Source organism: Sarcophilus harrisii, chromosome 6 (assembly GCF_902635505.1).
Source record: "Sarcophilus harrisii chromosome 6, mSarHar1.11, whole genome shotgun sequence".
Taxonomy (NCBI): domain Eukaryota; kingdom Metazoa; phylum Chordata; class Mammalia; order Dasyuromorphia; family Dasyuridae; genus Sarcophilus; species Sarcophilus harrisii.
In genome coordinates this window covers 156864983-157153340 of record NC_045431.1, presented here as the reverse complement: position 1 = coordinate 157153340, position 288358 = coordinate 156864983, and the positions used below count along the sequence as shown (strand labels likewise).

The following is a 288358-nucleotide window of genomic DNA, read 5'->3' as shown; positions in this document are numbered from 1 at the left end:
TCCCAATTTGCAATGTTTGCACATTTTCAAGTTATGAATGCTTATAATGAAAATCTTAAAAACAGCTTTATCTCCAGCACACCTCTGCTTTTAGGGAACATAGTACCAGATTTTCAAATATTTCAAGCATTGTTATAAGATAAATATTGGGCCTATACTGCCTAACTCCAGAAGGCAGAATAAATGGAAGTCACAGGAAGGCAGATCTCACACCAGATCTTTCCATTTCAGCTCTCTCTCACTGGTTGGGGAAAAGGGTATTCATATTTCAATTAGAGTTTGGACTCTCAAATTATAGTTATCTAATGTCACTTTCTGCTCTAAGTTTTTATGATACTATGGTGAAAAATCTCTGGTCAGTCTTGAGTCTTTTCACTTTTAGTGCAAATTGAACAATAACAAACACAGAGATCCAAGAGAAACCCAGGAAAGCAACATGTTAATTGAATTAAAGCAGGGTACTTGACTTTATGTAAACGCCTTTTAGCTTACTATACAAAAATTCATTATGTGTACATGTACAGTAGATATGTTATGTGTACATGTATAATACACAAAATAATTAAGTTATATTTCTCTCAAAATGATGAGACAGACTAACTTATTCTTAGTTCAATTTTACTTGCCAACATGTATTTACTATAAAGAACTACTGAAAGATTTTCTGTGCTTTTTTCTTTTTTAATTTATGAAATAAAACAAGTATTTCAATTCAATCAAACAAGGAACAACAAAAAATCATTAATTATCTATTAAATGCAAAGTACTGTTACGGACACTGTTAACCCAACTGAATTGGCCTCTAAATTGTGAATGGCCAAAACACAGCACAAAACAGGTTAGAGACAGGAGAATCAGGAATCAAACTGAAGTTTAATTTCAAAGTAAAGGAACCCCTTGCAAGCAAGGAAACAGATTAGACACATGTTCCAGGGCACCACCCCTAAGCAGGGAATCTGCTTTAGAGTAGGTAGCTCTCAATACTTACTCTAGTGGCTACACAGTGAATTGTAACCTTGATAAAGAGGGATAATAGCAACAACGTGACAAGCTTGATTCATAGCAGGATGTCATGATCAGAACTTGTCCAAACTCAAAGAATACCCTGGTGCTGATCAAAGCAATACAATAATTATGGGATTTTGCCTGAAGATGAGATCATTCAGAGGGTAAATGCAAATGGTTGTTATTATACCATACTCATTCCTGTTTGTTGGACCTTATTTCTGGAAAATAGGATGTCTCCAAATATCTTGACAACACCACAGCAAAATAAATCAGTAGCTATTTTCAAGGAGTTTCCATTCTTTCATTAGTAAACTAAAAGAGAATAGAGACCAACTGACTAGAACCACTTAAGTACTTTTTTAGATAAGCTAGATTAGTGGGTTTTCAAATTTATTCACATAGCTCTATCAAGAAAAAAAATTGATCTTCAATGTATGTATAGATAGTAACATTTGTATGAGGTTGTAAAGCATTTTGTAAATATTATCTCATCCTCCCAACAACACTGAGAGAACAGTTATTTGCAGATGAGGAATCTGAGGCAAAAATTGCCAAAACTTTTTGTGGCTAGATTTGAACTCAGGTTTTCTTGACTCTAAGTTCCACACCCTTATCTGCTGTGTCACCTAATTTATCTATAATTTCTATTTGTGTACTAGTATACTAATGAATAAATGAAGCATTTATGAAGTGTTTAACATGTGCATTATACTAAATACTGAGGTTACAAATAGAAAAAATAAGAAAATCCCTAGTGTCAAGGAACTTACATTCTAATGGGGGAAACAACACATAGATACAAGTCAGCTACAAGACAGATGAAAAGGAAGAGGAGGAAAGTATTTGGAACTCAAAATTTGAAAAAGAAATTGTTAAACTTGTTTTTATATGTAATTGGGAGAAATTCTTAAATCATAACTAGTAAAAACATCATTTCCATTCATAACATTTTATCAGATACTGATGTTGAATCATTTGGCAATGTCAAAGAATTTGGTGGCAGAACTTTCTTTTCCAATCTTCACTAATTTTGGCTATAGTATCTACAGGAGCAGCTGCCAGATTACATCCATGATTGCTTCCAAAGATGAAGACTTGGGGATCAATAAACTGAAAGCTCTGCTATTTTCACTGTCTCCATCAGGATCTGAGGGAAGATGGTAGTCAAGGTGGTGCTGCTGGATCACTTTGCCTGATACCTGCTGCATCCTGTTTTTCAGGTTGCCCTAATGATTTAACTAGGTTGAATATCTCTGTAAGTGGCAACTGGGCGGCAGGGATTGGGATCAATAACCCACAGGATCAGGAAATGGTAATAAATATATATTGCAAATGTTTTTTTAAAGGATCAGGCAATGATGTCATGAAAATAATTTTATATATGAATGGCACAGTATTTTTGCTCCTATTAAAATATTATTGATTCTGATACTTTAGTAAGAGTAGTGTGATTAAATCTACTTAATTATTGGTTTAATACTTTGTGATAGAGAAATTTGAAAATCTGATTCCAAATTTATTTTATTTCAACATTGATTTTAATGACTGTCATTGCTGAAAAAGTTCTCCCAAGTGCATTGTGGCACCCTTTTGCAATGTTTAAAACTGTGCCATGTGATAATACATTTTTAATAGCTACATGGAAAAAACTCTGCTGATGATTCACTGTGGTGTTCTCCATGTCTGCTAGCCATTTAGGTATGGGTAGGGCACTTTTAAAGGACTACTTGCACCATCTTGCCTAATGGACTAGATTGGACTTTATCAACATTGGTTTACACCACTTTTTATGTCTTCCATTGCGATGACATCAAGGAGAGTGAAAGGCTTCAGTCATATTATGGTATGCAACCTCATTACTGTATCTTTTGTGGCCCTTTTTTTCTGAAATGCAGCTCATTCTTACTGTGGCTTGTAGCATTCTTCCTCCTCTGGCCTCTTAGACTTCTCCCTATCACTTCTTTTACCCACTTCCCCTGCATCCAGCCTAGTGGTGGTATTTTCTTCATAATTATAACTTTTTATTGACAGAGCCCATGCCAGGGTAATTTTTTACAACATTATCCCTTGCACTCACTTCTGTTCCGATTTTTCCCCTCTCTCCCTCCACCCTCTCCTCCAGATGGCAAGCAGTCCTATACATGTTAAATAGGTTACGGTATATCCTAGATACAATATATGTGTGCAGAACCGAACAGTTCTCTTGTTGCACAGGAAGAATTGGATTCAGAAGGTAAAAATAACCCAGAAAGAAAAACAAAAATGCAAACAGTTTACATTCATTTCCCAGTATTCTTTCTTTGGGTGTAGCTGCTTCTGGCCATCATTGATCAATTGAAACTGAATTAGATCTCTTTGTTGAAGAAATCCACTTCCATCAGAATACATCCTCATGGGAAAAATTGGAACAAGAGGTTTGGCAATTGTCAATGTTGTAAAGTTACCCATACATATAACCTGTAAATAAAAGGCTATTAAATAAATAAATAAAAAGAAAGAAAGAAGAAAAAAAAAGAATACATTCTCATACAGTATTGTTGTTGAAGTGTATAATGATCTACTGGTTCTGCTTACTTCACTTAGCATCAGTTCATGTAAGTCTCTCCAAGCCTCTCTGTATTCATCCTGCTGGTCAATTCTTACAGAACAATAATGTTCCATAACATTCATATACCACAATTTCTGGTGGTGGTATTTTCAAAATGAAAGAAAAAAAAATAGAACACATGAAATAAGTCAGTTTGAGGGTTAATGATAAAAGGGAGTTATGTTGTGAATAAATATTTTTAATTGCTTTCCCCCCCCAAATGCATGCAAAACTACTGAATAAAACTGACAAAGAATGGGGAAGGTATCTCTCAGTAAGGTACATAGGTAAATCATGGTAATCATTTTCCCAATCCCATCCATTATATGTGGTTTTTGTAGGAATTCAGCTAGTTAATTCCCATCTTTCCTAATGTCAATCAGTTGGTTTTTTTAAACTATTTCAGAAGATATTGCATTTTCATATTTTGAAGATGCATTAAAAACTAATGGATTATGCACAGTTATATGCTAACAAAATTAAGGGGAAAAAAAGAAATAGAAAAAATATGAAATACTCCAACTATCAGAAGATTAGATAAAGGCCTTAAATACATCAGTCTTGGAAAAGGAAATAGATCTAGTTATAGAAGTATCAAATGAAAAAACCCCTAGACCTGATGAATTCACAAGACAATTCTATCAAATGTTTAAAAAAACAGCACCCACACTTTACAAATTGTTCTCAAAAACTGAGAAATCACCTTATTAGAAACAAATTAAGCCCTAGTGCCTAAACCAAGGAAAGTTAAAACACAGAAAGAAAAAACTACAGCCTAATATTATTAATGAATATTGATTCAGAAATTTTAAATAAATATGAATAAAATTCTATCATACAGACTTGTCCAAGAAATCATTCATTGTGATCAAATGGGATTTATACAGAGGATGCAAAGATGACTCAACGTAGGGAAATACTCAATATGATTAATCATATTAAAAGCCCAAACATCTGGAGCATATCAATACTAAACATATATGCACCAAGTGTTGTAACATCTAAATTCCTAAAGGAGAAGTTAAGAAAGCTGCAAGAAGAAATAGACAGCAAAACTATAATAGTGGGAGATCTCAACCTTGTACTCTCAGAACTAGATAAATCAAATCACAAACTAAATAAGAAAGAAGTTAAAGAGGTAAATAGAACACTAGAAAAGGTATGATAAATCTTTGAAGACAACTGAAAGGAGACAGAAAGGAGTACACTTTCTTCTTGGCAGTTCATGGAAACTATACAAAAATTGATCATATATTAGGACATAAAGATCTCAAATTCAAATGCAGAAAGGCAGAAATAGTAAATGCATCCTTCTCAGATCACGAAGCAATAAAAATTACCTTCAATAAAAAACCAGGGGAAAATAGACCAAAAAGTAATTGGAAACTAAATAATCTCATCCTAAAGAATGATTGAGTGAAACAGCAAATCATAGATACAATTAATAATTTCACCCACGAGAATGAAAATATTGAGACAAAATGTGTAGGATGCAGCCAAGGCAGTAAAATAGGGGAAATTTTATATCTCTAGAGGCTTATTTGCATAAAATAGAGAAAGAGAAAAATCAATGAATTAGACTTACAACTAAAAAAACTAGAAAAAGAGCAAATTTAAAACCTCTAAGCAAACACTAAACTTGAAATTCTAAAAATAAAAGGAGAGATCAATAAAATTGAAAGTAAAAAAACTATTGAATAAATAAATAAATAAAACTAAGAGTTGGTTTTATGAAAAAAAACCAACAAAATAGATAAACACTTGGTAAATTTGATTAGAAAAAGGAAAGAGGAAAATCAAATTGTTAGTCTTAAGAATGAAAAGGGAGAAATTTCCACTAATGAAGAGGAAATTAGAGCAATAATTAGGAGTTACTTTGCCCAACTTTATGCCAATAAATTTGATAACTTAAATGAAATGGATGAATACCTTCAAAAATATAGGTTGCTCAGATTAACAGAGGAACAAATAAATTGATTAAATAGTCCCATTTTAGAAAAAGAAAGAGAACAAGCTATTAATCAACTCCATAAGAAAAAATCCCCAAGACCAGATGGATTTACATGTAAATCCTACCAAACATTTAAAGAACAATTAACTCCAAGGCTATATAAACTATTTGAAAAAATAGGGAATGGAGTCCTACCAAATTCCTTTTATGACACAGACATGGCACTGATACCTAAACCGTGTATGATGAAAACAGAAAAAGAAAATTATAGACCAATTTCCCTAATGAACATCTGTTATGGGCCAAAACTCTTGTACTTAAAACAAAGATTTTTACAAGGTGTTAAGTCAGTGGAATTGATAAGACAATGGTTATCTAGTTTAGCATGGTGATTAATTGTTCTCTAGTTCAGTACATGTACTTAGTACTTTCATATAGTTTCACAAGATTCACACCTATGATAATGTAATTAAAATAGAGCATATAAACTGGGACAAACACAACCAGGTCAAACTCAGAGAAGATAGAAGATTGGAGATGGAAGCTCAAGCTCTCAGAACCAAGGAGAGAGATTCAATCCATCTCACACCAACATGGTAACAGGGCTCTCCTCCGACTCTTCACTGAAACAGACTCTGGAAGGCCTCCAAGAAAGCTAGCCAAAGCCCCAGGCAAGGAGACAAGACTTTGAAGGAGATAATAAAGAATTTGGACTTTAATACCTGGCAATTCTCATGATGATTACTATCCTGAAACAAAGGCTGCTCCAAGATCTCCAGAAAACCAACCAGAACATTACATTTTGGCATCCAAATATGGGACTAAGGACCTATATCTGTGACCCAGAAATCTGAGTGAGTACAAAAACAACCAAGAATGAAACTTTGTTAAGAGCTAAATTAGTGTTTCAGCTGAAATGAAACAAATGCTTAGAAAGGAGCCTTTTCCACTTCAAGGAAAATGTGTGGAAAGCATAGTTAAACTCATAAAAAACCCCAAGGTTTGAGTGTAACTTGGGAGCAAATCATTGAACTTTTAGAAACATTACAGTACATATCTCCTTGGCTCTCAAAGGAAGAAGAATTAGATCCAAATGAGTGTAACTTAGTAGGAGAGCAACTAAGTAAATATTACAATGATAATGGCCCTGATTCAATTCCCAAAGAAACACTCTATACATATAACTTAATACAATTGACTTTAGGAAATTACATAAGTTATAGAATAAGAAAAAAGAGGAAAGAACATGAAGGGGAGGATACTGACAAACTAGGTGAAAAGGATGAAGAATTAGACAAGAAAGGAGTTAAATATAATTCTGATGAAATTAAGAAATGTGGTGCTTCACAGCAGGAGCCAACCCCTGACCTACCCCACTCAATTAATCCTTCATGGGTGGAGGGAGAAGGATGAAGGGGAAGGGCAGTGACACAATCAGCAACATCTATGAAGCAGCCTATGACACAATTACAAAAGGCACTAGTTAAAGCTAAAAAGGAAGAACAGGATATATCTGATTTAAAAACAAATGCATACTCTGTTATGGAAGAGTTTGACTCTTCAGGTCAACAAAGGAGAAGATACACTCCTTTTGATCTGGAAAAAATCAAAGATCTGAAAAAGGCTTGTACTCCTTATGGGCCTACATCATCTTATGTTAAAATGATATTAGAGAATTAGGCTTATGAAATTTTAACCCCTAGTGATTGGAAATCTATAACAAGGACATGTTTAGAACCTGGACAAAACTTGTTGTGACTTTTGGAGTACAGTGAACTATGTAGAATACAAGCCCAACGAAATAGGCAAACTGGAGTCAATATACAAATCATCTTTGACCAACTAGCAGGTACTTCAGGACAGATTGATTACCCTTTGATAGCATATGAGCAAAATGCTATCAAAGCATGGGGCTCCCTCCCAGGAAAAAATAGAGGAGAAACCTTCATGAAAAAAGAGCAAGGTCCAAATGAACCTTTTGCTGATTTTGTGGGATGTCTGCAAACAGCTGTCATACAAACAATTGGAGAAAATTCAGCAACAGGAATAATGATCATACAACTTGCTAGAGAAAATGCTAATGAGGTTTATAGAAGAATAATATTATGACTATACAAGGATGTTCCTTTAGAGGAGATCATAAGATGCTGTGACACAGTGGGCACAAATGCCTTTTATATCCAAGCTATGATGCAGAACATGAAAATACAGGGTCCCTCTTGGCAAGGGACTCCCAGAGAGACTCGTCAATGCTTTCAATGTGGTAAAGTAGGACATCTGAAAGCTCAATGTAGGCATAGAGATAGAATGAGAAGACAGGGTGAGAGAACAAGACCCAAAACTCCATGCCCAAAATGCAATAAAGGCTTCCACTGGGCCTCAGAATATAGAATGATCCAGGGAAATGAGAGGCGGAGCCCAGCTCCAAGACCTCAAACAAAAAACAGTTGGGGTATGATGGCAGCCAAGTTTATACCCAGAGTCTTTAGAAGCTCAATACTTTGATATGATCAATTAGCTGAAAAGCAATCAGATGGGAGAAAGGGATTTCAATTGGGGAGAATATAGGCTTTTTAACTCGACAGAAGGGCAATGACCAGTGTGAGCAGCTTCAATATAATGTCCAGGTGATGTGGAAAGATCCCAAAAGTGGTGAATGGAAGAGACCAAATAGGCTAACTGCTTGGGAGAGAGGGTTTGTTTGTGTCTCTACATATGGAGAAGGAATCAGATGGGTGCCAACATGCATCTTGAGACAGACAGAAAAAGAGAAAAATCTCGAAACAAGACCTAAGAAACATCTGACACTGAAAGAGCATAGCTATTAATGAGACTGTTGCAAGACTTTAAAACCAGAAGGAATCATTGAATTCCCTGAGATTAAAAAATTGTTGATAAGACTGTTGCAGAACTTCAAAACCAGCAGGAATCATTGGATTCTTTGAAACGTGATAAGATTGTTGCAGGACTTGAAAACCATCAGGAATTATTGGATTCCCTGACACATGATGTAATGGACAATAGATTGGTTTTGGAATATTTCTAGGACATATGGACATGTATAGTTCCTCATGTTGATTCATGTTTGTTACATCACTACTAGACTGTGTTACTATGTGCTGTTGATACTATAGTTGTTACTATAAGTTGAGCACTGGGGTCAGACAACCGAACACTTAAGGCTAATTACCAATTGGACAATACTCTATTAGCATATGCTTGGAAAATGGCCTTTCCCACTATTCTGTACTGATTCGATCTTTTGGTATATACAGAGAATTGTGGGAAGGATTAGGGGGTGGAGTAAGACAAGCCAGAGTCACTTTGGCAGTAGATAAGGAGGAGGGTTGTGGAGATCCTGTGTCCATTCCCTTCACTTTGACCCCTAAAGACCAAGAATAAAGACCAAGGACTTTTGCTTATCCTGATTCTGGCTGATTCTAAGGTATCCAGGGTGCTAACTCAGTCTTCACAATTTTCCTTTGGTGTTTTCATCTCCCTTCCTGAGATGTCAGGGAGGGAATGATCACTTCCTTTCTTAGTGTTTTCATCCCTTTTTCTGAGAAGTCAGGGAAGGCATGATCACCTCTTTTGGGGGGGTTCTTGCCTCCCTGTGAAGTCAAGGAAGATGTGACCACTTATGTTCTATAACAAAAGAAAGGGGGAGATGTTAAGCGCCAAAGCTCTTGTACTTAAAACAAGAATTCTTACAAGGTGTTAAGTCAGTGGAACTGATAAGACAATGATTATCTAGTTTAGCATGGTGATTAATAGTTCTCTAGTTCAGTACATGTACTCAGTACTTAATATAGTTCTACAAGATTCACACCTATAATGTAATTAAAATAGAACATATAAAGCTGGGACAAACTCAGCCAGAGTCAGAGCCTAAGAAGACAAGAGGACTGGAGCTGGGAGCTTAAGCTCTCAGAGCCAAGGAGAGACAAATTTATTCCATCTTCAACAGCCTCATGATGGCTGGCCTTTTCTCCTGTTTCCCCCCCCACTGAGACCAAGGCCCATCTGAAGGGCCTCAAGCAAGCTAACTGGGCCCCAGGCAAGGAGACAATAAAGAATTTGAACTTTAAACATTGATGCAAAAATCTTAAATAAAAATATTAGCAAAAAGATTATAGAAAAATCATCCCCAGGATAATATATCATGACCAAGTAGGATTTATACCAAGAATGCAGAGCTGACTCAATATTAGGGAAAATATTAACATAATTGACTATAGCAACAACCAAATTAACAAAAACCCTATGATTATCTCAATAGATGCAGAAAAAGCATTTGATAAAATCCAACACCATTAAAAACACTAGAGAGTATAGGAATAAATGGACTTTTTCTTAAAATAATCAGTAGCATCTATTTAAAACCACCAGTAAGCATTGGTGATAAACTGGAACCATTCCCAATAAAATCAGGAATGAAACAAGGTTGCCCACTATCACCATTACTATTCAATATTGTATTGGAAATGCTAGCTTTGGCAATAAGAGATCAAAAAGAGATTAAAGTAATTAGAATAGTCAATAAGGAAACCAAATTATCACTCTTTGCAGATGATATGGTGGTATACTTAGAGAACCCCAGAGATTCTACTAAAAAGCTATTAGAAATAATCCACAACTTTAGCAAAGTTGCAGGATACAAAATAAATCCACATAAATCCTCAGTATTTTTATACATCACTAACAAAATCCAACAGCAAGAGATACAAAGGGAAATTCCATTTAACGTAACTGCCAATAGTATAAAATATTTGGGAATCTATAAAGGAAAGTCAGGAACTATATGAGCAAAACTACAAAACACTTTCTACACAAATAAAGTCATATCTAAACAATTGGAAAAATATTAAGTGCTCTTGGATAGGTTGAGCAAATATAATAAAGATGACAATATGACCTAAACTAATCTATTTATTTAGTGCTATATATTTAGTGCTATACCAATCAGACTCCCAAGAAACTATTTTGATGACCTAGAAAAAATAACAACAAAGTTCATATGGAAGAACAAAAGGTCAAGAATTTCAAGGGAGGCGGAGCCAAGATGGCGGAGAAGACACACGCGACTTTCTAAGCTCTTCTCTTACCCTCTTTATCAATATTATAACGAGCCTCAAAAATAGTCTTGACTGCTACAATTCGTAAAGATAAGAAGTAGAACAACTCACCGGCCGAAGAAAATCTGCAGTCTCGCCAAAAAAGGTTGGTTCCGGGGCCAGGGGGGAGATCGGCACAGACGGGAGAGAAATTAGGTTCCCAGGAGAGTCTCAAACCGAGGGTGAAGGCACAGATCTCAGCACAAGCGCGCAGCCCCAACCCGCAGTACAGGGCTTTTCCTTGGGGCAGTTGTGATCCTGCACGGCAGGAGGACTCAGCCTGGGTTAGCCTCCAATCTGCGCAGTGGGGGGCTCGGCTTGGGGCCATAGAGCTTTTCCAGGGCCGATTTGCATCAGGCAGAGACACTGGGCAGAGTTTGTGGTCTGCAGTCAGCTGCCACACTCACAGTCCCTCAAGAGGCTCCGGCCTGGGGCGGTGACACTTTCACCACTTAGTCTCTAGCCGAGGGCAATCGATAATCCACTCAGCCCTACTAAGCAGTTTGATAGCTCGGCCAGTGCTGAATCCACCTCCTGTTATACATCTCTCCCTATTCTGCAGAGGAAGCTGGTAACCCCCTTGCCTAGGAGACCTACCCTAAAGGCTTTAAAACATGAATAAAAAGATGAAAAGAACAATCGACAGCTTCTATGCAGAAAAAGAGCAGGTCAGCAAACCTGAAGAGACCTCAAACAGCAAAAATGCATCAGACTGTCCTCCTTTACATAAGGCTCTCATAGAAGAGACCATTAAAAGTCTCAAAAGAGAGTTAGAAGATAAATGGGGAAAGGAAAGAGAAGCCTCTACTAAGAGAGCAAAAATCCTGAAATACTAATTGAAAAGTTAAAAAATTCTCAGGAAGTGCAGGGAAACAAAATTGGTGAATTGAAAAATAAAGAACTCCCAAGAAAGTAGGATCTGTGAATTGAAAGAAAATAATTCACTAAAAAAAATTAGTGAAATGGAAAAAATTCCACAGACCAAAACAATACATTCAAAAACTCAATTGGACATATACAGAAAGAAGTAAAAAGCTATTGAAGAAAAATAATTCTTTAAAAATTAGAACTGAACAAATTGAAACTAATGATTCATTGAGACAGCAAGAATCAGTCAAGCAAAACAAAAAATGACAAACTGAAAAACCACTGAATTATCTACTTGCAAAACGACAGACTTGGAAAATAGATCTAGGAGAGATAATCTGAGGATTATTGGACTTTCTGAAAACTATGATGAAAAAAAGAGCCTAGATACTATTTTTACAAGAAATCATCAAAGAGAACTGCCCAGATGTAATAGGAATCAGAAGGTAAAATAGGCATTGAAAGAATCTATCTAACACCTTCTGAAAGAAACCCTAAAATAAAAACCCCTAAGGAATATTGTGGCAAAATTTCAGAACTATAAGATTAAGGAAAAAATTTTACAAGCAGCCAAAACCCATTTAAATACCGAGGTGCCAATAAGGATCACCCAAGATCTGGCTGCCTCTACATTAAAGGAAAGAAGGCCTGAATATGATATCTGGAAGGCACAAGAACTTGGGATGCAGCCAAGAATAAACTACCCAGCTAATCTGAGCATTTTCTTCCAGGGAAGAAGATGGACATTTAATGAAACAAATGAATTCCATTTGTTTCTGAAGAAAACCAGAACTAAACAAAAATTTGATCTCCAAGAATAGAACTCAAGAGATGCAGAAAAGGTAAAAATAACTCTTGAGAATTGTATTTCTGTTGTGGATATACAAAAGAATACATGTATAATTTGATTGTACTGATATAACTATAAAAAAGGGAAGTAGATATGGAAAAGGGATGATGGCAGAATAAGGTGGGAAGGAGGGATAAAAAGAGGGAAACCACATCCCACAAAGAGGCTAAGGAAACATCATATCTGAGGGAATTTAGAGAGGGGAGGAACATTGTGTGAATCTTACCTCATCAGAGTTGGCTCAAAGAGAAAATAATTGACATTTGTTTTAGAGAAAATTCTCCTCCTCATTAAAAACGGGGAGAGGAAAAGGAAAAGAAAAAGAGTAATAAGGGAAGGAAGGGGAAAGACCAAAGGGGGGAGGGAGGATTATAAAGAGGATAAGTATCGTGATACAAGAGGGGTACATAAGCTTTAAAAGTGCGAAAGAGGGGTTGGGGAGGCAAGAATAAGTAAAGCACAATCTGGGGTTATTAGGATGGCAGGAAATACAGATTTAGTAATTCTAACCGTAAATGTAAATGGGATGAACTCCCCCATAAAGAGGAGACAGATAGCAGACTGGATCAAAAGTCAGAACCCTACAATATGTTGTTTACAAGAAACACATTTAAAGCAGGGGGATGCATATAGAGTAAAAGTAAAAGGCTGGAGCAAAATCTATTATGCTTCAGGTGAAGTCAAAAGCAGGGTAGCCATCCTTATCTCAGATCACAAAAGTAAAAATTGATCTAATTAAAAGAGATAAGGAAGGTAACTACATCCTGCTAAAGGGTAGCATAAACAACGAAGCAATATCAATATTAAACATATATGCACCAAGTGGTATGGCACCAACTTCCTAAAGGAGAAGTTAAGAGAGTTGCAAGAAGAAATAGACAACAAAACTGTAATAGTAGGAGATCTCAACCTTGCACTTCTCAGAATTAGACAAATCAAACCACAAAACAAATAAGAAAGAAATTAAAGATAGTAAATAGAATATTAGAAAAATTAGGTATGTTGGATCTGTGGAGAAAATTGAATGGAGATAGAAGGAATATACTTTCTTCCTCAGCAATTCATGGAACCTATTCAAAAATTGACCATATATTAGGACATAAAGACCTCAAAATTAAATGCAAGAAAGCAGAAATAGTAAATGCTTTCTTTCAGATCATGATGCAATAAAAACTACATTCAACAAAAAGTTAGGGGAAATAGACCAAAAAGTAATTGAAACTAAACAATCTCATCTTAAAGAATGATTGGGTGAAGCAGCAAATTATAGATACAATTAATAATTTCACCTAAGATAATGACAATGATGAGACATCATACCAAAATTTGTGGGATGCAGCCAAAGCGGTAATAAGAGGGAATTTTATATCCTTAGAGGCTTACTTGAATAAAACAGAGAAAGAAAAGATTAATGAATTGGGCTTGCAACTAAAAAAAACTAAAAAAAGACCAAATTAAAAACCCCCAATCAAATACTAAATTGGAAATTCTAAAATTAAAAGGAGAAATTAAAAATATTGAAAGTAAAAAAACTATTGAACTAATTAATAAAACTAAGAGTTGGTCCCATGAAAAGCCAATAAAATAGATAAGCCTTTGGTAAATCTGATTAGAAAAAGGAGGGAGGAAAATGAAATTAGTAGTCTTAAAAATGAAAAGGGAGAACTTTCCACCAATGAAGAGGAAATTAGAGAAATAATAAGGAGTTATTTTGCTCAACTTATGCCAATAAATTTGATAACCTAAGTGAAATGGATGACTACCCAAAAATACAGACTTCCCAGACAAACAGAGGAAGAAGTAAATTGCTTGAATAGTCCCATTTCAGAAAAAGAAATAGAACAGGCAATTAAACAACTCCCTAAGAAAAAATCCCCAGGACCAGATGGATTTACATGTGAATTTTACCAAACATTTAAAGAACAATTATCCCAATGCTATATATAAATTATTTGATAAAATAGGGAATGAAGGAGTCCTACCAAATTCCTTCTATGACACAGACATGGTACTTGATACTCTAAACCAGGTAGGCTGAAAACAGAGAAAGAAAATTATAGACCAATCTCCCTAATGAATATTGATGCTAAAATCTTAAATAAGATATTAGCAAAAAGACTACAGAAAATCATCTCCAAGATAATACACTATGATCAAGTAGGATTTATACCAGGAATGCAGGGCTGGTCTCAATATTAGGAAAACTATCAATATAATTGGCCATGTTAATAACCAAATTAAAAAACCATATGATCATCTCAATAGATGCAGAAAAGCATTTGATAAAATCCAACATCCATTCCTATTAAAAACACTTGAGAGTATAGGAATAAATGGACTTTTCCTTAAAATAATCAGCAGCATCTATTTAAAACCATCAGTAAGCATCATATGTAATGGAGACAAACTGCAACCATTCCTAATAAGATCTGGAGGAAACAAGGTTGCTCCACTATCAATGCTACTTATTTAATATTGTATTAGAAATGCTAGCTATAGCAATAAGAGCTGAGAAAGAGATTAAAGGAATAAGAATAGGCAATGAGGAAGCCAAATTATCACTCTTGCCGATGACATGATGGTATACTTAGAGAACCCCAGAGATTCTTGCTAAAAAGTTATTAGAAATAATCCACAACCTTTAGCAAAGTTGCTGGTTATAAAATAAACCCACATAAGTCATCAGCATTCTTATATATCACTAACATAAATCCAACAGTCAGAGTTACAAAGAGAAATTCCATTTAAAGTAACTACTGATAATATAAAATATTTAGGAATCTATCTGCCAAGGGAAAATCAGAAACTTTATGAGCAAAATTACAGACCACTTTTCACACAAATTAAGTCTGATCTAACCAATTGAAAAATATTAAATGCTCTTGGATAGGGCGAGCAAATATAATAAAGATGACAATATTACCTAAACTAATCTATTTATTTAGCGCTATACCAATCAGACTCCCAAAAACTATTTTAATGACCTAGAAAAAATAACAACAAAGTTCATATGGAAAACAAAAAGGTCAAGAATTTCAAGGAATTAATGAAAAAAAATCAAATGATGGTGGCTTAGCTAGTACCAGATCTAAAATTATATTATAGAGCAGCAGTTACCAAAACTATTTGGTATTGGCTAAGGAATAGATTAGTTGATCAGTGGAATAGATTAGGTCTCAAGGATAAAACAGTCAACAAATATAGCAACCTAGTCTTTGACAAACCCAAAGATCCCAGCTTTGGGATAAGAACTTACTGTTTGATAAAAATTGCTGGGAAAAATTGGAAACTAATATGGCAGAAACTAGGCATTGATCCATACTTAACGCAGACACCAAGATAAGGTCAAAATGGGTTCACATGACCTAGGCATAAAGAATGAAATCATTAATAAATTAGAGGAACACAGGATAGTTTACCTCTCAGACCTGTGGAAGGGGAAGGTCTTTATGACCAAAGCAGAACTAGAGATCATTACTGATCACAAAATAGAAAATTTTGATTATACCTAAACTGAAAAGTTTTTGTACAAACAAAACTAATGCAGACAAGATTAGAAGGGAAGTAATAAACTGGGAAAATATTTTACAGTCAAAGGTTCTGATAAAGGCCCATTTCCAAAATATATAGAGAATTAACTCTAATTTATAAAAATCAAGCCATTCTCCAATTGAAAAATGGTCAAAGGATATGAACAGACAATTCCTCAGATGAAGAAATTGAAACTATTTCTAGTCATATGAAAAGATGCTCCAAGTCATTATTAATCAGAGAAATGCAAATTAAGACAACTCTAAGATACCACTACACACCTGTCAGATTGGCTAAGATGACGGGAAAAATAATGATGATTGTTGGAGGGGATGGGAAAACTGGGACATTGATTCATTGTTGGTGGAGTTGTGAACGAATCCAACCATTTTGAGAGTAGTTTGAACTATGCTCAAAAAGTTATCAAACTGTGCATACCCTTTGATCCAGCAGTGTTACTACTGGGATTATATCCCAAAGAGATTATAAAGAAGGAAAGGGACCTGTATGTGCACGAATGTTTGTGGCAGCCCTTTTGTAGTGGCTAGAAACTGAAACTGAATGGATGTCCATCACTTGAGAATGGCTGAATAAATTGTGGTATATGAAAATTATGGAATATTACTGTTCTGTAAGAAATGACCAACAGGATGATTTCAGAAAGGCCTGAGAGACTTACAGAACTGATGCTGAGTGAAATGAGCAGGACCAGGATATCATTATATACTTCAACAACAATACTAGATGATGACCAGTTCTGATGGATCAGGCCATCCTCAGCAACAAGATCAACCAAATCATTTCTAATGGAGCAGTAATGAACTGAACTAGCTATACCCAGAAAAAGAACTCTGGGAGATGACTAAAAACCATTACATTGAATTCCCAATCCCTATATTTATGCACACCTGCATTTTTGATTTCCTTCACAAGCTAATTGTACAATAATTCAGAGTCTGATTCTTTTTGTACAGCAAAATAACGTTTTGGTCATGTATACTTATTGTGTATCTAAGTTATATTTTAATATATTTAACATCTACTGGTCATCCTGCCATCTAGGGGAGGGGGTGGGGGGGTAAGAGGTGAAAAATTGGAACAAGAGGTTTGGCAATTGTTAACGCTGTAAAGTTACCCATGTATATATCCTGTAAATAAAAGGCTATTAAATAAAAAAAAAAAAAAAAAAAAAAGAATTTCAAGGGAACTAATGAAAAAAAAAAATCAAATAAAGATGGCCTAGCTGTACCTGATCTAAAACTATATTATAAAGCAGTGGTCACCAAAACCACTTGGTATTGGCTAAGAAATAGTCTAGTTGATCAGTGGAATAGGTTAGGCTCACAGGACAAAATAGTCAACAACTAAAGCTAATGTTTGACAAACTCAAAGACCCCAACTTTTGGGATAAGCATTCACTATTTGACAAAAACTGCTGGGAAAATTGGAAATTGGTATGGCAGAAACTAGGCATAGATCCACACTTAACAACATACACCAAGATAAGATCAAAATGGGTTCATGATCTAGGCATAAAGAATGAGATTATAAATAAATTAGAAGAACATAAGATTGTTTACCTCTCAGATTTGTGGAGGAGGAAAGAATTTGTGACCAAAGAAGAATTAGAGATCATTATTGATCACAAAATATAAAACTTTGATTATATCAAGTTAAAAAGCTTTTGTACAAACAAAACTAATGCAGACAAGATTAGAAGGGAAGCAATAAACTGGGAAAACATTTTTACAGTTAAAGGTTCTGATAAAGACCTCATTTCCAAGATATATAGAGAACTGACTCTAATTTATAGGAAATCAAACCATTCTCCATTTAATAAATGATCAAAGGATATGAACAGACAATTTTCAGATGATGACATTGAAATTATTTCTACTCATCTGAAAAGGTGTTCCAAAACATTATTGATCATAGAAATGCAAATTAAGAAAACTCTGAGATATCACTACCTGTCAGATTGGCTAAGATGACAAGAAAAGATATTGATGAATGTTGGAGGGGATGTGGGAAAACAGGAACACTGATACATTGTTGGTGGAATTGTGAATGCATCCAACCATTCTGGAGAGCAATTTGGAACTATGCTCAAAAAGTTATCAAACTGTGCATACCCTTTGATCCAGCAGTGTTACTACGGGGCTTATATACTGGGCTAAAAGAAGGTAGGGCAGATTTAGGAAGTTAGTAGTCAGAAAAAAAACAGTTTTAAGGAAGGCCGGGATAAAAAGAGAGCATAAGAAGAATAAACAGGAGGAAAAAAAGGTAAAGGAAGATATGCAGTTAGTAATCATAAGTATAAATGTGAATTGGATAGACTCATCTGTAAAACAGATGTGTAGAGCAGAATGGATTAGAAACCAGAATCAACAATCCATTATTTAGAAGAAACACACTTGAAATAGAGAGACACACACAGAATTTAAAATAAGGGGCTGGATCTATAAGAATGCTTCAGGTAAGTTTTTTTTTTTTTTTTTTTTTTTTTTTTTTTTTTTAATGCAGGCTAGCAATTGTGATCTCAGACAAAGCAAAAGCAAAAATAGTCCAAATTTTAAAAATAAAAAAGGAAACTCCACTTTATTAAAAGGTACCACATAGGCAATGAAATTATATCAATATTAAATATATACACAATAAATGGCATAGCATCCAAATTCTTAAAGGAAAAGTTAAATAAAGAAGGAAATAGTAAAATTATATTAGTAAGAGATCCAAATTTCCCTCTCAGAACTGGATAAATTTAATCATAAAATAAGTAAGAAAGAAGTTAAAGAAATAAATATAATCTTTTAAAAGATTTTTTTAGATTAAATTAGATATTTATTCGGTTACTTGCCATTTAGGAGAGGGGATAAGAGGAAGGAAGAGAGAAAAAATTTGGGGGAACACAGATTTTGCAAGGGTAGATCTCAAAAACTATCTATGCATGTTTTTTTAATAGCTTTTTATTTACAAAACATATACATGGGTAATTTTTCAACCTTAACCCTTGAAAAGCCTTCTATTCTAAATTTTCCCCTCCTTCTCCCCACCCCCTCCCCTAGATGGCAGGTAGTGCAATATATGTTAAATCCAACATATGTATACATATTTATACAGTTATCTTGTTGCACAAGAAAAATCGGACCTGGAAGGAAAGAAAAAAGACCTGAGAAGGAAAACAAAAAATGCAAGCAAACAATAACAGAAAGAATAAAAATGATATAATGTGGTCCATACTCATTTCCCATAGTCCTCTCTCTGGGTGTATGTAGTTGACTCTCAACATTACTGAACAATTGGAACTAATTTGAATCATCTCCTTGTTGAAGAGAGCCATATCCAACAGAATTGATCATCATATAGAAGACTATAGAAGAACAACAAAAACAAGAGTTGTTGCTGTGTATAATAATCTCCTGATTCTGAGATAATAATAATAATAATAATTAACTTAGCATTAGTTCATGTAAGTCTCTCCAGGCCTCTCTGAAATCATCCTGCTAGTCTTTTCTTACTGAACAATAATATTCCATAACATTCATATATCATAATTTATTTAGCCATTCTCCAAATGATGGGCATCCATTGAGTTTCCAGTTTCTAGCCACTACAAAAAGGGCTGCCACAAAATTTTTGCACATGTGGGTCCCTTTCCATCCTTTAAGATCTCTTTGGAATATAATTCCAGTAGAAACACGGCTGGATCAAAGGGTATGGACAGTTTGATAACTTTTTGAGCATAGTTCCAAATTCTCCCGAATGGCTGGATCCATTCACAATTCCATCAACAATAATTAGTGTCCCAGTTTTCTCACATTCCCTCCAACATTCATCATTATCTTTTCCTGTCATCTTAGCCAATTTGAGAGGTATGTAGTGAAATCTCAGAGTTGTCTTAATTTGCATTTCTCTGATCAATAGTGATTTAGAGCATCTTTTCATATGATTAGAAATGATTTTAATTTCTTCATCTGAAAATTATCTGTTTGAGGCAGCCAGGCAGCAGGGTAGATAGCCCTAAAGTCCAGAGGACCTGAGTTCATATCTGGCCTCAGATACTTAACACTTCCTAGCTGTGTGATCCTGGGCAAATCACTTAACCCTACTTGCCTCAGGGGAAAAAAATTGTCTGTTCATATCCTTTGACCAGGAAATGTATATCTCTAAGTCTTTTCATATCCAGAGGAAAAAACTGTTAAAGCTGGCAAATTGAAACATTTTTTTTTTCCCTTTTTATTTTTCTTGCTTTGGGGGAGCAACTTACTAATATAGACATATGTTTTATATGAATTCACATTTATAATTGATATCACATTTCTTGGCTTCAGAATACATGGGGAAGGGTGAGAAGGAAGAGAATTTGGAACTCAACTTTTTTAATGTTAAAAAAACAATAAATTATGAAAAGTTAAAGGGAGGAAACTCATTAAATTACAGAAAATGATTTGTTGTGATACTATTTTCTAATTCCTATTAACTTTTAAAAATATATTTTTAAAATATCTAAAAAAATAAGGCACACTAGTAGATTATGGTGGAACTATGAACTGGTATAACTATTTTAGAAAGCAATTTGGAAAGATGCAAATAAACTAAAATGTCCATATTCTTTGAACCAGAGATTCCCAAAGGAAGTCATTGACAATAAAAAAAAAAAAAGCCTCTGCATATTCCAAAATATTCATAGAATTTTTTTGATAGTTAAGAATTAGAAACAAAGTAGATGCCTATATATTAGTGAATGACTAAACAAATTGAAGTACATGAATATGATGGAATATTAAGAAGTGATGTATGTGATAAACATAGAATAAAAAGTTCTATATGAATGGATGCAGAGTGAAGTACACAGAGTCAAGAAAATAATATACACAAGAAAACAATAAGTACAACAATGTAAATGGAAAAAGCTACATACTAAAGAAAATCAAAAGTAAATATAGCAAAATTATTTGATTGAAGAGATATGAGTATGTTCTCAATTCATCCGTTGTGGAGATGAAAGATATACAGGTGTTACACATTAGACATGTTTTTGAACTTTTTCAATGTATTAATCAGTTTTGCTGACTTTTTTTCCTCTCTAGAAAATACTATTTGTCATATGAAATAGCTCTCTGGGAGAGAGAGAAGTAGGGATATATGGGATAACTATTGGGATATAACAAACAGAAAGTATCAATAAAAACTTATTTTAAAAAAAAACTAATGGGACTGCCTCAATTAGAATTTAACTTTAACAATTACAGGTGGGCCCATGTGGACTGGTCTATAGTACTTCCCTTTTCCACCAAGAGAAATATCTTTCCTGGACCATCACATATAATCCATACTACATTAAATACTGGGCAAATCTAGTTTGTAATGAGAAGAAGGTTAGGCTTCTTTTTCTCATAATCCTGATGCACTACATTTCCTTATCCCAGAACCCTGGGGGAAATTTTCTCAAGATTTAAATTTAAGTTTGAGCTCATGTCTAATGTCTCCACAAAATGTGGGAGAGGAAAGAGATGGGGGAATGAAAAGGTTCTGAGTGTATACTCTAGGTTAGGTATGGGATATATATATATATATATATATATATATATATATATATATATACGTATATATTTATTTCAATATATTACATATATATATATATATATATATTTACGTCAAACAAAAGAAATATTTGTTAATACCATTTTATTTTTCCCTAATACATGTAAGGACAATTTTTAACATTCATTTTTTGTTAAATTTTATGTTCGAAATTTTCTCCCTTCTTCCTCTCCAACCCCCTCCCTGATTCAGTAAGCAATTTGATATAGGCTACACTTGTGCACTCATATAAAGCATATTTCCTTATTAGCCAGGTTGTGAAAGAAGACACAGACCAAAATGGGGGAAAATGAGAAAATTTAAATGCTTTAATCCACATTCAGACACCATGAGTTTTTTGAAATTGTCTTAGGTAATTGTATTGCTGAAAATAGGTAAGTCATTCACAGTTGATTATGGTTCAATACTGCTATGACTCTGAAACAGTTGGAGTAAGTTTTTTTAAATTAAAGCTTTTTATTTACAAAGCATATGCATGGGTAATTTTTCCAACACTGACCCTTACAAAACCTTTTGTTCCAAATTTTCCCCTCTTTCCTCCCATCCCCTCCCTTAGCTGGAAGGTAGTCCAATACATGTTAAATATGTTGAAATACATGTTGGATCTAATATATGTATACATATTTATATAGTTATCTTGTTGCACAAGAAAAATCAGATCAAGAAGGAAGACAACAGAAAAAGTGAAAATGCTATGTTGTGGTCCATACTCATTTCCCATAGTCCTCCCTCTGGATGTAGATGGCTTTCTTCACTGAACAAATGGAACTGGTTTGAGTTGTCTCATTGTTGAAGAGAGTCACATCCATCAGAATTGATCATTGTATAGTCTTGTTGTTATCATGTATAATGATCTCCTGGTTCTCCTTATTTCACTTAGCATCAGTTCATGTAGGTCTCTCCAAGCCTCTCTGAAATCATCCTTCTGGTCATTTCTTACACAACAATAATATTCCATAGCATTCATATACTATAACTTATTCATCCATTCTCTAATCGATGAGCATCCACTCATTTTCCAGTTTCTTGCCACTACAAGAAGGATTGCCACAAACATTTTTACACAAGTGGGTCCCTTTCCCTCTTTGGGATATAATTCCAATAGAAGCACTGCTGGATCAAAGGGTATGCACAGTTTGATAACTTTTTGAGCAGTCAGTTGGAGAAAGTCTTTTCAAATTTTTTGTGGTCAGCCCACTCATCATTTCTTATATTATCATATACCACAATTTTTTTTAACCAATGCCATCACAAAAAGAGCTGTACAACTAGGTTCTTCCCCCTTTCTTCTCCTTTTTTGATCTGTTTTATTTTAAAGTCAAAGCAAATTGATCAAAGGATTTAAAAACAGGCCTTAGCAACTTAACTTGTAAACAGTGTGGTAATTTCTTGAAAAGTTGTATTTTAAACCTCATTAGAATATAAAATAGTTTGCAGGCCTCCTGAATAAACATTCCACATTTCACCTTAACTCTGCACTGTCCAAATAAATCCAAATCTGTATCTTCTGACAGTGGTCATTTTCTCAAATGAAGAAAAGTTGCTTCCAAGCCTAAAATGCACCAATCTTTTTTTTTTTTTTTTTTTTTTAATTAAAGCTTTTTATTTTCAAAACATAGGCATGAGGGGCAGCTAGATGGCGCAGTGGGTAGAGCACCAGCCTTGAAATCAGGAAGACCTGAGTTCAAATTTGATCTCAGACACTTAACACTTCCTAGCTGTGTGACTGTGGGCAAGTCATTTAACTCCAATTGCCTCAGAAAACAAAACAAAACAAAAAACATATGCATGGATAATTCTTAAACATTAACCTTTGCAAAACCTTTTGTTTCAATTTTCCTCCACCCTCTCCCCTAGATGGCAAGTAGTCTAATATAGGTTAAACACGGTAGAAATATATGTTAAATCTAATATATGCATATATATATTATATATATATATTATATATATATATAATTATTTTGCTGTACAAGAAAAATCAAATCAAACCAGGAAAAAATGAGAAAAAAAAATGCAAGCAAATAAAAACAAAAAAGAGTGAAAATGCTATGTTGTGAATCACACTCACTTCCCACCGTACAATCTCTGGGTGTAGATGGCTCTCTTTCTCACAAAATCATTGGAACTGGTCTGAATCATCTCATTGTCAAAGACAGGCATATCTTTCAGAATTGACCATCATATAATCTTGTTGTTGTCATGTACAGTGTAGATGGACCAATCTTGAGAATGATGTTTAGTCACCTAATAAGGAAAGAAAACACTAAATGGAAAAGGAAGCCAGGGGCCCAAGGACAAGCTCAACTACTTGAATCCTCACTTCACTGTAGGATTTTACTGCAGGCAACTGTAGATTATCAACCATCTCCCCTCCCCACTCTCCTAAAAGAAGTCTACTAAAAAGTCAGAACTATTTGCCAGTTAGGAGAGTAGAAGGAGGAGATAGAGCCAGATGTCTGTTTGTTTTTATCTGCTTCCTGTTCCTCTATTACTGTCATGGTACAGGGGGAGGGTTACCAAGGGACCATCCAAGGTTTGCTGCTTTATTTCAAAGTTGTGAGTCACACATGGTCAGAAACAGTAGGCCTTGTCATCTCAAAACACTATGCTTGCTGAAGCACTGAGTCATGAACATGTGGTTGGCTGGAAGAAGACAAAGAATCTCTGCATGTACTCTCTGCAACCCTCATTATAGGAAACATTTTAAATAAGAACACCTTTGTTTTTTTTCAAATGTGCAGATATGAGAGTTTTTATCAAATGACAAATGCATCATTTTCAGTAATCTAAAGAGGAGAGGGGAAGTATCCCAGAAGAGAAAATACTCAAAGATACCAAATACTACATCAAGGTCAAAGAGTGAGAAAAAATACCAATTTATTAGGCAATTAACATATCGTTGATAATATAGGAGAGAACAGTTTCAATCAAGTAGAATATGAAGGCTGAGAATCTAAAATACCAGAAGTTTGAAAGAAATTCAAGATATTCAAGTCAAATGAGAAAAAAATTCTTCAAATCAATAATGATTAGATTGATTTAAAATAAAGCAACTTTGAGGTTCTGCCTCATATCTAGCAGATTAGCAAAAATAACAAAAGAGGAAAACAACAAATGTTGGAGGGACTGTGGGAAAGTGGGTTCACTAATACATTGTTGGTGGAGCTTTGAGATAATTCAACAATTCCAGAAAGCTGACCAGAGACTGACCAAATTGGACATTTGACCCAGCTATGTCATTCTAGATTTATATGTACTTCCCCAAAAAATCTAGAAAGAAGAAAAGGATACAAATGCTTAAAATTATTTTTTGATAGTAGCCAAAAATTAAAAAATAAGGGTGTGCTCTCTAGGATCATATGATGACCCATATGAGGGACAAAAGGTAAAAAATTAACACCAAAAAAAATCCAGATTCCAACTCAATTGGGGTTTAAGGAATATAGTGAATGGAAAGAATCCAGATGACCCTGGACACAGGTCATAATAAGTGATTGACACTCATTTTCTTTGTAATCTAAAAAGGAAACACAGATGCTTATAAGATTTTGCAGGTTCTAGAGAATCCATATTCCCCACTTGAACATTCTAATAGCTTCCATTTGATGACTCTTTTTTCATAAGAGTCTAGAAGAGTCTAGAATCCCAGAAGATCTAAAGTAGATTGAACAGTAATGTCTGCTTCTAGAGTATTCTGATCCTGTGGAACCCATGTTTTTGGAGGTCTCTGGCCACAATGGACTGGTAGAGTGGAACCTTTAGGTATCTAGGAATAGTGAAATGAAATGACCATTAAGTTTCTGGAGCCATAAGCCTCTTGAAAAATCCATTTTCTATTCCACCTTTAGAAAGGTGGTTGCTCTTTGTTGTAAAATAACAACAAAATTATGTGATGATCAACTGTGACTTTTCTCTTTTTAACACTTTTTAACAATGAGATGATTCCAGTCAATTCCAATGGACTTGTAATAAAAAGAGCCACCCACATTTAGAGAGAAGACTATAGAGATTGAATGTGAGTCACAGAAAAGTATTTTCACTTTTTTGTTGTTATTGTTTGTTTGCTTGTTTTATTTTTCTTTCTCTTTTTTTCCCTTTTTGATCTGATTTTTCTTTCTTTCTTTCTTTCTTTTTTTGCTCAGCATGATAAATGTGGAAATTGTTTAGAAGACTTGTACATGTTTAACCTATTTTGGATTATTTGCTGTTTAGGAAAAAAGGGAAGTAAGGGAGGGAAAGAGAAAAATCTGAAACACAGACTTACAAAAATAAATGGTGAAAACTATTTTGACATGTGTTTGGAAAATAAAATACTATTTTAAAAGAATAGTTACTCTTTTTATTATAGGGCCCTGTTACTTTTTGTTACTTCTCCTCCTGGGAAAAGAATGCAACATCATACCATAAGCCTTTACCTAGAATTACCTATTATGAGTTGAGTGTTGCAAAATGGGTGCTCTAACAAGATGGGTAAGGCATGGCAGGTCTTTCTTTATTCAATAGTATTTTTATTTTTCCAAATACATATAAAGATAGTTTTCAATATTTGTCTTTGAAAAATTTTGTGTTCCCAGTTTTTCTCCCTCCCTCCTTTGTCTCCCCCCTGCCCAAGGCAGGAAGCAATCTGATATAGATTAAATATGGTAATTATTTTAAACATATTTCCAAATTTCTCATGTTGCACAAGAAATATCAGATCAAAAGGGAAAAAACTATGAGAAAGAAAAAGCAAGCAAACAAACACAACACCACAGCAAAAAGATGAAAATATTATAATTCTTTTTACATCCAGTGGGAAGTCTCTTGTTAAACATAAATGGTATATCCCAGATTAAACCCTGATTTTACTTACTTTTCCCTCTATAACAATAGATATTATATGCACATGACAGGAGACTACCTACCTAAATCAAAGATTGGACTTTTAATCCCTTTTTTTGTTTTTCTTCCTCTGAGTCCAGATCGCTAAACAGTTCTGGAGAACTGAACATTTCCAGTCTTATTAGCAACTTCATAATTTTGAGAGGTTGGCTACTGATTGCCTCGTGGGAAATGTTTCTTGCAACCACAAAGATCACAACTTAGGAATTTTCTATAGCTAGCCAGAGGACTTGTGAAATGGCTTTTGAACTTAGTTGTCTCTATCTCCTAGAGGTTCTGAAAGAAAGGGTGGGGAAGAAGAGATTACACTACTAACTTGAAGGTCTACAGAGCTACTTTGCTAACCCCCATTATTGTATACCTGTGAAACCTAGATATTATACCAGCTCCATATCAGGAAACTGAATGGCTTCCATTTGAATTGTCTTAGGAAAATTCTGAAGATCACCTGTAGGATAAGATATCAGAAACTGTAGTCCTTTCTCAAACTAAACAGTCAAACATTCAAATCCTGCTTTAAAGAATACAATTCTGATGGGCTGGCCATGTTGTTTGAATATTAAACATATATTTGCCTAAAATACTATTTTACAGAGAACTCACACAAAGCAAAAGCTCACATGGAGGTCAGAAGAAGCAATACAAGGACACTCCCAAGGTTTCTCTGAAAAACTTTGGAAGTGATTGCATGACATGGGAGGCAGTGGCAAAGATGGGCTCAACATGGTGTGTCTTTAACAAAAAAGGTGCCATACTCAATGAGCAAAGCAGAATTAAAGTAGCTCAAAATAAACAGATTTACAGAATCTACTCCAAATGTTCACATAGATTACTTGTGGTTGATGTTGAAACTTCCAATTTCATATCGGTCAGCCACAGTTAGACACAATATAACTTGATTCCAACATGATTGTGTCATTTTTTTCTCTTCAAGGATGAAGTTCAACAAACCAATTCTCTTATAAAAGGTGATATTTCCATAACAGGTTAGTTTCCTGTTTTAAATATTTGTTAACACATGCTTCTAAACCTTTTGTGATTTAAGCATTTCTTTTGTGGCAGAAGACATAAACTGGCAATTCTTTATTTTATAGCTACTTTGTACATTAAGTGGCTTTCTAGAAGGGACATTCAACCCCTTTCATGAGAGAACTTAGAAGTGAGCCATACCTAAGGCTTTCCCACAAACTCCAAGGTGAGTCAGAGAGCATGAAAAGTATGACCTCCCTCCTTTCCCAGAAATCCTTGATAAGATCTAAAACTAAAAGTCAGCTTGAACCCAGAGCCAGATCCTCATTGACTTTTAGGTCTAGAGATCAATCACCTTTGAAGGAACACAGAGGGCAATATTTTTGAAACTAGCAAGGAAAAGAAAAGATATCAGACAAGCCTTTAATTACTTCATTTTGACAGTTATTTTGTGGATCGGTGTAACAGCCTGCAATGTAAATAAATTGTAATCTGAAAATAAGTAACTAAGTGGCTTCTGATAGGTGGTTGCACATGGATACAAAGTACAACATTTTAACAATATGTCATTTTTCTGGTTAGCAAGTATGGCCTTTCCAAACAATCATTGTACAATTATAAATTCTGTAATGTTTCAATAAAAGATTTTTTCATTATTCAACTTAATTTTAATTGTATTAATTTTGTCATTAAGTTCTACCAATAATATAAAATTTCTGACTATGAAAAATAAACAGAAAAATCTTACATAGAATCCTTTGAATTTAATAGAATAGAACTAAATGAATAAGTAAATTACAAATAAACAGGGAAAAGAAGCTTTTTTTTTTTTTTCTTTTTTTCATCTGAGGCAATTGAGGTTAAGTGACTTGCCCAGCCAGTGTTACACAGCTAGGAAGTGTTAAGTATCTGAGACCAGATAAGAAGCTTTTTTTCTGTCTTGCTTTTCAGGTCTTTCTGTTTGCCCTTTCTTTCTGTTGGTATTGTCTTTTTAAGATTCTGTCCCTTTAAAGTACAGCCTTTTTATGTAAAGTAGGTTGGCACTGAAAGAAGCATTAAATTTACTTTTGCATAAAGAAAAAAAACTGATAAAGCGTGAACAATCTGATAAGACATAATAATAATAATAAAACTTTATTATAATTTAAATAGTAAAATTGAATAGACGGCCAGGCCTGGAGTCAGTAAGGCTCATCTTCCTAAATTCAGATCTGGTTTCAGACATTTACTGTATGATTCTGGACAAGTCATTTAATCCTGTTTGCCCCACTTTCCTCAACTGCAAAATAAGCTGGAGAAGGAAATGGCAAACCATTCCATTGTTTCTGCCAAGAAAATTCCAAATGGGATCACAAAGAGTCAGGAATGATTGAACAACAAATAATTTAAACTACTAAAAAAAAACAATTTTCAAATGAGATGTAAACACTTTGGGGTAAAAAAAAAAAATGTTGCATAAGTATAAAGGTTTAAACCACCTTGCAACCTTGCAAAACATTGTGTCACATTTTAGGTGAAGTTTCATTATTTAAATGTGCAGAGAATGGATGTTAATTTATAAACAATTTACAAAATGTGAGTATGAAGAAAAAAATGAGTATAAAGTATGACTATGAAGATATCCTGAAAGAAGTACATGAGAACAGTTAAAATTCATGGTTGAAAGCATTGTGATCCCTCAGCTTATTTCCATGTAAGAGGGTAAAGCTCATTTTTAAAAATCATGCAAATGTTTGTAGACTAAAGAGTAATCTTCAAAAGATTATTATTGTCTGTCATAGGGTAGATTTAGTGAGTTTTAACCTCCTGAGTACCAAGAGATAGTTTTTGAGTTGCTTGAAAATATAGTAAAGAAGCTGAAGAACCCTTTCAGGAGTAATCACAAATAAGAGAGCAGAAACACACCACGGGACAAAAAAGTCTGCTCTGTGCAGCCATAGGCTGAAAGAAGGCTTCACTTAAGAGATTCCTGATTGGCTGAAAATAACATTGGTACTCCCCAGATAAGAGCTTCAGGTAGGTTGATACCTTTCAGTAGCACCTACAGTGTGAGAGGCTGAAGATTCTTGCTCCTTGCTGCCCTCTATGTTTGGAAAAGGGAAATCAAAAGGAGGAAAGAATGTACAGCTGCTTTGCTCTTTGCTTTATTGGAAGAAATGTTGAAATATATTTGAATAATACAGTTCTAGGAAGTCAAGAGCTATCTGGGTTTGTCTTGTGAAGAGGAGAAAAAAGAGAGAGGGGGAGGAAGAGGAGAGAAGAGAAGAGGAGAGGCATACAGAGAGAAATAGAAAGTTGGGGAAACAGAGAGAGTCAGAGAGTTTCAGAGAGACAGAGATAGAGACACAGCAAGAACCAGAGCCAGAGTATAAGAAATGCTGAAAGAGTTTTCACAATGGTCCAAATTTTGAGGTAGTGTGGGATAGTGGGTATCACTGACCAAGAGGTTTTCAGAATGTGAGAAGTTAAGGAAGGTTAAGATTTACAGAACTTTTAAAGCTATTAATATCAGCCTTGAGCAAACAAAGAATTGGGGGGCTAGGAAGGCAAAAGTGAATTCAGTCAATCAGAAAGAATTTGTGGTTTTGAGAAAATTACCAATTTAAGAGAATAGTGGATCCAGCCCAAACTAGTTGGGGTGAATGATCTGAGTTGACCAAATTACTATTGTGCCTGCTTAATAAGCTAATTGAATATTAAACAACATACCCTGTAGGAGGAGTTTTCTGTCAGTTTTTGACCATGGGATATATGATGGAGGAACATGTTTTATATACATTAAAGGAAAATATATAGTGGGCATATCATAAAGACTGTAACCCAGAAGAAATGCACCAATTTGTTCTCTGAAGGGAGGGGCTGCAACACACTACCAAGTATAGAGGTTCTCCCAATTCTGTGCTCAGGGCTCCTTCTTCCCGAAGAGGAATGAGGCCCTGCTTTTGGCCAAAAGCATTAAGATGATTCCTTAAGGTTCTTCTTTAATAATTTTTCCTCGATATCTGATTTTCAGTGTTGAGTGTATTTCTAACAAGACAGATACAGAAAGTGAGAGACACAGACAAGGAGAGACAGAGTGAATCAAGGAGACAGAGATAGAGGCACAGCAAGAACCAGAGCCAGAGCCAGAGAGATACAGGAAGTAGGAGACAGTCAGTCTAGGAGAGACAGAGTTCAGGAGACACAGACAGAGAAGAGAGAGGGAAAGAATTGTCGGGGAGGTGGGGGGAGGCAAGGATGGAAGGGAGTAGAAGGGAGGGAGAAGGGGGAGAGGGTGGAGAGAGAAAGAGAGAGAGAGAGAGAGAGAGAGAGAGAGAGAGAGAGAGAGAGAGAGAGAATGATGAGTTTTCCAGTTTTCTGGCTTATGACCACTTAGCTACTTTTACTCCAGATGCATATAAGGAAGAATCAATGGATTTTAAAAAGCAAGAGCTGCAAAAGTAATCCATAGGAGCCAGCCAAAAAAAAAAAAAAAAAAAAAAAGCTGTGGTTGAAAATTAAAGGGAAATACTGTCCAAAATAAAAGTTAACACTTTCTCAACACTCTTTTAAAAGTGATTTGTAAGTTGAAAGAGCTTATAAATATTTTGTTAGAGCAGGACTAGAAGATTTGTCCAGCATGGCGAGGATCAGAACAGAAGTTAGTAGAGAAGCAACAACATGTGATACTAATTTCCTAAATGGCTCAAGAGTATCACACCCCATAGTTGACACTTGGGAGTTACTCTGAGCATGCTAGTTTTCCTTACTCATGTATTTTCCTGCCAGGTTTCTAGGTGTTCCTCCTCTCTCCCATAGACACAAGTGCATTAGTGGGACAGTGGGACCTAGGTTTATATGTGGATTATGAGGTAGTTGTTACTTCTGCACTTATCTTAATATATTAGTGTTTGTGATATCATTATTATATATTTTGCCTTATTGCTAATAAATGATTATGTTTAAGATCTAAAATCGACATCACTCTAAGTGACTGGTTTGTGTGAATGAGCAACACATTTGTGGGAGCTTAGAACTACTGAGGTAAATAGGTGAAGTTTATTGCAGATGAGCCTCCAAGTTGTAACATTCCTGGCATGGATCCTCACAGTATCACCCATCACACAGAGCAACCATCCTATTGGTTACCTCAATTATGCCAATCTACCCTCACCTTGATAGGTCTGGGTTCCCAGAGAAGAAGCACCAGCAAGTGGCTGCAATTCAATCTCTGTAAGGCTCCAAGGACAATGCTGTTTGGATAAGGAGAATATACCTCTACTTTTCATTAGCTCCTGCTTTTATTTGTGTGCTTCTTATTTAATCATAGTCAATAAGGATTAAAGCCCTTGCTGTGTGGTAAATACTGTGTTAAATGCTGAGTACAAAGAAAGGCAAAACTGCCATCCTCATCATCAAGGAATTCATATTCTAATGCAGGAAAGATGCAAATAATGCATAGAAAATACAATGTTAAAAAAAATAATCTCAAAATTAGGATCAGAAAAGATGTCCTGTTGCTGTTTGAATTGAATCTTTTTTTAAAAAAAAATAGTGTTTTAGTTTTTCCAATTAAATATTAAGACAATTTTAGCATTCATTTTATTTTTAATAGCCAGAACATGGATGAGTAATTTTTCAACATTGTCCCTTGCAATCACTTCTGTTCCAACTTTTCCCTTCCTTCCCTCCACCCCGTCCCCTAGATGGCAGGCAGTCTCATACATATTAAACATGTTAAAGTATATCTTAAATACATTATATGTGTACATATTTGTACAGTTCTCTTGTTGCACAAGAAAAATCAGATTCAGAAAGGTAAAAATAACCTGGGAAGAAAAACAAAAATGTGTCCACATTCATTTCCTAGTGTTCTTTCTCTGGGGGTAGCTGGTTCTGTCCATTATTAATCAATTGGAACTGAATTGTATCTTTTCATTGTCAAAGATATCCACTTCCATCAGAATACATCCTCATATAGTATTGTTGCAGTGTATAGTGATCTCCTGGTTCTGCTCTTTTCACTTAGCATCAGTTCATGTAAGTCTCTCCAAGCCTCTCTGTATTCATTCTAACATTTATTTTATATAAAATTTTGACTTCCAATTTTTTCTCCCTCCCTCCTTTTCTTTCCCCTTCCCTAAATCAATAAACAATTTGATATAGGTTACATGTGTGGAATCATATAAAACACATTTTCATATTGCTCATATGAAAGAAGAAACACAACAAAAAGAAAAAACATGAAAAAATAAAATGAAAATAATATTCTTTGATCTGCATTTAGACTCCATAAGTTCTTTCTCTGGATGTAGATAGCATTTTCTATCTACATCTTTTGGAATTTCTTAGATCATTGTATTGTTGAGAAGAATTAAGTCAATAATAATTGATCACCTCACAATGTTGCTGTTACTGTGTACAATGTTTTCCTGGTTCTAGATTGAGTTGAATCTTGAAGGAAGCCTGAAAAACTAGAAGATGGAAGAGAGGAAGGAGAACATTCCAGGCATGGAGTATAGGAAGTGCAAAGGCATAGAGCTAAAGGGTGAAGTGTCATGTTTGAGGACCAGGAAGTTGGCTAGTGTTTCTGGATCATAAAGCATGTGGAGAGGAATAAAGTTTCAAATGACTAGAAAGGCCATTATATAAAATCAGTTCATCACAATGACAACCCCATTAACTCTTAAATATAAAACATTTGCTTAAAGATAAGACAAAACCACTAGTGAATACTTTACAGTTAACCCATAAATCTGGATCTTATTTTCAGACCTAATAATAATATTCTTGGAGAAGAAGGAACCACATACAGAAAGCTATGAAAGGAATACATCAAAGAGGACAATCAATGTGCTTAAAACAACTTATGTCTCTGGAAGACAGGTCTCAATGTCCTTGATTCTTTCAGGAATCATTTGTAGCACATGAAGCTGTTCTTTGATAATTCTTGACCACCTAATCCCCTTCACTCTCCTACTGGATAAATTTGCTCTTCTACTCTCAAATTGAAGTGACAGTGAAAAGCTTAATTCACAATCACTTTTAAAAGGGCTGTTGGAAAATATTAAAATATAATAATAATAGATAACATTTATTTAACACTCATATGGCAGGCATTATGCTAAACACTTTGCAATTATGATCTCATTTAATCCTCCAACAATCCTGAGAGACAGAGGTTGTTATTTTTGACCTTTTATAGATGAAGAAATTGAGAAAGAGGTTCAGATTCATAAATTCACTCAGTTCCCACAGAACATAGTATCAGATCCAAGTCCAAAACTCCCCTCAGGTTCCAGTTCCAGACACACTGCATTCTCAGGGTTTCCATTCAATATACCTGGCTATGGTGCCCCACCTGCAATCCTGTCTCCAAGATCACTATGTCTCAAACTCTAGATCCAGAAAAGATCATTTCTGGTATCTGAACAACCTAGAATAGAAACAATGATCCCTAGGCCCATTTTGCTTAGAGCTGGGCTAAAAAGAGGGCAAGCAGGGAACTTCCCACAGGTTCACTTGATGGGCTGTGTTGGGCACAGGAGATAGGAGTCACTGAAGAGAGGAAACTCTCAAAAGGCCCCTCAATGACATTCTGGTATCTGAACTGTGCTATGTATATGTGGTAGGAAAATATAAATCCTTTTGAAAGAAAGAAAGGAAGTAAGAATGAAAGGATGAAAGAAGGAAGGAAGAATGAAAGAACAAAAGAAGAAAGGAAGAAAGGAAGGAAGGAAGGAAGAAAACAAATGCATTTTAATTTTATGCTTAAAATTATTATTTCATAATTACCACAAATATTCTTTATTATTGTTTTCTAGTTTCTTTCTGATTGATTCTACATAGAAATCATCCTATATTTATGACATGTCTGTTGCTAGAAAAAAGACTGACATATAAATTGAGTATCATTTTTTCCCATGAAAATTTGAGTAGGAGATCATATAGAATGCACAAGAGAAAAATTTTATCTATGTATAAATATTTTGATCACTGTCATTGGAAACAACTACTATTGCAGAATTACAAAAACATTTTTAAGCTGGCTTCCTGTGCTATACAGCTTCTTAAAGGAATGTATCAATATTATATATTTTTTATTTCCTTTACTAAGATGAGTCAACCCCTTGGATTTCTTATTTTATATTCCAGTGCACTTTATTTGCCCTTTAAAAACGCCTCATTCTATTCTCATGTCTACATGCTTCTTAAAGGAACAGTTTGCAAATTCACAATTGTCTAGATAGACTAATCATAAATTTTAAAATGCTTTGGACCCAGTACTTTGGCTGAAATGTTCTCCTAAGTCAGTCAGTACAACACTCCTAAACTGAACATGAAAGAATCAGCAATTATGGATGACAAAAATTGTTTGTTATAGTGCATGCAGCTTTCTATGTCCAGTCATGAGTCTCTAAGACCTGAATCATGAATGAAGAAGTGAGAAATTTTATATCATGTATAGCCCACCATTTATTAAATTTGTTGATTTTTGAAGTTATTAAATTTTTCATTTTAAACTTAACACTTACATCGACAAAAAACAAAATATGAAAATGAAATGCAAAAAAAGAAATAAAATGTTACAAAGACCCATTATAGTACCACACATTTAACTATATAAAACAAAATAAAATCAGAGCCAGCAAAGAAACACCTTTAAAAAAAAAAAAAAAAACTTTTATTATTTATCTCCTTCAAAGTCCATTTAAAGTTCTACTGTTAAAACTTTTGTTTAATATTTCTTTTTTTAATAAAGTTGTATTCAGAATATATACATCACTTCTGCTGATCTCTCTTTACATCTTTGCAAATAAACTCAACTTTTTTGTCTAGCAGTGGAACAAAGTTAACTGCAGCTTTAAAATCAATGAAGATTTACTTCGTAATGAGGCAAATGAATATAAGAAAGAGAAAAGATAAGCCATATAATCAGATGCATGCAGCATTGGCAAAAAAAAAAAAAAAAAAAAAAAAAAAAAAAAAGTTTTTCAAAAGATCTCTCTCTCATTCTCCAGGCATCCCTCCCTCCATTCTACTCCACTTTCTTTTTCCTACTTGGACACTTTTCAGGCTTTATCATTCAGGCTTAGTAGCTACACACACACACACACACACACACACACACACACACAAAAAAAAAAAAAAAAAAACCTTTTGAAGTGAAACTGAGGCCCTCTAGCCTTTTTGTTTGTTTGTTTGTTCATCCACAAACATGTGCTGAATACTTGCCAAAATCTCTAGTGTAATAACTAAGGAGAGTTGTAGAGTGAAATAAAGTTGGCCATTGGTCAACAAGAGTTAGAATTTATTCCTTATTCCTGCCTCCCAAACGAAGGAGAATAGTTGATTATTCCCAAACCACACCTATCTCCACCCAGAGAGCTGGCTCAGAGAAAGGACTTTAACCTCTGGTCCCTGTTATATTCTTCTCCCTTATGTCCTCCACTGAGGGGTTATGGATACTGCTCATACTATCCTATTAAAAGCAACTCAGACTGCCAGAGATAACAGAAATGAGCTCATTTTTATTTTTTCCACCAGAAGTAATGTCTTTAATTTACTAGGATCTTTTTCTCTGCTGGTTTGAAGAGATTATAAAAGGCAGGCTCTTAAAACTGATTATTAATCAAATGTAATAATAAAAAGCTTTGAGTCCTAAAGTTAGAGAATAAATTTCCTCTAAACATTGACCAGAGACTAGAATTTCTGTCCTTATCTTAAATTTTGTGTTGGTTCCAGTCAATCATGTTTCCCCTTACTTTTCTGTTATCCTGGCAAGACACAAAGGAACAGTGCATAGCTTTCAATCGTAGGTGTTCATGAGAAATAAAATAAGCTCAGTTTAAAAGAACAATTTAAAATAAAGTAAGGAAATAAAGCAAAAGCAAATACCAAATGTACCCAGTTAGAGAAATGGGAAGAGTGATGGAAGGATATAAAAATGCTAAAAAAAAATCTTTAATTACTCTTCTGAAGCTCTGAAAAAGGTGATAACTTAGTAATCTTAGTCTTTTTAAAAAAATTATTTTCAATCCATGGAACATAACAAGCATTTCCATAACATAGTACAATAAAAAGGCAATTACACTTGAAATTACAAATCTACTATGTGCAACTTGCTATACTTTCTAAAAATACAAGGTCAAAATTTCTTTTTTCTCCTTTTTTTTCTTCCTGATTCCTCTTCCCCTAGAAATAGCTACCATTAGACACAAATAGGGGTATAAATACATAATTATTCTTTACATATTTATATTTATCAATTCTTTCTCTGGAAACAGCATCTTCTTTCATTGGTCTTTTATTTTTAATTTCTGTATTTATAATAGTCAAAATGGACAACATTGCTCCTACTATATACAATATTCTCTTGGTTCTATTCACTTCATCTCAAATTTTGTGCAAGTCTTTCCATGCCTTTGACCCTAAAGTTAGTTTGCTGCTCAGTCTCCCCTCCTTAACCACACATTGCAAGATAATGCCCATATGGACCTGACTGACTGCCATAAAACAGCAGTTACAAAGCTAAATATGGCAGTACTGCAGATGGTAAATGTTCTAGAAGTTCATGACTAGTAATATTCATTGGTGGTAAGAGCAATTAGGAAAAATTATTGATAAACAGATGAAGGAGGGGGAGAAAGGGGAAGAAAGGAAGAGGGGGAAAGGAAGAAAGAGAGCAAGAGAGGAACCCATATTCTAATGGGGAAAGTAAATATAAAAGAGAGCTAAAAGGGAGGGAAGGGAGAAATGCACCCTCACAGAGGCAAGGGAAAAAAACCACATAAAGTTAGGAGTTGAGCTGGTTGAAAGTTCTATCCTGAAAGGTTATCCTGAACACTATTCAAATGGAGATTCCAGAAATAGCAGAATTTAATTGAGTATTGAAGCATCTAGTTGATGGAAAGAAGAGAAGGTAGAATAATTTGTGAACCAGAGACCAATTATACAGTATCCAAGGAAATGTAAGTTGTCTAGGGGAGGAATGCAGGAAAGTGGTTTGAGCAAAGGTGAGGCAATGACTTATTTCAGTAATGAGGTAATGAACACTGATCTGGTTGTGTTTGGGGGAGAAGGAGCTAAAACAATCTGAAGAGCAGGCAGGGATGAGGCTGAAAAGGGAAAGCATTGAAGGCCTGATTCAGGAATCTAGCAATTCTCTGAGAATGTTCAATACCCTTTATGCAATCAAGTGTCAAAGTATTTTAGGAAGATTAAATAGTCAGCAATGTATGGGACAGACTAGATCAGGAAAAGAGATTAGAAGCTCTGGAGTGAAGTGATAAGGGCCTAAATGAGGATAATACAGATGGTTCAAAAGATTTACTTTAAAAAAGAATAAACAAATTATGGGGATTTGTTGAATATGGTATATAGAGAAGCAGGAGTAATTGGTAATAGCAAGGTTCCAGAGTAGGATGAAAGCAGAATATAATCTTCTGAAGGGCAGGGAAAATTTTGCTTTTGTTTTTGTATTCCCTGCATCTAGCACAGTCCATTGTATCTTAGGCACTAAATAAATGGTTGGATGTGTTTTTAGTTGGGTTGACAAGGACATGATGGAGGTAAAATAAGAAATATAGAAATATGGTTGACAACTAGGGAAATTATGAGGAGTAGTTAGTTTGGGAGGATGGGAATTACAAGTTTGTCTTTATGCATGTTAATTTCAAGGTGATGAGAGACATTTGTGTGGAAATATCCAATAAGAGAACAGAATTTGTAAGGAACTCAGGGTTAAAGGTGATAGTTATCAACATATAAGTTATGACTAAAGTTAGAGAATATAGGGGTTCCTCAAAGAAAATATGTAAAAAGAAAAAAAAAAAAAAGATGAAGGCAGAGCCTAGGAAAAGACAATCCCTAATGCCTGGAATGTAGTTTCTGCCTCCTGGTTTCCTCCAGGTTTCAGCTATAATCCTATCTTTTGAGAAGTCTTTTCCATTTCCTTCTCAATTCTAACAACTTCTCGGTGAGATTATCTCTGATTTACCCTGTATATGTCTTTCCTGGCATGAGGGACAGCCAGAGAAAATGCCCAAAGCCAAAAGATGGAGTATCTTGTTCATGGAGCAGCTAGCAGGTCAGTGTCATTGGATCAAAGAATATTAATTTAGGAGTAAGATATAAAAAGACTGGAAAGGAAGGAGGGGGCTAAGTTATTAAGGACTTTGAACACCAAACAGAGGATTTTGTATTTGATCCTGGAGGTAATAAGGAGCTGTTGGATTTTACTAAATAGTTGCATGACATGATTAGCCCTAAGCTTTCTGAATATTACTTTCATGCCTGACTGGAAGATAGATTAGAGTGAGATATCACTTGATCCAGACAGACCCACCAGGAGGTTCTTGCAAAAGTTCAAGCATGAGGTGATAAGGGCCATGTCAGAGGAGAGAAGAGGGTATATTTGAGATGTTGCAAAGGTGAAATCAGCAGCCCTTGGCAACAGATTGAATGGAGATGGGGAGATAATGAGGAGTTAAGAATGACATCTAAGTTGTAAGTTTGAAGGACTAGAATATAATGGTGACCTTTTTAATAACAGGGAAAGAGGAGGTAAGAAGAATTTAGGTGGGGGAAATAATGAGTTTGGATTTGGGATATGTTAAGTTGAAGATATCTATTAAACATACAGCTCAAGATGTCTGATGTGAAATAAGAGGTCAGCAGGAAAGTTAAGGAAAGATAAGTAGATTTGAGAGTCATCACCACCTTAGAGATGATAAATCTATGAAAACTGATTAAATCACCACGTGAAGTAGTATAAAGGAAGAAAAGAAGAAGGTCAGGGAAAAATCTTGTGGGACACCTACAGTTGGAAGTCATGATCTAGAATGAGGAGATTGAGGAGTGATTAGATAGGAGAACCAGGGGAGAGAATCCTGAAAACATAGATAGAAGAGAAAATCAAGAAAAGGGTAATCAACCCTATCTAAAATTGCAGAAAAGTCAAGGAGAAAAATGATTGAGAAGAGGTCATTGATCTGATGGATGTGGCTCTCTTCAACAATGAGATGATTCAAATCAGTTCCAATGATCTTTTGATGAAGAGAGCCATCTATACCCAGAGAGAGGACTGTGGGAATTGAGTGTGCATCACAACATAGTATTTTCACTCTTTTTGTTGTTGTTTGCTTGCATTTTCTTTTCTTTTTCATTTTTTCCCTTTTTGATTTGACTTTTCTTGAGCAGCAAGATAATTATAGAAATATGTATGCATATATTGGATTTAACACATTTCTTTTTAACCATGTTTAACATATATTGGATTACTTGCCATCTAAGGGAGAGGTTGGAGGGAAAGGGGGGAAATTGAAACACAAGGCTTTGCAAGGGTTAATGTTCAAAAATGATCTGTGCTTATGTTTTGAAAATAAAAAGCTTTAAAAAAATTTTTAAATAAAGTGAAAACTGAAAAAAGAAAAAAGAGAAGAGACCATTGGATTTGGCAACTGAGAGATCACTGGTAACTTTGAATAAAGCAGTTTCAAGAAAATCATGAGGTCAGAAACTGTTAGAGATTAAGAGTGAGAGGAGAGAAAATGGAGATGCTAATTGCAGTTTAGCCATAAAAGATATAGTTTAATATCTGGGGATATATAAGATAATAATTTGCAGGGAAAGTAGGAGGTGTTTGGAACTTTGATTTGGGAGGGTTGAGAGGAATGGGATTAAAGAAGTAAGGACTGGTTGGGGAATGGGGATTTAGATAATGACCTACAGATGTTCTAGATCAATGAAATGTGTAGAGTGTGTCCAGGTGTGAGAATGTTCATCACTGAGTGAACGGTGACACTCCTCTTTCCAGAGAAAGCTGAAAGAATGAGATGGGAAGCACATAACCCAAAAGCTAGATATTAAGCAGGAGATTTCATATGAGAAGATGGGGGTCTACTCTCCATTGACTTTCTTCTTCCCTCAAAGGATAGTCACAGCAGGCGATGGAAGGTTGCTTCTCTTTGCAACTTTTCTCAATACTTGAAGAGAGTAAAATGAGATAAGACAATAAAAGTAGCTTGCTACCATGTTATAAAGGTCCTTGAATACCAGGCAAAGGAGTTTGAATTTTATTTAGTAAATAATAAGTAATCATTGAAGATTTTCTGAGCAGAAGCTTAAAATTTCACTAAAAATTTTATAACAACTTATTTCAAAACTCTTAATCTCTTAGATGTATATATATTTCAAAGTTACTGTGTATACAAACTGTTAATAACAAGAAGATGTAAATAATTACTGTATATACAAATTGTTAACATGGTAAATAATAACAAGAAGATATAAATAATTACTGTATATGCAGATTGTTAACATGGTAAATAAGATATAAATAATTGATAACAGTATTTAAGCAATGAGAAACATCACTAGTGATTCCTGTTACTTTAACTTTTGAATTCACTTTTAAAAAATGGTCCCACCATTCAGCTTCTCCAGATAAATAGCAGTTAAAGTATCTCAAGAATTATTTTCTTATTTATTCAGAATATGAAGTTAACTCAATCCTGTTTAAAAAATAAGTATCTTCTCTGTGTTTTCTCACAAATTTTAACCATGATAGAAAAAGTATTTTCATAGATGAGTTAAAACTCCATCTTCTCATAAATTCTTCATAGATCAAAGTTAAAACTCATACTTCTCCACCTCCACCCCCTCCCCTTATTTCTTAAGAAATGAAAGGTAAACATGTTTTAACATGTTTTAAACTCTTCAGTTTTAAACATGCCAAAGTCCTTTCAAAAAAGATAGTAACAGTTTCTATAGTCTCTGTGGGAGAGGGTGCTGAATATGGTGTTGCATAAGAATATACAAAACAGATACAGGTAATCTTAGGAGGGAGGAGGGAGAGCAGCTAGGTGATGCAGTAGATGCTGTGCTGGCCTGAAGTCAGAAAGACTAATTTTCCAGAGCTCAAATCTAGTCTCAAGTACTACCATTGTGCTCTGGGCAAGTTATTTAATTCTACTTCAGTTTTCTCCTCTGTAAAATGAACTAGAGAAGGAAATGGAATGAAATGGAAAAGCACTGCAGTGTCTTTGCCAAACAAACAAAAAAACCTAAGAGTCACAAAGAATCAGAAATGACTGAAAAATGACTGGATAACAACAACAACAACAACAACAAAACTTTAAGAGGAAAAATAAAGGCCTATTTAAGCTAAGGCTTGTAGGGCAGAAATCAAAGATTCTTAGAATTGGAAGGTGGGAGAAAGTACATTATAAATATGGGAGATAGTCAATGAATTTCAGGCAGAGAATGAAGTTCTCTGTGTGGCAAAGAACAAGAAGGTCATGACTGCACCATCCGAAATTTGATAAAGCCAAAAAGGGAGAGTAGGGACATTTGAATGACTAGGATTTCATATGCATCTCCATTTTTGGAGTTTCAAAAGGTTTTCATATCCCAATACAGCATGCCTCTCCTTTGACTAAAAATTCTGTTTTTAGCATAGTGACAAGAAGAGTAAATTGGTCTTGTATCATTTTCTTATTCATCAATTTTCAATTAATTGTTTTTGTCCTATAACTTCTTAAGTCCTATTCTCTGCCTCTGAATTTGGTTCAGAATTCAGCTGTTCTATAACAGCTCATTTTTTAAAAAAAAATCCAGCTCTTTTCATCACTGATCTACTCTTGCTTCAACTGAACTGACCTTGAGAGATGTGTGTGAATACAAGGGAATTGGGTCTAATATCTTTATACCACCAAGCTGTCTTTCAAAGATGTCTGCTTTGCTGTCCAAAAATGACTGACACATTATCCCCAAGACTTGCATAAGGGCTACTTCTTAGTCACATGGGAGAGAAAGATGGGGCCATTGCATAGCCACCATTATTAAATTTCCAACCAATCATGTTGTTCCCTGTACCTCAGCCCTATAACCAATAATGTTGCTCTCAATCCTGTGATATCATCCACCCTGTTAAATTCTTTGTTCTGTACTCCTCAAAAGTTATATAAGGAAAATTGTCTTTTTTGCATAAATGGAGCAAGCCATTGACTGGTTTATTGACAGGCAGTATGCTACTATTAATAAATATTATCTTGCTTTGGAGAATTGCTTCAGTTTACCCTTTTGTTAAATTTAAGTCACAATAGTACATTACACATAGTAGGTACTGGATAATACTTGCTGTTTATTGACTATATTTCAGAGTCACTGACAACTATCTCTGAGGAGTCACTGACATGTTTCCTCATAATTGGTAAAATGATGGAGATTCCTTATTATATGGAACATGAAATACTTTTTCAGATGAGTTAAGTCTATCTTCTGGGGGAAAGTCTCAAATTTGCTGTAGAACAGAACTGTCAAATGAACATCCACGAATCATTCCTTCAATATCCTTAAAGTACAGCCAGAACCAGATTAAAATATAATTGGAAAATATTTAACAAAATAAATAAAATTACACTAGAACATAGCTGATGTTAATATATGATTCTTCAAGTAAATGTACCTCTAGAAGGGATCCTTGTGCATGATTTGTTGTTCAGTCATTTCAACTGTATCTTAGTGGGATTTTCTAGGAAAAGGTACTGGAATAGTTTGCAATTTCTTGGTAAATTTTGTGGATGAGGAAACTGAGGCAAGTAGAGTTTAAGTAACATGACTAAGATTACATAGCTACTCAATATCTGAAGCCACATTTGAATTCAGGACTTTTTGACCCCAAGACCAGGATTCTATCTACTGAGCTCCCTAGCTACACCAAGTATGCATAATTTAGTAGCCCTATTTCTATTTGAATTTGACACCATTGATCTAAATACCCATATATCTCTATAACATCTCTTTCTCCTAGATCACATATTTCTGCTCAGCAACCTCTTTACCTTTGCTTTGAATCTTCTCCATTTTCTCAGAACTTTTTTTCTTTCTATCTTTCTTCGTAGATGTTTTTTTTTTATTATTGCCTTTAAACTATTTTTTCTCTATTAGATAGAGCAGACAGAGGTTTTCTTCAAGCTCTTTCACCTTCTCTTCAAACAGGATAATAACTTGTATGCAATATAGTTTGTCTCTGGCTTCTGTGAATATAACTAGCACAATCAGGTTTCAATTATATCTGTTCTTTGCATGAATTCCATCTTCCTAAGTCTAAGTAATACCAATGAGTTAGGATTGTTGTTTCAACTCCTTATTTTAAAATTTTCAAGTTTATTTCTCTGTGAAGCTTGTCAGAAAGTAATTATGTCATCTTAAAGTTTGTGATAATAAGGAAAAGAATATTGAGCCAAATCAGACCCTAAACTCCAGAAGAAAAAGAAATCTGACTTCAAAGACAGCACCTTAGTAAAATAGCATACTTTAAATAACAAAAATATGTTATTCAAAAATAGCAGAGCTAATAGAAAGGGCAGCTGGAAAACATTGCATGTATGTCAATATATAAGCTTCTGTGAAAATCCATTAACTTGAGGGGGAAAGCATGATGGAGATGTAAACATATCCAGAGAAAAGAGGTATGATTTTATTGATTGAAATTCTAAAAGCACTTAAGACTCAAAAAAAGAGGAACTGAAAAGTTTTTCCTGACTGTGTATAATTTTGAACAATCCTAGTGAGAAGGGAAGTAGGATGAGGTGGATACTTAAGGAAATATTATGTAAAATTCTTTGGAGAGGTAGCTTGGAAGAGTCTCTGATTTTTCTGTGGCTATCTTGGTTCCACCCTGACCTTCAACCACAAGAGCAGCACTTGGAAATGAAAACTCTATTTCCTTAGCAACCTTCTGCTTACTGAAGACCCAAAGAATGGCCAAAATATCTAAACATACTGTTCCCTAAGGTCAAATTTTATTTTATTTTTCAGATTAGTCTGCAACATATAATTTTATAATATTTTGATCTTCATTTTTTTATTCTTCCTCCCTAGACGGCAATCAATTTTATATAGGTTATATATGTACAATCATATTAAACATTTCCACATTAATCATGTTGTAAAAAGAATAACTAGAATAGGGGAAAATCATGAGAAAGAAAAGAAGAAAAAAAAAAGAAAATATTATAGTTTCTAATGACACTGCAGATCATACAAGCGGCAATGAAAAAACATGTGGTAGGCATGAAGATCTCAGCATGTTGACAATGAAGAAATGTACAACTGAGATATAAAAGATATTATTGAGGCACTGAGGTGGCACAGTGGATAGAGTACCAGTCCTGAAGTCAGGAGGACCTGAGTTCAAATCTGATCTCAGACTTTTAATACTTCCTAGCTGTATGACCCTGGGCAAGTCACTTAATCCCAATTGCCTCAGGGGAAAAAAGATTATTATTAAAGATACATATGACCAGTAGTAAATTATTAATAGCCCTAAAATGTGAAGATGTAAAACTGTAAAGATATGAAGATGTTGAGAAAAAAACTTGAAGATATGATTGCAGAGAGTGTTATTACTCTTTGAGGAAAAACTGGAGAAAGTAAGAAGTGTCAGAAGGCCAGAAACTGGTAAATGTTCTGATTTTCTAAAAGGGAAAAGGTAATGTTATAGAAATTATAAACTTGCTAGAATAATCAAATCCTGATATTCCAGAATAGATTTTTTTCCAGAATAGATTTTTTTTTATTTGTTTTTTAATGCTATAATTTCCCAATGTTACTCTCTAATAGAGCTTCTCTTTTTTTGTAACAAAAAGGGAAGATAATTAAGCAGTTGGTTAAGTCAAAGATAGTTAAGCAAAATATATCACTTCAGCCATACCTGTAGTCTTAAAATTATTAATTGGTTGATTTGTGAGTACTTAAAAAAGAAATAGGTGATCAACAAGAGCTGGAAGTGATTCACTAACAATAAATCTTACCAAACTTTTTTTTTTTTTAAATAACTTTTTATTGCCAGAACCCATGCCAGGGTAATTTTTTACAACATTATCCCTTGCACTCACTTCTGTTCCAATTTTTACCCTTCCTCCCTCCCTCCACCCTTCCCCTGCCTGTTGTATAGGCAAACAGTCCTATACATGTTAAATAGGTTACAGTATATCCTAGATACAATATGTATGTGCAGAACCGAACAGTTCTCTTGTTGCACAGGGAGAATTGGATTCAGAAGGTATAAATAACCCGGGAAGAAAAATAAAAATGCAAGTAGTTTACATTCATTTCCCAGTGTTCTTTTTTTGGGTGTAGCTGTTTCTGTTCATCCTTGATCAATTGAAACTGAGTTAGATCTTCTCTTTGTCGAAGAAATCCACTTCCATCAGAATACATCCTCATACAGTATCATTGTTGAGGTATATAATGATCTCTTGGTTCTGTTCATTTCACTCAGCATCAGTTCATGTAAGTCTCGCCAATCCTCTCTGTATTCATCCTGCTGGTCATTTCTTACAGAACAATAATTTCCATAACATTCATATACCACAATTTACCCAACCATTCTCCAATTGATGGGCATCCACTCATTTTCCAGTTTCTAGCCACTACAAACAGGGCTGCCACAAACATTTTGGCACATACAGGTCCCTTTCCCTTCTTTAGTATCTCCTTGGGGTATAAGCCCAATAGAAACACTGCTGGATCAAAGGGTATGCACAGTTTGATAACTTTTTGAGCATAGTTCCAAATTGCTCTCCAGAATGGCTGGATGTGTTCACAATTCCACCAACAATGTGTCAGTGTCCCTGTTTTCCCACATGCCCTCCAACATTCCGCATTATCTTTCCCTGTCATTCTAGCCAATCTGACAGGTGTGTAGTGGTATCTCAGAGTTGTCTTAATTTGCAGTTCTCTGATTAATAATGATTTGGAGCATATTTTCATATGGCTAGAAATAGTTTCAATTTCTTCGTCTGAGAAGTGTCTGTTCATATTCTTTGACCATTTATCAATGGAGAATGGCTTGATTTCTTATAAATTAGAGTCAATTCTCTATATATTTTGGAAATGAGTCCTTTATCAGAACCTTTGACTGTAAAAATGTTTTCCCAGTTTATTGTTTCCCTTTTAATCTTGTCTGCATTAGTTTTGTTCGTACAAAAACTTTTCAATTTGATATAATCAAAATTTTCTATTTTGTAGTCAATAGTGATCTCTAGTTCTTCTTTGGTCATAAATTCCTTCCTCTTCCACAGATCTGAGAGGTAAACTATCCTATGCTCTTCCAATTTATTTATAATCTCATTCTTTATGCCTAGGTCATGAACCCATTTTGACTTTATCTTAGTGTACGGGTGTGGGTCAATGCCTAGTTTCTGCCATACTAATTTCCAATTTTCCCAGCAATTTTTGTCAAATAATGCATTCTTATCCCAAAAACTGGGGTCTTTAGGTTTGTCAAACACTAGATTATTAAAGTTATTGGCTGTTTCGTCCTTTGAACCTAACCTATTCCATTAATCAACTAGTCTATTTCTTAGCCAATACCAGATGGTTTTAGTAACCACTGTTTTATAATTTTAGATCTGGTACAGCTAGGCCACCTTCATTTGATTTTTTTTTTTCATTAATTCCCTTGAAATTCTTGACCTTTTGGTTTTCCATATGAACTTTGTTGTTATTTTTTCTAGGTCATCAAACTAATTTTTTGGGAGTCTGATTGGTATAGCGCTAAATAAATAGATTAGTTTAGGTAGTATTGTCATCTTTATTATATTTGCTTGCCTAATCCAAGAGCATTTAATATTTTCCATTTGGTTAGATCAGACTTAATTTGTGTGGAAAGTGTTTTGTAGTTTTGCTTATAAAGTTTCTGATTTTCCCTTGGCAGATAGATTCCTAAATATTTTATACAATCAGTAGTTATTTCAAATGGAATTTCTCTTTGTAACTCTAACTGTTGGGTTTTGTTAGTGATATATAAGAATGCTGATGACTTATGTGGGTTTGTTTTGTACAAACTTATTTCTTTTTAAAATAGAATCATTAAACTGATACATTAAGGGACACCATAGATGAATGAATGGATGCATGGATGGATGGATAAGTATATATTTAGCACTTACAATGTGCAAATCATTGTGCTGAGAATGCAAATAGAAAAGCAAGTTAGTTTCAGTTTTCAAGGAGCTCATATCCCCAAAAAGGGGGGGGGGAAACAATATACACAGAAGTTTTTAGTCACAAGTCAGATGAAAAGCAGCAAAGTGGATAGCAATGCCTCTCTTAAAATGTCATTTCCATTGATAAAAGCATATTCTGTTTCTTATGTCAAACCATTTGATAGTATTATGTGTTAAGTGTTAAGATCATTCTCTGGGTCTTCAGTGACCAGGAGATTTCTAAAGAGGTAGAGGTTTCATTTCCAAGTGCTGCTCCTATGAATGATGGTCAAGGTGGAAACAAAGTGGCAGAGAAAAACCAGAGACTCTTCCAAAGGTCTCCCTTAAACCCCTCCAAACAACTTTAAATAATGCCTCAAAATAAATTCTGGAATAGTAAAACCCACAAAAGGATGAGGTGAAATAATTTTCCAGCCCAAGAAAATTTAGAAGTTGGCAAGAAAGGTTTATTGCACTGATGTGACAGGAAAGTATACATTTCAACTGGTCAGAAGAACACTATAGAGGCTCCTTTGCTGGCACGAGTGGCAGGACTTTGTTGCTTTCCCTATACTTGGATCTGGGTCTCAGTTCCAGGGCAAAAAGAAACACCAGCATTAGCAAAAAGAACCAGAACTTGTGGTTGAAGGGTACCCGGGATCCTGGTCACAGTTCCAGGGCAAAAAGAAACACCAGCATCAGCAAAAAGAACCAGAACTTGTGGTTGAAGGGTACCTGGGATCCTGGTCACAGTTCCAGGGGAGAAAAGAATGCTTGTGGTCACTCCTAGACCAGAATACAGGCTAGAATAATGATAAAAACATCTCTCCTTAAATCATATCATCTTGGAAGAATTAAAAATTTACATATGCTCAGAATTATTTCTAAAAACAGTTGCACAAAAACCCTGAAGCTTAGGACAATGCTCTCTCCTCTTAAGAAGAGAGTCACACTTCTACATAGTTAAAAGTCAAGAAATAGATTGAAAAATGAGCAAGCAGCAAAAAGAGATCCTGACTCTAGAAAGTTATTATGATGACAGGGAAGATCAAAATAGATACTCAAAAGAAAACAATAAAATCAAAACTGCTACATCTAAAGCCTCAAAGAAAAATATGAATTTATCTCAGGTCATGGAAGAGTTAATAGAAAGGAGTTTATTCATCAAGTAAGAAAAGTAAAAGAAAAAAGGAAATTTTTGATACAAGAAAATCATGAAAAAAAGAGTCAACAGCTTGATAAAGGAGGAATAAAAAGTACTGAAGAAAGTAACACCTTAAAAAACAGAATAGGCCAAGTGGTAAAAGGGGCACAAAAATCCAATGAAGAAAAGAATGCCTTGAAAAGCAGAATTGGCCAAATGGAAAAAAAAGATATTCAAAAATTCACTGAAGAGAATAAGACCTTAAAAATAGAATTGATGTTCTGAAAAATTACCCATGTATATATCTTGTAAATAAAAAGCTATTAAAAAAAAAGAAAAAAAGCTGGCTCCATGCCAGAGTAAAAAAATAAAAAATAAAACAATGAGTAATTTCATGCTTTAAAAGAAAAAGCAGAATTGATGAAAGGAGATACAAAAGCTCATTGAAGAAAATAATTCCTTTTTTTAAACATATATTTTAAAATATTTAAGATGTATTGCACTACCTACCATCTAGGGAGGGGGTGAGAAGGAAGGAAAAATTTGAAACAGAAAGTTTTGTAAAGGTCAGTGTTGAAAAATTACCCATGCACATGTTTTGTAAATAAAAAGCTTTACTAAAAAAAAAAAAAATCCTTTAAAACTAGAATTAAGCAAATAGAAGCTAATGACTTTTTATGAGAAACCAAGAAACAATAAAACAAAATCAAAATAAAGAAAAATAGAAGATAATGTGAAATATCTCATTGTAAAAACAATTGTGGATGCTGGTCTTCAGTAATAGGTGTTTGCAAGTGTTTCTCCTCTGGATGATGGTCAAATATACTGAAATCAAGAGAGTTGGGGGTAGACTGGGGTGGGGGGGAGAAGAGGAGGGGATACTGTTATTTTCTAGGTTCTTGGGCTTATCTCTCCATTATTATTAGTTAGTCAGTCTTTGGCATATGTAGTGGCAGTTATGGTAGGTACCTTTTTCATGTAGCAATTCCCCATAGGATCACTTGAGGAATGAAATAAAAGCAGGGGCAATAATTAATGGATGAGGCTGATCTTCTTGGGGCTTTGGGGTTTAGGTCCTAGGCTATGCTCCCTTCTTTTTCTTCTCAGGGTACCTTGCTGGGCTTACCTGCCTTATCAACAGATACAATCATTTCAGCAAGATATTTCACAAAAATCTTAAAATATGGAATCAAGCCTATGACTAACTAATATTGTTTCCCTCATTAAAATTGTGAGCTCCCTGAGAACAAAGACAAACCTGCTTTTTTATTTGTAGTCTTTGTGCTTAGCAAAGTACTTTATACATGATGAGGATTTTTAAAAATGTTTTATTTATTCATTCATTCAACTTCACGATTTTGGACAAATCGTTAACCTTTTGGGCACCCCCTTTCCTCACCTATAAAATAAATATAACAAATATTAAAAATAATATTATTATTAACAAATATAATAAAATAATAAAAAGTAAAATAAAGTCCTTTCCATCTCTAATATTTCATGACTTTATATCAGAGTGTGTGTGTCATGGGTCCCTTGGTCAATTTATGAGATCTATGGCGTCTTTAGCAGAATAATATCTTTAAATAATGAGGAAAATGCTAAATTCCAATTTAGAGGTTAATGAAAATTATCATCATTTTTTTTTTTCATCCAAATTCATGGACCCCAGGTTAAGAACCACTCTGTACCCTTGGGGACAAAATGGAGAAATATAAGCTAGTTAATAGTAAATTTGCACAAATTTATAGTTGATTTAAAAAGCTTTACTACAGAATGTTGATTAATGTATTGGATTTTATCCCAGAGGGAGTTTTATAGTGGCCTATCTGTTTTTGTCCTATATTGTGCAGCATTTTTATCAGTGATTTTAAGACATAGAAAACATATTCTTATCAAATTTTATGACTCAAAGCTATGTGGCATAGCTAATCCACTGGATGGGAGAATAAGGATTCAAAATTGTCTCAGCAAAATGAAATTGTAGACAGAAATTAACATCTAAGTTTTTAAAAGTCAGTTATATAATTAGAGGATGAAAGATTAGCTTGACAGCAGTTCAAGTAAAGAAGACCCAAGGGTTTAAAACTGTAGATTCAACATTAGCCAGAAGAGAGATGTGGCTTTCAAAAGAATATACCTTTAGTTTGATTTACTGATAGTACTAAAGGGGAAGAAGATAGGTGGCACAGTAGATAGAACAGTCCACACTAAAATTAGGAGGATTGAGTTCAAATGCAGTCTTTAATATTAGTTGTGAGACTCTGGGCAAGTCATTTAACTTTGCCTGCAAAAAAATTTTTTTTTAAGTAAGATAAAAATAAACTTTGGGTGTTTTTTTCCTAAGAAGAAAGTATTGGATTCAAAATAAGGGAATCAATTCCATGACTGGAGTGTTGTATTGCACCTTGGTACATTTTATACATAATATTAACAAATTATAGAGCATCCAGCAGAGAGTAACCAGGATGATGAGAGATACAAAAACTTTGTCATGTCCTCACTGGTTACAGAAAATGGATATATTTAGCTTGAGACAGAAAAGATTTAGGGTGGATAGGACACAAACCTCCTAATATTTCATGGATTTTCATATGGAAATTAGAATAAACTAGTTTTCTCCAAAAAGGAATCCCTAGGGACCAGTGTATAGAGGTTAAGGAACACAGATTTCAGGGTTTTTTTTTTTTTTTTTTAAGACTTTTGAATAATTAGAATTGTCCAGAAATAAAAAAGTAATTAGTACACTTCCTGTTACAGGAAGTCTTTAGGCAGCACCTAGATACCCACGATAATAGCTGTGGGCATTAAGGTTTGAGAAGCACTTTACATTTATATGTATATGCATGTATAATATATATGTATTTATATATGTATACATACATACATGTATTATTTTAATCCCCACGACTACCACTGAGGTAGATTCTATTATCATCCTTTTTATTATTATTATTATTGATAAGAAAACCAACTTTTAAAGGATTAATGACTTGCCCAGGGCCACATGGCTATTAAGGATCTGAGGGAAGGTTTAAGTCTGAGTCTTCCAGGCTCTAAGTCCCATACTCTGTCCACACTGCTTTTTCTGTCTCTGAGGGAGGGTTCATTAGATGTCCTCTAATCTCTCTTTTTTTTTTTTTTTTTTTTATTTAATAGCCTTTTATTTACAGGATATATACATGGGTAACTTTACAGCATTAACAATTGCCAAACCTCTTGTTCCAATTTTTCACCTCTTACCCCCCCACCCCCTCCCCTAGATGGCAGGATGACCAGTAGATGTTAAATATATTAAAATATAAATTAGATACACAATAAGTATACCTGACCAAAACGTTATTGTGCTGTAGAAAAAGAATCAGACTCTGAAATATTGTACAATTAGCTTGTGAAGGAAATCAAAAATGCAGGTGTGCATAAATATAGGGATTGGGAATTCAATGTAATGGTTTTTAGTCATCTCCCAGAGTTCTTTTTCTGGGTATAGCTAGTTCAGTTCATTACTGCTCCATTAGAAATGATTTGGTTGATCTCGTTGCTGAGGAGGGCCTGGTCCATCAGAACTGGTCATCATATAGTATTGTTGTTGAAGTATATAATGATCTCCTGGTCCTGCTCATTTCACTCAGCATCAGTTCATGTAAGTCTCTCCAGGCCTTTCTGAAATTATTCTGTTGGTCATTTCTTACAGAACAGTAATATTCCATAATTTTCATATACCACAATTTATTCAACCATTCTCCAACTGATGGAAGATGTCCTCTAATCTCTTAAGATTTTATGGATCAGACACCCATAACTGAAAGAGATCTCAAAGGTCATTTAGTTTAACCCTGATATTTTTCAGATGAGGAAATTGACTAATTCAAGGTCACATATGCAATATAAAAAATTAAAAAAAAAAGGTTCATGTTAAGACTTGAATCCCTGGGTTCTTTGACTTTGGGGCAGCTAGATGACACAGTGAAAAGAACACCAGTTCTTTCTGAATTCAAATCTGACCTCCAAATACTTATTGGTTGTGTGATCCTGGGCAAGTCACTTAACTCTGTAAGCCTCAGTTTCTCAATTTGTCCCTGGTTGCCAAGAAAACTCCAAATGGGGTGATAAACAGACTAAAAATGATTACATAACAACCTATGACTTCAGAGCCAATGAGGATTATTTCCTTTAGAGTAATAGGAGTGCTGGGAATTGTTTTTATTAGCAGGATATTCTAACCAAATGAGCTATTCAGCTTCTGACAATAGATAATGCTTTTATTTTAAAATGTCAGTCATTTTAAAGTGACACTTTAAATGTCTACAGGAATATGATGAGACCTGACAATGTCCAGGATAGAGAGTACTGAACACTTTTTTGGACTTAAATTTGGTTCTGGAGTTTTCAGAGATTTTGTGAGGCCTTTAATCTGGAAGAGGAGACCCAAAGGCCAAAATGAAATAAACAAATCCCACGCAGGTATTCCATATCTCCCCAGTCTCTATTCAGATACCCAGCTCAGCCAATTATTTGCTGAAGAGGATCTATCTATATGACACTACATAGCTATGCATTTCTTATAACCCTTCCGAGTTACCATTCTCCACCTCCTTACCAATGGAACTGTTAAAGAGAAAAAGAAACAGTAGATCTGGGACCTACCTCAAACTCAGTCCCTCTTCCCAATCCCAGGAAGCTCCCCTTTCTAATTCAATAGGTAAAACGGATCGCCATGTGCAGAAAATAAATAATGATTCCTTTCCCTGGGGGTGTCTCCCAATCCCACATTCACAGATGGCCAGACTTCACAATCACTCATTTCTACATTCTTCCCTCTTCCCCTCCTCTCTCCCATCATAACACACGTAGTCCCACGTACACTCACATCTATGCCTTCATACCAAAGACACATGAACATATATACGGACACACCGCAGACCTTCTGACTTTAGGACGAACCCCATAGAAATGTCCTAAGCGCCAACCATGTTCTAACCAGGCTCTCTTTTGTGTTACAATGAGGGGTCTTCTCTACTCTTTTTTCTCCCTCCCCACCTTCTTTCTCTCCAAGAACTAACAACCACCCACCTAAAATCAATCCATCAGAATTTCCCTTTTCCCTCTCTAGCAGAGAGGTTAGGAGGTCGGCAGCAATCTCGTCCTATACTCCTCCATTTCCACTTTACGTTCCTAGTAGTTAGATGACAGCTTCCAGCTGTTAGGGTAGAGAAGCTCCTCTGGCATCCTCCATGTCTCCAGCCTAGGTGATGGAGGGAGAAGACAGAAAAAAGAGGGAGGAGCTTTCCCTGCTTCTTCTGGGGATTAGCTTGCCACCTGTGCCCAACATCACTCCTTTTCCCCTTTTCCACGGATCCTGGGGCACCTACGGGACCAAGCATTTCTTCACCGGGACAAGAGGCTTTGTGGAAAACGCTTTCCATGGGCATTCTTCCACTCCCTCCATCCCAACACTTTCCCCTTTCAGTGGCCTTTTTTCCCCTTTCGGAGCGACGTGCGAGGTAGAACCTGGACTAGGATACCCACGCAGGAGGGATGGCTTCTCCCGGACTCGAGCATCTGATGGAGCTCGGGGGAGGGCGACCAGCAAGCTTGCAAGCTTGCAGGCGTCCTGTTGCACTGGGGCGGGTAGGTGGCCTCAGACTGCTGAATTTGGAAGGAGGTGGTAGCGGCGAGAGTGGGGGCGGCGGCAGAAATGAAATGGGTGGTCAAGGTGGGCGAGGAGAGCGAACCCCGGGCCCCCAGATGGCTAGGAGGAGGTTGCAAGCCACTGCCCCTACCTCCGCATCCCCCAGCCTTCAGCCTAGTCTCCCAGAGCCTCAGTCAGAAACAAACTGACACCCCTGTCAGGGGAAGCGAATGGTCCCTTCCATCGGGTGGCCATGTTGCACTAATAAAGCGGGCGGGGCGGCGGCGTGGGGGGAGTAGAAGCTTCTGAATGTGAGCGGGAGCTATACTCGGAGCTGGAGCCGCTGAGTGCAGAGAGCCCGGAGCCGGGGCGGCGAGCGTCGCGAGGAGAGCCGGAGAGCCAGTGGTCGAGGGCAGCTGTAGCCCAGAGTGCTGTCGCGGCGATGGCCGTGGCGGTGGGGAGACCCAACGTGAGTGCCGCGCCCCTGCTTGTGGCCCCCATCCCCCATCTTCCTAGCCCCAAGCCCCCCGCTTTTAGCCCTGATGAAGGAGAAGAAGGAGGAGGTAGAAGAGGAGGAGGAGGAGGTAGTGGAGAAGGAGGGTGCTTGCTTCAGGGCTGGGAGCATTGGAGCTTAGCTGTGTGTGTGTGTGTGTGTATGTATGTGTATGTGTGTATATATATGTATGTGTGTGTGTGTGTGTATAAAAGAGAGAAAGAGAGAGTGACATAGACATGAATTTAGGCTGGTGTCAAGTGTGGAGATGCGTGTAAGGAATCCTAATGGCTTAACTAGCATGAGGTGCAACAGTGTCTCGGTTCCAGAGCTCCTCTTTCACGTGTGTGTGTGTGTGTGTGTGTGTGTGTGTGTGTGTGTAGGCTGTGGGGACAGAGACCGTCTTTCGGTGAGACTAATTTTTTTTCTTTTGCAGCAGTGTTTCGGCTCCCTCCTTTCCCCCCACCCCTTTATGACAGTCTGAAGAAAGCTGGTGTGTGTGTGTGTGTGTGTGTGTGTGTGTGTGTGTGTGTTCTTTTCCCCCCCTACCCAAATTACCCCCACTCCCTAACACACACACAACGAGAGAGATCTCGCTGTCTGGAATGTTACACCGGGGTAAGGCTTTCCTGTCGTGGTTGGTAATAGAAAGAAAAATATATGTATTTATTTAAATACATTTACTACCGGGTAGAAATCCGGACGTGGCTTTCGCCTGCGGGCTGCATGATCGATCCCGCCGACCCTTCCCCACCGCACGCTGCTGTGGCTGGGCCGGACCCGGAAAGCCCCTGCTCTCAGCCACTCCCCGCCCCCGCCTCCGCTCCCCTCCCCTCCCAAAAGTTTGAAAACGATCCCTTCCCCGCCTGGGTGCTGGCTTTTTTATGCGGGGAGGATTACATTTGGGGGCGGGAGACGGTGGGTGTGGGACTGGGGAGGAAGAGGAAGGGAGAGGAAGGCGGGGAGAAGAGAGGGAGAGACGGAGGCCTGCCTGTGGGTTGTGCTCACGAATGGTTCGATACCCTGTTAGCTCACTGGTGGCGGGAGGCTCCTGCCAGTGCCCGCGTTTGGAGGGGTCGGTGGGTTTTCCCAGCGTGGCCTGGGAGGCTTGCATTCCGCGGCTCGTGGGTTGGAGAGAATTCCTTTTGGCAAGGCATCCTCTGTGTAAATGACTCATTAGTGCCCAGGACAATACTGGGGTATTTTTAAGGGTGAGGTTCTCATTCCCTGGGACTCCAGCTCCTCTTGGACTCTGTTGAGACTGCATTTTCTTTCTTTGGGAGGAAATAGGAAGGGGAAGAAAGGAGGAGTTCTTGCCTTTTCATTCAATTCAACAGACATCATTAAGTGCCCAGTGTAAAGAAGGCGCTGTGCTAGGCGCCCTTTCTTTGATCAAATTCAGTGTTTGGATCTGGCACAGATGTTGAGGAAAAGATGGGGCCAACTTGGCCTAGTATCCTTCTATCCTCTTCCTCCTCCTCCTCCCTTCTCTTAACCATAGAGTTAGACTAACACTCACTGGAGGCCCAAGCTCTAAATAATGAGATAGTGCTTCAGTAAGGGAGGAAGATGATAGCCCTTTCTCACCGATTTCTAAACACTCAAGACCTTGTTCCCCAAAGAAACAAGGAAACATGACTGTCCAGATGGTTGTGAATGAATTGAAGGTAAAAAGAAGGCTTGGCAGCCATAGTATCCTTAGTGCAGGTCCATGCTGTCAAAATTGTGCAGTTTAATGAAACTCTAGACCTGTATATTGGGCTAACTCCCTCCCTTCAAAGTGACCAACCATTCTCATTTAATTTCCTCAACTGTAAAATGGGAATAATAATAGAACCTACCTCCCAGGGTTACTTTGAAGATCAAATGAGATAATATTTGTAAAGCAGAAAGCCCCATATAAATGCTAACTATTATTATTGTTATAGTCCTTAGTAATTAGGTAATCATAGTTTTGATGTTCCTTAGCAGTTTTAATGTAATGCCTACCTTTCCTACCCTTCCTACCTTTCTTCTTTGCCCCCTCCCCATTCTTATTTCCTGTACACAAAATACATTGATTAAACTGAATCTGCTTCATATGAAAAAGGAAAGTAATGAATAGAAATAGGCTTACTTGTTTATGGGTCTTTTTGTCATTATTACAATTATTATTTTGATCCTACATGCATATGGAATAGTGGGCTAGGAAGAATTTCTAGCATTTTCTAAAGATGTATCTGTTTCTTTGGAACTGTGCAAAATCCAAGTCCTAGGGATGTGGCCAATTACAATATGAACATCCTGTCTGCTGTCCAGATGTGAGTTCCACAGTTTTTTTTTTTTTTTCCCTTTTTTATAGTGCCCTCCTTTTTCTATGTAAGTCACTGAATAATTGGGGTTATTTAAAGATATGCATTATGGAACTGAAACTAGTAACAAAGTCTGAGTTGTCTCTTTGAAGTAAAATTAAAATAGTTTGGAATGTAATCAAAATATTTTATTATACTGGAAGAGCCTGGGTGTTCAATGATTCCTTCAATGTAGTAAAGTATAACATACTAAGTTCACCTTTGGAGTCATCCTGGGTTGCTGTTTATAGTGTGAAATGTGCTCTTATAAGATATCAGGTGTCACCAGAATGCTAGTCCCCCAATTCCCAGGAACACTAATTATCCTGAATCTTAAGTATTATCAGTCCCTGTTTCTACTTTCTCGTGGAAGGGGATTGCATAATGAATAATGGAGGAAGTTCTTAGGTGAAAATGAATTTTCACTGAAGTTTTTCTACATGTAATAATAGTTTTCCCAGTGTTGCTTTCTAAAAATTTGTTCTTGATTAGGTTAGGTCAAATGAAAAAAAAAAATCTGAAAAATACTATAACCCTCCAAAAAGTCTGAATAAAGAAAAATAAATTCTAACTGATTAATCAAAAATGTTCAGATTTAAGAAATTTATTGTCTTGTTTGATGTCCCACATTACTGATCAAAAATTGCTGTAAGTTGTTTTTGATAGCCGCAATAACTCAAAATCTATAATATTACAATGCAGTTTATTCCTATGTTGTCAAGAAACAAACACCTCTGTTCACAAGGAATACCATATAGTCTGATCATATTTTTGAAGTCATATTTTCTTCTTTCCATATGGCAGTATCTAAATTAGAAGAAAGGAAGGAAAAAACAAAGATGATTGTGGCAGTTGGTTCTTTGATTGGCATGATTGGGTTCTCAGTTTCTACCATCTTCACTTTTGATTCATTGAATTCCTACTGTATATAAAATCCTCTGCTTAATAATATGGAGGATACAAAGAAGAATGGGGGAAGAGGGAACAGCTAAGTGATCCACTGACTAGGGCCATCACCTTGGAGTCAGGAGAATGTGAGTTCTAATGTGATTTGAGAAACTTAGTAGTTGTGTGACCCTTCGCAAGTCACTTAAGTTAAGTGACTTGCGAAGGGTCACACAACTCTGAGTGGGGGGAAAAAATCCTGATCAAATAATAATAATAATATGGTTCCCAGTTCTTATAAAGTTTAGCTAGTCTAGTGATTGCCAAGCGTCTGTTTACCAAATTAGCAAGCTGTGATTATGCCACAAATGATTTGGTTTTTACCCACAATGTATAGTGAAAAGAAACCTTGATTTGGAGCCAAGGACCCTAGATTTAAATTCTGACTCTGCTACTTAATATTAACCTTAAATCTCTGATCCTTTGTTGAGAGAGATTGATATTTCTCTCCTTCCTTAGACCTCAAATCTGTTTTTACATATTTACTTTGCATTATTAGATCCTATTGGTACATCAGTCATTTTTCATCAGTGCCACTGCTATTTCTCCCCACGTCAACTAGATTATAAGGTCTAGAAGGGGAAGTTTTAGAAATGAGCATACTTTTTTTTGACAGGACTGTTTGATTAAAGTCAGGGAAATGCTGTAGATGCTGTATATAATTGCTTAGATTTTCGCAAGCTATCTGACAGAGAGATCTTATGATTTCTTAGTGGCTAAGATGGATTGCAACAGAACTAGTTGAATGACTGGACCCAAAGAGTAGTCACTAATGAACTGATGTCAGCCTGAGAAAATATGGAGTGCCTCAGGGACCTGTGTTTGGCCTTGTTCTGCTCAATGATTATATCATTGTCCTTAATGAAGGCACAGATGACCTGTTTATCAAAGTTACAGGTGACATAAAGCTGAGGGGGATATCTAGAAAATTAGACACTAGAATGGAATCCAAAAGATCTTAACAGGCTAGAACTATGGGTCAGATCTAATAAAATAGCATATAATGTACAAGTAATTAGGTCAAATTTTTTAAAAAATCAACTTTACCAGTACAGGATATGGAAAGAATTAAAAAATCTGGGGAATAAAGATTGCTGTTAAAAAACAAAGAAAACAGCAGCATTTAAAATAAGAAATCATTGGGATTTTAGTGGATAGATATATGCTTTTAATGCTTGGCTCTTCCTCCAGTACATAGTGCAGTGACTTGCATATAGTCTCCTAAAAAACATTTGCTGAATTGACATGATTTGAATTGATTAGCAGAGCTACCTATGAACGCTAGATCAAGAATTGGGAGGCTAATGCTCTCATATTCCAGTGGAGGAAATTGAGGGAATGATTTGCCCAAAGTCATGCATAACCAGTAGCAGAGGTCTGATTTGAGTTCAGGTCCTCTAGACCTAGGGCTCCTTTAGGACTTAGGACTTTAGATCCAGTAGAGCACTGAGTCTGAAGTTAGGAAAATCTGAATTCAAATTCAACTTCAAATACTTAATAGTCTGTTCCAGTCACTTGTTTATCTCAGTTTCCTCAATTGTAAAATGTTAATGATAATAGCATTTATCTCCCTGGACTGTTAAGAGAATTAAATGAGATAAAATTACTTAGCATGGGTATAAGGATTAAATGAGATACGTTTTGTAAAAGCACTTAGCATAGTGCCTGGCTTGTAATACAGCTTATATAAATGCTTATTCCTTTCCTTCCCACTTATTGCTCCTAGTGTGTGTGTGTTCATTCATATCAGGCTCTTTATGACCCCATTGGAACTTTTTGGGAGAGATAGTAGAGTGGTTTGGCATTTCCTTCTTCAGCTCATTTTAAAGACAAAAAAACTGAGGCAAATACAGTTAAGTAATATGGTTGTTAACACTATTAAGCAAGTATCTGAAGCCAGATTTGAACTTAGGAAGATGAATCTTCTTGACTTCTGGGTTTCTTGTTTATTGATTGTTGCCTTTTGCTTTGAGTCTAAGTAACAATTACATTATTCTTTTTCTTGTTTTAGAAGAGTACATTTTCAGCTTCAGCTTAAAAATTTCTTCCATGGGTGGTCTCTGAATCTAAGCTGTTGTCACAAATACCCAACAAATCACTAATCTCTGTCTTTTCCAAAATTACAGTATGATTGTCATCTCTATGTTTTGTTATTCAAAATCAACAAAAAATTCCCTTCCTGTCAAACAATACCCCCAGTAGCCTATTCAGGCAGACATCCTATCATTGCTGATTGGGATACATTCCTGAAACAATATTTGAATTGACAGGAATGTTCAAAAAAGCAAAGGTATCCTTCCAAGAAGAGAATCAGCAGAGATGCCAAGGGTCATGTAATCCAATCTAGAGCATCTGAAGCTTGATCTGGATAGGCAGGCAAATTCTTCCAAAGAAAACTAACATATTTGGCAGTGACATTAGTCAGCTTTTCGTTATCTTTGTTAATGAAAGAGACTTGAGATTTAACATTCAAATCCCACGGCCAAAGAGAGCATTTTATGTAGTTATGAATAACTTTTTGTCGTTCTATAATTACATCTAGTTGAGTTTTTTGAACTAGCTTAGGTTGTGGGCCATTGCATTTCTTTGGTGGATGTGTATGTTTTGGTGTCTTTCCTGTGAGAATACTTTCCATTTTCTTGGAATATATCTTATATGTATGTTATCTCTCCCATTAGAAGATAGGCTTTTTGAGCGCAGGAACTGTGTTTTTGCCTTTATTTGTATCCTTAAAGTTTAGCACATAATACTTAAGAAATGTTTGTTGGTTGACTGGTTAGAGGGGCAGGAAAGGATATTTTCACTTCATTGAATGCTTGAAATTCCCCTGAACTTTGGAACTTCATGTGTTTTGAATATATTAAAGTTATCTTTAAATGCCTAAAACATAGTTGTTTCCTCACTCTAACCTATGATTTCTTATGTCATTATCAGACATAATACATAAATCACACAATTATCATTAGGATGGTGGCTTTATGTTTTATGTAATTGTAATGTCTGCTATTTTTTCTTATATATAGAGTCTATTTTTCCATTTGCATACAGCTTTCCTACCTTTCCATGTACATCAATTATAAAAAGAATTTGGTTATAATTCTTGACTTGGAAATTCCTCTGCTCCTGTGGGCTTTTTTTTTAAGTTTGTACATTTATTTTAAACTTAAGTACAAAATAAGAAAAGGGAAAAAAAAGTTCCCATGTACACAGCAGAACATGAGAGGATTCAATATAAAGCAATAAATTTCCATCTCAGGAAAACCTATATAAAAAAATACTGTATAGTATTTGAAGCTATCCAGCTTTTGTTTGCTTTCTGGTAGGTTTTCTTTTGTTCTTTACTGTACAAGTTTTAACTTTTTTTCCCTCCCTCCTCTCTCTCTCCCAAGAAAGCTACTATTAAGCATGGAGACATCTATGTGTATGTATGTGTACATGTATAAGCATGTAGGTATGTCCATACACATATATACATGCACTCAGATATTTGTAAATATACACATTTTTGTAAGACTGTACTATGCTTATTTCTAAAAACTATGTTATTTCTGTTTCTCTGAAGTTAGATACATCTTCTTTCCTAAGTCCCAAGTTTTTCCATGTTTTTTAAAATCAATCAACTCATCTTTGTTCAATAGCAAGGTTCCAATACAATCACATTCGAACTGAAAGATTGCTTGTGAAAGTTTTTTCTCAAATTTCTGCATTCTTTCTATTCTTGGCTACATAGGTTTTATTTATATGGGCTCATCTTCTAGTTAGTGAATTCCTCCCCAAAATTCCAAAGACCAGTCTCATTTCTGGGCTCTACTCCTAAGAGACTGGATTTCTTCCTGCTCCTTCCTCCAGCTCCATTTTGTGTGTTCTTTTCCCCAGTTGTGTCCAGTCATGCCCATAACCCCGTTTAGAATTTTCTTGGCCAAGATACTGGAGTGGTTTGCCATTTCTTCCCTCATTTTACAGATGAGAAAACTGAGGCAAACAGGATTAAGTGATTTGCCCATAATCATAGAACTAATAAGAGTCTGAGGCCAGATCAGAACTCAATCAGAAAGGTGAATCTTCTTGACTACAGGTCTGATATTCTATCCACTGTACCATCTAAGTGCTCATGGTTTCCCATTAAAATGTAAACTCTTTGAGAGCAGGAATTGCCCTTTTTATTGTATTCACAGTTTAATCACATAGTAAGTGTTTAATAAATGCTTGTTGACTTTGTGACAAAAGAACACACAAAATATTAAAATCTTTCAAAACCTACAATGTTGCCACAATTGAGCTTAGACACATCAGCATCCCTTATACATGTATCTCCCAAGAAAAAAATAGACAATGTAAGAATTACAAAACAAAACATTGTATTGTTTATGAAAGAGTCTGTTTATAATGATGACAGTTTTGTTTCATTTTTTTTCTGATTTTTTAAAAATTTTAGTCAGATATTGAATGTAGCTATTTCCTCAGCTCACATTTGAACTGGTAATTTTCCAGAAGGCACTTGGTCTATTAAGGAAAGTGCAAGGAGTTGAGGAGTCTAATATTATTGTTCCTGAGTCCCCATTGGCATACTTCCCATTATTAAGCATTGGATTTAACTTTCTTAGCTTTCCCAAACGAAATTTGCTGAGAAGGTACAGCTAGAAGAGTTGGTAGAAGACATTCCCCCTTAAATAAGGTGTATTGGGAGAAGTGGGCTCAAACTAAAAATGTAATGGTTGTAAGACACATATGTAAAGAAGATATGTGGTTAAAGAGTTGCTCTTGATAAAGAGGTCCTTTTTTCCCTTTGTGGAATCTTCCCCTTAATTTAAATCTCTTTGTTGGGCTCTAAGTGTCTATAGCTTTCTAGAGGCCATAGCTCATATTTTGTCAATCACAAAGGGTCACAATCTCTGAAGCTGCCCTTATCTTCAAGTATCTTGTTTTTCCAGATCTGACTGCAGACCCTTTGTTTCTGGAAGCCACTACTACCACATTCAGTTACTGAATGGTCCAATGGGACCTTTGGATTTATTGACCTCATAACTTTGCTGAGGCATTTCCCTCTTGTAATATTCATTCATCTAAAATCAGGAAAGCAAAAATACAAAATAAATTAAGGTCTTTTGCATCCATGGAGACATGGCATCCTGGTGATATTTAGGGTGACTACCTCTTCCTTCACCTGGCAGCTTTAAACAATCCTCATTTGAAGGCCTCTAGAAAAAAGAGAATGAGATGAGCAGGTTGTTGCTTTTTGATATTTACCCTCAATTCTAGCTCAGTACTTCCTGAGTCATAGATTTTTCTAGCTCTGCAAGCTTTCTTTATTACAAAGTATCAATCCTTGAGTTGATCATTACTGAGACTAACTCCCTGAAATTTCCATGTGGTTGCTTGAATTGAAACCCGGAAAAGGATATCTACAAATGTCTTAAAGACAATCACTTCTCCCATTACATGCATGTTTGGGGAAGTAGTCAGTATAATTGATAGGAAGATAACTTGAGTAGGACAGGAATCTCTTGACTACATACAGCAAAATCTTAACCCTGATTATTATTGTTAGATAGAATTCCCCATATTTCAGTAGAGGAAAAATGTATGTGGGAAAAGAAGGGAAACAGACCCAATAATGAAACTTCCTTCATCCTGGTTTTAAGGGAACTTAATAACATATTTATTCATGGTTGAAATTTTAAGATCTGGGGGAAAATTCTGGTTTTGTCTCTTAAAAGTCTGTTGAATTTGTAGATACCTAAAACAATTGAGGGTATAAAGGTCACCTTTTTGAAGTATTTTTAAATGTCTTAACTCTTATCAAATTTTCCATTCATTGGGCTGCAAAGAGGAGTTAGTTACAACTTCATTTTATAGATTTTAATTTAAATTTGGCAAATATTTTATTAAGAAGTGTGTGCTAGGCAAGGTGATAGGGACACAAAAATAAAAAATAGAAAAGATGTACTCCCTGCCTTCAGGGAGCCTGCGTTCTAGCCAAGTCATGAGCTACTATGCATACACACACATATACACACATACAACTAATAAGTGCAAAAAAAAAATAAGCTCAGAGAGGGATAAAAGATTTAGAAAGAGAAAAGGATTACTTTTAGTTCAAGGGAAATAGCAAAAGGATTCTTGGGGGACAAAGTATCTCATTTGGGATTTGAACAAATAGAGATGTGATTAATTGATACACAAAGAAATTATCACATAATAGCGAAGAGTAGAACTCAAATCCAAGGTGTGGGAGAAGATGTGGATGGGAAAGGAGCAGTGGAAGGAAGACGTGGTGTACTGAAGAATCAGTGGCATATTTTAACCTAGAATCCCCAAATGTTCCTTACGGTTCCAACACAGCTTCTTTGCATTAACCACCTTGAACTAAAAAACAGAAGTCAAATGAACAAAAATTCATCTGGGAACTCCTTTTCATTTGAAAATTTAGTCCCATTTTTAGTAGAATTTCATTGGAAGATTTACTGAAAATTCCTATTAAATAAATGACCTTTGTTATCAACTATGTCCAATGAACCAGAAATCGATACAGAGGTAGTGAATGTTGAAAGGTAAATCTAGAAGGGGAGATGATAGCTGCTACTAGTTAGTTAGGAAGGAAAGTTCTGATCTTAGGAATGGGACCATGGGAAAGCACTTGGGCAGAAACTCTTTGGGAAATGACTTCTTGTATGTCTCTGTGGACGTGGCAATGTATTAGAACTCTCCAGCTGCTGGAAAGAATTATTTCCCTTGGGAAGCCTCCAAGCCTGATCTTTCCCAGCATGTGTTATTTGCCTAAGCTAGATAGACCTATTCCTCTCCTCCTTCTCCCCCCCCCCCCCCTTTTTGCTGCTCTGCTCTTTGTTCCCAGGATGGACTTAAGACTAACTCTTGTCCAAGATCAAACTAGGTTAATCTTTCTTGCTCTTATCCCTGGTCTATGTTATGAGTAGGCTGGCTTTAAATTTTTGCTCATGTTTCCCTTTTTTTTCTACCCATTCACATCCATCTTCTTTACCAGTTCAGAGACTGTTCAGAATAACTGTCATTTCCTCCATGAAGTCTTTCACTGACAATTCAGCCAATGAGGAGATCTCCTTCCTTGGATCTTATATAGCTCTTATTTCTTAGATTACTTATTTAATCACAGCTGGCCTGTCCAGATCCATTTGTGTATAAGGCCTAACAATGGCATTATCTTTTCATTTAAAAATTTGGTCTCAGTATGACTTCAGTGGAAATTTCATTAAAAAGTCACACCTAAAAGTGACCCTCATTGTAGTGTCACTCTATGAGCAACTGTGTATAGCTCCTTCTAGTCTTGACTCTGATGAACAGTAGAATTTTGTATTTATTTCCCTGTTAAGTTGTAACCCTCTAAAGAAAGGCCCCATTTGTTACATTGTGAATCCTGAGTGGATTTACAGTACAAATGCATTGTAAGTAGATGAATGACTTTGTCAGTAGAATTTCACTTTGCTCATTGGTCCGTTTTTTTGTGGGCATTTTACTCACTGATAAATAGAGGTGCATTATTTGGCACAACAATATTTTTGATGCTAACTTTCAAAGACCCTTTCTGTACTGAATCATTATGCACCCTCTCTTGCCCCAGTTATATAAATGGTGCTTCCAAACCTCTTTTCTGTCATTTTTTTTAGATTTATCATGTCTATTTGATTTATTATTATTATGAACTCGATATAAAAGGAATAACAAAAAAGTGTTATAAACAATGCAGTTCTCATTACAAACGGCCTGGTTTTTCTTTTTCTTTTTTTATAGTATATATTAAATTCATCACTTTAACTTGAGAATCTGTTCTACTATTTGTTTCTAACTAAATTTTCTTTTATTTTCTGTTCATTTTTTAAAAATGCTTCATGACTCTCTTTTCTTTTATATCACTATCACTCTCTATAAATTCTCTACATGCCATCATGCCTACTTTTTGGACATGATGAAAAATATGTGTCTCATTCTGCACCTTTAGTCCTTCACCTCCTTGTCAAGAGTTAGGTAGAATGTGTCATCATTGGAAGTCATTTTCTTGATCACAGTTCTTAGGTACTTTATTGATTTTCTTTGCAATGTTGTAGTCATTGTCCGAATTATTCTTCTGGCTTTCGTTCATCTTCTATCACTTCATATAAGTTTACCCAGGTTTCTTTAAATCTGTCCCTTTCATCATTGCTTACAGTTCAGTAAATAATATACTATATTAATATAATATGTATATATTAGTATAATATAAATTTTTAAGCCAGCTCCTAATTGATAGATACCCTTTCCTGTTTAGTATTACAAAAAAAAGTTGCTATGAATATTTTGGTACATGTTGTTCCATTCTCTGTCTATTCTCTTTGGTGTATATGCCTAATAGAACTATTACCGGGACAATTGGGTTGTGTAAATTAGTGATTTGGGGGCATAGTTCCAAATTGCTTTCCAGAATAGTTGAGTCGACTATCAGTTCTAACAACAGTGCACCCTTTTATTTGTTGTTCCATATCTCCTTAACATCTGTAATTTTCCTTTCTTAAAAATCATCCTTCTCATGTAAAGGGTATGAGGTAAAACTTAAGATTTCTTTTTGTTTGAATTTCTATTATTTGGAGCATTTTTCATACTGTTAATAATTTGCTTCCTCCCTTCCCCCCCATCACCAAAGGATTCCTGTTCATATCCTTTCAAAATCTATCTACTGAGAAATTGCTCCTATGCATTTATATTTACTCTTTAGATGTTATTTTGGATATCAGACTCTTGCCAGAGAAACTTGCTATTTTCCCAGTTAACAAGTTTCCTTTCTAATTTTGGCTATATTGTTCTTGTTTGTCAAAAGCTTCCCAATTCTTATGTAATCAAACTGGCCTGTTTTATCTTCTGTGTTCTTCTCTTTGGCCAAAAACCCTTCTTCTTTCCAGTCTTGTGAATGTTGTCCTCTTCTCTGTTTCTATAATTTATTTAGGATGTCACTTTTATCTAATTCGTGTCTACATTTGGAACTTATTGTGTTGTGTACTGTGAGATCTTAGTCTCAACTTCATTTCTATCAGCTCTTTTCCACATTACCCAGCAGTTTTTACCAATCAGCCTGTAAATCCTTCACCCAGTAATTGTATATTTATTTGTATAAACCACTTTGCTAATTTTGTGCTTTGCCTCAGAATCTTTCATTCCTTATCTGTTCCACTGATCTATTTCTTTGTTTTTTTAACTAGCTTTAGATAACTTTAATGATTATCGCTAGAGTTTAGGATATGGTGCTGCGTAGGCCCCTTTCCTTTCTACTTATTTTTATTATTTCCCTCAAAATTCTTCCTCTTTTGTTCCTCCAGGTAAATTTTATTTTTTTATTCTAGGCCTTTAAATTAATCCTTTGGGAGTTTGGCATGGCACTAAATAGTACACTTTTGTAGTGTTGTCATTTTTATTATATTGGTATGGCCCAACAAGTAATCTTTCTCAAATTACTTAGGTTTGTTTCTTTTTCTATAAGTGTTTTATAGTTGTAGTTATATAATTCCTGTGAATACTTATGTAGATTGACTTCCAATTATTTTACCTATTCTGTAGTTATTTTAAATAGAATAGCCTTTTCTATCTTTTCCTGTTAGATTCTTTTGGTAATCTATAAAAAGACCTAATTATTTGTTTAGGCTTCATTCATATCTTCCTCCTTTGCTGTAATTATCATTTTAGTTAATTTTTTATTTGACTCTCCAAGATTTTCTAAGTAGACCATTCCATATGCAAATAATGATTGTTTTCTCTTTCCTGCATTTAGTCCTTCAATTTATTTTTCTTGACTTATTGCTATAACTAGCAATTCTAGTATTCTATAAAATAATAGTGATGACAAAGGAAATGATTCCTCCACACTTATTTCAGTCTTCCTTCTCCAGATTAAACACAGCCCATTCCTTTACTCATGATTCATAGAATACCAATCTGTCCCCAACCTAGTTGCTTTCCTTGGAACACTCTCTAGTTAATCTCTCTTAAACTATAGTCCTTAGAACTGAACATAGTACTCTATATGAGGTTTGATGAGGGAGAATACATTGGAATTATCTCAATTCTTCAGGTTCCTGGGAGCTGTGTCCTTCTTAATGGAGTCCAAAATCACATTAGGGTTTTTTTTTTTTTTTTGGTGTGTTTTTTAACTTGCCTTATCACAGTGGTGGGTCACTGAGTCTGAAGTCTACTGGAATTCTCAGATACTTTTGTTTTATTCTTATGATTTTTTTAAATACTCAATTGCAGAAATTTACATTTATTTTTTTTTTATTTCTTTCTAGTATATTCTGTCCAATATTCTTCGTCCGTCAAGTTTGGATACTCTTTCATTCATTGTGTTATATATTCCAATCTTTGTATCATCTCAAAATTTGATGAGCATACTTTCTATACCTATTTAATATATGTTATATTATACCTATCTATTTAAGTCCTTGATTAAAATTAATAAATCAATAAATTAAATTTTAAATTGTTAAATTTAAAATTAATGTATATTATACCTATCTATTTAAGTCATTAGTTAAAATGTTAAATTGCCCAGATCTAAGATATCAGAGGTCCTCTATTAGAGACCCCCTGCCATTGGCATTGAACAATTAACATCTTATTCTATGAATTCAACTCATATGAGTCAATTAATTTTTAATTAATCTGATACTGTATTGTCTAATTTTTACCTATTTTTAATAGAATACTGAGATACTTTCTCACAAATTTTGCCAAATTCTAGGGTCACTGTTCTTAGCCATCCCTCATCTTTTTACTAGCTTAATATTCCTGTCAAAAAAAAGCAATTAGAGTTCTTTGTAAACACTCCTTCCCTTTCTGGATATTTGCTAGGATTGCTTTAATGAACCTTCTAGAATTTTCTTAGGATTCAACATCAAGCTGACTGACTGAAGGTGACAGAAAACCAAGACATTTGCCCTTCTTTAGTCTTGTACCTTTCTTGTTTTCCCTGATTTTTCCAGCATCAATTGACAGTAGCTCAGCAGTTACATCTGCCAGTATTTTGAGCATCTGAAGATGCAATAATTCATCTAGGCAAGGTAACTTAAATTCATCTAGAGTAGATTCTCTCTTACCATCTCTTTGCTTACCTCTGGTATCAGCTCCCTTTTAACCTTTTGTGGCTGGTTGTTGTATCATTTCCAGTGCAAAGGTCATTCTTCGCTGAGAAAGCAGAAGCTAAATAGGAAATAAGCAGTTCTGCTCCTTCTTTGTTGGCAATTCTCATCATCTCATCCCCTTCCCCAAACAAAGGTTTTATCACATTTTCCTTCCTCATTAGAATCATTTCCCTTTGTGTCTTCAGTAATTCATTTTCAAGCATCTTTTATCCCACTATGGGATCCTACCCATTTTTCATTAGAAACCTTGGAAATTTTTTGCTTTCCCTAAATATTGAGGGCATGCCTGAATTTCCTCTTCTCTATCACAAACTCTAGGATGAAGTGGTTCAGGGTCCCATCATTTCTGTCTCAATAACTAATTCCTCCCTGTTGATGAGAATCAGAATATTCTCTGAATGTGATTGTGAGAGTGATATTATTATACTTTTGCCCCTTGGAGACTTTGTCCTTCTTTATAGCTTCACCTTGAGGCTCATGATCACCAAATTTACCCACTAAATCCTTACTTTCTAATTTTAAATTTGGTCTTCAAGGATACCCCTCTCTCTTATCTGCCTTACTATGTGGCATTGGTTTGGCTTCAGTGTCGTTATAAAATACATATATATTTGGGAGAGATTAGTTGTTATATCTTCTTTGGAATGATTTTAACTCTTAGGGCAAGTATTCAATTTTACACTTTCAATTTAGTTTATTGGAATAATCTCAAGGGAGGTATAAAGATAAATAAAATGTAATACTTTTACTCAAAGAATCACATATACAAATAATTTACTCCTCCTACAAATTAATTGAACAAGATAAGAAGAAAGACAAAATGTTATTAGAGCTCTAAGTTGGGAAGGAAAGACCAAATATCATAGATCCATTTGAGAAAAAAATCAGCTTCATACAGGAAATAAATTAGATCTTGAAGGACTGATAACTTTTCCACAAGGGGGATGGGAGGAAGAGGTCAAGGATGGAACACTGGCCATCTGGGCAAGTGAAAGGAAGAAGGAAAAGGCAGAAGGAGACAGCAGGAAAAGGGCAGGGAAAAGGGGAGAATAGAGGCTTCCACTATTACCTTGGAGTTAGACCATTTAGCAAGTATGTCTGGGGCATCTCTTGGGTGGAAGAATAGGATATTAGGCTCTGTAAGTGAGGTAGTATACTGGAAATTCCAGGATTTCCCCATATAATCTTGTTTTGACAAGTGGTGTGAGGAAAAGCTTGACATGACTTGGTTTCTCCCTTTAGATGTTACTCCCTGAAGTATTTCTAACTCTGATACTTGGTGAATGCTGTCAGGATACCACATGCTTGGTTGGACATATAGAGGGAGACTTTTCTTATTCAGTGGACTGAATGATTTTTGTTTTAAAATCAAGAAACAGAAACTGATCCTTGATGCATGCAGAGGTTTGGTATCTAAACCTCTTGTTATTTGTTGCCATTCTTTTTCTGTTTCTGCTTCAGGTGGTACAATGATGTTAAGCCCACAGGGCCTTCTCTTCAGCCATTTTTGGAGAACACTTTTCACCACAACTGATTTTTACTTTTAATATCAGTTGTGTCAAAAGGAAGTGACAAAAATACAAATAGAAAGTTGTTTCCTGTCCTGAAAGAAAGGGAGTGGGAGGGAGCCATTAATAAATTAGAAGCAGGGGGAAAAAAAAGCAGTTTCTCCATTCCTCATTCTGCAACCAGATCCATTTTAGTTTTTCTTGGTTCTCAAATATATTTTTTGGACAGATTTATTGCTGACTTGCCCATTGGATTTGCTTGACCCTTTTATTTGCCCCAGGGGTATCCTCATGGAAATTTTGAACTAATGCATTTTTTCCCTACAAGGGTCATATTTCAGGGGACAAAAAGTTTGTGCATGGGATGAGATTTATAAAAATGTGACCACTGGTGGTATGCCCATCTGAGTGAATGGCTCTTTAAGAAGTGAGTTACAGCTGCAAGATGGAATAGTAATTGTGTCAGGCTTATTTTGGATATTGAACTCTGTTTATGCATAATTTAAGGTTGCTAAATATTAATATATGTAGTTTGGTTTTTATTGAATGCCAGCAATATTGTAGATATTGAACAGACAGCCTTATAATTTTAGATTTGGAAGAAAACTTGGAAATCATTTATTCCTACTCTCTCATTTTGCAAATAATGAACTAAAGATCTGGAGAGATGTCTCAGGGTCATAAGGTTAAATTAGTGGAAGAGCCAGGCTTGGAGATCTTTCCTTATTGCTCTTATACAAGGTGGGACCACCACTGGGATATTATTATGACTGGTACTGGTGTTAAAATTTGCAACTCCAAGTTATCCCTGACAGTGTTTCCTGGGGATGATTGGGGGCGGGGGGGGGGGGGGGGGGGGGGGGGGGGGGGGGGGGGGGGGGGGGGGGGGGGGGGGGGGGAAAGGGGAGAGAGGTATGCTAGGAAGGGATGAAGGATTGTTGGTTTGACCAAATAGTGTAAAAGCTCTCTTATTAAGCCTTTTCCAGGATTCCAATTGTTTCTTGGAAAGTTTTTGTAGAACATTGAAGAAGATGGCACTTTTTCAGAGACCTGAAGGAAGCCTTTTAGCTCCAAAAAGAGAAAAAGATTAATGAATTTGGATAGATTGGTTTTAGAAAGTTTAGGTAGCATACTACCAGAGATTAGATGGTTTTCTTTTGCATGTCCTTTTAATTATCTTATCTCAGCATCATTCTCCCTCCTTGTGTCTCCTCCCCAAATGACTTCTTTGGTCCCTGAGACTATTTGGCTTCCTCAATGCAGAGATCTGCAGTCCTGTTTCTTATAATCTCCCCTTCCAGCAGCTGCCACTGTAACTGCATATTCTTCCTGCCACCTGTTATCTCTTTCCTTTTTTACCCCCTGCTACCACATACTCCAAATTACAAGGGTACATGTTTTAGAGATTATGTATAAGGGAGAAAAGAATAGACAAATTCTGAAAAACAGTGTACCCAAATCTGGTAATATGAAGTGTATGTAAAAAAAAAATTGTGGAACCCAGACTTTCTTTTTAAAAAATTATTTTCCTTCAATTATATGTGAAAAGTTTTTAACAATCATTTCTTAAAACTTTGTGTACTTAACTCTCTCCTTCTCTCATCCCTCCCCCCTCTTTGAGAAGGCAAACAATATGACAAATTCTTAAATCTTCTATAGCAATTCTTCCACTGTACATACCTATGTATGACTATCTGGCTTCCTTGGAATCCCCAAAAGATTTTTTTTGCCCTAAAACTGCACTGGTATAGGGATGGGAGGAATAGGTAACTGAATGATAAAATAAGAAGTAGATAGATCAGAGTACAGGACTGAATTACTGCTCTTACTTCTCTAGCTCAGATTCATAGTTATACTGATGGTATGGTCAAGTCTGTTTCTGCAGGTCAAATATGAGTCCTTTATAACCACATTCCACCTACTCATAATTTTTTTAAAATAATATAACCATATACATCTCTACCAATCTATGTTTACCAAAGAAAGTAACAAAAACAATAAATAAATAATAAATGCCCCACTGGAAATTTCTCCTCAAATATTATATTTACATTTGAACTTTGTAATCTCAGGGGCAGTTAGGTGGTACAGAAGATAGAATGCTGGGTCTGGAGTTAGGAATATTCATCTTCAGATTTCACATCTTTCTTAGCTGTATGACTATGACTAAATCACTTAACCCCTGTTTGCCTCTGTTTTCTCATCTGTAAAATGAGCTGGAGAAGGAAATGACAAATTGCTGTAGTATCTTTACCAAGAAAACCCCAAATAGGGTCACAAAAAGTGAGATCCAACTGAAAAACAACTGAGCAGTTATAATCTCAAAGTTTATCCTTCTACTGTCATTATTGGAGATAGAAAGTAGATGGCTGTATCTCTGCTCACATCTTCATAAAGCAAGATTTACAGAATTTAAGCAAATTACTTTTCCGCCACATAGTGAATGATTTAGTTTATATAGTGCATTAAGTTTGTAAAGTACTTTGTTAATTTTCTCAATTGTCATATTTCATTGCTTACTGATCAATCTAAGATTAGAATATAGAAGTTTTATATGAAATTAATATTCCTCCAGATCACTAGAGTGTCCCTTCCCAGGAGACAGGAATGAAAAAATAGAAGATTTCAGTGGGCAAATATGGATCATACCCTAAGATCCTGTTGCTAATTTCATTTCCTGTTCTCAAATAGCCTGGTGGAGATAATGTTCTGAGCCATATAACTCTCAGAGAAGGTTTAAGAAATCCCTACCCTCTTTGTGGAGGTGGGGGATGGGGAAGGTGTTTTGTAATGTACTAAATTGTGTCCATTTTGAAGAGCTTTGATATTTGATCATACTGAAATTTAGCAGGGCTTTTTATATTCTCTGATTCATGGTTGAAAGATTAGAGTACATCTCACATAAGTGAAATATCACCATAATCTCTATTTGAATGAGTGCTTGCACATGATTAAAAACATTGTAAACCAACCCAGAACTGCTCACTCTAGAAGTAGCTATCATTTACCTAGGTTGGTTTTTTTTTTTCCATATATAACAATTGGTTGGAGGAAAGGCATTTTTAAATTATCTGCTTTATACACATGGAATGTGGCTTCATCCAGTAGATTAGGTCTAATCCTCTAGGGAGAATTTGGGAGGACAGTAAGAACAATCATTCAGTGTGAAAAGGTATGGATATGTTGTGATCTGTATTAATAAAGTAATTAACATTAATGACATCACCTATCATCAATAACAACCTATGTTGTTTGGAACTATAGCTTTTTCTTTTAGACAAAAAAAAAAAAAATAACAAAATCATAGACAGAACAGGAAGAGTCTAAGAGATCAGCTATTCCACTGTCCACATTTTACAGATGAAGAAAGAAACCCAGAGAGGTGAAGTGTTCTTTAATGTTTCTTGGTTGAAAATAAGATAGACTGCAGTATAATATTGGCCCCTATATAGTTGGCATTAATTCACTCATTTTCCTACCTTTGAATAAAGAAAGCAAGAAAATGGAGTTTTTGCAAATATTTCAGAATATTTTTCATTACTATGATTTTTTTTTTTTTTTTGCTGAGGCAATTGGGGTTAAATGACTTGCCCAGGGTCACACAGCTAGGAAGTGTCAAGTGTCTGAAGTAAGATTTGAACTCGGGTCCTCCTGTTTTCAGAGTTGGTGCTCTATCCACTATGCCACCTAGCTGCTCCTACTATGGATACTTTTACATTCCATAAATTAAGGCAGTTTAAGTGGAAAATGTATTTTGGAGGACAAGGAATACTGCATTGTCAGGAATGAAGTACAAAGGTTGATACCTCTATTCCTCTCTCCTCAAGTCTTCTATGGGTATTCTGCTTTGATGCTTATTAAAGTTTTATATAATTTGCATGAATCAAACTTTAGTTGTCAAGGCTCTACTAGAGTTGAAAGGAATTTAAGCAGAAAGCAGAGGGTGAAAGAATATTTGTTGGGCAGAAGTGAAGCAGTTTTGTTTTTAATGATTTGACAGCCACCTGACAGGACTTTTTGCGTGCCATGCAGGTATTGTAGGATTGGCTTATGAAATAGCTGAAAATGTGTTGATTAGTCCCAGGTATGTTGGCCTGGGACAAACTCAGAAAAGTTGTTTTTGGTCTGACTGAAGATTGTTAATATCTCTGCCCACAGATGCTGAAGTTATTTATAATTTTGGAAGAAGTTAATGTGGTGTAGGGTAATGGTTCTTTTCTAATAGTAAATTGTGCTGAGAGAAAATAACAGTGATTTAAATCAAGAAAAATTTAGATAAAAGAAGGAACATGATTTCTATGTGTAGAAATCAAATGTAGTATCTTAAAGAATGAAAGTCAAAGGTACTTTTTTTTTTTTTTTTATCATTTAGTTTACTAATTTATCCAGGTTAACTTATAAACTCTTCAGGGAGACGCCAGGAGACAGAGGATGGACTAACTTATTTCTACCACTTTGGACCCTTCTATTTACTTCTTTCATACCCCTTACCTTCAATTCTGATACATACCTGTTAAAGCAATAATTTCCTTATCCTTCTTGATTTGCATCCCCTGCTAATTGTTGGGAGTTCATTTCTAGTTCATGTACTAGCTATGTGATTCTGGACAAGTAACTGAACTCTTTGCCTCAATTTCTTCATTTATAAGATGAAGGTAATTATAACATGAACTTTATAGGATTATTTTGAGGATCAAATTAGATTTTATATATATAGGGAGCTTTGTAAATTTCCAAGGGCTACATAACATTTACTTTTATTACTATTGCTCCATTTCCCATTTACTTTCAATCACTCACCCATGCAATTCTGGACACTCTGCTTGTTGAGTCCAATCCTGTTTTCCCCTTGTCAGCTTCCTCTATCTTTCTTCACTGCATCTGGTCCCTTGTTCTTACTCAGCTACATACAAAAGCCTTTAAAACTTCCTGCCTTCACCTTCCTTCCCCTTGTGAGTGCTGGGAAAACAGCAGTAGCAACTTGCGGACTCTAATTCTAGAATCACAGATTTAAAGCTAAAGGGAAATATAAAGGTTATCTAGCCCAATCCTCTCCCCTCCATTTTTTAAAAACCCTTTTTCCTGAACCCCTGTCTACATATGACATGTATCTGATTTTTTTTTTTTATTATAGCTTTTTATTTACAAGATATATGCATGGGTAATTTTTCAGCATTGACAATTGCAAAACCTTTTGTTCCAATTTTCCCCTCCTTCCTCCTACCCTCTCCCCCAGATGGCAGGTTGACCAATACATGTTAAATATGTTAAAGTATAAGTTAAATACAATATATGTATACATGTCCATATAGTTATTTTGCTGTACAAAAAGAATCGGACTTTGAAATATTGTACAGTTAACCTGTGAAGGAAATCAAAAATGAAGGCAGGCAAAAATAGAGGGATTGGGAATTCTATGTAGTGGTTCATAATTACCTCCCAGAGTTCTTTCTCTCGGTGTAGCTGGTTTAATTCATTACTGCTCTATTGGAACTGATTTGGTTCATCTCAGTGTTGAAGAAGGCACATCCATCAGAACTGATCATCATACAGTATTGTTGTTGAAGTTACATATCTGATTTTTGAAAAAATTCTGACCACTGCTTTGCTTTTTATCTGTTTCAACTTTAGAATAAATCCTGGGTAATTAGTGACTCAAACTCTCCCCTCTTGTTTTTTTTCTGCAATCTATTTTAATTTCCTTTTGTGGTGAGTTCTTTCAATAATCCTTTGCCATGAATTTTTATTCCTAAATCAATACTATACCTATCCAGAATGCAAGTGACTTAGATACATATTTCTTTTTTTTTTCCCACCTTAGTTCTTCTCCTTTCCCTTCATAGAATAGTTTGATCCCAGTTTCTCTTTCAGTGAATTTGTGTCTGTCAGAGAAAAAAAATAGTTCTTGGTTGTTTATTGATGTGAGAGCAATGGTAATTGCTCCATAGCTTTCTGTTCCATATGATTCTTATCCATGTTTTCCCATAAATCTGCCCAAGGAGAGCTATCTAACTTTGCGCTTGGTCTTTTAATATCTTATACAGACTAAGTAACACATTGTCTTTCATTGTTGCTTGCTTTTTGACCAACTCATATCTATTTGTGCAGTTGTTTGATGTGTTTGATGCCATTTTTCATGTGCATCCTTGATGACACTTCCCTTTCAGCAATCTGCTTGTGTTAGCCATCATATTGTCCCATTACCCTTTGGGTTGTATGAAATGTTGATTCTTTTGAAATAGTGATCTCCCTTGATTCATAACCATGTGACAATATTGGCAGAATATTAGTGTTAAAGAAATGAACTTTTGTGGTAGTAAGCAGTTTGGAACAGTTGAAAGAATCTCACAGTTGTCCAAATATAATCCACCCTCGTTTTCTCCTTCTATGTAATTCCATGCCAAGCTCCTTGTCCATCTGCTCTTTCATTCCAGGATATACACATATGAATAGATTTAGCTCACTGGTCTCTCCTTTCAGCCATATGTCACAGTCTGAGAAATAGGCTTTTGTAGATGATAAAACCATCCTCTAGACTTTATCCATGCACTTTACTATGAACTTTACAAAAAAAAATTTTGTAAGGCTGATTGTGAATAGAAGGATTTGAAAAACTTTTAGCCTCAGTAGAGGATACTTTTGTTGCAGTTTTAGACAGGAAACATCCTGAGTCTTTGTATCCCCATTAAATGATATAATTTATCATTTAATACATAGTAGACATTTAATAAATGCTTGTCATTGATTCTGTGACTTTGAAGAACGCTTTAAACAAAATCATGATTTTCACAAGCATTTACTAAACACTTTGTATGTGCCAGACACTGCTAATCAAAAAGAAAGATAGTTCCTACCCTAAGGAAGTTTACATTCTAATGAAAGAAAGCAGTACAAAAAAGGAAAGGGTGGAGAGTTTGTCCACCATGGGCATGGTCTGAAAGAAGTGATGAATTTGGGGTTTTAGGAAAATCAACATAGCAGCTGATATAGTGGAGTAAAGAGAGAAGAGACTGGAAGTCCAGTTAGAAGGCTATCCTAATACTCCTAATGAAAGCTGATTAGGGATTGAACTAGGTTGGTTCATGGGAGTAGAGAAAAGTAGACATATTAGAGATGTTGTGAGGATGTGATTTGGAAACAGGATATTTGGGGTGAAAGAAAGTGAGAAGTCAATGATGACACCAGAGCTGCTGGCCTCTGTGATTGGGAGAATGGTCTTCATTGCAGACATCAATGTCCAAAAGGCAGTTGATAAAAAGGACCAGAACTCTGGGGAGAAAATAGGGTTGGATATATAGGTATATAAAGCATCTGGGTGGAGATGATACTTGAAACTAATAAGATTGTGAAGTGAAATAATATAGATGGTATTGTATAGCTCTAGTGGCATAATCCTCTTTGTTCAGATTCAACATAGGGATAAAATGAGGCACTTATGAGTCACTGAATATTAAACAAAGAAAGTTTACTCTGTACTAACACAGCAAGAATATTAAATAAGGATACAGTGGCACTTAACTTCTATAGTCATACCTCTTGTCTTCAACTGAAAATGTGTCTACCTGATCAATAAGTTCTGAAGGCATGACAACTTTTCTTTCTTTCTTTTTTTCTTTTTTTTTTTGCTGAGGCAATTGAGATTAAGTGACTTGCCCAGGGGCACACAGCTAGGAAGTGTTAAGAGTCTAAGTCCAGATTTGAACTCAGTTCATCCTGACTTCAGGGCTGGTGCTCTATCCACTGCACCACCTAGCTGCCCTTGTATGACAACTTTTCTACCAAGTCTTAGAGGCCTTTTTGCCTCTCAGCTAGGAAAAAGGGCTGCCTCTGGTCTTATCACAGAGGAGAAGATAAGATCCAAACAGAGGCTTAGAAGACACCCAGAGTTAGTGGGCATGACATGGATCAAAATCCAGCAAAAGATGAAAAAAAATGGAAAGGTTAGATTGGAGTAGGAGTAGAACAAGGAGGGAGCAATATCATGAAAACTGATGATCCAAGGAAAGTTGAAGAAAAATGAGGACTGAGAAAAAGTAATTAGATTTGGCAATTAAGAAATCACTGATGACATTAGAGAGTGATTTTTGATGTCAGAAACCAAATGACAGAAGTTTCAACAGAGAAGAGTGGAGGTGTCTACTATAAGTCTCTAAGAGTTTAGTTGAAGAAGATAGCCATAGATAGGATCTGATAGCCAGTGGGATGTTAGGATCAAGTGAGGATTTTTATCTCAAATAAGAATTCTGTTATCTGAGCCTATGGTATTTCCACACAACCCCCCCCCCCCCCCCCCCTTTTTTTTTTTTTTTGCTCTGATTTGCTTTGTTGGGTAAGGTGAAGGTATGACTTTATTTTCTCTAGTTCAAGTTAGGTGTGGCATTGGAGGGAGGTGAGTAAGAGTGAGCAGGGCTCTATTCCCATCAATTTCTCAAGTCATTTATTAGTAACCTTACCTCAGCCTATTGGTAACTTTTTTGTTTGTATTTTATTCTTATTGTTACCATTTCTTTTTCTAGAAAAGGAAGGAAGGAAGGAAGAAAAAAAAAAAAGAAAGACTTCCTGTCATTGATATTTTTTGTTTTTATGTCATTATGTCTGAATATACCCCTTCCTTCTCCTATACCTGTCAAAAAATTCTTTGAAAAATTTTATAAGAAAACAGGAGGGATAAAAAGCAGTTCAAAATTGTATCAACCATATGTGATAATATGGATAATATTTCATGCCCCCAATTATTCACCTCTGCAAAGAAGGTCATTTTACTTTAAAAAAAAATCTTTTGTTTTTTTCCTGGCCTGTGTTTCCTATGTCCTTCCCTCCCTCCTTTAAGAGTCATTCCACTTAACAAATAATAATTTTAAGAGGAAAAACAAAGAGGAAAAAAGATCAGCAGTATTCTACTATTGTGTACTTCTCACCTCCACAAAAGAAAGTTAAAGTGTCTTCTTAAACATTGTATATTCTTGTTCCTTGTAATTTTGTTTTTTTCTCCCAGTTATTGTTTATATTATTTTTTTTAATCTGCTTACTTCATTTTGCATTAGTACATATCTGTCTTTCCCTTACTATATTCATTATTGTTTTTCACAGCACAGTAATATTCCGTTATGTGTATTTATCATAATTTAGTTAGTCGTTCTCTAACCAAGGGACATCCTTGTTTCCAGTTTTTTGCTACCACAAAAAAAGGGTACCAAAAATATTTTGGTGTATGTGAAACTTTCCTTTTATCAATATAAGAGGGTCATTATGATAATTACAGTATTTACATTTTTTCCAGTTTATATTTTTTCCTTTACCCTTTATCAGTTTATGTCATTCCAAATTCATTGTATTGCTCATTTCACATAGTATAGGAATATTCTATTTCATTCATGCAGCACAATTTATTTAGTGATTAACAAATTGATGAGTCATTAAAAAAATTACAAATTCCACATTTTGTGTGTCTGAAGTGAGCAAAGACTGGGAAGAATATTAAATGGAGTGTGGGAAAGGAAAAACTAAGGACCTCATCAAAACTAAGAGATTTGGTTCTTCATAGTAGTCTGTGAACTTGAGGGTTACCAATCCGCTTCATTTTATTTGCTACATTGGTGTGTGGGTATATGAATGTTGTGATTTGGGCTTTATTAGGAGAATTCACACAAGGCAAAGCACTCACACAGAAGTCAGAAGTGATAAAAGGACACAGTCAAAATCTCTCTGAAGAATTTTGATATTGATTGTGAGACATGGGAGATAGTGGTACAGGATGTGGTACACATCCAGAGCGGTTATATCCCTGTCAAAGAAGGTCGGACGTGTTGATGGGTTATGAGCAAAGCAGAATTGTGGTAGCTTAAAAGAAACATGAGATGTGCAAATTGAGACATCTCCCTCCCTAATGGTCATACAGACATTATTTCTTCTATCCAACTTGTGGTAGAGCCTATACATTGGATAGTCTGTACATTGACCACAATATTATCATGTCATTTTGGTCCTTTTCAAATATGAAGGACAAACAACAGTAGAACTCTAGGATGACAGATGCCAAACTGGAGAGTATACATTTACCTTGTTATCTTGAGTTTGGATACAAGTAGCAGAGAAATATAAGAACTTCTCTCCAGATTACTGTTTGCAATATCTCTGAATTTTAAAATATGTATATTCTGTTCTTTTAAAGAAGTAAATTTGTTGTGTTGTTTTTTTTTTTTTTTTTAATTTTACTCATCAGTAGAACTTAAAAAAAAAAAAAAAAGATTAACTGGCCTTGAATATTTTGGCTTGTCATTCTCCCAAACTTGCTCTCTATAAATATAAAGAATGAAGAGTATTAATCAGCTGTAGAAGAAAAATGCCAGTTACATATTTCCTCTCCTAGTCCTCTGCCCCTCCCATGCTTATCCTTTTCAGCTGTCTCCAACTGAGAAATGTGGTGCTGACAGTTATGTGTGTATTTATGAAGCTATATGAAGCTATTTCCCCCGTATTGTATTCAGCTGGCAAAGCCTTCCTAGCCAGTGATGTTGCCACTCCTTAGTTGAGGTTAAAAGCAGTTTCCATTCTAAGCCAGATGTTCAATCAACGAACAGTTTGAATTTTTTTTCAGTAGTGTTTTATTTTTCCAATTACATGTAGAGATAGTTTTAATATTCATTTTTGTAAGATTTTATTCCAAATTTTTCTCCTCCTTTACCTTCCTCTACCTCTTTTAGCTTTCCCCCTCCCAAGACAGCAAGCAATCTGACATAGTTAAACATGTGCGTACCTTTTAAATGTCTTTCCATATTAGTCATGTTGTGCAAGAATAATCAGATCAAAAAGGGGAAAAGCCATGAGAAAGAAAAAGCAAACAAACAAACAAAAAGGTGAAAATACTATGCTTCAATTCACATTCAGTTTCCATAGTTCTCTCTCTGGATGTGGATGACATTTTCCATCCCAACTCTATTGGGAATTTTCTTGGATCACCCCATTGCTAAGAAGAGCTAAGTCTGTTATAGTTGATCATCACATAATCTTGCTGTGACTGTGTACAATGTTCTCCTGCTTCTGCTCATTCTACTTATATCAATTGATGTAAGTTTTTCTAGGCTTTTCTGAAATCAGCTTGCTCATCATTTCTTATAGAATAATAATATTCCATTATATTCATGAACCATAATTTATTCAGCCATTCCCCAATTGATGACCATTACCTCAGTTTCCACTTCCTTGCCACTACAAAAAGAACTGCTACAAATATTTTTACACATGTGGGTCCTTTTTTCCTCTTTTATGATTTCTTTGGGATACAGATCCAGTAGTGACACTTCTGGATCAAAGGGTATGTCATACTAGCGTCATATTGGCACTGTCCTAGGCAATAGGATACAAATATAATAATATACCATTACAGGTTTTTTGAGTAAATCAAGTCCAAAAACAAGTATAAAGCTCTTCATTGGCCTCAGAGCACTATATACATTTTTGTCCTATTACTGTTATAATAAATGAAACTATCTCTATTCCCAAGAAGTTTAAATTCTAACAGGGAGACAAGGACATTTAAGTATATCATATATAATATATATGTATACACATAAATACACAGAATAAATACAACATAATTCATTAACAAGGTTTCTTGATGGAGGGTGTTAGCAATTAAGGAAATCCAAAAATACTTTGTGTAAAAGGTGATGATTGAATTTTACCAGAGAAAGAGAAGATTCTCCAAGGAAGAGAAATTTCTATACACTAGCAGTTAAGGAGGTAATGCCTTTGGAAATGGGCTTGGAGTTTGGAAATTGAGTTTTGTGTTTGAGGAACAAAGATAAAATCAGTTTGGCTGGATGGCAGAGTTCTATCGGAACAAGATTATGAATTCCAGAGACAAAATAAAGGCACTGGGATTTATTGAATAAAGGAATGATATTGTCAGATCTGCCCTAGAGAAAATTCCCTTTGGCTTGAGTTTGGAGGCTGAAGAGAGACTTGAGGCGGGAAGATCTTTAATGAGTGCCTGATTGAACTAAGGTTTTGGCTCTGTGAGTAGAGAGAATGGGTTAGATGCCAGAGATGTTGTGAAGATTTAAAAAAAAAAAAAAAAAAGACAAGATTTGGCAACTGATATGTAGAGTGATGAAGAGTGAGTGAGGAATAAAGAATAAATCCTTCCTATGTTGAATTCAGGTTGAAGTTAGGAAGTTTGAAGGAAGAGATTTTCCATGTTTATTCTCAATAAAGAGTATAAGGTTTTTTTTTTTTAATAGCCATTGCACAATTTTAAATAAATCCGTTAAATTCCACAAAATTTAATTGATGAGATATGGTCTCAGGAAGAAAGTAAATCTAGACCTTCTCTCTGACAGACTTAAAATACTTAGACAACTATGCTGGGCAGCACAGTGCTGGGCCTGAAGTCAAGAAAACTCATTTCCCTGAGTTTAAATCTGGTCTCAGACACTTAATAGCTGTGTGACTCTGGTCAATTTGGCCTCAGTTTCCTCCTCCAGATCTCTTCTACTCTAGTCTGTTTTGCCTGCCTTGTAATAGTGTTGATTTCTTTTGTGATCCACTAAAGTTCCCTGATGGTGGCAGCTAGGTGGCACAGTGGATTGAACCTAAGTTTGGAATCAGGAAGACTCCGGCTCATGAGTTCAAGTCCAGACTGACACTTAGTAACTATGTGACTGCGCAAGCCACTTAACCCTATTTGCCTTAATTCCTCATCTATAAGATGAGCTGGAGAAGGAAATGTCAAATCACTCTAGTATTTTTGCCAAGAAAACCCCAAAACAGGGTCACAAAAAGTAGTATGCAATTGTTACAATCCAGTGATTTAAAAAAACCCTCCCATATCTTTGTCTTCAAACAAATGGATACTTAGAAAAATTCCTATCCGTGTGGAATTTTTCCTCATCAAAAATTACTTTGAAGCACCATTCTTTCTGAATATCTGAAATGATTTTATATCTTATGGGATTCCATGAAGAAAATGACTAATTTTATAGAGAGGCTAAAAAAAGTTAATTGCTAAATTTTCCCCAGCCATTCCCATAATTGTTAGTATCATAATGGTAGAGTTTTAAGTAATGGAGAGCTTCATTTATCTAAAGGAATAACAAATCCTGGAGCTAAAGATTTCACTTTCATTTTTATCAAAATGATTCTTTGTTTTTAAGGCTTCTTTCTCTTGCAACTTTGGTTTCTTAGTCTGTTCTAATCTGGGTTGACATAGTTCAATGTAATCTATTTCTGTCAATCAAAAAATACTGCAGTGACTTCTGATAAGAGAAGCCCAGGGAAATTTCTAAGATTTCTCCCTGGAATAATTTGCTGCATTCAGGGTCTATCTATGTACTGATTTCCCCCCCCAGTAATTGAAATTATTAATTACATTGTGCCCCCTAAAGCTGTTTTCAGTAGAAAACTGTAGCCCACAGGCTTTTATTTTCTCTGACTTTTGACTTCCCAGGTAGTAGGTCTTTGGAGTTTAGAAAGGCTTTCATTATACAACCTTGGAAGACTTTTTTTTTAATGTGTTTACTTCTTGGAGGTGGGAATGAAGGACTCCCAGGAGTAATTAGCATTAAGTAGACTGCTTGATTTTGCTACTGGAGGTCTAGCCAACAGAGCATTGGATTGAGAGTAAGGAAGGCTAAGCTCTTTTCTAGATTCTGTACCTCCCTCCCCCCACCCCCACCCCCCCCACCACACACACACACACACATATCCATAGTATGCTTATTTCTATATTAGTTCTTTATTTGGAAGTGGATAGCACCTTTCTTCATAGTTTTTTGTAGCTGATTTGAGTTTTTATAATACTCAGAATAACTTAGTCATTTATAGTTTCCCATGAAAAATTTTAAATTAACTCAACAAAACATTTTTAAACAGGATTTCATTTTTTTTTCAAATACATGTGAGGACAGTTTTTAACATTCATTTCTTTATAAGATTTTGAATTCCAAATTTGTCTCCCTTTCTCCCTTCCCACTCCCCACCTTAAAAGAGCAAGCAACTTGATATAGGTTTTATGTCTGTACAATCCTGCAAAATATATCTCCATATTAGTCATAAAACAAAATATTTTAAATAAAATGAAAGAAAAATTCTTTAGGATTCTATCAGTTGATGAGAGGAAAAGAAACCCAGCTTCAAGATATGTAATGGTATTATATTTGATTATTTGTGCTATACTTGGAGGATAAACTTGTCTATTAGTAAGTATTTACTAAATGCCTGTTCTATTCCATGTACTTTGTTAGATTCAGGGAACCCAAAGACAAAAGAAATTGTCCCTGTTCTCAAGTCAAGAGACTCACTTTTTCTTGGGGGAGAAAACTTGTATATAAGTGGCTACAGGCAAAGTAAATGCAGGATGGTTTGGCATATCTGGGCACTAGCAGCTGGAGTGCCAAATTCAGCAGACTTCATGGAAAAGCTGATGCTTGAACTAAAGAAGAAATGTGCTGCAAGAGTGCTTTCTAGGCATTATTTTATCACAAAAGTGGGGTCTGAATGAAACATCTTTTGGGGAAAGTAGGAGAATGTCCAATAGCAAAACTACACAAAAATCCACTAAGTTTTCTTGTCCTATGAGACGGTTTCTCACCCTCTAGAATTGGTACAGATGGTCTGGTTTTATTTTCTGAGTGCTCTGACAGACTGAGGTACCATGATAGTCACTTGGCATTTCACACACTGGAGCCTAGCCTGCCTTGACTGGAGCCATTCATTTTCCCCCTGACTGAATAGCATATCATTGAATAGCCCCCAAGTCATGAATGCTTTTGTGTAGAGTGATTCTTTTCTTCTCTTCCTTTTCCCAAGTGAACCCTGCCCTTCTAATCAGTTCATTGTTCCATGTATGATTCTTGGCACATTCTTAAAAGTTGGTGCTAACCCAGACTCTATTAATGGAGCCAGAGTTAGGAAGCAGACTTCATGAATGCAGCTCTAGAACCATGGTCATATTTTAAAAATTAGTTACATATACATGTGTTTAAATTCAGTAGTTCTTAGGTATGTCAAGTTGTTTCTCGGGAGGAGGGCAGTAAGCAGCAGTGAAGAATGTCAGATTTTGTCAGATAAACCAGTCATTTGTCAGATAAATGAATCAGCTGATCTAAGGACCTCTCAAATGAAGCCTTTATTAAGGACATCAAAAGCTTGAATCAGTTTATGCTTTGAAAGTTGGTGTTTTGAATGATTTATGTAAACTATTGAACAACCATTTTTGGTGAATTCTTGGCTGTGCTTAGTTAATGTACATAATAATAATGATAATAACTAACCTTTATAGAGAGCTTTAAGGTTTGCAAAACATTATACATGTATTATCTCTTTTGATTCTCGTAATAATTTTGTGAGTAGGTAGGAGCTATTATTTTCCTCATTTTATAGTTGCAGAAACTGAGGTTTTCTGTCTTCAATTTTGGCACTCTATCTTCTATTTCTGTTCCATTCTACATGGGCTCTGTGAGTGCAAATTCTTTATAAAGTTCTCCTTTAAAATTTGAGTTATTCAACAAATGTTTATTGAGGAAAACTTGAGTCTGAATCTTGCCTCAGATAATTAGTAGGATAGCACATATGCAGATATGTTATGCAGATTATTCCTAGATGTATTCCTCTAACCATAGTCTCTCCAGAGCTTTGATTGCACACCTATAGTTACCTTTGGGACATCTGGAATTTAATATACCTTGGTCATCTTAAACTCAATATATACTCTGTTAGGTATCTCAGTGGAGTTATGGGGCTGGACTGGAGTCAGGAAGACATGAGTTCAAGTTCAAATCCTGCCTATGTGAGCCTGCATAAGTCTAAATGCCTCAGTTTCCTCATATGTAAAATGGAGAAAGCAATAGACTTTGATTGTTGTGAAAAAAAATGAAATAAGTGCTTTGCAAACCTTAAAGTACTATATAAATGCTAGTGATTAATATTATCTTCCCTTCAAAATCCCCTGAAGTGACCCCACTGATTTTCTGAATTTACTTATTATTCCCAAGGATAAAGTTATCCTTCTAGTCACATTCAGTGTAAAACTTGACTCCTTACTCTCACTTCACCCCAAATATCTGACCAGTTGCCATATTTTGTTATTTATTTCTCTATAACATGTCTCACATGTCCCCTTCTCTTACAGAGTTACCACTTTAGTTTAAGCCTTCATTCATTCATTAGACAAGTAATGGCCATCTAATTGGCCTCCTTACCTGTAATCTCTCCCCCACTCTCCCCCAGTTCTATCCTCTCTTTAACTGCTAAAGCAATTTACCTAAAATGTAGGTAATTGTGATACCCTTGTACTCAATAAATTCCACTGATTCCCTATAATCTCCAAAATCAACTCTAAAGTCTTCTGGCATTAAATCTCTTCACACCTGGACTTTTTCTACCTTTTGGGTCTCTTTATATACATTCCTTCCCATCATACTCTCTCTGGTTGTATCATGATGGCCAAATTGCCATTCCTCACATGGCATACAACCTCTTCTATCTCTATCTCTGTACTGTCTTCCGTGCCTCAAATACTTCCTCTCCTCATTTCCACCTCTTAGAAACCCTGGATTCCTTTAGGGCCTATATTAAAAGCCATTTTAACAAGAAGCCCCTTCCTCCTTCCATACCCTGGCACTTGTGCTTCCTTCTCAGAAGACAAATTTTCATCTTCTTTGTATGTATGTATTCTTCTTTTATGGACCCCTTTATGTGAGTGTTGTCTTCTCTGTTAGAATATGAACTCCATGAGAGCTGAAATTTATTTTCTGACCCTTTTGTTTGTGTTTTGTATCCCCAGTTTAGCAGTGTCAAGTATATAGTAAGTATTTAATAAAAACGTGTTGATCAATTTGCCAGTGCCCATGGGCATGTGATATTTAGAAATGAAAGGAACTTTAGAAGTATGAGGCCCAGAGAAGTTTACTGACTTTCCCATGGAATAAATTCCAGATTTTTTTCTCTGGCATGCTTTTCTAGGACAGAGTATTGGTCAATATGGAATCTAGTGGTGGAAAATTTAGCAGGCTGTTAGAGGTTTTGAACTGGCCCATAAGATAGGAATAAGGTTTAATTTGGGATCTTTGACACATTTAGTTACTGTGGTGAGCCACAGGAATTCTTCATAAAAATGCAACTACTTTGAAATACTTGGATAATATAGCTCCAGTTCCTAATCCTCTGCTTTTTTATTTCTAATCTGAAAACAGACACAGGAAAGATAGGAAAAAATGTGAAGACATGATAGAATTGTATAGACATTGCAGAAGAACACTAAATCTTTTCCGCACCCTGGTCAAATGCCCATTTTTATATGGAAGGTGAGCCTTTTCTAGATGAGCCCAATAAAGTTAGAAATTACCTTTACTTTGTCAGTATTTTATGGTCATAATGATTATCTTTCTTGCTTTTTTATTTGTAATTTTATATTTTAATGTTTTATTTTTAGCAGTATTTCATTTTCCTCCCAATTAGATATCAGGAAAATTTTAGCATTAATTTTTTCAAGATTTTGAGTTCCAAATTTTTCTCCTCTCTCTCATTTCTACTTTTCCAAAGATGGTAGGTACGTAGGTTTGACATAGGTTATACATGTGCTATCAAGTAAAACATTTCCATATTAATCACACTTGTGAAAGAATAAACAGATCAAAAGAGAAAAAAACCCAACAAAGAATAAAGTAAGTGAAATAATGCTTTGCTCTGCATTCACAGCCCATCAATTCTTTATCTGGATATGGATAATGTTTGTGAGTCTTTTGTATTTGTTTTAGATTTTTATATTGTTGATAAGAGCTTAGTTATTCATAGTTGGTCATTGCACAGCATTGTGTATTCTGTGTATAAAGTTTTTCTGGTTTTATTCATTTCACTTTTCCTCAGTTTGTATAAGTCTTTCCAGATTTTTATGAAATCTGCCTGTTCATTATTTCTTATTGTACAATATTATTCCATTACACTCATGTACCACAGTTTGTTCTGCCATTCCCCAATTGATGGGCATCCCCTCTATTTGCAATATTTTGCCACCATGCAAGGGGCTGCTACAAATACTTTTGTACTATTAAGTCCTTTCCCCTTTTTTATGATACAAGCCTAGTAGTGGTTTTGCGGGATCAAAGGGTATGCAAAGTTTGGTTGCCCTTTGGGCTTAGTTTCAAATTGCTTTCCAGAATGGTTGAATCATTCACAATTACATAAACAATGCACTAGTGTCCCAATTTTCTCACATCCTGTTCCACATTTGTCACTTTCCTTTTTTTGTCATATGAGCCAGTCTGATAGGTATGAGGTAGTACCTTAGAGTTTTAATTTGCATTTCTCTAATCATTAGTAATTTAGAGCCCTTCTTCATATGCCTATAGATAGATATGATTTTTTCATCTGAAAATTGCCCATTCATACACTTTGGCCATTTATCAATTGGGGAATGACTTGTAGTGTTTTGAGTTTTATTACGTTCTCTGTATATTTGAGTAACTAGACCTTTTTATCAGACATATTTGCTGTAAAGATAGTTTCTCAGCTTTCTGCTTTCCTTCTAATCTTGGTTACATTGCTTTCTCTTATACAAAAGCTTTTTAATTTAATATAATCAAAATTGTCTGTTTTGTATTTTGTGATGCTCTCTAGCTCTTGTTTGGTCATGTGCTCTTCCTTTGTTAGATTCCTTGGTCTTCTAATTTGCTTATGATGTCACCACTTATCACTTATGTCTAAATCATGCATTCATTTTGACCTAATCTTATTATAATGGGGTGAGATGTTGGTCTATACCTCATTTATGTTCTATTGTTTTCCAGTTTTCTCAGCAGTTTTTGTCAAATAGTGAATTCTTAATCTCAAAAACTGAAGTCTTTGGGTTTTTCAAACACTAAATTATGTTTTCCATTGACTACTGGGTTTTCAGTACCAAGTCTATTCTACTGATCTATCACTCATTTCTTAGCCAGTACTGGTTAGTTTTTATGATTACTGTTTTATAATGTAGTTTGAGATCTGATATTGCTAAGCTACTTTCCTTTGTACTTTTTTTCATTAATTCCCTTGACATACTTGATGTTTTGTTCTTCCATATGAATTTTGTTATTTTTTTCTAGCTCTATCATATAGTTTTTAGTAGTTTTATTGGTTTGGCATTGAATAAGTAAATTAGTTTAGGCAGACATTTTTATTATATAATTTGATATTTTTATGTCATCAGTACACACACACACACACACACACTCAAATATGCCTATAAATATGTTTGTTCTTCAATTTTGGAGAAAATCAATGATATCATGGAATAGTGATATTTTGATATACATGTGAATTGGATCTAAGTGAGATAAAGTTTACGCAAAGTCATCAACCTCACTCTCTCAGAGTCATTGAAGTCCAATGATAAGGCAAAAGTTAGTTAGGAGGATGACTGGTGATTTGGCCTGAAATGTTGTGGATGACTTTGACATCTTTAATGTCTGACCAAGCATTAAGCATTCCACAAGTTACCTTCATGGCCATTGGAAAAAAATTATTCTCATTCACCCATTCTACTTGAGGAGAATCTTCACATGCTTGGAGGTAGACCTCCCCCTCCCAACTCAGCATGTATTTGATGCCTATCAGTTAGCCTCAACTTGGTTTATCTTTTCTGCTGAGGCTATTCACCAGGATGTGGCCACTATGCATGCTATATAGCCACAGAAGAAAGTTGGGTGCTTAGTTTTCCAAAAGGTGGATGAGTATTCCTCATTCTTTCATGGTGTAGCTCCCTGAGACCAAAAAAGAACAAGTATTTTTTATTGAGGAGTGAGATCTTGTACAGGATTGATTTCCCATCTCTGATGTCATAAGTAGAGGGGAAACTTATTTGTGAAACAATGCAAAGGAAATAGAAATTCTGAGCATGGAAGGTTTCTAGCAGATTCCAGAGGGATTGAATGGGAAAGAACAGTAGGAAAGAGGGTAAATCCCAAGGAATCAGAGGGTTCATAGGAGCATGAAACTTAGATTTGGAAAGGACTTAAGAAAGTGGTGGTTTTTCTAATCTTATAAATAATAAATTTAAATTCTCTCTCTCTCTCTTTTTTTTTTTTTTTTTTTAATTTAATAGCCTTTTATTTACAGGTTATATGCATGGGTAACTTTAGCATTTAATTCTCAATATGACCAGCAAATTTGCAAAGAACAACTAAATGAAAATACTCAATATTTCAGGTATTATGGGGGGAAAGCTTCATTAGCACATATCTGATGGATGAATTGGTTCAACTATTGATAAAATTATTCAAGAAAATGAGTTGGAATCATGCAAAAAAAAAAAGTGACTAAAGTACCCAATGGTTCTACTTCTAGGCCTATTCTAAAAAGAGGTCAAAGATAAGAACTATGTGCCTCTATTGATGCAATCTAAATTTGCATTAACTTTTTTGGCCACCACATCATGTACTTACTTAACTCTGAGTTTTTCAGTCCAGTAAACCTCTCAGATTCTTTTCAGAACATTTATTATTTTAAGCACCTACACATGGAGTGTTGACTTGGCAGGAGACTCCAGCATAGTGATCCCATCTTATACTTGGGAAATTGGATATCCATCAAGTCTGAGTCTGTAACCAGGAGCTCCTCTCAGTGTCCTGAGCTCAATCCCCTGAACCAATCAAGTCTAAAGTTAAAATATCTTTTAAGAAAAAGAAATAGAAACCTGGAAGATATTTCCCATACCACCACCCTCCAAACTTTCCTTTTTTTCCTTCTCACCTCTTAAATAAAAATTCTCCCTTATAAAAAAATAAAGAGAATCAGACAAGACTAAGTCACACATTGGTCCTGTCTGAAGGGGTCTGTCTCATTTTGTACCTTTTGTCCATCATTTCTGCCAAGAAATGATGACTCATCACTAGAATTATGGCATTATGATTGGTCATTGCATTGATTGGAATTCTTAAGTCTTTCACAGTTTTTTTCTTCCCATACAAAATTGTAGTCATGATATAAGTTTCTAACCCTTATTCTAGAATTGTTCACATTCCTGGAGTATCTTTTTTTAAAATAACATCTACAGGTTTTAGGTTTGTTTTTTGTTTTTTTTAATAAAATTCATGCTGGTTTCTTGTGTCTTTTTCTAGTGTTCACTGATGATGCAATCCTAAAGTAGACAAAAGAGCTTATTTTTGTTTTTCTTTAATTTTTTTTCCTGTGGATCATTGCTCCAATACTCTTTTTAGATATTTTATTAACCAGAATAGCATCTTAATCAGAAAATGATATTCTCTTATTATTTAATCATTCTCCAGTCAGTGGCCATCTACTTTATTTCCTGCTCATTGCTGCTACAAATACTATTATGAATATTTTGATCCAAGATTTACTTAAACACTTTAAAAATAATGACTATAATCTTAACCTTGAATAAAAACATTTAAATAAAAATACATAAATGACAAAATCCAAATTATTTCATTTCATTTAATGCCTTACTTGCTCTATTTGACAAGTTTCTGTAACTGCAGGTATAGTTTGGTTTTTTAGATTTTACATAATAACTTTAACAAAATAATAGCCACATTCTTATTTGTTCTAAAACCTATCTGACTTCTTTTGCTTGTGTCCATTTTAAGATTTTGTTTAAAGTAAATCTTTTTCAGTTTTCAGCATTCAAAGAAGACCAGTTTGTCAATGCTGTTAAATGTAGAACTTGCTCTTTTCCTCACATAGAATCACAATTTGAATATTCAGGGAAGGAAACATGTAGGTGGACCTGGGAAGGGACATTGAACACTTGGCATCTTGGATAGGCTAATTAATTCTTCCTATAGTCAATTAACCTTTTGGACTACCCCTTAGCAAACATTCCCTTTAACATAGGACTTCTTGAAGTTTCTTTTCTTTTTTTAATTTAATATTTTATTCCCCCCTAGTTACATGTAAAAATAACATTTTAACATTTGTTTTTAACATTTATAAGATTTTAAGTTTGAAAATTCTTCCCTTTCTTTTCCCTATTGAGAAAACAATCAATTTGATACAGATTATACTTGTGCAGTCATGCATATTAATTATGTTGTGACATAGGGCCTTTTAATCTTTTTTTCTGTCATTGAACCCTTTGGCAATTCAATGAAACCTATAGACTCCTCAGAATCATGTTATTTTAAAATAATGTTATTCTCAGAAGGAGAAGCCCACCAGAGAACAAGCCCTCTAGAGAGCAAGGAAATATTTCAGTTAGAGGTTTGTGAAAATAAAGATGTACTTTTTTTTCTCATCCATGTTCTTCATCTTCCCCTTTCACCTTAAATTTACCTATGGACCTTCCAGGTTAAGAACTCCTTGTTTTAATAAAATGTTGTCTTTATTATCTTTAATAAGATATTGATTTGATTTGGAAAAGAATAATATTATTGACAGGCTAAGGGAATGTCTGTAAATAGTTATACAATTTCAACTTATGGGCCACAGAATAACTAGTCAAATAAATATATTTACTTTTACTTCTAAGAAAGGAAGTAAACTGCATAGAGATAGCTTGTGCTGGAGGATATGATGAAAGAGTGATCTTTTCTATGACTAGCATCTCATTGTAAGGCTTCCTTATCTGAACATACTTTTGTGAAACTGGAGGTACAAGTTATGGGCATGTTTTGGCATTAACTTAATTCTTCTTGGAGCCATGATGCAAAAGTAGAGATAGGGAACTTGAAGCTTTACTCTTGGCCCTCAGGAGGTATGTCTTCTCATAAAGTACTATTTTTGAAAACAGACCAGTATATAGGTTTAGTATTGAGTAAAGGAGTTTGATTTTTTTTTTTTTTGAAATTTTATCTGTCAGCCATTCTCATATGTGATGGCAGTGGTGGTATGTGTGTTGCTATACCAGCACAAAACAGGAACACATAACTAGACAGCTTCATTATTGGGAATGCATATTATGAAATATAAGGGCCTTTTTGTGAAGTAATATTTTCACTTACAACTCCTATTAAAAAGCAGTGTAGAAACTAAAAAAAAAAAAATTGTTTCCTTTTTTAAATGTTTAAAAATTGTGACAATAGAAAAATTTTCCTTTTTGCACATTGGTATCTGGGGAAGAAGGAATTTCATTTCCATTTCCTGTAAACTTCCTGAATAATCTATGGCCTTATGGGAACCCTTAGAAGAATCTTGTTTTTTTCATTAAAAAATGGTCTCTTAGCTCTGTGATGAATTATGTGGTCCAAAAAAGATACTTTAAAAATTGGGGCAGTCACAAGAAATATATGATAGAACACGTGCGATTTGAGGTAGTGATAGTCATTGAAGGCATGCACATGAAATTGAATGTGGCATATTTCAGGGATATTGTGGAGGCTTTACTGGAACAGGAATATTGAAGCATAGAAGAGGAATAAGCTAATGTTACAGAGTAGCTTGAAAGTCAGACACAAAAGCTTATTATTGATGCCAAAAAGTCATTTGATTGTTTCCTTCTTTTTAAAATTTAAACATTGTGGCAACACAAATTTGTTCCTTTCTTCATAATGGCAATAAGGAACTTCTGGAGCTTTGTGAGTTAGGCAATGACATAATGCAGTTGCTATTTAAGAATAAGAATATGACAGCCTCAAGATGGGCTAATTTTTAATATATAAAAGAAAGTATATTTATGTGGAAAAGCAGCATGGTATCATATCTAGAGCCAGTCAGCAATGCCTTTTGCTGCAACTCAGTACATCTGGTACATGCCATCTCAGCAAGGAGTATTTTTTAACTCTGGAGCTAAGCTAAGAATTATTCAAATGCTGGAAATGCAATAAGACTCAATTTGAGATGCCAAATCTTTAAAAGATTTGGAATCTAAAATTAAAGTAGAATTTTAAAATTTTGAATAGTTTCCAATTGTACTATATTTATCTAAAAGAGAATGCATGTCCCTGGAACAAGATAGAAATATCTAATAATTCTCTGTGTATGCAAGTAGGTTAATGGGACAGGTAATTTTAAGCCAGCTGCCAAAGTAACTCAGAGTTTGCATTTTTATTCTGACTCATGATCCTACCATCAAGTGAGACAACATGGTATTGAAGTCAGGATAATCTGGGGTTAAGATTTATTTCTAACAGAGACTTACTGCATGATTCTGGCCAAGTCATTTAACATTCTATAACCCAGAAAATTTCATAATAGCAAACTAATTGTTTATCTAAATTGATAGTTTGTGTTGGTAAAAGGAACGTAAATTATTGGCCTGCAATTGGTAGAGGGAATTTCCTCACCAAGGAGCCTGAGGAACTAATGAAAATTACAGTCTAGAGCAAGAAAAAAAATTAATGGAATCACAGAATTGTTATGAGTTGGAAGAAAACTTGGGGCCATCAAGTTCAACCTACCCTAGAATAAAACCCAACTGGGATTGAACCAAGATGGCAGAGGATTCACTGTCTAATCCCAGTTTTCCTCCAAATAACTTTAAAATAAGACTTGAAAATGAATTCTAGAACAGCAAAACAACAAAAGAATGAAGGTGAAACAATATTCCAACCCAAGACAACTTTAAAAGATCAGCAAGAGAGCTCTGTCTCCCTAAGGTTAGAGGGAAGCATAGTCCAATGCATGCTATCTGGCAAGTCAGCAGCATAGGCCCTGATTCCTGGCAATTCAGCAGTGAGGTCTGTGACCTGGTGGGTCTAGAGCTGGTGCAAGCCAGTAGCAGTGTTGGGGATAGCTGAATCTGCAGAAGCAACCAGAGTTCTTAGTCCACAGTAAGTAAGGGGGTTGGACAACTGATCAGAAGGAGATTACTAGAGAACTTTTGTTGGCATTGAGTGTAGGACTCTGTTGCATTGCTCATTCTTAGTTCCAGGTTGTAGTCCCAGGGCGAGAAGGAGCACTAGCATACTAGAACTTCTAACTGAAGATGGAATGAGGACCCTAGTCACAGGTCCAAAAACAATATTTGTGGTCACTCAAGAGACCAGAATACAGAGCAGAAGAGCACTGAGCATACCTCTGTCTAGATCATCCTACCTTAGAATATCTGAAAACTTACAGAACCCCAGAACTAGCTCTGAAAACAACAGAATTAAAAACTTAGGACTTGGGATAGTGTTCCCTCCTTTCTGGGAGCAGAGCCCAACTTTAAGACAAAGTTAAAAGTCAAGAAATAGGCTAGAAAATTGAGCAAGCAAAAAGGCAACAACAATAGCAGAAACTGACCATAGAAATTTATTATGGTGACTATAGTACTACTATGGAAGATCAAAACCAAACTCAGAAGAGTACAAAAATGTCCAAACAAACAAACAAACAAAAAAGGCTACATGTAGAGCCTCAAAGAAAAATGTAAATTGGTTGAGGCCCCCAAAAAAATTATTAAAAGAGCATTAAAAGGATTTTTAAAATAAAAGAAGAGAGGCAAAGGAAAAATTGGGAAATGAAATGAAAGTGATGCAAGAAGAAAATAACACCTTAAAAAAAAAAAGAGGCCAAATAATTAAAAAGGCACAAAAAAATCTCCTGAAAAGAATTTTTTAAGAAGCAAAATTAGCCCAATGCAAAAAGACATATAAAATTCTATGAAGAACTTAAAATGTAGAATTGGCCAAATGGAAAAGGAAATACAAAAGCTAATTGAAGAAAATAATTCCTTAAAAATTAGAATTGGGCAAGTGAAGCTAATGACTCCATCAGACATTTTAAAAAAATGAAAAAATAGGAGAAAATGTAAAATATCTCATTGGAAAAAGAACTGACTTGGAAAACAGATCTGGGAGAGACAATTTAAGAATTATTGGACTACCTGAAAACCGTGATAAAAATAAGAGCTTAAACATCATATTCCAATAAATTATTAAAGGATATTGCCCTCATATCCTAGAACCAAAGGATAAAATAGAAATAAAAAAAAAAAAATCTACCACTCATGTTCTGAAGGAGAGTCCAAAATGAAAACTTCTGGGAATATAATAGTCAAATTCCAAAACTCTTAGATGAAGGAGAAACTATTGCAAGTCACCAGAAAGAAACAAATCAAATATTGTGGAGCCACATTCAGGATGACACAAGATTTAGCAGCTTCTATATTAGTTATATGAAAAAAAGCTCTAAATCACTATTGATTAAAGAAACACAAACTAAAACAACTCTTACACCTGTCAGATTCATTAAAAGGAAAATGAAAAATGTTAGAGAGGATGTGGGAAAATTGGAACACTAATGCATTGTTGATGGAGTTGTGAACTAACCTATCCATTATGGATAGCAACATGAAACTATGGCCAAATAGCCATAAAACTGAATACCCTTTGATCTAGAAATACCACTACTAGGTCTGTATTGCCAAGATATAAAAAGAGGGAAAAGATCTCTATGTACAAAAATATCTATAGCAGCTCTTTTTGTGGTGGCAAAGCATTGCATATAGAAGGGATATCCACCAACTGGGAAATAACTGAACAAGTTGCATTGGAATAGTGTCATGCAACAAGAAATGATAAGTAAGATGTTTTGGGGAAAAAACCTGTAAAAAATTTAACATGAACCGATATAAAATGAATGAATAGAACCAGGAAACTGTACACAGTAACAGCAATATTGTACAATGATCAACTGTGAATGACTTAGCTATTCTCAGCAATCAAAGGCCAAAGATAATTCTGAAGAACTTATGATGAAAAATGCTATCCATTTCTGTAGAAAGAACTTTGGAATCTGAATGCAGATCAAAGCATACTGAGATGAGAAAAAAAAAGTGTCATTATGTTGAGTAACTTGGCTTGGGCAAGGCAGGAGGGACAGGTGAGGAGAGGATTACATCCTGTTTTTTAAATCTTCTGACTCTGCAGCCTCTCCATTGCCCACTTTAGCCAAGTCACAGCCTTCTTGGACCTCAATTTCATCATCTTTTGTAAAATGTGAAAGAAATATCTAACTAATCTAGAATTTTCCCCAAAATCAAAATCAATCCCATGAAATAAAGTTGGTCGATTCTATTGGTTTTTGAAAATCAGAACATTTATTTTTGTCTACTCTTGCAATAATTACTCCCCTCCAAGTTTCCAGAAACTTTTAAATAATACTGACAGTGGTTTAGCAATCACATCTTCCAGTATTTTTGGAGTCTGAGGATGTGGTTCATCTGGACCAAGTGACTTGAATTCTTCTTCAGAGGTAACTGTTGACTTTCTTATCTTGGGTGGCAGCTCCTTATTAATATACTCAACCCTCATTCTCTTTGTAAGAGAAAACAAAAACAAAATGAAATATGTCACTTCTCTTTCTCTATTAGTTATAATTTTCCCATCACCCCTATGCATCAGGACTTTCTTTTGTTGGGCCTCTTCTTTTCTCCACATAACTTTAAAAACTTTCTTTTCCTTAGCTTTCTTCACCAGCTTCACCTCATTCAGAGGTTCATTTTTTAAATGACTATAGATATGTGTATGTTCATCTATTATTGCCTGCTTGAACTAATTTTAATCTTTTAAAAATTTAAGTTGTCATTTCTAATTGTTTCGTAATGAAGAGACTCAGCTACACCCAGAGAGAGAACTATGAGAAATGAGTATGGACCACAACATAGCATTTCCATTCTTTCTGTTATTGTTTGCTTGCATTTTTGTTTTCCTTCTCAGGTTTTTTCTTTCTTTCTAGAACTGATTTTTCTTGTGCAGCAAGATAACTATATAAATATATATACATTTATTGGATTTAACATATACTTTAACATATTTAACATATATTGGACTACCTGCCATCTTGGGGCGGGGGAAGGAGGGGAAGAGTTGGAACAGAAGGTTTTGCAAAGGTCAGTATTGAAATATTACCCATGCATATGTTTTATAAATAAAAAAACTGTAACAAACAAACAAAAAATACTAACAAAAAAATTAAGTTGCTTGGAAATTTTCTTGTGTATTTACTTTAGTCTCTTAAGACAACTCCACCTTTCCTCCTTGTTGGAACTGTTTTCCTTTATTTTAGAGGTTTGCTCTTTAAGAGTTTCCCATGGTTTGTGGACTCATTATCTCTCTCTCTCTCTTTTTTTTTTTAATAGCCTTTTATTTACAGGTTATATGCATGGGTAACTTTACAGCATTAACAATTGCCAAACCTCTTGTTCCAATTTTTCCACCCCCTCCCCTAGATGGCAGGATGACCAGTAGATGTTAAATACATTAAAATATAAATTAGATACACAATAAGTATACATGACCAAAACGTTATTTTGCTGTACAAAAAGAATCAGACTTTGAAATATTGTACAATTAGCTTGTGAAGGAAATCAAAAATGCAGGTGGGCATAGATATAGGGATTGGGAATTCAATGTAATGGTTTTTAGTCATCTCCCAGAGTTCTTTCTCTGGGCGTAGCTGGTTCAGTTCATTACTGCTCCATTGGAAATGATTTGGTTGATCTCGTTGCTAAGGATGGCCAGGTCCATCAGAACTGGTCATCATATAGTATTGTTGTTGAAGTATATAATGATCTCCTGGTCCTGCTCATTTCACTCAGCATCAGTTCATGTAAGTCTCTCCAGGCCTTTCTGAAATCATCCTGTTGGTCATTTCTTACCAAACAATAATATTCCATAATATTCATATACCACAATTTATTCAGCCATTCTCCAACTGATGGGCATCCATTCAGTTTCCAGTTTCTAGCCACTACAAAAAGGGCTGCCACAAACATTCGTGCACATACAGGTCCCTTTCCCTTCTTTATAATCTCTTTGGGATATAAGCCCAATAGTAACACTGCTGGATCAAAGGGTATGCACAGTTTGATAACTTTTTGAGCATAGTTCCAAACTACTCTCCAAAATGGTTGGATTCGTTCACAACTCCACCAACAATGCATCAGGACTCATTATCTCTATATATCCTTTTGCTTTTTTTTTTCTTCTTTTTTTTTCTTTCTTTTTTTTTTTTTTCTTTTTTTTATTTAATAGCCTTTTATTTACAGGATATGTATGGGTAACTTTACAGCATTAACAGTTGCCAAACCTCTTGTTCCAATTTTTCACCTCTTACCTCCCACCCCCTCCCCCAGATGGCAGGATGACCAGTAGATGTTAAATATTATATATCCTTTTTCTAAACCTTTAAAAATTGACTTACTTCACTTTGTATTAAATCAGTCTTCTCTATGCCTCTCTGCATTTTTCTTATTCATCATTGCCTACAATATAGCAAGACATATTATATTATAGTGATATACAACAGTTTGTTTAGTCATTCCCAATCCATGAACATCTACTTTGTTTCCAGTTTTTTGCTAACACAATGTGCAGCTATTAATATTTTATTGTGAATGGGGCCTTTTTTGTCATTGACTTCATGGGATATATGCCTAGCAGCAGAAGCTAAAGGTCACAGAATATGGACAATTAAGTCACTTTGTAAGCAAACTCCCAAGTTATTATACAGAATAGTTGGCCCAGTTCATAGTTCAGCCATTGTAGTACTTGTCTGTTCACAAACTCCCCATCTTTGCTCACAGACTTCTGTCAGCTTTGCCAGATTGCTAGTTGTGAAGCTAAACCTTAGAAATACTTTGACTTGAACTTTTCTTATAATAACACAGCTAGCATTTGTATGATGCTTTGAGATTTGTAAAGCACTTTATATTATCTAGAACAGTATTTCTTTTGATAACTTGCAAGTCTTTTGAGGCCTCTTTGTTCATATCCTTTGACCACCTATTAGTATAGAATGGCTTTTAGTTTTATCTGTATTAATTGATTACATTTCTTCAATGTAAAATGTGATAGTGTTCTCTCTTCCCCTAAATGTCTTACTTTTATTTTGTGCAAAAGATTTCAATTTCATGAAATTAAAATTTTCATTTTTATCTTTTCAGATCTTCTCTCTTTTTTGACTTAAAATTTTAAATCACTAAAATAGCTAAACAAGTTTTGATACATGATGTCAGATTTTTTTTCCCATATGTTGGCTAGTTTTTTTGAATTACTGATATTTTTCTCTTTTTTAGTTTTTATAAAAGATGGCTCCCTGAGAGGTGAAGGAAAGGTAAATTGGAAAGTAATGGAGGTAATATAAAAGCAAAAGATGAACAACAAAAAATAAGATTAAATTTTATAGCCATAATTGTGAAAGCTAACTGATCTGCCTCTCTTTTAATTTTCTTTTCTTTTTTTTGCTGAGGCAATTGGGATTAAATGTCTTGCCTAGAGTCACACAGCTAGGAAGGGTTAAGTGACTGAGGCTAGATTTGAACTCGGATCCTCCTGACTTCAGGGCTGGTACTCTATCTACTACACTAACTAGCTGCCCTTTTCTTTTAATTTTTCAAAATGACATGACCTTTGGCATCTAGATTACATATCTATTTTAGGAGATATTGGTTTTTTCCTAATTTCGGCCATTTTAATTTTTAGTTTTCCCAACATTAACTAGGAATTTCTTTCCCACTTTATTTATATTTTTAGATTTATTTCCTTGTGTAGTTGTTCTACTGATCTGTTTTCTTACTTTTTAACTCATACCAGTTCTGAGGATTTCTGCTGAATTTACATAATGTGAGGTCTAGAAATGCTATTCTCCAGTTATTCTCTTTTTGTTGTTGCCCTTGAATTTTAGATCTCTTATTTTTCCAGATGAATTTTTATATTATTTTGTCTAACTCTGTTACACTCTTGGTAGTTGGATATAATATTAAATTTGTAAGTTAATATCAGTTATTGCTATTTTTATTATATGGGCATGACCCAGATCTAAACACTAAATATCCTCCCAATTATTTTAATCATTGGAATCATTATCTTTATTTTTATACTGGTCTTGAGTAGGTTGACTCATTCATTTTGTAGTTATTTTGAATAGGCTTTATTTTTCTATTATTCACTAGTCAATTTTTATTTTATTTTTTTTTTCAAATGATGTTTTCTTTTTATTTTTTTTTAATTTAATAGCCTTTTATTTACAGGATATATACATGGGTAACTTTACAGCATTAACAATTGCCAAACCTCTTGTTCCAATTTTTCACTTCTTACCACTAGTCAATTTTAAAAAAATTTTTTTTCACTAGTCATTTTTACTGTTTTTTTTTTTTTTTAAATAAGAATGATGTTGGATTTTGTGGATTTATTTTATCTTCTATTTTGATAAAGTTCTAGTTTCAGGTTTTGTGTCCATTTTTAAAATCAATCATTACCAATATCACTAGCTTTGTCTCTTTGGGGTTTTAAAATTAACTATGCTAATTAGCATTCTGATGTTAAACCATCCTTGCATTGATGGTATGAATCCAATTCAACTAATTTTTACATACATTCCTATAGCATTTTTATCCAGTACTGAAATTTTTATGTTCATATTCATTAATAGCATTCATCTACAATTTTCTTTGCTTTTTTCTTTTCTGGCTTAGCTAGTAGTTCCATATTTTTCCTGTAAAAAAAAAAAAGGTTGCTATAGCATTTTCTTCCTTAACATATAAGAATAATTTGTATAGAAGGAATATTTTGTTCTTTAAGTTTGATAGGTGATGGTACCTCTACAGTTGTTTTCACTTTCTTTGCCATCCTCCTGGATGAGTGCTAACATATCAATATTCTTCCTAAAATGTGGTAATATTTTAGTATAGCAAAGAACTGGAGACAAAGTGGGCATCCATTAATTTTGGAATTATGATTCAGTGATGTGAAGATAGGCACCAAATGTGTGGTTTCTTTGACATAGGCAACTCACAGATAAGGAAACATACCTTGCATGGGAGCACTGAAGTTGAATGTCTTATAAGGATCATAAAATCTAACTGCAAAGCCAACTATTTATCCACTCACTGTGCTAAGCTTCCTCTCAAAGCTCGAATTTGTTTTAGAAAACATAATGGAATTAATTTTCAGTAAGAAATTATGAAGATGAAAAATTCAGAAAAATATGGGAAGAGTGAATGAACAGATGCAGAGTTAAGTAAGCAGAGGTAACAATAAACATGACTGCAACAATATAATAGAAAACAAAGCTGAATACTATAATTACTATTATTTACCTTGAGAAAAAATGAGGAGATATACTTCTTTCCTTTTGTAGGAGAGGGTTAGGAATATAGCCGTGGAAGTATGGCCAGCTCAGCATCAAACAACATTATTGCATTTCTGGTTTTGCTGAACTGTTTGTTCTTTGGTACAAGGGAGGTAGGTGTTACTGGGGTAAAGAGTAGGCATACGGAGCTCTGAAAATGATTGGATTGTAAAAAAACAAAAGAATATTTTTTTAAAGAATATTTTTGATAGAAATTTCTATTAAATCCATCTGGATTAGAAGATATTGTTTTTCCCCCTTCAGGTTGTCATGCAGGTTTTAGATTGGCATCTGGTCCTTATATTCTGCCATTCTTCTGCTAACTTCTCTAAACACATCTTCTTTCTTCCTATTTTTGCATTCTGCTCCTTCTCTCCCTTATATTTTGTAGAATGAAGAAGGGATTGAGACTGGATAACTACAATTCTTTAGGGTATGTGTGACCAACATGCTCAGCTCTAATCCCAAAGCACTAAGTAGTGGGAGTGTTGTTTTTTTTTCTTCTCTTGGAGAGACTAAAGACACCCAGTAGCATATAAAAGTGTCATCTTTTCCCTTATTATTCTCCTTTCCCTCTTAGCCTCCCACAGCATCCCACGCATTTTAACCTTCCTTTTATGCTTTTTGAATTCATAATTGGAAGAGTAAAAATATTTAACCTTTAGATAGGTGGATGGTTTTTTATGACAACTCAGTTAGCAAAACAACACAGACTTTCATTTGACAGTGAGAATAGTCTCAAAGAAAGGGAGGCCCCAAATGATTTCAAGGTTCCAGAGTTTAATGTACTCTGCCGCTCTCAGGTTGATATCACTTTGAGCTTGGTGATAGTGCCTGGAGAGTACGAAAAAGGAAGTAGGTGAGGGTATCTAATGCCAGTCACTTCTTCAGTGTAAACCATCAATGCTGAAAGGACTAGATGAAAGGAAAACCTATTAGATATTCTCAGAAATACTTTTTAAAAAAAATATACACTTTAAAATTTTTATTTGTTTTATGTTGTATTAAATTTTAATTTATTTTGTTAAATGTTTCCCAGGTACATTTTTAATAGCTCCCCCCAAAAAATATATGCAAAGATAGTTTTCAGTGTTTACCCTTGTAAAACCTTGCATTGCAAATTTTTCTTCCTCCTACACCCCACCCCCTCCCATAGCCTGCAAGTAATCCAATCTAAGTTAAAAACATCTTCCAAAACACCTTTTTATGCTAATTGGAATCCTACTAAGAACAACACTTTAATGTACTCATTAATGTATTTCATGAAATGAAATTTTATGTATTCCTTAGAAGAATAATCACCTATCAGCTCATAAAGCTAAGTTGGTTTTTGAGTCAGTAAATTGGTGAATAGTGGATAAGATCAAAGGAGCTGCCAACTTGAATCATACCACAAAATGGAATCAGGGACCACATCATCCATGTAACTTTCTCCAACCCCTCCAGCCTATAATAATCTCTTCTCTGAACCACCATTCACTATGTCGCTCACTTGGAATCAATTAAATAACTAACTTGTGTAAGTTATCATTTTCACACACACACACACACACACCCCTTATTAAAATCCATGAGAGCAAAAATTCCATTTTAATATTAATTTGTATTTTTCATTGCACTCAGCACAGTTTCCTGGATATAATTAATTTTTAATTGTTTTAACTAATCTTTTAAAAATATTTAAAATTTCAATTTTAAAAAATAAAAGTAATCCAATGAAAATCCCCAAATATGACATTTGACACATAGTATTCTGCCCCTTTAGTCAATGTGTTTATCAAGACCTTCATTGGTTGTTCACAGCTATTTGAAAATCAGCTCTTTTTAATGCTTTAAGATCTTTGGTTTTATCAGTATAGGGATTCCCAGCAATGATTATATTTGACAAATTCTTCATGTCTTAGTAGACTGTTTAATGAGTTGTCATAGTTCATATATATTTCCTCACTGAGGCAGTTGGAGTTAAGTGACTTGCCCAGGGTCACACAGCTAGGAAGTGTTAAGTGTCTGAGACCAGATTTGAACTTAGGTCCTCCTGACTTCAGGGCTGGTGCTCTAGCCACTGCGCCAACCTAACTGCCCAATAGTTTATATTTTAAAAAAAAAATCTTCAAAACCAATTCTCTGACCATGAGTTTTTCCAGATTCATTAGGCTTGTCTTTGGAGGATAGAGATGCTAACATCAAGTTCTTAACTGAAGCTTGGCAGAGAACTGGTTGGGCTCTTGAGCACCCAGAATCGCTGCCAAACTAGAATGAGGCATTTGGGTTGGATTTTTGTAGGGGTGAGATTGTGAAGTAACATTGTGAAAGAATCCTACTTCCCCCACACACACCTGAAAAGATGAATGGGGTAGGGGAAATTGTCTTAAAATTAGACATACAAACCCCCATAGCAACTCTGAGACTTCAAAATGATTAATATCTAACCTAAAAAAAGGGTACATAGTGGTCTAAGGCAGGGCTCTTAAAGCTTTTTTCCTCTCATGACCCCTTTTCATCTGAGAAATTTTTAGGTAACCCAAGGTATGTAGGTATATAAAATACATTACAAATCAAATATTTACTGATAATAAATCATCATTTCACAACTCTCACATCCAATCATGTGTCCTTATTTGGGGTCAAAATCAACAGTTTAAGAGGCTTTGACCTAAGGAAGAGCCTAGGGGAATGGAACAACTGCCAAAGAAATACATTGTCATTGGAAGGGAAAAAAGCCTATTTCTGAGAATTACCATGCTGGCTGTTTGTTATGAACTGTGTCGAATAGCATAGAATCTGATAATCACTGAAAGCTCTGGAGTCTGATCTATATGTCTTGGGGCTGGGGCCTTGGATTTTCCTCTAATATAAATCATAAAATAGGTCTTTTTTTCTTTTACTAGCTCAATTATTTTTTGCCTCTCATTTCCACTTTATGAATAATTGTTATGCTAATGAACCATTAGATGTTGAAACAGTTCAAGAGTACCTTTAGCTAATTTTTAAAATTTCTCCTTGTGTTTCATTTGAAGACTTTTAACCAAGTTTACACACACACACACACACACACACACACACACAGATTTAATTTGTTTCTTACCTTGTAATTTAAAATTCTTTTGTTATTATATTACCAAAGACAATTAAAAACATATGAAAGTCACATTCCAAGCATCCCATGACTCTTTAATGAAGAATCTAGGAATTTATAGGAAATATTTTTGTGGTAAACCAAAACCATTGGCCTACACCCTTTTGGATTTCTCAGTCACATTCATGGCAAGGGCTGAAGCAAATATATCATTAGCATTTTATTCTAAGAGCTTATCCACTAGGTTGGAGTATAACTTAGAAAAATATCCACAGGATAACAGTAATGATGAAGTGACTGCAAATGAGACTTGATAAACAATGAAAAAGTGGACTTGTGGGGAATGGGGGAGGAACTGTGGGAACATTCCTCTGTCTAGCCTGTATGTGAAAGGGTTTTGTCAAGAATTACCAGCTATCTGTAGTCATCTCTCAGCAAGGTGAAATGTGAGAGAAAAGTGAAAATTAAAACATTTCCTGAGGAATCTGTGATAATGTGTCCTTTTTCTGAATGCACAAATATGGATGAAAAATGCTTCTAATCTGCTGTCTGCCATAACTGGGTAGATGCCTTCCCTGCTGTACAGTCAACCATCCATAAAGTACTTGATGGGTGGATTATTTTTGTGTTTTTCTGGTGTGTGTGTGTGTGCATGTCTCTTTAGGTGGAAAGAAGAGTAAAAGGTTTATTAGAAAGGCAGAGATTGTATGACTGTGCTCAATGTCTTACTGCAACATACATATGCATGCACACTCATAAAATATTTCAATATATACACACATGTGCTGATATATTGTCATAAAGTCATACAGGCATATGTTATACATATACATATCAAGCATACATGCACATGTATATGTAGACATGTTCTGACCTATTTATTTCAGCTTAATATTTATATGGTTGCCCAGGCTGGTAATTTAGGTTAAAACTGTGGATAGAGGTTATAACATGAGATTTATTTTTTCTCTTGACTAGGAGGTCCAAGGGGAGGAGTTATTCACAAAGGTCCTTAAAATACAAAGCAGTACATTCTGATTACTGCAACAAACAAAATAACTGGCATTCACGAATCCCTTCTCACCAGTTCTCAACACCACTACATTTAAGCTACCATTTATTTCTGTTTTGCTTGTGTTAGGAAGAGGGTAGTGCCATAATAATGCCCTATTGTAGAATCTGAGGCTGTTAAAAAAAAACAAAACAACAACAACTTGCAAAATCAGCTTTCAGTTATTCTTTGACTTGCCAGTTGGTGGGTTTTGCTTGTTCTTTTGCTCTTCTTTTATTCCAGTATTAAAGGGGAAAGTTAACCAACCCTATCTTTAGGGTACCCATGATGAAGCATGTTTCTCACTTGCTGATAGACAGAAGGAGGGAGGCATTTTTGGATATGGTCATTGTAGATTTGTAGAGAAATAGAGAAATCATGGGTTCACAATGTATGTAGACTGAATCTTTTTTATTAACCTGACTAATTTGGGGGATTTATTTTACTTGACTATATGTTGGTAAAATGAATTAAAAAAAATATCCTTTTTCAAATTGCATATGTTTAACCTAAGTCACATTGCTTGTTGTCTTGAGGGTAGAGGAAGAGGAAAGGGGAGAAAATTTTAGAACACAGGGTTTGTGGGGATGAATGTTGAAGGCTTTCTTTGCCTGTATTTGGAGAAATGAAATACTATTGAAAATAATAATAATAATAAACTGGAAGACCTTAATAAATAAATAAATAACGTCTTTCTCATTGTCAGGCATATGGAGATGGGAAAGAGAATGCAGATTGTTAGCTAAAGAAAATAAAAGGATAACAGAAAGTCCAAAAGGACAATCAGGATAGTCTTCTATTAGAAGAAAGTTATTCTATACATATAGATTCAGATATATATTTTTAAGAATAGTGTTGAGTAAAGAAGTGCACAACTTCTTATATAATGGTTTTTAATTCCATTTTGTGTATGGAAATGCTTGTGTTCCACCTGTCAGATTGGCTAAGATGACAGGAAAAAAATAATGATGATTGTTGGAGGGGATGCGGGAAAACTGGGACACTGATACATTGTTGGTGGAGTTGTGAACGGATCCAACCATTCTGGAGAGCAATTTGGAACTATGCTCAAAAAGTTATCAAACTGTGCATACCCTTTGATCCAGCAGTGTTTCTATTGGGCTTATACCCCAAGGAGATACTAAAGAAGGGAAAGGGACCTGTATGTGACAAAATGTTTGTGGCAGCCCTGTTTGTAGTGGCTAGAAACTGGAAAATGAATGAATGCCCATCAATTGGAGAATGGTTGGGTAAATTGTGGTATATGAATGTTATGGAATATTATTGTTCTGTAAGAAATGACCAGCAGGATGAATACAGAGAGGTTTGGAGGGACTTACATGAACTGATGCTAAGTGAAATGAGCAGAACCAAGAGATCATTATGTACCTCAACAATGATACTGTATGAAGATGTAATCTGATGGAAGTGGATTTCTTTGACAAAGAGACCTAATTCAGTTTCAATTGATCAATGATGGACAGAAGCAGCTACACCCAAAGGAAAAACACTGGGAAATGAATGTAAATTGTTTGCATTTTTTGTTTTTCTTCCTGGGTTATTTTTACCTTCTGAATCCAATTCTCCCTGTGCAACAAGAAAACTGTTTGGTTCTGCACACATACATTATATCTAGGATATACTACAACATATTCAACATATATAGGACTGCTTGCCATCTAGGGGAGGGGGTAGAGGGAGAGAGGGAAAAATCGGAACAGAAGTGAGTGCAAGGGATAATGTTGTAAAAAAATTACCCTGGCATGGGTTCTGTCAATAAAAAGTTATTATTTAAAAAAAAAAAAAAAAAAAAAAAAAAAAAAGGAAATGCTTGTGTTCTACTAGGTTATTATTGAGTTTTATTGATGGAATTAGGGATGTAATTACTGCAGTAATTTGTTGTTTCCTTTTCCAGCCCATGTCACAGATGAGGAAACTGAGACAAACATGGTTAAGTCTCTCTGAGATCAAATTTGAACTCAGATCTTCCTGACTTCAGACCTGATGAGCTATCCATTGTGTGCCGTACCTGCCCCTTGTAATGTAAAGTTCAGAATAATAAAAAAAATTTAAAGAAAATCAAGGAATGATGGCTGGAAGAAATCTTAGTGGAAACTGAAGATTTTAGAGTTGAAAGGGACCTTTTATTTTTACTGATGAGGAGACTAAACCATGAGAAAATTAGTGACTTTCCTAAGCTCACATACTGAGTGAGGAACAGAGCCAGGATTCCATCCTAATTCTGATGCCAAGTCCATTGCTCTTTTGTCCAACTATTTCACTTCCATTTGATTTTAGCTAAATCAAAGTGGTAATATTTTGCTGTTCTTGTCATTTTTTCCACATTATATCTCTTCTCCTTGGAGATTTAGTTATATTTTATCAGAAGGAAAGAAGTGTTAAGTATTAATTATGCTGTTATATATAAACTACAAGACAGGATCTATAGGCATAATGATCTGGCTTAACTATCATCAAGTAGCCATGATTTCATCCTGATTGTGCTTCATCTGTGTCCCATGTAAAAGTTAATGACAATCTAATGAAGGTTTGAGAACTCTGGTCAAGGTTACTTGGTCCTAATTTGAAGAGCTGTGTCATATAGACATTCCTATAGGCATTTCCTAAAGGAGTTTTCTAGAGGAGGTTTAAAGTGATGTTTGCCACTTGATATGCTTCAGAAAAATGTGAAACATATCTTAAGTGCTTGTAAAATTTTCAGGTGCATAAAACACATGAGCCAGAGTCACAGATGCACAGATGTTCTGAGTCAACCTAGTTTAGAAATGAAAAGCTGGGGGAAGGGAGGGCGGGGAGGAGAAGGGAAATTGGAGTAAAGGAGGACTTGTTCATTTCTTTTCTTTCTTTTTTTAAATGAGTGGGCTGTGGGTTTGCCTTTATTTTACTTTTTCAGAGACTGATCATGTATCCCTTAGAATACAGGAATGCCACTGTGTTCTCAGAAAGGGATGGAAGGACATGGGGATTAATAGCAGCAAAGAAGCTGGTTGTCGTTTTCAGTGATTGATAGAAAGTGGTGGTTTAGAACGAAACAACCTTGACTATGTAGCTGAATTTGCTGATTAAAGAATTTTGTGAATGGGATTATATTGACTTGACAATATTTCCTAAAAAGGAAACATTAGAAAGATGATGTGTGGATAATAATAATGGTAGTAATAATAACAATTAACATTTATATAGTGTTTTAAGATTTGCAAAAGCCCTTTACAAATATTATCTCATTTTATCTCCACAACAACCCTGGGAAGCAGATGCTATTATTATCCCAATTTTACAGATGAATAATAAATAAGAGGAAGTGAGAAAACCTTCACTGATGCACTTTTTAAATTCTTTCCCTTCTGCTTGCAGCTTTCTTTCATGAAAGATAGATTTGGACTTTGAAGTTAAGGAAAGGAGGGACAGAATTGCCACAAAATCCTACAACAGTGTGACAGCTGGCTTACTTTCTCCTTTTAAATAGCAGAGGTGAATTTCAAAATATGCTTGTTTCAGATCATTGTGAAATTTAGTAGTTGATATTTAGTATCTTCCCCCAGAAACCTGGAGTTTTGATTCCTACTCTCTCTCTTCCTAATATGCCTAGTGCCAGAGTGGGCTTTCTTTATAGCAGGCAGCTGTTGAGACAGAGCAGCATCTGTTTCTGATTGGGCTGTGCCTTTGTAAATTCTTCTGCTTATTTCTCATACTGTGGCCTCTCTTTCCTTCCCTTTTAACTACAGTGAAGCCTGTAAGATACTCTGGAATGCACATATGGTCCTTATCATCCCCAAACTACAGACTTTTTGCTGGTTAGCAGCTTGTGACATCAGACTGAAAATGGTATTAGTCACTTTGACTCATAAAGACTGTGGTTTCTATAAAACTAAGAAAGAAAATGCCTTTTATGTTAATTTGTGGCATCCAGTTAAATCCAAACTCTCAATTTTGCTTGGATATTTAGCAAAGCACAAATATCTGCCTTGAAGACAAATGTTTGTTCCCACTCTTTATTATAGGTAATGCATTGTTACATTTTTACTGGTCTTTTGCCAAAAATGGTGGCTTTTTGCATTGTTCTTTTTGTTCTTCCTATGGATCCAGGGCAAAAGTTAGTTACCAGCAATTCTGCTCTTTTGAACTTCAGATGAACTTCAGCAGTTTGGGCTGCTTCTTTTTATCCACCCATTTTCTTATTGTAGTTTCAAAAGGAATTAATTCCTGATGGCCCCACCACTCAAATAAGACTATATTCATAAGCTCAAATTGTTGGCATGAAATCACTATTTTTGTTTTGTCGAGATTAATGTTTTAAACAATAGAGAAGAGAAAAGAGTCAGGAAAGAATAGCTTCAGAGATTAATATGCATCATGCAATGGTAGTTGGTGACATTTTGTATCATCTTGTACCTGCCAGTCCATTTTGATTCTTGCCTTTGTTCTTTATCAGTTCAAATAAATCTATATAATTTTCTCTAAATTTTTTTTAGTCATTTCTTATAGTAGAGTGATATTCTATTACATTCATACATAGTGCTTGCTATAAAAATCAAGGGCTTAATAAATGCTATTCCATTCCATATGAAAGGAATTGATTCTTGAAGGAAGCAAATGGAAGAAGTTTTGGGATCAAAGATTTAGGAACCATATTATGATAATAGAACCAATTGACTCTTGGCTGTCATCATCATTCATGGTCTAAGTCAGAAGGACTGGGCTTTTGTTTACCTGTTGTTTTTTTAGTTGTTAGTCCTGGCTGACTCTTTGTGACCCCATGGACTATAAAACAACAATACTGTGCAGGGAGGTTTTGTTTTGTTTTGTTTTGTTTTTGACAAAAGATTGAAGTGGCTTGCCACAGAAAACCAGAGTTTTGAGAATTTATAATTAAAATTTAACAAAATGAAAGCAATAATAAATGCAAAGATAGGTTGGAATACTAAAAGGCACAACCATATGAAATGGCATTCAAGATAAACAGAGTTGAAGTAATTTTCTCAGAGTCTCACAGCTAATAAGCATCTGAAGCCAGGTTTGAATTAAGATCTCTCTGACTTTAGGCCCAGGGCTATATCCATTAAGCCACCTTTCTGACTCTTTTTGTCCACCTAGATTTCAATGATTGAGTCTTATGTCATTTCTTATAGTACAATGATATTTCCTCACATTCATAATCATAATTTGTTCCAGTCATTCCTTAATTAATGGGCTCTGTTTTAGTTTCCACTTCTTAGCCACAACAACAAAAAACTGCTATAAATATTTTTGTGCTTATGGGTACTTTTCTTTCTTTCTTCTTTTTTACAGTAGAGGATTAGTGATGATATGATTGGGTTCAAAGGAATGCACAATGAGATGTATTTTAGGGACCTAGTTTGAAATTGCCTATCAGGTGATTGGACAATTTAAAGCTCTTTAAACAGTGGATTAATTTATTAGTCTTTTCACAGCCTCGTCAACAGTAATTTTCCCTTTTTGTCATCTTTGCCAAACTTTAGGTAAGTTTTGGAGCGTCAACATTGCTTCAATTTGCATTTCTATAATTATTAAGTAATTATAGTATTTTCTTCTTTCTTCTTTGGAAACTGCCAATAGAAATGCTTTGATCAATGTGAAAACTGCACCATATACCAAAAATGTAGAGATATGCAAAGCAAAGCAAATCATTTGCCATGTCTGAAAATGTATATACTTTATTTTGTACTTATTATCTTCCACCTCTTTAGAAATTAGCATCTTCTAAGCTAATGACACGGTCTGCACATTATCAGAGTTCTGAAGTCTTTTATTCAGTATTGTTTTCTTTTACCTAATTGTACTCATAATGTAAATTATTTTCCTGGTTCTGCTTATTTTGTTCCTCATCAGTTCAAACAAATCTTTACAATTTTCTCTAAATTTTCATTTTTGTCATTTCTTACATTGCAATAATATTTTATTTCATCCATACAGAGTGCTTTCCAAATACATATGTGGATTTTTTTTTTTATTTAATAGCCTTTTATTTACAGGATATATGCATGGGTAACTTTACAGCATTAACAATTGCCAAACCTCTTGTTCCAATTTTTCACCTCTTACCCCCCCATCCCCTCCCCTAGATGGCAGGATGACCAGTAGATGTTAAATATATTAAAATATAACTTAGATACACAATAAGTATACATGACCAAAACGTTATTTTGCTGTACAAAAAGAATCAGATTCTGAAATATTGTACAATTAGCTTGTGAAGGAAATCAAAAATGCATGTGTGCATATATATATGTGGATTTTAAAATGCTGTTCCATTCCATATACAACAATCTGTGTAGTTATTCTCCATGTAGAGTGCGCGCAGTGCTTCTACAGAACTCCAAATTTAAGGAGCTGAGGATAATTGCAGGAAATTTATGACAGAAATTTGGTTTTGGATCAGGAGTCTCAGGAACTACAATTAGATGTGGGTTTCTCCCAAACCAGGATTACTTCTATGCTCTGGAATGGATCTAACTTTAGCCAATTACCTAGTAGTTTATATTTGGATATATTGGAATGAAATAAGATATTAATGGATCACTCAACAGTTAACAAAAAGAGATTTATTTAGCCATAATAGGGGAAGAATATTCAAAAAGGATATGTCTGAAGAAACTAGGAGTTGATTCAGCCAAGTGCAAGTTCCTTGTCCATGGGACACCATCAATCAAATATAAGATCATATCTGAAGCTCTTTGCAGCTGTTTTATTTGGTCTCCCCTTTTTAACCCCCAACTCAAAATCAGGAAGTGATATAAGTTGCCTGAGCCAGCTGAGTCTTCTGAACTAATTGACTCTCAAGGAAAAGAAAGTTTGTTGGGTTTTTTTTTGTTTTTTGCTGAGGCAGTTGGGGTTGCCCCAATGTGACTTACCCAGGGTCACACAGCTAGGAAGTGTCAAGTGTCATAAGCCATATTTTTTTTTAAATTTAATTTAATTTTTTTATTTAATAGCCTTTTATTTACAGGTTATATGTATGAGTAACTTTACAGCATTAACAATTGCCAAACCTCTTGTTCCAATTTTTCACCTCTTACCCCCCCATCCCCTCCCCTAGATGGCAGGATGACCAGTAGATGTTAAATATATTAAAATATAAATTAGATACACAATAAGTATACATGACCAAAACGTTATTTTGCTGTACAAAAAGAATCAGACTCTGAAATATTGTACAATTAGCTTGTGAAGGAAATCAAAAATGCAGGTGTGCATAAATATAGGGATTGGGAATTCAATGTAATGGTTTTTATTCATCACCCAGAGTACTTTCTCTGGGCATAGCTGGTTCAGTTCATTACTGCTCCATTGGAAATGATTTGGTTGATCTCATTGCTGAGGATGGCCAGGTCCATCAGAACTGGTCATCATATAGTATTGTTGTTGAAGTATATAATGATCTCCTGGTCCTGCTCATTTCACTCAGCATCAGTTCGTGTAAGTCTCTCCAGGCCTTTCTGAAATCATCCTGTTGGTCATTTCTTACAGAACAATAATATTCCATAATATTCATATACCACAATTTATTCAGCCATTCTCCAACTGATGGGCATCCACTCAGTTTCCAACTTCTAGCCACTACAAAGAGGGCTGCCACAAACATTCGTGCACATACAGGTCCCTTTCCCTTCTTTATGATCTCTTTGGGATATAAGCCCAGTAATAACACTGCTGGATCAAAGGGTATGCACAGTTTGATAACTTTTTGAGCATAGTTCCAAATTGCTCTCCAGAATGGTTGGATTCGTTCACAACTCCACCAACAATGCATCAGTGTCCCAGTTTTCCTGCATCCCCTCCAACAATCATCATTATTTTTTCCCGTCATCTTAGCCAATCTGACAGGTGTGTAGTGGTACATAGGCCAGATTTGAACTAAAGTCCTCCTGACTTCAGACCTGGTGCTCTATCTACTGCACCAATTAGCTGCTCCGGAAAAGAAAGTCTTAAAGGAAAAAACTAACATAACTTGCATAAAGATAAATGATTAAGAGATTGTTCCCATCATACCCTAAGACCCTGAGAATGTTTAATAGAAGCAGTGACAGCCTGTGCCAGCTCTGCTGTCAGCTTGGAAATATCCCATGGACCTGACATGATGAGTAAAAATTGGAATTGAATGGGCCAGACCAGATTAAAAGGGTTTGAATGCCATTTCATATAGTTGTACCTTTTAGTATTCCAACCTATCTTTGTATTTATTATTGCTTTCATTTTGCTAAATTTTAATTATAAATTCTCAAAACATAAATAAGAATGTTAAAATATAGACAAAGGATAATGACAAACACATTAGTGGAGAATCAGGACCTATCACATTGAAAGTGTAGTCACTCATAAGAGGTAAAAATCTGAGGTGATAGTCACTCCTAGGGGCCATAGTTTGAGTCTAGTAGCAGATGGGGAAGGGAGAGACTTCATGTAGAAGAGGGAACTTAAGCTGAATTTTTTTTAGAAATCAGGTTTAGAAGAACACTTAAAGGATCCCCCCCTCCTTTAAAAAGATTAAGAAAGAATTTTTCTCAGTATGCTAGTTTGAAGTCTTTGAACTAATCTGAATGCTAGTCTGAAGTCTTTGAACTAATCTGAATAACAGAGTAGCTATCCATCTTTATTTAACTACTAATTCTGAAGTAGGGCCCTGCACTAAATCCCTTTTTTCTTTTATCAAAAGCTTGACCACTTTCCATGGGAAAACTGGATAAAAGTTCATAGTGGAAAAACAAGAGGAGAGGGGACAGGCTGTGAAAAAAAATTTAATGCCAAACATCAGAATTTATATTTAATCTTTTAGCGTAAATTTTTACTCTGGGATCTGTCAGTAGACCTATATACATACACATGCATGCATTAGTTTTTATATATATATATATATATATATATAATGCATGTGTTAATGTGTATGTATGTGCATAGTTATGTGTGTGTATATATATATATGTATATATATATAAAATTATAATTTTTGGTATGCTTATTTTTCTTTATAATTCTGTATTAAAATTTTAATTTAACAACTAATAACATTTAAAATTTTTATTCTGAGATAGGGTCCATAAGATTCACCAAACTGCCAAAAAAAGGTTATGACACACTAAAAAGATAAGAATCACTGAAATAACAGGGGACCACCAGAATTTATTGAGTAGGGCATGACCTGCTCAGACTTGTACTTTAGGAATATCACTTTGATGACTGTTTGGGAAATATATTGGATAGGAAAGTACCTTGATAAAATTGGAGGCATCAGACGATGATGGCATGAACTAGATTGGTGATTATGTGAGAAGTGACAAAATGTCACTGGAGAAGGGGAGGGACATAAATTAGTGACATTGTGGTGATAAAAATTAAAAAATACCAAGTGATTGACTAGTTGGGGTGAGAGTAAGGAGTTGAGGATGACACAGAGGTTGGGAATTTAGGTGACTAAGAAGAATGATGATGGAAGTCTGGAGATTTGAAAGAACAGTAGGTGTGAAGGCACCAAGTTCCCTTTTGAATATGTTAAGTCTGAGGTGCCTATAAGACAAAATGGTTCAAAATGTCTAATGGGCAGGTGATGTAAAAGAGAAAGTCTGGAGTGAGATTGGATAAAGAGGTCTGAGATTCATCAACATTTCTGAGAAGTTTAGAGCAGAGGAAGTAAATAACCTTTTCACAAGTATTTGACTGAGAAAGGGAAGAAAGATTATAGGATGATAGTAGAGATGTGGAATCTAGTGAGATGTGTATGTGCGCACGCACGCATGTGTGTTTTAAGAATCAGGGAGCATGGAGATTTTGTAGAAGCAGTAAAGGAGAGATGAGACAGAAGATATGAGATGAATGATAGTAGAGTAACAAGGGAATTGAAGAAGATGTAGGGACCAAGTTGCTAAGGGCATAGTGAAAAGGGTGGATACATTGGAATTGGACATTACAGGGTCCAGAGAAGATATGGTCAAGGCAGATATAAATGAGAGAACTGACAGCAGAGATTGGAGAGGAGAGTGTGCTCTTCACATTCATTCACATTCATCTGAGATTGTGTCCCAGAAATGGGGAATGTAGAAGAGGAAAGGAGATTGCTAACTACTGGGAACTGAGTCCGCAGTGTCAGGAGATAGGGGGAAGCTCTGTTCTCTAATGTATAATAAAGAGCCAGTTGTGTAATGGCAACAGTGGGGGAAAAAAATGTAATTGCTATAGTCAGCATGCACTTGAGATCTGATAAGCTAGTCTTAAATCCTTGCTCTTTAAGCCTAGATGACCTTCAGGACCTGGGGAGGAAAGAGGGGGAGCTTGATTTGAAGACTTTCCAGCTCTAAATCCATAATATTATTATTGTTAGTTGATTGGCTTGTTTTTTTAAAATCAAGTCTTTGTAAATTTTTTTGGACACTTACAACAATTCTTTGTGACTTTGCAATTGGTTAGTCTCACCAACTGGCAATTAGTCACTATGAATTCTTCTGATTTAGCTTTAGTACTGAGCTATGTGACTTTCTGCTTCTTCTTCTTCTTCTTCTTCTTTTTTTTTTTTTTTTTTTTTTTTGGTCTTTCTTTGTGTTTCCTGAATCTTTTCTTTCTGATTTACTTCCTGTATAAAAGTGTATCCTTGGGGACTTTCTATCTCTAGTTTAGCATGAGGTTTTGTTACTCAGATGACAGCAGAACAGCAAGTGTGGTCCTTGATGATGAGGTGATTCATAAATTATATTTTTATTATGGTTTTATTATGGTTACCATTGAAATATGTAGCCTTGAAAACCTCCCAGCATTTGCATCATGATTGTGGTTTTGTTCAATATATTAACATATAAGCCTTCTTTCCCATCCTTGGACTGAAATAAACAGAGGGCCACCCCCACCCTCCAAATAGGGTTTGTGAAACAAATTAAAACATTCTCCAAAATACAGCTTGATGTGAATAGGTATTTGCAGAATTCATCATTCAAAAGTCTTAGGGTGACCTTCAGTTTGGGGACATATTATTCCTAGGCATTAGAAAACAGTAGCTAAAGCAAGACTGTGATGGGAGAATGAGAATATGGCACTAAATTTTGCTTACACTTTCTCGTTTCCCTCATCTCTTTTCGACAAATGTATGTGTTGCATTTTTATATTGAAACAGGACTTTAATCATTTAATGGATTTGAGACAAACTGTATAGAGGGGAAAGATAATTCAAGAAACATATATAAAGCTTCTTTTATATATAGATGTTCTGGGAAAATTAATATTAAATCATACCCACTTTAAATGGACTTTAAAGAGCTGGCAATCTCATATCAATAATAATAAAAATGGTGGTTTTTATATAATGTTTTAAGATTTATGGAGTGCTTCACAAATATTATTTCATTCTCATAGCAACTCTAGAAGGTAAGTGTTATTGTCCCTATTTTACAAAGGAGGAAACTGAGGCATAGAGAAATTAAGTGATTTATCCAAATCACATAGTGAGAGATGAGGTGTGAGTTGAACTTTGAAAAAAAAGAATCTCAACAGATGAAAATGGTGTGAGAGAAAATACATTGTAGGGATGGGATATGGCATGAGGAAAGGCATGAAGACTGAGAAAGTTGGAATGAAATAGATTTTATAAAAAGGAGAAATGAGAGAATGCTGCTGAGAACAGAGGTTGGAATCAGATAAATAGAAGACTCAAATTGCTAGACTAACATGTGAGCCCTGCCTTCGTTCTTTGCTTCAGGCAGTGGAAATCTTCAGAAATGTTGGAACTGAGGCCTAGCATTAATAGAAGTTTGTCTATGCAGATACATACAATGACTACACAAACCCCTTCTTTCCATTATTGATACTTTCTTTTTCCTATTACTCCATGTGGCCAAAAATAACTAGGAGGATAGATTGCATTAAAAAAAATAAAAGTAGAGAAGTTTGAAACATTATTTGAATGGAGGAGGAAAGAAGAAGAGAGGTGATTAATTCAATATTAAATAAATTTATTTTTTTCCAGTTTGGATATCCACTTGTAATAGCTTACAAATAAAATTGGAAATATATAACTAGTTATCAATTTTGAAGTTTGAGTTGGAAATATATAGATTTGAGACCATCTACATAGAGGTAAGTTGGAATAATTGAGATCATTAAGAAGGAAGAATGTCAAAAAGAGAATTGGAGGGGAGAAGCATTGGAGGACACCCAAATTTGAGGAACAGGAGGAGAAAGAGAAATTAATGAAAGAAAAGACAAGGGAGATAGAAAGAAGATCCATATGAGGTAGAAAGGGTGGAAAGACTATGAATAACATGGAGGGAGGGAAGTCTTGTCCTTTATGCTTTGGAGTGTTTCCTCCAAAGGGAAAATTCTGCCCTGAGGATTTTTCTATTAATCCTGAGAACAAGTCACAAATTTGTTAAATATGTTAATATTTAATAATAGGTTAAATATGTGCAATTCTTTTAAACATATTTCCATATTTGCCATGTTGTACAAGAAAAAATGGAGGGGAAAAACTATGAGAAAGAAATAAACAAAAAAAAAAGGTGAAAATATTATGCTTCTATATACATTAACTCTCCATACATCTCTCTTTTTTCCATATGAAGTCTTTGACTATTTTCAAGGGCAGTGGTTTTTTGATAGATACTTTACATTTCTTCTGTGTGTTTTTTAATTTTTTAAAATTTTGTCCTAATATTTTTGGTTGTCTCATGGAGTCATTGAGTTGTTTATTGTATACTCATTTTCAGGATCTTAGTTACTTCTGACTTCTGTTCTAAGCTATTTTTCTTCCAATTCTTTCCTCTAGACCTCTTATTTTACTTATTTCATTTTTTAACATTTTTCTTCATTTCTTCTAACATGTCTTTCTAGTTTATGCAGCCATTTGTTTTCAATCTCCTGTGTATAGACCTTGGCTATAGTTGCTGTCTTCCTCTAGTTATGTTGCTTAGTTCTTACTTTACTTATACTCTTTGTATTATTTGTTCTTTTCCACTCAGCATTTGTTTTGTTTTGTTTTATTGTTGGATCACTAAAGTATATATTGGGGGGGGGGGGATTGTCTATGTAAAAAATGACAAAGGAAGGCTGTCAATGTATAGAGAAATAAGGGAAAATTTTAGAAACTATTTTGCTGAATTATTTGCCAGTAAAACTGATTAGTTGAATAAAATAAGTGTAAAGGGGATAAACTCATTTTACATCTGAGGAAACTGAGGCCCAGAGAGATTATTTGTCCAGGATTATACAAGTAGTATCAAAGTTCAAATATGAATGGGGTTCTTTGACAATAGAGTTCACTGGAACTACAAGAGTAGGTTGTAATTCATTCCAGATTTTTAAAATTACTATTGAATTTTCTCCTTCTGCCAGATTGTCAAAATTTGAGGCTTTTGTCCTGTACAGTTTTTTTTTTCCTTAAGGACTGCTGAATATAGTGTGAATGCATGCATATTTGAGTAAACTTTATATAATAATTTTTCACTATCATTTTTTGCATGCATTTGTCTTTCTGAAAGACAAGCTTGTTATAGACGTCAAAAGATTCTCAATAATAAGACAAATCCTTGTGTTTCAACAATATTTTCCATAAAAGAACCAAAAAACCCAAAATGTTGCTTAATGTTATAAATGGAAAAAAAAATACTGACCTAGCTTTAAATCCCTCTGTGAACTTAGACAAATAGTTTTCTCTCTGTGGGCCTCAGTTCCTTCATTTGTAAAAGAGATCAGATGAGATGCCCTCTGAGGTCCCTTCCAACCCTAAGATTGTGATCTTAAGAATTTGCTTGGAGAGTTGAGATAGAGAGATGATAGGTGAAAAATGGAAGCATTACCTCTGAGTCTTAGAGTTTAAGCTAAGAGTAAAATAGTTAAAATATTTCTCTCCTTGTTTTTTTTTTTTTTCTATTGTGTCACCTAGTCTCTTACTACATATTGGAGCATTTCCATAAAAATACTTTACTTCCTACCAAGTTTCTTCCTTTTTCAATATGGTACCAACTCAGGTACTATCTTTCCCATGAGGATTTTCCCTCAATGAAATGATCTTTCCTAGCCCTAAATTTCTCATATCACTTCTTCTGTACCCCTTATTTTGTACTTTCGGGGCCACTTTCAGTTTTACTATATTTTGTTTTTATATTACATAGATTGTTCATCCTTTAATTGAGGTCTCTTGTAATAAAGTAAAACTAATACATGTAGCATTTGCTCTTCCTTTCCTTAGAAGTAACAGTGTATCAATGAAAGAACTCTGGGAGATGACTATGAACCATTACATTGAATTCCCAATCCCTATATTTTTTATTTCCTTCACAGGCTAATAGTACACTATTTCAAAATCTGATTCTTTTTGTACAACAAAATAACTGTTAGGACATGTATACTTATATTGTATTTAGTTTATACTTTAACATATTTAACATGCATTGGTCAACCTGTCATTGGGGGGAGGGGATGGGGGCAGGAGGGGAAAAATTGGAACAAAAAGTTTGGCAATTGTCAATGCTGTAAAATTACCCATGCATATAACTTGTAAATAAAAAGCTATAATAAAAAAAGTGCAATTGGAAAAATGATCTTAAACATACAATAAAAAATAAAATGAGAAAAAAAAAGTAACAGTGTAAATATGCTTTCTTAATGGAGGCTAGGGGCAGGGATAAGGGAAAGGATTTGGAACTCAAATGTTTTAAAAATAAATGTTTAAAAAATGTGTTTTAAATGTAATTGGGGAAAACATAAAATAAATAAATAACAATGTTAATGTGAAAAAGTTACATTTTTCAAAAATTGAAAAATGTAACAATTGAAAAATGTAACAATATAAAATAGTTTGAAGTTTTTACCGAAGTTAAAAATGTAACCATATAAAATTGTTAAGTAATACTAATAAGAGAGTAACCTTATCTGAAATAGTATGCAACATTTTATCTCCCTCACACACCCTTTTAAAAAAAATTTTAATTGTGTTCATGTTTTTCCCTTTATTGGATTGTAATTTTCTTAGAAATTGGTCTTATCTTCTATGCCTCTTTCCCCATACCTTTCATGTACTAGGAGATTAATAAATTATAAAATGAATAACTTCTTCAAGTATCATACCAATTGGATAGAGGTAAACCAAACTTAACTGTTAAAATTGCATTCTTACTGCAACTTTCTTGAGCAACTCAGTGTTTTCCAGCTAGTAAAATCTAAATTCCTTTTTGGGCAATGTCTGAGTTTTTGTCTATTTTTTTTTTTTTGTCTTTATATTTTTCATGCAGTGCTTAGAAGATTTTTACTGAGTTAAATTGAAATTTTTCTGAACTTGAGTTTATTGAGTTAAATTGAGTTGGATCACCCCAACTACCATCTCTTCTTTATTTCAAGCATAATCCTGAATAAAGAGCAAAATCTTCTCTAAAAAGGAAGGAACACAGAAAACTACCTTCCTTTTCCATGTATGTCTATCTAGTATCCCCTGATAACAAATAGTAGAATCAGACGGTAGTGGAACCTCACTGTAATGCTATTCTCGTGCTTTTATTTAAGGTTTAGGCCTTCATTACTTCCTGCCTGGAATATTGCAATAATTTCTTCAATTGGCACTTCTGTTCCTAGTTTCTCCTTCCTAACCAAACTCCATAAGCTTCCAAAGTCATCTTTCTAAAGCAAAGGTCTCATCTTGTCATTGAAACACAGACTTTTTGGCCAGACATGAGAAATTCAAGGCCCTCTATAATGTGGCTCTAACTTAATTTCACAGTATTCATCTCCCATACTCTTTGTTCCAATATGAACAGAGCACTCTGCTAGAAGTTTGGTGGGAGATGTGATTTAATATTTTTTTTTAATGCCTTGAGAGGACACGCAGTCGTAGGATTACAGAATTGAAAGGGCCCTCTATGATCATCCAGTCTAACTCATATCCCAAATGGATCCCTTTACAGTGTGACCTTAGCAGTGGTCAGCTGGTCTCTTTCTGAACACCTCAAGGAGGAGAGAACCTTCAATTTCCCAAGGGACCCCATTCTACTAATGCATAGTTCTGATCGTTAGGAAATGTTTCCTGTCTTCAAACGAAATTCTCCTTTTTGCCACTTCTACCCATTGCTTCTAGTTCTGTGTCGAACAGAACAAGCTAGTCTCCATAAAGACAAGTATCATGTCTTCCCCAGATTAGACTCACCCAGCTTTTTAGCCAATCCTAATATGTCATTTAGCAAGGAAAGACGATATCAATATAAGTAACAAAACACGAATTTCCATGAATTCAGTAGAGAGGTTTAAAACGATGCTTTCTGAAGTCTGAAGGGAAAAGTTATTCCTGGAGAAAGACGTGGCATTTAGTTGGATTTCAAAAGATTGTTAGGAATTTTAAAAGCAAAGAAAAGGAAAAAAGTAGACAGAGAAGCACAGAATTACAAAGTTAAATCCAGAAGGAACCTTAAAATGATTTTATCCAACTACTAATTTTACAAATGAGGAATCTAAGCTCAAAAGTAGTTAGTTATATAATTTGTTCAAGGTAAAAGCAAATTTGTGAGAGGGCTTTGTCTCTATTTCTCTCCCTATCTATCTCTCTGACTCCTTCTGTCTAACTCCCTCCCTTTTTTCCTCCCTCTCTTTCTTTTCCTTTCTTCCTCCTTCCCTCCTTTTTTGCCTCCCTCCCTCCCTCTCTCTTTTTTTTCTTTCCCTTCCCCCCCACCCCGAAAAGCCTGATGCTTTCCAAATCCCATGCTTTGTCTATTATTACAGGGTTAGTATTTTTGTGTTTTTTGTGAATCAGCTATGATTATGCCAGGATCACCCCATCTCCATCTTGCTCATGTTTTCCAAGGAAATATTGGGAATTCTATGGCCTCACTGTTGCCTTTCCTCCTCAGCCTTTGAATGATAGCATTCTTGCCTGAGTGTGTGCTATCTTTGCTAGAGCCTCCACACATAGATATGTAAAATAACAGACTATTTCTTAGCTGAAGTCTATACATAAAGAATGTAAACAAAATGGCCAAATAATGAGTTATTTGTTAATGAATAAATAAGAATCCTAGTATGGGGATGGGAGGGAAAATGGATTAAGAGTTAGAGTAAGATTGGAGGTAGGAAGAGATGGCTGGAAGGACAGGCTGGCTTCAGATAGATAAAAGAGACATTTAATCAGAGGATTCCAATAAAAGGGCATAAGTAAGACTGCTCAGCTTTAGGGCCTGTAATTATATATTTACAATTTGTTATTTATCCTCATCACATGTAACAGCCTAGTTTCTGTTATATTCAAGAAGACTTGTCAAGAAAACGTGCTTTGTCCATGATGGTTCTTTAAGAGAAACCTTTGGGGTGATAAGGGAGAAAACTGCTTCAACCTAAGGTTGGAGTCACAACACGAAGGAACCTTCAACCATAGAGGCAGAGATAGCAAATTGTAGAAGCTTGCCTAAAGGAGGAAGTAAGCTCCCTTCTTCATTCTCATAGTGAAATAAATGAAAAGATATTGGAGACACCCTTGTATCAGCTTTCCCCTTCCTACCTATCTCCCTTTATAACCCTGGACTTTCTTTTTTTATTATTGTTATTTTTTCAAAGGTAAACGTCTAGTAGTTATTCTTTTGTCAAAATTTCAAGCCCATACCATTCTGTATAGCCCTTCATTTTGTCTGTGGTTTTCAATGGATTTAAAAATACTTAGTGGGTATGTGGGTGGATTCTCTTATTTTGGAAACAGCATGGATATGAAATACCGAGTTCTGAGATGGGAATTTGCGCAACATTGTAATGACTAACCCCCCTTCTTTTCCCTTCCTCCCTGCCCCCCTGAATAGGTGGATTGGGGCTATCTAAAAATATAATGTTTTAAAATCTAGAGTAAAAAAAAAACCCTTTACTTTTGGAAATGGCAAAGGGGCAGTTGGTAGAAGTAGGAAAAGGAGGAGAGATACTGATGACACATCTTCCCTGCCTTGTTTGATTTTTATCTGAGAATCCATTTTAAAGTCCATGATGAAGCAGAAATAATGATTCGCATGATTGCTTATTCAGGACTGATGTAAAACAGCTACTGCACAGCTCTGATGAAAAGAGGTTGAAATGCAACACTGGACCTGCCTCCAACCCTCTGCCCTGTGTCTTGGACAGCATGCTAAGTAATCTAAAATTACCTGTTGTATAGGCATTTGAGATACCTCAGGTAGAGGTGGGGGGCATCAGAAATAAGCGGAGAGGAAGTCAACTGCTTGAGGACTTTGCCAGCTGTCGGGTAAAAAACAAACATTCTCATAGGGTGTGCCCCTGAGGCTGGTTTTTATGTCAATTTAGTCCAGTGATAATTGCCCTACTTTTGTTTCTCATATTGACTTTTGGCAGGCTTTGATGTCGTCTGTCCTATTGACCCTGAGTCTGCAAAGATGAAGGGCACCAGGAAGACTCTAGCTGCCCATGTATTTTCTTTTTTTTAAATTTTTTGAAAGATAACATTTACACATTTTATTGCTATTGCTTGATCATGGCTTTTAGGTACTCTAATTTTTTATTTTAATTTTTAATAGCTTTTTATTTACAAGTTATATGCATGGGTAATTGTACAGCATTGACAATTGTCAAACCTCTTGTTCCAATTTTTCCCCTCTTTCCCCCACTCCCTTCCCTAGATGGCAGGATGGACCAGTAGATGTTAAATATATTAAAGTATAAATTAAATACAAAATAAGTATACATGACCAAACTGTTATTTTGCTGTACAAAAAGAATCAGACTCTGAAATATTGTACAATTAATCTGTGAAGGAAATCCAAAATGCGGGCGGGTAAAAATATAGGGATTGGGAATTCTATGTAATGGTTCTTAGTCATCTCCCAGAGTTCTTTCGCTAGGTGTAGCTGGTTCAGTTCATTACTGCTCCATTGGAACTGATTTGGTTCATCTTATTGCTGAAGATTCCCATGTATTTTCATGTGATGTGTTCCTTTTCAATTTTTTCATGGAATCATAGAATTTTAGAAATCATAAAAAGGGCTTGTTGTTGCTAAGCAAACCTTGCTTAGTAGAACTGCATATATCACTTTTATTTATCTGCAATCTGTATGCAAACATAAAGAAAACCTTCTTTATAGAAGCGGTAACAAGAAGAAACTAATGAATGGGTTCCCCCAGTTTTGTTTCTAAAGCAATCAAAAATGGGCAAGCTCTCAGCTTTCACTTTTCCATTTGTACTTCAATCTTCCAAAGAAAATGCGGTTTGACATGTTGCCAAGGGGAAATATCAGGATTAACTCTTAGGACAGGGGGAACCTGATGGAAAATGACAGGAAACCCAAACTCATTGTAAATGGTCAGTCAGTCAATAAACATTTATTAAAAATCTACTGCATGTTGGGTACTGCACTAAATGCTTGTAGCAATTCTGATAACTCTCATGGGCATCAGGTTTTGTGGCTGAAAAATCTATATGTTGGAGACCACCAGAAGTAGCAGGCCATTCCTCTGTAGTGGTACCAAATTATGGTCAGATCTCAAAGTGGTATAATTTATGTTACATTCATTAAACAATATTTCTTTGTGCCACATATGTACTGAATGTTTTGCTATGGGAGAAAGAAAAAATACAAGAAGATTATTATATTTATCTATGAATACACATTTTTCTTGTAGAATGTAAGCACTTTGAGGGCAGGTATTCTCCTACTTTTTTAATATCATTCTCAGCCCAGTATTTCCTTGGATATAAAATAACTCTATATAAAGAATTCATTTTCCCTATCCAGATGAGCTACTGTTGCAGTTTCTAGCCTTGCAGAGTTGTTTGTCCCATTGAAAGGTTAAGTCATTTGTTCAATCACTAGATTTGAACTCATTTCTTCCCTGCAGTTTATCTGCTCTACTATAGACTTTGTCTCTCATCCTGCATATAGTAGATGCATACTAAAAGTTCATTGCTAGTTTCCAGCCCTAGAGTGGAGGAAAGGAGGCTAGGCTGTGGATTGAGTCCTCAACAAATAAGTATTGATTAATAGACTCCATAGGAAACTTACAGTAATATCACCTTTGGTCTTTAGGCTTTATAAAGGAAAAGTCACCTTGAAGTTTTGTGTTAGGACTTGAAAGAGCTAGGGCACCTACAACAGCAGCTGCATTGGTCAGATAGCTAGATGGTATAGTGGATGGAGCACTAGATCTAGAGTAAAGCAAAGCTGTGTTCAAATCTGACCTCAGACTCTGTTGCTAGCTGTGTGACCTTGAGACAAATCAATTAGTCTTAAGTTTCCTCATCTATACAATGAGGATAATTATACCTATCTTCCAGGGTGGTTATGAAGATAAAATAAGATTATTAAGTAATTTGCAAGCCACAGAAGTGGTATAGAAATTCTATTTGTTACTATTATTATTTTTGCTGAGGCAATTGGAATTAAGTGACTTGACCAGGGTCACACAGCTAAGAAGTATTATGTGTCTGAGGCCAGATTTGAACTCAGGTTTTCCTGACTTCAGAGCTGGTACTCTATCCACTGCACTGTCTAGCTGCCCCAGTTAATATTATTGTTGATAATAATTGTTAGTAAGTATTATTCTACCCACATATCCTTATGCCAGCATATCAATGGATTTTTTTTTTTAAACAAATTGCTAGATTTAAAAAGTTTTTAAAAGAGCAGCTGTGGCAAATCTCTAGGGTGAGTAAATAAATGGTCCATGGTTGTGTGGAGTTGACATCAATCAAGTCTTTTAACAGCTGCTTATGCTGCTTGCATGTGTATTTGGAATCACCACAATTTAAAGGACCAGTAGCTATCAATCAGTTCTGACAAGAAGTGAGTTTTTTTTTTTTCTTTAGAAGAACACATGAGTATTTTTTGAACTTAGAATATGAACTGGTTCCACTGGTGAGAATGATCATCCCAGGACCAGTGAGGAAGGTACAGGTTTGGATGACTGTGGCCACCCTTCAAAGAGGAATATTACTATTTATACTGATCACTACAATGATGTTCTAAGATCTCATAAAATTCATAGAATAACATGCTAATGACAATTCTAGGTTCTCTGGGCTTTGTATTTGGAATACTATTACATTATATTTTCCCAATTTGTTAAGGCAATTCTTTGCTTCCTGCTTTTCTAGGAATCTATTGGTTCTTTGCTACAACATAGCACCAGGGATTTCTTCTTTCTTTTTTGTTTTTTTGCCATGAACTGAAAAGAGAAAGATATAAAAAGAATTACAGTCTTTTCTTTAGAAATATATATGGGCATTTATTGTATATTTCCTTTTTGATATTTCAGAATGAAGACCTTCGAAACTTATCTCTCTCTGGTCATGTTGGATTTGACAGTCTTCCTGACCAATTGGTCAACAAGTCCACATCCCAAGGGTTCTGCTTTAATATCCTCTGTGTTGGTAAGTGAGATTATATATTGAGCATGAACAGGGCCAGTTGGGTCTTCACTAAAGTCCTTCTCCAATGTTTCATCAGTTTCTTGTAGGAGTGGAATACAAGCTGTGTCTAATAAGTCCTAACAAGATGAAAAAGCATAGAGCATGCTTCTGTATATAAACTCTGCTGTCCAAGAGCCAGCCTCATTAACTTTGCAGACCTTAGTCACCAGAAGTTTGGTCACTGATGTGTATTCGGCACCAAAATGATGTGAGTGGTATAGACAGAAGATAATGCAGGCACCAAAAGTTGGGGTTCAGTCATGTGAAGAATTCACAATGGCCACATTCTTTGATAAAAGGTAGATTTATTTAGGGAGGAGGATAAGGACAAAATGAAGGGATACAGCAGACACTGGGAATGGTAAATATGAAATAGAGTTTGGAGAGCATGTGAAAGACATGTTCCTTGGTACAATTATCCAGGAGAAAGGGAGCACCCCATGAAGTTGGGGCATGCCCTTAGCTGGCAGGCTAAATCCTGAAAGGGATTTCACACCCTAAAAGAGTTAGCGAGCTATAAAGAAGAGAAGTTTGTTTTTTTTAATGATAGCAACTCACAGAAACAATACATCAAAGAACTCAATATGTACTGCACCTAATGAAGGAGTTAGTTGAACCCCATTTTTTTTCAAAGTTTTAACTGTCAAGGAAGTGAGCTACTAAAATTTAAACTTCAATGTTTCTTCATTGATAGAAACCCCATATTTACTTTGTGAATTAGATTTTTACTTTTGTTTCATGTATGAAGAATCAGGTGGGAGAATATGTGATGAGAGATATGACCAAAGTAAGCAGTAGAAACACTTCCTTCTCACTGCACGGAGCCTTTTTGTGATTCAACTTAATGAGTATCTGGAACAGTGGCTTAATGACACTCATCTATCCATCTTTTTTCTTGTTATAACTTCAATATAGAAGAAGACAATTCTAAATTAGTATTGTCATGGTGCTAGGTGAAAAATGTAGGCCAAAGTCAAGGATTCTTCAGGTTCCTCTTTCCAACCCCACTCCCCAACCCTTACAAGTCATGTGCTTAGCGTTAAACCTTCAAATGAACTATGTGTGAATGAAAGGCCTGAGGCCACAAGGCAGAGAATTCAGTAGTATATGTTGGCTCAGCCAAAGATCAGGAGAGAGCTTCATTGCACAATAATGTTGCTAGTTAACATTCCTTACAAAGTATAATGACATTAACTTTTTGGCTATTATAGTACTCCTTTAAGATAAGAAGTCCTATAGGCTTGGATTTATTTATAATACAAGTACTTCTTTAACTTCGCCACTTATTGACAAGGCCAGTGAACCAAGGCAAAGCTTCCTATGTAGTAAGTCAAGCACTGTGTTAAGTATTAGGTATATAGAGACAATAAAAAAGAAAGACAGTTGCTGTTCTCATAGAGCTTACATTCATAATGGGAAGACTAGACAGAATGGGGAACTGGGAAGGAGAAGGATGGGTTGGCCATAGTGGAGAAGTCCAGATATAAAGAAGCACAATCAGAAGGGGAATGAAGCATGTCAATCAGGTCTGAAAATGGAGTCCTCCAAAAGTAATTGAACAATAGGTGGGGTCCAGAGTGGTGGGGGATGGTCAAGGGTAAGAAAAGAACTAATTCATGGTGGCAAAGGCAACAGTCAGAAGCAAAATCAAGAATTTTTATACCTCATTTTTAAACCTCATGTTTTAAATGGATGTTGCTGGTAAGGAGTTAGGGGAGTTAGGTTATAAAGCTGATAGATATTGGGTTTCAACATTTGAAATATTAGAGGATTATCATAATTTTTCATAACAATTTCTGTAAACAAAAGATTTAAATTTAAAACATGTTGTCCTGAAACTTTTGTACAGACAGATCTATTGGCAGAGCAGATAATCCTCAGGGTTATATTCAAAACATAAACTAACCTGATTTCATAATGCCAAAAATCACAAGTTGTCCCCAGTTATAAGGAGAGTGAGTTTTGACTTGAGTAGTGCTAATATTAGTATTTACATCAGGTAATGGAGGAGGCCAGGCCTGCCTCAAGCCAATCTGAGACACTCAAGGTCTATCTAACACAATGAAAGGAAATTTACTTAGTCATGATATGAAACTGATATTCAGCAGAGATCCAGTATTGATTCAGCTGGGTGCAGTTTCCTGGCTTCTTATCTGTTTTGTTAGGACACTGGTCTGAAGAAGGGTTCCCTATTCCTTGGACTTTGATTCCTTGTGCATTGACTTTTGTCCTATGGCCATAACAAGATACATTTGATCCAATTAAGTCTTTTTAAAAAACTTTTATTCTGAACTTAAACACCCCCAAAATTTGTTTCCATGCTGTTCCAACAGAACATAAAAAAAAGAGGATTCTATATGAAACCAGGAATCTATTTCATATTACTTTTCTTTAAAAGTACATGGTAAATTCTCCACTTTATTTTCAAAACTGTTCTGCTTGTCTGAACTCCCTTCTGAGCCTTTACAAAAGTTCATTTGTCATAGCCATCCTTTAACTTGATGCAAGAGAAAGGAGTTTTTGAAAACAGAAATATCTTCCTTTATCAGATTTTCTAAAATTGTTTTTATATTTCAACCATAAAACATTTCAGTTGTCTGTCTGGGGTTAGGAGAAGATATAGAAAAGTAGGACATTGGAAAAAATGAAGAGAGTCATTCATGTAATTGAAGTCTGCTTAGAAAACCATATGGGTTTGAATAATTGGGGAATTTCGCCTTTCTAAGTAGCTGGTTTTATTAGTTTAGTTTCCCCACCCCACCCAGCACCATCTTGTGTTTAGCAGAATTGCAGGTGAATTATGTGGACATTATATGGACATGGATAGTTAATAATATGGTAAATGGGGTTACTTCTTAGAATCTATGTAATAAAGGCCCCTGGAAAAGAACCAGGTTTGCAAACCTTCTTTCCAGTGTGACTTCCTTTTACTAACAGGAAGTGGGAAATGTAGGTGCTGTGGTCTAGTTGTTCTCTTAAAGTTCCATTTACTAACATCACAAAGTTTAATCAGCTGTGTTTGAATTGAATAAATAATATATACTTGACAGAATAGCAAAGATAAAGAGTTTCTTTGTATAAATTGTTACTCTAAGAGGGAAGAGAAGGGAATAAACATTTATGTAACTTACTATGTGCCAAATACTGTGCTATTTTTACAAATATTGTCTCATTTGATCCTCACAACATCTCTGTTGGTAGGTGATTTTATTATCTCCATTTTAAAATAGTTGAATAAATTGAGGCAAATGGGTTAAGTGACTTGTTCAGGATCATAACAGCACTCTCTCTTCTACACCAATACCAGCTGCCACTAAAAATTGCTACTTTGTACTGTTTTCTTTTAACCATTGTGGTATTATATCTAATTTAATGATGCAGATGATGGAAACAGAGTGCAAATAGTTTAGAAATTGGGAGGAAAACTCAATCCAAGTGGTTTTTCCTATCCAGTTATTTACTTATATATCAGTAAGCAATGCCCAGATTGTTCTTTGTTCTCCATTTACATTTTAATGCAATGGCTATGCTTCTGTGTTCTTCACATTTGACAAAAAGTTATCTTGCCTTTTAAAATTTGATATTCTTTGACTCAAATATTTTTCACATAGGTAACTGCTTTACAAAGTAATTCCTTCATGAAATGAGAAGATGAATTCAGTCCCTACACTTCTCAGGCAAAGATAAAGACCATGTTATGTTAGACAGAATTGTTGACATAATGGAGTTGTCATCATTGCTAGTTTGTTTCTATCTATCTCCAATTATGTGTTTGGAGTGACAGGGTTTAAGAGAAAGGGAAGAGGGCAGGATTGTAAGGTTTTGGCAGCAGCAATTGCTACTATTTCTATTGGGGAAAAACAGCACAATGGAACAAATCACAAACTAATCCTGTGACAAAAATTGAGGTGCAACCAACATGTAACCCAGAAGAAGGGTATCCTAATGATATCAATAGAACTGAAGGTCCCCGTATGTTAAGATTTTCCTTTGTTTTTCTTCTGGAGACCATATAAGAGCACATGGAAAAAAATCACATGGATGTGACTAGATTATTTTCATGTGATCTAAGTCACTAAAAGGACTATCCAAATTCATTGGTAAAACAGCCCAAGATCTTTATGACTTGATGTGTTCTGATAAAATTTTATTGGCAAATGATGTCAGCTGTCTAATTAGAAACCTAACTTCGATTTCACTTTAGATTACTGAAATTGGAAAACAATGAGTAGCATGGGCATTCTAATCATTTGGAGGATTTTTTCACTTTGTGAAATACATTCTTAAGCCTGTCTGATACCATTTTGCCATAAATTTTGTCTTCCCCTTTAATAATTGTACCACTTATTCATTCCCACTAGAATTTCCTGAAGAGCTATATTGACATGTGTTTGCCTCAAAAGAACAGTCTGTTTAGGCAGTTTCCAGGGCTCATTTTATTAACATGCTTAGGATTTTTGTTTCCTTATTGGACTGCGTGACATTTTTTTCTTACTCATCAGTGTCCTTGTTCTTGTAGAAGAGGAAAAGCCTCCAGAAATCTCTGGGATGCTTTTTGAAGATTTCCTCATGTTCTTCATCTATTGCCCTTAATTCACAATTATTTGATTCTTTGTATTGGAGCAAGACACTACATAATCATTTACTTTGATTTGTGTATAGGCGGCATAGAGATAGGGATCAGACCTGTGATTTCTTTGGTATAAGAGAATTTGAATATGAAGAAACTCTGTTTTAAGTTAAGGTGGCACCTTCTTTACAATTTATAGTCCTGGAAATGTGCCTACAGCATTGAGAAGTTAAATAAAAACAGTCAGTATGTGTCAGAGGTAGGATTTTCATTTGCTGGCATCAAGGCTAGTTCTCTCTACACTATGCCAATTATATTACCTCTCTTGCATACAGGTGATTCTTAATAAATTCCTGCTATATTAGATTGTTTTTAGATCAATTAATGAGGCAAAGGTTGTAGATTCAAACTTTTCCTACATAGACCAGTTGACTCAACAATGAAATTGAACAAGGAAAAGCAACAAACATTAAGCACTCATTGCATGCCTTGGATTGTGCTTAGCATTGGGAAATAGATATCTGTTCTTCATTTCTATATTCAGCACCCTAAGTACCAAAGCTTTGGGCCTGGAGTCTGGAAAACCTGAGTTCAAATCTAGTCTTAGATACTTACTTTTTGAGTCTAAACAAGTCACTTAACCTGTCTTGGTTTCCTCATGCATAAAATCGGTACCATAATATCTTCTGGGGTTATTGTGAGAAAGTAAGATAACATTTATAAAACATTTCACAAAACTTAAAGTGCTACATAAATTCTAGTTGTTATTGTTATTATTATTCCTATTACCATTACCATCTCTAGCAGCAAACTTATACAAATACACATTATTGGTTGTCAGAAGTTTGGGTAAAAGAGTAGGGGGAGAACAACTCAAAGTATATGCTCTATTGATGGTAAACTATGTAAGCTTCTTGAAGGTAGGGTCCTTTTTCCATTTGTGATTTGTTTTTCTATCCTTGTTATGTAAAAGTGTATAAGGCAAAAACTATGTCCTACTGAGGAAAGCAGGTTATAGCCAACCCTGAAGCTAAGAATGAGGTTTATTTGCTTTAAAAATGTATAGATTTATTTATTTTTAACATTTTTTCTTTTAAAATTGATTTACAAATTCTCTCCCTCCATCCCTCCACTTCCCCATCCCCTGAGAAGCACAAGGATATCAATGATATATGTGAAATTGTGCAAGACATTTCCATACTATCCATATCACAAAAAAGGAAATGAGAAAATTACACTTCTGTTTGCACTCAGTTCGTCACTTCTAGGGATAGATAACATTTTTGCATCATTAGTCATTTCATATTGCTTGGATTATTGTCTTGACCAGAGTAGACAAGTTTTTCATCATCGATCATCATTACAATATTGCTAATACTATGAATGGTGATTTTCCTTCTGGATCTTTTCACCTCACTTTGCATTGGTTCATATAGGTCTTTACATGTTGTTGTTTTTCCTGAAACTAACTACTTCATCATTTCTTTTTTTTTCTTTTTTCTTTTTTCTTTTTTTTTTTTTGAGAATGCTTTGTCTTAGTTTTATTGCTTTTAGCTGGATGGATAGATGTTGAATTAAATACATATCTATTGACTGCTTAGCAGGTACACTAGGTAATGGAAAAGAACTAGAAGATATAGTTACTTCTCTCAGGGAGCTCCTGGTCTCATTGGGAAGGAACAGGACAAAGTTAAATAATAATTATACATAATAGTACAAATTTTCTATGATTATTCTGTAATGAGTGATAGAGACATTACATTCTAAAAGTTTAAAATCATGAGTTTAGATTTTTAAAAGGATCTTAGAGATGATCACATAAGCTAGGTGACTTGGTGGCTAAAACACAGGACTACAAGTCAAGAAGCCTCATCATTTCTTTTTTTAAGTTAATATTTAAATAGTATTTTATTTTTCCAATCACACGTAAAGATAGTTTTCAACATTCATTTTTGTAAAATTTTGAGTTTCAAATTTTTTTCTTCTTACCTCATCCTTCCCTAAACAGCAAACAATCTGATATAGATTATCTATATACAATCATTTTAAACATATTTCCATATTAGTCATGTTGTGAAAGAAAAATCGGAACAAAAGGGAAAACTCACAAGAAAAAACAAATTCCCCCCCAAAAAAGTTAAAATAGTCCTCCAATCCACATTTATATTTGAGTCCACATTCTCCATAGTTCTCTCTGTGGATGGCATTTTATATCCTAAATCTACTTGGAATAATCCTGGATCATTGTATTCTTGTCATTTCTTTTGTTTTCTCTTTTCTTTTCTTTTCTTTTCTTTTCTTTTCTTTTCTTTTCTTTTCTTTTCTTTTCTTTTCTTTTCTTTTTTCTTCTTTTCTTTTCTTTTTTCTTCTTTTCTTTTTTTTTTTTTTTGCTGAGACAACTGGGGTTAAGTTCCTTGCCCAGGGTCACACAGTTAGGAAGTGTTTAAGTGTCTAAGGTCAGATTTGAACTTGGGTCCTTATGACTTCAGGGCTGGTGCTCTACTGCACCACCTAGCTGCCTCTTATCATTCTTATAACACAATAGTATTCATCATAATCACATACAACAAATTAATTAGGCATTCCTCAATTGTTGAACATCCTCTCAATATCTATTTCTTTGATCTCTTTAGGGCACAGACGTAATAGTGGTATTGCTGTACCAAAGGATATAGCCCTTTGGGCATAGTTCCAAATTATTCTCCAAAATGGTGGGACCAATTCATTAATTCCATCAATAGTTTATCAGTGTAGCTATCTACTTGCCCTCCTTCCCAGCATTTATCATTTCTGATAGGTGTGAAATGGTATTTCAAAACAATAATTTTGCTTTAAGAGAGAACATTTTAAAATGATTTTGGATAGATTTTGGTTTCTTCTTTTGAAACTGACCTAGTCATACTCCTTCACCACTTATCAATTGGGAAATGGATCTTATTTTTATAAATTTGACCCAGTTTCCTATATATTTGAGAAATGAAACCTTTACCAGAGAGACTTGCTATAAAAAAAATTGCTTTTACTAGTCACATAATTGAAAATGGGGCATCACAAAATTATGGCTTATTATCAGTAAATATTTGATTTGTATGCATATTTTAAATACCTATATGCCTGGAGTCGAATACCTATATACTTTGGGCAAAAAGGGGTCACTGATGGAAAAAGTTTAAGAAGCCCTGATCTAATGTATCTCTTAGCAAAATGTAGTTTCCTTGATTATTTCTTTTAATTAGATCTTTTTCCTTTTGCTTTGCCTATCAATTCTTATTCCTGTCTTTTTTACTTAAGCTAAAGCCTGAATAGAGTCTATTCCAGACCTTTATTTTAATTCTATATGTATCTTTCTGTTTCAAAGGTATCTTTTGTCAATAACATATTGTTGGATTCTGATTTCTTATGAATTCTGATCTCCACTTTCATTTTTTGGGTGAGCTCATCCCATTCACATTCAGAATTATGATGATTTTCTTCCATCTAATTTTCTTGTGTTTATCCTTCCCTGTTTTTATTCTGACTCTCTTCAAAAAGCCTGTTTTGCTTTTGATCACTGCCACCCTTAATTTATTCTCCCTTTTACCATCTTCCTCCCCCATACTGTATCTCTTAATTTTTTATCTTCCTATTTCCTACCAAGAAAGGTTTCTTTACCCAGCTGAGAGAGTGTGTGTGTGTGTGTGTGTGTATTCTTCTATCTTTGAACCAATTGCAGTGATAATGAACTTCAAGAATTGCCTACTACTCATTCTATGGCCCCTTCTTTACATAAACACCTTTTAACTGTCCTAATGATGATAAAAGTTCTTAGTGTTACATGTATTATCTGCCCATATAAGAATGTAAACAGTTTAGCTTTATTGAGTCTCTTATGATTATGCCTTCAATGTTTACCTTTTTCATGTTTCTCTTGAATATTGTATTTAAATGTCAAATTTTCATTCAGATCTGGTCTTTTAATCAAGAAAGCTTTAAAATCCTCTATTTCATTAAATATCCATTTTCCCCTGAAAGATTATATTCATTTTTGCCAGATAAGTGATTCTTGATTGTAATTCTAACTCTTTTGCCCTATGGAATATCATATTCAAAGCCCTTTATTCCTTTAATGTGGAAGCTGCTAAATCATAAGATTCCATTATATTTGAATTGTTTCATTCTAGCTGTTTATACTATTTTCTCCTTGATTTGGAAATTCTGGAATTTGGCTATAACATTCCTGGGAGTTTTCATTTTAGGATCTCTTTTAAGAGATGATTAATGGATTCTGTCCATTTTTATTTTAACTCTGGACCTAAGATTAAGGAAGTTTTCCTTTATAATTTCTTGAAATATGATTGTTTAGGTTCTTTTTTATTTTAACTATGACTTTCAGATTGTCCAATAATTCTTAACTTAAAATTATTTCTCCTTGATCCATTTTCCATGTCAAATAATTTTTTCTGACAAGATATTTCACATCTTCTATTCCCTTGCCCGGTTTTTTGCCCTTGTTTTGTTGTTATTGTTGTTGTTTTATATTTCATGAAGTCCTTAGTATTTAATTCTAATTTTTAAGAAATTATTTTCTTTAGTGAGCTTTTGTATTTCCTTTTCTATTTGTTAAGGAGTTCTTCACTTCAGTGAATTTTTAAGTATTTTTTTTAAACCATCAGACCAATTCTGTTTTATAAGCTGTTATTTTCTTCAGTATTTTTTGGTGCCTCTTTACTGTTATTTCCCTTTTCATAATTTTTTTTGATCATTCTCATATCTTTTCTCACTTTTTCCCTCTACCACTCTTTGTTGTTGTTTGTCATTTTCTCCTTTATGACTTTTTACAATCCCTTTTGGGGTTTTCTTGGCAAAAATAAGTAGCGTGGTTTGCCATTTCCTTTTCCAGCTCATTTTAGTAATACAGCTAGTAAGTGTCTGAGGTTGGATTTCTTCCTGATTCCAGACCCAACACTTTCTTCACTGCATTACTTACCTGCTCTTACTTAATTCTTCAGGAATTCTGATTGGGCTTGGGTCAAATTGACCTATTTCTCTGAGCTTTGCTCACAACTGTTATCACATTATTGTCTTCTTTAGCCTTTTATGGTCAATTCTTTTGTTGTTGTTGTTATTTGCTTATTTTTCCAGCCCATTGCTTGACTTTGAACTTCACGTTAAAGTTGGGCTCTGCTCTCCTGAGGGTGGAGAAGCCCTGTTTCAAGCTTTAGGCATTTTCTGTACTGATATTTTCAGAATTAGTTCTAAGGGTCTGCAAGTTTTTGGTGCTTCCAAGGTGATGTGATCCAAGAAGAGATGTGGTCCTTGCTCGCTTGGTCTGTACTCTGGTCTTTAACCAGGAAAAGCCTTGCTTTCTTACAGATGGAAGTACTAGTATTCTTCTTGGTCCTAGAACTGTAACCAGGGCCCCTGTTCTCCTGAAGTTGTCTTGCTTATTCTACCCACTGCCCTGGAGCTGAGATCCATAACTGCAGTAGAATTGCCCAAGAGCACCAGCTTTACCCAGTACTAGTAAAGGTTCCTTCTCTTTCTGACCAGTTATCTACCCTTCTTCCTCACCTCCTCCCTCCCTCTCAAGGTGAGAGCTCGTAAAACCACCACTGCTGTTGTCACTGTTGTTGTGGCCATCTCCAAGACCTGCTGCTGGGGCTGCTGCTGTGCTCTGGGCAAGCCCACATCCTGCTTTCACTGACCTCTTCTGCCAACCTCCTAAGTTTGTCTTATAATGGAAAAATGTCTCACTCTGACTTTTCATTAGTCCTGCTGCTCCAGAATTTGATTTGAGGAGTTTTTTTGAAGATATTTGCAATGTTGGGAGAATTTATCTTGATTGCTGCCTGTACTCTGCCATCTTGACTCCATTCCCAATTTTTACATTTTTAAATAACATTTTATTGTATTTTAATATATGAAAGTAATTCTCAGTTCATTGAATTGTACAACGGATACAGGGAGGCCCCTGGTATAAAATACCCTGATTTCTTTCATAAATATTTCTAAACACCTACTTTTTCAATTGAATTAATATTCACCTTTAAAAGACTGCATATATTTTATAGTTTTGAAAAATGTCATTCCACTTTATAACAGTAGGCGGTATCAGAAAATATTTATTTAAATATAATATGATTATTTAAATATAAAATGATGTCAATATAATATTTTTTTAAGTGACAGAAACAGTATTTTATAGCAGTGCATGGAGGACGAAGTCAAAGAAAATGGAGGTCAATGTGTCTGACAGCCAGAGCTTGAGTTATTTATCTAGAAAATGAAGGGTAATTCTCAAAGCCCCACCTTCCAGCTCTAAATACGGCAATCCTATGATTTTGAATGTGGTAAAGTGTACATATTCTTCAAAGACCATTTTATGAGTACTCAGTATTCCTCCAGAGCTAAAGAGTCATCTTTACTGTTTAAGACCCTAGATTCAGCAACCCACCTGAAATAACATGAGTGTCCAAGGAAGAATCTAATAAATTAGGGTAAATGCAAACTTAATGAGGTGTTTGAGATCTGATTCTATTTTGTTTGTGTGTGCAGGTGAGACGGGCATTGGTAAGTCAACCTTAATGGATACATTATTCAACACCAAGTTTGAAAGTGACCCAGCTACTCACAATGAGCCAGGAGTCCGGTTAAAAGCCAGGAGTTATGAGCTTCAGGAGAGCAATGTCCGTCTGAAACTGACCATCGTTGATACTGTAGGATTTGGAGACCAGATAAACAAAGATGACAGGTAAATTTCTGAACCTTTTTGGATTGATCTAGGGTTTCTAGAGTGTTGTGGGGAGTATAGTCCTGTGTTCTAGAGATTCTGACTATGGTACTTGAACCCCTGAAAAGTTTATAAGACATGATCATTCTGTGTGATTGTCTTTCCTTGAGAGTAGGATTATTTTCTGAGATCCCTCACCTCTGCTGTTGTGAAGGGCACCTAAACAGAATAACAATATTGACTTTATTCTACAGAACAACTACAGATCAGAAATGTCAATATAAATCAGGGCACTAGAGTGGGACTCAGAAATCCTGGATTCTAGTCTTTCTTCCACTCAATAGCAAGTGTCTAGTAATTGTTCAAGTCACTTTTCTTTTTCTTTTCTTAGCTCTAAAATTTGGTTTTGAACTATATTATCTCTAAGCTATTTCACAAATTCTCATAGTATGGAAGAAAAGACCCCAGGAGAGTTGTAACTAAACCAAACTTCCAAATGTCAGCATTGTTGATATACAACTCCTGGTATTCCTATTGCTTGTTTTTTTTTTTTTTTTAATAGCCTTTTATATACAGGTTATATGTATGGGTAACTTTACAGCATTGACAATTGCCAAACCTCTTGTTCCAATTTTTTCCCTCCTTCCCCCCCCATCCCCTCCCCCAGATGGCAGGATGATCAGTAGATGTTAAATATATTAAAGTATAAATTAGATACACAATAAGTATACATGACCAAACCGTTATTTTGCTGTACGAAAAGAATCGGACTCTGAAATATTGTACAATTAGCCTGTGAAGGAAATCCAAAATGCAGGTGGGCAAAAATATAGGGATTGGGAATTCAATGTAATGGTTTTTAGTCATCTCCCTGAATTCTTTCACTGGGCGTAGCTGGTTCAGTTCATTACTGCTCCATTGGAACTGATTTGGTTCATCTCATTGCTGAGGATGGCCAGGTCCATCAGAATTAGTCATTATATAGTATTGTTGTTGAAGTATATAATGATCTCCTGGTTCTGCTCATTTCACTCAGCATCAGTTCGTGTAAGTCTCTCCAGGCCTTTCTGAAATCATCCTGCTGCTCATTTCTTATAGAATAATAATATTCCATAATATTCATATGGTATTCCTATTGTGAAGGCAGTTTTGTAATAGAGATCTTGAGTGAATTTACTTCTCTGGATCCAAGTTTGTGGCATGATTTGTCATATTGCTTTTTGGTCTCTTTTTATTCTTTTTAGTGAAGATTACTTGGGGTCCTTGTTGATGAATCTAAAAAATGAGTGAATACTTAGGATCCATATATGTTGGATTAGAGTTTACTTTTTTGATGCTTGTAAAGAAAAAGTTTGTGAAGCAAATTATTTCATGAGTTGAACTCCTTGAGTATTTCCTAGGACTTGGCACAGTGCCTCGCACACTGTAAGTCGTTAATAAATGATTGTTGTCTGACTCCATGTAGAATCACCATTGCTTCCTTTCTTGTCTGTAGAATACAGTATAAACTCCACTGTTTGGATTTCAGCCAAATTGGTGATGAATCTTCAACCTGAGCTGTGATGGAGAGCAGATGTTCCCATGATCCTACCTGAAGTTTTTCCCTTGTAGTACAGAGTTTAGCTCTTCAGGGTCACCTGCATATGGGGAGGTGACAGCTGCAGCAGAATTTTCTCTGATGCAATTGTTAACAGTCTGAATGCGGAACAAATAAGTCTTTAAAAATATGTGTTGAGCAAATGGTGATTAACCTACTTTCTGAAAAGTAAACTATTTTAAGGACTAGAACAATGGATTTATATGTAAATGGGAGCTGTTAATCTCATCCTAATCTTGACTTCCTAAAACAGGTTCTTGAAGGAATTTCTATCAGTTATCTCATTATAAAAGATGTGACTATCACATGATTTTAAAAACTTAACTTTTCAGTTCGGATCAGTGTTTTTAGAAGCTTTGCAAACCTCACCAAGTCATAGTATTAGTTTATCTTATTATTAGGAAAGCAGGTTAAGAACCAAAACAAAATTCAGCTGTTGTATATTATAGGAAATGAAGACGTTAGTCTAAAGTTGATTGCCATAACTACTAAAAAGTCTCTTCAAAATAAAAATAAAAAGTTAATGCTGTGTAACTTTGGACAATTTACCCCTAATCTTCACCTTTTTTCATATGTAAAATCCTAGAGTCAAACTACTAGACCTAGAAGGAATCTTAGAAATGATCAAGCTTAGTCTTCTTATTTGAAGATGAAGAAATCCCAATGAGGACAAGTACTTTTCACCCAATATCACTCACACAACTAGAAGGCACTTGGCCAGGGACAAGATCCATGAATCCTGATTCAAGTGATCCTTAAGGCCTTTTCTGGCTTTAAAATTGTATATGTCTCTGATTGTAATGGGTTATACTTTTAAGCTATTCCTTTTCTCTAGGAACATTCATTGAGTATTTTAAATTATGGTATGAGCTTTCCTTAAAGCAACTTTCTTTTCCCTTGAGGCAATTGGGGTTAAGTGACTTGCCCAGGGTCACACAGCCAGGAAGTATTAAGTGACTGAGGCCAGATTTGAACTCAGATCTTCCTGGCTTCATGGTTGGTACTCTATCCACTATACCAACTAGCTGCCCTGAAATTTTTCTTAAATAGCTGATATATGAGGTGTCATGTTTAAGTATGAAAAGCCAAAAGGAAGTAGGATGGTTTCAAGTTCCCTGAAAAGAAATGGGATACCACTCCTTTTTAGTTTGTATTTCTTTATTCACTTTAAATAATATTCAAGGAAAAAAATACTTGACTAATTGGATTCTTACTCGACATTTATCATTCAGTATACTAACTGGAAGAAAAATAACTTTGTATATGTGTTTGGCCAGTTGTGGAGTGTAGGGGATAGGACAAAAAGCTGTACCCACCAGTAGACACACGGGACGCTCTCCTCTTGTCAATCATAAGCAACTAACAAAGTTCTTTGTTTAGAAAAAAAAGTCACTATATGAAAAATGTTTTACAAACTTAAAAGCTATTTTTATGTCTATTATGGTATTTGTTTTTACTTCATAGTTCACAAAGGCAATGAAAACTTTACTTCTACACATGTTAGTTTAGGATAGAAATGTTCTTTTCCCAATTCCAAGATTGGTGTTTCTCCTCCTGGCTGCCTGAGGAGATGTAGAATTCTCAGTTTAAAGGTATGGGCCATGTTGATGTTCATATTATTTATTGCATCCAGTATTGTTGATTCTGGCATCTCTCCTAAGTCATTCCAGGAGAGTAACTTCCTGGACTAATAGAGCTAAATTAACTCTTTCAAGGTCACTAGGACAGATCATTACATATATTTCAGCTCTAGCTGGGGCTATGCATTCATTTTTATAGAGTCTTGTATTGCAAGTGGAAAAACTGATGCTAAGATTTTCTTCATTTTCAAAAGATTGCCTACAAATCAAGCCATTTTTGTTGTTGTCATTGCTTAAACTCTTCTGAATCACCTTTACTTTCCCCTCCCAAATATACCACAGTTCTCACAAATGGAATAATAAGGAATTGTGCAACTAAATATGATTTTTTTCCTTTATCTGCAGAGTCAAAGGCACATCAAGAGCTTTTCAATAAGCATTATACAATTCATTGTTAACAGGAGTACTTACTAGTTTATAAGAACTCTTTATGTGGGACTAAAATTGACCAAATCTGCATATTTTTATCATACTGATGGTAAACACTGATGTTCAGCAGTAAACATTTAAATACTAGCCTCAATGGAAAAAAAAGAGCCACATGAAATTGTCTGCAGACTACAAATGATATTATGACTATTAAATTCTAGTAAAATAACTGCTAGTCACTAGCATTGGAGTACATGCTCCTCCTCTTTCTCCACTTAGGGGCCCCTCTGGTCTGGAACCACACACATGTTTCTGTCTAATTTCAGTTCTGAAGGGACTTGGCTTCTAGAAGAAGGTCAAACTTCTTTTCAGATATCCTTTACCTCCTTAATCCCCCCTCCCCCATCTCAGTACCTTTGGGGGAAATTGCTTAAAGCTTAAGTTTTGGCTCATGTCTAGGATCTCTTTTTTTTTTTTAATAACTTTTTATTTACAAGATATATGCATGGGTAATTTTTCAGCATTGATCCTTACAAAATCTTCTATTCCAATTTTTCCCCTCCTTCCCCCACCTCCTCCCCCAGATGGTAGGTAGACCAATACATGTTAAATATGTTAAATTATATGTTAAATACAATATATGTATACATATCCATACAGTTATTTTGCTGCACAAGAAGAATCAGACTTAGAAATAGTGTACAATTAACCTGTGAAGGAAATAAAAAATGCAGGCAGACAAAAGCAGAGGGATTGGAAATGCTATGTAGTGGTTCACACTCATTTCCCAGAGTTCTTTCACTGGGTGTAGCTGATTTTATTCATTATTGAACAAATAGAATTGATTTGGTTCATCACATTGTTGAAGAGGGCCACATCCATCAGAATTCATCATCATATAGTATTGCCGTTGAAGTATATAATGAATGTAAATCTCTCCAGGTCTTTGTGAAATCATCCTGCTGGTCATTTCTTACAGAACAATAATATTCCATAATATTCATAGACCACAATTTATTCAGCCATTCTCCAATTGATGGGCATTCACTTAGTTTCCAGTTTCTGGCCACCACAAAGAGGCCTGCCACAACATTCTTGCACATACAGGTCCCTTTAGGATCTCTTTTAAATGTGAGAAATAGAAAGATATATTAAACACCTTGGCTTTCCTTTTACTTTTTGTTGGTGATTATTTCAAGATTGGCATTTAGTCACCTGGGATAACTCAAAGAAACACAGAAGTTACAGCCAAAAATCTAGATTCAAGCTCACCTAGACAAGACATGTGCTTTAGCTGCCATATACTTGGCAATTCAGCATTTTTGTTGGGGCAGAACAGTGGCCTTTGGGGACAGGCATTTACCATGCTAAGAGTACAAGGAAGAAGAAAGCCCCCAGAATAGATTAACTACTTTTTAAATGGTCTACTCTTATGAGCTCTTCTCAGTGAGGGATTGCCTCACCATCTTAAGGCATCAACCTCCCTAAGCATTCAGAGATTTCATTCTCACCAAAGCCCACATACTTAACTAGCTCATGTGGTTGGCTAGAATTCATAAGGGCACTTTTGCACATGTTCTGTCCTTCACCCAGTTACAAAATGAAAGGGAAAAACAGCATTTAGGGAATATATATAGGAGTAAGTGAAGAGATTGTTGCTTGGTCTTACAAAGTCACTTTGTTATCTCCCAAGTATATACAGACTTAGTTCTTTCTTGCATTCAGTGTGTTCTTTTCTTAATCATATTGCTAAGAAATAATTGCTAAAAATTTTCATAGGAGCATGAATCTAGACCTGGAAGGAAACTTAGAAGTCATTCACAGTAATCTCTTCATTTTACAGATAAGAAATTGAAGATCAGAGGTTCAGGACTTGCCTACAGTCACACAGATAGTAGATGATAAGAGTCACAAATGCAGCACTCTTTCCATGCTCCCTTTCTATAAAGAAAAGAAGAAACTTTAATGGAATTTGTCCTTAAAGTAGAATTTAATCTGGAATTTTTTCTGTAGCAGAGTCCTAGAAATGAATTGCTGCCCAGGGAAATTCCCCATCTGAAAGCTTTCTCCCATGGCTGGGTAGTTGGTCAGAGCAGATGACCACATTTCTGGCTGAAGAATTCTTTTAAGAGAGTATTTGACTCACTGGGATCAAATAATGCATTGTTTCCATGGAGAACCAAAACAGGAAGTGTGATGGTAACTTAGATACCAAATGTTTCTGAGTTTAATTTTACACTTAAATTTCTTTGACATATTGCATAGTTTCCTTTTTGTATGTACACCAAATGACTTTTTTCTCATTGTTGACTACTAACCCAAATTCTTGGGTTAGTCTAACAATTAAATGATATTTTAGAGATTTGTTGTTCAGTCATTCAGTTGTGTCCAATACCTCATGACCCCATTAACCATAATATTCATAGGGTTTTCTTGGCAAAGATGCTGAAGTGGTTTGCTATTTCCTTCCCTAGTAAATTAAGGTAAACAGAGGTTAAGTAACTTGCCCAGGGTTACATAGTTAATTGTCTGAGGCTGGATTTAAACTCAGGTTTTCCTGACTCCAGGTCCAGTATTCTATCTACTAAATCATCTACCTGCTTCTGTTTTATTATCTATTTTAGAGATGTCTTTTGTCAAACTCTGCCTCAGAAGCTATTTATATACTTGTGTGTTGGGTCATATAGAGAGATATGTGTTTCTTTCCTAAATGTTTTATACAGAGCAAAAAGAAAAGCAAATAAAGAAAGAAGAGCAAAAAACCAAAATGGTTATCTGATGAGACTTTACAAGTAGTTGATAAAAGATGGAAAGCAAAGGCGAAAGGGAAAGATATACCCAATTGAATGCAGAATTTCAGAGAAGAGCAGAGAGATGAAGGTTTTCTTAAATGAACAATGCAAAGAAATAGAAGAAAACAAAAAAATGGAAAAGATAAGGGATCTCTTCAAAAAAATTAGAACTACCAAGAGAAAGTTTTGTGCAGAAATGATAGGGACTTAACAGAAGCAGACGAGATTAAAAAGAGTTGGCAAGAATATACAAAATAACTATATAAGAAACATTTTAGTATCAGTGATAACCATGATGGCAGGTTACTGATCTAGAGTCAGACAACCTACACGATGAAGTCAAGTGGGACTTGAACAACATTGCTAACAATAAGGCTAGTGGAGGTGATAGAATTTCAGCTAAACTATTTAAAACCTTAAACGTTGATATTATTTAAGTATTGTACTCAATGTGGCAGCAGATTTGGAAAACTCAACATTGGCTACTTGATTGGAAAAGAGCAGTTTATATCCTAATCCTTAAGAAGGGAAATGGCAAGAAATGTTCAAATTATCGAACAATTACACTCCAGCAAGATTATGTTGAAGACTTTGCAAGCTAAGCTTCAGTAATATGTAAACTGAGAGTTGTCAGTACATGAGACTGGTTTTTGAAGAGGCAGAGGAACCAGAGACCAAATTGCCAACATTTGCTGGATTTTGGAGAAAGCAAGGAAGTTCCAGAAAAGTACTTCTGCTTTATTCATTTTACCAAAGTCTTTGACTGTGGATCACAACAAAATGTTTCAAGTCTTCAAAGACATGGTAATAACCAGATTATTCTACTTTCTCCTGAGGAAGCTGTATGCAAGCCAAGAAGCAACGGTTAAAAGTAAATATGGACCAACTGATTAATTTAAGATTGGAAAAGAAGTAGAACAAGGCTATATATTGTCACCTTATTTATTTAACTTATATGTGGAGTACATCATGCAAAATGCCAGGTAGGATGAAGCAAAACCTGGATTTAAGGTTGCTGGGAAGGATATCAACAATCTCAGATATGTAGATGTTATGCTTCTGATGGCAGAAAATGAAGAGGAATTGAGAAGCTTCTTGAAGAATGGGGAAAAGGATAGTGTAAAAAAGCTGACTTGTAAAAAAAAAAAAAACCTAACATTTTTGGCAATTGGCTCCATCACTTCCTGACAAATAAAGGGAGAAGAAATGGAAGTAGTTGTCAGAAATAAAAGTTACATTCTTGGGCTCAAAGATCACTGCAGATGGCAACTGTACCCATGAAAGTAAAAAATGCTGGTCTCCAGAAGAAAAGCTATGTCTGGACAACATAGTAAAAAGTAGGTGTCACCTTGCCAACAAAGGTCTATATGGTCAAAGCTATGGTTTTTCCAGTAGTAATATATGGCTGTGAGTGTTGGCCTATAAGGTATACTGAGCATTACAGAATCTACACTTGAATTGTGGTGCTAGATAAGACTTTTGAGAGTCCTTTGGACAGCAAGGAGATCAATACTTAAGAAATAAATTCATACTGTTCACCAGAAGGCCAAATACTGACGTTGAAATTTAAATACTTTGACTACATAATGAGAAAACACAACTCACTGGAAAAGATCCTGATGGTTGGGGAAGAAAAGAAGACAGCAGAGGATAAGACGGATAGATAGTGTCATGGAATCCATAAACGTAAACTTGGACAGAATTCAAGAAATAGTTGAGGATACAAGGACTGAGCAATCTTTGGGCCATGGGGTCATGAAGAGTTGGACATGATTGAGCAACAATAATATTTAAAGATACTTTGCAACTCTGCATAATATGTCAGAGTTGTGAGAAAATGATTTTTGTTTTAGTATTATTTTTCAGTGAATAAAAATTTCTCAATAATAATAATAATTAGAATTTATATAATTCTTTAAGATTCTCAAGACTTTTTGCAAGTATCTCATTTTTTCCTCATAAAAACTATGAGAAGTAGGAGCTATTATCATTTCTATTTTACAGATGATGAAATTGAATCTGAGATTAGTTAAATGACTTTTCCAGACTCACATATCCTGTCTGAAGCAGGATTTGAACTTGGCCCTCTCTGACTCTCTAGTACAACATTTTATACACTGCTACACAGAATTTCCCTATTGGGGAGGAGGGGGACCCTAAACTCTGATGACGTGTATAGTAAAGTCTTTAAAAGTTGTTTGTCTTTACGTTGCTGTGGTTTGTATAAATTCTTCTCCTGGTTCTGCTCATTTCATTCTGCATCAGTTCAAATATTCCCAAGTAATTCTAAAACAATCCCTTTTAGCATTTTTTATAGCACAATTTTATTCTATTAATTTACATACCATAATTTCTTCTTCCATTTTCCAACTGGTGGGCATTCCTCTTTATTTTTCAGGGTTTTTTTGGCCACTATAAAAGAGCTTGTATAAGTACTAGTAATATCTTTAATTGTTCCCAGGGCTCTACCTAATCCCTGGTGGAAGCGATGAGGTAGTGGTGAAATTGTCTCTTTCTAAGAGGAATTTTAGGAAGTTAGAGACAAAGAAGATGGCAAGGACTTGATGATGTACACAGTGGATAGTCAGTACCTAGATAATAGAAACAACTTTTATATATTGCTTTATCTTATCTGTTTTAAATGTCACTTTTCCTTGGAAAGGGAGAAGGAGGCAGGGAAAAGTCATTTCTTATTTATTATTTTTTCTAGGGCTGGGGCATGTGTGAGAAATGTAGATTCAGGAGAAAGACATACTTATTAAACATTAGAATGGAGGTAATTAATAGGAGGAGAGGATGCAAAAATAGTTTTAGATTACATGATTTAATTGAGGTTCCCTATCTACCCTCTCTGATATTATTGTGATACAAAGAATTTTTACATAAGGCGGGGTTATGTAGGAAGGGCTGCTAAAGGTCACTATTAAATTGTTTTCTTTATAACTGGAGGGAATTGCAGAGAACCAGAAATCAAACTGGAATTCTAGTAAGATCTAGAGAAATAATGAAAGGTTCTAGAGGACTGAGCCCTACCAATGTATGGCTCCTTAATAAAAGAAAAACATTTTAGTAGGTTCCTTGAAATTTCCTATACATGCAATAATATATTTGAAAGCAATTGTCCCAAACCACATTTTTTTTTGGTTACAAATTCTGGGAATTTGTGATCACGGTACTATTTGGGGCAGAATTTTTGGGTGGGTATCAAGAATTACAAAGCCAGCTCCTAGAATTATAGCATTTTTTGAAAGAGAATGTTGAAGAACTGTGTTATCAATTAAATTTCACCACACTGTGGAACCTATGTGGGAAAAAGTGGTTTATCAGTGGAGTGATTTGTGCCATTCCCAAAAATGAAAGTATGGACTCAGTTGCAGGGTAAGAGCTATTTATCCATAGAGGAATCATAGAATATGAGAGCTGGAAAGTATCATCAGTATTTTTCTTCAAGATTATATAGAAATAAAAAGTCAGAGCCCAGATTCAAGGTCTCTTTTCTTTAGGAAAATGCTCTTATCACAGTATGAAGCCACCTTCCCTTGGATGAAATAGATCCTTTTGAAAGATTTTGATATCTGGCTTTGAGGCTGGAAAGCTATGGGGATTTTTTCCTTTGTCATGGAATATTTTGCAGGACATAAAAAAAAAGGAATAGACTTATGCTGATTGACATCAAAGGGCAAAAGTAGGAGCAATGAGTAGACATTGCAAATAAATAGATTGAAACGTAATGTAACTAAGATTCTAATTCTTAAAAATTAGAGCTAGTCATTTATATAATGGACTGCCTTTGGAAGCAGCTAAGTGGAACAGTAGGTAGAGTTAGAAGGACCTGTTTCTAAATCCAGCTTCTGACACTTACTAGTGATATAACTGGGGAAAGTAACTTAACTTCTGCCTCAATTCATTCATCTGTAAAGCAGAGATAATAATAGCATCTATCTTCCAAGGTTGCTAGACGCTAAAATAACATGTAAAAAGTGCTATATAAATGCTAGCTAATATTATTATTAGTGGGTCCTTTGAGGTCTTTAAAAGTTTTATTAATGTTATTTTTACTTCACTTTGACTTTCAATTGACTTTCCCTACCATCTTAGACCTTTCAGTAGAACCATCTTCTGCAACAAAGTGTTAAGTTCATCAAATTAACACTATTAAACATATCTGGTAATGTATAGTTCATTCTGCCCTTGTGGTTCACCATCTCTCTGGCAAGAGGTAGGAGGTTTTCACTGCAGGACTTCAAGAAGTCTTTGAATGGCCACTTATTGGGAAAGTCGTTAAGATTGGGGAGGGTGAGTGTAGAGGATTTCTGTTGAGTTACAATTTGTAACAGTTATGTTCTGAGGTCCCTTTCAACAAGGACGTTTTTTGATTCAGTGCAATTTTTGGAAAATCATTTTGCTTACATGTGTAGTGTGTATTGATTAAACCCATGAATTGTAATAAATATTAAGAGTAAAAATAACATCAAGCAGCATTTGGACTTTAGTTTGTTTCTCCCTCCTTGTTTATACCTATAGCTTTCTCCCATAGTGCTTAGTCTGCTTTCCTCCTTTTCATTTTAAAGCTATATTCCTTCCCAGAATGCTATTGAATCAATAGGTTTTTTTTTCCTTAAGGGTCAGATTGTTGATGCATAGTAGTTTTTGGTTTCATAGTACTTAGAATGTTCACTAGTGTGATGGTGAATTAAATGTTTGGGGAAATGAATAAACCCTTCTTATTTGGCATATAAGTGCAAATAACCACAGCTACATTTGTTATGGTATTTTCAAAATTTCAAATATGAATTTCAAATTCAAAAGAATTTATGTACGTTCCTGAATCCTTAACAGTAAAGACCATCTCAGTTCCTGAAGGAAATCTGGACCATTAAATATTTGTAGCAGTATTGCTGGTGTGGGCATTGTCATCATAATTATGCTTATAGTCAGCTTTTTATGCTTTGTGTTTTATGGCATTGATACTCCCAAGTAGATACTAACAGTATGCAAAAATGACAGCAGATTTAGAATATATTGTGTCATGCATGGGGAGGAGGGAAGGCATAAATTTTACTTTTTTTTTGAACTAATATTAAAGCTCATTTTTATTTTCTTAACCTCTTCTGATAATAGAGATATAGATAGAGTGTGAAAGTGTAGTGTGTGGTAAGGGGAAACCAGCTTCTCAGAAGTACTTATGTGGCATGGTGGTATTAGTTTACTTATCATTATCTATCCACATTTATTTAAGATTGTGTAAGAAAGGGAATGGCTACCATAAAACAGACATTGTTTACTTTCAGGTTTTCTGATGTATTTGGGAGAAAAAAGATTGTAACAGAGATGCTAGATAAGATAGACATGGAATAAAGAAAGATTCTGGTTTGTGTTTTTGTTTTTGTTGTTATTATTATTATTGTTATTTTATTATTATAGCTATAAACCAATAGTAGAATATATTGATGCACAATTTGAAGCTTACCTGCAAGAGGAATTGAAGATCAAGCGTTCTCTGTTCAATTACCATGATACCCGGATCCACGCTTGCCTTTACTTCATTGCCCCCACTGGACATTCTCTGAAGTCCCTCGACCTTGTTACCATGAAGAAACTGGACAGCAAGGTACTCACCCTGCATAAAACTACCTTCTTTCTGGGTCATCTCACTTCTGACATAGTTGTTCACATCTGTGCCTTCAGGGCAATTTGGACACTTCATCTGCAAGCAGTTGATTGTTTTTTGGTATCTCAGAAAAATCCCTTAAAACTCCTTCAAAGTTTTATCATGTAATTTGTATTGTTGGGTTCAGTTTTAACACCCAACATTGTAAAAGCATAGTTTTACTAATATGGAGTCATCTAATTCTATCTCTGAGAAAGTTGAGGAGAAATATATCGATATAAGGAATACTTATAGAAATTCAGGCAATTAGAAGAATTAAAATCAAGTATTTGAAATGACAGACTTAGGGTTGGAGTTTTTTAAAAAATCTTTTAAGATGCTTTGTATGTGTATGTATATATATATATTATACATATTTATATGTGTTCATACAAAACACGTGTGTGTGTGTATACATATATGTTGGAGGGGGGTTGCATTAATGCAAAGTTCAGAGTAAATTATTTTTAATGGTTTTCTATTTGATAAGATCATATACTGTTATCTACTCATATATGTGGGAGTATATGGTATAGTATTCTCTCCACCACTGCAGAAAGCCAGCCTTAGATACCATATATAGTTAGTGGTTTTCATGAATTGTGGCTAAAAATTTTTTTTTTTCTTGCTCAAAATATTTATTTATTTATTTTTTAATTTAATAGCCTTTTATTTACAGGTTATATGCATGGGTAACTTTACAGCACCAACAACTGCCTAACCTCTTGTTCCAATTTTTCACCTCTTACCCCCTCTCCCTCCCCTAGATGGCAGGATGACCAGTAGATGTTAAATACGTTAAAATATAAATTAGATACACAATAAGTATACATAATGTGGCTAAAAAAATTAACCACTTGCTTCATGAAGAGAAAACCATACTTAAATTTGAAACCTCTTCTTTTTGGTAAGACCTGCTAGAAATTATGATCTGTTGGGACAATCTTTAAAACACCTAGGGGCATTTCCTGGTCAAGATGCAAAGAGTATTGGATTTGGAATCAAAAGACCTGGCTTCAAATCTTGATTCTGCCACACAATTACCTCTGTGTAACTTAAAGTAAGACACCTAATCCTTATGGGCCATTGAGGTGCTCATCTTTAAGAATGAGGAAGATAAACTAGACAGCCTCTCTCAAATTCCCTTCAGGTCTAGATTCAGTGACTTTAGTGGAGACATTTGGAACACAATAGGGAAGTAATAATACTCTGGAGATCACCGTACTAGGATGGCTTCTTATCTGTGAGCTGACCTAGAAATGGTCCCAAGATCAGAATAGGACTCCTCAGATTTCCCCAGTTCATTGAATCAAAGGATTTTCTGTTGTCCTGAAAGAATTAACTCAGCTTCCATAGTTCATAACTCTTGGGAGAGTTTGACTCACTTTTAGCATTTAAAACTAAAGCACAATTTCACCCCCATGTGGGTTCAAGCTGACATAACCAAGGCTGTTTATTCTTATAGCTTCTTATTGTATTAGTGTTTTATGTCAGAGCAAAAATCTCTATAGAGTAGGAATGGAGACCTTTTTATGCAAAGCACTCCAACCCAGATCAGTCTCATCCACAAAACACAGCATACTCTAGCCATTTTCCCACAGAAATATTGCTAAACCAGAAAAGTGAAGTGAATTATCAAACATAGTTAAAAAAAAAAAAAAGAAAAACAAAAGAAAAAGAATCTAGAGGTTGGCTTTTTTTCTGACTCAGTTTCACTCTCCATTCTACAACACTTCCACCTTACCCCCCCCTCAAAAAACCCCACCTAATAACAACTACAATAAAAATGATTCTATATAGCAAAGTTGAGAAGCCAGCATCCTGACTTTCAGGTTAATGTGGAATACTGGAAAAAATCCTGGATTTAGATCCATAGGTCCTCAGGGATCAGCTCTGTTTTGTGATCTTGAGAAAGCTACTGAACTTTTTTGGGCATCAGTTTCCTTATGTATAAAGTGAAAGGGATAAACTTTTTTTCTTCAAACTTCTGCTTTGAGGAAAAAGAGAGGACTTTGATCTGAATTATTAATATTAACTCTCTATTCCAATAAAATTCAACAAGTCATTAAATCAACTCTTTTTACTTTGTCTCTCACTAAAGAGATCTTTTTGGAATATTCCTTTTTCTTGGAGGCAATCAGAATTAAGTGACTTTCACAGGGTCACACAGCTAGTAAATATCTGAGGCTGGATTTAAACTCAGGTCCTCTAGACTCTGGGACAGGTGCTCTATCCACTGAGCTACTTAGCTTTCCCATTGGAGTATATTATATAGTTATTATTCATGCTAATACCATTATGTTAATAGTGTTATTTATTAGCATGTTTACCTCCTCATTGCAGTTGACCAGTAGCTTGCAAATAGTACTTCTTAAGAAATCATAGATTTTGATCTGGAAATGTCCTTAGAGGAAGGACATCTGCTCCACTGCTTTATTTTTCAGAAGAGGAAATTGATACTACCCAAGAGATTAAGTAACTTGCCCAAGATGATACAAGTAATATAGCAGATTTGGGATTCATATCCACGATTGCTCACCTCCAATTTAGAATCCTTTCCATTGTGTTACACTGCCTCCCTCAGGATAAAAAGAGAATCAAAATGAATTCCAAATAAATAAAGCTTTGCTCCTCATTGTGTTCCTGTCCTCTGATTTTCTACTAGAATTGTAAGAAAAAAATTGCTAAATGTCAGTAACAGATCCTAGGTTGAGTCTCTTTTCCCCTGCCAATAGGTAAAAGAAAATGCAACATTAACTTTGGAGACTGAGCGTTAGAAAGCTATAAATTTGTCAATAGCCTGTGAGACGAATATACTGCCTGTGTTTCAGGACTTTATACAGAAAAAATACAGATGAAGGTCTTTTTTCTTCATCTCATTATGTCTGTCAAATTTTGAATGAAATTTTGTGAATTTCACCAGAATTTTCCTTTTGTTCTGTTTTGGACAATATAAAATGTCTCTTTTTTTCTTTTTAATAAGTGTTTGTTGACTTTTTTTATTTTTATATCATTTTCATATCAAAATATCTTCCTAGTTCTTTGCCTCCCTGGACCATTTAACAACGAATTTTAAAAAGGAGAAGGGAAGTAGTTAAACAAAACTAATCAACATATAGGTTAGATTAGATAAGAATATCTATACCCATTGTGGTCTATACCCATAGTCCAATCATCTTAAAAAAAAAAAAAAGAGGGAGTTGCATTTTCTCCTTTCTTCAGAGCCTACCTTGATTATTTTAATTGCACTCCAGTTTCTAAGGCATCTTATCTTTTTTCCTATTTTCATCATTGGAATATTCTTTATGTTGTTTTGCTGTTTTTGCTTCTCTCACTTCACACCAATTCATAACTCTACCAATGTCAAAAAAATGTGTAAGTTGCTAAAACTATTTTCATTCTGTTGAATGTTTGTTCATTCTTTCTAGCATTTTTAGACAATCAGAAAAGAGAATTGATTACTCAGTATGTTGTTAACTAAAAGTTCCCTTAAACTTAAACTCAGTATGTTGTTAACTAAAAGTTCCCTTAAACTGTGTCCTTGTAGTGCTGCTATAATTCTCACTTCATACTGCAGAGATACCCAAGAACAGATGGCCAGCGTTCCCTTTTGAAGGTGGGACGGAAAGCTCATTTGCCAGCATAGGTCTAAAGAGTGGGTGGTTTCTTTCCTGTGTTACAGTTGTTTGTCATTAACTGAATGACAGCACTTCCTTTCTATCTTTTGGGGGGGGAAATGACTTGTACCAGGGAGGAAATGGCAGGTCATTCAGATGTATCACACTGTAATTCTCTGAAGCCAGAAAAGCTTAATCCTTTTCTTAGAGGAAGTAATGAAGGAGTTAAATTACTAGGAGAGGATAGGGAATAATAGATCAAATGCCTTATTTGCATTTCAGGATATGATCTGATATTTACTTGGCATTTATTTTCGAGGTTGTTTTTTTGTTGTATTTTGTTGTCCATTTGTGTGTGTGTGTGTGCGTGTGTGTTGTTCTTTTGAATTAATTTTGCCACTTTTCGTTCGTCTATCTATTGCTTCCATATCTTTTTAAGCCTATTGCAGTCTAAAATGAACTTTTCTTCTAAATTGTAGGTGAACATCATCCCCATCATAGCAAAAGCAGATACCATTGCCAAAAATGAGCTGCACAAATTCAAGAGTAAAATCATGAGTGAACTCGTCAGTAATGGTGTTCAAATATACCAGTTCCCTACAGATGAAGAGACAGTGGCAGAGATTAATGCAACAATGAGTGTAAGTTGGCTTGGGAGAAGGAATGCATGTACCAGTGAGTCTCCTGAGAAGGAAATGGCTTGGTTCAGTGGCCAATCAAAACAATTTATTTACCCTATGCTGAAATAAATTTGCTATATGATGTTGGAAAAGTCATTTAGCCCTTGTGCCTCAGTTTTCTCATATGGAAAATGGAGTTGGATAAACCGAGTCCCATATTGAATGTTTTGTGATATCTGTGACTCATTTCGAAAAAATAAAAGGAAACAAGCAAGCCCAATGTTCTATAAGCTTCCTATCTGTCGCCTTTGCTGGATCTTCCTCTAAGTCATATCCACTAACTGTGGGTACAGCCCAAGGCTCTGTGCTGTCATTCTTCTATGCCATCTTACTTGGAAATCTTGGTGATCAACTTCCACAGAGTCACTTATTATCTTTATAGATGATTGTTGGATCTACTTCTTCCCCTACCCTTTCTCCTGACCTCCTTCTTGCACCTTCAATTGCCTCTTATACCTCTTAAACTGGATGTTATACAAACTTCTGAAATACAATATGTCCTTAGTGGAACTTGTCATAATCCCCTTAAGGCTTCCCCCTTTCCTAACTTTCATATTAGTTATTACTACCAGCCTCCCAGTCACTCAGACTAAACTGGACTCAGAAGCTCAATGTCATCCTGAACTCCTTACTCTCATTCATCCCACATATCCAGTCTGTATCAAGTCTTACGACTTCTCTCTCTCTTATATATTCCCTTCTCTTTTTTTACATATCTGTCGCCCTGGTGTAAGTCCTCAGGAGTCTGCTGGTTTGTCTCCCTGCCACAAATCTATCCCCATTCCAGTTCATCCTCCATTCAGTTGCCAAAGTGATCTTCCTAAAGCATAGGTCTAACTGTGGCGCACACATTCAATAAACTTTCCATGGTTCCTTTTTAATTCCAGATAAAATCATTTGTTTGACTTTTCAAGCCATTCATTACCTGGTCTCTTCCTACCTTAATCTTTCCGCGCACTCTCACATATAGTGACTATGGCCTCCTGACTCTTCCAACACAGGACAGTCCCCTCTGCTGACTGTTTTCTTTTCATTAGCTGTCTCCCATGCCTAGAATCCCTCCACTCCTCAAGTCTGCCTCTAAAATTTCCTGGGTTTTCTTTTTGACTCAGCTGCAATCCTACCTTTTCCTAGAAACCTTTCCTGCTTCTGCCAACTTCAAACACACACACACTATTGGTGCCTTCCCTTTGAGTTACCTTCCATATGCTTTGTCTTTATCTTATATGTATAAAGTTGCTTGCAAGTTGTCTTCCCATTAAACTAAAAGCTCCTTCAGGGAAGCTTTTTGGTTTTGCCTTTTTTTATATTTCCAGTGGTTAGTCCAGTGCCCAGTATGTAGTAAATGCTTAATAAATGCTTGTTGTTTGATGGACTGAAAAAAATAGGCATCTAGTTTCTTTCTCTCCTATCTGGTATGAGCAACTGTCTATCTGCCTCTCAGAGTGGCTCAGATTATTTCTTTTCTTCTCCTTTTTCCCCTTTCTTCCACTCTTTCCTGTGTTGTTAAGATAAAGAAACATGTCAGTTACTATGTGTCCTTGTAGAGAGTCTCCTTCTTGCCATTTTGGCATATGAGTAATTTATTATTTCTATTTGTCATATCTAGTCAATTCTTGTTCCTGTGTAATCTAAACAGAAAAGATCTATTTCATTTTTATATGTATAATGCTTTGTCTTTAGGTTTACTTTTTTTAATTCTATTTTTGTCCTAGGCAGGTAGGGGCACTGTCGTTAGAAAATTGGGTCTGGAGTTAGGACAAAACAACCCGATTTCACATCCAATCTGTGACACTTGGGGCAAATCACCTAATTTTTGCCTCAGTTTCGTCATCTGAATATTGGTGATGCTATCACCTATTTCAGAGTTATTGTGAGGATTAAATAAAAGCACTTTGCACAATGCTTGGCACATAACAGGTGCTATATAAGTATTTATTCCTCCCCTCCCTAGGCTAGTACAAAAATTAGTGGCTGAATGGCAGGATAGAAATATGCAGAGTGACAGGAGAAACCCATTTGGAATTTTAAATTTCAGATTGATACAAGTGTTCTTAACTTTCTGCAGTACAAGAAAAATGCGTGCAATTTTAATTGAATCTGAATTTAAATGCTTAAAGAAGTGGTGTAGTGAAAGTTTTTGTGAATCAAATAATTTATGTAAGTGTGAACAATCCTTGCTTAATTTATCTTTTTTTTAGCCTGCATTTTACAGAATCATAAAAGGTCTTCTCAGGAAGCAATCTGGTTCATCTTACAGATGAGGAAGCTGAAGCCCATAGAAAGAGAACTTGGGTCTACTTACTCCCAATCCCATGTTACTCTTGGCTACCAAATAGCTAGGGCCCCAGAATTTGTCCAGCCAACAGAGCCTGGATTCTTTTTGTTCCTTCAATTTGTCTAATGGTCTTCCTGTGTTGGAATCCCTTACTTTATATTATAGAGTGGTTTCTTCCTTAAACACTAACCAACATAAGTGATATTTAATTAATATAGCTTTCCTTTTTTTAAATTTTATTTTAATATATTATTTTTTCTATTACATGTATAGATGGTTTTCAGCATTAATTTTTTTAAGATTTTGAGTTCTGATTTTTTTTCTCCCTCCATTACCTTACTCCTTCCTAAGCAATTGGATATAGATTATACATATACAATTATTTTTTAATATATTTCCATGAGTCATGTTATGAAAGAAAAATTAGAACAAAGGGGAAAAACCATGAGAAATAAAAAAGCATAACAAAAAGTGAAAATAGTATGCTTCCATCTGAATTCAGTCTCCATAATTCTTTCTCTCGATGCATGTGGCATTTTGTATCCCAAGAGTATTAAAACTGTCTTAGATCACTGCATTGCTGAAAAGGACTAAGTCCTTACCTCTTTTTAACAATGAAGTGATTCAGGCAAATTCCAATAGACTTATGTTGGAGAGAGCCATTTGCACCCAGAGAGAGGACTGTGGGAACTGAAATCACAACATAGTATTTTCACCTTTTTTTGTCGTTGTTTGCTTGGAGTGTTTTTATTTCTTTTTCCCTTTTTGATCTGATTTTTCTTGTGCAACATGATAAATTTGAAAATATGTTTAAAAGAATTTTATTTTAACCTACATTGGATTACTTGCTGACTAGGGGAGGAGAGATGGGGGAAAGCAGGGAGAAAAATTTGGAACAATCTTTGCATGTATTTTGAAAATAAAAAAGGTATTATCAAAATAAATATTTTTTAAAAAGAAAAAAAAAGAGCTTAAATCTATCATAAATCTTCCTATTACTGTGTACAATATTTTCCTGGTTCTGCTCACTTCACTCAGCATCACTTCATGTAAGTCTCTCAGGGCTTTTACGAAATCAGCCAGCTCATCCTTTCTTATAGAATATTCCAATATATTCATATATTATGACTTATTCAGCCATTTCCCCTATTGATGGGCATCCACTCAGTTTCCAGTTCTACCACTACAAAAAGGCCTGTTACCAACATTTTTTTGTATATATGGGTCCTTTTCCTTCTATTATGATCTTTTTTGGGATACAGACTAGTGCCACTGCTGGATCAAAGAATATGTAGTTTTATTATAACCTTTTGGGCATAGTCCAAATTGCTCTCCAGAATGTCTTAGGACTTTACTTCTTCAACCTGTATGCTTTAATAATATGATTTCAGGGATTCTTTATTATTTTAAGTGAATTATACCTGGGTGCTTTTGGTGAATATTTGTAATTTATCATATGGTAGGAAAGCTGAGACAGAGTTTTTATCAGTGATGAAAATTTTGAAGTAAACCTCTTTGTACTTAAGTGAGTTGCTCAGAGTCTCAACTAAAATTAAGTGGGACTTCAATCCAAAGCCTTTCTGCATCTTGAGTCTGATGCTCTATCTACTGCAACACTCTAGGAATTATAATATTGAACTGAATTTAGACGGTACTTTTCTCCTAAATCTGACTTATAGAAAACTCAAGTGTGTTCTACAGTCCATATTACGATGCATGTACTCCTCAAATTGGATAGGATAGTTAAACATCTATTAAGTGCTGGAAGAATGGTAGTAGCCTTGAAAGCATTAAGAAAGTTCAGAAGAGGGATGCATTTTGGGGGAAAGGTCATGAGTTTTATTTTGGATACATTGAGGTAAGCTGGAGATATTTATAGAATGTCCAGTTCAAAATGTCCACTGGGTAGTTAATAATGCATAAATAGTATTCATTGGGTCTAAGGCTAGTTAATTTAGATCTGAGTCACCTGTATAGATGTAATCATTAAACCCTACTTTTCCTCTATAGCATCTACTAAACTAAGTATTTTAGACTGAACTCTCTAGATTTTTATGTGGGATTTGATGTGTCAACTTGACAGAACTGCCCTCTGACCTGTGGATGGTCAGAACCAAACAGAGCAGGCAAAAAAGTCAGGAATCAAACAGAAATTTAATTTCAAAATGAGGAAAATGGTTTGCAAGCAACGACATAAGTGCCAGAGCCTTGCCCCTGGGAGAGTGAGAGAACCCACTTTAGTGCAGGCAGATCTCAGTACTTATGGCTACTCAGTGAGCTGTAGTTTTGACCTTGAAGGGTAACAGCAACAGTGTGACAAGTTTGATTCCTAGCAGGCCTTAAACAAGTCTAGGATTTTGCTGTGACTGACGTTATTCAGAGATATTTTTGTGCCAAGCTTAGGACACAGTTTGTTTGCTAAGCCTTAAATCTGAAAAACAGGATGTCTCAATAATAATTATATATATATTAGCTTTTTATTTCAAAACATGCATAGTTTTCAACATTCATCCTTGCAAAACCTTGAGTTCCAAATTTTTTTCCTTCCTTACTCCCCACCCTCTCTCTTAGACATGTAATCCAATATATGTTAAACATGTACAATTCTACTATACATATTTCCACAATTATCATGTTGTACAAGAAAAATCAGAACAAAAGGAAAAAAGAGAAAGAAAACAAAAACCACGCCAACAACAACAACAAAAAGGTGAAAATACTATGTTGTAATCCACATTGAGTCCTCACAATCCTCTCTCTGGATGCAGATGGCTCTCTCCATCACAAGTCTATTGGAATTGGCCTGAATTACCTCATTGTTGAAAAGAGCCAAGTCCCTCAGAATTGATCAACACATAAATTTGTTGCTGTGTACAGTATTCTCATAGTTCTGCTCACTTCATTGAGCATTAGTTCATGTAAGTCTCTCCAGGCCTTTCTGAAATCAGCCTGCTGATTGTTTTTCATAGAACAATAAGAATTCATTACATTTATATACTATAACTTTTTCAGCCATTCTTCAAGTCATGGGCATCCATTCAGTTTCCAGTTCCTTTGCTACTACAAAAAGGGCTGCTACAGTCATTTTTGCACATGTGGATCCTTTCCCCTTTTTAATGCTCTCCTTTAGATACAGGTCCATTAGTGTCTCTTAATAGCTTGACATTATGTCACCAAGTGACAATAGATAAAGAGAAAAAAAGATGGCCAATCCATAGCATTGGGATATATACAAAGTTAGAGGGCTGGATCAGGATGATGAGGTAGCAGAAAGTAACATCATGTCATTGAAATGAGAGCATTTCAAGTGAAACAAGAGAAGAGAGGAAGTGGAGGCATTGAATGTAGATGGGTTTTCTTAGGAGTTTGACTGTGAAAGAGAGAAGAGATCTGGAACTTGACAGGATAGCTGGATTTAGTGAGTTTTATTGATATAGGCAAAAGGCACCAGTTGATAGTGAGGGATTAATGATTGCAGGAGGAGAAATTGATGGTGGAAGCTATCTGCAGGAGAAGGAAAGGGGGGGAAATCCAAAGGTTCTCGAGGGATTGGCCTTGGCTATTTTTTATCAGAGTGGGAGACTAGCGGCTAGAATGGAGATGATGCCAAGATGTTTTAAGATGTAGAAAAGGGGGCAAAAAGAAAATTCACTAAGAATGGTCTGTTTTCTCAGTAGACTTTGAGTCAAAACTAGTGTCAGAGTAGAGTGGATAAAGAGTGGAAGTGTGAAAGACTCGAGGAGAAAAGAGTTCTTAAATGGTCTCTGTGGAGAATGAGATAGAAAATCAAATAGGGAAAAATAAAATGATGTAAGAAGGGTGCAGTTAAGATTAGATAACAAAATTGTGGTGGATCTAGTTATTTCAGTTGTGGGATTTCCTTTATACCATTCAGCAGCCTGGGAGGAGGAGCCTGAGTGAAGGATAGTGATGGTATCCAGTATTGTGGTTGGGGCAAGGCATTAGCAGAGATAAGAGATAAGATAGTGGCAAGTTGAACTGAAAACTACAGTATGGTTGCATTGACTTACTGGGGCTTGTTACACATATGTTTTTTCTTTAAAAAATGATTTTAAATGCATGAATTACATTCAGAACAATCCTGATGCTGACTATGGAAACTGCTTGTTAGGATTCTGGAATCTTTTAGGGTTAGAGGAGATTCATCAGGTTATTCTGTCTCACCCCTGTGTAATAAAAGCTCCTTCTGGAAGCCCTTAGCACAGAACCTGACTCATATAGGTGTTTAAGAAATGCTTGTTTATTGATCCATTGATTAGGTATTCTTTGAAATTAATTAATATTTAGTCTCACTTCTCCATCAACCAAAAGCATTTCCAGTGACTAGGGCCCAGTGAGACACAATTAATTTTTCTTTTGAAGATTTAAGAAATTAAATATCAGCAAGATTTTTACCTCTTCCCTTACATGGCCCCCACACTACTGTGATTATAAAACAAATGAAAGTCATCTTTGTGCCTAAGTTCATTTTGGTCCTTAGCAAAGACATTCCCCCCCCCCCCCCCCCCCCCCCGGAAGGATCTTGTGATAAGAGCCCACATGAAGTGAAAAAGTCATCTTAGAATGTTGATTTCTTTAGGGATTGTTTTTGTTGTAACATTTTAGTAAAAAGAATGTGGAGGATTGGGAAGGGGATAAAAGGTCCCCTCAGGCATCTGGGCTAAACTGTTTAACAGAAACAGTTCTGTTGTCTGAAAGGCTAAATTGTTCTTTAGAGAAAAGTTTTTAAAGATTCAATTTGGAATATGCAAGAAAGTTTCCTTTATTTTGTTCCTATGATTTGAGTTTTTGTAATCTGTATTAAATATTTGGGAAAACTGAAGGCTACTCAGTATTAAATTGTGAGTTATTCTGGGAAAATTGTGACTTAGGTATACCTGTTCTTCAGGAAGAACTGTCAGGTAATAAAAATTGTTAAATAACGAATAGTTTGTCTGAAAAGGGCATATTCAAGTTCCTATTTGAAAGCAAGTTATCTTCACTTCATCATTACTCTTACTGCTTCAATCTTTTAACTGCTTTAGGACTACTAACTTTTTTCTTTTGTCTAAGATCTATGTTCTGATATAATTCATTTGTTCAGCCATTATCCAATTGATGATTATCCCTTTTCACCCCTTTCAGTTCTTTACTACCACCAAAAAAAGAAGTATAAATCTTTTTCTTTTGTTTTTGATATCTTTGGGAATATATGTATAGAAGCAGTGTCACTGAGTCAAAAGGTGTGGTTTATTTTTAAAATTAAAGTTGAAATCAATCATATTTTGAGTTATTTTTAAAGAATTTCACAGTACCTTCTTAAGATAGTTTAAGAAACCCTAAAGACATGGGGAGGGGGCAGAACAGAGCTAGATTCATTACCTCAATAACTAAAGTATAGCTTTTAAAACTATTTTGGGTAAGTTATAGTTAAAAGTGAAAAAGTTCAAAGGATACAGACATTCAGTAAATATTGTACAGGGTAGATATACTTCAGAAAAATTCAGGAAAAAATAATCAACTTGATCAAATGGTTTGGAATGGAAATTAGATTATAATGAATTTACTATTCTGAAAAACCTTCCTTCAATTTTAGCTTTCCTTATTATCATGAAGAAAAGATCCCCCAAATTGTTACTATTAATGCTCTGTAGGTGATACAGAAGAACTGATACTCAGTTATAAAACATTGTAAAAAACCAGGCTGAATTGCAATATATCATAGTGCCTTCCCTCCTTTATTAACTCTTTCAGATAGTCCAGTTTGCTTTCTGTGTAATGAGGAAAGATTGCCTGACTCAGATACTTAAGCTGGAATCTTACCTTAACTTGGCTTTATTGGGCTGTCACTTCTTACCTTCTTCCAGCCTTGGATTCTTCATCTATAAAATGCTGATAATATCTGTAATGTCTACCTCACAATATGTCTAGGTTACTCAAATAAGAAAAATCAGTTTGATAATCCTTAAGACTTCTTTGCAAACTGGAGACATAATTATCTCTTTGGGAATAATAGATAGATAGATAGATGGAGGAACTGTAGAAGGATCTCTTATGAAGATGGTAATGATGATAAAATGAAGGCATCTCTTACACATCTTCTCTTTTTTTTCAGGTCCATCTTCCATTTGCTGTGGTTGGAAGTACTGAAGAAGTAAAGATTGGAAATAAGATGGCAAAGGCCAGGCAGTACCCTTGGGGTGTGGTACAAGGTATGTTCTGGGAAAGAGGAAGGGAATTTTTCCCATTACATTCAAAAGGTTTTTTTTACATTTGTTTTTAAAATTTTTGAGTTCTAGATACTCTCCCTTATCCCCACCCACAAGTAAGAAACCACTTGTGAAGTTATGCAAAACATTTCCATAAAAGTCAAGTTGTGGGAAAAAGAAAAAATGATCTCCCATCCTAATAAAAATAAAAACTCTCAAGAAAAATTAAGTTAATATTTCTTGTCATATATGTTGCATTTGTTTACTGTACTTAACTTAGTCTAGATATTCCTGAAGGCAAAAAGTTAATTTATACAAAATTAGTGAAGGTAAGAATACTTATATAAGATTTTTTTCCCCCTTTCTCTTACTCTTTCCTTACAACCAGAAGTTCCCAAACTCATAGAATTAGAATATTCAGAATTAACTAGATAAAATGCCTGAGGATACTGTTTTTTTTTTTCCCAAAAAAAATAAACATTTATTTTATTTGCAAAAAAGAAAAATTAAGTTGAGAAAGAAACATTCATTTCTGTAAAATTTTGAGTTCCAAGACAGCAAACAATTTGATATAGGTTATACATATATAATCATTTTAAACATATTTTCATATTAGTCATGTTGTGAAAAAAAAAATCAAAACAAAAGGGTACCATGAGAAAGAAAATGCAAATTAAAAAAAAAAAAAAGTGAAAATAGTATGCTTCAGTCCACATTTAGTCTCCATAGTATTCTCTCTAAATGTGGCATTTTTTTTTATCCCAAATAAACTGTGTTAGATCCCTATATTGCTGAAAAGAGTAAGTCTATCATTAATTGATCACCACATAATCTTGCTGTTACTATGTACAATATTCTCCTGGTTCTGCTCACTTCACTCAGCATCAGTTCATGTAAGTCTCTCCAAGCTTTTCTTAAATCAGCCTGTTCATCATTTCTTAAAGGACAGTAATATTCCATTACATTTATATACCATAACTTATTCAGCCATTCTCCAATTGAATGGGCATATTTACTCAATTTCCAATTCCTTGCTCCCACAAAAAGAGCTGCTACAAACATTTTTGTACACGTGGGTGCTTTTCCTCTCAATAACCCTTTCTTTGGACGTTGTTCTCCAAAATGGCTGGATCTGATCACAATCCCACCAATAATGCATTAGTGTAAAGATTTTCTTTTTCTCTGGGACAAGGGAATGGTAAATGTGAGGAATAATAGAAGATGCTTGTTAATTGAAATAATAAAACTTAAAAGAAAAATGAGTGTGCTACTATGATAATTCTTCTTTTCATGTAGTTCAACTTGGTAATGATGTTTCACTTTTTTTACTATAAGTGACTATTTTGATAAAGAGAATATGGAAATGCTACATGATGGCGGGTCTTCCACAATTATTTGAATGCCTCAAGTGATATCCTTTGATTAAGATCTTTTCTTTCTTTTGATCTACTTAAAACAGTTTTTGGATAAGAGAAAATCAAATATTAGGAAACACTGAATTAAGAGCCTTTAGTCTTAATTCATCAGTGTTTTTGGCAGTATAGTAACATTCCCCAATTCTAACTATGATTTTTGGGTTTTGAATGAAAACACAGTTAGCTCTTCTTTTGTTTTAATATCTTACAGTTGAGAATGAAAACCACTGTGACTTTGTAAAACTTCGGGAGATGCTGATCCGAGTAAACATGGAGGATTTGAGAGAACAAACCCATACCCGTCACTATGAATTGTATCGACGTTGTAAGCTAGAAGAAATGGGATTCAAAGACACAGATCCTGATAGCAAACCCTTCAGGTACCATGGCTATTAGATTGTTGGGAAATTTTCCTAACCAGTGGTTGGGAACAACAGTTTGGTATATTTCAGAAATCTTGCTATATTGAAAAGTTCTCATATTAGGATATGGAAATGGAAGTCCACCCAATGGAAGGCTTGGGTAGGGGAAAGTTTCCAAAAGTAGTCCACAAGAATGTCATCTACTGAGAAAGATTAGGGAAACGCTCAAATAATACTTAGCACAAACTCTGTATCAATAAGCTTTGTCATTCTCACCTTGGATTGGTTGGTGGACCATACATCCTGTATTTCCTTATGCAAAAATGTATAGTTCTTTTTGGTTTGACGGCAACAATGGGTTTTTTGACACCTCCAACTTTTATAGTTTTATTATTTACTTATCACATGATTTCCTTTTCTTTAAATATCTAGATGCTGTATCATTTGTTATAACATAGCTTCATAATGATTCATCATAGAGAGCGCCTTTAAGTATAACATAGTTTCTCTATTTGTCTGTTTTCATTAAGTTTCTTTTTACTGTTGCCTTTTCTGGGAGAAGGATTGCTACCATTACATTTTTTTAACTTTTCTTGAGGTATAATAGATTTTGATCCAGCATCTTATTTGAACTCTATGTTAATCTTTCTGTTTCAGCTGTATTTCTGAAAACAATATATTGTTGGATTCTGTTTTCTGTTCTTCTCTTCTGTTTTATAAATATATGTACATATATATATATATATAAGTTTATCCCATTCAGTTTCTGACTACTAAATTGCATATTTATTCTCCTCTGTGTTTCCATTTCATTTCCCCATTCCTCTCTCTTTACAAAGAGGAGTGTGACAAAATTGTAGTGTATTCAGTAATGTTGATTTATGTTTTATTAATCTGCTGACATTTCACTGCTTTTCTCTCACTTTGCCCAGTCTTCATCCTTCCTTTTTTAAAATATATATAACATTATTTTTTCCTTCAAAATCTACTCTATGAAGTTGTAGTTTGTTTTGTTTATGATTAATCATTCCCCAAATCCATTTCCCCTTTAAATCCCCACTTTCCTGTCATTGTTTTCTTATTTTGTATTTTTCTACATCAAACTCTGTGTGTGTGTGTGTGTGTGTGTGTGTGTATGTGTACGTGCATATGTTCATTAAAATCTCTTTTTTCTGGTTTACATGAAAATGAAGCTTATGTGCCTTTATTCCTTCTACCTTTCCCTGTTAAATAGTCTATTCTTATGTGTTCCAGTTATATGAAATAAGTCCTATCCCCTTCACATTCTCTATTATATTTTTTCCTTCCTTAAGAGATCACTAAAACATAAATATAATGCTAACAGACCCACTAGTCTTATATTATCTTTATGATAACTCTTTATAATTCTGAGCAGATACTTGTTTCTTCCTTATTAAAATTTAAACATTTAATCATTGAACAAACTTTCATTTGCTTTAATTTATTTGCTTCTATTTACTATCATATTTGCATAGCAAAGTTTCCACTCAGCTTTAGTATTTTCATCAGGAATACTTGGAAATCCTCTTTAATTAAAGGCCTACTTTTCCTCTTGTGGGGAAAACTGATCAGTTTTTTAAGATACATTATTCTTGGGTTATAAGCTTTTATCTTTTGATTTTTGTAATTTTTTTTCCAGGCTCTACTCTCTTTATAATGGTAGCTGATGTATGTGATTTTAACTGTGTCTGTATTTGAACCCTTACTTTTTGTCAATTTGCATCATTTTTTTTCCTTTGACGACCTGGAAGCTACAACAAGATTTTCATTTAGTGGTTTCTTAAAGAATGTAACTAGTAGAATCTTTCTATTTTGTTTTACTTTTCCTAGGGATCTAATAATTGGTGGGGCTTTGTTTCACATACATGGTTAGAACAAATGAAATTTACAAAAAGCCAGTTTTTCTAGGTTTTTTTTTTTCCTAGAGCCTCTGTAGGGAATAGAGACAATAGAACTTCCAGAAAATTTTATTCAGCACCTTGGCTTCCTGAGGCTTTGTCAGAAAAGAGAAAAATATGAGCTTCTCTCGTACTTCCACCCATGAGTCATGTATTTACTCAGGTCTTATAGTGTAAGTCCACTCTTACACTTACAGTGTAAGTTCATTATCATAGCTGATATGATTTAATATTTACCAAGCACTTGATGTATATTTCTTTTATTTTCACAGCAACTTTTTGAAATACTTATTTTTGGAATTCAAGAAAAAAATTATATTTCTCTATCTCTTTAGGATTGTTATGAGGATCAAATGTAAAAAATCATAAAGATGTATCAAAAAATATTGGCCATAGTGAAAATTAAAAAAAAAAAAAAAAAAAAAAAAAAAAACAAAACTAAGGCACTTGAGAATCACAAGGATGAAGTTAGAAGGAGGGGAGTCCAGAAAGCGCATGCCTTGTATAAGGGCAGATGAGTAGAATATTCTCTATTTAATTTTGCTTTATGGTTTCCTTCTCTCAGTTTTCTCTTAGAGTGGGCATGATGCTTTAAGCATCAGGAGAAGTGCATATATCCTAAAGAGTAGCTTATCCCCCCCTTACCTTTGTTCAGTATGGTATCTTACAAAAAAAAAAAAATGGTTCTTCTTTGTTCAAGCCCTACCCCATCAATGCCTCCTTTTACATGTATCCTTGATGCCATCCCTTACCATTTTCTTCAGCAAACTGCTCCCATCATCATTCCCTCTCTAATCTTCGATCTCTCCCTATTGGTTTTTTTCCCTGACACTTTTCCTTATATTACACACAGATAATTAATTGCCTTTCTGCTTTTGCAATTAATTGGATCTTAGGGATAAGGTTAAGGACTGAGTCTGTGATTACATTGGCATAAAGAACATCCAGATGAGAAAGCTCCCTAACAATGCATTTTCACACTTTCCTGGCAATTAAAAGCCTTAGAAAGTTTCCTAAAACAATGAGGGGTTACACAACTGGTATTTGTCGGACTCAACACTTGCACTCAGGTCTTCCTGGCTCCAAGAACAGCTTTCTCTATACTTTATCACGGCTGCCTCTAAGGATTCCTTCCTGTTTTTAACATATATAAATTATGTTATATTCCCTTTGAAATTTTGGAAATACTGTTCTTCTTGATGGGGAGACCTAAGACATCCTAATATTCTTAGCACCATTTTGGGTGGTTTGTTCCTGCAGCTAGTTCATCTCATTTAACTGGGGCTGGTCCATACAAGTTTAACCTCATTCCTCAAGGCTTTGCAAGCACAGGATCCCTATGTACCACCATCATGTCATCCTTGTTTTCTGGTCTTTTAACAGCCTTCAAGAGACATATGAAGCAAAGAGAAACGAATTCTTGGGAGAACTTCAGAAGAAAGAGGAGGAAATGAGACAAATGTTTGTCATGAGGGTGAAAGAAAAAGAAGCTGAACTTAAAGAGGCAGAAAAAGATGTAAGTAATCATTCCTAATTTTTTTTTTTTTAATGATCCTGTCATGGTACCATGCCACATGTTCTTCATATTGTTCCAAAGACTTTTTTGGTACTTGACCCTTAAAATAACTATGAGAAGCATGTAGGACAGAAATTATTGGGCCTACTTGCTAGAAAAGTTTATTGAAGCCTTGGGTAGTTAAATGAATCACCCAAAGTCACATCTAGCATTTAGCACGGTAGTTGGGGAAAAGAATCCAGGTCTACTGAGTCCTAATCAGCTGTTTTTTCTAATGGCTTGGGAAAATTAATTCCTATTCTCATTAATCAAGTATCAGGAACTCATTCACTAGAACTGGGAAACTCCAGGTTCTTAGGGTCATGAAACTGTGACTTTGACATATTTGCTGCCACATGCAAAAGCCATGGAAGGACACTTGATTATTCCTCAAGAGCTAACAATTGCACACATTGGAATTTTGCTTCTTAATTCCCAAGACATCTTTCAACTCTTGAGAGCTAAGGGCCTTTCAATTCTTAACTAGCATTTATATATACAAAGAGAAATGAATAAGTTTGAAAAGAATACTGGTTGGGGAATCAAGAGATTTGAATTCTAATTCCCTTCTGCCAAAAGCCTTGATTTTTTAACTTTGTTTCTCATCAAAATGAAGATTTTGGACAAGAAGATTTCTAAGATTTAAAATGAATTCAGCATTCCTTCACATGAAACAAACTCCCCCTCCCCCTTTAACAAAGGTGAAAAATTTTTAAATTCTCTATAGCTTTAATTATATTTTATTTTGCTTTTGTAGCCATGGCTCAAAAATTCATAGATTTAGAGGTGGCAGATTTGACAAGTCCAATCTGCTTGTTTTAAAGATGATGAAACTGAAACCAAAATGATGCAGGTAATGTCAGAGCTGAATTTCAAAATGTTTCTCACATTCCAAATCTAGCATTCTTACTCATGGATTGAAAGTACATAATGGGGGCAGTTAAGTGGCACAGTTGGTAGAGCACCAGCCCTGAAGTCAGGAGGACCCAAGGTCAAATCTGGCCTCAGACACTTAACATTTCCTACCTGTGTGACCATGGGCAAGTCACTTAACCCCAATTACCTCAGCAAAAAAATAAAGAAATGAAAAAAAAAAAAAAAAAGAAAGAAAGAAAGAAAGTACATAATGGATCTCCTAAGAATACCAGTAAGAAAAACAGGTTTTTCTAGTTTAAAAAAAGAAAGAAAAATTTGTTTTCAGAGTTCTAGAATAGAGAATGTGCAGTAGTAGGGTAACATACTTGATTATCTTTAATTAAGTTCATTGGGCAATAAACTTCTAGCAACCTTATGTTTAGACTTATAGATCCCCATGTCACATACTTCAGAGCCCTCTAGTTCAACCTACAAATAAAATAATTCTCAGTATATGATACTTGACAGTGGTTATTCAGCCTTTGACTGAAGATGTCCAAGAAGGGCAAACCATTCGCCATTGGACATATCCAGTTGTTTTCCTAACATTGAGCTTCAATTATCCTCTTTATAACTTCCACATGTTACTCTTGGATACATCCTCCCGAGCCAAAGAGAACCAGTCCAAATCTTGCTCCATATGAGAGTCCTTTACACACATAGCTATCATTTTATCCAAGCTAAATGTCCAGTTCTTTCAGCTAATCCCCCTATATCAGGAGCTTAGAACCCTTCATTTTCTAGCTGACCCTCTGCTAGACACTCTCTATCTTATTCCTATACCTTCTTTAGCCATACCCAGCACAGAACATAAAAACCCAGATGAGACTTGGCTAAGGTAGAGTGAGATTATCACCTGTCTATTCTTCTCCTAATGCAGCTCCAAACTCCATTTATCTTTATGGCTCATATCATACTGCTGACTTTCTCAGGTAGAGCTTGTGGGCCATTATAATCTCCAGATCATTTCAGAAGGAACACTGTCTACCTGCCTTCCCCAACTCTTTTTGTAAAGTTCATTTTTTTGTACCCAAGTAGCAGACTTTATCCCTATTGAATTTCATTTTATTTGATTCAGACTAATACTCTCACCTGCAAGATCTTTTTGAATCCTATATCTTCTATTATGTTACCTATTTTGTCATCTGCAGATCTGATGAACATATCATTTATACCTTCATCTAAGTCTCTGATAAAAATTTTAAATAGTATGAGACTAAATATGATTTAAGTTAAAAAAGACTTTTTAATTCCCAAAAGGATTCAAATAAGTAAAGATGCTCTTTAACTTGATATATAAATTAAATAAGTGTATGAAAATGAAACCTTTACAAATATAAGGACCAAACTTGAGAAAAATATACTGCACTCAATAAATCTGTTTATCTTTGAAAACAAAGCATCATTTGCACCAGCTAGCACTCATTCCCTCAAACCCACTGTTGTCTCCCCGTTTCTTGTCCAGCTTCATGAAAAGTTTGACCTTCTAAAGCGGACACATCAGGAAGAGAAAAAGAAAGTGGAAGACAAAAAGAAGGAGCTTGAGGAGGAGGTCAACAACTTTCAGAAGAAGAAAGCAGCAGCTCAGCTCTTACAGTCGCAGGCGCAGCAGGCTGGTGCCCAACAAACCAAGAAAGACAAAGACAAGAAAAAGTAAGCAGGGTCATCCCTACAGCCTCTTGGGGCCAGTCCAGTGTCCTTTCCTTTGCATGTCTGTACTTGCCTTGTCTTATTTTCAGACTGGAAACTGGTGTTTTGACCAGTCTGCCTAAAGAAAGTACTTCCTCTCTGGAAGAGGGAAGACAAATCAAGGTTTTTACATTTTTTAGGGTACATAAAATTAATTTATGAAACTTGTGCTCTGCAACAGAAACTTCCACATCAACTTTATGATCCTCTGGAATGACATTCAATGTTCTGTCTTTAGCAACAACAAAAAATGTCTGGTGACTGTCTTTATAATGAACGTTCTAAAAATTATGATTGCTACTATTATTTTCTTATTCTTATTCATGCAGTTCTCAAAAAGCTAATTACTGCAGATATTACTGCCAGATAGAGATACTGGGAAGAGTTTCCAGAGGAGCTTTTATTGTCTCAATTTAAGATGATATATTGTTCTATTTTCAAAACTAGATAAAAATGTAATATGGCTTTAATTTGTTAAAGAGGCCTAATTCTGCTCTTGGGTTGTTGGATACCTTATGAGGACTATAATAAATATGGAGGAATTGGCCCCCAATCAAGAGGCCATTTTTAGGGGTATTCCCTGAAAACATATTGGGATTGGAAGCAACTAACTGAATAACCTTGGATGAAGACTAAATTAAGAAATCCAGTATTTTGATTAAAAGTGGACATTGCAGTCGTGGCAAATACCAGGAGACTTGATGAGCCATAGCTAACAAAAATAATTGTGTATGCAAGCTTACTTTTATCAGTTAAGTGTGTCATGACTGGTAGATACCTTTTTGTGAAGTGAGAACCGGTACTAGAGTTTTACTGTGCTGGTCCACATTCCCAGCACAGAACTGGGCTTTTAGGAGAACCTCTTGTGCCCATAACCATTGATTTTTTTTTTTTTAAAGCCAAGACTCAGAATGGGAAAGCATTGCCCTCTTACCAACAGTTTAAAGGAGGCAGAGTCTCTTTCAGTTATACCAACTACAGGGAGATTGGTAACAGTAGCAGTGTTGAGTTTAGTTAATTGAACATTGAGTAACTTTAAACTTTGCTAGTTTGTCCTCCCTGGATTGTCTGTGCAAAACTGTAGCATCACAATGGATGAACCCAATCCAGGAGAATGAATATTCGTTTCTAAGACTACATTAAAACTGACTTTGTATTCTCATGCTCTGAGTCAACAGAAATGGTACAGAGAGAACAAAGGAGAGATGGAAAGAGAGGATATTTGAGATCTTGTGGAAAGGGGAATGGGAGGGGCTACAGACTATGTGTGTGTGTGGATGTGGGGGGCTGTGTGGGGGTGGGGGGATGTGGATGTGGGCGGGTGGATGTGTTTTGGGGAACATGACAATGTGCCAGAGCTCTGCTGAGCAGAATAGTCCAAAGGACCTGTTTTTAGTGAGAGTCATCTCAGGAGTGAAAGCACAGCAAATTTTAGTCCATTCCAAGGAAACACATTATTTTTGAGCATAATAGCTGAGCATCTGGTTCTCATTGGGGTAGCTAATGAAGATGGCTTCCAGTTGAAAATACTACTACTCTTCCAACTAGATAAATGCATTGGGTGTTCCCTTAACTTATGAGAAGGAACACATATGTTTATTGATGTGTGCATGTATGTTAGAGAGAGGCAGCTACTGATGCTAAGAAAATCCAGATTTGAGGTTGGGTTTTTTTTTTAATTATTATTTGTTTTGCTCCTGAAACACATAAGTGCACAAAGAGATGTTTTAAATATGAATTTGAAACAAAGAATATGAATTGAATCTGTTTTAAATATGAATTTAAATACAAAGACCAGCAATGTGTGAAAAGTTTTTTTTGATTTTCATATGTACTTTGGTGTGCCTTTAAGCAATAAAAATTCCAAAAGCTGAACGGTACTGTGCCTCCATTTAAAAAAGTAAATTCCACCCAGGAGCAAATTTTGCATTATATGAAAAACTATTCTTTAATCTATGTGCACAATGCTTTATTAGGGAAGTTTCCCTACTCATTGGCCCAAACAATTTAAAATGCTTTTTTCTTTAATGATTATGTGAAGTGTGTAATATAGTAATTCTCCCTCCCCCACTTAAAGATTCTAATTTAAAATTAGTTTGATTTAATGAATTCATTTTACAGTATATATTGGTCTGTGCCTTTCAGTATTACTGAAAGCAAGTTACTGTTAGCTTCCAGGTTCACACTGTTGTTCGTGTGCTTAGCACCTTTTCCATTTTGTTAATAAAGTGACTGTCAGCAGAGGCTTGAACCATGATAAAACAGAATACAGACCCAAATTAGAGTATTACCAGTGACTACAGCTATTTAGAAACTGAAAAGCAGGCACTGGGGTTAAGCATAGTACTTTGTAAAAGCTTCAAAACCCAGCTGATTCTAGACTGCCCACTCTTGTCAGGGACCAGCTAGCTTTGCTTTAAATAACACCAAAAAGAAAATGATTTTTCCTGCAGAAAAATGTTATAGCCTGTCTCGGTTTTTCTAAAAGTTTTTAATTTTGTTTTTCTACTCTAATGAAATGCTCCCTTTTTGTGTAGGTAAGGCTTTTTTTTTTTTTTTAACTTATCTGTAACTCTAGTAGCATGACTTCTTAACATTCTGTAAGATTACTGCAAAAGTAGAACTAATCCGGGCACTGCCATTAGCTGGATCCCACACCATCCCCAGGCACACTCTCATTTCTGTTTGCCACTGAGCTGCCAGTGGGTCAAGGAACAGAGATCTCTGCTCCTTCACAGATCAGCAAGAATATAGCCATCAGCAGGCATTAGCTGATTAGCGTGGATCCCAGAATTAGGTTTTTTCAGTCTGTTTCTTGAAACCTCGTCTTGTGGTGATGATATCTGAGAACCACACTCTGCAACCGCCTGCAATTCCCATTTGTAAAAATAATTGTTAAATTCCTGGCCAAGGAAGGAATAAGGATGCATGCCTCGACCTGTCTTAAAAAAAATAAAAATAAAAAAGGGAACTTTGCCAATATATATATAATATATTTTTAATTTTGCATTGCTTCATATTTAAATGTGGATGAAAGCTCTTGGCATTGCTGTAGCTATAAAATGACCAGTGATCATCTTTTTTTCCTTTTTCCTGGGGGAAAAAAAGGATATATGTGTATGTGTGAGAGCACATGTGCAAGCGTGTGTGTGCGTGTGTGTGTGTGCGTGCACAATAGATTAATAGCATGCTTTCCCCTCTTGTCTGTTCCTATCTTGTTTTCCTCATCCCCCAAGTCTATAGTGTTAGGTCTTTCCCACAAGGAATGCTGCCATCTTAAGATAGCTATTATGCCTTTGTCCTTTGACTTTTTGGTGGGCCTTGAAAGTGTTGCTTCTATGGGGTGCACAGTTGTTACTATCAAAGATTCCCTTTAGAATAGAGGAGAGGTTCTCTTGCAGTCATTTGAAAAAAAGTTGAATTTATAGCAAATTCAGCAAGTCATTTGTGAAGTCTAAGCTTCATGCAAATGGAAACTAACCATGTGTTTCTTAATTCATTTTTTTTTTTGAATTTTGCTTTTGCCTGTCACATAGAATAGACTACTCAAATTTTGACCATTTTAATTTCTGTCAAATTCATCATTGTTGCATGAGCAGCCACCATCGCTCTGACGCTGGTGTTTGCGCGCCTAACTTTTTTTTTTTCCTTTTTGGTTTTATTATTATTTCTAACTTTTTTGTTTTGTTTTTTAACTTGCAGTGCAAGCTTCACATAAAGCCTGGCAAGCCAAGGATGTTCCCGCATTCACCTGCTTTTGCAGTAACGTGTCCCTGCCATCTGTGTTCTGTTTTTTCTTTTATCCGCCCACCCCTCTCCCCCAAGCACCAATAACTCTTTTAACTCATTTCACTGGAGGTGGGTGGTGGGAGAAGGTAGAAAAGGGAAATGATGGTAACTGCTATGTTCACCTGGATTTCGTCTCTGGAAAGTAAATGGTTTGCCTTTTATGTCAATTCAGAACAGTCACAGTTGAGCACACCTGTTACTTGTATGTTGCTTTGGAATGAAAAAGTAGTGTACATTGTGCCATTGTGTCTGACATGGAAACTGTTCTCACTGCCTCACCAGCTGAACTAAAACCTGAATGACCACGAAAGCTAGTATTTCCTTGATTTGTACCCATGACTGCCTGATGCCCACATCCACTCTGCCTCTTCTCTTTCCCCACCCTTCTCTCTACTCCAGTAGCTTTTTGCTTAGATAACATAATAGATAAACAAAGCATGACTTGGATTGAATTTTTCAGTTTAGTGCAGGTTTCTTGTCAGCCTTCCAGAGCGTCAGACTGCCTCAGATCACTGTTTTTAAAATGAAGCTAGATTCATGATTCACAAACATGGGGAAGATTATTCTAAGAGCTTTGAGCATTTAACTCTCCATCACCAGCATCACCTAGTTTTTCAAGAAAATTACAAATCACTGATCAAATGCCATCTTTCAGTAAAAAAACATACAAAATCTAAAAATTTTCCCCATCCTTTCAGCTTAATGAACCTCTTCTCCATACTTTAGTTTGTTTTCCACAGGAAGACTAGCATTATCTCCTAGTAGCAGAAAAACCATAACTACTTCTGCTACTGGATCTATCTACAAGATTTCCCCCCCAAAATTTGTTTTGTCACTTCACTACTACTCCAGATAAAACACTGTAGCAGTAACTCTAGCTTTTGAACTTCCATATTTCAGTGGACCTTTTGACATATGTATTAGAGCTATAGGGCCAAGGAAAAAGCCAATTTGAATCAAGAAATAAAAACTCAACTTTCCTCTCCACCAGCTTCCATTTGTATCATTTAGCTTGTCAAAAAGCAAAGAGAACAGATACGTCTTGGAACCTAGTTGGCTTCAGGGAATTCCCCTTGCTCTATCACTGTAGTCTCTCAGACAAAGCATTTATGTCTCTTAAGACCGTAGATATAGTGCCAAAGGGTCTCAAGCAGGGGAGTCAGAGAGAACATAAGGAGAGTTGTTAGTCTTTTTAACACATTCACATTTTCCTGTCCTAATTGATACTTAAAAAAATTTTTTTACTTAAGATCTTTACTGTACTTTTAGAGACATTGGAGCCTTGCTGCCTCTGGAAATAACATGAAATAGCTTCCCATGTTGATCCTCCTAAGTTTCTGGTGATGAGATATGCCAGCTTTCCCTTTGCTTCTAGCTAGTCTTTCTCTCACTTTTACATTTAACATATTTTTCTCTGGAACTCAGATCCTCCATCTCTTCTTGCCTTTCCTCCTAGTGCCTTGCCAGGGTAGAATGGTTAGTATTTTGTTATTTAAACCGCCTCTCCAGGCTGCTGAAGTGAAAAACTTTTGTTTGGCCTCTTCTCTTTCCCAACCCCCACCAACCAATTTTCATAGAATTTTTTAGGGCAGGAAGAATTTCCAGAAACTGATTTGGGACCATAGGGGCAAAGCTTTCTTGGGAAACCATTTAGAAGCTCAAAAATACACTAAAAATGTGAGTTTCAAATCTAGAAGCAGCAGCAGTAATGGAACTAAGAGGTTTAACTGGATCTCCATGGGATGTTTCTGCAGTTCTATTACAAAGTAAACTGTGGAGCAGCTAAATTCTAGGAATTTTTCTTGGCATGATGAAACCAGTTTCCTAACCATGGGCTGCATTTTCTCATGCATTATACTAAAAGTCAAAAACTCAACCGCTTTTGTGACGTGCTTGCACCAGCTGCTTTGTGTGTCTGCGTCTTTTAAAGTAGCCCTTTTTGTGCCTCTGTATAGGAATTAAATTTTTTTAATTGCTTCCTTGTATCACTAAAGCCTTTTTAAGGTAATTCAGCAGTGAAAAAGCATCCAGTCTTAGCCATTTTGACTTTTTGACCCAAAGCTATTACATTTGCATTAAGAACTTCATTAGGTTTTGGGTTTTGGGTTTTGTTTGGGGTTTTTTATTTTTTTATTTTTTTTTTTAAGTATTTTAATGCTGCCACTAACTTAATTTTTACTGCCATCCCTCCCCTGGCCTTCTTGAGCTTGTTACTGCTGCTCTTCTCTTTTCTTTCTGTATTTATGCCTTTTTTCACAGTAGTCCTTGGCTCTGCACGGAATAAATGATACCCTCAAATCTAATTGGATGTACTTTCACCTCTGCATGTAAGTATGGGAACAAGAAGCCTCTTTGACCTCTCAGCCTTTAAAAAATATTGAGTGGGACAGATGGGATGGGGGGTCGGGAATCTGTTTCATTTTGTTAACTTCAACAGCATCAGAAAGATAGGCATCATCATCAATTCCTCACAATAGTCCCATGGATTCAGATTCCCCTTAAAATCACTGTGGAAGTCTTCAGTGGCTTGTCACACGGTGAGACCATACAGGGAGCGTTATCTGACATCACAAATGGCTTTAGGTGGTACAATCGTTCCTCACTGCCAAAGAAAGTGACATTTCTAGATACAACCTCCATTGAACAGTATCTTTGGTGCAAGTATTATAGTGCCCTTTCACTGTATCACTCGTTTTAGCAGCTGGAAGTGACCACCAAGATTTTGCTCCCTTTAGGACTTCAATACCAAGAATTCAATAGCAAGTCCTACATAGAGTGGTTAGGAATGTCAAAATGTGTTTTGCAATCCAGAATCTTTATACATTTGTAAAAAACAGTAGATTGTGATACCTAGACCAAGGGAGCTCTAGAACTAGCTCATTAGTTTAGGGGTACGAGTTACCTGTTTTTCTTCTTTCCCTGCTTTGTAATCTCATAAGCTGATGACATTTGCTTAACCTCATTGACTTGAACCCCCATCAATAATAGGTTTGGTTCCTTCCCTTCCTCCCCTTCCCATCCACTGCTCTCCCAACCCCCGCCAACGTTTTGTAGACTGTTCAGTCAGGTTTTTCTGCTGTGACTTACTCAAGCCCACTTGTCTCCATGTGGTCCTACCAATCCCGTCCATTCAAGTCACTTGACCTTGCTGTGCTTCTTCATCAGAAATAGTTACGTTTCCTAATCTAAGGAACATGGTTCTACTGGCAGGTCATCTACGAGAGGATTTGTCTGAATAGTGGGATTGGGATCGCCAAAGCTTAGCATATGAAATAATATGAAGGGAATTTTTTTTTTCATGAACCGAAAATAAAGCTGTGAAGAGCAGTAGAACTGTTTCCTAATTTTTAAATTTATGCTGATATGCCTTAAACTGTAGCAGTAGACTCTTGCCACTTTGCTGTTTAAAAAAAGTCAATGTTTTCCCAAACCTTGTGTAATCTCCATCAATGTTGATACAGTATTGTTCGACATGTACACAGCATGTTAAACACTTGTAAATTTAAAAAAACAAAACTAAAAGTTATTGTATTGATGTCAAACATTTCATTTTGAAGTACTGATCGCTTTACAAATTTTATTAGGTTAAGGGGATAGTGGAAAGGTAACCTATGCATATATCCATAGTGCCAAGACATGAAGGGGGGAAATATATTTTTACCCAAACGTTGTTTTGTGTGCCCTCTGTGATTTCTTTATGTAGCCTTGTGCATCAGAGTTGGAAACTGAGGTGTGGGAAGTCTTCTCCTTCCTTGCTGTCTGGCTCATCTGTTGTAACCATTTTGGTTCCCTCGCCTTCTCAGCTGTCGGCTTCCATGGTGTCCTGTCCCTTGCACACCATCTTGCCGCCCTCCCTCCTGGCTCCTCTCCCTACTCCCTCCTCCGCTGACCAGAATCCCCATCACACCCCGCAGCCACTTCTCATGGCCACAGCATCCTCTTCCTCCCCAGTCCCTGACACTGCGAACTCAATCGCACTCCAGCCATGCTTGATGAAAATCCCTTTAATTGATGCTTTGATTCCTCCACAGCTTAAAAAGTAGAAAAGCTACTTTTTAAAAGCATTTGAATCTGAACCTCTCTTTTTTCTCTTCTGTAGCTTCTTCTTTATGTAATCATCATGTTGACAAGCCCTACTCTCTCCTAATGGACAGTAGCGCATTAGAAGAGCAGGAGTTTATGTACACACCTGTTGGGGAAGAGTTACCTCATTTCCACCATCGCCTTTCCTTTTATACTGTGGGTCAAATATCGCACTGCTGTGTCTATTTGTCAGTGTCTGCTTGCACATCACTGGTTACAGTGTGAACTCAACTAAATTATCACCTCCAAAACAAAAATTAAAGAAAGTCAAGTGGAATACAACTTGGGTCAAGAACCACAGTATCACACTGAAATATTCATTAAACTGTAAAATGCATAGTATTGTTAATCTGATAACCAGAGGCTTATAGACTGGGGGCAGTGGACCCAAATGAGAAGCGACCACAGACCAGTAATATCCCTACAAAGTGAAAGCTGATTCTCACTTTAGACCTGAGAGCAATCATACCCAGGACTCTCAGTGATCAGGTGCTTAAATGGGAAGCTTTCTTTTTTCTTTTGTTAGTTTTGGGGGTGGCTTTGTGTTTGGTTTGGGGTTTTTAAAACTGATAAAATATTGCATGAATAGAGATGCATTTTCTATACAAAGTATTGTATTGACAAAATTTTATTTTTCCTCTAACGTTCTAAGAGAGTGAAATGGGCATCTTTCTTGTACATTCAAGACCCACTGATTGCTATTTGATTTAGAATATTTTTATGTTACCTGGAACCCTGTAACAAGTTATTTGGGTGTTTTTTTTTTCCCCCTTTAACTTCAAGTAAGCTACGGTGACTTCACAAACATGATGTTCGAAGTGTAGGTCTGGTATCTTTACGTTCAACTAGGAGGTGGTTTACTAAGTGAAGAATAAGTGCCAAAAGTTTTTAAGATGGGTATGATCTATTTGTATCCGTTCCTTACTCTGCCAGTTATCACAGAGCTTTTGTGTGTTAATGGATCACCACAGCTAGTAAACTGTGACCTACTGTCACCTGGCCAGTCCATTTTTCCTTCTGGTTCCAAAGGAGCAATCGCCCAAGAGCCCACTACCACTACTTCAGGCTACCCTGCTGAAAAGCTCTCTTCCCCACTCCTGAGGCCCCCTTCTTGATGTCTACCCCTACCTTCATGGATAGGCCTCTCACCTCCATCTTCTTATGAGGTAGATCACATTGCTTCCTCTGTGGGATTCAGTTCACCTTTCGGTGAAAAAGCCACACCATAGTTTTCTAGCATTTTGTTTCCTTCATTAGGATTCTTAAATGAATTTAAATTTAAATTCTTAAATTCTTAAACCCTGGTTTCTTTAAGGGTCCTTCTGGATTCTCTGAAGAACGGCACTTCTATTATCTGGGTTCTATAAGAACATTCCAAAATTTCTTCTTCTTGCTAAGTCTGTAAAGATGGACACACTTATTGCTGGATGCCAAAGCATAGAGTGGATAATTAAATGTGTAAATGATTTTACATAAAATTAACTGTAACAAACTATTTACTTAAACCCACTGACTTTTAAACAGTGCTATGTTTGGGATAGAACAGAATCATGCTCTGGTAGCTGTATGAAAATTCCTATAAGTTGTCAACTAACTAAAGCCTTTGATATCTTCATATCACGTTAAGTTCTTCACAGATGTATCCATTCATCTCATGATTTTTTTTTTTAAATATTGCCTCATTCCTACTTTATTAATGGTCGGCATTCCCATGCTCTTCAATAGCATGAGAATTTAAGTTGGAGTCCTTTCACTTACCACTCAGAAGTAGCCTCAAGTTAAATCCTACAAAGGAACAAAGAAGAATGTGCCTTCTTTTTCCTCCAGCCCATTTCACTTTCATTTTTAAGTTGGTTCTCTTATCTTCCACACCATTTGAGTCCCTGAATGGTTACTCAGAACAATTAAATGAGCATACTGAAAAGTCTTACCTTTATATACCTTGATTTTTTTTTTTAATAAATAGGTTCATCTGAGTTAGAAAATTTCTTGTCATCATAATGGCACAAGCTCCATTTGTCTATAATAATCTATTTTTCAAATCAAAGTCTCCCAGATGGGATAAGAAAGTTGGCTGAAAGAGGAATTTATTGGTTAAGGCCAAAGCCTAATAGAGCTTCAGTTCATAAAGTTAACAAATCCATGTATGTGAAATACCATACTCACCATGTTACTTTGGCTAGCCTAGCTTCACTTTTAAGACACACAAGTTCCCTTATTTGTTTCAAAACCTCTACAGAAAGTGTGACTCTCCAAGAAGTTATTTTCACAAAATTTACTAAGCTCCTATTATTCAAGTATCATACACACATCATCCATTCCTGTTACTGACTATACATATACACAAATTAAGCAATCTTTCACGACTATGAGGGGTTCCATGATACTTAATAATACAATGGTATTTATTATTCGACTGAAACTGGTATAAACCCAAAACAGGTTCTACTGGTAAACACACTACAGTGTATTGTTAGGGGGAAAACCTTACAGGTATTTATATATGAGTTCCCAAGTTAAAACTGTTGAATATCCAGCATATAATTAAAAGGATTTTTGCTAATAATGATTCATCAAAATATATAGATTGATTGCTCCTGAAATGACATACACACTGAAATAAGAGTATCTTTTATACATGGAGTTGAAGTAGCTGAAAAGAGATCATAATTACTCCAAAGCCAGATTTGCCTAAAAGGATATATATTTTTTAAGTTTGATCAGTTTTAACATCCATGAAAAATTACATTGGGTTCTCTCAATCATTTCTCTATGTCTACCATATTATTGGCTCACTGTGGGCAAAACTGTTAAGTATTTTAAAAATTAAGTGCAAAGTCAGTTTACATAGTGTCCTCTGAAACTTTTGTTTCCATCGTATGTTCACTTAATGAATGTCAACTCTCTCCAACTGGACTGGCCCTGATACTTGTTCCCCTCTAATATCCTGTCTGAATTCTTCACCACGATGTCCACACCTCTTTTTTGTTAAGACTTTTGGACTCAAATGAACTCTTAGTCAAGCAACGAGGTGGTGAGAATGACATCTTTACTAGAATCCCTTATGTTAAATTAGCATGATCTAAATAAATCACTGACATCACTTTCTGATGAGAAGTAAAGACAGGTAAGTGGCTCAGTGGAGAACAATACCAGGGCTGGAGTCAGAAGACCTAAGTTCAAATCCAGCCTTAGACACTAGCTATGTGAGTCTGGGCAAGTCACTTAACTCTTTTTGCCTCAGTTTCCTCATCTGTAAAATGAGCTGGAGAAGGAAATGACAAAGGATTCCAGTATCACTGCCAAGAAAACTTGAAATGAGGTCACAGAGTGTCGGACATGACTGAAACAAATGAAAAACAAAACAAAAAACTAATGAAAAGTGGTCAACTGTTGATTCTTTAATGGAGTCTCCTTTGAGATAAAAGTAAAACGCACGCAACTTGGAACAAATTCTATTTGAATTTGAATGCTGGTGGTACACTGAGGTTTTTGATCCCACTGTATTATTTTCCTTTCTCAAATTAGGCATCTATTCAGAATTATTCTCACCCGGAAAGCAAGAGGGAAGTCACTGCACACTGAAATATCTTACTTTTTGTCCAAATGTTGTGGCTAGCCACTGCAAATGGTAAAATGTAATAATATAAGAATACATTATGGTTGTGTTAACTGTACCTAAAATCCTCCCCTCCTCACCATTTTGCTTTTTAGATTTCCAAGGCTTTCACTGGAATTTTCTAATTGAAGAACCTAAAAGAATCTTACAAGTCCTCATTCTTGTCTCCTGAAACATAGGAAATTAGCTACTTAATCCTTTTATGTGCCATAAAATGCATTTTTAAAGAACGGGATTCAAGGCTAGAAATGACTAGACTCCATGTGGATCTTTTTACTTCTAGGGACAACTATGTTGGATCATATTGAAATATATATTTGTGTGTGCGCGCACACACACACACACACACACATTTTAAATCCAACCGTTAAACAGAATGGGCTGATTTAATGACAGACTTTGATAAGCAAAACAAGCCTCTTGAGAGATGAAAAATTATTATGTAAACAAATAAGATCTGCTTCTCAAAAATTAAATTCCAAAAACAATAAATGGAACAGCAATGCAAGAAATCTGAGGCTTATGCAGAATGTTTTGCCATTTCCTCTCAACAATTCCTTCTATCCCCTTTTAGTCTAATTTAACATCACCCAATCAAGAATTTCTTCTAAAACCTGAGAAGTCTGGCATTTATCCTACAGTGCCAGAGGAGTTTGATTTTAAGGGTCAAAAGCTGAGGACAGTCTATAGCTTTATATTTCCATTTTCAGGTGTGGGGAGGAAGGAAACAAGTATTTTGTTTTCCACTGTCATAAATAAGGGGAATAGCAACATTAAAGATGATCGTTTTTAGTGTTCTCCTCCATTTCTTGGAAGATAGGAAACCTACATTTGTTCTTCCTCCTTCCATAACATCTTTTAATAAATTGTCCCAAGAACCTTTACTGACTTGTTTTGTTTAGGAAAGGTCAAGAGAGAGGAGGGAGAAGAGGATGCTTTAGAAATACCCCTTACACTGGGTTTCTCTAGCTTGCACACAATCATCAAATCATCTTAATAAACATTGTGGTCAGAAATATCACAACAAAAGAGACTAAACCCATCTAGGGGACCAGATAAAGGTTTCAATTGAGAATATACTGAAATTGATGTTATACCTCTCCCTATATCCATGGGTATTGCTTCATCCTTTGTTAGAGGTCACTTCAAAATAAAATAAGGGTTATTTTGTTGGACTATACAATGGCACATTTCTCCATAAAAGTATACAAATTCTTATTTGTATAACCTGGTTTGGAACTCTTGAGCTAAAAATGGCAAGTAGCCATTACTTGCTACTGTTTAAATGTGTTCCACAATCTTCCTGAATTTTAGAGTGCAAATAATATATCCAGTTGCCCTTGCATTGAAAAGAAATACGAGATAACACTAAATGAGGCAGATGGAAGCCGCCCTGAACATGACCTAAGAAAACAAGCAAATAAGTATGTACTTTTAAGGTTGAGCATGTAACTTTCCTAATGTTCAGGGGGAAAAAAAAAATCTAAGAATTTGGTACCTAAAACAATCAGAATTGTTCCATCTTATTTTCCTCAGGTTATTTTCTTTGAAAGCTGTTCTAGCTAAAATTATATTTCACAAGTCTCTACTGTATTTAATCAAGAACACATTGGACCAAAGCTTGAGGAGCTTAAATCTAAAGAGACAAAATCTAAAGTTTAAATCTAAGGGGCCGCAAACAGACAATACGGCAACTACAGAGAAAACCAAAGGGTTGAAAAATTGAAAAGTTCCAAAAGACTTAAAAAATGGCTTCGTGAATTATTCCAGGAAATATTGAAGGAAGGATTTGACAATGAAAGTGGGCTGAAGGATGAGGCAGGGTAACACACATAGCAGAATAGGAAAAGCAGCTTCAAGCCTTCAAAATGGCTGATATAAGAAGGACCCTCTTTTCACATAAAATGGAATGATCTAGCAATCCATCAAAAGAACATCTAAGTTGACAACCTAAAATTTAGTAAGACTAGACAAAGACAGCTGAATTAAAAGGTGAGGGTGGGGGAAAAAATGATTCTAAGTTAAAGGGTTCCTTGTGAGCTATTCATTAGGAATTGGCTTTTAAGGGATTCCTCTGTACTTTGCCCTTAGGAAGTTTTCTTGTAATAGATTCCTCCCTTCTGAGTTCCCTCTTGATTCTGTAATGTTCTAACTCTATTTTCTTGAGAGAATTAAATCATGCCTCCACTGGCAAGGAAAAACAAACAAACATCAAGACAATGCCCAGGGTTTAGGATTTCTAAGTGTATAAGAGCTTAATCCTTCCAGAGCAGGGCAGGTTACTTTCAGGCAGAATGCCTCTTTGGACATTATTGCTTAAGATTTTATAGACTTCCCTGTTCAGCAAAGCTTATTTAAAATAGAAACTTTCCTACTAGTTATCAAACTGAACTAGAATGGTAGGGTTTAGGAAACCAATAAAGAGTGTTATTTTTTATGCCTTCAACCCCAAAATTTAAGGTGACCCTACAACAGCTGGCTTTTGTTCTTTTCACTGAAGGAAGTTCAAAATAGACAAGGAAAAAGCGCATGGTTTTCTGATCTCTAACTTCCTTAATCACTAAAGTCCAGAGGTTGAGTTCACTAGTCACTTTTATAAGCTACATTAGTCATTATTAAATAAAATTCTATTTGCATTGACTCCAGAAATGTTACTTAAAATTTGAATGCAGTCTGGAAGTTACTAGATAAAATATGAGTTATTAGATCTATCCACTATCTCCTCGTCAAAGAAACTTGCAAACTTCTCTCTCTTACTTTGAGGACTATTGAAAAACAAAAAAACCTGAACTATACCAAAGGACTTTATTTACACTATCATTGGCATATTCCAAGATATAAAAAACTTCAAAAATTCTTTGGATAATGAAGTTTCATTAACTGTCCAAAATTCTTTCATATCATGTCATTAGATAAGTGCTTGGGGGGAGGAAGGGCAAGAAAAGACTGGATCTCAATAGTGTTATTTTTTTTCCATTAAAAAAAGAGCATAATTTTAATTCTAATTCATTTACTCAAGTTTATCTCTGATTTATGTGAAACTTTAAAAGTAATGGTTTGGATTGTATTGCCAAGATATCCCATAAAAGACAATTTCAGCTTAAAACTTCATGGTTCATGTGAAAATTGCTAATATAAGGATGTAGATATTTGGAGAATATTTATGAATCTATGAATGAGCAATATTTTTGAAATTTCAGGTAAGCCTAGGAATAATAAAGGGAGGACACTGCCTTGTCTGGACAATTTAGTTTGCTAATTATGACCTTTGTTTAGGTGTGACCAAATGTCTGTATTTGTGAATAAAACGAGTAATATTTCCAGTTATCAGGATTAAATTAAAAGGTGAGCCAGTATTACTTGGTCATATAGTTTTAAAATAAGTGTAATGTAGACAATGTAGAATGCCCAAAGATAGAAAATGATATTCTGGGATGCCACAAACATAATGGTAAAACTAGTATTTGGAAAATCAAAGACCATAAACACAAGGGAAGTGATTCATTATCCAATAAGATCTTGTCAAATAGGTCAGTCAAAAGAAAAAAAAAAAGGTTTAGATCTACATTTTACACCATCTTGTCTCAATAAAGTGCAAATAAACTTTCAAAAGTTTAGAACAAAATGCTCCATTAAGGAAATGATGCAAATTTCTAACACTAAGTTCCCAGCTCCTAAAAGTCCAAGACATCCTTGAAAAGGACCAGGGAAATGTATCAATGAAGGAGGAGGCAGAAATCTTAACTATAAAAACTAACTACAAATCTAGAAAAGCCTAAGTTTTTTTTATTTTCCTCGTATTATTAAATATAATGATTTTCCTCATATTATTAAAAATTATGATTTACTTTTGTTAATGATAATTTAAGTTTCAAATTTTTAAGATAAAAAATGGTTTAACAGAAAAGAGTAAGAGGGGAACCAACTCTCAAATTTTCAAAGTGAGTTGTCCTCTTTCTACAAACACTGAACTATATATGCCTGATAGTGGGCTGAGAGGAAAAAAGAGAAAAACTGCAAAAAAGTTACAAAAATTCATTTTAAAGCTTATATAAATTGCTTCAATGAGAGTCTTAAAAACCTTAATATTATCTAGTGGTTAAAAAAAGACAATAGTTAATTAAAAATAAATATATTCAAAAGATAAAGAATATGCTTTTAAAATTAGGATAATTTTCAAGTAGCCATTGTCTTATTGCTGATAGTTTGTTTTTTTTAGTGATTATTTGCAAGAAAGAACTACACAAAATGTAGTTACCTAGCTAGTAGTGGGGGGAGGGAGGAGTTTAGGACAAAAAACATGCATAATTCATTCATAAAAGAAAGACTAAGCATTTATAACATTTACATAAGACTACTTGAGAAAACTCTACTAGCTATGTTTAATTTTTAATTGTGAACAATATGCATGCTTGCAACAAATGTGACCAGAATTATGAGCCACCCTTCTAACAAAGGCAGTTGAAGGCATTCCAGAGGTCCCATATTTCCTCAAGACTAGGAAGGAAAGGATAGTTTGCCAAAAAGCTGGTGCTCTTAACCTCTGAGGTACATATATATTGCCACTTCTCCTCATTTTCTAGGACATTCTGCAATGAGATATTCCTCACTAGATCCATAAAAGGGAAAAAAAAAAAAAAAAAAAAAAAAAACAAGCCCCAATTGGAACTCTAACGTACTTTCTCACAGAAACAAAAGAATGGGTATGGAGAGGCACTATTAAGCTATGAAAAATGGCTTTGGTATCAAGAGAGATGGGGATTCAAAGCTTATCTCCAACATTTCTTACATGTGTGACCACTAACTAAGTCAATTCACTTCTGAGCCTCAGTTTCATTTGTAAAATGGAGACAATGATATCTGTAGTACTTGCCCTCACAGGATTACTGAGAAGACCAAATGAGATAATGTGCAAATATCAAAGTGCTGTGGTTATGATTATACAATTAATGCTATATGTTAAAATACATTATAGGCTTATTAGGACTCTTGTGAAATCCTGGAAAACCTATTCACAATACAACTTAAGAGACTTCATTAGACATGGAATTCACAGGAGTGTCACAAGTTAGGCAGTGTTAGCTAGCCACTAGGTGGATTCTCACCAACCATCCTCAGCAAGCACCGCCCCCCGCCCTGCCCGCCATGAGACCCCACAGACTAAGGGCCAAATTAAGGCTCTATTCTTGGGGGATCTGCCCTCCTGGAGGAGGTCAGACCCCACAAAGATGTAGAGCTGGAATTTTCCTGAGGCTCAGGGTAACACAAGACCTTCCCTCCCTGCTTTCCCTGGTCTTCTTTCACGTGATGCTCCATTCTAGTGGATCCAGAATCTAGCTCCCCATCTGCACTGGCTGTCCTGAGCTTGTAACTCTGTCCTTCAGTGTTTGGCTGCCCTCCAGGCTCAGCCCCAATGCTATCAGAGGGAAGTCTCCGGCTGGTGTCCTTGCTAGAATCTGTCTCCCTGTTGCCTCATTCACTCTTTTGAAGGGCAATGGGGTATAGTGGTGAAAGTGCTCAATTGGGACGTAAAGAGCATGAGACACTGTGTTCTGGGCTTGACACTTGTCTTTTTAACCTCAGTTTCTTCATATATAAAATGGAGATAATCAAAAATTAAATGGGCACATTAATGTCAACTATTAATGTACATACTGTATTTTCTCCAGAAGAACATAAGCTCCTTGGTAGCCTGACACGTAGTAGGTGTTTAATAATGTTTAACTGAGTTAGAAATAACATTAGAAATCTAACTCCTCCTCAAAACAGGATCTTGCTGCCTCTCCAAGTAAGCCGGGGGAAAAAAACTATCCTAAGGTGACTCGATGGTGGCTCCTTTTTATATAATTTAGGAGAAGCCAGTGTCAGCTTTGTTGCCTGTCACAGAGAACACTAGGCCTCATCATTTACAAATAACACCTCCATAGCTGAGAAGTGTTAAGAGCATGAATTTTGTCACACATGCCAGGAAGAACTAAGGCTTAGCAATAACTCAATCTCAAATAAATGCTAGTTAGAATGTTGTATATCTTGTGAAATTCTCAAGCAAAAGTAGTTTTAAAATTAGTTTTAAAAGCAAAAGGTAGCTTTCAGTTCTTCTTTTGCATAGGATTCCTTCCTAAGCTATCTCATCATTAACATCATAGAGAATATGAGTTTTATTTCGGGCTTAAATGTAATGAACTAGTTTGAAGAAGAAATGATCTAGTCTTTTCTCTGGCCTTAGTAAGAATACCACAAATATTCAAAGAAAGATAAGAATAGACTGTATTAACAGACAAAGGAATCTCCTTCAAAAGTGTCCTGTCAAGTAATAAGTTAGCCTACATCTCCTTGGCAAATGAATAAATGAGTATATTACGATGTATCACGCTGGGTTTTAATACTTGCCAAGTTATAGTCCACAAAAACAGTCCCTTAATTTCATGAATTTTTCATTAATGCCAATTGATACAGCATTGTTTAAGTGGAAATAATTCAGCCATCCAGAACTTACAACTTTTCATAAATGAAAAAAGAAGTTAAAGACACAGGTGCAAGGACAACTTTTATTGCTACCAGAAGGCTTTCATCAGTACAATGGTTCTGAGTGCAATACCTTCTTCAGACTGTGGAGAGAGCTCAAGATCCAAGAGGGGTCATTAAGAAGATAGTACATAGGAAAGGAAAAAGCTATTAGGATTTTCTTAGTTCAAACAACATAAAACTTTAGGTACTGAAGTTGATAATAAACACATTCAAGATTCAAAAATCGTACAACTGCTCCAACATCTAGACAAGCAGTATCTGTTACTGATTATAATCAAGTGAAAAGTATGATTCGTTACAAAACAGCAGTTTATCTGATTCACCCCCAAAATATTAATAACTTTATCGCAGTTTTTTTTTTTTTACAAATTCTAAAAGTGACTTGTAGAAATCTAAATTAAAACTGCCCTAATCACATTTATTCTTAGATTTCACTTTTAGACTAAAAAAATTTTTATACAATAATTTAGTTTCCAATATCAAGAAATCCAAATGATCCAACATTTTTTTACATCCATATTGAAATCCTAATCAACGTGGTCACTTCTGTGTACCTTGTCTAGCACTTCTAGCACACATACAAGTTTGGAAGCACCTTTTTCAGATTAGTTAAAAATCTGAATCCAGGTCATCTATCACATTTCAACGATTCTGAACACCAAAGTGCTAACGAAACAATTTTCTGATGTGATCTCTTTTACTGGAGGTCAAAGGACAAAACAACATGCACAAGGCTAAGTTAAAGGAAAGAGCAGGCTGAAACAAGAAGTAATGGAAATCAGATTGTTAGACAAGCTCCATCTGGCTAATAAATTTTGAATTTTCTTAATACTAAATATGAACTTTGATGTGGATGACAGATTACATTAAATTTTAGCAGAGAACTGGAACTAGAAACTTTTAGCTACTTTTTTTTGTTTGAATTTTTTTGGGTCTTTTATAATTTTTTAATACTTTTTATATGTTTTAAGTGCTTAAATAATAGGTGAATTAGCCGCATAGGAAAAACAAGGTTTTTCTGGCTCACTTCAATTCAGCCTGATAAGGTATGCCCCTTATTCATCTTTGCTTGGTTTTGCATGTTTCTATTCCCAGAGTAGCTTTCCTCAGTTTACTTAGAGGTAATACTATTACTATATGACAGAAACAGGCTGCAAAGGTGGACAAGGGGAAGCATGTCCCTCTTGCCTTGATAAATCAGTGCTGCACACAGAACCCACATTTTCTGAAGAATTATCTTCATTGTAAAGACGCTTGATTCCATCATAGAAGTCATCTATTTCCATTTCTTCCACCTTGCGTTTAGCAGAGGCATGCTTGCATCCAGTGGTAGCTAGCAGATGTTGGTAGAAGACGGTTGTACCTCTGATTGGCACTTCTGGTTTGCTGTTGTCCTTGGAAAAGTCTGGGCCTGGGGCAGAGGAGGGGTGTAATCTGAACACTCCTCTGTCGCAGGTTGCCAGGTTGTGCTTGAGAGGATGGTAGACATATACAGAATTGAGAGGCAGGGAAGACTGAAGAAGGGAAAGCTGATGTGCCACAAGCTCCCGACAGTGGATCAATTGGGCACTATCCATCTAAACCAAAAAACAGTATCACCAGATTAATATTAATAACCGTAGCTTTTGATGGTCCATTTTTAAAAAGTTCACAAGGTTTTTTGTTTTTTTTTAAATATAGGGAAAGGTGGCATGGTACAGAACAAAGAGTTCTGGACTACAAAGCAAGAAAGACCTAAATTTAAATCTTATGGTTAACATGATCATAAAATTTCTAATCTGAAATGATCTTGGCAGCCACCTGCTCTAACTTTTTATTATTCCTCTTGCTTAAGAACTTGGTGAAGTTCAAATGAACTTTACGAATGGGTATGGATATCATTAATACAGTAATCTTTCTATAGCACCACACCTCCTGTAGCACCATCCTTATTCAAATGCCTCTAATGAGGTATAATAATTCTAATTAATCTTAATTTTATAAAGGAAGAAACTAAGGATCAGGGTGATTAAAAGCATTTGCCCAAATTTTCTGAGTAAAATCATTATATACTTGTTGCATCTTTAGCCTCTAGAATCCAACACAAACTAATCTGGCATTTAAAGCCAATCTGGCTCTAATTTACCTTGAGAGTTCTATTATATATTATTCCCTTTCATTCATCCTATGTAGCCCAGACAGGCCATTTTGCTGTTTCCTATACAGTTGCACAACAACATCATATTGCTGGAATTCTCTACCCTTTTTTCTTCAAAACATACAGCTCAAATGGAGCTACCATCTACTACATAAAGCCTTTCCTGATCACACCCACTCCACACCCCATGCCCAACCTACCAAAAACATACTGTGCACTGTCAGCTCTTTGGGGGAAGGGACTACTTCATTTTGTCTTCCTGTCTTCAGAAGCAACTAGCACATACTAAGCAATTAATAGATGCTATTTATTGACTGATTTAACCAGGGAAAAAATGATTAGAAATTTTTTTAAACAGAAAACATAATGTGGAGTCATCTGATGCTCCCAATGGGTAAAAATGGCCCTCATAAAAGTAAAAATCCATACAGTCAGAATTCTGTGAAGTGCTCTTAATATTTTATCCTTCCTTTTTCTTTTTTAATCTGACACTGACATTTCATACAGAATTCTCTCTTTCCTCAATGCTGCTCCCAGAACTGCTGGGGTGATTCCAGGTCATCGAGACGCTTCCAAATTCTCTTCCACTCACAAGAAACTCCAAGTTTAGATTACTAATGAAAGACACTTAAATCTGTTGGGGGGAAACTTCTAAGTTATAATAATTTCTATGTAATAATTGACAAAGTATTTAAGAATATAAGAACCCTGAGCTGCTGCTGGTGGTAGTGGTGGTGGTATAATTCTGTACTGTCACTCTGTCCAAATATCTGCTTCTCTATTTAGCTCATCTGCCCCTTGCCCTTCAGTCAGAATTCTTAATTTATACATGACCACAGTAATTTCACAATTTTTTCGCTGAAACAAAAACCAGTTTAGAAAATGAAGATTTTCAAAAACATTGTATTGGTCTGAAATTCCAATCCCAGATTGGCGAAATACCTATATTACATGTAAGTGTGGGAACTGTTGCAATAAAGGTGGTCAGTTTCAATCTGATGAATAAAGTCAAATAGTTAACTTTTTCTTTTACAACACATGAATTCTTCGTTTCTCTGACAAGTATTTTCTTGCTACTTGTACACTTACTCAATCCATGGAACACATAACCACCACCTTGAAACTAAGTGCAAGTAGCAGGCACTTTTCTTTCTAACAAGCCAAAAGAACGTGTATCAACAAGAATTACAAACTGGTCAAAATCCTTAAAAAACATTATATTGGGATGTATGGGGAAGGGAAAGAACTGTCCAGCTCAAAGGATTGATCTGCACTTAAGTTTCTCCTATCAAATCAACAATGTATGAGAATGCATCTGAAATTATTATTATTTACTATCTATAAACATTCTACTAACAAACGGAACTGAAATGAAAAAACAGTTATTTTCCCTAACTAAAAAATAATTTCAGAAAAAAGCTATTAAACTTACTTGTGCCTTTTGGAGTAGCTCAATTGTAAGAGCCAGCCAATCAGGAATAAGCTTCTCCATTTCCAAACTGATGATGGCTAGAGCTAACATGGACCCCTTGAACGGCAGAAGCTGGCTGCAGGCCATACATTGGAGGAGTTGCTTCGTAAGGACCGCCAAGTGTTGAGATGGATTTAGTTTAGGCAAGCCAAACAGTAACTGGGGCCTGGTTGAAACTGCAATTGCATGGAACTGAAAAACAAGAGCACCATAACCCCTGAGTACATTTTCTGCAGAAATAACCATGGCCAACTTGCTTGAAGTGGTAACAGTGTTGCAAGGCTACAATTTTTCCAGCTGCCAGTATCTGGTTATCTAAATCATACCCTGGACAGCCACTACTTCAATTTTCTTTTAATTTTTTAAAAGAAAGGATTTACAAGAGATTCACAAGAGAAAAAAATACTACAGATTCAAATAATAAAGTATATTTACAATATGAAGGAAATCCAATGGGGTAGCTGTATGAAGGTCCCAATTCAGCTTATCCAGAATGATTCTCTCCATTCTCAAAATTTCAGATGAAGAACAGCCACAAAAACTATCTCTGGCCAACACTTTCAGCACTGGAATTCTCTGGTCAACAAAATAAAAGAAGCAAAGAAAGAAAAAGTTCACACTCAATTCTGTTTTGTCAAGCAAGTACATGGAAGGCAAATTAAAGTATTATATTTCTTTTTATAAAAAGGAAGTTTTAAAAGAAAAAAATTACCTCATCCTCCTCAATGGTCTTGGCAGCTAGGAAGAAACAGCTGATTGCAATACAATTTAAGTATTTTGGATGGGCCTAAGGCATGGGCAGAAAAAAAAAAAGAGTTATAATTTATAGCTACAAAATCAGATGTTGATTATGAAGACAAATAATCCACACTCTATGTAACTCAACCCAAATCTTTACCTCATCCACGGACGCCTAACCAGATGCATTCTAGACTGATGAATTAACATCTAACCACTCCATTATGATCCATGGAAAGAACAAGTCAATATTCCATTACATGGAAAATAACTAAAAACAAAAAAGAAAAAGAAAAAACAAAGAAAATAACTGAAACTTGTTAGCCAAAAAAGCTTAATGAGTATCCAGTAGGGAGCAAAGAGATCCTGGTTTTAGAACAGGCTCATCAAATGAGGTAGAAGATAGACATGAAAGGGAAAAAAAAATCTTAATTATAGGGAAAATAAATAAAATTTAAAAACAAAGTTCTAGGAGATTAAAAATATTCTGTTACTGACAATTTTTAATAAGTGGGGAAGGGAGAAGAAAGACGAACTTGCTATTTAAAAAAAAAATTCATGCCACAGATGATAATCATTCAAAAAAGGGGAATAGACCAATAAAGATTATGAATTTTCACCATGAAAGCAAGAGATTACAGCAGAAAAAAAAAAAGCAGAAAAAAAAATCCCCCACCAAAATAAACAAGAGAATGAGTTATTTGAAATAGAGAGGGGAAGAGGAAGATGATTTAAATAAGAAGGAAATTGCTTTGAGCTAAGCAAAACATAAGTGTTGGCTAGAAAAGAAAAATAAAAGCAAAACTCAGAAACAGGACTCTAGGTTGAAAGAAGGGACCAAACTAAAATTGTCTAGTTCCAAGCAAATAAGCTACTGATGCTTACGATACGCTCTCTACTCCTTTCTCACACCCCACACAGCCTATCCAATGCCAAAGCTTCCCATTTCCACTTCCCCATTTCTGGAGTTGAACCCTTCTCTCTACTCACACAGTAACTGCCTTAATTTAGGGCCTCATCACCTTTCTCCTATATTATTATTTCAGGTCCTACCTGACCTCCCTGATTCAAGTTTCTCATTTTCAAAAGTCAGTCTGTCCATGCTACTGAAAAGTGGTTTTTTTTTTTTTTTTTTAAATCAGATAGTGCCACATTCCTGTATTCCATCAATTCCAAGGGCTCCCTCTTACTCTTTTGTTTAGTCCTCAAAGATGTTCCTGATCTGGGCCCAACCTTCTTTGCAGATTCCTTGTCCATCCTTAGCCCCCAAGCATTTGCACTGCTAAGTCCTCTGGTCTTATTTCTGATATCAAACACTGCACCTTTCTGTGGGTTGTTGCACTAGCTGTGTCTCAGTCTGTCACTTCCTCCTTGTAAAATTCCAAACTTCATTTAAATCCCACCTTTTCTTCCCTCAAAAGGTGACTGTACCTCTCAAATTACCCTGTACTTATATATTTCTTTGTATTCCTTCTCTTTTCCTAAATGATCACGTTACATATTCTCTGAAGTTTCTCCTCTATGAATATAGTCTACTTAAAAACAGGGTCTGCCTTATTTTTTGCATTTGGATCCCCAGGGATCTTCGGACATAACAGGTGTTTAATAAATGCTTGTTGATTGAATGATGGATATATCATCAAGGAAATATCTGGGAGGAAAAGAAGATGACCTAGTCATAAGGTAAGAGCAGTGGTGCCCTTGTGATTTTAGGAGGCAGCAAGCATGGGGCCTCCAGTACTTTCCAGTGGGGCTGCTCTAGCAAATAAATGGGAGGACATAAACAAGAACGCAGAATGGCCAGTTATGGAAGGATTAAGATCTGCATTATTGAAGGAAACACCCAAATTGAGATTACAGATCCACTTGAAGACTCAGTACATTAAAGAACAATTATGTGTTACAGAATTTACTAACAATTCCTTAGAAACCAATAATGAAAAATTGATGTTAGCTTTCAGTACAGAGTAAGAATGTAAAAAAGCCCAACAAAAGACAGGAAGGTGAATGACACTTCAAGCTGACATACTGACATTTCTAATCATTATAAAATGAAGTAAAATTTCAATTGCCTGAAGAAAAAGCAAGCCAAACTAAATGAATTTTCTTCAGGAGCATTCTGAGTTTTTTGGAAGGAAAATCCAGAGTGCTCTCAGCCTGAGCAAAAAAGGGTAGGAGAGAGGGGCAGAGATCAGAGAATGCCTTTCAAAAGGTGGTGCAGCTAGATTTCCTCCAATCAGGCAATCTGTATCTTCATTAGGCCTAATGACACTGCTCATAGGTGTCTCAGAAATTTAAAATATAAACAATGCCCAAAGAGTTGCTCAAGTGCTTCCATTCTTTATGATTTCCTAATCAAAAATAATTCTTCAGATAAAATTTGTGAAATTCAAATTCCCAAATCATACTTCTCAGGATACAAATAGCAAATCTGAAATTCCTCAATTCTGTTTATACTCATTATAATATAAACATACAAAGATATATCCAGGCAAATCACTCGTCAAGGGTTGGACTATAAGAATTCTAAAGTCTTTTCAATTCTAAGTCTAAGATCTTTTATTGTTAAGCTCACCTTTACAGGTCACCACATTGGGTTCAGAAAAGTTACATAATTTGTTCAAAGTTCCATGGATGTAAACCTGAATTTTCCCTAAAAGCCAATCTAGCTTTTCCTTCCCATATGAGGGCTTCATGACTCATGAAGAATTTCACAGCTAAGAAGTGATGGGCCCTAACAATGTGTCAGCAAGCATAATTAAATGCCCACTGTGTATGTGCCAAGTAGCGTGAAAGAGGTATACAAGTACACAGAATGTGAGAGGTATACAAGTACACAGACTGAAACAATCTTGACTCATAAAGATCTTACATTCTATAAGGACAAATGTCAGTAAGAATTGATTATGTACAAAGAGAAGAACCCAGTTCACATTCCACAATATTGTAATATACAGTCTCATGTTTTTTCCTAAGAATTACACAATATGCAACCTCGGTAAATATTCATTACCAACTAATAATTTACTGTTGTTATTCAGTCATTTCAGTAAGGTTTGACTCTTAGCAGAGGCTTTGGGGTGGTTTGCCATTTCCTTTTCTAGCTTATTTTACAAATGAAGAAACTGAGGCAAATGGGGTTAAGTATCTTGCCCAACATCACTCAGAAAATGACTGAGGTCAGATTTTAAACCAAGAGGATGAATCTTGCTGACTTAAGGCCCAGCACTCAATCTACTGTACCAATAAGTTGCCTAACATGATAAAACAAGACAATATGTAATAGGCAGATAATTACTTATTATTCAGCAAAAGTGAAAATAAAAATTAATGTCAAGTACTTCTCTCAAGCAAAATTTGATATAAAATCAAAAGAACTAAAACATCTTTCCATTTAGGGAGGTTCTGCTACTGCTTAGAGATCAATTCATAAGGTGATTAAGGAAGGAATTTCAAAGACCTTATATCAGTGGCTAAGAAAGTTCCTGCACATCTCATTGGTCTATCTTTAAGTATTATACTTTATCAATTTGAAGCAAAGTCAGAGCTCCATTCTTCATGTGTAATGTATCCTGCAAACATAATGCTCATCTTCATATGCTTACCTTGACAGTAGCTAAGAATCTGTCCAAAAGACTACTCGCCAAGGCTAGCGTTTCTGGGTAAAGGTTGAACTGGTGCTTAAGCTTGGCCAACCATCGGACAACCTCATCCCTCTGAGCTGGAGAAATGCTCTGTGGAAGGAAACCAGAGAAAGGGACAAAGTTAGTACCCAATGTGCACCAGCAATTTTCTGTCATAAAGTTAGCAAATATTATACAATTCTTGTAGCACCTGTTTTCTTCTTTCCCCTCAACCCTCTTGCCCCCCTCCTCAAATGCAAGAGATGTCACATCCTTCAAAGTCAAATTACCAAATTATAAGGGTTTCACTTTTTTCTTTATATAAAGAATTGGGGGAACAGCTGATGTTCAAGGACAAAAAGACAAGAATCTTTTTGCTAAACAGTCCAATGACAGACAGTATGGACTAGTAAATAAAAGGCCTATGTTGGAATCAGTGAAAAATAAGAGTCCTTGTCTTTTTCACATGACAGCTAATGTGGACATGAAAAAGTTATTAAATCTCTCAGTGACTTACACATATGTTAGGAGAGGGAGTATGTGCATAGAAAATCACAGATCCAAACCAAAAGCAAACAAAAAACTCACACACACACAAAAAAAACCCTGTTTCAGTTATTTAACCACTCAATGCCCAAGGCATCTCTCCAAGTTGTAGGAAAAAGTTGCCAATCTGCATTGTTAGAAGAAAACAGATCTCAAGATTCTCATAATCAAACTCGGCAAATTGAGTTTTACTTTTTCGGTGTTATTTAATTATGAGTTCAACTTCAAGGGATGAAACCTCAAAATAAAAGTAATAGCATTTTTGTAACTTTATCTGTTTTTTATGGAAGAGGAAAATGAAGTTCTAAGAGGGTCACCCAGCTAATAATAAATTTCCTAACTTAAATATTTATTAAACATTTATTATAAGAAAAGCAGAGACATAAAAGAATTTTTAAAAGCCCTGTCCTTAAAGGAGTCTATGCAGTATGGAAGAGACACAACATATTTGTTAAGCAAATATACTAAGTTATGTGAAGAGGGAGAGAGGGTGGGGGTGGGGTGGAGAGATCAGAGAAGGCCTCACAAGAGAGGTGACAGGGAAGATTGTTTGCAAATGCACAGAATTGAGAGATAGCAAGTCAAGGTGAGGGGAAAAAACTAGAAGACTAGAGAATAAACAATGAGGCAAGCTCCTACCTGAGAGATACATATTTTTAGATGTGGCCACCATCTGGATTTGTTTCATATGATGGGGCTTAATTTAACCCAAAGGAGTGAAGTGTTTTTGGGGTTTTTTTTTGCCTTGATTTGGGAGAAGGGATGTGTGGGGATGAGTGATAGTGACAAAACATTTTTAAAACAGAAAAGGAAGAAATTTGTAGACATAACATACAGACATAAACAAGGATAACTTTGAAACTATCATTATTGGATGCTTAAGTTTGGTGTTGGGAACACAAAAACTAAAGTTGCCCAATCTCTAACTTCAAAGTGTGTGCAGTCTAGTAACTACTAATCTCTACTAGCTGAGAAAATTTTCTTAAGAACTTCCTCCCTCTCCTGTTATAGTTATTGTAAGTGACTTAAAAGGTGGACCTTGGCTCCATTTTACACCCCCATGCCTTGGTATTTAATAAGCTGTCATTTTACAAAAAATTAAATTAGACATGGAACAAGACCTATCTATAAATACCAAAGAGTAAGAAAATAAGTACATGTGACAGAGGTCAAATATTCCAGTAGTCTAAAGAGATTCAAGAAAGAATCTCTTTTGGTACAGGGGAGGGAAGGGAATCAGGGAAAGCTGGGCCATGAAAAGAAAAGCTGGTGAATAGGTGGTAATGGGGAGCAAAATAGGAAAGACTAGAGGGGACAAATGAAAAAAGCAACAGTGAATAACACAGTTTTGTTGGATTGTACCAATAGGGAAGGCAAATGAAAGCCACAAAATAAAAAATGGAAAATTATATTGTCAGGACTGGAGTCAAACTGTGAAAGGTTATACTAAAGAGCCTATTTTATTCATTAAGCTAAAGTTTAATATTAATAATAAATGGCATTTAAATATCACAACCAGTTTACATCAACAAAATTATTCTGAGTCATAGAGGTAAATATTTTAAGACAGAGAGAGAGAGAGAGAGAGAGAAAGAAAGGATTATAGTTCTATTCCTATTTTATCAAGAAAAATTAATCTATCCTTTTTCATCAGGATTAAGATGAAATTGAAACTCAAGAAAATTTAATCATAGAGTACCAAGCTTCTTTAAATCAGTCCAAGTCACTAGGTTCAAGATAATTATCTAAGAAGGATGGTTAGAAATATTTGAGGAATTTTTGAAGAACAAAACAAGCTGCCAGAAGACATCCATTCTTTGGATCAATCGTTAAATGCTAGCTCCACTGTCCTAAGCACAGGAGATATATTAAAAAAAAAAAAAAAAAAAAAAAAAAAAAAAAAAAAAAAAGGCAAAAGACAGTCCCTTCTAGGAGTTTACAATCTAGTGGGGGAAGGCAAAATACAAAAAATAAAATAAAATTAATAGAGGAAGGGCATTCAAATTATGCCCAGAGCCTAGAGATGGAGTGTCATGTTCATGGAACAGCTATGAGGATAGTATTGTTGGACATGTCAAAGAGGAGGTATAAGAAGACTGAAAAAAGGGGAGTTACGTTATAAAGGTCTTTGAATGCCAAACAAAACATTTTATATTTGATCCTGTAGGCAATGGGGAGTCACTGGAGTTTATTGAGGAGGGTGACATGATCAGACATATGCTTTAGAAAACTTATTTTAAGTTGCTTCAAAAGTCTGAAAGTATATAGAAATGGATAAATATCATTTTTCAAAAAAATTTGGAAAAGTTGGCTTCTAAAATTTAGAAATAGTGAATTCAACATATTTACCAGAACTTATTAATGTTAAGAATTTACTCCGAAAAGTAAGCAGCAAAAAATGTATAATACACTATGAAAGGAACAGGAAAGAGAATTTTAATCCAAATAAGAAGATACTGAAGATATAAAAATCTTGATGAATTTACAAGTTCTACCAAACATTCAAAGGAAAAAGTGACTTCATTATTACATAAATTTTAAGTCTAGAATGCATCATAGCCCCCCCTTCTTTGAAACAAAAATATTACTGAAATCCAAACCAGGGAGATGATAAACTAAAGAAAGTAACAGATAAGTATTTCTAATGAATGTCCATTGTGAAAATATTCATTAAAATTATATTAATTATATCATTAAAATATATTAGCAAAGGGTATATAGCAACATGTTTAAAAAATTATACAAGATGATCAGGGTGGATTTGTACTTGGAAAGTAGAACTGGTGCAACCTCAGAAAACCATAATAATAGCAGAAAAAATAAATCCCACGATCACATAATATCACCAGAAAAGGTTTGATAAAATACATCATCCACTTATATTATGAAAGAGAATTGGGCCTTTATTATTAATATCAGAAATAGCATCTATCAAAAACCAAGGACTTATATATTACTTATAATAAATAAATGATCAAGGCCCTTCTCATAAAATGAGGAAAAAACTCTGATGTCCATTGTCCCCATTATTATTTGATAAAGTTCTAGAAACAATAACTATGGCAATAAAACAAGAAAAATAAGCTCTGGCAATGTAATTTGTCCATATACTTAGCTGATGAGTAAGCTGATGAGGGCAATAAGGGGGGAAAAAGCAATTTTTTGTAGATAATAATGGTTTATATCAAAACTTTACAGATGCCGATAAAATTAACTGAAATAATTAGTAAAATAAGAAAAATTAGTAAAATAAATCTGCAAATCCACAAAAACCTTTAGCCTTTATATATGCTGCCAACATGCTGCCAGTTGGAAGAGATTGAAAAAGAAATTCAATTCAAAATAACGACAAGAGTTCATCAATCAAGGCACATAGAGGAATTATGTAAATATAACCACAAAACAATATTTATAGAAATAGAGGAAGACAAACAATGCTAGAGATAACAACTGCTTCTGGTTGGGTTATATTAATAAAAATGACAATATTACATAAATTCATAGATTGACTAATACACAAAATTACTAAGGATAGAGATAAAAATGAAAATGTAAAAATTTTATCATACAAAACTGAAAAGCAATTCAGTAAGAAGGAGAAAATCAAATGGCAAACTTTTTTTTGCATGAAAATTGTATGATAAAGGTTTTATATCCAAGGTATAGAAGGAACTGATATAAAAAAATCAATTCATACAACAGATAAATTAAAAGATACAGATGGCAGTTACACAAACGAAGACATGAAAACTATTGAGTCATGTAAAAAAATGTCCAAATCACTAAAAACAAATCACACACCAATCAGATTGCCACATATAACTAGAGCCCAATGAAGGGATATGGGAGGATAGGAATACTCATACACTATTGATGAAGCTGTATAATAGTCCATCCATTCTGGAAAGCAATTTGGAACTACACCAAAAAGTCACTAAACTGTACCTACCATTTAGACCATCAAGGTCACTCCTACATATATACTCTCTGTTTAAGGACAGGACGAGAGAAATCACTTGTAGAAAAATACCCATGTATACTTTTGTTGAGCCAAAGAACTTGAAATGAGTGCCAATCAATTCAAGAATGGCTGAAGCTGGCTGCAAACTATATAACAGAGACTCATGGTGAAGAATAAATCATGGATTATAAAAATAGCCATCATTTATATACTGCTTATTAAAGTATTAACTTGCATAACAATTTACATATTTAGCTTATTTGATCTTCATAATAACACTATAAGGTTGGTACTATTATTATCTCAATTTTACAGAAAAGGGAAATTGAGGCTAGGTACAATTAAGTAACTTGTCCATATACTTAGCTGATGAGTAAGTTTTCCTCCTTGACTTTTTAAATGTAGGAAAAAAGCTTTGTTTTTCTTTTTATCATTTGGGATAGGAGTGGGAGAAGAAATAGTTTCCCGCAAAAAAAAAATTCTACAAAAACAAAAAACCCCACAAATTAGGACATAATAGTAGTGTAAATTTTGTTACAAGGGAAAGCTTTAATTTTTTTAGGGGTGGGGGAAGGAAATTTTGGTGACAGAATGAGAAAAGTGTCAATGAAACATTTTTAACTCAGGAACTCAGAAGGAGAGAGAGAAGCAAGGCCATGTTAGTCCTACTGTGTTACAGTAGATTAGTAATACATCCAACTTCTAGTATATATAATGGGGAAAGGGGGAAAGAATTGGGCTCAAGAAATTTTTTTAAATTACATAAGAAACTTATAGGGATTTAGACTAATAAAGCAGGGTGGAAAAAGGTTGGATTTAGGAGAAACTGAATAAATGTTAAGGAGAAAAAATATCACTAGGCCAAGATACTGGTCCAGATTCTAATTCCACATTAAAATAGAAAGGTCAAGGATAATTAAGAAAGACATAAAAGGATTAAGAAAGATAAAGGAAGATGAGGGAATAGAATGAGAAGACTCAAAATGGGCAAGAAGACAACTGGTAAGACTGAGGTAAAAGGTAATGAGAAAAATTAGAGGGCAAAAATAAATTGAGATTGGTGGGTGGGGAAAATTGGTGAAACAGATAAAGTCTGTCCCACACTGACAGGAAGGGGAGTATAGCTATGGAGCTGATAACACTAAAAAAAGGAAACTCACTGGAATTATAATTATTAGGAGGTGACTTAAGTTGTAATAGGTTCTTAGAGTAGATGTGTTCTGAATATTTTTCCATTCCAAAATGAAAGCTCTTATTCTACTGAAAAAAAGAAAGGGTAAGCTCTTACAAACAACAATAACAAGAATAAGACTTCAATGGGACAAAAATGAGTAATTACTCAGACAAATCCTTGAGTAAGAGAGATGGGACTTGACTGCTATCAGAATGTTGGAAGTGGAAGAGTACCACAGAGAGATAAAGCAAATGAAGGAAAGAGACAATTTTTCCATGAGAAACTGAAAACCAGAATTTCAGACCCTTCGTGAAAAAGTAGGAATTGGATGCTCTAAAGAAGCTGCTTACTCACATCAAATGACTTCTATTTTCTCAGTAAGAGCTGAGAGACAGGTGGGGAAGGAAGCATGAAAGATTTAAAGAAAAAGTCTGGAATAGCTCAGTTAGGAGTAAGGTAGGAAGTCAATTAGGAATAAAAACAAACGGTATGCCAGGCTATCAGAGAACTTATTTATATAACTCACCCAATTAGCATGACTGTGAGACTTCCTCTAACTCCACTGGGTGACTCATGATCAGAAGCAGAGGAGGTAAATGGTAGAAGAAATCCATAGCAAAAGAATGGCAATAGGACAAGAAGCAAAGGAATCTGAGAGAACAGTATAGAGGTGAAATATTTAACTACTAGACTGAGATCAGAGAGGGACAAAAGGGAAGTCAGAGCAAGGGTAATAAGCTAAGAAAGTACTAAGGGGAGGGACTGGAAGTCTGGATAAAAGTGATAAATAGCTGTAGAGATTGGGAGGGATGAGAAACAAGGAAAAGAGGAATAATAATAAAAGGTTATAATTAGGAGAATGCCAGATTTTATGTTAAGTAAATTTGGGTTAATGGCACAATCTAGTATGGCTGAGATGGAGTGAGGGAGCCAGAGGAGGATGATCAATTTGGAGATTAAGAAGTTGAGGGAGAGACATCTTAGAAGAAGTCGAACAGCAACAGGGCGAGAGGAGGGGACTGCTGGTGGGTCTTTGGCTCCGGAGTAATGAGGCACATTTGTTAATGTGCTCACAACATCAAAATCTGTTTTCCTCTAGTAGATGCATTTGAGATTTAAGATAGAGACTTTCAAATTAAGAAAGATAACCATCCACTTTAAGCATTACCAAAGATTCTGAAGAACTGGGGGGAAAAGTGAATACCACAACACTAGAGATTATGTTATCATCACTACTGAAAGACTGCCTAAATACAAATAACCCCCAAGCTAGACTGATACTATAAGTTGTATCTATAAAGGAGGGAAAATAGCACATAACTAGAAGTTCACAGGAGACAAAATTCAACAAAGAAGTTAATAAAATCCGCAGCCTTAGTGTTTATACAGAAATATGCAAAGTTTAAGCAACAAAAAAGAACTACAGTTTCTAAAGCAAAACAGATTTGACCCTTAAAGGTAAACTGAATCTGAGACTTCATGAGACAAAATCTATGACTGATCCATGGCTCTAGATGGGTTTATTAAAAAGAAAATAAGCCAAACACACACATATACATATATTGTGAAATGTAGACGTAATAAAATGTTGTGTGGGAATAAATGACTAATGTGTTGCTGGTTTTTTGTAAACATAAAAGTGCTTCATTTCAAACCACCTCTATCCCTTGGATAGATGCAGAATGGAATGACAACAATACAAAGAACAATTTATACATAACTTCCACGCAACTAAAATAAGTATCAACAACAATTCTATAAAGGGAAACACTGAAAATTCAAGATTTCTGATCAAATCAATGATTAATCATGACTCCTGAAAACTGCAAATGAAACCACTAGCACTCTCCTCAGCCAAAACGGAAAAGATGAAATATGTACAAGAATTTTGGAAATAAAGGGAAAAATTAAGAAAAACTACATTTGTGGATGCAGAGTGAACTCACTAATCAACTAAGGTTTTTTATATCATGTTCAGAAGCCAGGCCAAGTAATAAAAGATGAATATAGAATATAGCATGGTCCTGTGAAAAACAGTATCAGGAATATGAAAGCTCAGAATGAGCTAAAATCAGCTTGGGAAACTAAAGTAACAACAAAAAAGAGGGTTTAGTTTTTCTTTTCTTTTATTTCTTTCTCTTTTTTTGTTGAGGCAATTGGGGTTAAGTGACTTGTCCAGGATCACACAACTAAGGAAGTGTTAAGTGTCTGAGACCAAATTTGAACTCAGGTCCTCCTGACTTCAGGGCTGGTGCTCTACCCACTGCACCACCAAACTGCCTCTTATTTTCTTTTTTTAAAAGGTATGTTGGGAGAAAAACAATAAAAGAAAAGACAGGATCTTCCCTCCGTGGGGTGAGAGGCAGAAGTAATTGATATTTATTTTGTTTTTGTAAAATGCATAACTAAGGAGATAGGGTTTTTTTTTTTTGGTTTTCATTTTGTTGAATTCAAATCACTGAATTACATGTTCTGGTTTTGAAAAGTGGCATATGTGCTTTCCGTCCCCTAAGTTATTGTCTATGATAAGAAAATACCATGAAAACAGAAAAAGATAATGCGATATTGGAAAAGTACAAACGTCATGATTTCCAAAACAGGGAAACAATTAATATCTGACCATAAAAAGACCAGTAAGCCTAGTATCACTTCTTGGGAACATCCTAGAATGAAGTCATTTCAAAACTGGTTAGGGATTATCTACGAAGTGAAAAGTGATTACAACACAAAGTCAGCCTGGGGCCTCATCAAGAACAGGTCCCACCAGTATTTATAGAAGTTGAACTATATTACAAGTATGCTTTTGATATTTAGGCATAGATGCACAGACCATCCCCCACATTGAATGTATACCTCTCTTAGTAGGAACAGAGTGGTACTTAACTTAGTTAGAAAGCATTTATTTAGTGTTTATTCTTTTCAGTGTCTTGTGCTAAGCTTTTTTTTTGAGGTATGTACAAACAAACAAAACTAATCCCTGTTTTCTTTAGTTTGCATAATCCAAAGCAGTTTAAATATTTAAATAACTTGAGCTTGAGTCTCATTTTAAGTCAGGGTAAATTTTACTGAACAATATAAAAATATTACTATGTTATTTTAAGATAATAATTTTTAGATCTAGAAAGTAAGTAAACTGAAACAAACTGAATATAATCTCAGGTGAACTAAGACTAGATGTTGCAAGAATAAATTAAGATTAGAGAAGGGAAATGTGTGCCAAAGCTCATACTTTCTCATGCACTTGCTCTCTGTCTCTGTCTGTCTGTCTGTCTCTCTCTGTCTCTGTCTCTGTTTGTCTGTCTGTCTGTCTGTCTGTCTGTCTCTCTCTCTCTCTCTCTGTCTGCTGTCTTGGTCTCTGTCTTTGTCTCTCTATCTCATCTCTCTGTGTCCTGTCTTTCTGTCTCTATCTGTCTGCTTTTTTGTCTCTGTCTGTCTGTCTGTCTGTCTGCCTTTCTATCTCTCTATGTCCTTCTGTCTTTCTATCTCTATCTGTCTTTCTGTCTTTGTGTGGCTGTATCTGACTTTCTGTGTCTGTTGCTCTTTCTATCCTGTCCCTTTGTCTCTATCTTTCTCTCTGTCTGTCTGCCTTACTGCCTCTCTGTCTCTGAATATCCTTCTGTCTCTCTCTGCTTTTCTATCTTTTTCTTTCTGTGTGTGTTTGTCTACCTTCTGAAAACACTGAAGCAAAACCTAGGTAGTAAAGCCAAACTGGGATCAAAAAAACCTTTAACAAATGAAAAATTAAATGAATTTTTTTTTGTTTTTTCAAACCAAACAGGGTCTATTCTAACTTTTCAAATAAAAATAATTTGCTTCTAATCAGACCTCAAGACACAGGATGATACCTGTACTATTACTTTCACTTGGTTTCAGTTGGCAAAACAAATAGAATGGAACAACCACATTTCTAGTCTGAAACAGATATTTGTATGTTTAAAATGAGGCACAATAACCATTGTTTTGCTCTCGGAGTTCACTCAAAACAATTTGTTTCAAATAGGAGGACTTTACAATATTTAAAAACCTATTTTAATAAGCTTAGCACTATATTCATAATCCCCAATAAGAATGGCCAAAAACATCAATTGGAAAAAGAAATTTTTCTGTTCAGGCTCTGTGCTATCTAGTGTGCTACAGCGAGATGCTGCTAAGTCTTAGATGTTCCACCTGAAAAAATTCAGGACTCCACTTTTTTTTTTTTTAATAGCTTTTTATTTACAAGATAAATGCATGGGTAAAAAATTTTTCAGCATTGACAATTGCAAAACCTTTTGTTCCAACTTTTTCCCTCCTTCCCCCCCCTCACCCCATCCCCCAGATGGCAGGTTGACCAATACATGTTAAATATGTTGAAGTATAAGTTAAATACAATATATGTCTACATAGGACCTCCACTTTTTAACATGTCCAGCATCCCCTCCCATCCACAAGCTGGCTAATTTAAAAAAGGAGATCTTCACATATATTTATATGCTGGGCTCACTGCTTAGTAAAAAAGCTAAGTAAGACTCTAGTGCAGAGTATATGAAAAGGAAAGGAACAATGCTATAACTTAACTACTTATCTTAAAATTCACTCTGCCTATTTGGGGCTTTCATACTATATATGAGCCTAAAACCCCACAACTCATATGTCTTTGGATCTTTGGACTAGCCAACTATATTTCACACAATATATTAGAGTCTCAGATAGGTAATACAATGGATAGAGAACCAGACCTGGAGTCAAGAGTACCTAAATTCAAATCCACTATCAAGACACTAAGTTCAAATCCAGTATCAGACACTTACATTTACACTTATCATGCATTGCCTCCAAAAAGAAATTTCATTTACTATTCTGATAAATTTACCAAAAAGGTATTAAATACAGAATAAAGGGAGAAAGGAGTATTTACACTTATTAGATTGGCATTTTCTACATAAAAGGAGTCTTCCAATAAACAATTCTTTGGCCTTAAAGCTAACTTAACACTGTGCCTATATTTTATTTATGAAATTAAATAATAACAATTCACTTTTGACATATTTCACTGCTACCACACTTAAGGAAATGCTATTGTACTAATTCTGATATATGGGCTTTTTGTTTTCTGTTTTAAGTCTATAAGGCCTTCTGACAAGATGAAGTAGACTGAAAAAATTTAAAACCATCAGTATAGCATTAACTGCAAAGATCTAGTATTTAGTAAATGGGATGAAATCTCTATACACAAATCTTCAGGGACAAATGTGCAGTTGTAAATGAATCACAACTGTAATTAAGCACTTATACTAACAAAAGCTAAAAGTATAAAGTGGAGCAGCTTTTTAAAGAAATGGATGAATTAACTATCTTTGAAACCCTTTTGGGAAAATAATCACTAAAGCAAAGATCCACACCAACTCCTTGTTACAGTTAGATTTTAATCCAAGACATCACTTTTAAGTATAATGCTAATGAACAGAGTCTACTTTTCTTTACAAAGGTGAAGGCTTTCATGTGGACACAAAAGCTGTTCAGCCTGGAATCCTATTTCCCACACTCCAAAGAACCATCAGTTTCCCAGTCTTGTTGCTTCTACCTTCACAGCATCTCTCCCTTCTATGCCCATCTCTCTCCTTACCCATCACAATGACACTCAGATTCGAGCCTTTTGGCTAGATTACTGAAATAGCATTCTAGTTCCTGTTGGTTCAAATTTCTCTTCTCTAATCCAACCTCCACACAATTCCCAAAATATCACTGTAAGCCCTCTAACAATTCACTCTTCAATTCAAAATACACTCCAGGGGCTCCCTATTTCTTCCAATATCAAATACAATCAGATAGTCTGTCAACAAGTATTTATTAAGCAATCACTATGTGCCAAGCACTGTGCTAAACACTAAAGATACAAAGAAAGACAAAAACATCATTCCTGCCCTTCAAGAGTTCACAGTGTGGTGAGGAAAATTAGAAGTAACTATATATCTACAAGAAATATGTAAAGTAAATGGAAGGTAATCTCAAGGGGAAAGGTTGAGCAAGGAGAATAGGCACATGGATAGAAAGCAGGAAGAGCTGCTTGCAGAAGGTGTTATATAAGTTGGGCTTTAAAGGAGCACAGAAAAGTAAAAGTGACAGAGGAAAGGAGAAAAGCATTCCAGGCATAGGGCACAGTTAATGAAATGCACCTATTTCACAGGGTTCTTTGTGTAGATCAAATGAAAAAAAATCTATGTAAAATGCTTTGCTAATATTTAAAGCACTATATAAGAGCCAGACATTATTCCTGAAAGGATATCTTATGTATATAACTTACATAAGAACACTTACATTCTCAATATGTACTATAATTTACTTGTTTTTCAAACAGGCTACAAAACAGTGACTTTTGAATTATTACATCTGAAGCTATATTTTCATTTTTGATGACATTGTTAGTCTTAAATAAGTTATTTGAAATAAAGACCTTAATCAGAACACTCACACCCACACACACACACACACGCACACACACACACCCATTGTTATCATTGTTATTATGAGAAAACAAGATTCACCAGATGGTTTCTAGGAATCTGTGTCAAAAGTGGGTATTGTTTATAGTCAAAAAAATTCCAAACTAATAGCCAGGAAACCTGGATTTTGGTTCTAGTCCTATATGAGTGATTATCAGTAAGTCATTTAACTATTTAAATTTGTTTACTCATTCTTAAAATAGGGATATCACCTACTCTACTGACCACAGAAAGAAAGATGTTTTTCCATGGCAAATAGAAATAAAAACAGAAACAATGGTTCTCTTAATGAGACTTCTTCCCTCTGCTGAACAAAATAAAGATTCTAGCCATCTTTAACTGATGACCTGGATAACATGTATGTTCACACCTATAAATCTGTGTTAACATCTGCAGTTAATTAATTTTTGCTGCACATAATAACTAGTCTCAGAGTATGTCTTTCTGTTAAGATTTACTATTACATTAGAAGAACAACTTAGAAGATAATAAGGCCTATGCTCCAAATAGCCATAGAAAGCTTAACCACCAAAAAACCAATTCTATTTTAGTTATAGGAAAAAATTCTTAAGTCTTATCTTAAAACATATCTCTTCAAAAATATGAAAATATTTTTGAAATAAGCTACTTAGCTATAAAGCTATGAGAATCATTCTCATTTACATGGTTCTCTCCACCCATGTGAAATTTTTATATGTACTATGCTATCAAAATATGGGACAGATAATATATTATCTTTCTTCTAAGTATCTCCAGTAAAGAAAATAAAAATGTTTACCTGATTGGTAGATATTTTGAGCACATTAACTTTCCACATCTGAGCTTCCCTAGAGATTGCCATCTCCAGAAGGAAAGATAATCTCTGATTTTCCAAGGGGCCTGGAAACTTCATGTTAACCTCTGGATCTGCCTACCACCAACTTTACACAGCTACCTATAAAATAAAAAACAGAACAATGTTATGCTTCTAATTGCAGAATATATGTAATTATATGTATACAACTTCTGGTACCTGAAAAGTAATATACAATACAAATAAGTTAAGAACAGAAGAATTAAAATGTAGAAAATAATCTCTTTTTACAAATCAATATTTGAAATCTTTAAAAAAATATATCATTTTAAATTCATTAGCTTGGCATTTAACCACACATCCCTTGCCCCCTTCCCACATACAAGACTACAAATTATCTTTCCAACTCTACATTTTATCAACAAAAAGACTGACAATTATTCAAAAGATATGAACACACACACACACACACACACACACACACACACACGCGCGCGCGCGGGCGCAGCAGAGTAGGTCAAAGGCAAAACTTAAAAACAATTGGATGTCACATGAGGAGAGAAGGCCACACCAGTGCCTAAACAAGCCCCCATCAGAACCAGCATCCAGCAAGTCAGCCCCAAGCCACATGAAGAGAAAGGGTCAGGAACCTGAGAAGTAAGGTGCCTAGGAGTTTTGCAGAAAAAAATTATTAGCACCATCAACAAAATCTAGGTATGCTGTATCAAGGTCTCCGCAAGAGCCATCCAAGTTTCTAAGAAAGAACCAGATTCCAAATTCAAGATTGTGCAAGAAGGAAAATAGGAAATGCCAAAGTAAAAATCTAAGTCAAACCATCAGGAAACAGTCAAAACTCATGAAATTCCTATACAAGATGAGCAAGGGTTCCTCATACCATTCTAACGAACAGAATTTGCTCCTGCACAAAGCCCCAACTCAGGAACTAGATTTGGGGATGAGTTAACAAAAGAAAACATCTAAAACAATGAAGAAATAATATATTTGAAAGCAGTCCAGAAAAATAAAATAATTCCAAAATAAATAAATCACATGCCAACAGAACTGGTAAGTTATATGAAGAGCATGTTTAAGCAATATAAAGAGTAAGCAAACAAAAAATATATTACTTAAGTAATTGAATATCAAACCAAAAAAAAAAAAAAAAAAGGCAAGCCATGGGGAGCAGGAAAGGGAAGAAGAAACCAGGCCTAAATGAACTTGCAAGTGAATTGTATCAAGGAAATTAATTCCAATATCATATAAACTGCTTACAAAAGCAAGGGAGGTTGGGGGGGAGGATTCTTCAAAATTCTTTCTATACCGATTATGGTGCTTATACCTAACCCAAGGAGAAAAATTTATAGACCAATGCCCTTAGAGACTAGTAATGCAAAAATCCAAGCAAAAAACCACAATAACATTTTTTTTTTAATTACACATTACAACCAGATTAGATTTAAAACTGAATGCAAGTCTGCCCAGTTATTCCTGTATGGAAGAAATAAAGGTATAGGAATACAAAAGTCTGCTAGTCTGCTTAGCCTTGAGACAGCAACACTATTCCAGAAAGAAAGTGGAGATAGGACCAGTTCTGGAACCCATTCCTTCCACACCAAGTCATGTCAGACAGAGGAAGACTGGTGAAAAGTGATTTACCCAATGTAAAAGAAAGCCAAGACAATTAATTATGAGGCCCAGCTCTGAAGAATTCACTATTAAAAAAAAAAAAGTGATAAAGTGAGCAACCAAGAAATGGAAGGGGGAAAACCAACCAACCAAAAAACTCAGGAGCAAAAGTTAAAAATATAGATCTCAAGATGATAAATCAAAAGAGAAAATAATAAAATAGAAAGGAAGCTGGTCTTTAGGACATATAAGTAACTGAAAATATATCTAAATAATCTAAATAAAGATAAAGGAAAATTAATCAAGACCCCATGAGAGAGAGAAATCTCAGGATTCTCAGGAGCATAATAACCGGAGCAAGATAGTCTTGAATACTTCAAGGGAAAAGTTAGAATTTTGAAAGCAAACTTTATAGCTTGCATCGTAGAAATAATTAGCAAAGAAAAAAAATAACAAAATTTACCTGGAAGAACAAAAGATCAAGATTGTTAAAAGAATCAATAAAAATAAATGTGAAGAAAAGTGGCCTATCAGTACCAGGATTTCAACTATATTACAAAGTTATGATCATCAAAACAATATGGTACTTACTAGCCAAGCACTAAAGCAGTGGATCAGTGGAACTGGTAAACATACAATACATAGTAGGCAACACCCATTCAGTGATTAGTTAAAAAATGAAGCAATAATGGCCTTTTTCTAATTAAAAAAAATCAATTAATCAATCATTTAAGGAGTGGAAGATCCTCAGAGTTTCTGGCCAAAACAGAAACAATTACTATTTGCGATTATTGGTTCTCAGAAGAGATCCAATGACATCAGGAAGATGATGCCTTGACTTTGTGCAAAATCACTGGGTGTTGCCTCAGACAAACTAAAACCTGGGAAAGATGCTGGCTTAAAAAGACCAAATCTCTCTTACATCCCTGGCCATCTGTAGACTTCCTGGTCTATAGTCCCACTGGACCCAAAGGTGTCCAGAGGATAAGTGAGGCTGAAGACTGTGAACAGCCCTGTCTCACTTAAATCTTGATCACTTGCAAATCAAGAAATTGTCTTCATGATGCAATTGGTCCTTTTTTGAGAAAAAAGGACAAACAATAGTAATAATGATCAAGTATGAAAGATTTAAGAGACTCAGGTCAATGTAATAGTCTACAATTCCAAAGGATCCATGATGAAAAATATTATCCAACCTCAGAGAGAGAACTGTTGAACTTAGTGCAAATGTTTCCTGCTTTAATATTGGTGGTTTGGGGGGTTTTTTTGGATGGGGGATTGTAACAGTAAATATGAAATTGTTCTGCATGAATTAAGAATATAATTGGTATCATGTTGCTTGCCTTCTCAATGGGGACAAGTTTCTGCCGAGAGAAAGTAATTGAATGGAGTGAAGTAAAGGACAATCTGGAAAATGAGAAAACAAACTGCAGAACATGAAATCTCTATAAGTAAAACATATTGATCAAAGACAGGATGCATATACAGAGACAAATTAAGGATCAAAATTCTCTCAAGAACACTAACTGGCCAAAAAAAAAAAAAAAAAAACCTGAAAATGATTCTGCAACAAATAATATAAGAAAACTGCCCCAAACTTCTGAATAGCAAAAACAAAGCACTAACGGAAACAATCCGTAGATGATCTCTAAAAAAACTCCAATCCTATTCTGCAAATTCCAAGACACACAAATGGGTAAATTTAATAATTCTAATGATAAACAATTTCGTAAGAGAACAGGAGAAAGACCTTCGAATAGAGAGGAAAGGAAATTCAAATAAAAGACTATTTTGCACCCAGCAGAACCGGAAAGGGATGGAATATTCTATTCCAAAATGAAAATCACAAGATGCAACCCCAAATGACAAATCAAACAAACTGGAGCTTACTCAGGAATGAAAAAAGATGGATCCTCAATAAAAATGATTTGAAAAATTCCTACATACACACACTCCCACACTTCTTCCCAAAGATACAAATCATTTGCTCTTAAAGTCCCCCAGGCCAACAAAAACAAAATAAATAATTATCCAGGAAAGTACAAACAATAAAATAAATTAAGCCATCATAACTACCTATCCTTATAGGTGAATCATGGACTAGAAAAAAGATTGGAAAAAAATGGGGGGGGTCAAATGGCATAAGTATATAGCACATGTAAGGGAAAGCTATCTCTACCTCCTGAAGAAAGTAAGACACAAGGGGGGGGAAAAAAAGAAGGGGACAAAACCAACAAGGTTAATAACACAGAATGGGGAACTCAAAATGGGGAACTTTAATTTGATAAGAAACACAGAAACTAATAAATATATAAATTGAAATATGTATAATAACTATGAATCAGTGAATAATTTAGAAGGGAGAAAATAAAGAGAATTGACAGAACAAGGACAATAAATTCCTTGTGGAAAAAATGAGGAAGCAAAATTTTACTAAGGTATGTTACTTTCCTTAACAAAAAAGGGAAAAAAGAGAAGAAATAGAAATAAAGAAAAAAGGAATGACAAGTTAAAACACCAAAACTAGGACAAAGGTGTAGGGTAGGCAAACTTAAAGACAGAATGTACCCATATACAATAAACCAAAATATTTTTAGTTGTTATTTTTCACAGTAATAAAGAATTGGAAACAAAGGAGACAATCAACAATTGGGGAATGGCTGAACAAACTGTAGAATATCATTGAAATGGAATTGGTGTTTGGAATTTTTAGAGAAGTATGGACAAATGTACATGAGGATTCAGATTATAGAGTAAGCAAGGCAAGAAAAACAATATATACAGTTGTCTACAAAATAAAAAGAAATAGCAATCATTGTAAGGTACAAAGAGTAAAAGTTTTGGCTTCAAAAAAAAGAGGTAAGAGAAAAACCCAACTCCAGCCTCCTATAGGAATGGGAGACACAAGAGTGTGCACACTCCACTTATTTTCAGATTTTTTTGATTAATTGGTGTGATTTGCTGGGGGATTTTTCTTTTTCTTCAAAAAAAAAAATGTGATTTCTTATATAGGGTGATTCTCTGTGATGGAGGAAGAAAGGATGCCAGGGAGACATAAAAATACAAGAGACATCTATAAAAATTTATTTAAAAATAAGTGAACTGCAAAAAATAATAAAAGAGGAAAAAAGCTTTGGCAAAATGCAACATTCATTTGATTTAAAAATCTTTCAAAATATAGGATTAAAGGATCCTTTTTGATTTCATAAAATGTGTATCTCTAAAATCAAAAGCATATTTTATATATGTATACATATATACTGAAAACTTTCCCAATAAAGGAATGAAGCAGAGTTGTCACTCTTTCCCTGCTATCATTCTATATGTTTTTATAACATAAAGCAATGTTATGCTTTAGAACATTGTAACGACAGCAATAAGACAAAGAGAAAGATAAACAAAAAAGTTTTTTTTAATCTTTTATTGATAACATGATAGTTTACTTAGAAAATTCTAAAGAATCTGTAAAAACCCTACAATGTCCTTGGCACATAGCAAATTTGCCAAGATGATAAAAGATGGAAACAGGCAACAGGAAGCCAGGCACCAGTGTACTGATGGAGTTTTGGATTAGTACTTCAAATTGGGGGAGCAATTTGGAATTATGCAAGTGAAATGGGCTGGAGGGGGCAGAACAAAAAGAATACAAAGATGTAGGAGAAATTCTTTCACATAATTTAAGAGCAGGTGACAATACAAATGAGTAGAAAGAATGGGGCTCCAACCTCACTTTCATCTGATCTTGTAAAAGGAAGGAAGAATACACACTTATATTTCATGTTGGCATGTCTGTGCCATTAAAATACATTAACTTTTTGTTCTAATGCAATAATAAATCTCCTTTTTTGTGCTAGCAAGTGAATCTGAAGTATTCCTTTTGTTTATTTTGTTAAGGACACTTAAAAAATTAACAACACTCTTAATAAAATGATATGTAGTGGCCCATCCCATCCAGAATACAACAACAGGCAAAAACTGACTGACCATGTGGCTTTCAACTTTCCCTTCATACATTTCATAATTGAATTTTGGCTCACATCAGATGCCACCTTTGTATCATTTTACAGTTCTTACTGAATGAAATTTTGCATTATTGAAGCTCTCGTTAATCATGACCTAGGTGTATTTCTGCATCTGGCTCTATAAGTGTGTATTCTTCCTTCCTTTTACAAGATCAGATGAAAGTGAGGTTGGAGCCCCATTCTTTCTACTCATTTGTATTGTCATCTGCTCTTAAACTAGGTGTATTTCTGCATCTGGCTCTATAAGTGTGTATTCTTCCTTCCTTTTACAAGATCAGATGAAAGTGAGGTTGGAGCCCCATTCTTTCTACTCATTTGTATTGTCACCTGCTCTTAAATTATGTGAAAGAATTTCTCCTACATCTTTGTATTCTTTTTGTAATGTCCAAATCTACACGAACAAAATAAAAAAGGCAAAATTGCATCAGCTTTTTGTTGTTTGCAAATGACTATAAGGAATAAATGTGTTACAATGAGTGAAATGGAACAACTGTTAGTTGCATGGATTCAAGAATACATTCTTTTTTTTTTTTTTAGAAAATGAATGTTAAAAATTGTCTTTATATGTAATTGGAAAAAATAAACTATTTTTTAAAAAACCAAAAAAATTATTTTTTAAAAAATGCATTCCTCAGCAGAAAACTGGGGGAAAAATTTTACATCCATTGTTTGATAAAAGCTTCATTTCTAAAATATATAAAGAATTGACTCCAATTTTCAAAAATACAAGCCATTTTTCAATTGATAAATAGTCAAAGGAACAGACGATTTTCAGATGAAGAAATTAAATTAATTTCTAGTCATATGAAAAAAATGTTCTAAATCACTACTGATTACAGAAACGCAAATTAAGACAACTGAAATAGCATTTCACATTTCCCAGATTGGCTAAGATAACAGGAAAAGATAATGATAAACATTGGAGGGTATGTAGGAAAACAGGGACACTAATACATTGTTGGTAGATCCAACCATTCTGGAGAGCAATTTGGAACTATGCCCCAAGGCTATCAAACTGTACATACCCTTTGATTCAGCAGTGTTGTTACTAGACTTCTATTCCAAAGAGATCTTAGAAGAGGGAAAGGGACCCACATGTGCAAAAATGTACTTTTTGTAGTGGCTAGAAATTGGAAACTGAGGATGCTCATCAGTTGGAGAATGGCTAAATAAATGGCATATGAATGTTCTGGAATATTATTGTTCTATAAGAAATGATCAGGAGAATGATTTCAGAGAGGTCTGGAGATACTTATATGAACTGATGCTAAGTGAATTGAGTAGAACCAAGAGAACACTGTATCCGGCAATAGCATGGCTCTTTTCAACAATGAGGTGATTCAGACTAATTCCAAAGGACTAGTGACGGAGAGCGCCATCTCCACTCAGAGAGGACTATGGGGATTGAATGAACCACAACATAGTATTTTCACCTTTTCTGTTGTTATTTCATTGCTTGTTTTTCTTTTTCTTTTCCCCTTTTGCACTGATTTTTCTTGTGCACCATGATAAATGTGGAAATATGCTTAGAAAAGCTACACATGTATGACTTGTGTTGGATTACTTGCTGTAATTGAGGAAGGAAGGGGGAGGGAAGAAAGAAATATTAGGAATATACGTTTTTCTGTGCATACCCTTTGATCCAGCAGTGTTACTACTGGGCTTATATCCCAAAGAGATCATAAAGAAGGGAAAGGGACCTGTATGTGCACGAATGTTTGTGGCAGCCCTCTTTGTAGTGGCTAGAAACTAGAAACTGAGTGGATGCCCATCAGTTGGAGAATGGCTGAATAAATTGTGGTATATGAATATTATGGAATATTATTGTTCTGTAAGAAATGACCAACAGGATGATTTCAGAAAGGCCTGGAGAGACTTACACGAACTGATGCTGAGTGAAATGAGCAGGACCAGGAGATCATTATATACTTCAACAACAAAACTATATGATAACCAGTTCTGATGGACCTGGCCATCCTCAGCAATGAGACAACCAAATCATTTCCAATGGAGCAGTATGAACTGAACCAGCTTCTCCCAGAGAAAGAACTCTGGGAGATGACTAAAAACCATTACATTGAATTCCCAATCCCCATATTTATGCCCACCTGCATTTTTGATTTCCTTCACAAGCTAATTGTACAATATTTCAGAGTCTGATTCTTTTTGTACAGCAAAATAACGGTTTGGTCATGTATACTTATTGTGTATCTAATTTATATTTAAATATATTTAACATCTACTGGTCATCCTGCCATCTGGGGGAGGGGGTAGGGGGGTAAGAGGTGAAAAATTGGAACAAGAGGTTTGGCAATTGTTAATGCTGTAAAGTTACCCATACATATAACCTGTAAATAAAGGCTATTAAATAAAAATAAAAATAAAATAAAAATTTTTTTTAAAAAAAGGAATATACGTTTTTGCAAGGGTGAACTATCTTTGCATGTATTTTGAAAAATAAAAACTATTATAAAAAATTAAAATAAAATATAGGTAGGGCATCATAAAAAAAATGCATTCCTCTTAGTACAGCCATATCAAAGCTTCAAAATTAAGGCAGTGAGAGAAAAGGGGAAATGATATGTTGCAAAACGTTTTACTTCCAGGCTTGGTTGTTGGTCTGATCACATTTAAAACAGAATTCTACTAAATAATGTTAAAATTACTGAAGAGGTGGCTGGTGCAAGTGGAGATCCAGTAGTTAAATATGGTAATGTTTTGTGGAAAAAAGGCAAATTTCTTTTTAATTTGGATGATTAATTTAATTTTATTCTGGGAAAAGGATATATTCCAGAACTTAAAATTCCTAAAGAAGAAAAAACCTCAACGTGAGTTAAAAGTGTCTAAGGATCAAGAAGAGAATTTTAATTAAAACTATTAGTATTCTGTTTTTGAGAGATTAACCATTGATCATTTCCAGTTTGGGGGAAGTCAAATAAGAAAAATGGGTGAATAATGCTGGTTTCAAAGACTATTTTCAAGTTATTTTAGGCAGCTGTTTAAAAATGTCACAAGGACCAACAATACCACAGTTAAGCATTACTGACTTCAGGTAATGTCCTACATCATGGAACTACATTTGGTTCTACGAGAAGACCAGGCCAATTTGCAGAGATGAAGATGCTCTCCTCGCCTACCAATGTATATATGAGTAGTTAAAGAAAAAGAGGAAATGTAGTCTTTGATGCTAAAATATGATAGCAACAAAAATATTCCATTATAAATAATATTTAAAAAGTTTTAAAATTATTTTAACTATTCCTATTCTTATTTGTAATAAAGTTAACTCAAATACATTTTTTCTTAACTTTAGCTATTATGTTAATAAACTAATTAAACCTTTTTTTTTTTTTTTCAAATTTCCACCGGACAGAAACCAATTATCTTGGGTTTAGCATATAATTATTATAATTTTGAATAGTGTGAATTTGAGTAATATGACCAATTTGACAGATTCTTTATTCACAATTAATAGGAAACTACCTATATTCCACCCAACAGAGTAACAAAAGAGGGAAAGGGGAAAAAGTAGTATAAGTAGTCAGGTAGATTTAGAAAAGGATCAGTCTTAAGCAAAACAATCTTAACCACTCAGGATAATTCTTGGGGGAGGGGGGAGGTTAAAAGGAAGGATCCAAACCTGTAATTGGGCTCTGGCAAATAAAAAGAAAAGGGGAAGAAGATTCAAACTTCATAAACCCCAGAGCACTGGTGCTGAGCACACTACTCCCATACTACCCTCATCCATCTCCCTTCTTTAAGAAGAGGAGATGTGAAAAGCCATTAACACTACCAAGATCTGCCTCAATTCCAGAAGACAAATGAGACTAAAGGTACAGGAAATATACATTTTTAGACATACTCACTTTAGGGATGTTTTGCTTTATTCTATCTATTTGTGATAAGATTTCCCCATTTTTTTTTTTTAATGAGGGGGTGATGAATAGTGACAACCAAATTTAAAAAAAAAAAAACTATTTAGAGAAATGCAAATTCAAAAAACTCTAAGGGTAGACCTCAAACCTGGCAGGCCTCACACCAAGATAACCAAAAAAGGAAACTGACAGTTGTTGGAATTGTGAATTATTCCAGTCATTCTGCAAAGCAGTTTGGAGGGGAAGCTAGGTGGTGCAATGGATAAGGGACCAGCCCTGAAGTCAGGAGGACTTGAGTTCAAAAATGACCTCAGACACTAAACACTTCCCAGCTGTGTGACCCTGGGCAAGTCACTTAACCCCAATAGGCTCAGCCAAAAAAAAAAAAAAAAGGCAATTTGGAATCATGCCCTCCAAATGATCTAACTATGAATACCCTTTAAACTCAACAATACCTCTACTAGAGATCTAAGAGGGGGAAAAATACATGTGTATTAAAATATTTAGAGGTGATCTTTTTACAGTAGCCCAGAATTAGAAACTAAAGGGCTGTGACTCAACGAATGGAAGTGCTAAACAAATTATGCTTTATTAACATAATGTAGTATTATTGTATAATAAGAAATGACAAAAAGGACAGTTTTAGAAAAACCAGAGAAAACCTAAATAAACTTTGAAAGTCTTAAGAATGCTGATTGATGCAATGAACATCCATAACTAAGTATCAATAGGAAATACTGCACCCACATTTCCTAAGAGAGAACATATAATTCAAGAATTAGAAATACATTTTCATGCATGGCAAAGGTAGGATAGGAAATACTGCACCCACATTTCCTAAGAGAGAACATATAATTCAAGAATTAGAAATACATTTTCATGCATGGCAAAGGTAGGAATCTATTTTGCTTAACCAACTGTGTACCTGTTACACTTGTTTGCTGCTGCTGCTACTGGCTTGGTTGTTTTTAAAAAACATTTGGGAAATGGGAGAGGAGAATTAGGTTCATCACAACTGCTGTGTGACTTCCTTGCCTTCACCTGACTTCATTCAGATAAAATATATCTTGATTTGGAAATCTGTGAAAGGATACATGGTCAAATGGAAGTGACATGGTAGATAGCATATCACTATGCTATCAAGTCAAGAGTCAAGGGACTCAAGGAGTCAAGAGAACCTGCATTCAAATCTAGTCTCAGACATTTACTAATTTTATGACCCTGGACAAGTCTTACTTTTAACACTGTTTATCTGTTTTCTCATCTGTAAAAAAACCTGGAGAAATAGCAAACCATTGTCAGGCATGACTCATCAAAACAATAACAAAAATGATATATATCATAGGATACATGTAACACAAAAGGATTTTTCCAGATGTATTAAAATTTTGTTTCTTAGTGCCACATATAAATCTTTATAGATTTATCAACTAAATGAGATTGAAATATAAAATCTACTAATACAACTCAAAAGGTTCAAGATTTTCATTTTATATGGAAAACAAGGGGGTAGTATGCCACAGTGCATAGTTTTACTCAGAATCAGAAAGACCTGAGTACAAGTCTTGCTTCTGGACATATTCGGGTTGTGTGAATCTGGCAATTTAGTTATTCTCTCAATGCTCCAGGAAACTATGAAACCACAAATTATAAAAATGTGTACTTGCATTGGTATAAAGTTTTCTAACCAGGTATTCCTCATACCAATTGAATCACAGATCCTCATCCCCCAAAAAGAAATTAACTACATTCTTAAATTGAGTTATTTTTAAAAAGAAATAGGTTTAACTAATTTAAATTCAAATATTAACAATTAAACCAAATCTCCTCCCATTTCTGGTAGTATTCCCCAAATTGTTCTATAATTCAAGAAGTCCTAAAAACGATATTCTAATTTTTAAAGCTGAAAACCAAACTAAGACTTTTGCAACACCTATATAATACAGACTTGTGGTCAAGGTTTTTGAAGCACACAGCAGCAAATCATCACTAGGATCAGTTTTCAATATAAAGAATTTAGAATTGTTAATAATGAACATGTATAAGTATGGTTTTTTATAGCTTCATAGGTTTAATAAGCTAAGTGACACCTTTTAACAAGATCCTTCCCAATTTTTTAACTTCTTTACAAAATCTCTCTCTTTTGCTCTCTAAGCCCTGATTATCTTTTGTGTGGATTACTGCAAAGCAGAAAAAAATCACAAGTTTTACATAAAAGGAATTTACACATATACAAAAGAATCATTCCCAAGTGGATAAATAGAATTTACAAATATATAGAAGAGTAATTCCCAAAATGATAAATGGCCACAGGATATTAACAGGCCTCAAAAGAACTATAAACTATTAATAACCATGTTTTTTTTACATAGCTCTGAACCACTAATTAAATATGATAAATGCATAAATAAACACTTAAGGCTTTACCTCATACCTAGCAATCTGGCAAAGACGACAAAAGATGAGAATAATGAAGTGTCAGAAGCTGAAGAAAAACTAACATACTAACATTGTTGGTGAAGTTCGAAACAAATCAGTCCAACAATCCTGAAAAGTTATTTGGAACTTGTCCATGTTCTTTGACTCAGACACCTAAAAAAGTCAAAGACAAAAAAGTCTCAAGTTCACCAAATTTTTACAGCACAAATTTTTTGTAGGAGCAAAGAATTAGGAACAAAATAGAACCCATCAACTGGGGAATAGCTAAATAAATTGTGATTCATAAATGATGAAAAATACTGTGCCACAAGAAACAATGAACAAGATTAATTCAGAGATTGATGGAAAGATTTATGTGGACTAATACAAACGAAGTAAGCAGTCAGACACAATGATAACAACTATGTAAATGCAAAAAATAACCACAGAACAATCAAAAATAAATGCTGTGAATTATAAAGAAAAAGGAGCATTCCCCAAAGAAGAGATGGGAGAAGACACCTTTCCTCACTCCTTCACAGAGATCAGGTACTGCCAGTTTTTTCCTCAATATCCTGCTGAATTTTGCTGAATTTCTCTTTCTTTTTTAAATTATCTGTTATACAATGAGGTGAATTCAGGCCAATTCCTATAGACTTGTGATGGAGTCATCTACATCCAGAAAGAGGACTCTAGGGACTCGAATGTAGATCATTACATAGTATTTTCACCTTTTTTGTTATTGTTTGCTTGCTTGCTTTTTTTTTTCTTGTCTTTTCCCTTTTTGATCTGATTTTTCTTGTGCAGCATGATAAATATGGAAATATGTTTAGAAGAAATGCACATGTTTAACCTATTTTGGATTACTTCTGTCTAGGGGAGGGGGGATGGATGGAAAGGAGGGAGAAAAATTTGGAACAAGTTTTTGCAAGGTAAATGTTGAAAATTATCTTTACATGTATTTTAAAAATAAAAAGCTATTATTAAAAAATAAAAATAATTCTTTATTATTGTGAGAAATGGATGAAGTTTGTTTTCCAGAGTTATGAAAATCAAATTGGAAAAATGAAACTTAAATTAGAAAACCTTAAGGACATCAAGGAATAATCAAGGGTGAAGTTTATCTTTCCTCAAAAGAATGTAAGCTCCTTGGGGGCAAGAACTGATTTTTGTGGTCAGGAGCAGTGGCCTGAGATTTGAAAAGAATTTTTTGTTTTTTGTTCCAAGCCCTCCTCTGTTAAGAGTTTCCCCTTTCTAGAATGTTAAGTTCTTTGGGAGCAGGGATTGGCTATGTAATTAGGGGTGGAAATTCATGTGGCCTAACATCCAATTAATGGGAATCAGGGAAGGGACTTGTGCTTCAGAACAGGAAATAAAATGGTGCCTTTGGAGTCCCAAAGGTGTGTCTATTTACCCAGGCGCCCCATCTTGCAAGATTGTAAAATAAATCTTTCCTGCATTCGTCTGGAGTTCTTAGTAAGGTTTTGTTTCTTAACAGTTATAAAGGATGGCTTTCTGAGATGCAGGAAGGAGAGGGATATATAGGAACAAATTTACATATTAAAAACAAAAAAAAATGCCAATAAAAATCTTTTAAAATATCAACTAAACATAGTTTTAAATAAGGTAAAAAAGAGAAAACATATATTAATTTCTAACCTGTAAGTAACAAGTAAAATTGTAACATTTTCTAAAAATCTAGGGTGATGACATTTTCTAATTTACAAAATTTTACTTTATGGATGTTATAACATTATTATATATTTCATGGTGACTTTATTCATTGGCACAGTGCCAGACTACCCAGAGAAGGAATTGGCAAACTGCCAAATTATATAACCTGCTTTTTCACAGCAACTGTTTGAGAAGAAAAAATTTTTCAGATGACACAGGGGACAAGAATAAGGAAGAAGTTACAGCACTTCTGTACAATACTAAAAGAACAAAAAACACAGAAGCAAATAGGAAAATTCCATTAAAATAAATGTAAAATGAATAAAATATTTAACCAGACAAGAAATATATATTACAGAAAAAACAATAGACAATTTCCATAATATAAAATTAAGTTGGAGAAGATAAAATTGTGATAATTACAAAAGCAGCTAGCAACTGAGGGAAAAAAAAATCTTTGTATCAAGCAACTCTGATAAAAGTCTGATTCCCTAATGGCCAAGTGGTCAATAGGATATGAAGTGTTTGGTTTTTTTTTTTTAATTTTTTCAATCAGCCAAAGTCTGCCTTCTCCCCCTACCCCCTCTCCTAATTGAAAACATGAGAAAAATAAAACCATTACAAACATGTATAATAAATTTTGAGTAAATCAAAACAAATTTCCACATTGGACATGTCCAAAAAATGTCTCATTCTGCATTCCAAGTTCTTCCTTCTCTATGAGGAGATAAGTAGCATATTTCATCATCAGTCCTCTGGAATCTTAGACAGTCATCACAATAGTAAAAGCTCAGCAAAATAGTCCATATCTTGAATCAAAAAACATAGGAAAAAAAATAATAATAGTTAAGAAAAATGCCAGGAGTTATATTGCGATAAATTTTGGTGATATGAAAAGATATCAACAAGAATTTATTTTAAAAATTTTGGGGAATGCAATTTTTTATTACAATTTTTTTCTTGTTATACATGTACATTCATTTTTTAAAAACACATTTTCTTATGAATCATGTTGGGAGAGAAAAATCAGAACAAAGGGAAAAACAATGAGAGAAAAAAAACAAAAGAAAAAAGTGAACATAGCATGTGTAAGAAATACAACGTTAAAAAACTGCAATATTATTTCACACCCATCTAATTTTCAAAGAGGAAAGATGGGAATGGTTAATGTTAAAGGAGTTACAAGAAAACAGAGGAATTAGTACATTTCTGGGACAACTGGAAATTAATCCAAATTGTTCTGAAAAATAATTTATTTGTAAATGATATGATAAAAATCATGTTAATAAATATTACTTCTAGGCAAATACAAAGAATTCACAGAAACTGGGACTTTCATGAACTAAAGAGCAAATCAGTCAAATCAGAAATATAGGTAAAGACAACATAAAAATCCAAAGTCAAAAAACAAGTACAGTGATCAATATTGCTTCCAGAGACCTAACGTAGAGGCAAGCTTTATTCTTTTCAATAGAAAAGTTAAGACTCTGAATGCAGAAATCCATACTGTGGCAGTTTCAGTTGCTGAATCGGATGGTTTCCCTCAACATAGTATCCCCAAACTACCTATTGTTCCTGTTTCCAAACTGCTTCTAAAACTATCAGTCAGGAAAGCAACCCTTGCAAGACAAGTCTTGAAAAACTGCCTTTTCAACAGTCCCAGTCACTTAATTCCAGAAAACAAAATTTTCTGAAGTCCTTCATCAGAAAAGCATCAATATCAAAAACAAATGTGGCTTTATTAAGGAAAATAATTCTAAAGAATATGAATTCCTGTCTGTCTCTTCCTGTCCACTGTAGCTGAAACATCTGGAGCTCCTGAGAACAAAAAGTTATTATTTTCCTCTTTGCATTCCTGGCTCTTAATTCTTAGTAATTGCTTTTTGGTTCACCAAAAAATCAAATATCAAGGAACTCCAATTGTCATGGTATTAGAGTGACTATATGAATTCAAGGACTTTATCAGTAACCATAACAAACCAAGACTCGTAGAATTGAAACTAAAAGGGAGATAAGACATATAAAAAAAGATTCAAAATTTAAATTAATTTATCTGAGCAATGGTAAGAACGCCACTATTTGTGGAAAAATTCTTTAGATGACTAACTGAAGGGTTTACTTCTGGAAACTCCCATTAAGCTAAGAGTTCTCCAAAATATGAGATTGCTATTCTTGTTTTTGTTTATTTGTTTATTGTTATTCTCCAAAATATTCATTGTTAAGGATAATATAGTTTCCTTTCCTTTAAACCCAAAACTTTTTAAAAACTGAAATAACTTGGGGCAGCTAGGTGGCACAGTGAATAGAGCACCAGTCCTGAAGTCACGAGGACCTAAGTTCAAATCTGGCCACAGATACATTTCCTAGGTGTGTGACCCTGGGAAAGTCACTTAAAACAACTGCTTCAGTGAACACACGAACACACACACACACACACACACACACAGAAATAACTGAAAAACAAGCATACATAATTATTTGAACTTTTTAACCACTTGGAAGAAGAGGAAGAAGGAAGAGGAGGAGAAAATCTGCAATTTCATGGACACTGAAAATTCTAAGATGAGAAACTTGTTTCTCCAAGCTTAAGAGAAAGAAGGCCAGGACTGGAGTCAAATTCTGTTTAAAATCCTGTCTAAAACACTTGCTTTACTAGTTGTATGACTCTGGCCAAGTCCTGTAACCTGTGCTTGGCTCAGTTTCCTAAAAAATGGACATAATCATAATACCCACCTCCCAAAGTTGTCATGATATTAAAAGGATTGCTTATATCATATAAGTCTGCCTACAGCTAAATATAAAGTGTCTCAATAAGTTAATGTGACCCAATGATATGACCAAAATAACTAAGATGAGAGGGAAAACCGTATTAATTGAGAAATTAAGTATTTATTAAATGCCTACTGTGCCAAGCAAGCTGGGTAATAGGAATAAAAATATAAAGAAGATAGCAATTTCTGTTCACAAGAGTTTCTGGAACCTATCCTTTATTTATAGGATTGTCAGTCAATCAATAAGCATATCTCGTTAATGATGATCTTATGAAATTGCTTTCTTCATAAAACCATGTTTACAAGGTTATATTTAAAATATTTTTTAAACTTCAAAGATACTGCCTTGTACAGAGAAAAAAATGCAATCTAGCATGGCTTGCCCAAAAACATACATACAACTAGCTAGTGGCACAGTCAGGACACAGTCCATTACTACTACTTCTTGTAGTAGTTCATTGCTTATAAAGATGGCATTTAATTAATTTGGGATCCCTTTTAAATACCTCCAATATTCCAACAACTAGGAGGGTCCAGTTCATTTCACATTGGCTCCTGGGAACCTGATTTCTAAGCAACTGGTTTGCAAAATTCAAGGCAAGGAATCTAAATATGGTCAAATTGGAGAAAGAAAAAGATGATATTTTGGTTCCATTTAAAAATACATTCACAGAGATATGTCACGTGAGCAATAAGATGAAACATTCTTAAAAACTCTCTAAGAGGAATAACTCCAAAAGCCAAGAAACCACGAAGCCTAACAAGGCAACAGATTAAAGAATTAGCATCAGCACCCATTCTCACTAGCTCCCAAGGCTGGCAGGGCACATAAGCAGACTATACTCTATTCTGCAATTTCCTATTGTGGTTGCTGCGGTCTCTCAACACAGCCAGCCCCAATCCTCATCCCAACAAACAGTAGACTTTATCTGTGCCCTGAGAAGGTGGTGTTAGAGATTGAATGGGCAACCTGAGAGGCAGCAGCACTTAGTCAAAGAACTAAAGAGGGAATTGGGGCAGGATGCCAGCCAGCATGCTGGACTATACTAGGCCTGAAAAAAATGGCATTAGTATCCAATGTGGGTCACTTTGATACCCCTAGATGTCACTTGGGGCAGGGATTAAGAACAGTGAAAAATTAATTCTCTAATGTAAAAGGAAGCTGAGTAAAGAATCCAACAACTAGCATCTGGGAGGCCTGCTACTATAGGAGGAGTCAGAAAGTAAGCAATACAAGTGTATGTGATGTTCTCTTCTTTTGTATCATATAATGATTCTCTCTCTGGGAGCAGGTTTCTCGGGAAGGTTTCTGGAGGCAGCCTTAGTTTCAGTTCAAAGTAATAATCACTTCAAATGAAGCCAAGAGTTAAAAATCCAGTCCTTTATTGTGTCCTTCAAAGTCTTGAGCTTCAGCCCCTAGCTCCCTCTGAATGTCTCCAGTCACCACAAAGGTGGAATATGGAATGAATTTGTCTCAGTCTCAGAGAGCTTCCAAAGCACTTATCTTTCCTGGCCCCGAGAACTTCTTGCTTATATACTGTACACTGACTATACACCAAATACTATATCACTGGGAAACCATTATTTGTTGTAGGATTAAATCAATTCTAAACTAGATTTAAACATTGTCTCCTCAACTCCACTTAATACCTTGTTTCAAGTTCTGGCCCATAACATCTGCTTGTAGGATCAGATCAATCATACTGAACCATGCTAAATTAGATAATTATTATCTCTATCAATTCTAATGACTTGGAACACTTTGTAAGGATTCCAATAGGTATATAAGGAAAAAAGCCTAAAAGCACTGAAGATCTTGGGAAGACAACAACACATGCTAAAAACCTGGGGCACAAGCAGGTAAGTCAATGGGAAGATATTAAAACAAAAGAGAAGATGGCTACCAATGATGAGGTTAGGGTTCCTGGTTGTCAGGGAGTTAAATGATGAATGAAGTTAGTGGCAGGTTCGGGGTTCAGGGAACCAAATGAAATTTGGCTCCCCTAGATTCCCTCTAGGTTCGGCACAGGGTAGGGAGTTTTGGGAACCCCTTCTGATGACACAGAGGTCCTTCGTAAAGGAACTTATGAAAAGGAAAAGCTAGACTGGTAAAAGAAGTTTATTATTGACATTGGGAAGTCAGTCTTTGCTAAGCATGAATAGAAAGACTGAATTACTTGGTGGCAAGGTCCTGACAAGAAGTAAAGTTTCTAGTGGAGGAGTTCTGGCAGACAAGTAAATTTTCTAGCAGAGAAATCCCAACAGAGTTATATATAAAGTCTTGTTAGGGAAATAGGTGAGAAAGATAAAGAGAGGATAACACTGAAAGAGAATATCATTTCAGAGGGCAGAGGGTTGCTGCTATGCCAGGCAGACAAAGGTTCCTTGACATGTTAGGTCCTCTGCAAGGACTGAGCCCCAAGTTGGCTCATTTTATAATAGAAGCCTAGGGTAGCAGTTCTTGATAAGGGACTGGGTTTAGTTTGAGCTGGAATCAGAGAAAATATTGGAATTGAATGAATGTTTCTTTACTAATCTCCAATTCAATGGAGTTAGAATTTCCAATTCCAGATTCAACTAGCCCCACTAGATAACAAAATGAAGCTATTTGTCTTGTTTTCTTTGGATGGGGTCTTTTACAGAGGCCAGAATTCAAGGAGACTTTTTCCTTGAGGGAGAAAGTTTCGGAGTTCCCCATTCAGTTTCAGACTTCCCTAGTCACCAAGCAACTGCAAATATCTCTAAATAAATACCGTAAGACAATGAAAACAACACCTAATGAAAGAAATAATCTACAAATTACCAACATTAAGACAGTACCAAATGATTCCAAGGAAGAAATTACTGAAAGAAGTTAAAAGGGAACAAATGGCTGAAGAACATGACAAATCAACAAACCTCAATATAATAATGCAACAAATAATACAAACTACCCAGAACTTCTGAATAAAAAAAAAAAGCATCAACTAGAAGAATCCACAAATCACCTTTAAAAACAAACAAAAAAATCTATTCTGCAAATTCCAAGACACAAAATTGGCAAATTTAGTAATTCCAATAATAATAAAATTTGCAAGAGGCCAAGAGAATTACTTTCAAATGTAAAGGAAATTCAAGACTATTCTGCACCCACCAGAAACCACAGAAAGGAATGGAATAACATAAAAAATGCAAGAGCTCAAGAAGCATCTTAAAATGACAGTTTCTGAAAATCTTAGCCTAATTGACAATGAAAAAATATGGATGTTCCATAAGAGACACTCGACTAAAAAAAAAAAAAATGTAAGCAGATTCTTCATATTGTAAATAACCCAGAGATAACAAAAATACAAGAAGGCAAATACAAAATTAAGGAAAGCATAAGTAATCCCCATCTTTGGAGAATATTAAAAAGGAGGGGGAAAAAAAACTCTAGAAAGACAAGACCCTACAGGGTTTAAAAAAAAAAAAAGGAATCATTAAAAGCTTTCTTTCTAAAAATATGTAAGGGGACAAAAATGAAAAAGAGGAACTTAAATAGAAGCAATATAAGAAACAGGCCCAAAACACCACAGACTTTTATCTCATAAACATCTATTCCTATACATAAATTAAGCTGAAGAATGGGAGGGTTTGAGTTTAATGCAGTAAGAGACCACTTCTCTATGGACAACAACCTGTTTTGGGGGAAAAGGAACTCTCAATTTCTATGGGCAAGTGATACCTGGAAAAGTGGGAAGATATAAACTATAGAAGAGATTCTATGGCAGATGGAAAAGAAAATGATCATGGGAAGGCAAGTGATATAAGTGAACTAAATGAACAGACTCAAAGAGAACTTTCTACCATGGTTTTTTATCCTTTCTACCTCCTGCAAAAATTGACATTTCAAGAATGAGGCACAACAGATTAAAAAAAAAAATTAGGGAAGGAATAGAAACTACAAGGCAATAACAAATAAAACTCAAAACAGGTATCCTAGAAGCTTTAATTCAATAAAGATGACAAAAAACTTAAAGAAGCAATAAATAATAAAGATCATGAATCAAATAAAAATTTACAGAATGGGAAGACAACTGATGAAGAAAACAAAGTTAAAAAAAATCTCTTACGAAACATACTTTTTAAAAACTTTCTGGAGGATTTTTTTTTGGAGGGGAGATCTTTTTTTTTATTGTTTTGGTTTGGGGTTTTTGCAACATAAATTGTAGAAATGTTTTGTGTAACTTCACCTTTTCATGGGGAGAAGTGGGAGGAAGGGAAAGAATCTAGAACTCAAAGTTTTAAAAACAAATGTAAAAAACTGTTTTGCATGTAACTGGGAAAATAAAAATATTATATAAAACAAGTTGTCTCTTCTTGAGAAAAAGAAAATGACCCCAAAAACTACTAACAAAAGAAGGAGAGGAGATAAGGAAAAATTAACTTAACTACTCAGGAAGAAAAGAAGGAAAGGAGTAACATAATTACAGGAATCAATAAGCAAAACTCCAAAATTTTCAGGGAAAGTGACAAATGGGGGTAGGAGGAAGGAGTGAAGATTTAAAATTAAGGAAAAGAGCCTGTGGCAATAGTGTTGTCTTAAAGTATATTAAGCAAAATTAATCACAAGGAACCCGCCCATTCCCTTCACCCCCCAGGATATTATAGTTCTATTTCATTACTGTAATTTTGGGAATTTCTTAGATGATATATGATTGGATGATTCTGTAAAAATTGAAATAGAGGACCTCCAATGATACTTCTTGATTGAATCAAATTCTTTTTTCATTTTGATTCTTAGTACAAAGTCCTAACCAATGAAAATGAATTATTTCATGTCAGGGAGCAAATTGTCTGAAATACACATGTAGGAAAAATATTTCCAAAACCACTGGCAACACGTTAAATTCATGTCCTATAAATATATCCTGGACATAGTAATCTTTGTTTATGTTGTAAAAAACAAGTATTTTTTCTTGTAGGTTCAAGGATGTCTTTAAAAAAAAAAAAAGCATACAAAAAGCATATTGTCTATTTGCATAGTGGTTCACAATGTTTGCCACTGGGTATCCTTAACTACTTATATGAGAAAGCCTAAGAGTTATATCATTTTGAGATAAATGACAGAGCTTCAAAATTCAATAGATTGTTGCATCAAATGATTTTGATATCTGAGTCCTCCCTATGTGATATATGAGAAAGAGACATAAGACATTTTCAAATGTGGCCAAGGTGTGCATTTGCTTTACTTAACAAGGATTATTTGTTACAAAGGTTCAGGTTTTTGTTTTTCTTTTCTTTTCTTCAGTTTGGGGGCAGAGGAACATCTCTGTAAGTAGATCTGATCAAAATACTAAGTTCCCATCCAAGAAACCAGTTGATAACTTTTTGGATTTTTACATAAGTTCTATTTTAATTTAAGGCCAAAGAATGAAAACTAGAAGAACATTCACTTATCCATAAGGTGGCATAAAAAGATGATTCTCCATTCCATTGATACATGTAGTCTCATTGAATTTGTAGGCAGGAAGTAGAGAGGGTATAATTCTGGGTTGAACGTGTGTATGTGCATGCATGCACGCATTCGTGCTGTTTTGATGGAAATGTACTCTTCTGGAAAGCAGGAAGGACAGGAACTGTGATTGAGTATAAGCTCAGGAAGATGTGGGGAAAGTAGACATATCAAATAACTCCAAAGATTCACTGATGAATGCAGGATTTATTTTACATTCTTGCAAAAATGGGTGCCTAGGTGAGTAGATACTACATGCAGTCTTAAAAGGGGATGAGAAACGAAAAAAGTAATTAAAAAAAAAAAAGAATCCATTTTAAAACAATGCCATAGGTGTTTTATGACATGAAGCACTAATGTAAGCAAAAAGTCACAGACTTTTAGACTACTTATTAAATGATTTGAGAAGTTAAAGAACGCTTTCTTACAAATTTCCCTTTAAATATCGTCTTAAAAGATTTTAACAAAATTTAGTAGATTTGAAAAAATTTTACTCTCAGGACTAAAAAGCCAAAGAAATAGCTAAGAATCAGGAAGAAAATAGTTTCTAATGCTAACTAATTGTCCATAATGTCACCAATTTGAATAATTAGAGAGCTTCCTCCAATTTTTTTTAATCTTAAAAGTCATACTCCCCATTACCTTACCTCCCCAGAAGTTAGATTTGCTTAAAGGATTTCACTTTTAGCTCTGTGCCTGCTGGCTATAGAATTCTAACACACAAAGTCAATTGTGAAAGACCTTACAAACTGCGTTCAAAGACCTTTGCTAATATAAAAAAATTCACAAGTAGTCAAATAGAGTCCATAAAGGAAGAAAGAAAACTCCAAGCTATTTTTGCATATTTTTCTTCTCACTATGATCCAGCCATACATAGCATGCCACCCTCCACCACATTCCAAACCTTTGCACAGTCCATTCTGTTCCCCCAGGTCTGGAATGTACTTCTGCTCCACCTCTTGGAAACCTGTTTTCTTCAAGGTTCAGTTAAGTGCCACCTCCTGCTAGAAGCTTTTACTGAACTTCTCCCTAGGTATTAAGACCTTTTCCCTCCTCAACTCATCATGTAATTTATTTACATGTTGTACCCAAGAGGATAATGGGGACTATTTTTAATTTTTGTCTATGTGCAAAAAAAAAAAAAAAAAAAAAAAAAAAAAAAAAAAAAAAAAAAAAAAAAAAAAAAAAAAAAAAAAAAGAAAAAGAAAAAGAAAAGAAAAGAAAAGAAATCCACATATCTAAGATTCAGCATTGGAGAATGTGCAAGAGGCATGAACAAGAAAGGAGATAAACAATAAATGGTGTTCCTCTCTTAATCAACAAATAGTCTACTCTCAAGAACTTCTGTTTTCAAAGCATCAACATAGCCAAATCTCAAATATCAAAAACTTTAAGTACTAAAACCCCCTACAGTGCTGATCACCTTTTCGTTAAGTCAAGGGCAATCTACCCTTTTCCTTATCTTTGCCCCTAATTTTTTTTGCTCCTTAACATTAACAAATTGGAAAAGCATGATTTCACATTAAATACATGTACATCTAAAATTTTACTACCACTTTGTGCTCTTTAATCAACACTGACGTTTCCTTTTTTTTTTTTTTTTTTCTTTTTTTCTTTTTGGTTACTAGTAGGTAGGGCTTTAAAAGGAGGTGGAAAAGAGGATGATTTGCCAGATTAAAAAAAAAAAAAATCCTCTGGCTGTCTAAACAGAGAGCCAACAAAAAGGCAAGATAACCCAGAGATAACAAAAATACAAGACGGTAAATACAAAATTAAGGAAAGCACAAGTAATCCCCATCTTTGGAGAATATTAAAAAGGAGGGGGGAAAAAAACTCCAGAAAGACAAGACCCTACAGGGTTTAAAAAAAAAAAAAGGAATCATTAAAAGCTTTCTTTTATTAGAAAGCTCCCCTTTCTATATTTTCCTATACCCCACTTCCTTTAAGCCACTTAAAATTTGTTTCTACCCTTGAAATTCTCTGCTTTAAGCAAAGATCTTACTTGGTATTTCCCAGGTCACACATCTCACCTCTCTAGTTCACTTGTCTTTTCCAAGGTGATCTGTGATCCTCAGAACCTTTCCCTCTCTGAATCACCCCTCTCGACCATCACTGAATATTTTGATTATGTATAATGTCCTTCTTGTAATTATCTATCTGCAAACATTTCCCTAGCACAACAAAAGCTCTTTAATTTCTTATTTGTCTCCTCACGTATACCTTGGGCAGCCTTAACAGAAAGAAGGATAAGAATTACATCTTAGTTTCACAGGTATGAAGAACTCCCAGTTGAAAAAAAATTGTACTCATGTAGATCACTTCTTTCTCTGCACCTTACATAGCCTTATAGAGCTGTCTAGAGCACTAAGAAATTAAATGGCCAGTAAAGGACCACACAGTAAGGTGTGAATTAAAGGTGAAATTTAAACCCAAACCTTGATGGTTTGATGACAGCTCACTATCCATTCACTACACTAAGCAGCCTCTCATATAAATGTTTGTTTATCCATTGACTTAATAATCCTAGATATTATCATTTCATTTATTTTTAAGATTTCCCCTATGGGAATAGGAACTACTTTTGGCTTTTGTATATCTACTCTTCTTTTCCCTTTTCCTTGTCACCTAGCACATAGTAAGCACTTATATTTGTTTTCTTGTTTTGCTTCTTTCCTTCTCAATTCTCTAAAGCTTTATTATTGTTCATTATATCGCCAATTATCATGAGAAAGGCAGTCTGACAGTGAATAAAACTGGCCTAGGCATCAAGAAAATCTGTGTTTAAGTCCCACTTCTCTGTGACTCCAGACAAGTCACACAACTTTGCAAGTATTCTAAATCAGTTTCTTAAACTGTGGGTCTCAATCCCATACAGGGTCTCATAACTGAATTTGAGGGTCTTGAAATTATGATTATCAGTAAATATTTTATGTCTATGTTCCTCAAGCCACATAAATTTTCCAAGCAAAATGGGGTGAGGAACATAAAAAAGTTTAAGTCCTGATCTAGACAACTATTTAAGACAGGAATTCTTTTTGTCAAGGACTTGTCTGGCACTCCGGAAAACCTATGATCTTCCCAGAATTTTTAAAAGCACAATATAAAACATGCAGTATTGCAAAGGAAAGCAACTATACTGGAAGCATTATCAAAATTAAAAAAAAAAAAAAAAAAGAAAGAGTTCACAAACTTCGGCCTGAGAACCCCTCTTTTAAGACTATTAAGTTTCAGAGAAGGAGCCAACCTGCATAGTTAGAGGGAGTTTCTTGACCAAAGGCCTAGTCTGTATGACTGACCTAGTTGTCAAACCAAAGTACTCTGCAAGACTTTGTCGCCTCTTCACTACCCCCCATCCCCCAAAAAGGTGGTCTACACTCCACGTACACAATAAGCATTCATTCACAAGGGATCCAAAGCTCCTCGGTGACAAAGAAGTTGTGCCGGTGAAGGAGTACCATTTCCCAAATGTGCTGGCAGTGCGTTTTTGACCGTTTTATGATAGCAAACAGTACGGATGAGGGGAGATGTCAGTCAAGAAGAACTCGTTCAAGAGCCTGTGCCAAGCGCTGAGCATACAAAGAAAAGCCTCTTCCTCTGCTCGACTCCTTAAAAAAATAGTCCCTGCTCTCAAAGAGCTCCCGGCATAATAGCGGATAATACACTATAAACATATAAGTATTTGGGCGGCATAAATTGGAGATCACTGAGGAGAGAAGGAACGAGCACTCTTCTGTTCCCATTAAAGTCGAGGAGTATTGATCAAGGGCCTATTGTTTCAGAGACTACTAAACAACCGATACAAAGGAGCAAAACAACCGCTGCTCTCGGTCTAATGGAAGAAGGCAGCACTGAAATGACTCCCTAAGTGTAAGATCTAAGCCAGATAAGCTGGAGACTACAGGAAAAGGATGTTCCCATCAAAACCGACTAACCATGGTCCGGCTCGTGCTCGGTGCTAGGCACTGCGCTAAAGCTCAGGAGGGTACAAAGGAAGGCCGGAGACCACGTATACTTCGCCCGCGGGGGAGGCCGCAGACAGAGATAAGTTGGGGATCATCTCAGAGCATTAAATGCTCCCATTAAACACCCATACGCATGCCCGAGGCGCCTTTTGTGCCAGGGATCGTGCTAGGTGCCGGGGAGATGCAACCCCAATCAGCCCTTGCCGAGACCCTCCCAGAGGAAAGGCACGAGCAGCCTGCCCCTGTCCCCGTTCACCACAAGTCCCGACCCAGCGCTCTCTCTGTGCCGAGCCCCGACCTGAGCGCTGGGCACACAGACAAAGAAGGCTCGCCGACCCGCCCCCACCCCAGTCCCGCTGCGCGCAGCTCCAAGACCACTACGGGCGGGGGGGGGGGGGAGGGCATCGGCACTCAGGGGCATGCCTAGGTTTCCCGTCAAGGCCAGAGCAAGATCGGACCTGGCGCTTCTCGTATGCCAGGCCCAGAGCTGAGGGTCGGGGAGACAAGACAAAGGCAAGCGGCAATCCCTGCCTTCGGGGAGCTCCCCAGCAACCCCGGAACCTGAAAGCAAACAGCTAGCTCGGGATCCTCCAAGCTTCCCGCGGCTATCAGACTAAGAGGGCCCCGGACTTGTAGGCGTCCGAGAAAACCTGCCGAGCAAAGGCACTAAAAAGGGGGTTCTAAGCTGGGGCAGGACCAGACTGGGGAGTGGGGGAAGTTTCTGGACGCCTCCTTTGCAAGGGTCCCCCCCTAATTCTGTTTGTGGGCATGACCCGTGGGGTCCGTAACACGGGGGGAGGGAATGCTTTGGAAGGGGGGCGGCTCACCTTCCTCTCCTCCGTCTCCTCCTCCTCCTCCTCCTCCTCCCCGGCAGAGCAGTGGGCTTCACGCTGGCGACTGGGGGCATCCGGGGCTCCGCTACCGCCTCATCCTGCCCGGCGCGCGGGGGCCAACGGTCCGTGCCCGTCACCGACTCAGGCCCATGGCGCCCCCCGGCCCAAGGCCGCCGGTGCCGCTCCTCCTGCCGGGCTGGGCAGGGGGCTCCCTCTCGCCATAGGGCGGCGGGGGAAGGGAAGTGCCTCGGCGGGGAGAGGGCGGGGGAAGGAGAGAGGGGGAGGGGAAAGGGAAGACGAGCAGAGGCGAGAGCAGAGCGCCGGAGTCCGTCCACCCGCCGGGGACAGAGGGAGGGGAGGAGGGAGGGAAAGAGGGAGGGAGAAAAGGGGAAGAAAAGCGCAGCGCCCCGAGCGCCCGCCACGCCACGCCCCCGCGCAGGGATCCGCGTCGGCGGTCTTAGACATACACCTGCCTGCCGGCTCTGTTCCCCCCCTCTCCGGCATTTAGCCCCCACGGCTGACTGACTGACGGCGTTTAGAAGAAAGGACAAGCATGGGAAACGGGCGCAGGCTAAGGAGGGAAAACCTCGGGATTCTTTTTCTTTTGTCCTCTAGGCGGAAGGATCTGCTTGGCGTGACGCAAACCCTTCCTCTTCAACCCCTCCCTTCCCGCGGATAGAGGGAGGGGCGCATGCGCTACCGAGGGAAAAAAGACGATGTCATTGGCCATCGGGTTCAGACCCAGATGCGGGGCTATGTGGCTCCCTGTCTGAAATCCGTGGTCAGCCAGCCGGACTGCCTGCTGGGGATTCCGACTTTGTAAAAAGACGTTACATTTTCCACCCCGCCTGGGGTGATGGGATATAATAATGGCCAGCGTTGGGATGTTGCTAGAAAGCTGACAAAGAAAGCACTTTGCAAGTTGCATTCTATCCTAATAACTCCGGGAGGAAGTATCACCCCCACTTTATAGGGGAGGTCGGTGAGGCCGACGGAAGTTAGATGGTTTGCCCAAGACTATGAAACGTGTAAGCGCATTTACCGATCGCCCCCTTTGGAACTGCGAAACTCCTGATCACAAGAAGTTCGTGGTCTAAGGAAGAGGCACATAAAAGTCTATGCACGTAACGGAAGGCCCAGGCAGAGTATATATAGGCTGTTCCTCTAAAAGGGTCCAAAAAAGCCAATTTTTGTAGCTCGGGAGTTAGCAGCCTGCTTCAGCCCCTCCCCTGTCTGGGTGTGGAGGATGGAAAATGGGGACTTCGGGATCTTGGTTTCTCCTCAGACTCTGGCTCTTTACCTTTCCAATCCCCCGCTCCATTCTTCCAGGAAGCCGATTAGTTCGAAAATATTAAGTACTCATTCCGAGCTAGGGACTGTGCTCGAGCACTTGGGATAACTTTTTACAAAAAAGTAAAAAACTTTTTACAAAAAAAAAAAAAAAAACTTTTTACCAAAAAAAAAAAAAAACTTTTTACAAAAAAAAAAAAAAAAGGGGCATTTCCTGCCCTCGAGGCCCTCACAGTCTAATGGGGCCGAAAACAACTGCATTTGTACAAATAAACATGTATATGCACACCTATGATAAACTGGGAGTAATCTCAGATACAAGGAATTAAGGTTAGGGAGAACCCAGAAATTTACAATTAAAAATTAGGCTTATCTCCTATGTGGTGTGAAACTAAAAGAAAGAACTGCAAAGAGCCATGCTTAAGATCAAGAATTAGGAAGATCTGAATGCAGTTTCTACCTCCACAAGCCTCCACATTATGCTCAAGGCTACTCACTCATCTTAGCCCAGCCAGTTTTCTCAACTGTTAATTTAATGGGGATAATAATAGCACCTACTCCCCACGTTGTAGGATTTTTGTAATCAATTCAAATACACTGTATAAAGGCTGGCTCTTAGTGGTAGTATTGAAGAACAATTTCTGTAACAGGAAAGAGGTGCTTAAAGGATTCTGGACAAGCGAAACAACAATAAGACAGGAAAGGTCTCCAGTAAAATGTTACCGTTTTTTCTTAAGATTTATTTTTTTTAAATAATTTAATTTCTGTCTACCCAACCTCCCTCACACACCCCCCCCAACCTCCACCTCACAATTAAAAAAAGCTTTGTGTTTTAAAGATGCTAGGACACTCACAGCAGAAATTAAGTAGAAATGAAAAATAATGTCATGCCTATACCTTTGGGGTAGGAAGCATAATTCCAGATTGGGAAATTTGTGAAGAGTGGGCCAGAGTCTCTGGATTGTAGAGCACATATTAGAGAGTAGGGCAATTGGGAGGAGAGAGAGAGAGAGAAAGGGAAAGAGGGAGAGGGAGAGAGCGCTAGGTGGGAAGAAGGGAAGAGAGAGTGGGAGGAAGGGAGAAAAGGAAAAAAAGGAAGGAAGGGAGGAAAAGAGAGATAGAGAGCCTGGTTTGCCTCATTTCCTAATCTATCAAAATGGCAAACCATTCCAGTGCCTTTGCCTAGAAAACCCCAGATGAGGTCCAAAGTGGAGGTAAGTAAGTGTAAGAAGACTGAAAAGGTAGGAAAGGGTCAGATTGTGAAGCAACTAGGTGGTCCCTGAAATCAGAAAGACCTGAATTCAAATCTAGACTCAAATTTACTATGTACATTTTGGCAAGTTAAATACTATTTACCTCAGTTTCCTCATCTGCAAAATAATAATAATGGGATTTTATTGATGCTTACTTGAATAAAATAGAGGGAGAAAACCAATTAACTGGGCATGCAACTAAAAAAGTGAAAAAGAACAAATTTAAAACCCCTAATTAAATTCTAAATTTGAAATTCTGAAATTACAAGAGGAGATTAATAAAATTGAAAGTAAAAAAACTATTGAACTAATAAATAAAACTAAGAGTTGGTTTTATGAAAAAATTTGATAAACCCTTAGTTAATTTGATTAGAAAAAGGAAAGAAGAAATTCAAATTGCCACTATCAAAAATGAAAAGGGTGAACTTTCCACCAAAGAAAACTAGAGCAATAATTAGGGGGTATTTTGCCCAACTATATGTCAAAAAATATGATAATCTAAATGAAAACAATGAATATTTACAAAAATATAGATTGCTCAGGTTAACAGAGGAGAAAATAAATAGTTCCAGTTTAGAAAAATAAATCAAACAAGCTACTAATGAAATGCCTAAGAAAAAAATCTCCAGGGCCAGATGGATTTACAAGTGAATTCTACCATTTAAAGAACAATTAATTCCAATACTATGCAAACTATTTTTAAAAAATAGGGAAAGGAGTCTTACCAAATTCCTTTTATGACACAGATAATGGTGTTAATACCTAAACCAGGCAAGGTCAAAAACCAGAAAGTTACAGACCAATTCCCCTAATGAATATTGATGCGAAAATCTTTTTTTTTTTTTTGATGCAAAAATCTTAAATAAGACATTAGCAAAAAGATTACAGCAAGTTATCACCAGGATAATACACTATGACCAAGTAGGATTTACACCAGGAATGCAGGGCTGGTTCAATATTAGAAAAATTATTGGCATAATTGACTAAATAACCAAATTAACAGAAATCACATAATTATAGCAACAAATGCAGTGACAAAATCCAACACCCATTTCTATTTTTAAAAAAGCTAGAAAGCTTAGGAATAAATGGAGTTTTCCTTTAAATGATCAATAGCATCTATCTAAAACCATCAGCAAGCATATGTAATGAGGATAAACTAAGTATTCCCAATAAGATCAAGAGCAAAACAAGGTTGTCACTCTCACCATTGCTATTCAATATTATATTAGAAACATTAGCTTTAGAAATAAGAAAAGAAAGAAATTAAGGGAATTTGAGTATGTAATGAAGAAACAAAATTATCACTCTTTGTAGATGATATGATGGTATAATTAGAAAATCCTAGAGAATCAAATCAAAACTATTAGAAATAATTAACAACTATTGCAAAGTTACAGGATACAAAATACATCCACATAAATCAGCAGCATTTCTATATGTTACCAGCAAAGTCCAAATACAAGAAAAATTCCATTTAAAATAACTGTTGATAATGTAAAATATTTGTGAGTCTACCTGCCAAAACAAAGTAAGAATTATATGAACACAACTACAAAACACTTTCCGCACAGAGCTAGATCTAAACAATTGAAGAATACCAGGTGCTCATGGATAGGCCAAGCTAATATAATAAAAATTACAATTCTACTTAAATTAATCTACTTATTCAGTAATCAATTGAACTGCCAAGAAATTACAGAGCTAAAAAAGATAACAAAATTCATCTGGAAGAAAAAAAGGTCAATTTCAAGGAAATTGATGGAAAAAAATGCAAATGAAAGAGGTTTAAGGAGGCACTAGACCAAAACTTAGATTATAAAATATATATATATTATATATATATATAAAATATATATAAAAGCAACAGTCATCAAAACCGTTTGCTAGTGGCTATGAAATAAGAGTAGTAGATCAATGGAATAAGTTAGGTTCACAAGACACAGTAGTCAAGGACTATAGTAATCTAGTGGTTGATAAACCCAAAGACTCCAGTTTCTGGAATAAGAACTCGCTATTTGACAAAAATTTCTGGGAAAATTGGAAATTAGTTTGGCAGAAATTAGGCATTGACCAACACCTAACTCTCTATTCCAAGACAAGGTTGAAATGGATTCATGATTTAGACAGTGATACTACAAGCAAATTAGGAGAACAAGGGATAGTCTACCTCTCAGATTTGTGGAGAAAGAAGGAATTTATGGCCAAAGGAGAACTGGTGAACATAATGAAATGCAAAATGGATAATTTTGATTAAATTTAAAAGGTTTTGTACAAACAAAACCAATGCAGTTAAGATTAAAAGGAAAACAGAAAACAGGGGGGAAAGTTTTACATCCAACAAAGGCCTCATTTCTATATAGAGAATAGACTCAAATTTATAAGAATTCAAGCTATTCTCCAATTGATAAATGATCAAAAGATATGAACAGACAATTTTCAGATGATTAAAGTCATTTCTAGTAATATAAAAAATGCTCTAAATCACTATTGATCAGAGAAATGCAAATTAAGACAACTCTGAGGTACCAATACACACCTCTCAGATTGGCTGAAAGGAAAAGATAATGATGAATGTTGAAGGGATGTGGGAAAACTGGAACACTAATACATGGTGGACCTGTGAACGGATCCAAGCAGTCTGGGAAAGAACTACGTCCAAAGAGCTATCAAACTCTGCATTCCCTTTGATTCAGCAGTCTCACTACTGGGCTTATATCCCAGAAAGATCATAAAGGAGAGAAAGGACCCATGTGTGCAAAAATGTTTCTGGCAGCCCTCTTTATAGTAACAAGAAACTAGAAAGAGAGTAGATAGAATCAGTTGGGAAATGGCTGAAAAAGTTGTCGTATGTGAATGTCATGGAATATTACTGTTTTATAAGAAATGATCAGCAGGATGATTTCAAAGAGGCCTGGAGAGACTGATGCTAAGTGAAGTGAGTAGAACCAAGAGAATGTTATACATGGCAAGAAAAAGATTATGTGATGATCAACTCTGATAGATGTGGCTGTTTTCAACAAAGAGATGATTCAGGCCAATTCTAATAGATTTGTGATGGAGAGAGCCATCTGCATCCACAAAGAGGGCTATGGGGATTGAATGTGGATCCAACATAGTACTTTGACCTTTTCTGTTGTTTGCTTGCTTTTTTTTTCTCATTTTTTCCCTTTTTGATCTGTTTGTCTTTGTCACATGATAAATATGGAAATATGTATATAAGAATTATACATGTTTAACATATACTTGCTGTCTAGGAGAGGGGGCAGGAAGAAGGGAGGGAGAAAAATTAGCAAAACAAAGTTTTGCAAGTGTGAATGTTGAAAACGACCTTTGCATGTATTTTGAAAATAAAAAGCTATTATTAAAAAAAAAGTAATAGCACCTACCACCTGGGATTGTTGTGAGGATAAAAAAAAATCAAATTTATAAAGTACTTAGCACAGTGCCTGGCACATTTTAGGCACCATATAAATGCTAGCCATTGTTATCGTGATTATGATGAGTAGATAGAAAAATCAAACATAACATCATATATGATCCTGGAGTAATAGGGAACCAATGAAGTTTATTAATAAGGAGATAACATAGCAAACTGTCACTTTGACAATTGAATAGAGGATGGATTGGAATAGGGAGAGGCTCAAAGCAAAAACATCAATTATAAGACAGTTTCTGTAAGTAGTTATATTGGGATATTAGGGTAGTGAGGATGTGAATAGAGAGAAAATATATGACAGATTATGTGAAAATAGAGCAAAATCTGACAAAACATTGTCTATGTAGAATGAATATGATTGATGAATTTAGGCTGACACCAAGATCTGGAGCCTGAGTGACTAGGAGGATGGTGGTACCCTCAGTAGTAATAGGAGAGCTGGGAAAAAAGGGAAGGTTTTTAAAGGAAAGATAATGCTTTCTATTTTCAAAATGTTGAATTTGAGATGCCTGTGGGACATTCAATTTTAGACATCTAAAAAGCTAGATAATAGTCTAAGAGAGAGAGATTAAGGCTAGATATATAAATTTAGGAATTATCTGCATAGAGATGATCACTGAATCCATAGGAATTAATGAGATCAGTAAGCTAGGAAGATAGAAAAACAAAAGAAGAGGGCCCAAGACACAGCCTTGGGATTAGTGATCATGAGCTGCATAAAGAGTTCACAAAGAAAATTAAAAAGTAATCAGAAGAGCCAAAGGAAACATGGTCATAGAAAATCTAGAGAGAAGAGAATTCCAATCTCTCCTCTCATCTTTGCCCTGACTGCCCTCCATGCTTGGAATTCAGTCCTTCATTTAATAGAATCCCTCTCTTCCTTCTCTTAGTCACCAAATCCAATAGCTTTTTCTCAATCCTCACTTTCCTTGCCAAACACCCTTTCCTCCTTTATACTCTCTTCTCTAGGATTTCAGGACACCTGGTTTTCCTCCTTCCTGTCTTTGTAGTTGGATCCTGATTCAGATCACATCTAACCACAGATGTCCCTCCCGGCTCTGTACTGGGACCTCTTCTCCTCTCCCTTTATACTATTTCATTTGGTTGTCTCTTCAGCTGCCATGGATTTAATGAGCATTTCTTTGCTGATGATTCTCACACCTACCTCTCCATCCTTAGTCTCTGTTAACTTCCAGTCTTGTGTCTCCAGCTTCAGACATCTGAATGTCCAAAAGAGTCTTAAACTCAATATGGCAAAAACAGAACTCATTATCTTTCCCTCTAAACTCCCCCTCCTATCTTTTCTATTACTGTGGAGGCCAGCCTCCTCCTCCCAGGTCCTCAGGCTCTCCACTGAAGAGTCATTCTGAACAGTCTCTCTGCACCTTTCTCATTTCAATCTGCCTTCACTAGTGTGCGCCTCTGTCACTTCATATCTAGATTGTTACAATAGCCTGCTGGTGGGTCTGCAGGCCTCAAGTCTTTCCCTACTGCAATTCAACCTCTTTTCAACCACTAGTGATTTTCCTAAAACACAGGAAATTAGATCACCTACTCAATAAATTCCACTGGCTCTCTATTGCCTCTAGGAGATATAAAATACTCTTTTTGGCATTCAAAGACTTTGATTTGTTGTTGCTATTTAAGTCCCAAATAGAATTACACTTTCTACAGAAAGATTTCCCCAACCCCTCTTAATTCCATTGCCTTCCCTCTATTAATTATTTCCTACTTAATCCTATATCTAGATTGTTTTATATATATTTGTTGCATGTTGTATCTCCAGTTTGATTGTAAGCTCCCTGAAGTCAGGGACTTTCTTTTGCCATTTTTCTAATCCCCAATTCTTAGCATAATGTCTGACATAGAGAAGATCAAACAAATATTTCTTGAATTGAAGATGAAGTTCAAGCACTAGCTTTTTTTGATTGCCTCAACCCTGAATGCCCTCTCTCTCAAACAACTTGTATGTATTTGCTCTGTAGTCATTTTATTCTCCTAACATTTATTCTGTATATACTTTATACAATTAAGCTTCCAACCAAACCTGGCACATTTGAGGTGCTTATGGTATTCAGGAAATGTGACTTATTTTTGGGTGAGAGAATGCTAAGGGAATGTTTATCTGCATAAGGGGCAGAGATAGTGTCAGAATTTGGGGGAGATACGTGAAGAAAAAGTCTTAGGATATTGCAGACATGTAGTGGAAACTGGTTTTTCAATAGATTCTTAATTTTTCAGTCTGTGTCTCGAGAGACTGATGATTTTCCCTTGAGTAACTTAGGGATTTCTCTCTCTCTCTCTCTCTCTCTGAGTGGAAATTTCATTGCACTTCCAGCAAAAAAAGCTTATTTACTTGTGCATATTTTTATTAAATTAATCTTTATAACTTCTGATTTCTGTATGCCATTTACTTGAATAAAAGGATTTACTTGGCTACTCACTATTCTGATGACTTTTGGTATAATCAGGGCTTAGTGAAAAGTTGAGCTTCTAAGTGTGAGATAAAGGTCTTCCCTTAAGGCTAAGGGGGGAAATGGCTTTTATTCTGAATTTATTGTACCCTTAAACTGAGAGGGACAAATACATATACTTCCAACCCAATACCCCTTTTGGAAATAGATGAGGGAAAAAAGCAAGCTCCTTTCCAAGGTGGAAAATAGTTTTCCTTGGAGAAAGATGGGCCAGATGCCAAAAATATCAATTTATGCCAACCATGATTCACATTTAGACAATTAACATGGGCACACAGATATATTACATTTATTTCTCACTTGTTTCCCCCACTAGAATGTAAACTGCTTGCAAGAAGAAATTGTTTGGTAATTGTCTTTATATCTGTGGTACCTAGTGTAATGCTTGTTATCTTTCAATTGTGTTTGATTCTTTATGACCGCGTTTTGGGATTTTCTTGGCTGAGATACTGGAGCAGTTTACCATTAACTTCTCCTACTCATTTTATACAAAAAAAAAAAAAAAATTTGAGGTAAACAGAATAAAGTGACTTGCCCAGGATCACACAGCTGTCATGTCTGAGGCTGAGATGAGTTCATGAAGCTTGAGCCTACCAAATTCCAAACCCACTGTTCCATAAATGATTGATTTGTAAATATTTGGGGAGGGGGAAAGATATATACCATCTTTTTTAGCTAAACTGAACTGATTGCCTGTGAGGAGACCAGAGTGACTAAAGATTCTGGACATTCTTTTTCTTTCAAGCAAAAGAGGAGAGAACTCATCACAGCACTGACTGGAAATCTGAATTTCTACAACAGTTAACATTTATATAAATCTCTCTTGAGATCTTCAGGCAGTAAATATGGCACCTGAAGCAGTAGCAGAATGACTATTCCCAGAATGCTCAGAAACCTCTGATTGGTTTAGAGACTTTTTCTTTCCTTAACTCCGTTTATTGAGGGAATTCACCAGAAAGTGATTGAATTCTTACTTCAAGAATCTGTGGGAATTGAGCTGAATCTACTTCACTAAGCTTTTTTCCTCTTAAATTCTAATGCCTAGAGCAATCAGTAACAAAGTTAATTATTAAGTATTGCTCTGATATTTAAACACAATACCTACTATTTATTTACTTTTTAAATCGTGGCTCAAAGTGAAGAGTTTAAGGATATCCAGAGTTTGAATTTTTTGTTGTAAAATGTGTGAGAGAAATTAGAATATTTGATGGGGCTAAAATTCTACAGACTGAAAGATCACACCCTGGCTTTTCAATTGAGACTCGGAAGTCTGGAGGCTCAAACTTTTTATGAATCCTATTTGCATTCACATTTTAAAGTTTTTTAGCTTTGTAGAGAAAAGAAAACCAAGTGAAACTGGCACCTTCTCCCCAGTCCAATACCAAAACATTTAATACTGGAGACTGGTTGTTTTTTGCCAAGGACTTTTAGATTCTTTTCTCTGAACTAGAAAGAGGAGACTAGGACAGTGGAGCTCTTAAGAGAAGATCATTCCCTGAGGCAACCATAAAGACTCCTTTTGGATAACTCTAGCCTTAATTGTTGGCATAAATATTACCATTAAGTTATTTGCAGATTAAAACAATTCTTCATGTTTTAAATAAGTGGCTTTTTCTTTAAATTAAATATTTCTTAGTGTTCTTGCTCCATTTTATGACAACTATTTAGACTTCAAATAACAAGTCTTATTTGCTTTAAGCAGTAAAGTAACAAGAAAAAGATTTTCTTCTGAGAGAACAATAGAGTAAAACTGGACATATTTGTTACACTGGGGAAAGCATGGGTTCCCTTTGCCAACTCAGGTCAGCAACAATTTACAGTCTTATAGAATTGTAACGAAAAGATTAAATGACTGATATAGGGTCACAAAGCCAGAAAGAGGAGGAGGAAGGCCTTGACACTAGGTCTTTCTGGCACCCAAATCAGGTACACTGTTTACCATCTCTGCTGCCTTTAGAACTCAGAGAATAACTTCCAAAATATCTATTTTCAATAATAAATTTAATTAATATTGAGAGGGTATCACATGAATAAATCCTAAACTTATAATAAAAAAGAAAGGGAGCCACTGTTCATTTATGTAACAATAACTGCCCTGTCCTGTCCTGCCTTGAATTGTCTAGTTTCCAGCTACTGGTTCCAGTTCTTACCAATGGCACCTTTGTTGTCCAGTTCCATTAACCCCTTAACAGAATAGCTTTTACAAAGGAATAGCAAGAATATGCAATCTCACATGACCCCCTCCAACCCTTGGAGAGGAGGGGGATAATCTTCCTCTGTACCCCTCTGTATACTGTGTACCCCAGTGTCTCTGGGTAAAGAAGGGCATTAGGTTCATAGCTGAGCATGGTTCCTATGTAGCACAATCCCATCAAGTCCCAAGTCTAAAAACCTCCCTATACTCATAGACACACTGACTTCTCAGGACTTCCTGGATGCGTTGGTAACAATACCAGGTCTAGAATTCTGTCTTCAATGCTGCAAGACTCAGTTCTGAGTCTGAGGATTCTACTACTTGGGGCTACAACTGAAAGGGATCAATGCAATAATGCAAACCCCCAAGCCTGACTCCCGGGCCCCAGTGAGGTGCTCCTTGTAACAGTGTTTACTTTGACCCACACTGCCTGAAAGCCAAGGGTATTACCTTTCACTTCTTCCCCCAGTATTTTCTGGTATCCTTAAGGGAGTTTGAGAGTATCTAGTCTCTCTCCCATTAGTTCAAGTCCCCACTGATGGTATTCCTTCCATTTAGGAATCTCCTGTACCTTATTTCCATTTAACCACTTAACAGACTTATTTTTTAAAAGGAATATTCAAAGGCATAGCGAGAAAAAATAAACAAATAACCCCTACCCACGTGTAGGGGTGTAATACCCTTTTAGCCACCTTACTCTGGGAAGGAGGAGATTAAATTCACATTTTAGTTCAGTTTCTATATAGCACAGCCCCACCAGGTGCCAAGTCCAAAGCGTCCTTTTGGCTTGAACTTCAGACACTTGCTGGGGAGACAACATCCAACCTGGAATCCTGCCTCCTCAGGGGCCACAGCTTGTGTTCAGGTCCAGTACCTGCAGCTAGAACGGAAAAAAAAAAACAACACAAGACAACAAAACCCTGAATCCTGTCAGGGGAGAGACAAAGGCAGTGTTTCCCCTCACCCAGATCAGTGCAAGGTGTCCGTGCCTTAGGTGAGCCGGCCCTCAACCTTCCTAGATGGAGCTGGAAAGAGCTACAGTGTGCCAGGCTGGGAGTTTTAAAGATGTTGCCTGTTGCAGCTAGCTTTGCAACCAATGGAAAGAGGCTCCTCGAGCCCATGTGGTGGCAGAATTCAGAAGATCTGCTCCCAGGAACAGACCCCACCCCCACCCTAGGAGAAGGCTTCTGGGCATGCTTGAAGGAAAACGGCTACATTTCAAAGGTAGCACATCCAAGGCACTGAGAAAGACCTGGAGTTTGTGTGAGGCGAGGAGAGGGCCAGAAATCACCAAAGAGGAAGACCACTCCCTCCCACGACTCTTGTTATTGACTGCTAGGCCTAACCTAGATTTGGGGAGCGCAGATCTGAAGGGATCCAGAAGTCTGTAAGATCTCATGACTAAAAGGCCAATAGGAATGGGAAATTATCAAAAATGAAATTCTGAAGATATTACCGGGGAAAAAAGTATGATGAAGAGGAAAAACATGGTACTTGTCTGGAGAGACTGTGGTGTAAGTGGAGAGGATAATTCATTTTTAAAAACATTTCTTATTCTTATAAATGTAACATTCACTTAGAGTAATTCCAAGGTACTCATTACTCAGAGACCTTTGTCAGGTGTCAATGTCTCTACTGGATAAATTAATTTTTTTTAATCTATTAATAATTTAATTTAATAAAGTAATAAATCAAAAACATTAAACTAGGAGCAATAAAGGTTCTTAGTTTAGGAGTGAAAGCCATTGGGTAAAATGAGATGATGATACATAAGAAGTGCATTATTATTGCTGGAAAAGTCAGTCATTCTCTTAAAAAGTTTGCATAAAAACAGCGACAGGTTCAGAATTGGACATGATAGCAGTAGGCTATAACAACTTCACCAAGCCCCAGAGAGAGTATACTTTGTAAGGGGATGGAAGTGGGCAGGGGTGGAGGTCACTGGACTAGGAAAGGTCTCTGTCTGATCCATATCCTCTTCCCCTGCTTGTGAATTTGTAAAAAAAAACTTTTCATAGGCCTTCTAGATATGTCCCTGGGACAGCAGTAGCTTATGGCAATATTTGCTTTGGGAGCAGAAGACAAATTAGAAATAATCATTGGGCTCTATGCCAACCTTTGTTACTATACCAACTAATATATCTCTTACTAAAAGTGAATTTCCCGGCTGACTCATTGCCTAGTTGCACTAGTGGGAGCAGCATCCCCGTGGAAGCTCATCAGGTATTTCTCATTTAAAAGTATCTCAAGTTTCCTCTTAGAACTCTGTAGGGAAAAGTTTCCAGCTGCACTCTGAAGACCTAAACTGCCGGTCTGAGGGGGTTCAGAAGAGTGAGCCTCAGAGCACCCAACTGCATTTTTATGTATTTAAAAACAGCAATGTGCACAACCACTTCAACATGGAAAGAACAGGAAAACAAAGACATATAAAAATCTGAACTTCTATCATATATATTTTTAAAATATATGGTAAATTTCATGTATATATCCTGTAAATAAAAGGCTATTAAATAAAAAAAAATATATATATATGGTAAATTTAACACAATGTTAATAATAATAGCATTTATATAGTGCATATAGATTTTCATAGAACATGCAAATATCATCTCATTTTATCCCCTCATGAGAGGGAGGTGCCGTTATTATCAGGATAATACAGGATAATACAGATGAGAAATCTGAGGCAGGAAAAGGGTAAATGGATTGGGCCCAAGTCATATACCTAGAAAGTGTCAGCGACTGGACTTAAATTAAGAGATTCCTGATTCCAGGTCGAATGCGCTATCCACTAGATTAACTTAGCTGCTTTTAAAACTGCCCACTTTATCTGTGTGTTTCACATTTCACTGGTGACACATTTAATGATGATCTAAATATTCCATGATGACTTTCTTTCTTCTTTTTTAGATCACTATTAATACAGAATTGTTTCCCTATTTCCCCTATTCATAAAAGCCTTCCCTATCTTCAAGCAAAACAAGTGCACATATTGGCCCTGTTAGAAAAAATGTGTGCCCTCAGGTCCAATGATCATGATATAGAGAACCATCTACATCCAAAGAGAGGACTATGGAAACTGATGTGGATCACAACATAGCATTTTCATTCTTTTTGTTGTTCACTTGCATTTTGGTTTCTTTCTTATTTTTTCCCTTTTTGATCTGATTTTTCTTGTGCAGCAAGATAACGGTATAAATATGTACACACATATTGCATTTAACATATTTTTACCATGTTTAACATATATTGCATTACTTGCCATCTAGGGGAGGAAGTGGGGAGAAAGGGGAGAAAATTTGAATTTACATAAGGTTTTGCAAGGGTCAATTTTGAAAAATTATCCATGCATATGTTTTGAAAATAAAAAAACTTTAATAAAAAAATAAAATAGTAAACTTAGAGAAAAAATAAAATGTGTGCCTTGTTTTGTATTTCTAGTCCATGGCCTTCTTGATGAAACAATAGCTCTTTTTAAAGGAATTTAGAGGCAGGGAGGTAGTGTAGTGGATATAGCACTGGGCCCTGGGATTAGGAGGAACAGAGTTCAAATATGACTTCAAACACTTGCTACATATGATGTATGAGCCATGTGACCTTGGGCAAGGCACTTAACCCTGTCTGCATTACCGCTCCCTCTTCCCCCAAATAAAGTAGGAGATAACAAGAACATAGATAAGAATATTTGTGCCCATATAAGGTAGGTACATTTATATGAGTTGTCTAAATGTTTCTATAAGATGGTATGATAGATATCTCTGAAATATGGTGTACCCTTAAAGGTAGGCTGAAATTTCTGCCTTGAAAGGGGCAGAAGAAGGACCTGTGTAGGTGTCTGCTTCTTTATCTATCTTTTGGTTGTTTGATTTATGTGGTACTGAATACATAAATTAGTTTTGATAGTACTGTATTTTTTTTAATGTCAGCACAATCTACACATGAACAGTAACTATGTCAATAATTAGACATCGATTTCTGTAAAGAATATTTTATAGTTGTAGTCATATAGTTCTGTGTATGTCTTGGTGAAGCAGGTTGTGGTCCCTTTAAGAAACTGTATTTCCTATTGATTTGTGATTCCTTTCAGATTGATCTGTGATTCCTTTCAGATTCCAATCCCCTCCTGGCTGAGGCATTTCAGTCCAGGAAGCCAGGGCGTTTGATTCACAAATCCTGGTCAAAAGCATCCCTTTGAATTCCAATAGGAGATCCCAGCTTGTCCCAGCTCCCACTGAATCTGAGCCAACTTGGACTCTCCCAGCCCCGATGAGTTCTGATCTGCTCTGGTTGTCCCAGCTCCCATTCTGATCTGCTCAGGTTTCCTAGTGCCCACCAAGACAATTAATATAATGAGCTTCCATCAACTAAGGTCTTTGCAGATGGACCTTGGCAATTCCCTTTACTGCCAGGACCTTCTGTCCACTGAGAACTGCATTCTCAATGCAAAACTCCATTTTCCATAGATCTGCCCACTGGAATAATATTCTTTTCCAGTGCCATCCTCTCGTTATCCTCACCTATTTCCCTAACCAGACTTTATGCTTCCAATCCCCAGAATAAACGTCTTTTATCAATATAGGTTTTAGGATCTGTAAATTCCTTTACGGAGAACCACTGTGCCACCAGAAGGGAGTCCCCAAAACTCCCTACCCTTACACCGAATCCCAAGGGGTTATAGGGGAGCCAGACCTATCCATTTGGTTCCCTAAACCTTGATCCTGCCACTAGACCTTATCATTTAACTCCCTGACCACCAGAAACCCTAATTTCATTTTGGTTCCCCAAATCTAAACCTCAACTTTAGCAGATATTCTAGGAAGGATTTTATGAACTGTGACGTTATCTTAAATAGAATTTCCTTTTCTATTTCTTCTTACTAGGTTTTGCTGGTAATAAACAGATATGCTTGTTGATTTAGATAGGTTTTTTGATATCCTGCAACTAATTGTTATGATTAATTTTAGTTGATTATCGAGAGTTCCCTAGATAAGTCATCATATTATCTGCAAAAAAGTCATACTTTGGTTTCTATATTGCCTGTGGTTACTCCCTTAATTTCTTTTTTATTGCATTATTACCATAGCTAGCATTTTTAGTACTATGTTTATTAGCAGTGGTGATAATAGATACTTTATTCCTGATCTTATTGGAAAGGCCTTTAGGTTATTTCCATTTGATATAATTTTGGTTCTTGGTTTTAGATAGATACGATTTACTATGTTAAGGAAAAGTCCATTTATTGCTACAATTTATAGTTTGTACAATTTTGTATGTGTGTTTTAAACATAAATAAGTGGGTTTTGCCATGGTTTATTATATTTATAGCTTCCTAACATTGAATCAGGGCAGCTTGGTGACACAGTAGATAAAAGAGTGTTGGGCCTGAAGTGAGGAAGACTCATCTTTCTGAGTTCAAATCTGACCTTAGACGCTAGTAGTTGTGTGACCCCTGAGCAAGTCACTTCACCCTGTTTGCCTCAATTTCCTCATCTATAAAATGAGCTGGAGAAGGAAATGGCAAACCTCTGTAGTGTCTTTGCCAAGAAAATCCCAAATGTAGTCATGAAGAATCAGACATGATTAAACAACAAAATATTGAGTCAACCTTGCTGTCTTGGTATAACTTTTGCATGGTTATAATATACAACCTCTTTGAGGTGGTTTTATAGCCAAATTGATAATATTTTAAAAGTTTTGTGTTGAACTCATTAAGGTTCTTGCTTTGTAAGAACTAATTGCAAATAACTTTTCTCTTAATAGTTGATAAAATTCACTTGTAAATTCATCTGGTACTATTTTTTTTTTCTCTTTAGGAGTTCATTTATGGTTTCTCTAAATTCCTTTTCTAAAAATAATTCATTTTTACCCTTATCTGTTTCTTGTTCTGTAAATGTGAGTTTATATATCATATTGTTATTTAGTACATATTATACATGAATGTATAATATTTATTACTATATATGTTTATATATTATTTTATGCATATATATTAGATATTCATCCATCTTGCTTAAGTATCATTTTGCTGACCTAAAATTAAACAAGACAGTTTCTAATAATTACTTTATTTCTTCATTGTTGTTTCTTTTCTCATTTTTGACTTGGTCAATTTCATTTCCCTATACTCTTTTAATCAAGTTAGCTAATGGCTTAACTATTTTATTTAGTCTTTTTGCCATTGTAATTTCATTTATCAGTCTAATGTTGAGTTTCTTATTGTTGATTTTCTTAACCACTTTCTTGCCATTCAGATCCTTTCTCTCTCTCTCTTTTTCTCTCTCTTTCCTCTCTCTGTCTCTCTCTCCCTTTCTCTCTCTCTCCCTTTCTCTCATTGTTGATGATGAAAATGTTTAGAAATATAACATTTTCCCTTAGGATTGCTTGATTGTAACCCCAAAATTTTGGTATGTGATCTTTCTTTATATTCATTGATGAAATTCTTTCTTGTTTTCATGATGTATTCTTTGACTCACAATTTCTTTAGGACTAAGTTATTCTGCATTTAATTTTGTTTATTTTGTATTCTAAAGCAAACACATTTTCACTTACCAAACAGAACACAAAATTGTATATTAAATTGTTTCCATTTTGTATTGCTTGCTTTAAAACATATATAATATATATTTCTACACAAAACTGTAAAAAATTGCCGTTTATGACTTCTTTTGAATTTCCTTTTATTCACTTTTGTGCATTTAAAAAATGTTTCAATGAACTTCTCTTTTTTGTTACTATTATTTTTTATTAGTATCACAATTATTTTCTCATCCCTACACTACCACCAATTAAGATTAAAAAGAAAAAAAACTTCAGTTATAAATAAGCATACTCAAGCAAAATAAATCCATATAGTAGCAATGTTCAAAAATTTATGTTATTTCTATCATCTATCTCAGGAAATGGGTAATATGCTTTAGCATAGGTCCTACTGAGATGGATAGTTGGTTAATGGTCAGTTGTTTTTGATGTCAGCGATCTTATGTTTTCTTTTCTTTGTTTTTCAATCGTTCAATTCTATTCAATTATTTCTTACTGCTGCATGGAATCAGCTTGGGACCCCCTCCCTAGCTAGTTTCTTAAGTAAGCTCTTCAATCTACTGCCTCCAGAGATCTAGAAACTATATGTCTTTCTGGTCATACTGAGACGCTATTGGCTTGTTTACCTATGTTTGCTTTCTGGATGGTTCCTTTTTCTATTGCTCATAGGTTTCTGATTGATTTTTTTCCTTGTCAATTCCCCGAGCTCAATAATTCATTGTAACTTTTCATTGAATTTCTTGATCATTATTTCATTTTCTGCAAATTTCAGGTTTTATTATAGCAGGTATGTGGAAAGTCAGCTAGGTGGAATAGTGATGGACTTGGAATCAGGAAGACTCATCTTCCAGAATACAAATTCAGAACACTTACTAGCTGTGTGATCCTGGGCAAGTCACTTCATCCTATTTGCCCCAGTTTCTCATTTGCAAAATGAGTTAGAGAAGGAAATGGCTAACTGTTCCAGTAACAGTAATCCCAAAAGGGTCCATGAAGAGTTGTGCATGACCAAAAATACAAAATATGTTGGAGCTAGATAGTTGGTCTCCATTCAGTCAGCTTTGCTTAGGTCTGAGGGCAGTATATTAAAATTCACACTTGATATAGTTTATATATATGTTTCTTCCTATAAATGATTAACTTTTTTTAGATACTTAGATGTTATGCCATTTGGTACACATTTATTAAGTATTCATATTAATTCATTGTCTACGGTAATTTCTTTTTGTTGATGGTTTTGAGTATTGCCTTTTCTGGGATCTTAATAGTTTTTTTTGATTTCAGCTGAAGTTTAATATAATTTGCTCCAATCCTTTATTTTAAGATTTAAAATTTCAAGTATTTCTTATAAACAGTATGTTGTTGGGTTCTGCTTTTTTCTTTTTTTTTTTTTTTTTAAAAAGTTGATATCTTTTATTATTATATTATCTAAATTTCTCTTGGTATTCTTCCCCTACTCCCAGAAAGGCATCTCATATAACAAAGATTAATTTTTTGATGAAAAAAAATGAGAAGAAAATATCAGAAAATTCCACTGAAAAAAAATCTAAAAACATATGCAAAGTTTCACACCTATAAATTGCCTCCTCTAGAAGGTGGGGATATCTTTTTTTGGTAATCTTTGCCAATTTGCTGGGTGTGAGGTAAAACTTTAAGATTGTTTTCATTTTCATTTCTCTTATTACTAATGATTTGGATCATTTTCTAATTCTTCTTTTGAAAACTGCCTGTTCATATGATGACCAGTTCTGATGGACCAGGCCATCCTCAGCAACGAGATCAACCAAATCATTTCTAATGGAGCAGTAATGAACTGAACCAGCTATGCCCAGAGAAAGAACTCTGGGAGATGACTAAAAACCATTACATTGAATTCCCAATCCCTATATTTATGCCCACCTGCATTTTTGATTTCCTTCACAAGCTAATTGTACAATATTTCAGAGTCTGATTCTTTTTGTACAGCAAAATAACGGTTTGGTCATGTATACTTATTGTGTATCTAATTTATATTTTAATATATTTAACATCTACTGGTCATCCTGCCATCTAGGGGAGGGGGTGGGGGGGTAAGAGGTGAAAAATTGGAACAAGAGGTTTGGCAATTGTTAATGCTGTAAAGTTACCCATGCATATATCCTGTAAATAAAAGGCTATTAAATTAAAAAAAAAAAAAAAGAAAAAAGAAAACTGCCTGTTCATATCTTTTGACCACTTATCATTTAGAATACATTAGTTCTGCTTTCTAATAAATTCTTAAACCTCCTTTATTTTATGGGTATGTAAATCTCAATTATCTTCACAGTTGTTATTGTAAATAGGGTATTTCCCTATGCCCTATTCTTTTATACTTTGGTCATTCTCTCTCTTTCTTTGCAAAGAAGTTAAGAGACAAGTGAGCTTGACACTAATGGTTTTTATTTGATACAATCTGCTTTCTTCCTGCCACTTTCCTTCTCATCCACATAATCCATTCCTGATCACAAATTCTTCTCCTTTCATTTTTTCCTTTTATTCTTCCTTTACAATCTTTCAAAGTTGGAGTTTGTTTTCCACAAGCTTCTTGATTTTCCTTCTTCTCCTTCTGCTTCTTCCTCCTCCTCCTCTCTTTTCTTCTTTTTCTTTCTTCTTCATCTCTTCCTCCTCCTCCATTTCTTCTTCCTTCTTCTTCTTCTCATTTTCCTTTCCCTCCCTTCCCCATTATAGACTTGATAACCATTTTACCTAGAAAAGATATATTTTTGTACATACAGTGACTAAATGTGAAGTAGGAAGCATGGTTATATTTTCACATTAATCTCCCATAATGTTTTGTTTAATTACATTAATTCATATTGTCATTTTCATATTCATCCTTATCCACTCCTTATCTTAAGATTTTTAGATTTTTTTTTGTTTTTTTTTAAAGCTGTTTTATGTGGCGAATGTAATTGGAGTTATTTTCAAAATTTTATAACATTGAAATAAACAATTAGATTTTATTTTAAAGCTAATGGAAAACTTCAGGGGAACAGATTAAAGACTTGTTAGGAGATCTGTGGCTCACAAAGCCTTTGATACCTGGAACAATTATTTGCAAGAATTTGAGAAGCATAGTGGGAATGAGGAATGAAACACAAAGTCAACCAGATGTTGCATTCAAAGATCTCTCACTCTGTAATTCCCATGAAGTTTAAATGACCAAGACTGATGGAGGTGGGGTCAAAAGGTCTGAATAAGGGAATTCTTATCAATCTGGAACAAGTGTGTACCAGAATAAGTAAGAACATAGCTTGGAAATCAAGTTCCTTCAGAATTAGCCAAGGGAGACTGTTATAATTAATATTATCTAGTGCAAAGGTTTTAGTTTTGCAGAGCCTCCTTTAAGTGTATAGGTCATAAAATATCTCTGGAAGGAATAAACACTGACTTGAAAAAACAGGAACTTACAAAATATAAGAAATTTTCTAGAATTTGGAGTTTATCACTACAACTTTGTAAAAATAATGCTTCTATGGCTAAATCATTTAACGATCTTACTTGTGGATATATGGCTGAAGAGAACTATAACAAGAAAGCTCCAAAAAAACTCTCAGAAGTTATTTAGAGAAGATGACAGGAAAAAATAATTATGAATGTTGGAGGGGATGAGGGAAAACTGGGATACTGATGCATTGTTGGTTGAATTGTGAATGAATCCAACCATTTTGGAGAGCAATCTGGAACTATGCCCAAAAAGTTATCCAACTGTGCATACCCTTTGATCCAGCAGTGCTACTACTGGGCTTATACCCCAAAGAGATACTAAAGGTCCAAATGTATGTGCCAAAATGTTTGTGGCAGCCCTATTTGTAATGGCTAGAAACTGAAAAATGAATGGATGCCCATCAATTGGAGAATGGTTGGGTAAATTGTGGCATATGAATGTTATGGAATATTATTGTTCTGTAAGAAATGACCAGCGGATGAATACAGAGAGGCTTGGAGAGACTTACATGAACTGATGCTAAGTGAAATGAGCAGAACCAGGAGATCATTATATACTTCAACAACAATACTATATGAGAATGGATTCTGATGGAAGTGGATTTCTTTGACAAAGAGAAGATCTAACTCAGTTTCAATTGATCAATGATGGATAGAAGCAGCTACACCCAAAGAAAGAACACTGGGAAATGAATGTAAACTGTTTGCATTTTTGTTTTTCTTCCCGGGTTATTTCTACCTTCTGTATCTAAGATATACTGTGACATATTTAACATATATAGGACTGCTGTCCTTAGTTTAACAACTAAGTATATGGAGCTAAAATTCAAGTCTGACTAACTTTTCAAGATTGACAATAATCCACTGATATACTTTGCAAAGTGCCAAGTTAGATATTATTTGCCAAAGACAGAAAGTAGCATTGAACAATGATGAAGTTAGCATCCATTGTTCATCCTTTATATTTGGGGAGGATCAATGACATAATGACTTACATATGATTAGATTTGTCAGGCAGTATTGCACAAAGTCATCAGCCTTACTCTCTCTTCCAGACTCATCAAATGTAGTGACAGGACAAAAGTCAGAAGAGCTGGCAATGGCTTAGGAGGGATTGCCTTGGCATTTTCATGTCTGACCAAGCCCTCAGCAGGCCACAAAGCTCACTTCAGCTGCACTCCTGGCCACGGGAACAAATTGTGCCCATCTGCTTATTCTGCCAGAGAAAGTCTTTACAAGCTTGGGATAGACAAGTTTAAGTGACAGCTTTGAGATCTATTGGTCATTCTCAAGCAGGATTAACCCATAGACCAAGACAGTTTACTGGGGCAAGGCACTGCATACACTGCCAGCCAAAGAAGACTAACATGAATGCTGAGGCTCTGTTGTTTACATAAGTTCTTGCTTTGGCAGTACATAGACTAAGACTGGAATGGTACAAAGAGTAGCATGGCCTCTGTGCAAAGATCACATACAAATGCATAAACCATTCCATATTTCAGAGATAATTCTAACTCCTTTTGGGTTAGAATAATGAAAAAATATACTTTTATAATCCAAATAAGATCCAAAGGTTAGTAAAGCAGCTGGCATACAGTAAGTGCTTAATAAATGAATTTACCATGCCTTGAATTGATTGTCAACTTCTATGACAGCAAAACAGTATTCTTTATTTCTTTAAAAATACTTCAACTCCCTAGAAATTATTTTACAGATCTAGAAAAAATAACAACAAAGTTCATCTGGAAGAAAATAAAGTCAAGAATTTCAAAAGAATTAATAAAATAAATACAGTGAAGGTGGTCCAACTGTGCCAGACCTAAAACTATTTTATCAAGCAGAGGTCATCAAAACTATTTGGTACCGGCTAGAAAATAGAGTAGTAAATGGAATAGGTTAGGTTCGCAAAACAAAATAGTCAATGACTATAGTAATCTAGTGTTTGAGAAACCCAAAGACCCCAACTTTTGGGATAGGAACTCCCATTCCTTATTCAGTCCATTATTTGACAAAAACTGCTGGGAAAATTGGTAACTTATATGGCAGAAAGTAGGCATTGTACACCCAGGGAAAGAACTCTGGGAGATGACTATGAGCCACTACACAGAATTCCCAATCCCTCTATTTTTATCTGCCTGCATTTTTTATTTCCTTCACAGACTAATTGTACACTATTTCAAAATCAGACTCTTTTTATACATCAAATTAACTGTTTAGACATGTATACATATATTGTATTTAACTTATACTTTAACATATTTAACATGTATTGGTCAACCTGCCATCTGGGGGAAGGGGTAGGGGGAAAGAGGGGAAAAGTTGGAACAAAAGGATTTGCAACTGTCAATGCTGAAAAATTACCCATGCATATATCTTGTAAATAAAAAGCTATTAAAAAAAAAGAAACTAGGCATTGACCCACACCTAACACCATATACCAAGAGAAAGTCGAAATGGGTTCATGATTTAGACATAGATTGATATTGTAAACAAATTAGAAGAACAAAGGATAGTTTACCTCTCAGATCTGTGAAGAAGTAAAGAATTTGTGGTCAAAGGAGAACTGGAGTAGATTATTAAATACAAAATAGATAATTTTGATTATATTAAATTAAAAAGGTTTTGTATAAACAAAACTAATGCAGACAAGATTAGAAGGGAAGCAATAAACTGGGAAAACATTTTTACATTCAAGGGTTATGATAAAGGCCTCATTTTGTAAAATACATAGAGAATTGACTCAAACTTATAAGAATTCAAGCCATTCTCCAACCGATAAATGGTCAAAGGATATGAACAGATAATTTTCAGATGAAGAAATTGAAACCATTTCTAATCATATGAAAAGGTGCTCTGAATCACTACTGATCAGATAAATGCAAATTAAGACAACTCTGAGATACCACTATACACCTCTCAGATTATCTAAGATGACAGGAAAAGATAATAACAAATATTAGAGGAAATGTTGGGAAAAAATAATAAAAATAAAATAAATTAATTAATTAAAATTACATTGTTGGTAGAGTTGTGAACTGATCCAACCACTCTGGAGAGCAATTTGGAACAAGGTCCAAAGAGCTATCAAACTATGTATACCCTTTGATCCATCAGTGTTTCTACTAGGTTTATATCTCAGAGATATCTTAAAAGAGGAAAAGGGACCCCACATGTGCAAAAATGTTTGTGGCAGCCCTTTTTATAGTGGAAAAAAACTGGAAACTGAGTAGATGCCTATCAATTGGAGAGTGGCTGAATAAATTATGGTATATGAACATTATGGAATATTAATGTTCTGTAAGAAATTACCAACAGGATGATTTCAGAGAGGCCTAGAGAGACTTACATGAACTGATGCTGAGTGAAATGAGCAGAACCAGGAGATCATTGTACACAGCAACAAGCAAGATTATGTGATGATCAATTCTGATGGACGTGGTTCTTTTTAACAATGAGATGATTCAGACCAGTTCTGATGATCTTGGGATGAAGAGAGCCATCTGCACCCAGAGAGTGGATTGTAGAAACTGAGTATGGATCACAACTTAGTATTCTCACCCTTTTTGTTATTTGCTTGCATTTTGTTTTCTCTCGTTGTTTCCTTTTTTTGATCTAATTTTTCTTGTGCAGCATGTATACATATATTGGATTTAATTATATTTTAACATAATTAACATATATTGTATTATTTGACATTTAGGGAAGGGGATGGAGGACAGAGGGGGAAACTTTGGAACACAAGGTTTTGCAAGGATTAATGTTGAAAATTTACCCATGCATTTGTTTTGAAAATAAAAATCTAATAAAAAAAGAAAAAAGATAATACTTCAATGCCCTTGAAATCTCTGGAAAACATAGAGTTCCACTTGGCATTTCCATTGCTGTTGAAAATAAATATATAATAAGATTTGAAAATCAAAGATTATGTGACTCCAAAGCCATAGCAACACCTAAGGAGAGAATACAAGTTCCATGTAATATCTAGGAGCAAAGTCACATCAAGTGGAAGTATAGTTGAAAGTATGAGAATTCTACCAAATATCATGACAGCAGCCTCTTGTTTCGCTAAAACAATCCTCACCCTCAATTTTCTAAGAATGACACAGCAAGAGTAGATCTCAGATTTAGTCAGGAAGGTCCTTAGGAGCCATTGAATGAAAACCCCTAATTTTATAGATGAGGAAAATGAGGAATAGATTTGTGAAATGAATGTACCCTGTAGTATTAATAGCCAGCATTTATGTAATGTTTTACAATTTTTGAAGTGCTTTATAAATATTATTTTATTTTATCTTCACAACTGTCCTGGGAGTTAAGTGGTATTCTTATTTCCATTTTATAAATGAGGAAAATGAGGCACTGAGAGTTTAAATGACTTGTACAGGTCATACAGTTAATAAATATTTCAGGAAGTATTTTAACTTAGATCTTTTTTTTAGTTCAAAGTCTCATGTCCTACCTTCTAGACTGGGAGAGATGATATAAGAAACAAGAAAATGAAGCTACAAGATTCAAGTTCTATTCCTTAAAGAGCATTTAATGTTGAAACACCAGCAGTAGTTCAAGTAATGCAATGGAGGCAGTAATTGATTCTCTAACATATCAGGAAGGAAATGGAAAAGGAGGAAGAGGAAAAGGAGAAGGAAGAAAAGGAAGAAGGAGTGGAAGGAGGAAGAGAAAGAGGAAAAATAGGAGAGAAAGGAGAAGGAATCGTGTAGATTGTAATCGAAGTGTTTCAAGAAAAATATATCAAGTTGGGTTCTAAATGTGTGATAATCCAGTTGTTCTCAGGGCTGGGAAAGAAGGCTGTCCATCTATGTTACAAATTCCAAGATTCCAATTAGGTTTTAGACTTTACCTTGCCTATGAGGAAATCAGTCTGAGACTCATCTAAATAGAAATCAGTCCAAGCATATCTGAACATTTTATTATACATACTCCATATTCTGATCCACAGTAGAATCTGAGATCCTTGTGGGAAGGGCCAGTTTTATTTTTATTTTTGGATTCTCAGTGCTAGTAAAAGGTTTAACAAATAGTAGATATTTAATAAATAAATGTTTAACGTTTAAAATTTTTTACTATATCAGAAATGATGAGCAGGCTGATTTCAGGAAAGCCTGGAAAGACGGACAAGAATTGATGTTTAGGGAAGTGAGCAGAACCAAGAGAACACTGTACACAGTAACAGTAAGATCATGTGAAGATCAGCTTAGTTCTCAGAAATATGGTGATCTAAAACAATTCTGTTGGTGTTTTTCTTCTCTAAAATAATAAGAGTTCTCTCTGGGAGAGAGGGTTTCTTGGGGAGGTTTTCTGGAGGCAGCTTTACTTTCAGTTACAAGTAAATAATCACCCAAAATTGCAGCCAGCTGATAAAAGTTCAGATCTTTTATTGTGTCCTTCAGTATAGCCCGGTTAAACGCTCAGGCCTATCTCTCTGCTTGGTTCCAAGAGCTCCCTCCGAATGTCTCCAAATCCAAAGGTCTGTCCTTCAGACTCCAGCCAGCACCAAGGTGGAAGATGCAATGAATCTCTCTTGACTCAGAGAGAGGGTTTGTGGGCTTCCTCCCAGAGTGCTCCTCTCCAACCCCCGTCAATGTTCCCAAGTAACTCTCTCGAGTGGCTCACTGGAGCTGTATTTATACTCAGTGTAAAAGGCTGACTCCGCTTTCTGGAGGCAGGAATTAAGGGAGGTATGAATTCAGATATCTCTTTCTAAACCTTGAAATCTCCCAAACATGTGAACTCCAATGAGTACTTAAATATTTCTTGCTTCTGTGAGCTCTCTAAAGGTGTGAACACAAGCATCGTTTCTATCAGTTGTACTTAGTACCTTGTTTCAAGTCTGGCCCAAAATATCTCTTTCAATCATATTGAACCATGCTAAATTAGATAATTATTGTCTCTATCAACTCTAATGGCTTAACAGTTTGTAAAGATTCCAACAGAATTCCAAAAGACTTGTAATGGAAAATGGCATCCACATCCAGAGAGAGGACTTTATTGGAGTGAATGTGGATTGATGCATAGTTTTTTCATCTTCTTTGTTTTTTGGTTTGCTTTTTCTTTCTCATGGTTTTTCCCATTTGGTCTGATTTTTCTTTTACAACATTACAAATATGGAAATATTTGTATACATATATAACCTGCAGAATGCTTGCTGTTTTGGGGAGAGGGCAGATAAAGGAAGAAAAGAGGGGGAAAAATGTATCTTAAAAATCTTATAAAAATAAATGTTGAAAACTACATTTTTATAATAATATCTTTTTATTTTTCCAAATACAAACAAAGATAGTTTTCAACATTCATCCTTGCAAAACTTTGTGTTTCCAATTTTTCTCCCTCCCTTCCCACCTCTTCCATCCCCTGGACAGCAAGTAATCCAATAGGTTAAATATGTGCAATTCTGCTAAACATTTCCACATTTATCATGTTGCACAAGAAAAATCAGATAAAAAGGGAAAAAATGAGAAAGAAAAAACAAGTAAACAATAAAAAAGATGAAAATACTATGTTGTGATCCATATTTAGTCTTTATAATCTTTCTGGATGCAATGGTTCGCTCCATCACAAGTCTATTGGAATTGACCTGAATCACCTCTTTGTTGAAAAGAACCAAGTCCCTCACAGATGATCATCACATAATCTTGTTATTGCTGTGTACAGTGTTCTCTTGGTTCTAGTCACCTCATTTAGCATCAGTTCATGTAAGTCTGAATACTATCTTTAAAATTGTACCCATTTGACCTATATCGAATTACTTGCTATATAGGAGAGGAGGGAAGAGATGGGGAAAAAATTGGAAAGCAAAGTTTTGCGATCGTGAGTGTTGAAAATTATCCTTGCCTGTATTGTAAAAATAAAATACTAAAAAAAGAAAATTATCTTTACATGCAATTGGAAAAATAATATTGAGGAAAAAAAAAACATTTACTATGAGGTATATTCCCTAACAAAAGAGCAAACAATCTATGCCTCTTTGAGGTTTGCAAAGGACATTACAAATATCATCTCATTAGGTCCTCAAACTTTTTAGGGGCCAGTTCACTGTCCTTCAGACTGTTGGAGAGCCGGACTATAGTAAAAACAAAAACTTTGTTTTGTGGGCCTTTAAATAAAGAAACTTCATAACCCTGGATGAAGGGATAATCGTCCCCAGCTGCAGCATCTGGCCCGCAGGCCATAGTTTGAGGACCCCTGCATCGGATTAGTTCCTCATAACATCTTTGGGATGTAGTAACTACTATTAACTTCATTTTGTACATAAAGAAACTGGGACAGACCGAGGCTGTGAGCCCAGAGTCACACAGCTAATAAGCATCTGAGACTGGATTTGAACTCAATTCTTTCTGCCTCCATGTCTAACACTCTTCCCACTATCTCACCTTTATAGGTGACCTTTATAATTGATATAATTATAATTAATAAGGTTCATAGCTGCCTTTTACCAAAAAAATCTCATTTCTGATTCTATCTTTTCATTTAGAATTATCTCTCAAATGGCTTATTTTAGTATATGAACAAACCATTAAGGATATATTTTCTTGTCTTTTACAGATTTATCAGAGATTTGTTAATATATTAAAAGAAGTTTAACCATCCTTTTTGTATTTAAGGTAGAGCAAGGATTAGCCATTATATTAGATTTATTTTTGTTTAGTTGGTACTACTGAAATAATAATCTTAGAAAAGAAAAGCATAATCAGGCTTAAAGGAAATATAATTATATCAATTAAATAAACTCCATGTTTGTTTGTATTGTAGAATGTAGTCCTATATTCATTTCCTGAAACATTTAACAGTTCATTTATAAAGTGTAATTTAGAGGATGATTTTATACAATTATGATAAAAGATCATTTCCTTTTTGAAAAAGATTACTGAATTAATAGAGCAGGAGAATACTCTGGTTATCAATTACTTTGATTTTAACAAAGCTTCTGAGAAAAAAACTCATACTATTCTTGTGAGAAAAGGGAAAGAAATGAAGTAGATAATAATAAAATCAGATGACTTCAAAACTGACTGGATGACTAGACCCAAAAAGTAAATGTTTGTGGTTCAACTCCAATGTTTTAGGAGTTTTCTGTAATGCAATATCATGGGGAATCTGTGTTTGATCTGTGCTATTTAATATTTATTAATGATTTGGCTAAAGACATGCTTATCAGATTTGCAGATGGCACAAAATTGGGATAGAAAGCAGATTCAGTGGATGACCATTAGGATCTAAAAGGCAATTTGGCTGAATCTAGTAAGATTCTATAGAGATAAATGTAAAGACTTTCATTTAGGTACAAAAAAAAACAATCAATGCCACAAATAGAAGATGAGGGAAGCAGTTGTTCACAAAAGAATCATTAGTGTTATGTAGCAGCCAAAAGAAAAGTAATATAATCTTGGGCTGCATCAGGAGGGGCATAGAATCCAGAGAGTGATAATCTTACTGTACTTTGCTATTAGCAGACTTCATCTGAAAAATCATGCTCAATTCTCGCCAACCAGATCGACGTAGATTAGCTAAAGAACATACAGGGGAGGGCAATCAGAATGATTAAAGGCCTCGAATTCATGATATATGAGAATTGGTGGAAGAAACCATGCTTAACTCAGAGAAGTGAGGACTTGGGGCTGGACATGATAGCTATGTTAAGGTCATTTAGATAGTTCTGGAGTTGAATTGAAGGCAATAGAGAACAGCACTTCAATGAAAAGGTCATTCCAACACATTACAATGGCACAGAGAGCCAATTGTGAGCAGCTCAGTGACAGTGCATGAAGGGTGTCTCACACCCCTGCCCCAATGAATGTAACTAGCAAGATATATCTCTATGTTCTAACAGCTGACCAATCAGTCATAAGTAAATAATTTTTAGCCACTGGATGAAATATAATGTATTGGTGCTGGTTGAAGAAATTACACATATCTCTGAGAACCAGAGAAAAGCATTCTAGCAATGACTTCTGGAAGGCAGGGCACTAGAAATGACTTCAAGAAGGAAAGGTATTAGAAAATATAGCAATTAATGATATTTAAAAGCAAGAGCCAGTATAATATATAATAGGAATAAACTAGAATCTTTTCCCATAAGATCAGAGGTAAAAACAAAGATGTCCATTGTCATCACTTACATTTTTAAAAAATTTTGTTAAAGCTTTTTATTTACAAAACATATGCATGAGTAATTTTTCAACATTGATCCATACAAAACCTTCTGTTCCAAATTTTCCCTCCTTCCTCCCATCCCACCAGATGGCAGGTAGTCCAAAACATATTAAATATGTTAAAATATATGTTAAATCCAATATATGTATACATATTTATACAGTTATAAAATTAAATTAAATTAAAAACTGAGAAAAAAAAACAAAATGCAAGCAAACAACAACAGAAAGAGTGAAAATGCTATGTTATAGTCCACACTCAGTTCCCACTCTCTGGGTGTAGATGGCTCTCTTCATCACTGAACAATTTGAACTGGCCTGAATCATCTCATTGTTGAAGAGATCCACGTCCATCAGAATTGACCATCATATAGTCTTGTTGTTGCTATGTATAATGATCTCCTGGTTCTGCTCATTTCACTTAGCATCAGTTCATGTAAGTCTCTCCAGGCCTCTCTGAAATCATCTTGCTGGTCATTTCTTATAAAACAATAATATTCCATAACATTCATATACCACAATTTACCCAACATTCCCGAATTGATGGGCATCCATTCATTTTCCAGTTTCTAGGCACTACAAACAGGGCTGCCACAAACATTTTTGCACATGTGGGTCCCTTTTCCTCCTTTAAGATCTCTTTGGGATATAAGCCCAGAAGAAACACTGCTGGATCAATGGATATGCATAGTTTGATAACTTGTTGAGCATAGTTCCAAATTGTTCTCCAGAATGGTTGGATCTGTTCACAACTCCACCAAAAATGTATCAGTGTCCCAGTTTTCCCACATCCCCTTCAACATTTGTCATTATCTTTTCCTGTCATCTTAGCCAATCTGAGAGGTATGTAGGGATACTTCAGAGTTCTTAATTTGCGTTTCTGTGATCAATAATGATATGGCTACAAATAGTTTCAATTTCTTCACCTGAAATTTGTCTGTTCATATCCTTTGACCATTTATCAACTGAAGAATGACTTGAGTTCTTATAAATTTGAGTCAATTCTCTATATATTTTAGAAATGAGGCCTTTATCAGAATCTTTGATTGTAAAAATGTTTTCACAGTTTATTGCTTCCCTTCTAATCTTGTCTGCATTAGTTTTGTTTGTACGAAAACTTTTTAACTTAATATAATCAAAATTTTCTATTTTTTGATCAATAATGATCTCTAGTTCTTCTTTGGTCACAAATTCCTTCCTCCTCCACAGATCTGAGAGGTAAACTATCCTATGTTCTTCTAATTTGTTTATAATATCATTTTTTATGTCTTGATCATGAACCCATTTAACCTTATCTTGGTATATGGTGGTAGGTGTTAATCAATGCCTAATTTCTACCATACTAGTTTCCAATTTTCCCAGCAATTTTTGTCAAATAGTGAAGTCTCATCCCAAAAGCTGGGGTCTTTGGGTTTGTCAAACACTAGATTGCTATAGTCATTTACTATTTTGTCCTGTGAACCTAACCTATTCCACTGATCAACTACTCTATTTCTTAGCCAATATCAAATGGTTTTGATGACTGTTGCTTTGTAATATAGTTTTAGATCTGGTATAGCTAGGCCACCTTCATTTGCTTTTCTTGACTTTTTGTTCTTCCAGATGGATTTTGTTGTTATTTTTTCTAGGTCAGTAAAATAGTTTCTTGGGAGTTTGATTAGTCACCATTTACATTTGACATGGCACTAGAAATTCTGTTTATAACATTTAGACAAGAAAAAGAAATAGAATGAATAAGCATGGATGAAGAAGAAACATTATTGTCATTTTTGCAGATGATGATGGTGTGCTTAAAGAGACCTAGATAACCAATTAACTAATAATAACAATTATTAGCTTTAGCAAAGTAGCAACAGATAAAAGAAATCTGTATAAATCATCAACTCTTCTGTATAATAACAATACAACCCAACAGAAAGAAATAAAGTGATTCTATTTAAAATAACAATTAAATGTGTAAAAAGCTTTGGAGTTTACCTACTAAAATACAATCAAGAACTATATAAATATAATGTAATTATATTTACAAAAGAAAAGAGACATCTCAAAAATTGGAGAAATATTAAATGTTCATAGGTAGGCTAAGCCAATTAATAAGAATGACTTTATTTTACTTATTTACTTCCATACCAATCAAACTATCAATGAATTACTTAATAGAACTAGACAACATAGCAAACAATGCATATGGATGCATTAAAAGTCAAGAATATCAAGGAAGATAATTAATAAAAATGAGAACAAAGGGAATTTATCAATATCAGGTTTTAAACAGGAATTCTCAAAACCAGAAATTCTCAAAACAATTTGATATTGGTTAAAAAATAGAGAGTTGAAGTCAGATTGAAAGAAGGGAAGGAAGGAATGAGTGGTGAAGAAACAGGTAGTAGGTATAAATCACTTATTTTAAAAGTGAAAGAAAAGACAAATATGAAGTATTAATGAAAGGAAAGTGAAGTCATGGAATTACTGGGGAGGAATTTTCAACATGGAAGAGCTTAAAACATATTTCCAGTGTTCCTGTCTTACACCTTTCATTTTTACTTTTTCAGATTCCAAACTGAAAATAACAGAGATTCTTATGAAACTGAGAAGTACAGATGCATTCCATATGAGAACTTTTCATTTAGGAAATGGCAACAATCAAACACTAATTAAAAGTTTCTTTCTGAACTTGGTCTCTTCAATTCTTCCCTCATTTTAGAAATGTAAATTTCAGTTAGAGCGAGTTGATAATTTTGTCCTTTTGAATCAGCTAATCCACTTTTATCTTTTATTTCATGATATTCCAGAATATTTTGTTGGTTAATAACAACAACAAAAGTAGGAAGCATTTTTATGGCACTTTAAGGTTTGTAAGGAGCTATGCGTAATGTTATCTCATTTGATCCACACAATAATCCTGGAAGTGCTATTATTGCCTCTAATATCCAGATTAGGGAATTGAGGCTGAAAACGGGTAACTTGCACAGGAAGGATCACATACTTAGTAATTATAATGAAACAGAATTAGAATTCAGATCTTCCTGATTTTATCCGCTTTCCAAATATGGGATTTTACAATTTGTTTTAGACAATTTGTTTAAAAATGTACAGCTTACTTTTTATTATGACTCCTTATGAAACTGAACTCTCATTTTCTCATTAGAAGTGGTAATTCTTTTATGATATCAGCTAAAAAAAACTTGTAAATATCCAACCACTATGATTTTAAGGCTTTGACTTGAGTCCTAAAATTAAAGATGTATACAACTCTTGAATCCCCAGTAGCTACTCTTATAAGGGAATTTAGGCTCCCTCTTAAGTCTTAAATTCTATTTTAAATCAGGGGGAAATATGACAGAAGTGGTACAGTTATAGCTAGTACTTATATAGCACCTTAAGGGTTATAAAATGCTTTATAAATATTTGGTTGACAGGAAAAAATAATGATAGATGTTGGAGGGAATGTAGGAAAACCAGGACTCTTAATATATTATTGGTAGGAGTTGTGAACTGATCCAACATTCTGGAGAGCAATTTAGAACTATGACCCTTTGATCCAGCAGTCTCTCTACTGGATCTATATCCCAAAGAAATTATAAAAGAGGGAAAAAATGTCCTACAGATGCAAAAATGTTTGTGGCAGCCCTTTTTGTAGTGGCAAGGAACTGGAAATTGAGTAGATGCCCATCAGTTGGCTGAATAAGTTATAATACATGAATGTTATGGAATATTATTCTATAAGAAATGATATGCAAGGTGATTTCAGAAAAACCTGGATTTACATGAACTGATATTAAGTGAAGTGAGTTGAACCAAGAAAACACTGTACATAGCAACTGTGATGGACATGGCTCTTTTCAGCAATGAGGTGATTCAGAACAGTTCCAGTGATCTTGTGATGAAGAGAACCATTTACACCCAGAGGGAGAACTGTGGGGACTGAGTGTGCATCACAACATAGTATTTTCATCTTTTTATTGTTTGTTTGCTTTTTTTCATTCTCATTTTTTCCTTTTTGATCTGTTTTTTCTTATGCAACATGACAAAAATAGAAATGTGTTTAGAAGAATTGCACATATTTATATTGCTGTCTGGGAGAGAGGGGAAAGGAGGGAGAAAAATTTTGAACACAAGGTTTTGCAAAGGTGATTGTTGAAAACTATCTTTGCATGTATTCTGAAAATAAAAAAGCTATTATGGAATCCTGGTCTGAATCCTGGAAGACTGAGTGAACCTTGGCTGATTGGAAATGCCAGGTCCAGCTGTACTACAGAGACACAGTCCTGGGTAAGCAGGAACCAACATATCCATGAGTTCAGAAGCAGGGAGGCAGGGATGCTGCTGACTGTGAGTACTTGTTGGAGGGTGGAGCTCTTGGTTTGGAGTTCCTGGTCAGAGGGAAGAGCTGAAGGGAAGCCAGAGACACCATCCACCCCATTCCAGGATTAGAAGTTCTTACCTCTTATTTAAAAGAAAATGAACCAAAAAAGAAGAATCCCACCATAGAAGCATACTATGAGAACGGGGAAGACTGGGGTTCATCTTCAGAGGGCACTGAAGTAAAAAAAAGTTTTTATCCCAAAGTATAATGTGAAATGGCTCCCTGCCCAGAGAGAATTTATAAAATAAATCAAAAAAGGATTTAAAAATCAAATAAGAGACACTGAGGAAAAACTAAAACAAAACAAAACAGAATAAAACCAAACTATCTAAGAAAAACAAGAAAATTATGAAAAAAAAGTTAATCAACTAGAAAAGGAGATAGAGTCTTAAAGACAAAAATAACTCTTTGAAAATTAGAATTGGGCAAGGGGAAGTCAGTGAAGCTATGAGACACCAAGAAATAAAACATTATAAAGAATGAAAAAATAGAACAGAATGTGAAACATAAGAAAAATGATAGATTTGGAAAACAGATCAAGAAGAGAAAATATAACAATAATTAGACTGCCTGAAAATTGTGATCAAAAAAAGGACCCTAACAAAATAACGCAAGAAACAATCCAAGAAAATTGTCCTGGAGAGATAGAACATGAGGGGAAAGTAGAAACTGAAAAACTCCACTAATCATCACCTCAATGAAAACACATAGGAACATTATTACCAAATTTCAAAACCCTGAGATCAAAGATAACATTTTGCAAAAAACAAGAAAAAAAAACAATTCAAATATGGTGAAGCTACAATTAAAATTATACAGGACTTATCATCAGCCACAAGAAAAGACCACAGATCCTGGAATCATATCTACCAACAATCAAAAGACTTAGACCTGTGGCCAGAAATATCATATCCAACAAAATTGTCCATAATATTGAACACGAAAAAATGGACAGTCAACGAACTTGCAGATTTTCAGGACTTTCTATTAACCAAACCAAAACTTAATTTAACATATAAGAACCAATATCAAAGATCAATTTCAAGGAACTCAACATGGATAAGTGTTTGTTTTTTTTACATGGGAAATTTATAGCATATGTTTAAGATTGACATCAACAATATGACAGCTGAAAAGAAAAACTGGGGCAGAATTAAGGTAAAAACAATTATTATATCATACAAATGACGTTCAGAGGAAACAAACTTGGAGAGATTTACATGAACTGATACTAAGTGAAGTGAGTTGAATCAAGAAAACATTGTACATAACAACTGAGAATTAGAGGACTTATAGTTCTGAAAACCTACTCACATTGGGCATGGATTAAATAGGCAATATTATATATAAACTGTATAGCACCCTCCTATAAAAAAGTAAGGGGGAAGGGATGGGCGGACAGGGAAGCAAAGGGTGAGAGAAGAAAACAAGGGAGGGATCCATGGGTTAGGGAGGTTAAGTAATAGCAAGATAAGTTAGAATTAAAGCAAAGAGTCAGCAGGGATAGGAAAGATATATGTGTGTAGGGGGTATGTGTATATGTATATGTATGTGTGTGTGTATACACACGTGTAAATACATGTATTAATTATATCCTTTCTTAACTATAACTTACTTGTTGGTGGGGAGGATGAAAGGGGGGAAAAAGAATAAAGTAAAAAGGCACATAGCAGAGAACACAAGAACAATTTACAAAAGATGTGGATACTCATGAATATAATTTCTTCTACTAATATATATACTTTCTTGAACTGATATGTGTTGTTATATATTTTGAATCCTCCCTGATGTTTGCTGGGCACATGACAATGTTCTCTTTTGTTTCGTATTCCTTTTCTGTTTTTTCTTTTTTCTTATTCTGTTTCTTTAAATAAAATAAACTTGGGAAAAAAGAAAATAAAAAGCTATTATTTGAAAAAAATTTTACTTAAAAGCAAACCATGGAGGTAGGCATATATGAAGATAGTTTTATGTTTAAATAAAACATAACCTACAATAAGAAAATAAAATAAATTTTATGTGATTTGATTTTCACAACAACCATATAGGGTAGGTGTTATTATCTCCATTTTTCAAAAGAAAAAACTAAGACAAAAAAAGGTTATGTGACTTGCCCAAGATCAAATAACTAGTTAATTAACTGAGGGTGTATTCCAATTCAGATCTTCCTGACTCCAGATTTAGGGCTTTAATTATTATACCAACTAGGTTTTCTTTATAGTTATTATAAGCCAAAGGAAGGGAATACATTTTAAAACTTTTTGAGAGAAATGAGATTTTAAACATATTTAAATGTATAGAGAAATATGCTTACAAAAAATAGAATATGACCACAATTAATTCCAAAAAGATCTTTTGAGCTTCTAGTTAAAATAAAATTATATATAAACACACAAACACACACACACAAAACATCCAAAATTAATAAAATTGCAAGCCATATTAAAGCCTGGCATCCAAAATCTACACAAGAGACTTTCCAGGAAGTGAAAAGCGTAAGAATTGCCTACCCAGCAAATTCTGAAGCAGCAATAATAAAACAGGACTGCATTCATTATGTACGGCATATGCATTATATGAAACAGTATACTGGCATAAATAGATTTAACTCAAGTCAAGACTCAAATGAGCTTATTAGAGAATTCAACTCTCACCTCATATTTTAGTGTTTTGGCACAACAGCACCATTAAGATGCTAGCCTGGGCCCCATGCCAAGATGACATTTTACAATGCAAGAAGATAGGGTTCTTTGAGAATGATCCAGAAGGCCTGGAGGATATAGTTGCTAAAACATTCTGAAAAAGATTTAAATTCATTTATGTAGGAGAGAGTATCTTTCCAGATTAGTCATATTTGTTCTAGAAAGCAATTTGGGACTATGCTCAAAGGGCTATCAAAGTTTGTATACCCTTTGACCTGGAAATATACAACTAGGTCTGTATCCCAAAAAGATCAAAAGAAAAAAGGGGATCTATATGTACAAAAATATTTATAGCAGCTCTTTTGTGGTGGCAAAGAACTGGAAATTGAAAGTAGATTTATCAATTGGGGAATGGCTAAAAAAAACTTGTGGTATGTAATTGTGATTAAATGCTATTAAGCTATAAGAAATGATGAATGAGATGGCATCAGAAAAATCTGGGAAGGCTTACCTAAACTGAAGCAAAATGAAATGAGAAGAACCAACAGAACATTGTACATAGTAACAGCAATATTGTACAAGGATCAACTACATGATTTATCTCCTTTGATGAATACAATGATTCAAGATAATTCTGAAGGACTTCTTTTTTTTTTTTTATTTAATAGCCTTTTATTTACAGGATATATACATGGGTAACTTTACAGCATTAACAATTGCCAAACCTCTTGTTCCAATTTTTCACCTCTTACCCCCCCCACCCCCTCCCCTAGATGGCAGGATGACCAGTAGATGTTAAATATATTAAAATATAACTTAGATACACAATAAGTATACATGACCAAAACATTATTTTGCTGTACAAAAAGAATCAGGCTCTGAATTATTGTACAATTAGCTTGTGAAGGAAATCAAAAATGCATGTGTACATAAATATAGGGATTGGGAATTTAATGTAATGGTTTTTAGTCATCTCCCAGAGTTATTTTTCTGGGCATAGCTAGTTCAGTTCATTACTGCTCCCTTAGAAATGATTTGGTTGATCTCGTTGCTGAGGATGGCCTGGTCCATCAGAACTGGTCATCATCTAGTATTGTTGTTGAAGTATATAATGATCTCCTGGTCCTGCTCATTTCACTCAGCATCAGTTCGTGTAAGTCTCTCCAGGCCTTTCTGAAATCATCCTGTTGGTCATTTCTTACAGAACAGTAATATTCCATAATTTTCATATACCACAATTTATTCAGCCATTCTCCAACTGATGGACATCCATTCAGTTTCCAGTTCTGAAGGACTTCTGATGAAAAATGCTACCCATGTCTGGAGAAAGAACTGATGGATTCTCGATGCAGATTGAAGCATACTATTTTTTACTTTATTTTTTTCATAGGGTTTTTTTGGGGATCTGTGTTTTCCTTCACAACCTGACTAATATGGAAATATGTTTTGTATGATTGCACATATATATATATATATATACATATATATATATATATACACACACACATTTCTCTCTCTCTATATATATATATCAAATTGCTTGTAACTTCAGGGAAAGACTAGGGGAAGAAAGAAAGGAAAAAATTTGAAATTCAAATGATAAAAATGTTTTAAAGTATTTTATATACAATTGGGGAAAAATAAAATATTATTTAAAAAAGAAAGAAATGAGATAAATATGTACTTTACATTGAAATTCTTGGAGCACCTAAACTTCTCTCACATGTGGGCCCCCAGATAAATACTCCAGATTTCAGGACTTTGTTGGTCATCACCAGTTCAAAATGATGTTTAATAGGCCAATCAATTAACATTAGTTCAAAATGGTGTATTTCATCCAACAAAATAACAAAAGAAGCATTAATAGCTTATATCATTATCTAACTCATTCATCTATGTCTGTCTTGTGTTACTTATTAACAACTAGATTATAAAATCTTTGACAACTGAGATTATATATTTTTAAAATATACAAGCACATACACATACATAAAGATACATATATATATTTATTTACTCTCTGTATCTAATACAGTGTCTTGAACCTGGGCACTTAATTGCTTTCTATTGTATTTGTCATCTAGACTAATGTCTTTAAGGACAAGGACCAGCTATATTATTCTTCTTTTGTATTTGCATAACACCCCAGAAACTGCTAAAGTATCAACATCTTTGTAGAATTGTTCAATTTTTTTCATTGATTTTTAAGACATTTAATTCTTTGAAGACTCTAGTGTTCTGTAACTTGTGACAATGAAACAATACTAGTAGATAATTATTATTAAAAAGAATGGGTGATTGTAATAGGAAATTGACTCACATTCCCCTTGGAGGTGGGATGAAGTGACTAAATTATGGGTGCCATAAAATTTTGCTGCTTGATTTAATTGTTATGACATTTCTGTCTTGTTTCATTAAATGTTTTTGTATTGAACTCATGTCATATGAGTTTATCTAAGGGAAACCTTTAATAGGAGATCGTTAGCTATAGATTTGTTTAGCTGCTCACCTCAAAAATAACTTGAATTCTGGATATAGCTATCAGGATTCTGCATTGAGTTCACTGGAGGAAGAAGAGGAAATCAAGAAAATCTATTTTGAGCTATCTACGTACAAATACACTGAACATACACACGACACCAGACCATTTTCAGCCTTTTGGGGACAGCAATCTCATGTATAACAATATGAAATGCCTGAACCTCTGTGTTAGGACCAATTCTAGCCCAAAGCAAACTTATGCTGGCCAATATCATCTACATAAGGCACACCAAAGAAAGAAAAACTAAATAAAGAGCCCTCCATGTTATCTTGTTTGCTTCCCCTATAGCATGCTTTAAAGTCTAAAGGCTGGCTCAGAAGAATTAATTCAGACATTTGGGTCATGAATAAATTTTAGAATCCTTGTTTCTCATATATGTTCATGACCACCTGTTTAAGGAAGTTTCTCAGAGTCTAGCCAGACATGAAGAACAGGACTAATAATGAGTGAGCATGTCTCCACTTCCTTTTCTCATTTTACTCCATCAACTAATCATAATACTTAATGATTTAAAATTACTTATGCAGTCACATAATCAACCTATTCAGCCTACTTTCAAGATTAACTGTGTCAGGAATATTACTTTATATGATTTGCATATTTGATAAACATGCTTTTATCCAAGTCATTAATCCATGGGATGTAACTGAGTGGGAGGTTTAAAATCTGAGCACTGGAGTAGAGAAGAGGTCAAATTTTGCCTCAACTCACCATGAGTCAAATTGGTAATAAATAAACATACCCACTTGTTAAGTATTGAAAGAAATTCTTTTTCTAGCTCTAGCTACAAGTCAAAAAGACTTGTTTTTGAGGTACAACATAGGAAGTCTGGAAATAGTTAAAAGTTTTCCAGGAAAGTAAATGATTCCATCTTCTGAGAGTAGAGGAAAACTACAGTAGGTAGTATTGAATTAAGGCAGAACATTGAAAAGGCTGCAACAAGGTGGGGTACCTGATGTCATATTCTGGGACCTGGGGAGAGCAGGAGTCAAGGTATATAGAGAGACATAGAAAGATGAATGGGACTGGTACAGTCAACAGTAACCAGTAAAATCTACAAGAGCTACTGGAAGCATGAGCTACAGAAGAAACAATGCTATTAAGACTCAATGACTTTCTTTTTGTACAGCAAAATAACAGTTTGGTCATGTATACTTATTGTGTATCTAATTTATATTTTAATATATTTAACATCTATTGGTCATCCTGCCATCTGGGGGAGGGGGTGGAGGGTAAGAGGGGAAAAATTGGAACAAGAGGTTTGGCAATTGTTAATGCTGTAAAGTTACCCATGCATATAGCCTGTAAATAAAAGGCTATTAAATAAAAAAAAAAAAGAAAAATAGTGGCTAAAAAAAAAAAAAAGACTCAATGACTGCTGTGGAGAAGAACACTAGTATGAAGGCCTCCTGGACACCTCCTCATGGAGATGTCCTTCTTTATTCCACTGTGACTGAGACTGTAGAGGCCCCTGTATGGATGGGTAGCTTTCTGATACAAAATGTTCTTCTTCTTCTTTTTTTTTTTTTTTTTTTTTTTTTTTTTTTTTTTTTGGAGAGACTGATATTATTCATATGTGCTTTCCTTCACTTCTAAATACATTTCTTTGTGAACTTGCAGGGTTGCATTTGGTGACTACACACTTAGAAAGCTAGATAGTGTCAAATATTGATGCTCAAAAATTATCTGGGCAGGGGCAATAATCAGGAAAACAGAGATATCCCCCACAGTGTACTCGGGTCTTTTATACTGGGTGGGAGCTTTTCTATAAGAATCATACACAGGCATCCAATAAACCAGAAGTAAATACTGGAACAGACTTCCAACTCCTAATTCCCAGTGTTGCTTTTGTTGTTCTTGATGTTTAGTTGTCTCAATTGTGGCCGACTCTCCATGACCCTATTTGAGATCTTCTTGGCAGAGATACTGGTGTGGTTTGTCATTTCCTTCTTCAGGTCATTTTATAGGTGAGAAAACAAACATGTGACTTGTCCATGTTCAATCAATTAATTTCTGAGGCCAGATTTGAACTTAAGAATATGAGTCTTGTAATCGATTCCAAGCCCAGTGTCTTATCCACTGTGCCACTTAGTTGCCCAGCTCCAGTGCTGTTACCTTAATCATCATCATAATAATAACCAACAATTATATATAGCACTTTTAAGATTTGCAAAGTTCATGCCCAAAGGGCTATAAAACTGTGTATACCCTTTGATCCAGCAGTGTCTCTACTGGGCCTGTATCCTAAAGAGATCATAAAGGAGGGAAAGAGACCCATGTGTGCAAAAATGTTTGTGGCACTCTCTTTGTAGTGGTAAGAAACTAGAAACTGAATGGATGCCCGTCAGTTGAGGAATGGCTTAATAAGTTATGGTATATGAATGTTATGGAATATTTTTGTTCTATAAGAAATGATGAGCAGGATGATTTCAGAAAAGCCTGAAAGACTTAACATGAACTCAAGCTGAATGAAGTGAGCAGAACCAGAACATTGTAACATAATAACAGCAAGATTATATGATGATCAATTGTGATAGACTTCTCTAGTCTAGATAGACTATTCTAGTAGTACAGCGATCTAAGACAATCTCAGTAGACTCAGAATTGAAAATGCCATATACATCCAGAGAGAGAACAATGGAGATTGGTTGCAGATGGAAACATGCTATTTTCATCTTTTTTTTTTTTTTTTTTGGTTTGCTTTTTTTTCCCCTTGGTTTTTTCCTTTTATTCTGATTTTTCTTTCGCAACATAACTAATATGGAAATATGTTTAAAATGATTGTATATGTATAACCTATATCAGATTACTTGCTGTTCTGGGGCGGGGGGAGTGTTAGATCTCTAAATCTTACAAAAAGAATGTTGAAAACTATCTTTACATGTAAATGGAAAAATAAAATACTACCAAAATAGCAAAAAAAAAAAGTTATTTGTTACTTGAAGTGACAGGTTCACTTTGTTCATTTTCAAGAAAATGGTGCTCCATGAAAAAAAGACCAGTTCAGCTCATAACTTGATCACACAAGACCTTTTTCTCATAACAGCCATTATTCTTTGGTATGCAGCAGAAGCTCTTTATGACATTTCATCACACGAAACGTTAAAAAATATATTCAAGTGATCCAACCATTCTGGAGAGTAATTTTGGAACTATGCCCAAAGGACTATCAAACTGTGCATGCTCTTTGATCTAGCAGATCTAATGGATCTATATCTCAAAGAGATCATACAAAAGGGAAAAAGACCCACATGTGCAAAAATATCTGTAGCAGCTTTTTTTTTGTAGTGACAAGGAACTGGAAATTGAGCGGATGCCCATCAGTTGGAGAATAGATGAATAAGTTATGGTATATGTTTGTTATGGAATATTATTGTTCTATAAGAAAATATAGATAAGCTGATTTTGGAAAACCTTAGAAAGACTTACATGAACTGATGCTCAGTGAAGTGAACAGAATAGCGACAACAAGATTATGTGATGATTAACTGTGATGGACTTGACTTTTCTCATAAATGTGGTGATTCAAGACAATTCCAATAGACTTGGGATGAAAAGTGCCATCTGCATCCAGTGAGAGAAAATTATAAATACTGAACCTGGATCAAAGCATAGTATTTTCACTTTTTTGTTGTTTGTCTACTTGGGTTTTTTTTCTCATGGTCTTTTCCACCCTTTTGATCTGATTTTTCTTGTGAAGCATGATAAATATGGAAATACGTTTATAAGTAAAATTACCCATGCCAATAACTTGTAAATAAAAAGGAATAATTAAAAAAATAATTAAATGTCTTTGCCTCCAATCAAAAAAGAAAGAAAGAAAGAAAGAAAGGACAAGAGAGAAAAAATGTCCACTATTCTAAGGCAGCTTCATGTCAACATCAGATACCCTTGGGAGAGATAACTTGCAAAATTGGTAGCTTTGGAACAGCCACAGAAAATAAATAATTCTTGCTACCAAAAAATTTGGTAGCAGAAAGAAAATAATTCTTGAATGTTGACTGATTGAAGAGTCTGATGTCCTTTCTATATCCTGGCAGGCACCTCTGCTCATAAAATGTGGGTCTATATGCAGTGCTTACATTCATTTCACAGGGAAGCATTGCTAGATATATCTGGAATCTTGCTCACTCCTCAAAAGGGAAATTGTGATTCTTCCTGGGACAGAAGGAGAAGCTCATAGGCTGACCATGTGTTCTCTTTCAGAGAGAGATGCTTGTCATTGTGATTCAGTCATTTTTCAGTTGTACCCAACTTTTCATGACTCCAAATGGGCTTTTCTTGACAAAGTTACTAGATTAGTTTGCCATTTCTTTCTCCAATTAATTTTATAGACTAGGAATGGAAACAGTTATAAATGGCTTGTCCAGTGTCACATAGCTACTAATGAATTTGAATTTAGGAAGATGAATCTTCCTAACTCCGGGTCTAGCACTTAACCACTGTTCCACCAAGCTTCCCCTAAAGGAGGGATACAATACTAGAATAGAATACTATTTTTCCCCACTAAATATCAGCATGCTGGTCTAGGGCAGGGCTACTTAAACTTTTTCTACTCATGGCCCCTTTTCACCCCAGATATTTTTATATGACCCCAGGTACATAGTTATACAAATCAAACATTTAGTGATAATAAATCAAAGTTATGTGACCCCAAAGTCAGTTATGAGATCCCCATATAGGGTCTTAACTTGCAGTTTAAAAAGCTGGATTCTAGGGGAATGATTTTTTAAAAAGATATCTTATATAATATCTCTTAAGTGTAAAAAAGGTACTTTAACCATACATCCACGGACTTGATTCCTTGATTTCTAAGACCATCACAAATAGTAAATAGCAAGTAACTCCATTTATCCAAGAAGACAGAAAATAAAAATCAGAGAAGTTATACAGATAAGAATATAAAAGAAAATATACAGAATAAATGAGCTCTCTTACTAAGAATGAACTATCTCAGCTCAACCAAGAGAATCTCCAGTCTCACCTAAGGGGAAAATCTTTAAAAAAATCTCAAGGGAAGCAAGATGGAAATGAGGGACATGTTCTAGAACTAGCTTTCTCCTACATGCCTATTGCTTCATTGAGTCTTTCCATCTCCCTGGAATTGGTCCCCAAGAGCCTAGAATTAAATATATCCTCTTTCAAAGCAGGTAAAATTAGAAGGGAAATGGTTAACTGGGAAATTTTTGTAGCAAGATTCTCTGATAAAGATACGATATCTAAGATATAAAGGGAATATAAATAGGCAGTTTCAACAATAGAAAAGCAAACTATCAATAATTATATTGAAAAAATTTCCAAATCACCAAAAAAAAACCCCAAGAAAAATATAAATTAAAACAATCCAGAAAGCCAAGAGGAATGGAGAAAGGATGCATATGTCCTAACATTCATACCAGCTATTTTAGTTTTAGCAGAAAACTAAATTAGCGGTTTCCTGCTGTTGTTTGTCCTTCATTCTCGAAGAGGACCTTAACATGAGGGAGGTCATGCCATGATATGCAAGTGAACTAGATTTAAGTGAGGGAGGCTAGGCAAGGTCACGTGCCTCACCTTCCCCTACAGAGCCATCAGGGTCCAGTAGCCAGATAAAGATCAGGACTACTGGAGGTGGCCCTGGATGCAGAGGGACATCTCAGCCTTTTTAAGCTAAGGTCTTCAACAAGTCTCAGTTTGACTGAGACTGCACCCATTCAGTCATACAATGGAATATTATTTGTAACCTAATAAATTATCAAAGACCAATTTCAGAGAATCCTTTCAACATCACTGGATATCAGTGCATATAAGTGAGGAATAATGTGCCTAATAAAGTACTTAATAATAGTACTGCCAGGTCAAAAAATGTGCATAGTTTATTAACTCACATATTTATTTCCAGAAGTGTTAGGCCAATTCACAGCTCTCCTAATACATGTATGAACTGAGGCACGGTGAAGTGGGCAGAACTAGAAGAACAATTCCTACAATGACTGTAACATTTGTGAAGCAAAACTTTGAAAATTATAAGAACTCTGGGCAATGCAATGACTAATTATGATGCTTTAGGATTGATGAGGAAACATCTTTTCTGCCTCTGGACAGTCAGATGATGTACTTGAAATACAAAGAGATAAATATTTTTTGAATTTGGCCAATGTGTGGATTTGTTGACCTTGATTAGATTAACTTTTATATAAAGGATGATTTTTTTAAAATTGGGGGAGGAGGAAGCAGAGTATTGGGGAAAAGGAGGTAGCAACAATGGTGCTAAAAAACAAAAAATGGAAGGAGGTTCTGGTACTTTGCCAAGTGCTTTATAAATAGTATTTTTATTTAATAAAAGGTTTAAAAATACTTGAAAGACACCAAAATGAAATTCAGAAGGCAACAAATACAAGAAGTAATCGAATGAAATGCATATATTTTTAAAGCTATAATGACAATCTTTTTCTATGTTTACATATGAAAGTGTATTTCTCATCTTTCAGAAATACAAAAAATCCTAAAAATATAACAATGTAAAAGAATATTGTTTTTCTACAATTATAGGATTCATTGGAAATTCCTACAGTTGAAAACTAAAATTCTAATAGAATTAATGTGTTCGAAATTATAAATTTAGAAGTAACATTAAAATAAGAAAGTGAAATTATACAAGCTATTTTGTTGAACCTGAGGAGAGACTTGGATTTGAATTGACTTTTGGGCAGTCATAGACATATCACAAAACCTCTCTACCACTTAGTTTTCTTCTGTGTAAAAGAAATAATAATATTGTACTTTCTACCTCTTAGGGTTGTCACGAGGAGAAGGCTTTATGAATGTCAAAATATTGCATGAATACATTGCTCATTTTGCAGGAATGTGGTCCAGATGCCTTGATCAAATGGAGAAATATATGAGAAAGTGACTATACTGTTCTTTCCCTGTGAATCAAATACCACCATTCTACATGGAACCCAAATAAACTCAGGTACACTAAAATATTCATGGTAGCTAAGACAATGAAATAAAACAAGTGAACCTTAACTAGGGAATACCTAAAAGAAAATGAAATATTACTGTGCCATAAGGAATGACAACTAGGAAATAACTAAACATGGATAGATATAAAATGGCTCAAGAAGAACAATAAAAAAAAACACAATGTAAGTGAAAAGATCTTTAAAAGGAAGCTTTAGTTAATGAAAACCCAATAATAATCTCAAACAGATAAGAAAATAGATCTCCTTCCTCAACAGTAAAATGATAGGCGATTAAAAGGGCAAAATGCTATTGTTACTTAACTGTCTTTCTTAAAAATCAATGTCTTCATTTTTACATCACCTTCATTTATGAATATGTCTCCCTTCTATTTTTGTTTTCTGTTACAAAGGAGGGATGTGGAGAGAAGAGAGAATTATTTCTTGAAATGAATACTATGTAAAAACAAAAAAACATCTGTTTTTAAAAACTTCATTGTGCTATATACATTTGAGGATTTTGTTTTTTTTTTTCTTAAGGAAAGGAGTTCTTTTGAAAAAGGATATATTGGAAAGCCTTAGGGTGTCAGTTAAATATATGCTACAATGTTGTAGAAGGTAGGAAGGTGGGAATCAAAAGAAACTTTAATTCTATCTGGCTTTTAGGGTATAATTTTCTCCTTTGTAGCTAAGAAAGTACAAGTAAGTCAACTTTCCAGATGAACTGCTCCTCTATCCAATATTCTACCTACATTTTACCTTATCTTTTGCATCTATAGCAATCCTTTCAACTTACTTCAGGTCACATGAACCCTTATTTTTTGAAGTATAATTAGCATGCACCCTACAATTTAATAACAGAAAAGTGCCTTATCCTACTTCTTTGTATTTTTCAAAGCCTAGGCACAATGTCAGACATGTAATTTGGTTTTTAAAAGTTTTCTTTTTCCCCCTCCTATTTTTGGATATTAAGATATGAGCTCAAGTCCTTTACCACTCTGAACTGTGGTGAGATTACTAATTGGTTCAACCCTGAATTTAAACCCAATCCACAAGGCCATATGTGTCCAGGTCTTCTTCTAGTTGTGATGCAGCCACTTCTATATCTGTCCTCCCCCTTTTCAATCAATCAAAAAAAATTTGTTAAATGCCTACTATGTGCCAGGAACTGTGCTAAACCCTAGAGATACAAAAAAAAAAAAAAAAAAAAAAAAAAAGGCAAAACAGTCCTTGATCTCACAGAACTTACAATCTAATAGGAGAGAAAACATGCAAACAAATATATGCAAAACAAGCTATATATAGAATAAACAGAAAATAATTAAGAGAGGGAAGGCACTAAGATTAGGAGAGATTGGGGAAAGCTTACTATAAAATATGGGATATTTGTTGGGATTTAAAGGTAGCCAGAGAGGCCAGTAGTCAGAGCAGAAAAGGGAGAGTATTTCAGATGTGGGGTCAGACTAAGGGAATACTTAGAGCCTAGAAGTGGAGTGTCCTGGTTGTGGAAGAACCTAGAGGCCAGTGTCCTTGAATTGAAGAGAACAAATGATAGGAACTAAGATGTAAAAGTCTGGAAAGGTAGAAGAGGACTAGGTTAGAGAGGAATTTGTATGTCAAAGCATTTTGTATTTGGTCCTAGAAGCAGTAGGAAAACTTTAAGGAGTTTATTGAAGGGGGGGGGGAGTGGGAGGGAGGAGAGAGTCATGATGAGATTTGCATTTTAGAAAAATCATTTAAGTGGCTAAATGAAAGGAGAAAGGAAAGACTTAAGGCAGGCAGACCCTCCAGCAGGCTATTACAACAGTGCAGACGTGAAATGATTCAGGCCTACAATGTCAGAGGAGGATGCAAAGGTGACCTCAAATAAGCTTTGGCAACAGCCTGTTTATGGAGAGTGGGGGTTGAGAGGAGTGAGGAATCCAACATGACTCCTGGGTTGTGAGCCCAAAAACCTAGAAGGATGGAGCCCAAAAACCTGGTAGGATGTAATTCCTCTACAGAACTAGGAAAGGGAAAAAGGTTTAGGGGGAAAGATGAGTGGGCATAATTTTTGGACATATCAAGTCTACGGGACAGCAAGATTGACATATCTGAAAAGCAGAAGATGTGAGATCAGAAGGCAGCAGAGAGACTGAGGCAGGAAAGGTAGATTTGAGAATCATCAGCACAGAGATGATAATTAAATCCATGGGAGCTGCTGAGATCCCCAAGTGGGTAAATGCTTTTTTATGCAGTTTTAGTGAATAAACTAACAGCCAACACAGAATTAGGACAGTAATCAGTTTCATGAGGCCACTGGCCTAGCAAATCCCAACCAAGGTCTTATTTGGGTAATATGGAAAATATCCCTCCTGTGGATCCAAATTTCTTCAGGAATTAATGAAGGGCTCACTTGGTAACTAATTTATGGTCTGATCTTATTACGTTTACTAACATGTTGAAAATAAATTGAAATAAATGTTTTTCAAACAAAAGAAACTGAAAATTAACTAATCAAAATATATTCAAACATATACAAAAACTGAAGCTTTAGTAACTGGGGGCTTCTTTTCTTTGTGTATATTTCAGAATTTTTTTCTTCTGATAACTGGATTGATATCTCTCAACTGTTACACAAAAACCACAAATCCCTTAAGCTTTTCACATGCAAATTATCTATAATGGCAAATAGGTATGGGAGAGGCAATGAATTTTATTTGGAAATGGTGTACTTTACTTTGTAGTCATGGAATCCCAGTGATTGAGTTCCCTCAATTGCATTAACAAAATAAACAGGCCTTTGATTCCCAGTACTATGGCAATTGGTTAGGATAACATCAGAAGTCACCATGATTCAGTGATTTTTTGGAACACATAGTACTCTAAGCCTAGGTTAAAAAAAAAACCACTTAAAACTTGGCTTGTGTTACTTAGCTTCTTTCTTTCTGGTTGTTATTCTATATGTTGCAGATTATATTACAGTGAGAAATAGCTATTCCTTTTTTTTTTTTAAACTACTATTGACAACTTAATTTTGGACATTTTAGACTAAAGCAAAAGAAAAAGAGATTAAGTCTATAGGCCCCATTATTTAATCCCATTGTCTTTTCTTCAGCACACTGAAGATCCAGATTTAGGTCAGGAACATCTTGGCACTGTCTGCCTTCTGAAAGACTTCTGGGAAGTTTGTGAAGCTTGTGGGAGGAGCACCTCCCTTCTACTTCTGGTGACCCACTTGTCCACCTATTAGAACAAGAAAAAATGACAACCAGGTAGAGACATCCAACTCCTTTGGCTGCAAGAGTAGAATGATAAGGAAATACAGAGTACAAAGCTAGGAGAATAATTGATTTATTTTTTTAAAGAAGAAGAAAGCCAGAGGGAAGGACTGGTAGAATGCCCTTAGTACAAATAAACAAGCAGTACTAATTTAGGTTACAACATTTTATGAGTGTACTATTCTTTTTAATTATAGTCATTCTGCTTTGTATGTTTTGAGACAATACCCTTAGCATGTGATTTATTTTTACATATTTATTAAATTGTTGTTGCTGTTCAGTTGTTTTTCAGTCATGTCTGACTCTTCGTGACTTCATTGATATTCTCCTGGCAAAGATATAGGAGGGGTTTGCTGTTTTCTTTTCCAATTTATTAAACATATACATATATTTATGCTCATAAATATGTGTATATATTACACATAAACACATTTAAAGTCTTTAAATATATATATTTATATTTGCACATATAAATACATATGTTTTTAATGTGTTGATGAACTGAATGGATGAATGACTTTTTGAGTCACAGCTAGTTACACCATGTTGCTGATCTCACTGGTCATTCAGCTTCCCAGGGTGAAACTCTCTTCCATGATCATGGTTTGTACCAGCCAGATGGATCTTGGTGCTAGTCACAATATTAGCTTACATTTGTATTAGGATTTACCAAGATTACTAAGCACTCTCCTCACAGCATCCCTGAGATATAGATCATATAAGTATTAAAATTCCTATTTTACAGAAGAGGAAACTGAAAATGAGAGCATTTAAGTAACTTTCAAGTGGTGTCATTGCTAATTGTCAATGTTGGAATATTAACCCTGATCTTGCCTTACTCCCAATTCCATGCTCATTCTATTATGCCAAGAAAGTAGTATACTGTTTATTAGAAAACCATTATTACTACTGCTAAAATACTACAAGCATCATTCCTACTGATATTAATAATAATATCATTTTGCATATGTATTTTACAAAGTTGTCAACATGGCAAAAGGAGAAAGACAGTTGGCAATTATTTTATGTGTTTGATTTGTATATGCCAGCAAATGATTTATTTAAGATCAAGAAAAGAAAGGAAATTGAAGAATCTGAGTTCTAATCCTAGTTCTATTACTTATTACTTATATGAACTTGGACAAGATCTTCATCTAGAAAATGGCAGATGGGG

General features: G+C 35.2%; 2 protein-coding genes, 1 long non-coding RNA gene and 1 other non-coding gene across 5 annotated transcripts; 3 read left to right on the top strand and 1 right to left on the bottom strand.

Annotated features, from left to right (window-relative positions):
- The first annotated feature begins 54396 nt into the window (after positions 1-54396).
- On the top strand, positions 54397-183096 carry SEPTIN11 (septin 11). Of its 2 annotated transcripts, none has more exons than XM_031943833.1 (10): positions 54397-54583; positions 127894-128008; positions 139152-139347; positions 151149-151335; positions 155471-155632; positions 164065-164161; positions 165785-165953; positions 169238-169370; positions 171790-171977; positions 179902-183096. In XM_031943833.1, the coding sequence occupies exons 1-10, from the start codon at positions 54557-54559 to the stop codon at positions 179915-179917; spliced, it is 1290 nt and encodes a 429-aa protein (XP_031799693.1). In that variant the 5' UTR covers positions 54397-54556; the 3' UTR covers positions 179918-183096. The 2 variants fall into 2 exon arrangements, with proteins under 2 accessions (XP_031799693.1, XP_012407443.1); XM_012551989.3 differs by lacking the exon at positions 179902-183096 and adding an exon at positions 175716-179473.
- Positions 183097-190038: 6942 nt separating this feature from the next.
- Positions 190039-237698, bottom strand: CCNI (cyclin I). The gene is made up of 7 exons (XM_031943835.1): positions 237606-237698; positions 210943-211098; positions 197984-198112; positions 194353-194427; positions 194076-194216; positions 193602-193832; positions 190039-191609 (listed from the first exon to the last, which is right to left on the bottom strand). Exons 2-7 carry the CDS (start codon positions 211054-211056, stop codon positions 191166-191168), a joined length of 1134 nt encoding a protein of 377 aa, XP_031799695.1. The 5' UTR covers positions 211057-211098; positions 237606-237698; the 3' UTR covers positions 190039-191165.
- Positions 221188-221440, top strand: LOC116420137. The gene is made up of 2 exons (XR_004230403.1): positions 221188-221287; positions 221373-221440. It is a non-coding gene; the product is annotated as an uncharacterized LOC116420137 (long non-coding RNA).
- Positions 237699-259660: 21962 nt separating the features above from the next.
- On the top strand, positions 259661-259764 carry LOC111721299. Its single transcript, XR_002770570.1, has one exon. It is a non-coding gene; the product is annotated as a U6 spliceosomal RNA (small nuclear RNA).
- The last annotated feature ends 28594 nt before the right edge of the window (positions 259765-288358 follow it).

Coding starts and splice junctions, on each gene's coding strand:
- CCNI (XM_031943835.1), bottom strand. CDS start 211,056: ATGAAGTTTCCAGGCCCCTTGGAAAATCAGAGATTATCTTTCCTTCTG. Junction 194,428..197,983: donor GATTCTTAGCTACTGTCAAG/GTAAGCATATGA, acceptor CCCATGCCTTAG/GCCCATCCAAAATACTTAAA. Junction 194,217..194,352: donor AGACCATTGAGGAGGATGAG/GTAATTTTTTTC, acceptor TTTGTTGACCAG/AGAATTCCAGTGCTGAAAGT.
- SEPTIN11 (XM_031943833.1), top strand. CDS start 54,557: ATGGCCGTGGCGGTGGGGAGACCCAAC. Junction 54,584..127,893: donor TGGCGGTGGGGAGACCCAAC/GTGAGTGCCGCG, acceptor TTGATATTTCAG/AATGAAGACCTTCGAAACTT. Junction 165,954..169,237: donor CCTGATAGCAAACCCTTCAG/GTACCATGGCTA, acceptor GTCTTTTAACAG/CCTTCAAGAGACATATGAAG.